A 208,817-nucleotide genomic window follows, 5' to 3' on the forward strand; every position below is an offset into this window, starting at 1 on the left:
TTTCAAAATACAGAAATCTGGCCGTATGATGCATGTTGCATATGATAATGTTGCATCATACTGGCCAGATTTCTGTATTTTGAAAGTTACATATCTTGAAAACTTACGGAACATTTTGGGACTATATCAACAATGGACTAATTAAACAAATACGAAAACATAGTTTTTAGGTGGAGTTTTCTTTTAAGTAAGGCATGCATAGAAATACCTGACATGAGGCCTGAGCGTCAAGTTTTCAGTCTACTAATTTGAGTTTAGAAATTATGAAAAGTCCTCGGTGTGTGAACTCTGATTAAATATTATGATTGAACCTTTTACTGCAGTGGAATAAATCAGGGTCACACAGAGTGTTTCTTAAACAAATCTACTTTGAAACCAGTAAGTAATATCAGACCAGCATGCACTCTTTCTCCTGCTCTGCGTTGATACGTACAGAGGGGAGGTGTGTATTTATAAGTGCTCTGGTGTATTATAGGGTGTCCAAACAAAAACGCATATTTTAACCAATGGTAAAATGCTAAATGAATTGTGTAGAGAGAAAATTATGAAAAGTACTCGGTGTGTGAACTCTGATTAAATATTATGATTGAACCTTTTACTGCAGAGGGCTAAATCAGGGTCACATAGTGTTCATTCCGGATTTTCTGCATTTATTGTTTATTAAATGTGAAATTCTGAAAACATGAATAACATTCCACCCATGAGGCCACTTGGTCAATTGACTGCAGGAAAGGGCTACACTAATTTACAAATGTAATGAAGAATTGGAAATGTCCTTTAACACCAACTTATTGGTTAATGCCAATTTGGTAATGGTATGGTCCTGGGTCGGGCATATAGTAGATGGGTATTCTGATAACGTCACAAAAATTATGCTTGCGCAACGATGAAGGCCTTGTCGTGTTATTCTGAATGGTCAGATAGCTATCAACAAAGCTGTCATGTGGGGGATCGTTTCAGCTCGTTGTATCTTGTCATTGATACCATGTCTTTGTTTCTATGCTAATATGGCAAAAAAATGCACTAGCTAGCTAACCGACAACAGTAACAATGTATTTGAGAGACAACAAGAGCTCATTGTGCAAATGTATTTATGTTTTCATTAAACATTGGGAGACAAAATATACGCTGCTCAAAAAAATTAAGGGAACACTAAAATAACACATCCTAGATCTGAATTAATGAAATATTCTTATTAAATACTTTTTTCTTTACATAGTTGAATTTGCTGGCTACAAAATCACACAAAAATTATCAATGGAAATCAAATGTATCAACCCATGGAGGTCTGGATTTGGAGTCACACTCCAAATTAAAGTGGAAAACCACACTACAGGCTGATCCAACTTTGATGTAATGTCCTTAAAACAAGTCAAAATGAGGCTCAGTAGTGTGTGTGGCCTCCAAGTGCCTGTATGACCTCCCTACAATTCTTGGGCATGCTCCTGATGAGGTGGCAGATGGTCTCCTGAGGGATCTCCTCCCAGACCTGGACTAAAGCATCCACCAACTCCTGGTGGATGGAGCTGTGCGGCCCCCCAAAGAAATGCCACCCCACACCATGACTGACCCACCGCCAAACAGGTCATGCTGGAAGATGTTGCAGGCAGCAGAACATTCTCCACGGCGTCTCCAGACTCTGTCACGTCTGTCACGTGCTCAGTGTGAGCCTGCTTTCATCTGTGAAGAGCACAGGGCGCCAGTGGCGAATTTGCCAATCTTGGTGTTCTCTGGCAAATGCCAAACGTGCTGCACGGTGTTGGACTGTAACCACAACCCCCACCTGTGGACGTCGGGCCCTCATACCACCCTCATGGAGTCTGTTTCTGACCGTTTGAGCAGACACATGCACATTTGTGGCCTGCTGGAGGTCATTTTGCAGGGCTCTGGCAGTGCTCCTCCTGCTCCTCCTTGCACAAAGGCGGAGGTAGCGGTCCTGCTGCTGGGTTGTTGCCCTCTTACGGCCTCCTCCACGTCTCCTGATGTACTGGCCTGATGTACTGGCCTCCTGGTAGCGCCTCCATGCTCTGGACACTACGCCGACACGCTGACAGACACAGCAAACCTTCTTGCCACAGCTCGCATTGTGTGCCATCCTGGATGAGCTTGTGGAGAAATCTGCTCGGAGCCTTCACCGTGCGCTGCCACTTTAAGAGCGCATGAGCAGTAAGGAAGGAGGAAATAAAGAGAGCTCGTTCAGCTCTTTGGGGAGGAGCTCTTGGGTGGCGCGACAGTTTGATTGTGTGGGCTGTGCTGCAGAAGTTTTGTTTGTTTTCAGCGTGTGTAGTTTATAAAGTATTTAACTCAATCATCGGTGTAATCGCTCTACGTCGTGGTTGTTTTCGTTTGGGACCGCGCCCGTTATGGATCGCATGGACAATCTTCTGCTGCTGAAATATTTTGACTGGTAAAAAATGTAGTGGCTGGTAGATTTTTAAATCTACCTGACACAGTGGCTGGTGGACCAAAAAGTACATTTTAGGCCCTGAAGAGCACCAATATGCCTGAATTTTGACTTTCCCACCTGTATAACAGTAGTCACAGAGCCGACGAGTTGGCCTTGGCCCATCTGCCACATATTTAAATGGAGATAAATGAATCATTAAACTTAGCTTTGAATAAGGCCATTCAACCTCAGTAATGCCACAATCAGCTCCTTGTGCTTTTTATGAATAAAGTTTTGTTTTGATTCTCTTCCTGCTTGCCACCACTCACACACAGTTCTGGTTACCTTTTTAGATGGGCGGAGGAGGGGGAATGAACACTAGCATGGTGCCCTTGTCGCGGCAGGTAAGTTAGAATGGACTGGACCAAAAGTAATTGGATGGGAGAGAGAGGCTGACAGATGTAATACCCAACCGCAGAGGGCCGGCAGCCCACTGGCCTGGGCTAGTCAGACACACAGCATTTGGTTATTTTTATTTAAGCGGGAGCTGGGGTTATTTATATTTTGCGTTGCGTCGGCCCCAATTATCAAGCGGCCCACCTGGAAAATCCCGGTGTTCCAGATGGCCAGTCCGTCATTGGAACTCAATTAGCTGACCATCGAGATGGCGAGTCAGGAGGGGAGAAGTCCTCAACTTTAAAACTTCTCTCCATAGCAAAGCTAGCTTAGCTTACCTCACTGTCACTACTCTCTACTGCCCTTGTCTTTTTGTGATTGAAAGGCAAAGAAACACCCAAGAAGCACCCACATCAAACCACATATCCAACACAACTCTTGCTTGCTCTTGGCTTCAGTCATGGCCGCTAGCATTTCTTAATGAGCGATATGAAAAATGAGGCCAAATCAAAACTATTCTATTATGAATCTGTTTTTTAAAGAAAACATTTTGGGCCCTTCAATCTTATTAAGCTGGTCATCCAAGATCTACCACGGCTTTGCTCCTGAAGGACTGTCCATTCACACCACCCTGATCCCTGTACAGATCATGGTGCTCCTACCCACCTCTGACTCTTAAGTAGAAAGTAGAGATCTCGGTGCTAGATAGCATCAGATGGTGAAAGTTTTCTAGTTAATGAGATCTACAAGGGTTGGTACCCTCCAAACCACACACACACTTTCTCCTGCCCCCTCACTTAAATCTATAAGTGTGGTCCTTCTGCTTGTACTCCAACACACATTTTGCCACAGGCAGCCGGGAGAGGTTATGTGCAAGATGGTGGTCGGGGTCAAATGTGACTCAGTTTAGAGAAGGCATTTTGGGAAAGATCACTATTCATTTGTATCTCCATTTAAATTGGTGTTCCAGAAGGGCAAACAACCACTAGCTCTCCATGACCCCAGGGGCACTTTTGATTGGCACTTGTACTGTGTTATTTCTTACATTAGTACCCCAGGTCATCTTAGGTTTCATTACATACAGTCGAGAGGAACTACTGAATATAAGATCAGCGTCAACTCACCATCAGTACGACCAAGAATATGTTTTCCGCGACGCGGATCCTGTGTTCTGCCTTACAAACAGGTCAACGGAATGGACTCCATGCAGCGACCCCAAAAACCGACTCCGAAAAAGAGGGAAACGAGGCGGACTTCTGGTCAGACTCTGGAGACGGGCACACCGTGCACCACTCCCTAGCATTCTTCTTGCCAATGTCCAGTCTCTTGACAACAAGGTTGATGAAATCCGAGCAAGGGTAGCATTCCAGAGGGACATCAGAGACTGTAACGTTCTTTGCTTCACGGAAACATGGCTCACTGGAGAGACGCTATCCGGGGCGGTGCAGCCAACGGGTTTCTCCACGCATCGCGCCGACAGAAACAAACATCTTTCTGGTAAGAAGAGTGGCGGGGGCGTATGCCTCATGACTAACGAGACATGGTGTGATGAAAGAAACATACAGGAACTCAAATCCTTCTGTTCACCTGATTTAGAATTCCTCACAATCAAATGTAGACCGCATTATCTACCAAGAAAATTATCTTCGATTATAATCACAGCCGTATATATCCCCCCCAAGCAGACACATCGATGGCTCTGAACAAACTTTATTTAACTCTTTGCAAACTGGAAACCATTTATCCGGAGGCTGCATTCATTGTAGCTGGGGATTTTAACAAAGCTAATCTGAAAACAAGACTCCCTAAATTTTATCAGCATATCGATTGCGCAACCAGGGCTGGCAAAACCTTGGATCATTGCTATTCTAACTTACGCGACGCATATAAGGCCCTGCCCCGCCCCCCTTTCGGAAAAGCTGACCACGACTCCATTTTGTTGATCCCTGCCTACAGACAGAAACTTAAACAAGAGGCTCCCACGCTGAGGTCTGTCCAACGCTGGTCCGACCAAGCTGACTCCACACTCCAAGACTGCTTCCATCACGTGGACTGGGACATGTTTCGTATTGCGTCAGATAACAATATTGACGAATACGCTGATTCGGTGTGCGAGTTCATTAGAACGTGCGTTGAAGATGTCGTTCCCATAGCAACGATTAAAACAGTCCCTAACCAGAAACCGTGGATTGATGGCAGCATTCGCGTGAAACTGAAAGCGCAAACCACTGCTTTTAATCAGGGCAAGGTGTCTGGTAACATGACCGAATACAAACAGTGCAGCTATTCCCTCCGCAAGGCTATCAAACAAGCTAAGCGTCAGTACAGAGACAAAGTAGAATCTCAATTCAACGGCTTAGACACAAGAGGCATGTGGCAGGGTCTACAGTCAATCACGGACTACAAGAGGAAATCCAGCCCCGTCACGGACCAGGATGTCTTGCTCCCAGGCAGACTAAATAACTTTTTTGCCCGCTTTGAGGACAATACAGTGCCACTGACACAGCCTGCAATGAAAACATGCGGTCTCTCCTTCACTGCAGCCGAGGTGAGTAAGACATTTAAACGTGTTAACCCTCGCAAGGCTGCAAGCCCAGACGGCATCCCCAGCCGCGCCCTCAGAGCATGCGCAGACCAGCTGGCCGGTGTGTTTACGGACATATTCAATCAATCCCTATACCAGTCTGCTGTTCCCACATGCTTCAAGAGGGCCACCATTGTTCCTGTTCCCAAGAAAGCTAAGGTAACTGAGCTAAACGACTACCGCCCCGTAGCACTCACTTCCGTCATCATGAAGTGCTTTGAGAGACTAGTCAAGGACCATATCACCTCCACCCTACCTGACACCCTAGACCCACTCCAATTTGCTTACCGCCCAAATAGGTCCACAGACGATGCAATCTCAACCACACTGCACACTGCCCTAACCCATCTGGACAAGAGGAATACCTATGTGAGAATGCTGTTCATCGACTACAGTTCAACATTTAACACCATAGTACCCTCCAAGCTCGTCATCAAGCTCGAGACCCTGGGTCTCGACCCCGCCCTGTGCAACTGGGTACTGGACTTCCTGACGGGCCGCCCCCAGGTGGTGAGGGTAGGCAACAACATCTCCTCCCCGCTGATCCTCAACACGGGGGCCCCACAAGGGTGCGTTCTGAGCCCTCTCCTGTACTCCCTGTTCACCCACGACTGCGTGGCCACACACGCCTCCAACTCAATCATCAAGTTTGCGGACGACACAACAGTGGTAGGCTTGATTACCAACAATGACGAGACGGCCTACAGAGAGGAGGTGAGGGCCCTCGGAGTGTGGTGTCAGGAAAATAACCTCACACTCAACGTCAACCAAACTAAGGAGAGGATTGTGGACTTCAGGAAACAGCAGAGGGAACATCCCCCTATCCACATCGATGGAACAGTAGTGGAGAGGGTAGCAAGTTTTAAGTTCCTCGGCATACACATCACAGACAAACTGAATTGGTCCACTCACACAGACAGCATCGTGAAGAAGGCGCAGCAGCGCCTCTTCAACCTCAGGAGGCTGAAGAAATTCGGCTTGTCACCAAAAGCACTCACAAACTTCTACAGATGCACAATCGAGAGCATCCTGGCGGGTTGTATCACCGCCTGGTACGGCAACTGCTCCGCCCTCAACCGTAAGGCTCTCCAGAGGGTAGTGAGGTCTGCACAACGCATCACCGGGGGCAAACTACCTGCCCTCCAGGACACCTACACCACCCGATGTTACAGGAAGGCCATAAAGATCATCAAGGACATCAACCACCCGAGCCACTGCCTGTTCACCCCGCTATCATCCAGAAGGCGAGGTCAGTACAGGTGCATCAAAGCTGGGACCGAGAGACTGAAAAACAGCTTCTATCTTAAGGCCATCAGACTGTTAAACAGCCACCACTAACATTGAGTGGCTGCTGCCAACACACTGACATTGACACTGACCCAACTCCAGCCACTTTAATAATGGGAATTGATGGGAAATGATGTAAATATTTCACTAGCCACTTTAAACAATGCTACCTTATATAATGTTACTTACCCTACATTATTCATCTCATATGTATACGTATATACTGTACTCTATATCATCGGCTGCATCCTTATGTAATACATGTATCACTAGCCACTTTAACTATGCCACTTTGTTTACTTTGTTTACATACTCATCTCATATGTATATACTGTACTCGATACCATCTACTGTATGCTGCCCTGTACCATCACTCATTCATATATCCTTATGTACATATTCTTTATCCCCTTACATTGTGTATAAGACAGTAGTTTTGGAATTGTTAGTTAGATTACTTGTTGGTTATTACTGCATTGTCGGAACTAGAAGCACAAGCATTTCGCTACACTCGCATTAACATCTGCTAACCATGTGTATGTGACAAATAACATTTGATTTGATTTGTTGTTTAAGTGTTCCCTTTATTTTTTTTGAGTAGTGTAGTTTACATGTTGTCAACAATCTAAGCCAAATCCTTACGTTTTACCCCGTAGTTGAGGATGTGGCGGTTTTAGGCCTACCTGTTTGTGTACCTGTAAGGCAGATCTGATTTGGTTTCTTAAGGGGAGGCTCTGCAGTATTACCCATACACTGTGTCCTTTCTGTTTAGGACAGGTTAACCCTGATTCAGAGGCTATTCCTTTTTGCTGTTGCCAGTGTATTATATTGTAAATCTAAGATGAAGATGTGCTGTATATTTTGTATTATCTTCACATTTGGATCACATAAATACATCTACACTTTGAGCACTTACACCTGCCTTGACTTCTGCTGATAAATATCCTGCCCTTACAAGGTTACTATATTTTTACAGGCCAATACATTGAATATCTAGAATCATTGGATGCAATAACAGGAGATATTCCAAAAAGTATAGTCTCTACATGCTTCACAAACATGTTTACAGTATTACATAGAGAGTAACACACTTGTAGGAAGCCTAACATTGTATCATTATATTTTCTCTCCTGCTAATGAAACATACTAAAAGGCCTGCACTCTCCCTGTGGTTGCCAGGTTAGTTGAGGGATAGAGAGGGGCTTAGTTGAGTAGAGGGGCTGGAGGCTGGGTCAGAGAGTGGTGCAGGGTGGAGGAAGTCATCCTATCTGGGTTTTAGCTCATTGCTCTGCAGTAATATCAACCCTCCCTGCAGAGATTTGTGGCCAGTGGTGTGGGACCTCTATGAAGGCATTGGCCTGGCAACTGGCCCTGATTAGTTTCTCCAGTCTCCGGAACTCCTGTCAGTACACGGCATTAACCTAGGACACGACAGAATGACCTCCAACCAGACAGTGCCATTAACCCTATGTATGTGTGTGCAGACACACATGCACACGTACATAAACAACTATACCGCTACCGGTAACACCTAGTTTACAGTGCTAAAACAACAGGTTAACGTCCAGAATGTAATAGGAAACAACGGGGAAATGAGACGGCAACGAACGCCGTAATAACCTGTTAATAGTTAGTATGTAGCTGCTAAATTCTGGCATAAAGTTATATGAATGTTCCTGATTGTTATGAAGACACTAAAATGTGTTACTGAAGAACTATCAATAATAGAGGCTAATAAGCTAAAGTTATGTAGTAAGTGATTTAGGCCATTTCCCCTCTTCTCAGCAGCACCGTTGTCACGCCCTGACCTGAGTATTCTTTGTTTTCTTTATATATTTTGGTTAGGTCAGGATGTGACATGGGTGATGTATGTGTTTTTGAACTGTCTAGGGGTTTTGTAGGTTTATGGGGTGGTTTACCATCTAGGTGTTTATGTATGTCTATGGTTGCCTAGATTGGTTCTCAATTAGAGGCAGCTGTTCATCGTTGTCTCTGATTGGGAACCATATTTAGGTAGCCTGTTTTGTATTGTGGTTCGTGGGTTATTGTCTATGTGATGTTGCATGTTTTCACGCCGTAGTTATAGTGGTCACGGTCGTTTTGATATTTTGTTTGTTTAGTGTACTTCGTGTTTTTCGTCAATCGTTAAAGTATGCATTCACACCACGCTACGCTTTGGTCTACTCAATACGACGATCGTGACAATTGTCTGTACTTATTAAGAATGTACTTGGAATTTTTCTAGATTTTATGTTTATTTAACAGAAATGTTTGAGGAACTGGTCATTTCTTTATACTGTAGTTCCAGTGTACCCACTATGCTAAAGCAAACCATGTACTTCACTGTTCCTTTCTTTATAACTTTACTTTTAGGTACATCAGATTTAATGTCATGCAATTTCTCCACAGACAGATGAACACAAGCACAAGTAATTAAGCTGCTATGTTCATTAATGGAACTTAATTTATTGTTAGTGTAGCTGCATTGTGCATGTAGATTTTCTGGACAGGGCACACTGCCGCCGGTTAGGGTATTTTATTACTGGATGAGATTAAATAACTGCAGTGAATAAATGCAATGGAAAGCAATTACATACAATGTCGAGCCTCTCTATGCTCTACACACCTCTCCTCAGCAAGCATCAAGGCTCATAGTACAGACTTGATAGACAACAGTACATGACCAAAGGTATGTGGACACCTGTCACTGCTCGTTGAACATCTCATTCCAAAATCATGCGCATTGATATGGAGTTTGTCCCCCCCCTGTGCTGCTATAACAGCCTCCACTCTTCTGGGAAGGCTTTCCACTAGATGTTGGAACATTGATGCGGGGACTTGCTTCTATTCAGCCATTACCATTAGTGAGGTCGGACAACTATGTTGGGCGATTAGGCCTGGCTCACAGTCGGCGTTCCAATTCATCCCAAAGGTGTTCGGGGAGGTTGAGGTCAGGGCTCTGTGCAGGCCAGTCAAGTTCTTCCACACAGATCTCAACAGACAATTTCTGTATGGACCTTGCTTTGTGCACGGGGGCATTGTCATGCTTAAACAGGAAAGGGACATTCCCAAACTATTGTCACAAAGTTAGAAGCACAGAATCGTCTAGAATGTCATTGTATGCTATAGCGTTAAGATTTCCCTTCACTGGAACTAAGGGGCCTAACTCGAACTATGAAAAACAGCCCCAGACCATTATTCCTCCTCCACCAAACTTTACAGTTGGCACTATGCATTGGGGCAGGTAACGTACTCCTGGCATCCGCCAAACCCAAATTTGTCCGTTGGACCGCCAGATGGTGAAGTGTTTCGACTGCTCCAGAGTCCAGTGACGGCGAGTTTTACACCACTCCACCCGATGCTTGGCATTGCGCATGGTGATCTTAGACTTGTGGGAGGCTGCTCAGCCATGGAAACGAATTTCATGAAGCTCCCACAAACAGTTATTGTGCTGACGTTGCTTCCAGAAGCAGTTTGGAACTCGGTAGTGAGTGTTGCAACCGAGTACTGTCGTGGTAATTTCCTGTATTACTATGTGAAAGGAGAGTTTACAAACCACACACAAGTCAGAGTTATACTTTAAACTTCATATTTTAAAAATTTGCGCTTCACCATAGCCATTTGACTCTCAGATCAATTCAGTGTCTATAAATGAATTCTGAGAGTGCTTACAAATGAATACTTCATCTTTTATAGCCAAGATACACCCCTCTCAACTCACAATGACGAACCACAGATCTTATAAACTTCACAAAGGGCATTTTACTTGAAAGAGGAGATAGCCAGATAGCATTAGCTATAAATTATCGTTCAGTTTGCTCTCTAAGACGAGGTTCTACTTCTCGTTCTTGGTATTTCCTATTACCTCATCCAATGGCATATATCAATTGTCAATTATAGATACTCCCATCTCAAATACAACCCACCCCTGGACAAGCTCACTGAGAGGAGTGAGCCTCTAGGTCATATACTATGAAAGATAAGTTTCAACATCAGAGGGGACATACAATGGTTCCAGACACTGCCATCCTCCTCCCCCCAATGGGAAAAGGAGGGAGTGACTGGAGTACAGACGGTGAATGCACCAATTTGTAAGTCGCTCTGGATAAGAGCGTCTGCTAAATGACTTAAATGTAAATGTAAATATTCATTATGAAGACAATGTTCAAACCTGACTTCTCCCTTTCTGATATTCTGCCTATTACCAGACATGTAAAAGACAAGCCTGACCTCTCCCCTCTCTGGGCCCCAAGTGACTTTTCCCTAGAGAAGAGAGAGGGAAATGCAACTGCCAACAGTATAATCCAAAAGAAGACATTCTAATGACAAGTATAAAGTAAATAAAACATCTTATTCATCTATGTTACCTAACTAATTCTGATTCAGCTACGACAGTACTGACGATTTTTATGCGCTAAGTGCTTCAGCATTCGGCAATCCCATTCTGTAAGCTTGTGTGGCCTACCACTATACGGCTGAGCCGTTGTTGCTCCTAGACGATACCACTTCACAACAACAGAACTTATAGTTGAGCGGGGCACCCCTAGCATTCATTTGAAAATGTATTTTTTATTCTTGAATATTTGAAATTATAATAATAATTGTAATATCAAGTCATGGCAGTTCTAGTAGTTATGGAGTTACAAGCGTTTCTCCTTATATGGTTGCTCCTCACCAATAGTTCGCTAGTATCACAACAACATTAGGACTTTTTATGAACTGTACATTAACATGTTATAGACTTTTAGCTAATACACCGGAGCATTCACAAATACATACCTCCCCTCTTTAAGCCTCAAAGCAGAGAAGGAGTAGAGTGAGCGCACAGTTTCCACTAGTTACCACAGTCATAAAGTCAAAATGGTCTATATTATAAACATTTATGAAAACAGAAATGTGCTTTTTGGTCAAATTTAAGGTTAGGGTTAGCATTGTGGTTAAAGTTAGGGTTCAGAGTGCATGCTTGTCTGACTACTCCAGACCAATGCAATCTATCAGATTCTCATCAATGCTGTGAATTTCCAGCATTCAAGTGCTGTGAATTTCATGTCTGCCTTTTGCAATTGAGAATCACTCTCTGATGGATTGCTTTTGTCTGGAGTAATATTGGCCTCCGGTGTGGCACAGGAGTCTAGGGCACTGTATTGCAGTGCTAGAGGTGTCGCTACAGACCCTGGTTTGTTCCCAGGCTGTGTCACAACCAGCCGTGATCGGGAGTCCTATTATACACAATTATAAATAAGAATTTGTTCTTAACTGACTTGCCTAGTTAAAAAAAAAGGTTAAATAAATTAAAATATATATATCAAACCAGCATGCACTCTTTCGATGCGTACAGAAGGGAGGTGTGTATTTACAAGTGCTCTGGTGTATTTTAGGGTGTCCAATTAAAAACACATATTTTAACCAATGGGTACATTTCTAGCATCCAGCAGTTGGATAGCTAGCAAGCAAGGGATACTAACGTTGCCGGCCAGTTTAGCAATGGAACAGGTAGAACAAACGACTGGGTCGCGTCCATATATAAACACCCATGCCAATATATTCTCCAAACACCGGCTTCTGCATTATCACTTAAGTATAGCATAGTAAGAACTCTCGTTCTTCATTCATAAAACCAGGGTTGTAGTACAACCCATTCGTTTCCCACAAAGCATCTCAAGGTTCAATTCATCTTTAGAACCTTCGTAAGAGCATTGTTAAATCTCAGAGCTGTTTCCCAAAACCATAGTTGTTAATGTTGCACTTAGAAACACTCATAATCTAATGCCTGCCACAGGCCACTTGTGCATGTTGTTAGATGCTTTTTTGCCCTCCCGCGTCTCTTTATACACAGAAGATTGCCGCTTATCACCTAATCAAAGAATGGTTTAACCGTCTCTCTGGGTCATCACTAGTTACCACAGCCACAAAATCGGAAGACCCGCCTACTCGACCAATCATATGAAGCGTAATGCCAACCGGCTTTTAGAGGCGGACGAGACACATGCATTTATTTTTTGTAGTGATTAATTAATTATTTGGTTTCTTATTAGCTATATAAAACCAAACGTTCTAAATTCAATGTGGTAATCCGATGTCTTATTCAAACACAGCTTGCTAGATTATCATGATTTTTACACATTTCGCAGACAGTTATCCAGAGCGATTTACAGGATAAATTAGGTTTAAGTGCCTTGCTCAAGGGCACATCCACAGATGTTTCACCTAGCCGGCTCAGGGTTTGGAACCAGCACCCCTTCAGTTACTGGCCCTACACTCTTAACCACTAGAAAGACTGCAGCCTGCAGCCCAATATCTCAAATCAAATCAAAGTTTATTTGTCACGTGCGCCGAATACAACAGGTATTTCACCTCACAGTGAAATGCTTACTTACAGTGCAAAAAAAGGTATAGGTGAACAATAGGTAAGTAAAGAAATAAAACAACAGTAAAAAGACAGTTGAAAATAACAGTAGCGAGGCTATAAACAGACACCGGTTAGTCAGGCTGATTGAGGTAGTATGTGCATGTAGATATGGTTAAAGTGACTATGCATACTGTATATGATGAACAGAGAGTAGCAGGGGCGTAAAAGAGGGGTTGGCGGGTGGTGGGTGGGACACAATGCAGACAGCCCGGTTAGCCAATGTGCGGGAGCACTGTTTGGTCGTGCCAATTGAGGTAGTATGTACATGAATGTATAGTTAAAGTAACTATGCATATATGATAAACAGAGAGTAGCAGCAGCGTAAAAGAGGGGTGGGGGGGGGCACACAATAAAAGTAGCCATTTGATTACCTGTTCAGGAGTCTTATGACTTGGGGTTAAAAACTGTTGAGAAGCCTTTTTGTCCTGACTTGGCACTCCGGTACCGCTTGCCATGCGGTAGTAGAGAGAACAGTCTATGACTGGGGTGGCTGGGGTCGTTGTTTTTTAAATGGCATGTAAGACAAACAAATTGACACATCTTGATTTTAGATTTTTTTTTTAAGTGATCCACAAGTAAAATGTACACAGTTTCTCAGAAATAATTATAATAGTAATATTTTGTAATTGGCAGATTTTTGTTTAATATAAGATGAGAACTTCAACACTTTTACTTTATTTGGCACCTAGTCACTTACTATAGTCATTTATTTATTTAACTTTGCACAGCCTTGCAGTCCACCTTTTTGCTATTTGCTACCATTTTCCATCTCTGTAGAAAGGCATGGTCTTCAAGCTATGGAAGATGGCAAAACATTTAATAATACAATTATAAAACATTTAATTATTATTATTATTATTATGGTAATACTCTAGACACTTCTCTTCACAGTGTAAGGGGAAACTCTTCACACTAACCCCACTTGCATACTCTTTATTTATTTTATTGGCCCATCCACCCCCTCTTCGGAGGACAAAAGTAACTTTGTTTTACACTTACTTTTTTTATCGTTTTTTTGTTACATATATATTATCGGAGACCTGGCAGTGTGATGCCAGGACAACAACCTCTCCTTCAACGTCAGTAAGATAAAGGAGCTGATAGGTGGACTACAGGAAACGAAGGGCCGAGGGACTGTAGTGGAGTGGGTCGAGAGCTTCAAGTTCCTCAATGTCCACAAAAAAATTAAAATAAATATGACATTTACATAAACATTCAGACCCTTTACTCAGTACTTTGTTGACGCACCTTTGGCAGCGATTACAACCTTGAGTCTTCTTGGGTGTGACGCTACAAGCTTTGCACACCTGTATTTGGGGAGTTTCTCCCAATCTTCTCTGCAGATTCTCTCAAGCTCTTTCAGGTTGGATGGGGAGCGTCGCTGCACAGCAATTTTCAGGTCTCTCCAGAGATGTTCGATCGGGTTCAAGCCTGGGCTATGGCTGGGCAACTCAAGGACATTCAGAGACTTGTGCCGAAGCCACTCCTGCATTGTCTTGGCTGTGTCCTGTTGGAATTGTGAAAAACCTTCGCCCCAGTCTGAGGTCCTGAGCGTTCCGGAGTAGGTTTTCATCAAGGATCTCTCTGTACTTTGCTCTGTTTGTCTTTCCCTCGATCCTGACTAGTCTACCAGTCCCTGTCGCTGAAAAACATCCCCACAGCATGATGCTGCCACCAACATGCCTCACCGTAGGGATGGTGCCAGGTTTCCTCCAGACGTGATGCTTGACATTCAGGCCAAAGAGTTTAATCTTGGTTTCATTAGACCAGAGAATCTTGTTGCTCATGGTCTGGAGGTCCTTTAGGTGCCTTTTGGCAAACTCCAAACAGGCTGTCATGAGCCTTTTACTAAGTAGTGGCTTCCGTCTGGCCACTCTGCAATAAAGGCCTGATTGTTGGAGTGCTGCAGAGATGGTTGTCTTTCTGGAAGGTTCTCCCATCTCAACAGAGGAACTCTGGAGTTCTATCAGAGTGACCATCGGGTTCTTGGTCACCTCCCTGACCAAGGCCCTTCTCCTCCGATGTCTAAGTTTGGCAGGGCAGCCAGCTCTAGGAAGAGTCTTGGTGTTTCCAAACGTCTTCCATTTAAGAATGATGGAGGCCACTGTGTTCTTAGGGACCTTCAACGCTGCAGAAATGTTTTGGTACCGATCCCCAGATCTATCCTGTCTTGGAGCTCTACGGACAATTCCTTTGACATCATGGCTTGGTTTTTGCTCTGACATGCGCTGTCAACTGTGGAACCTTATATAGACAAGTGTGTGCCTTTCCAAATCATGTCCAATCAATTTAATTTACCACAAGTTGACTCCAATCAAGTTTTAGAGACATCTCAAGGATGATCAATGGAAACATGATGCACTGACCTCAATTTCATGTCTCATAGCAAAGGGTCTGAATACTTGTAAATAAGGTATTTCAGATTTGTATTTTTAAATATGGGGTATTGTGTGCAGATTGATGAAGAAAAAAAGTAATTTAATCCATTTTAGAATAAATCTAATGTAACAAAATGTGGAAAAGGGGTCTGAATACTTTTTGAACCCACTGTATACTGAAACTATGGTGAAACTATAAAGAAATGACAAGTTACATAATAGTTACTTAAGTACAGTGCCGAAATAACTTGGTGATACACAGAAAGTAATAGGAATCAACAGCGAAACAAGACAGCAGCAATAAGGTAACTACCCAACTATAACCAAAGACACAAAGGGTACGTTTTGAGGTTAGACCACATACAGTACATGTATGATGTCGTTTCTCAAATGATTCTGTTAAATAACAGTCTTTCTACAAAAGTTCCAAGTACATTCTTAATAAGTATAAACAGTGCTGCTGGGAAGAGGGTAAATGGCCTTAAATACTTACTATATAACTTTTGCTAAGTTCTTCAGTAAAGAATAATTGTTTCTACATAACAATCAGAGGAATGTATATACAGTTGAAGTCGGATGTTTACATACACCTTAGCCAAATACATTTAAACTCCATTTTTTCACAATTTCTGACCTTTAATCCTAGTAAAAATTCCCGGTTTAGGTCAGTTAGGATTTCCACTTTATTTTCAGAATGTGAAATGTCAGAATAATAGTAGAGAGAAGGATTTATTTCAGCTTTAATTTCTTTCATCACATTCCCAGTCAGTCAGAAGTTTACATACACTCTTTCATCAGACCAGAGGACATTTCTCCAAAAAGTACAATCTTTGTCCCCATGTGCAGTTGCAAACCGTAGTCTGGCTTTTTTATGGAGATTTTGGAGCAGTGGCTTCTTCCTTGCTGAGCGGCCTTTCAGGTTATGTCGATATAGGACTCATTTTACTGTACCTGTTTCCTCCAGCATCTTCACAAGGTCCTTTGCTGTTGTTCTCGGGTTGATTTGCACTTTTCGCACCAAAGTACGTTCATCTCTAGGAGACAGAACGCGTCTCCTTTCTGAGCAGTATGACAGCTGCGTGGTCCCATGGTGTTTATACTTGCCTACTATTGTTTGTACAGATGAACGTGGTACCTTCAGGCGTTTGGAAATCGCGCCCAAAGATGAACCAGACTTGTGGAGGTCTACAATTTTTTTTCTGAGGTCTTGGCTGATTTCTTTTGATTTTCCCATGATGTCAAGCAAAGAGGCACTGAGTTTGAAGGTAGATCTTGAAATACATCCACAGGTACACCTCCAATTGACTCAAATTATGTCAATTAGCCTATATGAAGCTTCTAAAGCATTTTCTGGAATTTTCCAAGCTGTTTAAAGGCACAGTCAACTTAGTGTATGTAAACTTCTGACCCACTGTAATTGTGATATAGTGAATTATAAGTGAAATAACCTGTCTGTAAACAATTGTTGGAAAACGTACTTGTGTCATGCACAAAGTAGACGTCCTAACCGACTTGCCAAAACTATAGTTTGTTAACAAGAAATTTGTAGAGTGGGTGAAAAACGTGTTTTAGTGACTCCATCCTAAGTGTGTATAAACTTCCGACTTCAACTGTAACTTTACATCAGTATTTAGCTGCTAAATAGTAACTATTAACAGGTTATTACCTCGTTTTTACCTGCTCATTGCAGTCTTATTTCGCTGTTGTTTCATATTACTTTCCAGATGTTACCCTGTTGTTTTAGCACTCTGAACTAAAGTGCTACCTCCCTGGTACCTACCAAACAAATTGATTAACCTGAAATGCACAGACAAACTGGCCACATCCACACACTTGCCTAACCTCTCCTAACCCTTGAAGTAACAAATCACACACATACAATACACATTTGTTTTTGACTCAAGCCAGCCTTAATGCTACTCCTTTAGCCTTACACATATTCATAGGCGGCATGTCCAATAAGCTAAGCTTCCCTTAAGTAAATTGAATGGAACTTGCCAAAATGATATAGTCCTCTCTATACACAAAAAAATAAAATTCTTCAAAACACTACACTAGAGAGCATGATTTAGCAACAGAGGATTATTATCTTGTTTTAAAAAAAAATAGCGGTGGATTGTTTTAAATTACCAGCACATACAGCCGGGAAGCTCGCCATTTAGGAAGCGTGCAGTTTGGGCAAGCAAGCAGCAAATATCTGAGCTGATTGTTGACATATCCCGGTGAGTGCGCATATTCACTGTCTTTATCATTGGGTGAGTCAGTGGCAAGTTATTTTGGGACAATAATGTCCTCATCCAGGCTAGATAGACTACATAGCCTACAATGTCTCCCCTTTTCATAGGCCTCAATTAGATGGTTGCATTCAAGACAATATTGTTTTTATTGATCTCAGTTTGTCATTTTCAGCAAATCAGCCTACCCTGTCATTTTGTGGTATTAAAGATTAGGCTCACGTCTCCAGTTATGGCAAGTAAAAGTGTTGTAGAATTGCATGAAATGTGTTCATAAAACTCTACATTTTTCTCGTGTCCTGCTAAAGAATGTTCCTCTAGCTGAAAAAAATAGCTTCCCCCAAACTTGAAACCCACATGCAGCCTATTGACATACTCAAAAAACACACACAAACGATAGCTTTGGCTTGATATTTCCTTGCAAGGTAGGCCTAAGGAGTGCATCAACCCAGCATGAGACAATGTAAAGGGTGACATCTAGTGGGAAAAACTGTTCTGTACCATAACGTATATCAATTATAGTTAACTAGAGCCTACACCCCACGAGGGCAGATACTTATCACTGTATAAAAAAAATTACGCTGTAGGTCAAGCCTATATCATCACTAGGGGGGTTGTAGCTGGTCCAATTAGAGGCCTTATTTCGTTCAATTATTATATATTTTTTATTCTGCACCCTCAGCACCTATAGATATAAGATGTCCATAATTTTGGTGAATTTATTTACAAATCAGACTTTACAGTGAAAGCATAAGGGCAGGGTTAGTTTCAGGTTCAGAAATTCAAGAATTGAATTTGACTTCTCGGCTAGGACTGAGAAAATGTAGCTCTACAGTAACGTAGGCTGTAATTTGAATGTAATTTGGGAGGACTTTAACAAGTTGGGGCCGTGGCCACACAGGAATAAAGGAAGGACACTTTTGAGCACGAGAGAGGGAGGTGCCGCGAAGTAATAACCATAGCGTACATCAGAAATGCAAAATGTGTGGTCAAGGTGAAAATGGAGCACCGCGACGAGGGAAACTAGTTGAAAGTTAAGGTAAATTCTAAACGCCATTGTCAGTGTTTTGTATTTGTACAAAGCTAATGATTTGCTATGTTAGTTTCACTGAAACGTCATATGACTCTGATTTACGTGTCACCTGTACTTGTATTCCACTGTCATGAGAAAAACACGGCGCCAGGCTCTCCTGTACAAACGAATACACTAATCCGTTGTCTGCCTCTGCATTGTCGGCCTTTGTAATGTAACGTAGTTTTTGTATATGCTATTTTATTATTTACATGGGTAAATCATTTTATATTGGTTCGGGATTCATCTAGTTATTTGCATGATTCCATGATTCGTCCAGGGTGCTTCAGGCTATGGTAATGTTGAATAACATTTGGGAAGTTTACAATAGGTTTACCAGTTTAATTGTGTCGTTTCTGTGATACATTGCAATACACTAAAAACGGATTGCAATTGCTGTAGACCTATGACACTTTAGCCTAATGTGAATACAAAGATATTAGGCCTGAAAAGTAATACACATGTAATGCAGTACAGTCAATATGTCAAGTTGTCAACTGAATTATTTGCATATTACTCTAACATAATACAAAATGTCGGCCAAACTACACTAAACAAAAATATAAAGTGTTGGTGTCATGAGCTGAAATTAAAGATCCCAGAAATGTTTTAAATGCACTAAAAGCTTATTTCGCTCAAATTATGTGGACACATTGTTTACTTCCCTGTTAGTGGGCGACAGGTAGCCTAGCGGTTAAGAGTTGCTGGTTCAAATCCCTGAACCAACTAGGTGAAAAATTTGTCGACTTGAGCAGGGCGCTTAACCATAATATTGTATGTAAAAGTGTTAGTGAGCATTTCTCCTTTGTCAAGATAATCCATCCACCTGACAAGTGTGGCATATCAAGAAGCTGATTAAGCAGCACGAGCATGACACAGGTGCACCTTGTGCTGGGGACAATAAAAAGACACTAAAATGTGCAACACAATGCCACAGATGTCTCAAGTTTTGAGGCAGTGTGCAACTGGCATGCTGACAGCAGGAATGTCCATCAGAGCTGAATTGAATGTTAATTTCTCTACCACAATGTCGCTTTACAGAATTTGGCAGTACTTCCAACCGGCCTCACAACCGCAAACCACGTGTAACCACACCAGCCAATGACCTCCACATCTGGTTTCTTCACCTGTGGGATCGTCTGAGACCAGCCAGCTGATGAAACTGGGTTTGCACAACCGTAGAATTTCTGCACAAACTGTCAGAAATTGTCTCAGGGAAGCTCATCTGCATGTTCGTCGTCCTCAACAGGGTTTTGACCTGACTGCAGTTCGGCATCGTAACCGACTTCAGTGGGCAAATACTCACCTTCGAATGCCGCTGGCACACTGGAGACTTGTGCTCTTCATGGATGGATCCCGGTTTCAACTGTACCGGTAGATGGCAGACGTGTGGGCGATTTACTGATGTCAACGTTGTGAACAGAGTGCCCCATTGTGCCGGTGGAGTTATGGTATGGGCAGGCATAAGCTACAGACAACAAATACAATTGCATTTTATCGATGGCAATATGAATGCACTGATATATAGTGATGAGATCCTGATGCCCATTGTCGTGCTATTCATCCGCCGCCATCACCTCATGTTGCAGCATGATAATGCACAGCCATGTTGCAAGGATCTGTACACAATTCCCGGAAGCTGAAATTGTCCCAGTTCTTCCATGGCCTGCATACTCACCAGACATGTCACCCATTGAACATGTTTGGAATGCTCTGGATCGACGCATACAACAGTGTTTTCCAGTTCCCGCCCATATCCAGCAACTTCGCACAGCCATTGAAGAGGAGTGGGACAACATTCCACAGGCCAAATCAACTGCCTGATAAACTCTATGCGAAGGAGATCTGTCGCGCGGCATGAGGCGAATGGTGGTCACACCAGATACTGACTGGTTTTCAGATTATCGTCCCTACCTTTTTTTGGGGGGGGGGGGGGGGGGTATTTGTGACCAGCAGATGCATATCTATATTCCCAGTCTTGTGAAATCCATAGATTAGGGCCTAATTTATTTATTTAAATTGACCGATTTCCTTATGTGAACTGTAACTCAGTAAGATATTAGAAATTGACACAACATTTTTACAGTGCCGTGAAAAAGTATTTGCCCCATTTCTGATTTTCTCTATTTTTGATGCTGATGCAAAACCTAATATTAGATAAAGGGAACCTGAGTTTACAAATATGGATACTTTCTTTGTTTTTAAATAACAAAGTTATTTAACACCCAATTCCGTTGTGTGAATAAGTAACTGCCCCCTTACATTCAATAACTGGTTGTGCCACCTTTAGCTGCAATGACTGCAACCAAATGCTTCCTGTAGTTGTTGATCAGTCTCTCACATCGCTGTGGAGGAATTTTGTCCCACTCTTGCCTGCAGAACTGCTTTAACTCAGCGACATTTCTGGGTTTTCAAGCATAAACTGCTCGTTTCAAGTCCAGCCACAACATCTCAATTGGGATTAGGTCTGGATTTTGACTAGGCCATTTCAAAACTTTAAGTTCGTTGCTTTTTAGCCATTTTCATGTAGACCTGATTGTGGATTTTGGATCATTGTCTTGCTGCATAACCCGGCTGCGCTTCAGCTTCAGCTCACAGACGTATGACCTGACATTCTCTGATACCGAGCAGAATTCATTTTTCCTTCTATAAGGCAAGTCTTCCAGGTCTTCGGGCAGCAAAGCATCCCCAAACCATCACACTACCACCACCATGCTTGACCGTTGGTATGAGGTTCTTACTGTGGAATGCAGTGTTTGGTTTTCGCCAGGCATAATGGGAGAACTGCTATCTATAAAGTTGACTCAGGTTTGCCGAAAATCACCTGGATGATCATCAAAAAGAATGTTCTTTGGACTATTTTTGTTCAGTATATTTGCATAACATTGTCTTTGAATTTAACTAAAGTCTCTCTCTGTTCAATCCAGGCAACCGTATCAACATGAAAAATAGGCCATAACCCTCCCAAGCTGAACAGCTGCACAGGAAAGCCCAGACTGACAGTAGTAGAAGATGGACCAGGCCTTTCCCAGTCTCCAGACCTCAGCCACTGAGCTCCAACTCAGGGTGGACTTCTTCAGAAAGTTGGGCTACTCCCCCATGGAGGTTCGGGCCGCCCTGCTGAAGCTAGGCCTGAGTACAGACACCAACTCTGTACTGGGGGAGTTGGTCCGTAGCGGAGCCAGCACTGGTACTTCTAACTCCACCATTCCTGAGAGTGTTGAAGATACTACTGGCCCCAAAAGCCACACAGGCTCCAGCATGGCCTCCTCTAGGACCCATGGCTCCCCAGGAGACAGACCAGTCTCATTACTGGAAGACAGGAGGGACACAGACAGTGGACTGAAACCTATCGTCATTGACGGCAGCAATGTGGCCATGAGGTGAGCGAGTCGAGAAGAGAGGAAGGGATTATTCTTGTTATGTTTGTAAGAGCTAGCATTCAATTGAAGTGTTTCAATGAGTTCAGCTGTGTGCATGCGCGCCTGTATGTCATGTTCATGACAGTCCTGCCCTGTAAGGGTTAGATGTTATTGTGGTTGAGAAATTAGATGAAGCAGATGTACTGTATTATATTCTCCTCATGTGGTTGGTTGTACATCACAATGATAATGACAGCCAGCTATGCAAAAATACCTGTAAACTACAACAACTCATTATCAGCTGTTGAACTATGTCCCTGCAACACAAGAACCACGAGCTCTTCTCATACACCTTAATAATTTTGTCAGCTAGGTTTGAAGAGGTAGTATCCATGCCTGTGCATGCCTTTGCTAAGGTTAATGCTGCGCTATATGCAAATCTCCTACGCAAGTCTCTGCCTTGCACTGGTTCCCAGTGATAGCTATGTGTCAAGGCAGTGTTTATATGGTCAGGATAGAGTTCATATTGAACAGGCCAGACAACATTGTCACTCAGTTTTATTATGTCTTCTTAGTTCAAGTGTTTGCAATTACAACCATTTTTAACTGTCGTCTCCTTATTACATGGATGGAGCCAAGCCAACATTTTAGAACTTCCATTATTACAGTTTTATTACCTAGCTATTTGAGTATACAGTGTATGTTTGGACTCGATTCAATTCATAAACCAATAAGGAAACACAATCCACGTGTATGTTCAAAGGAATGTCAGATTCACAAGTGGCAACAGTTAAAACCATTGGGCCAGTAAACGAAAGATTGCTGGTTCAAATCCCCAAGCCGACTGGGTGAAAAATCTGTTGATGTACCCTCGAGCAAGGCACTTGACCCTCATTTATTTGGATAAGAGTGTCTGCTAAATGACAACAAAAAAATGTAGGGTGTCCAATCAAAAATAGATTTTTTACCAATGGGTGAAATAATATGTTAATTGTGTAGACACTCCTATAAGAAAACCAATGGTCAAAACCCCATGTATCCGTTCAGTTGATTTCCCTTGTAGGATGGCCAAGATTAGGGTTGCTAAAACAATGGAAGTCAGATAACATTTTTTTTTTTAATATTTTGTTTTGAAAAAGGATTCAAAAATCTGGAAAATAGCATTGCGTCAGTTAGGCTGGATGATGTGCGAAAATTGAGGCAAACTGACCGGCTCAACGTTGAACTCGTCATCTTTCTTCTCGAATCCGGAGGACATAAAACAGTAGAGGTAGGATGGATATCAATTTTGAGACATGACATGTTGTATTTTAGTTTACACTTTTCATATTAATGCGAAATTCCTGTTACTTTTCGAAGATTTCACAACAATTTTCACAAAAAGTTTGGTGAAATGTCAACAGCACCGAGTGTAGGCCTACCGCAAGCTTTTTTATTTTCAAAGCCTTTTACATTTGAATTCCGCTCGTGTCATGCTAATTATGCTTTTTGAGACCCACAGAAACAACTTTGCAGAAGAACACTACATGTAAAATCCAAAACAGTTGCAGCAAGGAGCGTCAACGCTCTGGCAAAAGAGCTCAGTGCTTATTATTGGATATATTAGGATACGAAATCGGACTTTTTGGATATAATGTTAATGATATGTGAGAGAAAGACCCAACTGAATGATTTAGAACATGAAGAATCATATTTGTCTTGGTAAAATGTATTTTATAATATAAGGAATTCACCCACTCACCGTACCATGTAATGTTTTCATGTTTTGTCAAAGTGTTTTTTTGTTTTATCTGTATTTTATATTTATTGTTCAAAGGTCTCTTTGCAAGGGTTATTTAGCATTGATATACACTACTGGGGTCACATAGAAATGGCCTTGTTTTTGAAAGAAAGGAACATTTTGTCCATTAGAATAACATCAAATTGATCAGAAATATAGTGTATACATTGTTAATGTTGTAAATGACTATTGTAGCGGGGAATGGCTATTTCTTTTTTTAATGGATTATCTACATAGTCGTACAGAGGCCCATTATCAGAAACCATCACTCCTGTGTTCGAATGGCACGTTCCAATGGATCGCCAGCATCCCGGAGTCGCCTCTTCACTGTTGACGTTAAAACTGGTGTTTTGCAGGTACTATTTAATGAAGCTGCCAGTTGAGGACTTGTGAGGCGTCTGTTTCTCAAACTACATACTCTAATGTACTTGTCATCTTGCTCAGTTGTGCACCGAGGCCTCCCACTCCTCTTTCTATTCTTTTTAGGGCCAGTTTGCGCTGTTCTGTGAAGGGAGTAGAACACAACACTGTACGAGATCTTCAGTTTCTTGGCATTCGTGCATGGAATAGCCTTCATTTCTCAGAACAAGAAAAAACTGACAAGTTTCAGAAGAAAGTTCTTTGTTTCTGGCCATTTTGAGCCTGTAATCGAACCAACAAATGCTGATGCTCCAGATACTAAACTAGTCTAAAGAAGGCCAGTTTTATTGCTTCTTTAATCAGGACAGCAGTTTTCAGCTGTGCTAACAATCGCAAAATTGTTTTCTAATGATCAATTATCTTTTTAAAATTATGAACTTGGATTAGCTAACACAACATGCCATTGGAACACAGGAGTGATGGTTGCTGATAATGTGCCTCTATATTCCTATGTAGATACCATTCAAAATCAACTGTGTCCAGCTACAATAGTCATTTACAACATTAACTATATCTACAATGTATTTCTGATCAATTTGATGTTATTTTAATGGACCAAAAAAATTGCTTTTCTTTAAAAAACAAGGACATTTCTATGTGACCCCAAACTTTTGAACGGTAATGTACGTAAAATAGGACCTTGATGTACAGTATAGCTGTCATACTGTCATATGTTATTATCTTATAACAGCTACTTTACTTTAATGATGTCATGCTACTTTACTACTCAGAAAGAGTACTGTTTGAGCTGCATACCTGTGTTCCTGTATTTTTTTAATAACTATGCCAATCTTGTCATTCGCTTGCATTGCCACTGAAGCGAATGATTTGTAGACAGAGGATAAATTATTTGGTCAGATTAACTTTGCTCAACCTTTTTAACAATGAAACAATCAGAGATCGACATAAAACTGCACCTTCACCTCTCTCCTTCCTTTTAAATCTGCCCTCTTCACTAGAAATGTTTGTTGATTCATAGAAAGTAGTGACATATTTACTTATCCCATTTCCTGCTCTCTTGTCTCCCTTCCAGTCATGGTAACAAGGAAGTGTTCTCCTGTAAGGGAATTGAGTTGGCAGTGATCTATTTCCTGGATAGAGGTCACTCAACCGTCATTGTGTTTGTGCCCTCCTGGCGCAAGGAGCAGCCCAGGCCTGATGTCCCCATCACAGGTGAGATTCACAAATACAGTGCATTCAGAAAGTATTAAGACCCCTTGACTTTTCCACATTACAGCCTTATTCTAAAATGTATTAAATAAATTAAAATCCTCAATTTAGACACAATATCCCATTTTTTTGCAAATGTATAAAAATTTAAAAAAAAATAGAAATACCTTATTCACATAAGTATTCAGGCCCTTTACTATGAGACACGAAATTGAGCTCAGGTGCATCCTGGTTCCATTGATCAACCTTGAGATGTTTCTACAACTTGATTGGAGTCAAGTTGTGGTATAGCCCAGACTTGAACCCGATCAAACATCTCTGGAGAGACCTGAAAATAGCTGTGCAGCGACGCTCCCCATCCAACTTGACAGAGCTTGAGAGGATCTGCAGAGAAGAATAGGAGAAACTCCCAAAATACAGGTGTGCCAAGCGTGCCAAACAAAGAAATACAAAAAACATAGAAAAAAGAACATAGAATGCCCACCCAAATCACACCCTGACCAAACCAAAATAGAGACATAAAAAGCTCTCAGGTCAGGGCATGACAACTTCAATAAAGTACTGAGTAAAGGGTCTGAATACTTATTTCAGAAATTATACATTTGCCAAAATTTCTCAACTTGTTTTTTCTTTTTCATTATGTTGTATTGTGTGTAGATTGATGAGGAGAGATTTATTTTTTATGCACTTTAGAAAAGGCTGTAACGTGGAAAAAGTCAAGGGGCTTGAATACTTTCCGAATGCAATATAGTTCGAATGAGACTAGTCTCTGTTTCTGAATAGGAATTCTTTAATGCCAGGGGATTTTGAAAACACAAACTATGTTCATGTACAACAAGAAACAATGCTTTTACGGACAGTTTCCGGGATTGATCTCTCTCTTTTTAGTCCAGGATTAGGTTTGTCTATGGAAATTCATTTTGTGAGGTCAGCGATACATAAAAATACTAGACACAGAAAATCAACACAATAGAATTAAATACAATACAGTATTCATTGTGACTATTTCTTTAAAATAATGCAATACATTCCCTTATCTCGTTTATATGCAGGGGTTTTGGTAAGTACACTCACTGCACCTACAGTATGTTTCCAGTCATATGATGTGTCTGTAATATGAGACTGAGGCAAAAGGCATTGGGAAACTCCACCAGAGGGTAGTATTGGACAAATGCTGAAATCAAGAAATACTGCCTGACGTCATACTCTAGGCTTTCTGAAAAAATTCTAAATAAATGTTCCCAATTGTCATTGCTTCAACCCACATCATGTTGTCGAACACAGCAGTGACTCTTGTCCATGTACCTGAAGGCTATCTGTTAGGAGGTGTTTGTGTTAACCCAGCGTAACCACTAACAAAGCCAGTGTGCAGTAGATCGGACCACTATTTGTAGCTGACACATCATCACCTGGTGCCCACTGCTTGCATGGTTCAGTGGCGTTGTCTGAGGTTGAGCAAGCAAGCCAAAAGTTACATTTTCAGTCCCAGTAACCAGGAAGTAAAAATAACCGCAACAGTCAATCCTACCAGGAATTGGGAAATCCCCACCAGGAAATAAATGCAACTGTTTTTCTCACACACTCAGGTTACTGTCTGAAACTGAGTCTTTAACTGTTTCTAATCAATCAGAGCGTTATGGTTTACATGTCAAGTGATTGTTGTTACCTGAACAATCAAAGCATTTTTGACACTGACAGTTGACATTTGTGAGTGCATTTCAGGCTTTAGTCAATTAGTAGTCTCTAAAAACCTCAAGGAAATTGTTCAATATGGAGCTCTGTCTCACACTTATTTAAGTCAGGGTCCATATTCAAGTGTATCATTAGGAGCGCTGGTCTAGGAAAAAATACATTACTTTTAGGTCATATTGAATAAGATTACATGGACAGGAGGGACCAGATCCACGATCACTACTCCTACTTTGAGACACCATATGAATATGGCCCCAGATCTTTCCAAAGTTGGCTTATTGGACATTGTTGCCTTTAGCTTGTCCATTTAGTTTATTTCAACAATTTCCATTGTCCGTTTTCACACTGTGCACACAGGTGCATTTATTTAACATTAATTTTGGATGTATTTGTCAATGCTTTAATTTAGTCTGCTGGGAGGTTTCCATGTTATGTGATATTTGGGTTGTGAAGTTTGAACAGCTTATGTAATAATTAAACTGTCATGTAATATTTGTTTTAAACGATTGATGGTTTTGTGCTCTGTGTTTTGTCTCAGGGATCCACAGTTGATGGATTTGTGTTTTGCGTGTCCCCTGTTTGATTTGGCACACTATGCCATATTTGATTGAAGCAATGTTATGCGACCCTTTCTTATCATAGTGTCACCTGGCTTGTTCATCATGCAAAGGTATAGAATACGTTGTTTTGAAATATTAGTCATGTTAATGGGTACTAAGAAGACAAGGTAAGGCAGTGGAATAATTTGTGTCAAACAGAATTCCAATATGATGAAAGACCAAACATAAAGCGAACCATCTCTTCTTCTTACATCGCCAGCAACAGCTGTCCATGTAATCTTATTCATTATTATCTATACGGCAAAACTGATCCGAAATCAGCACTCCTACTCTGAGAAGCTTTATGAATAAAGGCACATGACTAGGACATAATAAAACACTTGGTGAAACATCTGTACGTTTATTTCCAGACCAACACATTCTAATGGAGCTAGAGAAGAAGAAGATAGTTGTCTTCACGCCCTCGAGACGCGTCGGTGGTAAACGGGTGGTCTGCTACGACGACCGTTTTATTGTGAAGCTGGCCTACGAGTCGGGCGGCGTGATCGTGTCAAACGACACCTATAGGGACCTCCAGGGAGAGCGTCCGGAGTGGAAGCGCTGTATCGAGGAGAGGCTGCTTATGTACTCTTTCGTCAATGACAAGTGAGTACTGGATGTATTTATTGTTTAAATGGGGGGAATGACAGTGACAGGCATGCATTAAGGGGAGATTGATGGAGAGAAGATACAATGGTGAAGAGGCCAGTGGGGCCGGAATTCAATCCCACGCAGGCAGGGGAATCATACATGTTGTATGGGGGGTTTCAGCAGGTAACATCTGTCATAAATACTGATTTTTGGACAGAAACATGAGAAATGGAGAGATGTATTTAAACAGGTTTTTAACTCTCTGAAAAAACATGTATTAATCATGCATTGATGTCAAGGGTAGATATGTAGAACAATTTGAGTCATGTACATAGTTCTCTTGTCACGTCCTGACCGTAGTTCCTTTTTTATGTCTCTATTTTAGTTTGGTCAGGGCGTGAGTTGGGGTGGGCATTCTATGTTTGTTCTGTGTGTTATATTCTATGTTTGTTCTATGTGTTTGGCCTGGTGTGGTTCCCAATCAGAGGCAGCTGTCAATCGTTGTCTCTGATTGAGAACCATACTTAGGTAGCCTGTTCCCACCTGGTGTTTGTGGGTAGTTGTTTTCACCATACAGAACTGTTTAGATTTTCATTTCTTTCCTGCACTTTGTTATTTTGTATTTTCTCGTGTTCTGATATAATAAATTATCATGGACACTTACAACGCTGCATTTGGGTCCGATCCTTCCTACTCATCATCAGACAAAGAAGACTTTTGTTACATCTCTAGTCAGGATTCAGCCCAGAAATAGCGAGCAACGTGGTTCCGAAAAGCAGATTTGACCTTTTAGAGCAGATACTGTAGTAGTGTAATATACTGTAATGCCATGGTCACCAACTGGTTGATCTCCAAGGCATTCCTAGACGATTGCCAAACATTTCTGTAAAAAACTCAATGACAAAACCTTGCGTTCCTATTTTTATATTATTAGTCTCGCGCTGTTGGCGGCAGGTGCACCCGATTCAGCTGCCCTGCATGCCAGGTAGGTGAAGTGTTCCATTTTTAAAACATTTCATGTGTCTGAAGGTACAAACTCTGCCTTCCCGGCGGGCCTGGAGAGTAAATCAAGTGCACTATAGGCCTACCAATCGGATGGCTCAGAATACCATGTCTGTAGTAATGTGGCAAGCATAAAAGAAAGCTACAGCAAAGTTTATATTTAGATATTTAAGAACTTTTAAAACCATGACTCAACAAATACAGCGAAGAGCTGTTTTTTTTATGAGTGTGTTCATGTTTAAGTTCTTACTCAGCACTGTCAACACTTAAAAATATAAAAAATATTCAACACTTTTATAAGCCATAAAATGCACATTCATACCACTTCCACTTGCGCTACAACCAGCACTGCAGCTGTAATGAATGAGTAGAAAGGTGTATCGATAGGCTTGCATGGTTATTATTAGCGGCTTGGGTATTTTTTAATATAGAGGAATATTTAACTTTCTCCGTTGAAAGTGTCGTAGGAATATTGGTCCAATAATATTTCTCAGATACCAGAGCTTGTGAATTCAAAGTAGACTTTATTACAAAGTAAAAAGCCGAGCTGGTTCATGGATCAACTGTTTTTCCCAGCCTTAGCACACTCTTTTTATACAGTTTCATCCTTACATTACATACATAGAGAGGAGTGGCTGTAAATTATGAACTCTTTTTGGCTTTGCGCCACAATTATTTCCAACCCTAAGTTCTTTCTTTGAGGCTGACTTTTTCCCGCCTCTACAAATCATTTAACACTCTACAAATCACTGAACCGATTATATTGGTGGCGCAACTATGACAGTTTGGTTAAAAGGTAATAGGGGCCCCTGCCAGGCTGCAGTCACAAGTAGATTATATCAGCACCCTCTAGGCTATAGTCATAAGTACATTCATTATATTGATTCTGACACTTCTTATCCAGGCATGCTTCTAGATTACAATGTGTGTATTTATTTTGTATATTGGCTTTTCTTATGCTATACAGGTGTGGTTACAGGTTCCTTTGAAGCTTTTAATGATTCTGTTTTATTACATTAATATTTCGCAATAAATATGTTACTGAAAAATCACCATAAAAGGATTAACAACATGTATTTGTCCAGAGGCAGAAATAATGTGGTGCGACTCGAGTTTTTCCATCAGCTGGAAGACGTGTCCCTTTTTGGTCAGCGTAGAAAATGGAAAGAGGCGTTAAGAGGCGAACCTTCAGTCTGCTGCTCTCTCCCTCCACTGAGACTGACCATCAGATGCAGGCACAATCAACCCAGTAAAATAAATTATCATATAAATGTAGCTCACTCAGCTGTGCCTCACAGGTAATACAACATCTGGTCTATTACCGGTCTGATCGTATAGCCTACCTAAAATGTATAAAAATGGTGCGAACAACAATACATTTGCCAGCCAATTTCAAGCAAAGCCAATATGCGGTGATAAGGTATTGGGCCTATAGCCTAATGCATAAACCTAATTGTTACACTACTGTTTTTAATAGGTTAATGTTGCATAGGCTTATGTTTTTTTTAAACAAATCTGTGGTAGATCTCCGCTTGCATTTTGACTCAAAGTGATCTTGACTCAGAAAAGGTTGGTGACCACTCCTGTATGGTTAGAGGATGATTCATGAGACCTGTGTTAATGTAATTATTTCAGATATGAAAAGGAAACATTCCCTCTGCCTGCACCGTGTCTTATTGTTCTAATCGATTAGATTCGATCCTCTATCACTTCTCTGCCTGTATTGTTTTCTGATCAATATTACCCATTTCCGGCCCAGATTCATGCCCCCAGATGACCCGCTTGGTCGTCATGGTCCCAGTCTGGAGAACTTCCTGAGGAAGAAGCCTCTACTACCAGAACACAAACGCCAACTCTGTCCTTATGGTAGGATCTCAACCATAGAGATATACAGTGCCTTGCGAAAGTATTCGGCCCCCTTGAACTTTGCGACCTTTTGCCACATTTCAGGCTTCAAACATAAAGATATAAAACTGTATTTTTTTGTGAAGAATCAACAACAAGTGGGACACAATCATGAAGTGGAACGACATTTATTGGATATTTCAAACTTTTTTAACAAATCAAAAACTGAAAAATTGGGCGTGCAAAATTATTCAGCCCCTTTACTTTCAGTGAAGAAAACTCTCTCCAGAAGTTCAGTGAGGATCTCTGAATGATCCAATGTTGACCTAAATGACTAATGATGATAAATACAATCCACCTGTGTGTAATCAAGTCTCCGTATAAATGCACCTGCACTGTGATAGTCTCAGAGGTCCGTTAAAAGCGCAGAGAGCATCATGAAGAACAAGGAACACACCAGGCAGGTCCGAGATACTGTTGTGAAGAAGTTTAAAGCCGGATTTGGATACAAAAATATTTCCCAAGCTTTAAACATCCCAAGCAGCACAGTGCAAGCGATAATATTGAAATGGAAGGAGTATCAGACCACTGCAAATCTACCAAGACCTGGCCGTCCCTCTAAACTTTCAGCTCATACAAGGAGAAGACTGATCAGAGATGCAGCCAAGAGGCCCATGATCACTCTGGATGAACTGCAGAGATCTACAGCTGAGGTGGGAGACTGTCCATAGGACAACAATCAGTCGTATATTGCACAAATCTGGCCTTTAGGGAAGAGTGGCAAGAAGAAAGCCATTTCTTAAAGATATCCATAAAAAGTGTCGTTTAAAGTTTGCCACAAGCCACCTGGGAGACACACCAAACATGTGGAAGAAGGTGCTCTGGTCAGATGAAACCAAAATTGAACTTTTTGGCAACAATGCAAAACGTTATGTTTCGCGTAAAAGCAACACAGCTCATCACCCTGAACACACCATCCCCACTGTCAAACATGGTGGTGGCAGCATCATGGTTTGGGCCTGCTTTTCTTCAGCAGGGACAGGGAAGATGGTTAAAATTGATGGGAAGATGGATGGAGCCAAATACAGGACCATTCTGGAAGAAAACCTGATGGAGTCTGCAAAAGACCTGAGACTGGGACGGAGATTTGTCTTCCAACAAGACAATGATCCAAAACATAAAGCAAAATCTACAATGGAATGGTTCAAAAATAAACATATCCAGGTGTTAGAATGGCCAAGTCAAAGTCCAGACCTGAATCCAATCGAGAATCTGTGGAAAGAACTGAAAACTGCTGTTCACAAATGCTCTCCATCCAACCTCACTGAGCTCGAGCTGTTTTGCAAGGAGGAATGGGAAAAAAATTCAGTCTCTCGATGTGCAAAACTGATAGAGACATACCCCAAGCGACTTACAGCTGTAATCGCAGCAAAAGGTGGCGCTACAAAGTATTAACTTAAGGGGGCTGAATAATTTTGCACGCTCCAAATTTTTCAGTTTTTGATTTGTTAAAAAGTTTGAAATATCCAATAAATGTCGTTCCACTTCATGATTGTGTCCCACTTGTTGTTGATTCTTCACAAAAAAATACAGTTTTATATCTTTATGTTTGAAGCCTGAAATGTGGCAAAAGGTCGCAAAGTTCAAGGGGGCCGAATACTTTCGCAAGGCACTGTATGTATGAGATACCATAGGGTTCTAATTATATTGTCTGAACACTGTTGAACTGTCTTGTTGAAGCAGAAGACAAAACAAAGTACTAATCTAGGATCAGGTCTCCATTAGGCATAAATTATTTTATATCAGCACTTCTAATCTGAGACTCTTTGTGAAGAGTCAAGATACTCTCCTGTAGAATTGTATTATTTTAGATTTAGTTAGAAATAGTGTAACTGTCATGTTTAGTAACTAATTTATGTTTTCTATTTCAGGTAAAAAGTGCACGTATGGCGTAAAGTGTAAGTTCTACCACCCTGAGCGCACTCACCAATCTCACTGCTCATTGGCTGATGAGCTCAGGGAGAAGGCAAGGCTCTCCTCAGTAAAAGAGGACCGGAATCACACGACGTCACACCTGAGGGGCCCCCAGGCCGACCCGAGCCCCTTTCCCTCCTATTCTCTGGAGAATGACCTGGAGCACAGGCTGACGTTGGAGCATCGCGGTTCCCTGAGGGAGGGTCCCAATAGCCAGGTAACTGAGAACATGTTTCTGTCCTGGGATGGGCCACACTCCAGTAGGAACCAGCAGGCCTGCAGCCCCACAGCAGTAGACCAAGGACAAATGGACTGGCCCAATATGCGCAGTATGTTCTCCCCCTACGCTACTACTGACCTCCCCTATGCCAGCATCTCCCATGAGTGCATGGACTCTGGTTTTGGCACCTATGAGAGCCAGTACTCAGATGTGTCCCAAGGCCACAGCAAGGCCTTCAGTCCCAGGCAGCAGCAGAAACAACAGGGTTCCAGACATCCAGGCATGCATCCAGAGAGGCTGGCCCAGGACAGCCTCCAGCCCTGCAGGTGTTGTTTCCATTTGGCTCCCTTCACAGGTCCCCAGCAGCAGCACCACAGCAACCCACACCTCGAGTCCCAATCCCAGCCAAGGTATGACACCTACTCGCCTCCTCTGTTCCCACCCAACATGCACCACTACAGCCTCCCATGCAACTTCCAGCAAGGCAGGGTGGGGGCACATAATTTCCACCCCATCAGCACCCCCAGAAGTACTGGTCAGACCCCTTCCATGGCGGGGTCCCCCAGGCTAGGGCATCGTGTAGCCTCACCCCGAGCCCCCACCATCACCCCCCAACCCCGCATGGGGCCCCCCACTTATGCTCCTCTTACAGGAATCAGCAGGAACTCAACTCCTGGGCCCAGCCACCTCCACCTTCTGCCTTTGACACAGACAGAGAGGAGCTCCGTAAGAAACTGCAGGCCATCTTCAACCCCCACCAAGTAGATACGGTCATGGGGATGTTCCCTAACCTGATGGATGCCCAGAAGCTGGCTGCAGAGATCCTCAATTATCAAATCTGATGCGGGGGCCTTCTGATGCCTCTAAGCATCTTGTCTACGGGGTTCATTCAGGGTTGAGAAACTTGCACAACTCTAACGTCCACGTAAATCATTAATTGATTTCAATGGGATACTTGTGTGAAAATGTGCCTTGGGTAATTATTCTCTTGTTCTTTTCCTTTGTAATTTACTGTAACTGATTGAAAGGGCAATGTATTATTGTTGATGTTGTCCTTCCTTAGCAGTCATGTGCTTGCATAGCTTATGTTAAATCCATGACAGGTTGTGTGTGAACAGTTTGGGAGAAGTGTAGAGAATTGGGATGAATCCCCTGTCGTGTTTAACTGGATTATTTGAAATTTATTGAAAGTTGTATACATTTATAACAGTGTAGTCAAATCTTGCCTCTAGACTCAATACTACGGCAAAAGTGAATCTAGAGTGTTTGACTGTTGATGCATATTGTATCATCATTTGGGATATACCGTATGTGATCTCTCGTTTGTCTGAAATTCAGCTCTCATGTAATAAGAAATAATTGTCTCAAATAATGTCCTTGTCTGAAATTACACCTTTTACTATTATGTTTTTTATATTGTGGTTCTGATGGCCATAATGTATTTCCTGTCTCATATTCCTTATTCCATCTCTTTATGCAGTGAGAAATACAATGGTATACATTTTTTCCGTGTATAAAGCTACGCCCAAAGAACCCCAAATACTATACAGTATCCTTCTAACCAACAGAATAAGTTAGAGAAGCTGCCAAAGAAACTGAATTAATGTTGGAAAAGCACCTTGTCATTGACCCAAATATTGTAATTCTCCCATAGACCAGAATGTGATGTTCTCATCAAGATAATGTATAAAAATGTGTTATGTAATATGTACAGTATGTCCTGTGAAGGTCTCTTATATCACCAAAGACTGGGTAAATCCAATAGATCTTTTAAAGTAACTGTCCAGTGTTTCAAGATTTCTATGAAATATGACCTATAATTAATTACAATACAGTTTGAGTGATTTTAGTTTTCCTTCCAAAATGTTTTTAAGTATGTTAAAAAGCAGCTTTTCTGTGTTGGAATGGTGTGGGTGTACCCCAACAACAGAATGGTGTGGGCGTATACCGGTATAAAAAATATTCATGCGAATAGACTGCTGATTGGCCAGCTTAAGCTCAATGACGATGACCTCATCCTATATGTGGAAATAGCAAGCATTTTTAAACTGTCTGTTTGAGTTTAAGGTTGTTGTTTTTTTGGTGTTTTCTCCAGTTTATGCTTTGACCACATATGAGTGAACAACATTTATTTGCGTGTGAGTTAACTTAACTTCTTATGGCTGGGGGCAGTATTGAGTAGCTTGGATGAATAAGGTGCCCAGAGTAAACTGCCTGCTACTCAGTCCCAGTTGCTAATATATGCTTATTATTCGTAAGTTTCTAAAACTGTTTGAATGATGTCTGTGAGTATAACAGAACTCATATGGCAGGCAAAAACCTGAGAAAAAAATCCAACCAGGAAATGGGAATTCTGATGTTGGTCGTTTTTCAACTTATTCCTTATTGAAGATACAGTGGGATAGCATGTTGCACTTCCTAAGGCTTCCACTAGATGTCGCGCTTTGTGACTTTGGATTTGTTTAGCTATTTGGACATGAATGATGGACATAATCGAACAAAACAAACATTTATTGTGGAACTGGGATTCCTGGGAGTGCATTCTGATGAAGATCATCAAAGGTAAGTGAATATTTCTAATGTTATTTCTGACTTCTGTTGACTGCACAATATGGCGGATATCTTTTTGGCTTGTTTGGTCTCTGAGCGCCGTACTCAGATTATTGCATGGTTTGCTTTTTCCGTAAAGCTTTTTTTAAATCTGACACAGCGGTTGCATTAAGGAGAAGTGTATCTAAAGTTCCATGCATAACACTTGTATTTTCATCAACATTTATTATGAGAATTTCTGTAAATTGATGTGGCTCTCTGCAAAAATCACCAGATCTTTTTGGAACTACTGAACATAATGCGCCAATGTATACTGAGAATTTTTTATATAAATATGAACTTTATCGAACAAAACATACATGTATTGTGTAACTTGAATTCCTATGAGTGTAATCTGATGAAGATCATCAAAGGTTAGTTATTAATTCTCTCTCTATTTCTGAGTTTTGTGACTCCTCTCTTTGGCTGGATAAATGGCTGTGTTTTTCTGTGACTTGGCTCTGGCCTAACATAATTGTTTGTGGTGTTTCGCCGTAAAGCCTATTTGAAATCGGACACTGTGGTGGGATTAACAAGAAGTGTATCTTTAAAATGGTGTGAAATACTTCTATATTTGAGGAATTTTAAATTTGGGATTTCTGTTGATATGACACTGGCTGTTCAGCCCTATCCATTAACAGAATATAAACTTTTTAAAAGTGAGATTTTCACTGGACAATTACTTCAATGTTTCTATGATAGTTGTCTTCGCTGTATGCTTATAGACAACACTTTGTAGCTTCTTTTTTAAGTGCCTAAACATGGAAAATGTATAATTCAAATATCATGGACATTTAGAGTAGAGTTCTTGGTCTAAACAAATTGTTAAACTTTTTTATTTTAAACCCATTTTGGTAACTTTATTTAACAGCACGGTAAGTACTAGATAGATATTTAAAGTTAGAATGTTGTTATTATTATGCTATCATATAGTATTACCAGCTTCATATCAGGTTAATGCAGTTATAACCTCATGGTACTTGAAATAATTGGCAGGGAACACGAGGCATTTTATTTCTCAGCCATTTTTATGTATTTTTAGAGTAGACTACTTTGTTTCTTCTGACTACAAATAGCTACTATACCAAATAGTACAATTTGTTGCCAAGTATTTACCAGTACCTAGTACTTACCCGACTGTAATAAAGGGTTACTCACTCATGTTATTAATTTATATACCACTTAAACACTGAGTTTTGAATGTTGGGGAATCATATTACACAAAAATTAAAGGTTTGAAATATACCTGTGTCTGTATTTTCTAATGTCATGTCTCTGTATTTTGTCTCAAGCTACTGTACTATGATATGGCACTTTCATTGTTTTAGTGCCTCAGAGTCATATGCTCCATGATGATCTGATGATGACCATAGCTCAGGGCTCTCCAACCCTGTTCCTGGAGAGCCACACTCATGTAGGTTTCAGCGAGATGAAATTCTTGCCACAAAGTCGACAGAAACCACATACCAATTTTGTTAGTGACAACTTTCCCAGATTATTCCATTATCGCTAGACAACACTAGCTGATACCTGTCTAGCAGCTAGCCACGGCACGTTTGTTAGCTAGCTTGCTCTTTGAAGTTGTTTCCATCCAAAATATTAACAAGGCGAGACTATCTTAACTCCTCCCCCACATTTACTGGATTGGTTGAACAGTGCAAAATAGAATGTCTCCCAACAGTTTTTTTTCTCTCGTCATGACCCGAATGTGGGGTGTCCCACTCAGGCGTTTATTTTACACCTGCTACGATAGGTTAGCTAAATAACATTTAAATATGCCATGTAGATACTTTAGACATGTTGTGATGGCATATTAGAAGAACATTCTGTCCCTGTCATTCTGTAAATGGGCCCACAGTGTAACAAAGAATCTTCATTTAATTGAATGTCATACAGTTAACTTAAAGTGTAAATCCACAAAAACATTATTAGACATGTTCATTATGGTGCTGAACAGGAGGTTAAAATGTGGGGTGAGACCTAGATTCAATCAGATCAAGCATTAACCGGCAACAGCCGACATCCGCATGCATAGCTGACATTTTGGAGGTATCAGAGGTGTAACTGCATTGGAGCTGTCAAATCAGTGATCAGCTGCTCTTGGTCATTGTCAGGAAGCCTCACATGCTCCACTCCCGTTAGAAGTTCAGAATGAGAAAGTGTAGGCTAATTCCAGTGTTCGAACTTGTAAACAAGGCTGCATGGGATTTCTCTTAATGCGACTCAGTGCAACCAATGGCAATGTCCGCTTTAGGTATAATGCCAAAAGCCGCTTGTGGATTTTACAGCTCTAACACAGTTCCACCTTTGACACCGCCAAAACAACCGCTATGCAGATGTCGACTGAAGCAGATCTGATTGAATAGAGCCTTAAGTGTCCCTTTGAAGGGGCAATCAGCAGTTGAAACAATAACAAAGCAGGCTCCCAGCCCCTGTTTCGATAAAAAGCTGAGCAATGGGGCTGGAGAAATATAACCCCACTCAAATTCAGAGAAAAAGCTATGGATGCAAGGACTGACCATCCATGATATCAAAATGATAGCTTCAACCATGTTTTGAGGCTATATAGTGTTTGTTTACATTGACTTCGTTTACAAACATTAGAATAAAATAATACTTTTATTTTGGGTTCTGATGGGGTACTACAGTTGAACTGATGAGGCATTAATAAATTATATTATTCAAGAATCAATGGGTGTATATATCATTCATTTATAAATTCAAAAATGGATGTAGCAAGATTGGGCCTTTAAGGCTTAGACTCAAGCCAGATTTGATGAAGCTAGTTATTGAATATGCCAAGCTAACAAATATCATGCTCAGCCTCCTTATTGAATATGCCAAGCTAACATGTATCATGATCAGCCTCCTCACTCTATCCCATAGACACACCCTATATTCCTTGAAAATCCAGCATAGGTTTTAAAATCTGACCTTTGTGCGACTGACTCACATTGCAAGCTTTATCAAAACACACAAGCTGAATTCCAGACAGTTTTCTCTGTTTAAAGCCGGTAACATGCAGCCTCAGATCTTGTGGGTGCAGACCCAACTCCCAAGACCTATGAGTTTCCCTTTGCCATGTATTTTAAGGAATTCTATTGCAGGTACTTGAAAACCTCCCACTAATATTCCCCTGTTAGATCTGTACAGGTATGTGCCTGTAGTGCATTTTCATGGCATATTCTGAGTTCACTGACTTATAGAGATACCAAGATGGGGGGCTGCCTTGCCCTAAGTGACACAAGGCTACTTGCCCTGAGACATGACTGTAGACCTTACTGAAGTCAGCCATGTCTCAGGGCAATGGGCTGCTTTATTGTCAAGACTGTGAAGGCTTTGTAGAAACAAACAATTATTTCTGACTGTACAGTTGGAAGTCGGAAGTTTACATACAGAGTCATTCAAATTATAGTTTTGGCAAGTCGGTTAGGACATCTACTTTGTGCATGACACAACCATTTTTTACAGACAGATTATTTCACTTATAGTCTGACCCACTGGAATTGTATCACAATTCCAGTGGGTCAAAAGTTTACATACACTAAGTTGACTGTGCCTTTAAACAGCTTGTAAAATTCCAGAAAATAATGTAATGGCTTTAGCAGCTTCTTATAGGCTAATTGACATCATTTGAGTCAATTGGAGGTGTACGTGTGGATGTATTTCAAGGCCTACCTTCAAACTCAGTGCCTCTTTGCTTGACATCATGGGAAAATCAAAAGAAATCAGCCAAGACCTCACAAAATACATTTTAGACCTCCACAAGTCTGGTTCATCCTTGGGAGCAATTTCCAAACGCCTGAAGGTACCACGTTCATCTGTACAAACATTAGTAGGCAAGTATAAACACTATGGGACCATGCAGCCGTCATAGCGCTCAGGAAGGCGATGCGTCCTGTCTCCTAGAGATTAACGTAATTTGGTGCGAAAAGTGCAAATCAATCCCAGAACAACAGCAAAGGACCTTGTGAAGATGCTGGAGAAAATCGGCACAAAAGTATATATATCCACAGTAAAACAAGTCCTATATCGACATAACCTGAAAGGCCGCGCAGCAAGGTAGAAGCCACTGTTCCAAAACCACCAGAAGTCCCCACAACAATAGTAAACAAACAAAAATGTGACCAACAGGGGACATTTTGTTGGTCCCTTCAAGGTCAAAGGCTATTTGTAGGAGGTTAAGGGTTAAGGTTAGAATTAGTGTTAGAGTTGGGGTCTAGGGTTAGGGTTACATATCATGAAATATATTGTGGCAAAAATAACAGGCAGTAGCATACAAATAGTGAAATAAAGCTTGATTAAATGAACATTAAATTAACTTAAAAGCCTTTAATGTATTTATCTTTTTAATACAGTCATCTAATTTGAAGCATCGTTATAATCTCCGCTTGTTAGTAACGATTACAAAGAAATTCAAAACTTTTAATTGTAGGAATCACATTCGTTTTGAAGTTATTGGCGGTCACAGAAAGACGGATTAACATCTGGATTTTGTTTTTTAGCGTAGATCTGTGAATACAGTGACGCAGAAGGGCAAAAAAGCCATAAAGCTCATAAAGATAGTTCATAAATAGTTGCAGGAAATGAGGATAACTTTTTTTCATAACGATGCTCTGCTTGAGGAAATGGGTAGGATTTATTTCGCAATGATCAATCATTCATCCAAATTACAACCCAAGATTGGAGTAATTTGTACACACTATGCACATTTTGAAAAATACAGTGCCTTGCGAAAGTATTCGGCTCCCTTGAACTTTGCGACCTTTTGCCACATTTCAGGCTTCAAACATAAAGATATAAAACTGTATTTTTTTGTGAAGAATCAACAACAAGTGGGACACAATCATGAAGTGGAACGACATTTATTGGATATTTCAAACTTTTTTAACAAATCAAAAACTGAAAAATTGGGCGTGCAAAATTATTCAGCCCCTTTACTTTCAGTGCAGCAAACTCTCTCCAGAAGTTCAGTGAGGATCTCTGAATGATCCAATGTTGACCTAAATGACTAATGATGATAAATACAATCCACCTGTGTGTAATCAAGTCTCCGTATAAATGCATCTACACTGTGATAGTCTCAGAGGTCCGTTAAAAGCGCAGAGAGCATCATGAAGAACAGGGAACACACCAGGCAGGTCCGAGATACTGTTGTGAAGAAGTTTAAAGCCGGATTTGGATACAAAAAGATTTCCCAAGCTTTAAACATCCCAAGGAGCACTGTGCAAGCGATAATATTGAAATGGAAGTATCAGACCACTGCAAATCTACCAAGACCTGGCCGTCCCTCTAAACTTTCAGCTCATACAAGGAGAAGACTGATCAGAGATGCAGCCAAGAGGCCCATGATCACTCTGGATGAACTGCAGAGATCTACAGCTGAGGTGGGAGACTCTGTCCATAGGACAACAATCAGTCGTATATTGCACAAATCTGGCCTTTATGGAAGAGTGGCAAGAAGAAAGCCATTTCTTAAAGATATCCATAAAAAGTGTTGTTTAAAGTTTGCCACAAGCCACCTGGGAGACACACCAAACATGTGGAAGAAGGTGCTCTGGTCAGATGAAACCAAAATTGAACTTTTTGGCAACAATGCAAAACGTTATGTTTGGCGTAAAAGCAACACAGCTCATCACCCTGAACACATCATCCCCACTGTCAAACATGGTGGTGGCAGCATCATGGTTTGGGCCTGCTTTTCTTCAGCAGGGACAGGGAAGATGGTTAAAATTGATGGGAAGATGGATGGAGCCAAATACAGGACCATTCTGGAAGAAAACCTGATGGAGTCTGCAAAAGACCTGAGACTGGGACAGAGATTTGTCTTCCAACAAGACAATGATCCAAAACATAAAGCAAAATCTACAATGGAATGGTTCAAAAATAAACATATCCAGGTGTTAGAATGTCCAAGTCAAAGTCCAGACCTGAATCCAATCGAGAATCTGTGGAAAGAACTGAAAACTGCTGTTCACAAATGCTCTCCATCCAACCTCACTGACCTCGAGCTGTTTTGCAAGGAGGAATGGGAAAAAATGTCAGTCTCTCGATGTTTAAAACTGATAGAGACATACCCCAAGCGACTTACAGCTGTAATCGCAGCAAAAGGTGGCGCTACAAAGTATTAACTTAAGGGGGCTGAATAATTTTGCACGCCCAATTTTTCAGTTTTTGATTTGTTAAAAAAGTTTGAAATATCCAATAAATGTCGTTCCACTTCATGATTGTGTCCCACTTGTTGTTGATTCTTCACAAAAAAATACAGTTTTACATCTTTATGTTTGAAGCCTGAAATGTGGCAAAAGGTCGCAAAGTTCAAGGGGGTCGAATACTTTCGCAAGGCACTGTATATATATTTTACCCTTATTTTACCAGGTTCTCGTTTGCAGCAACAACCTGGGGAAGAGTTGCAGGGAAGAAGGGTTGAATGAGTTAATTGGAAGCTGGGTATGAATAGATGGAGCATTATGCATAGTATACCACATAACTTAGTTCTGAGACACTTCTTTATAGTCCCATGTGTAAACACTTAATGGGAACTCTGTTTGGAGATCCCTATTATCAAACATTTGTACAATAACCAATAATCCAGTAATAACAACAGCTTGATGAAACTCATCTTGGTCATTCAATAAGTCCTCACATTGACATCAGCATTAAAGGGATAGTTTCACGAAAATAAACTAAAACTTCAACAAAAAAGTAAATTATCCCTTTAAGGAGAGTGCTTGGATTTCTCCAGAATCTATGTATGTTATGACACCTCATGAGTGTGAGCTTTTATTTTGGGGTCCTGAATTAGAAATGCAAATCACATGATACAGCAGTTTTGACGGTATCATAAATCATGATTTTTAATATAAGAGTATAAATCTCTCATTGTACAGCATTCACAGGTCAACTGATACCCATTATGTCTGGCAAAAACCAAACAATGCATTCCACAGTAAGAACCTTATACTAACGGTCAAGCATGGTGGTGGTAGTGTGATGGTTTGGGGATGCTTTGCTGCCTCAGGACCTGGACGACTTGCCTTAATAGAAGGAACCATGAATGCTGCTCTGTATCAAAGAATTCTATAGGTAAATGTCAGTCCATCCGTCTGTGAGCTGAAGCTGAAGTGCAGCTGGGTTATGCAGCAAGACAATGATCCAAAACACACAATCAAGTCAACATGAAAATGGCTAAAAAGCAACACATTTGACATTTTGGAATGGCGTAGTCGAAGTCCAGACCTAATCCCAATTGAGACGTTGTGATAGGACTTGGAATGAGCAGTTCATGCTTGAAAACCCACAAATTTCGCTGAGTTAAAGCAGTTCTGCAGGCAAGAGTGGGCCAAAATTCCTCCACAGCGATGTGAGAGACTGATCAACAACTACAGGAAGCATTTGGTCGCAGTCATTGCAGCTAAAGGTGGCACAACCTGTTATTGAGTGAAATTACTTTTTCACACAGAGGAATTGGGTGTTCCATAATTACTCAAATAAGTATACCTTTTTTTCTGTTATTTGTAAACTCAGGTTCCCTTTTAACATTAGCTTTTGGTTGAAGATCTGATAATATGCAAAAACAGATCAAATCAGAAAGGGGGCAAAGACTTTTTCACAGCACTGTATGTTCTAGTAGTCATTGAGAGACTCTAAAGGTGCATTGCATATCCATAATACCACATGTTTCTATCAACCATGTCATGAACAAGATATACTGGATAGTGTACTTTAATCGAAATGCATAATAAGCTATTACTATTCGAGGCTACAAGAGTGTTATTTTATTTCTGAACACAAAGAAAACGGTGTTAGTGCTCATCCCACATATACCATTGTATACATGTACAGTATATACTACTGTATATAGTATTTCTTATCATTTTGTTCTCTTTTTCTTTAGACAATGTTGGTCTTTAATACAGGGCCGATATTGACAATTCTATGATCTTCGAAGCATGTTGTCTTCACTATCATTCTACAATGTAGAAAATAGTAAAAATAAACAAAAACCCTTGAATGAGTAGGTGTCCTAAAACTTTTAACCGGTAGTGTAAGTTTTCTTTCAGAGACCATTCGTGATTGATGCCAAAGAGTTCAAATGATTCATCCAGATGTGACCCTCCACCATAGAGACTGTGATGTCATCACTCCCAGGCCATCAACAGCTTGGTGAATGGCACAAAGGCACCGTGGCCAGCCTCGCTGCAAGGGAAGGGAAACAGACAGTCACCACATGGCAGTTAGATTTCAGTACCTTGGAGTAAAAACTAGGCAGACCATTGGGTAATACAACACAGTGTTATAAAAATATCCCTACGAAATATCACTTTCCCGATAAAGAAAATAAATACACTACATGACCAAAAGTATGTGGACACCTGCTCGTTGAACATCTCATTCCTAAATCATGGGCATTAGTATGGAGTGGTCCCCCCCATGTGCTGCTATAACAGCCTCCACTCTTCTGGGAAGGCTTTTCATGTTGGAACATTGCTATAGGGACTTGCTTCCATTCAGCCACAAGAGCATTAGTGAGGTTGGGCACTGATGTTGGGTGATTAGGCCTGGCTCGCAGTCGGCATTCCAATTCATCTCAAAGGTGTTCGATGGGGTTGAGGTCAGGGCTCTGTGCAGGCCAGTCAAGTTCTTCCACACATATCTCAACAAACCATTTATGTATGGATCTCGATTTTTGCACAGGGGCATTGTCATGCTGAAACAAGAAAGGGCCTTCCCCAAACTGTTGCCACAAACTACAGAATCGTTTAGAATGTCATTGTATGATGTAGCGTTATGTTTTCCATTCACTAAAGGGCCTAGACCGAGCCATTAAAAACAGCCCCAGACCATTATTCCTCCTCCAACAAACTTTACATTTGGCACTATGCATTGCGGGCAGGTAGCGTTCTTCTGGAATCCACCAAACCCAGTGTGATCAATCACTCCAGAGAATGCATTTCCACTGCTCCAGAGTCCAATGGCAGCGAGCTTTACACCACTCCAGCCGATGCTTGGTATTGCGCAGTTCCCAATGAACAATTGCTTCCAATGGCAGTTTGGAACTCGGTAGTGAGTATTGCATCCGAGGACAGGCGATTCTTAGACCCTACGTGCTTCAGCACTCGGCGGTCCCGTTCTGTGAGCTTGTGTGGGTTACCACTTGACGGCTGAGCCGTTGTTGCTCCCTAGACGTTTCCACCAGAGAAGCTTTAGCAGGGCAGAAATTTGACGAACTGTCTTGTTGGAAGGTGGCATCCTATGACATTGCCACGTTGAAAGTCACTAAGCTCTTCAGTAAGGCCATTCCACTGCCAATGTTTGTCTATGGAGATTGCATTGCTGTGTGCTCAATTTTATTTTCCTCTCAGTGGTTGAAATTGCTGAAGCCACTCATTTGAAGGGCTGTCCACATACGTTTGCATATATAGTGTACTTTTATCGAAATGCATAATAAGCCATTACTATTTGATGCTACAAGACTGTTATTGTATTTCAGAACACAAAGAAAACAGTGTTAGTGCTCATCCCACATATACCATTGTATGCATGTACAGTGTATATACTACTGTAAATAGCATTTCATATCATTTTGTTCTCCTCTGACAAACACGTGCTACTCATGTTTCAGGTTGATATTTGCATGTTAAGTCAACCAATGGCAATGTCAGCAGCACAAGTTGAAGTGTGTCTTGAGCACGGAACCATATTTGCTATATTCTTTTTTTAAACAAAATACAAACAAGTCGATAATGACAGTGACAAGACAACCATAAAAATGAAGGACGATGTATAATACATGACGATACTCAAACTGACAAACACACATGATACAACACATTTGGACAAGACAGTTATCAGCAATGTCATGGTGTAGTAGCCTAATACAAAAATAAACAAGGAAAAAAATGTGTTTTCTTACACTCTATTGCATATGGATCATTTGACCCTTATGGTAGCATATGTTCATTTTAATGTATATTGTTCAATAACAATGTTGTGGACTTTCTCAAATAAATATTGCCAGGCTACCCAAATAATATAATATTGCAGACACATTTATCTAAAGCAACTTACAGACATGTGTGCATTCATTTTATGTGTGGGTGGCCCCGGGAATTGCTAATTAATTGTTTAAACAGGTTGGGTGTTAGAGATGTAGAACTTTGTGTTTTGAATATTAATATTTTACCTAGCAGAAGTATTGTGTCATTAATTGAGGGGATATGGACATTGAGGTCACCCAAGATGATGAGTTGGGGGTTAATACGTAGTTTGATGGAGTGATGGGAAAGCCAGCCTTGAACCTGTAGCCAAAACAAGCTCACTGTCTGACAGTACCAAAACAGATGCATTATGTCCTCCTCCTCTTCATTACAGAACCTTCATTTAGAGTATTGCTCAATACACCAAATGGACAGCATTTTCTTTGTTGACAGCTAAAAAGAATCACACACCGCAGAGCGAGAGAGAAAATATATGCACATATGTGATGTTGTACACAATTTTCGGGGACCACCTTTTGCTTGTGGGCACTACTTTCAGAACTACTGGCTAAAAATATTCCAAAAGTACCAGAGAATCCCTAACTGAAAGGCCAACATTTCCGGGTTGGAGCGAGCGGTCGCATCCGAGCGCTTCGGTCTGCAGGTAGTATAACTTTTCATTACATTTCATTATAGTACAACGGTTTGATTTGTCTAATCTTAGCCATTTCTTCTTAGCTAGCTACATAGCTGTCTTTGTATCAAAGATAATTGCGTAATTATCGTATTTCGTCATCCTAACGTAGTCTACACTGCTATCTGCCCAGCAGCTAGCCAGCTAGCCAGCTAGGAAACGTCCACCGTCTTCCGAATAGCAGCACTGTAAAAACTATTACACTCAACTGAACGACTTGATTAGTGTAGTGTTAGCTAGCTACATAGTTGTCTTTGCTGTCTTCGTATCCAAGATAATTGTGTAGTTTAGAGTGTGTAGTCTTAGAGTGATTATCTTAATTTACCGAGGTTAGCTAGCCAGCTATTTGTCGTCCTTAACGTAGGAGACACTGCTAGCTAGCCAACAGCTAGCCAACGTCTACCGAATAGAACTTCCTCACTCAACAACCCGGTCGCATTCGCTCCACAGGTAGTATCACATTTTCATTTAATTTCATTACAGTACAACGGTTTGATTTGTTTGATCGTAGCTAGCTACATAGCTAGCTACATAGCCGTCTTTGTATCAAAGATAATTGTGTAGTCTAGAGCGATTTTCTAGGTTAGCTAGCCAGCTATTGTCGTTCTTTTAACGCAACGTAACGTAATCAACACTGCTAGCTAGCCAGCTAGCCCCCGAATAGCAGCACTTTTGAAACTATCACACTCAACGGAACGACTTGATTAGTGTAGTGCCAACAACGCAGCCACTGCCAGCTAGCCTACAAAGTCAACAACGCAGCCACTGCCAGCTAGCCTACTTCAGCAGTACTGTATCATTTTAATCATTTTAGTCAATAAGATTCTTGCTACGTTAGCTTAACTTTCTGAACATTCGAGACGTGTAGTCCACTTGTCATTCCAATCTCCTTTGCATTAGCGTAGCCTCTTCTGTAGCCCGTCAACTATGTGTCTGTCTATCCCTGTTCTCTCCTCTCTGCACAGACCATACAAACGCTCCACACCGCGTGGCCGCGGCCACCCTAATCTGGTGGTCCCAGCACGCACGACCCACGTGGAGTTCCAGGTCACCGGTAGCCTCTGGAAATGCCGATCTGCGGCCAACAAGGCAGAGTTCATCTCAGCCTATGCCTCCCTCCAGTCCCTCGACTTCTTGGCCTTGACGGAAACATGGATCACCACAGATAACACTGCTACTCCTACTGCTCTCTCTTCGTCCGCCCACGTGTTCTCGCACACCCCGAGAACTTCTGGTCAGCGGGGTGGTGGCACCGGGATCCTCATCTCTCCCAAGTGGTCATTCTCTCTTTCTCCCCTTACCCATCTGTCTATCGCCTCCTTTGAATTCCATGCTGTCACAGTTACCAGCCCTTTCAAGCTTAACATCCTTATCATTTATCGCCCTCCAGGTTCCTCGGAGAGTTCATCAATGAGCTTGATGCCTTGATAAGCTCCTTTCCTGAGGACGGCTCACCTCTCACAGTTCTGGGCGACTTTAACCTCCCCACGTCTACCTTTGACTCATTCCTCTCTGCCTCCTTCTTTCCACTCCTCTCCTCTTTTGACCTCACCCTCTCACCTTCCCCCTACTCACAAGGCAGGCAATACGCTCGACCTCATCTTTACTAGATGCTGTTCTTCCACTAACCTCACTGCAACTCCCCTCCAAGTCTCCGACCACTACCTTGTATCCTTTTCCCTCTCGCTCTCATCCAACACTTCCCACACTGCCCCTACTCGGATGGTATCGCGCCGTCCCAACCTTCGCTCTCTCTCCCCCGCTACTCTCTCCTCTTCCATCCTATCATCTCTTCCCTCTGCTCAAACCTTCTCCAACCTATCTCCTGATTCTGCCTCCTCAACTCTCCTCTCCTCCCTTTCTGCATCCTTTGACTCTCTATGTCCCCTATCCTCCAGGCCGGCTCGGTCCTCCCCTCCCGCTCCGTGGCTCGACGACTCATTGCGAGCTCACAGAACAGGGCTCCGGGCAGCCGAGCGGAAATGGAGGAAAACTCGCCTCCCTGCGGACCTGGCATCCTTTCACTCCCTCCTCTCTACATTTTCCTCTTCTGTCTCTGCTGCTAAAGCCACTTTCTACCACTCTAAATTCCAAGCATCTGCCTCTAACCCTAGGAAGCTCTTTGCCACCTTCTCCTCCCTCCTGAATCCTCCTCCCCCCCTCCCCCCCTCCTCCCTCTCTGCAGATGACTTCGTCAACCATTTTGAAAAGAAGGTCGACGACATCCGATCCTCGTTTGCTAAGTCAAACGACACCGCTGGTTCTGCTCACACTGCCCTACCCTGTGCTCTGACCTCTTTCTCCCCTCTCTCCAGATGAAATCTCGCGTCTTGTGACGGCCGGCCGCCCAACAACCTGCCCGCTTGACCCTATCCCCTCCTCTCTTCTCCAGACCATTTCCGGAGACCTTCTCCCTTACCTCACCTCGCTCATCAACTCATCCCTGACCGCTGGCTACGTCCCTTCCGTCTTCAAGAGAGCGAGAGTTGCACCCCTTCTGAAAAAAACCTACACTCGATCCCTCCGATGTCAACAACTACAGACCAGTATCCCTTCTTTCTTTTCTCTCCAAAACTCTTGAACGTGCCGTCCTTGGCCAGCTCTCCCGCTATCTCTCTCAGAATGACCTTCTTGATCCAAATCAGTCAGGTTTCAAGACTAGTCATTCAACTGAGACTGCTCTTCTCTGTATCACGGAGGCGCTCCGCACTGCTAAAGCTAACTCTCTCTCCTCTGCTCTCATTCTTCTAGACCTATCGGCTGCCTTCGATACTGTGAACCATCAGATCCTCCTCTCCACCCTCTCCGAGTTGGGCATCTCCGGCGCGGCCCACGCTTGGATTGCGTCCTACCTGACAGGTCGCTCCTACCAGGTGGCGTGGCGAGAATCTGTCTCCTCACCACGCGCTCTCACCACTGGCGTCCCCCAGGGCTCTGTTCTAGGCCCTCTCCTATTCTCGCTATACACCAAGTCACTTGGCTCTGTCATAACCTCACATGGTCTCTCCTATCATTGCTATGCAGACGACACACAATTAATCTTCTCCTTTCCCCCTTCTGATGACCAGGTGGCGAATCGCATCTCTGCATGTCTGGCAGACATATCAGTGTGGATGACGGATCACCACCTCAAGCTGAACCTCGGCAAGACGGAGCTGCTCTTCCTCCCGGTTGACAACTCCATTGTGTCCTCCTCCCAGAGCGCTAAGAACCTTGGCGTGATCCTGGACAACACCCTGTCGTTCTCAACTAACATCAAGGCGGTGGCCCGTTCCTGTAGGTTCATGCTCTACAACATCCGCAGAGTACGACCCTGCCTCACACAGGAAGCGGCGCAGGTCCTAATCCAGGCACTTGTCATCTCCCGTCTGGATTACTGCAACTCGCTGTTGGCTGGGCTCCCTGCCTGTGCCATTAAACCCCTACAACTCATCCAGAATGCCGCAGCCCGTCTGGTGTTCAACCTTCCCAAGTTCTCTCACGTCACCCCGCTCCTCCGCTCTCTCCACTGGCTTCCAGTTGAAGCTCGCATCCGCTACAAGACCATGGTGCTTGCCTACGGAGCTGTGAGGGGAACGGCACCTCAGTACCTCCAGGCTCTGATCAGGCCCTACACCCAAACAAGAGCACTGCGTTCATCCACCTCTGGCCTGCTCGCCTCCCTACCACTGAGGAAGTACAGTTCCCGCGCAGCCCAGTCAAAACTGTTCGCTGCTCTGGCCCCCAATGGTGGAACAAACTCCCTCATGACGCCAGGACAGCGGAGTCAATCACCACCTTCCGGAGACACCTGAAACCCCACCTCTTTCAGGAATACCTAGGATAGGATAAAGTAATCCTTCTCACCCCCCCCCTTAAAAGATGTAGATGCACTATTGTAAAGTGGCTGTTCCACTGGATGTCTTAAGGTGAACACACCAATTTGTAAGTCGCTCTGGATAAGAGCGTCTGCTAAATGACTTAAATGTAAATGTAAATGTATCTATTGGTGTTTTGTATGTGACATTAAGGACTTGCTTCCATGGTATTGGGTTTTCAAAGACATCTTCCCAATACATTTGACATTTGTTTGGAATTGCAGATAGGTGATGGAAATTCAAAATGAGTTGATTTTAGATTTTTGTGTCCATTTTTAGTTTTTTATAGTAGGATTGCGTACAGTTAAATTATGCCTTACTTTCTTCATCTTAGCTTTAGGGGGATATAGGAGACATATACATATGATTTGTACAAACATCCCCATAGGCTCTAAACACCGTTCCAAAATCAAACAACTTTCCATCTTTCCACGTCCACAATGTCATTTATAAAATAAATATATTTTTCAGTAAACAATTGTTTCAAGTTCATAATTGTTACTCGTGTGTGTGAGTGGCCTGGAGGCCCTACTACTATAAACAACAGGATTCAGTGGATAACTTATTTAAAGTAAATAAACTTTTGAACCTTTTCCTGTCACCTCTAAAAAATAGAGATATATTTATACTCCACAGTAGAACTCTAGCAATTCTACCACTGTAAAAATGCAAGGATGAAACATCCCTTACTCACCGAATAACTGATTTAAGACTACAAATTCATGGTAAATAAAGAGAGCACTTACCACTCAAAGTAGCACTGTCCCCTGTGTGTGCCATCTTGCTGCCCGTGTTCAAGTGATTCCAGCTCCACTCCCATATGGAAGTCTGGCTCCCCGTCCAGGTGGCCCAGGTAACGAATCGTGCCTGTGCTGATCCGTCCCGAGGGCAGCAGGACTCGAACCCGGTGTCCCGTCTGCAGGTCTAGGGGGGAGTGAGGCACAAAGACCCGGTGTGGACCGATGTAGCTCCTCCAGGAGCTCCCACTGGGGGGATGGAAGGTTTGCTCTTTTTAGATGGCTTAAAATGAATAGGATTTCAAGGGACATTACACTCTAAAATCAAAGTTTTCAGATCAGACCTGGGTTCAAATACTATTTAGGGTTTTTTCAATTACTTTCAAAGACATTTTGCTTTTGAATAATATACAGGCAGTGTATTTTCAAATACAAATATTTAAATACTCCATGCATTTGAACCCAGGTCTGTTTGGTCCTAGGGGTGTTTGAAATTATGTATTTGGAAACAAATATTAGAAAATTGTTTGAAATCGTAGGCTATTTATAGGATTATTTAAAAAATAATACTTTCAAATACTTCAAAGTGGTTGATTTTAGACACATTATTTTAAAATACTCAAATAAATAAAATAAATATTTAAATTACAAATAGTTAACCACGCATGTATTTTAACCCAGGTCTGTTTGGCTATGTTTACACAGGCAGCCCAATTCTGATCTTTGTTTCACTAATTGGTCTTTTTATCTATCAGATCAGTTCTGAAAAAGATCTCATGTGATTGGTCAAAATACCAATTAGTGGAAAAAATATCAGAATTGGGCTGCCAGTGTAGACACAGCCTTACAGACCTCAAAAGTAGTCATTGTTTGTGTAGATACAGCTACATGCCTCAACTCCAAATTAATGGAAAAGGTAAGCACTGCAAATCTGGAAAGTACATTGTGTAATTACAAGTGTAATGGCCTTTTGACACAGCTGGGAGGAGGTGAAGAGAAATGGCTCTACCTGGTGGCTGTAGACAGAGCAGAAATGGGTCTGGAGCCAAATGCTGAGTTCAATGAGACCTGGCTGCCAGACAAGCTGCTTTGGCATGTGTCGCCTGTTGATGACATCGTCTCAGACCCTCTGCTTTGGTTGGAATGGCTCAAGCTGCCTGTTATTTTAAGTCATGGATAAGATTATTATTTCCTATTCAAAACACAGATATTAAAGGGAGATTACACTTCAGAATAAACATTTGTCCGATGTTTTCAGACCTCAAAACCTGTCCAATGGTAAGATGAATACATGTTCCAAGACTTTGAGTGTGAAGATCTAGGTATATGCCTTAACCACAAATGAATGGAAAAGATAAGCACCAAATAAAATCTGGAAAGAGGAAAACGCTTATCTTTTCCATTAATTTGGGATTAAAGCATATAGCTTGATCTACGCAACAAATGGCCTGTGACGTGGACCTATCTGAACATTAGTCTACTTTTGAGGTATGGAAACATCTGACTAACTTTTATGTTGGAGTGCAATGTCCCTTTAAATCCCATATGATGACTACAGCAAATCAAGTACTGTTGATCATGTGATTTACTTGAGCTGTCCTGGTCCTTTTCATCGTAAGGATGTCTGTTCTTCACCTCTGAATCGCCAAGGTCCTCGAAGCTGCCCACTTGAAGTAGACTTCCAGACCTGGCTACAGTCTCAGAGATCAGCTGATGAAAATAAAACAAAGTTGTCATCGAGTTATTATTATGACTAAATGATGAAACACACACACACATACTCATACAGGCGCGCAAAAACACACACACACAGACACACGTTACGTTACGTTAGTCCATCGTATTCGAATTTGACTTCCACTTCTGAGTTAACGGTGAATTCTTTGGTGACTATAGAGTCCAATCCGAGATCCACAAACATTATTGCAGGTGGGGAATATGCAGTCTGTTTGGCATACGTTTGGCATATGCAGGCATGGTAGTATGTCTCCTGAGCTGTTTTTGCTGGTTCTTTGTGCTCCTCTCCTCCCACCTATGTACACCGCTCTGGCAGAGCTGCCACCAGGTGAAACGGTCAGCAGCAGCATCCTCCAGGTCTGTGGATTTGATGTTGCACTTCTTCAGCAACATTTTCAGCTGGTCCTGATGGGGCTTCATCTGCTCCCCCTGCAGACCGCCGGTCAAGATGTAGCTGGCCATACAGGATCTTCCTCTGCAAGTGCTCCTGAGACATTCTAATGACATGCCCAAGCCAGCGCAGTTGTTGTTGGGTGACCATGGCCTCCATACTCTTGCAGTTGGTCTTAGCAAGTATTTCTGTACGGGGGAAACACTTCGCACCAGGTGATTCTCATGATGCGCTGCAGGCATCTTATGTGGAATCGCTCGAGCTGCTTGTGGTGGCGACTGTAAGTGACCAAGGATTCACAGCTGTAAAGAAGTGTGGTGATGCAGACGGCTTGATAGACGGCAACTTTGATGTGGAGGTGGAGACCCCTGTTTTGGAAGACCCTGCGTCTGAGTTTCCCGAAGCCAGATGATGCTTGCTTGATCCTGTTTTGAATTTTGAGGTCGATGCTGCTGTCCTTCATGAGGATGCTGCCCTGGTATTTAAAGGACGCATGGTGGGTGGAGAGCTGGATCTCCACTGGAAGACCACCTCTGTCTTAGTGGTGTTGATAGACAGTCCCATCCTGCTATAGACCCTCACAGCCGCTACAAGGACGGACTGGAGGTCTTCTGGAGTGTGGGCCACAAGAGCACCATCATTAACATACTGCAGCTCAAGAACCTGCTCCATCAAAACCTTGGTGGTTGCTTGGAGCCTCCTGATGTTTATGATGTTATGTTGAGCCTACAATATTTATGCTGCAGTAGTTTATGTGTGGGGGGGCTAGGGTCAGTCTGTTATATCTGGAGTATTTGTCCTGTCTTATCCGGTGTCCTGTGTGAATTTAAGTATGCTCTCTCTAATTCTCTCTTTCTTTCTCTCTCTCTGAGGACCTGAGCCCTAGGACCATGCCTCAGGACTACCTGGCCTGATGACTCCTTGCTGTCCCCAGTCCACCTGGCCGTGCTGCTGCTCCAGTTTCAACTGTTCTGCCTGCGGCTATGGAAACCTGACCTTTTCACCGGACATGCTACCAGTCCCAGACCTGCTGTTTTCAACTCTCTAGAGACAGCAGGAGCAGTAGAGATACTCTGAATGATCGGCCATGAAAAGCCAACTGACATTTACTCCTAAGGTGCTGACCTGTTGCACCCTCGACAACCACTGTGATTATTATTATTATTATTATTATTATAACATTTGAACATCTTGGCCATGTTCTGTTATAATCTCCACCCGGCACAGCCAGAAGAGGACTGGCCGCCTCTCATAGTCTGGTTCCTCTCTAGATTTCTTCCTAGGTTCTGGCCTTTCTAGGGAGTTTTTCCTAGCCACTATGCTTCTACACCTGCATTGCTTGCTGTTTGGGTTTTAGGCTGGGTTTCTGTTACAGCACTTTGAGATATCAGCTGATGTAAGAAAGGCTTTATAAATACATTTGATTTGATTTGATTTGATGTTGAATAGGTTTCCATCCAGCCTGAAGTCCACAGCAACCGTGCTGCTGTCCTCAAGCTCCTTGTGGAGAAGCTGGGTGACACATAGGAGGAAGATGTTAAAGAGTACAGGTGCCAGCACACACCCCTGCCTCACACCAATGCTTACTCAAAAGGGCACTGACTCCTGCCCTCCTATGGCAACCCAAGACATCATCCTATCATGGAACTGGCAAAGGATGTTGACAAATTTGTCTGGACAGCCAAATTTGAGTAGAATGCCCCATAGTAGTTCCCTGCTCACAGTGTCGAAGGCCTTGAAGAGGTCGACAAGGGCCATGAAATGGTCCTGATGTTTTTCACGGCACTTCTCCTGGAGTTGCCGTGCTGTGAAAATCATGTCGACCGTACTCCTGTTCTTTCTGATGCCGCATTGTGACTCTGGCAACAGTTCCTCTGTGATGTTGTTCATCAGCCTGTGCAGCATCACCTTGGCCAGGACCATGCCGGTAACAGGCAGAATGGATATCCCTCGGCTGTTGCTGCAGATTAACTTGTCACCCTTGTTCTTATAGATGGTGACAATGTTTGCATCCCACCACTGTTGGGGGACAATCTCTCGGTCCCAACCTCAGTGATGTACTGGTGGAGCGTTCTGGTGCAGAGTAACCTCCCTTCTTAAGTAGCTCTGCTGGGATGCTGTCTGTGACAGGAGCCTTGTTGTTCTTGAGGGAACGGAGAGCTAATAACACCTTTTGGATGGTTGGTGATTGGTTGACGTATTGAATGAGTGGACGGACAGGCAGTTCTCCCAGGATGGAGTGGTCTGTAGGAGATCATCAGGATCTGGTTTTGGTCCTTCAAGAGAGTCAGACCATCAGCTGTTTCAGGGGGGTGATGGAGCGACTAGCTTTAGGTGAGAAATTGTGCATGTTGTTTTTGTCGGCATAAATTTGGATTTCCTGTGCCTTAATCGTCTACCATTCATTCTGCAGAGCATTCAAGGTCGTTTGTACTTCCTTGAGTGATGCACGCCATTGCTTGCGGAGGGTAGCACATGTGGGGCTGTTGAGAGTAGCCCTGTGTGCTTTGTGCATAATGTCCAGTAAGGTTGATGTGGTCTCAGAGTTCTCACCGAACCAGTCCTGATGTTTCCTACCTCTGTAGCCAATGGCGTGGGCTGCTGCCTGATAGAACACTGAGCTAATAGATGCCAACTTCTGGTTCCTGGGTCCTCTGCGCTCAGAAGAGGCTCAGTCTCCTTCAGCCTTTCAGCGATAGAGTGACAGAACTCTTCCCTTACTGTAGCTTTCTCAAGCTTGGTACACACACACACACACACACACACACACACACACACACACACACACCTGATAACGGAGGTCCTGTTGTTTCCTCTGCGTTTCCACAAACTTCCTCTCCCATGTAGCCCTCTCAAAGGTAATCTGGGTCTTGAGGGCCTGGATCTCCCTCTCAGCTTTGGACAGTCTCCTCTGCATGGCACTGCTACAATGACTTCCTGGTATTTCCGCAGAGGCTGAAAATCCATCATCCAACACATACAGAGACCAGAATTAGAGCATGCTGTTCTATTATATTCTACAACACACATAGATGAGATAACTAGAGTAATCCTTTAGAACACCAATCCTATGCCAGTCTGTATCACAGTAGTCTACATTTTGTTCTGTTTTCATTATTTACTGAGGACAACCCTCATCGTTACCTGTTTTTTGTTTCACTTGATGGTTGTGATCCTTTCCTGTTCTGTGAGGTTCATTGGGCATGTATTTGATTGAGTAGTATGGGCTCACCTGCATCAAAAATCACTGACAGTCAAACAGTATTTCAAGAGCACGAGGGTTGTCAAAGATATAATTGTCAGATAGGACACATAGCCCATGGTCCTAGATCAGTTTGTGCTGTATAGTTAACTCCTATGGTCATTGTCATTCTTGGCTAAGAGTTGCACAAACAGATCTGTGACCAGGCTATAGGACACACACTCACCCAGAAGAACCTGCAGGTACATAGCAGACCCTTGAATGTCCATGCAAACGCACTCCACAGGACATGCATCACCATGCTGTTGTAGTATCACCTCACATTCTCCTATCCTGCCTGAGAAAAGAAAGCTGTTGTTGAGGTGTGCCCATAGGACATTATTTTACTGTGTCACTCAAACCTTTTTGTGTGTCTCTATCTCTATTGTGGGTTCCATAAGTACATAAATGTGAATATACTGACTGGTTTATGCTATAGAGTGGACAGTGTTGTCCCCAGTGTCACCAGTTTGATTATTTAATGATTTGTGTTTCAGATTTCAACACAGCATTTAGTATGTGAGGCTCCGAAACTTATGATACAGCAGTACTATTTAATAATAGAAGTTCTCTGTTAAGTTGTTGGTGACATGTGTGTACGGCGTGTTCATAATTCCATGAAATATAAAATCAAGCCTGGTCCCTGATCTGTTTGGGCTGTCTTACCAACTCCTACTGACTTCTTTTTGGTGTAATGACGACATAAACAGCACAAACAGATCTGGGACCAGGCTATATGCTATCGACACTGCATCCACAATTCTACCACCTCCATTCGGATGATGTCTCTGTAATACAGCTAATTCTGGAGATTCGTTCACTGAGAGCTTCAACAAACCATTACGAGCAAACATGTAATAGCACGAGTAAACATGTAATAGCACGAGCAAACGTGTAATAGCACGAGCAAACGTGTAATAGCACGAGCAAACATGTAATAGCACGAGCAAACATGTAATAGCACGAGCAAACATGTAATAGCGCTACCTTCTATACAGACAGATAGGAGGCTAAATACAGACCTTTCCTAACAGCCAGAAGGTGAAGAGAATGAAAGTCAGAATGTCAGAATGAAAATAGCTGCTCTTTTCAGGTCAATGCCGTCACACTCCATGGTGAATGCTAGAACACCATGTAGTACCCACTGACCTGTTGCTGTGTCCAGTGCTGTGAGAGCAGTGTTGCTCACGCGTAAATCTTATCTAATCTTCTTAGTCAGGCTGTGTCCCGGGCCATGTTCTTCCAGACAGCAGCTTAATTTTGCCTCCCGAGCCTCCTCATAAAAACACAGTAAGGTGGATGGTGTTATTGATGCAGTTTAATGCTGGCCACTGTCAATTCCAATCATTTTACAAACTACTGTAGGCCTATCTTGATGAGCCGGAGGAAAATGAAGTGTCTTCCTTTCAATGGCATATTCGAGTAGACAGTCCTGAATTGTATCTACTGGCTGATATTTTCTGTAATATTTGATAGTCATGCACAACACACTGTATTATATAGGGTTATATCATATTTATGGTATCAATATTCAGACAGCCAAGACATGCTTAGGTTGTCCTAATATGGACACCGTACAAAATAATGACCCAAAGGACAACGGCATGTGTTTGCTTTAAACACAGACATCCTGTCACTTTCAAACACAGCCCTTTGTTTGCATATAATTTTGCATTGATGGTCTTTGTTTATGCAATAAATAAATGAATGGTCATGGCTCTGAAAGGCCATGCAAAACAAGCTGTTTTCTTTGATTCAACATATTGGTATTTTGCTTACCTTGTGCAGGATATATCTGTTTTCCATCCTAATTTGTTTGCTTCTGAAGAGTGAATGTCATATTGTGGCACTTTTACATAAGCTATTATACCAAAAATATTACAATACACACTTTATAGTTTCGACAACATTCCCATTTTCACTTGACTTTGCAATATGATTGAATCTCAGTTCGATGGTCACATTTTCTATCCGTCAAGGAGAAATTAAAGTGATAGGAATTCTGATATAATGTTCTTCATCCCTGCTATCTACATGTGTGATCTTTTGTATGTTTTTACACTTCCTCTGTATGTACAACACCACTTACACATACAGTATTTACAATACAGTACATTTCATAGGCACGGGATACTGTACACACTGCTGATTTGAATGGCTACTGTGTAACATTAGAAAATAAAATATACTGCATACTAATTTCACCCATCTGCATTAGAAATTATGCACATTTTGTCCGACAAACATATTGACACTGACCATCATACTTTATTTTTTCACTTTGCTTCCGTTGTCAATGACTGATAGGAAAACCAGTAAACACAAACATGTAAACTTGTCTCCCTTGAATAGCTCAAACTGGTTTTGCATTGAACAGGTCTCGCCTGGAAAAAGAGATAGGTCACAGGTCATTACCGTTACTAATGGTGTAGCCAAATTATTGCTGGGTTGCTGTTGTGGAGAAATATTATTTAGTGACGGATAACACTGCTTTCCAAGTGGTGACTGGTTTTACCGGTTTCATACGCATTCATTACCTGAACATTATTTACAATAAATCCCCACTGAAATAATTAAATCATGCTTTCATTACTTGGAACAAGAGATTTATTTACAAGTGGCCTGTAAATTCAGCCCATATCAACTTTCATCACTCGTCATACTTTTGGGGCAACGAGCATGACAGCATTATTTTCTCCTGGTTTCCTGTTCTTCTTTCTATTGTGGAGAAGAATTGTCTGGTTTCAAAGTAAAACACAGCATTCAAATGAAATGTGAGCCTGTAGGTATTATCTGGGAGGGTGACTGTTTTGTTTTTGAATGGTCATATAATTGTAACTCTCACACACTCACCACTAAGGTATAATGTATGCAGGTCATATAGAGTAACTGCAAGGAAGGTAGGCCAGTTGTTCTCACCTGGCCTACCTGGTTAAATAAAGGTGAAATAGTGGCCTCCCGGGTGGCACAGTAGTTAAGGGCGCTGTACTGCAGCGCCAGCTGTGCCACCAGAGACTCTGGGTTCGCGCCCAGGCTCTGTCTTAACCGGCCACGACTGGGAGGTCCGTGGGGCGACGCACAATTAGCATAGCGTCATCCAGGTTAGGGAGGGCTTGGCCGGTAGGGATATCCTTGTCTCATCGCGCACCAGCGACTCCTGTGGCGGGCCAGGTGCAGTGCACGCTAACCAATGCTACCAGGTGCACGGTGTTTCCTCTGACACATTGGTACAGCTTGCTTCCGGGTTGGATGCGTGCCTGTTTGTGATGATTAGTTGGGCTTCTTTAGACAGCCGGCCCGCCTGTTTGTTGTGCGGGATTAATTATTGTAACCTTCGGCTCTGTAGTAGAGGAACGTGTGTGTTCCTGGTCGTGCATTTTCAGTTGTACATTTTTCATTCCCCGTGTTTGGGGCCGTTATTATTGTGAGCACCCTGTGGTGCGTTGGTGCATTAAAGAGCACAGCATTGCACTCTCTGTCTCCTGCGTCTGACTCCACACCCACGACACCCGGAGCATTACACTTCGTCTCTCCCGAGCCCGTACGGGAGTTGTAGCGATGAGACAAGATAGTAGCTACTAACAATTGGACACCACGAAATTGGGGAGAATAAGGGGGTAAAATAAATATCAATAAAAAAGATAAATTAAATAAACAAATGTTAAATAAAAATTAAAAGGAACACTCAACTACTATTTTCCAAGGCATGTCCTTTTCTGTCAATAGCTGGACAAATGGGAGGATGTGCTGAAGCACAATACAGTGTATGCCGACCTCATCTGGATATTCGCTTGTTGGTAAACTCTTATTATTGTTGTCTTTTACACCGAGGAAACATTTTGCATGATGATACTTGGTGATAACATATGAAAATGCCGGTTGGGACAAAATGTACAGGAAACATATATAACGAACATATAACAAATGTAAAGGAAACATATATAACGAACATATAACAAATGTAAAGGAAACATATAAAACAAACATAACAAATGTAAAGGAAACATATATAACGAACATATAACAAATGTAAAGTAAACTGTAACGGTTTTCTTCCTGGGAAGGAGAGGAGGACCAAAATGCAGCGTGGTTATTTATAAACATCTTTAATGAAAGATGAAAACGTGAACACTATACAAAATAAGAAAACGTGGAAAAACCTAAACAGTCCTAACTGGTGCAAAACACAGAGACAGGAACAATCACCCACAAGATACCTAAAGAATATGGCTGCCTAAATATGGTTCCCAATCAGAGACAACGATAAACACCTGCCTCTGATTGAGAACCACTCCAGGCAACCATAGACTTACTTAGAACACTCAACTGAACACAACCCCATAGACTACAAAACCCCTAGACAAAACAAGACACATAAATCAACAAACATATAACAAATGTAAAGGAAACATATATAACAAACGTATAACAAAAGTAAAGAAAACAACACATCTGGTGTGATGGAATCAATTGTAAAGTATGTTTATGTCACATATCCTTGTAGTTTCGGCAGGTTGGTGGGGGGATTTTACTTGACGTTTTTCAATTATAAAATAAGTTTAAACTAATGTGAAATAATGCATTTGAAATACAAATACAGTAGGCCACTTAATATTTTAAATTCTTACAATTTCACTACGGTAGACACTTTCATGACTAATAGCTTTGTGCCAACGATATCTTTGACCATGAAAACTAACATGGAATGGATTTGTGCAAAGAATTATATTTGGTTGTAGTTTGTACGCAAAGAATTATCTTTGGATGTAGTGTGTACAATTCCATAAGATAACTAAAAGCTATACCAGCCTTTGTGTGTCTTTTCTTTTAGGGGTTCTTCTTCTCATAAAACGGTCAGGTTTATTAGAAGGAGGGATTTTTTTGTCACCTGATTGGCCCAGGTGCCTTTGTGTGGTTCCCAGGTTAGGTATTCCACATTCCAAGAGCCACAATGCCACAAAGAGGTCATTGTTGTCAAGGGGTTTATTCCTGACAGAGGGGGGGGGGGGGGGGGGATTTCACATTGTGTTGAACAGAAACCAGAATGTTCCCCAAAATCACCTCCCCGGCATAGGAATTATCTCACAATAAACCCATGAGGCAGCAAAGTTGTAGGAGACTGTAGGACCATTTTGTTTGGACAAGAAAAGGAAAACGAGGTGATAGGTAAATAAAGAGAGGAGATGTATAATATTTATCCGATTGTTTTGGGTTGCAGATGTTAATGATGTGACTATGACCTGTTGTATCACTTTGCTCCAATGACGTTTTTTCATAAATGTGTCTGATAACATAATTCTATTAATTAGTCTCACATGACCATCTGTCAACTGACCAGCGCACTCAAGATTTGGTCCTGGTTCCTGAGATTATAGGTGTGGATTGAGTTAGCGAGCTGGAAGTTTACCCTAATTTGATCTCTGGGCGCTTGTATGGTAGTTTTAACCCTCCCAGCCAGCTCTCTGCCTGTAGTCTCCTCCTCTCTGCTAGTTGTGACTAGTAATTGAGTGGGTGTGCAGGTGAGAGTTTCCACTTAATAGGTTGCCTCTCCTGTGCTGTCACTAGGAAGAACAGAGGGTAGTGACACTGGGAGAAAAGGAGAGCGGCGAGACGGAGAGAGAGAGGCTCTACACATCATCCGCAGCTGATACAGACAGTTTCATCCTCAGACTTTTGCTCAACACTACACACGGGTAAGCGCTTGTTGTTCTTTTTTTCTGAAAACATTTAGTTAAACATTTGTTTTCGTTATTTTGTTTCCATTACCTGCTTATCTCAGGCTGATTAAGTTCAACAAGGAGTGTTGCCATGGTTGCTTAAAGATGATAGAGAATAATGTTGCTTAGGTTAACTTCACAACAATAAATATAAGGTTATGTTACTGGCATTGAATGCTTCCATATTTTCACATAGTACATTGCCTTCTGAAAGTATTCAACTGAGATGTTTTTGACCCTGGCCTACACGCAATACCCCATCATGTCAAAGTGGAATTATATATTTTGACAATTTTACAAGTTAATAAAAAATGAAAAGCTAAAATGTCTTGAGTCAATAAGTATTCAACCCTTTGGTTATGACCTAAATAAGTTCAGGAGTAAAAATGTGCTTAACAAGTCACAAAGTAAATTGGATGGACTCTGTCGAGCTTCGAATTTCGAACACAGATTCAACCACAAAGTCCAGGAAGGATTCCCAATGCCTCGCAAAGAAGGGCACCTATTGGAAGATGGGTAAAAAAAAAAAAAAGCAGACATAGAATATCCCTTTGAGCATGGTGAAGTTTTTAATTACACTTTGGATGGTGAATCAATGCAACAAGTCACTATAGACGTCCTTCCTAACTCAGTTGCCGGGGAGAGGAAGAAAAACGTTCCTTTCAATATGGTGACTTTAAAACAGTTACAGAGTTTAATGGCTATGATAGGAGAAACAACATTGTAGTTGCTCCACAATACTAACAATATTGTGGAGCAATAAGGCACTAAAGTAAAACTGCAACAAATGTGGTAAAGAAATTAACTTTATGTATTGAATACAAAGCCTTGTGATTGGTGCAAGTCCAACACATCACCAAGTAGCAGAGTTGTGGACTCGAGTTACATGAGTCACACATTTGATCACTTGAGACTTGACTTGACAGGAAATTAAATAACTTGAGGCTTGACTTGGTCGTGGAGCTTTAAGACTAGATATTCGACTTTGGCTTGAGACTGATGACTTGAAATGATCTGGCCAGGTTTTGTCATGTCCACACAGCCAGAGACAGTAGCCGCAGCATCTCCCTTGCAAAAAAACATGCAACAGATTGGCTAGTGAAACGCACACTCTGCCTTCTGATTGGACCAGCGAACTGTCAATTGACACAGGTCGGGTGAGCTAGCGAACAGATTGCTGATTTGCTGTACAGCCATATGATCAGGTGCAGTGCAAACGTCAAATTGTAGGGAGAGAGGATTGCCATAATAAATAAATATGCAGGTGCAAAAATTTTTGGTGATCAAGAGTATTAACAGTTTACTTTGCAAGCTCACCAGTAATTGGGCATTAAGTTTTACTTTAGTGCCTTATTGCAAACAGTATTCATGTTTTGGAATATTTTTTATTCTGTACAAGTTTCCTTCTTTTCACTCTGTCAATTAGGTTAGTATTGTGGAGTAACTACAATATTGTTTGTCCATCCTCAGTTTTCTCCTACTGGTCTTTCATGAAGTCAAAATTGCATGAAATTGATCATTTACTCTCAGAAGCGTGTATTTGAAATGTGTTGTTAAAGTGTATTATTAGTCTACTGCAGAGAATATGCACCATAGGCACGTCTTTCTGCTTGTGCTCTCCAAACTCCCCCAGTGGAGAGCACTTTGTTCTCTTGTTGAAATGTTTGCTGTTGCTTTCACACATTTAGATGAATATGTCATCAATAATCATTAAGTCTCATTAACAGAAATGTACCTATGTAACAATGGATGTGGAAATTGCCATTTACATCGTAGAACCCAGTTTATGGGTTGTAATTGCACATTGGTTAAGTGTATGGTCCTATGGTCTTTTGGGCTATTGCCGTTGTGTATTTGGTCAATCCGATTGTATATTTTGTATGATAAAGCACTTTCACTATTGGATCACCAGGACCTGTAAATAAATATACACTTTGAGCACGGCAACCTGCCTTGCCTTCTGCTGATTTCATACCCTTAAGACTGCTACAAGGTACCTATTTTACAATTACAAAATTCAAAATAATGAAAAGGGCTGCCTGGTAGACTCAATAAATAGGCAAATATGTGTAGTTGAACAAGTCATTGCATGTATAGATTTGTTTTACTTGAGACTTGACTTGAAAAAACTTGTGACTACTCGACTTGACTTGCTCTTAGAATGCACAAGTTGGACTTGACTCGAGACTCGAGTCGTTCTACTTGGGACTCCACTTGCGACTCGGAGCCTTGTGACTTGAGACTTGCTTATGACTCAAAACATAGTGACTTGGTCCCACCTCTGCTGAGTACCACTCTTCATATTTTCAAGCGTGGTGGTGGCCCCATCATGTTATGTGTATGCTTGCAAGGAAAATGGAGTTTTTTAGGATAAAAAGAAACGGAATAGAGATAAGCACAGGCAAAATCCTAGAGGATTTTCCAACAGATACTGGGAAACAAATTTACCTTTCAGCAGAAAGTTCTAGTTCTAGTGCCCTAGTTACAGTTTTGTCTTCAATTGGATTGAAAATCTATGGCAAGAGATGAAACATGGCTGTTTTAGCAATGATCAACAACAAACTTGACAGAGCTTGAAATGTGCCAAAGGTGATTCTAACATGTTTTGACTCATGGGGTTGAATACTTATCTAATCAAGATACTGAATATTAGTGTGTTTAAAAATATATATATTTAACCAATTTTATAATTTGTCTTTCACTTTGACATTACAGAGTACAGATCATCGACAAAAAATTACAATTAAATCCATTTTATTCCTACTTTGTAAAACAACAAATTGTTTTTAAAAAAGTGAAGCAGTGTGAATATTTTCTGAAGGCACTGTGTATCTATAGTATGCTTGTGTCACAATTAATATAACATTTGACAGTGGTTTTATCTAAAACCCTCACTACATTATATATTATTTTAATTGGACTGTGTGTAGGTTCAAATCACAACATATTTTTTCTAAATATAAGCCTTTGTACAGACATACAGTATCTAGAAACCAGTGGCATTCAAATACGCCGTGATTTTAATATAACTCTTGACAGTTTCCTACACTTACAGTACTGTGTAGTGACTTACATGGCATCCTCCAAGTCAGCAGCTAATGCTGACTCAATGCGATAGTTAGCCGTGTGAGTTACTGCACGAGGATATGGCACCTGACTACACAACCTCGAATACACAATTCAGTGCCTTTGGAAAGTATTCAGACCCCTTGACTTTTTCCACATTTTGTTAGGTTACAACCTTATTCTAAAACGGATTAAATCATTTTCCTCCCTCATCAGTCTACACACAATACCCCATAATGACAAAGCAAAAACGTTTTATAAAAAAAAAGCTAATATATACAAGAAAATAAAGTAATATACATTTACATAAGTATTCACCCTTTACTTTGTATTTTGCTGAAGCACCTTTGGCAGCTACAAGCTTGGCACAGAAGTCTTTGGGGAGTTTATCCCATTATTTTCTGTAGATCCTCTCCAGCTCTGTCAGGTTGGATTGGGAGCGTTGCTGCAGAGCTATTTTCAGGTCTCTCCAGAGATTTTCGATCAAGTCCGTGCTCTGGCTGGGCCACTCAAGGAAATTCAAAGACTTGTCCCGAAGCCACTCCTGCTTTGTCTTGGATGTGTGCTTAGGGTTGTTGTCCTGTTGGAAGGTGAACCTTCACCCCAGTCTGAGGTCCTGAAAGTTCTGGAGCAGGTTTTCATCAAGGATCTTTCTGTACTTTTCTCCATTCATCTTTCCCTCGATCCTGACTAGTCTCCCAGTCCCTACCACTGAAACATCCCCACAGCATGATTCTGCCACCACCATGCCTCACCGTATGTCAAGACTTCCGCCGAAGTCGGTCCCTCTCCTTGTTCGGGCGACGTTCTGCGGTCAACGTCTCCGGCCTTCTAGCCACCATTTTCCATTTGTTTTGTCTTTGATTTCAATCCCACAATGACTGTTTCATTATTTAACCCTCTGTTTCCCCATGTTTTTTGTGAGTGGTTGTTTATTGTAATTTCGATCTGTCATGGTGTGCGTGTATTTGTTACTTTGTATCTTTGACATTTTGAGTAAAAGTACGTTGATTACTCATATCTGCTGTCCTGCGCCTGACTTTCTACACTAGCTACACATAGGACCCGTTACACCGTAGGGATGGTGCCAGGTTTCCTCCAGACGTGACGCTTGGCATTCAGGCTAAGAGTTCAATCTTGGTTTCATCAGACTAGAGAATCTTGTTTCTCATGGTCTGAGAGTCTTTAGGTGCCTTTTGGCCAACTCCAAGCGGGCTGTCAAGTGCCTTTTACTGAGGAGTGGCTTCCGTCTGGCCACTCTACAATAAAGGCCTGATTGGTGGAGTACTGCAGAGATGGTTGTCCTTCTGAAATATTCTCCCATCTTCACAGAGTCAGAGTGACCATCAGGTTCTTGGTCACCTCCCAGACCAAGGCCCTTCTCCCCCAATTCCATGTTTGGCCCGGGCGGCCAGCTCTAGGAAGAGTCTTGGTGTTTCCAAACTTCTTCCATTTAAGAATGATGGAGGCACCGTGTTCTTGGGTACCTTCAATACTGCAGAAATGTTTTGGTACCCTTCCCCAGATCTGTGCCACGACACAATCCTGTCTTGGCGCTCTATTGACAATTCCTTCGACCTCATGACTTGGTTTTTGCTCTGACACACTGTCAACTGTAGGACCTTACACAGACAAGTGTGTGCCTTTCCAAATCATGTCCACATAATTGACCACAGGTGGACTCCAATCAAGTTGTAGAAACATCTCAAGGATGATCAATGGAAACAGGATGCACCTGAGCTCAATTTCGAGTCTCATAGAAAAGAGTCTGAATACTTATGTAAATAAGGTATTTCTGTATTTAATTGATTGTTAATAAATCCTGTTTTCACTTTGTCAATATGAGGTATTTTTTATTTCATACATTTTAGAGTAAGGCTGTAACGTAATAAAATGTGGAAAAAGTTAAGGGGTCTGAATAGTTTCCGAATGCACTGTATATATATACAGTACATACTATATTTTAATACATTATATTTCATAAACTTTAAGCAATATAACATTTTTCCATTACACAAACACCTGTAACTGGACCTACTTTTTTTAAAAGTGGGCTATTTGTCACAGATTCCCCCGGTACTGCTGCTCATTCCGTGCACCAGTTCCGGAGGTCTACGTCACCGGCCTATAGGTCGTCACTGAACTATCTCATTACGCACACCTGATTCCAATTCCCCTTGATTAGTAATTGTATATATGTGCCCTCTGTTCATCAATGTCTTGTCAGTTATTGTTCCCATGTCCGTTGGTCTTTGATACCTGTACTTTGTTATGTCGGCTTTCTCGCTGTGTGTATTGTGCATTTGTTATTACGGGTCTCGCCCCGTGTATTGTTGTGCATTTGTTATTTGTCTTGACCCGTGTAGTGTATCGCCCGTCTCGTCCTGTGTATTTATTAGAGGTTTTACCTCGCTCCTTTGTTTGGGTTACATCCCTGTGTTTTTGTATCCGTGTTAGTTTTGGGCTTCGTCCCCGTGCCTTTCATGGCATGTTGTATTTTTGGGTGGATTATTAAAACCCCCTATTACGTATTCCTGCGCCTGTCTCCAATCATTTATAACACGTGACACTATTAGCCACAGTTCGACCGTCAGTATCCAGGGTGGTGAGCCCTAAGGAGACTGTGTGGTTTGTTCCTAGGGAGGGATGAAAACATGCCGTGCTTATATATATTGCCCCGGGGACATCACGAGGAACAAACACATTTTAATTGTGCTCATGGCTGAACGGCTGCCAACCGACACTACCGAACAAAATCATATCCTTTGATGACACACGCATGTGTCTGATTATTTTGCCAATGATTATTTTCTCAATATTGTAATTTACCAGCCACAATTGTGGTTGTGAGAGGATGGTTGTTTTACAGTTCAACATATATTTTCTATTCCTAACTCTGTTTTCTACCTCTCTTTCCTACACTTAACAAAATTTTACTAACAAATCAGGCGCTGCGGCCACTGCAAACCATCATCAGATCAGTTTCCCCATAGAACAATTAGGGAATTGTTTGCAAATGAGCCCTCAGATAGATGATGGCATAAGATCAAAGGATAAGTCCAGGTGGGACATAATGAATGGCCCTGTGTAAACAGTCGATTGCTCTACTGAATCTAACTTAGATTGTGTGTCAAAGGAAAAGGCATAATAGATATGGATTTGGGTCTTTACTTATGTGGTTTGTGGTATTACTTTTGTCCTCTACATGCTCCAGGTAGCCTTATTCAATAGTCAGGTAACCCCGATGCTACAGGACAATGAGGAACCTTTATATCACAATATTCAGGGTGTCACATTTCACTGTTTTTCAGTTTATTAATATCACGTTAAAACTTATACTGAGTCAAAATGAACTCGTTATGACTTCTCTTTCCCTTTCTAGACTGGACTAAGGGCTCCTACTCCCGCCAGAAGACTATGGCCTCAACTGCTTTTTTTAAAGGCACAGGTATGTTTACTTTCTAAATATGCCCATTGCCTAACAAATGTGTATAGACACATACCGACTGATTCTTGAATAATATAACTTATATAACTTTAATCAAAGTTATTGAAGTTATACCATTCAAGAAACTATGGGTAAATATCAACAATTGAAATGGACAGATTTTCAGATCCCATATTGTATCTTTAAGATTCTAGACTGTACCTGCAACCCCAGTTAAACTGCAAAATGACTGACGTAAAAAACAAAAACTGTGTTATGTTGGACGCAGTATTTTCAGCATACTGCAGTTATACTGCACTTTAACTGGAATTATACTGCAGTATACTGCAGTTATCCTGCACTCTGAATGCAATCTTTTTTCGTAAGGGAATGACTCATCTAGCCAAACAAAACAGAGGCTTTACTGCCCACATGAATATGACAACACATGGTTAAGAGCTTGTTATATTTAATAGACAGGACCTGCTAAATGATGACAGCTGTATGCCTCTCCTATCTGAACAGGCCTCCTGCTCTTCTTACTACTGGGACTGCAGCCATCGTCATTTATTTCAGGACAAAACACCACCTCAAGTTCCAATTCAACGGCCAATGCTGCATCAACTGTGATGTCACCTGGCATGAGTACTGACTCTGCAGCAACTATCGTGACAGCTACCACAGCTCAAACTACAATGTCGCCTGCCATTTCTTCTACGAATGCTACAATGTCGTCTGCCATTTCTTCTACGAATGCTACAATGTTGTCTGCCATTTCTTCTATGAATGCTACAATGTCGTCTGCAGGGTTGGGTAGGTTCCTTTCTAAATGTAATCCATTACAGTCACTAGTTACCTGTCCAAAATTGTAATCAGTAAATAACTTTTGGGTTGCCCAAACTCAGGAATGTAATCTGATTACCTTCAGTTACTTTTAGATTACTTTCCCCTTAAGAGCCATTAGAACAAGACAAAAATGTATGTTACCAATTGAACAAAATCTTTTGCAGGATAAATCAATGTTAAAGTTCACATAGCTGGCCATATATGCATGTTACATTTTACTTTATGGGTTGAATATGAAGGCTTCTTCTAACCCATTGCTTTATACTACATATAATAATATGATTAAATTATATCTTCACATTGAAAACCAAGGTCTAGCATAATTCCAGTCAAAACACCAGTCTCAACGTCAACAGTGAAGAGATGACTCCGGGATGCTGGCCTTCTAGACAGAGTTACAAAGAAAAAGCCATATCTCAGACTGGCCAATAAAAATAAAATATTAAGATGGGCAAAATAACACAGACACTGGACAGAGATATGGCTTTTTCTTTTCAACTGTGCCTAGAAGGCCAGCGTCCCGGAGTCGCTTCTTCACTGTTGACATTGAGACTGGTGTTTTGCGGGTAGTATTTAATGAAGCTGCCAGTTGAGGACTTGTGCTTGTGCTTTTCTTTAAAAAACAAGGACATTTCTAAGTGACCCCAAAGTTTTAGAACACCTACTCATTTAAGGGTTTTTATTTATTTTTACTATTTTCTACATTGTAGAATAATAGTGAAGACATCAAAACTAAGAAATAACACATATGGAATCATGTAGTAAGCAAAAAAGTGTTAAACAAATTCTTCAAAGTAGCCACCCTTTGCCTTGATGACAGCCTTGCACAAGCTTGGCATTCTCTCAACCAGCTTCACATGGACTGCTTTTCCAACAGTCTTGAAGTAGTTCCCACATATGCTGAGCACTTGTTGGCTGTTTTTCCTTCACTCTGCGGTCCAACTCATCCCAAACCATCTCATTTGGGTTGAGGTCAGGTGATTGTGGAAGCCAGTTCATCTGATGTAGCACTCCATCATTCTCCTTCTTGGTCAAATAGCCCTTACACAACCTGGAGGTGTTTTGTGTCGTTGTCGTGTTGAAAAACAAATGATAGTCCCACTAAGAGCAAACCAGATGGGATGGCGTATCGCTGCAGAATGCTGTGGTAGCCATGCTGTCACACCAGCCTTCGCTTTGGCTCCCCCTCCTGTCCAGCTCAGGAATTCGGCGTCGCAGGCCTTCTAGCTGCTGCCGAACCTACTGCTGGCAAACGCTCTTCACTCATCAACCCCGGACTTGACTTGTCATGTCACGTGTGCTCCCTCTCCGGCCTCTAGGTCACCAGGCTGCTCATTATGGCGCAAACCTGTCACCATCATTACACGCACATGCCTGGGCGTCATCAGAATCACCTGGACTCCATCACCTCCTTGATTACCTGCCATATATACGTCACTCCCTTTGGTTCCTTCCCCAGGCATCATTGTTTCTGTTTCAGTTTCCTGTCTGTGCGATGTTCGTGTTTGTTGTTTTGTTTATTAAATTACACACTCCCTTGCTTCCTGACTCCCAGTGCACATGTTACATGTCATCATTACACACACCTGGGTCCAATCCCCAATCTATCGCTGTATATATACTCCCTCTGCCATTTGCCTTTGTCGGTCATTGTAAATGTTACTTGTTTTCCTGAGAGGAATCTCTCCTACTATTTCCTGAGTACTTTATATTTTGCACTTTGAGTTCGCCCCGTGCCTTTTTGTATATGAAGATATATTTTGAGCACAACAGCGTTTGGGTTTCGTCCCGCTTTGATCTAAATAAATTCAGTAGTTCTAAACCTACGACTGCCTCCTGCCTAGTCCTCTCTACACCAGTGCCTTAAATGTGCCTTATATTCTAAATAAATCACTGACAATGTCACCAGCACAGCACCCCCACATCATCACAACTCCTCCTACATGCTTCATGTTGGGAACCACAAATGCGGAGATCATCCGTTCACCTACTCTGTGTCTCACAAAGACACGGCAATTGGAACCAAAAATCTCAAATTTGGGCTCATCAGACCAAAGGACAGATTTCCACCGGTCTAATTTCCATTGCCGTTGTTTCTTGGCCCAAGCAAGTCTCTTCTTCTTATTGGTGTCCTTTAGTAGTGGTTTCTTTGCAGCAATTCGACCATGAAGGCCTGATTCACGCAGTCTCCTCTGAACAGTTGATGTTGAGATGTGTCTGTTACTTGAGCTCTGTGAAGCATTTATTTGTGCTGCTATTTTTGAGGCTGGTAACTCTAATGAACTTATCCTCTGCAGCAGAGGAAACTCTGGGTCTTCCTTTCCTGTGGCGGTCCTCGTGAGAGCCAGTCTCAACATCGCGCTTCATGGTTTTTGCAACTGCACTTGAAGAAACTTTTAAAATTCTTTAAATGTTCTGCATTGACTGACCTTCGTGTCTTAAAGTAATGATGGACTGTCATTCCTTTTTGCTTATTTGAGCTGTTCTTGCTATAATATGGACATTTACCAAATAGGGATATCTTCTGTATATCACCCCTACCTTGTCACAACACAACTGATTGGCTCAAATGTATGAAGAAGGAAAGCAATTCCACAAATGAGTTTTTAAGAAGGCACACCTGTTAATTGAAAAGCATTCCAGGTGACTAACACATGAAGATGTCATCAAGGCAAAGGGTGGCTACTTTGAAGAATGTCAAATATATAAAATATATTTGGATTTATTTAACACTTTTTTGGTTACTACATGATTATATATGTGTTATTTCAATTATATATATATATTATATATATATATATATATATAATTTATAAGTCAGAAAATGTATGTAGCAACTACTTATTGCCCCTTTAAGTCTGTCAAAAGTGTGCGAGTTTGAGCATGTGTCCATTAGGCCTTTTATATCAGCATGAATTAGACTGAACAATAAAAGCCCCACATTTTTTTCCATATGCTGGTATCCACACTATGCAGCTGTTACAAGAGCACATTTTTCACTGGCTGTCCACTGGTTTCAAAAACAATGATTGATTGGCAGCTTAAACTTCTTGAATTCAACCATTATTGGGTTCAAATACACATTTAGATTTGTGAACAGCCATCCACAACCACCACAATCCGTATGGCGCAATTTGCTAAATGAGAGAGCGGCAGTGTGATTCACATCAATGCGCTATGTAGATATCAATAATAAGTAACATCCGTATCACCGTAGACTACACCACTGCTGTCATCCTTACCTCCAAGTGTTTATTCAAGTTGGATTATCTTTGGATGCTGTGACAGAAGTCGCACCATTGGAAGACATAGCTTGGACTGTAGTCTACAAAAACCTATTTTCCCGCGATCAATCAAACACATTTGGTGTGTCATCATAGTGGTCTCTGACTTGTGGTCAGACTTGCTCTGGTGGAACAAACTTTTTTTGTCATTGCTGATTTGAATGTCGATGAGAAGTGTCAAAGATGTTCTTTTGCAAACGTCCTTTCTGAATTTAACAGTAATCCTTGAAGTAATCATCTCATTTTTCAAAAGTATCTGTAATCCGATTACAATATTTTTGTTGGTAACGTAACGGATTACAGTTACCGATTATTCTTTTTTGTAATCCGTTACTCCCCAACCCTGGTTGTCTGGCATTTCTTCTCTGAGTACTACAATGGCATCAAACCATGATGGCAGCTACCACGGTTCATCATGCTGCTAATACGGCTACCTCTACCTCTAATTCATCCAATACAGTGCCTTGCAAAAGTATTCATCCCCCTTGCCGTTTTTCCGATTTTGTTGTATTACAACTTGTCATTTAAATAGATTTTTATTTGGATTTCATGTCAAATTGGTGAAGTGAAATAAAAATAAAAATACTTGTTTCAATCGTTTTTTTAAATAAAACTGAAAAGTTGTTTGTGCATATGTATTCACCCCCTTTGCTATGAAGCCCGTAAATTATATCTGGTGTAACCAATTACCTTCAGAAGTCACATAATTTGTTAAATCAAATCCACCTGTGTGCAATCTAAGTGTCACATGATCTCAGTATATATACACCTGTTCTTGAAAGGCCCCAGAGTCTGCAACACCACTAAGCAAGGGGCACAGCCAAGCAAGTAGCACCATGAAGACCAACGCTATGTCTGGTGGAACCCCAACACCTCCCATCACCCAGAGAACACCATCCCCAGAGTGAAGCATGGTGGTGGCAGCAGCATGCTGTGGGGATGTTTTTCATCGGCAGGGACTGGGAAACTGGTCAGAATAGAAGGAATGATGGATGGCGCAAAATACAGGGAAATTCTTCAGGGAAACCTGTTTCAGTTTTCCAGAGATTTGAGACTGGGACGGAGGTTCACCTTCCAGCAGGACAATGACCCTAAGCATACTGCTAAAGCAACACTCGGGCAGATTAAAGGGAGACATTTAAATGTCTTGGAATGGCCTCGTCAAAGCTCAGACCTCAATCCATTTGAGAATCTGTGGTATGACTTAAAGATTGCTGTACACCAACGAACCCATCCAACTTGAAGGAGCTGGAGCAGTTTTGCCTTGAAGAATGGGCAAAAATCCCAGTGGCTAGATGTGCCAAGCTTATAGAGACATACCCCAAGAGACTTGCAGCTGTAATTGCTGCAAAAGGTGGTTCTACAAAGTATTGACTTTGGGGAAGGGGGGTGAATAGTTACGCACGCTCAAGTTTTCAGTTTTTTTGTCTTATTTCTTGTTTGTTTCACTATAAAAAATATTTTCCATCTACAAAGTGGCATGTTGTGTAATTCAAATGATACAACCCCCAAAAAATCTATTTTAATTCCAGGTTGTAAGGCAACAAAATAAGGAAATGCCAAGGGGGTGAATACTTTCACAAGCCACTGTATAGGATCAATGACAACAGCCATGACCTCCACTTCAAGTGTAACAATTTATAACTCAGGGAATACAATGGCGGGTAATACAAAATGCTGATTGTTTTATGAATTCACATATTATTTTGCTACTTTGGTCTCACACTACATGTTGTCCTTGCTAACACAGGTAGTGGAACCACAAGCACGGACAATGCCACTTCATGGGGCACCAGTGGCATGACCATGGTGAGTCTAGTAGTTTAGTAGTCTAGTAGATTTAATTAATGATATGATATTATGTTACCACTTTATTTGAAGGGGGTATGCATAATGCATCTATATCATCTTTATGAAACTAATCATGACACCTTTGTGAATGTTGCAGTATCATTCATAGCAACCTTCATTACAGATGTTTTACTCAACATCATTCATGAGGCCGCTAAGTAAATAGTCCTTGGAATTATTGCAAATTGTCTTAATTAAATAATTCAGTTGAATTTGCTGATATGTGCTTCTTTTGCACCATAAGGCAGCCTAAACAAAGAGCTCTTTATATTTTGTACATATTTTTGATGATTTTCAGTGTTTTTTGTTTTTGCTATGTCATTTAGTGTTTATTGGGTATATCTGGTTGTTTTCACCCATGGAGTTGAAGGACTGATGGCAAGGCTACTAGTGTGGTTTGGCTATACCTAGCTAGCTAATGTTTGCATTTAACTTCTTATGGCTGGGGCAGTATTGAGTAGCTTGGATGAATAAGGTGCCCAGAGGTGCCCAGAGTAAACTGCCTGCTACTCAGTCCCAGTTGCTAATATATGCATATATTATTATATTCGGATAGAAAACACTCTGAAGTTTCTAAAACTGTTTGAATGATGTCTGCGAGTTTTACAGAACTCATATGTCAGGCAAAAACCTGAGAAAAAATCCAACCAGGAAGTGGGAAATCTCAGGTTGGTCGTTTTTCAACTAATTCCCTATTGAAGATACAGTGGGATATTGGTCATGTTGCACTTCCTAAGGCTTCCATTAGATGTCAACAGTCTTTAGACACTTGTTTGATGCTTCTACTGTAAAGGAGGGGCTCATAAGAGCTCTTTGAGTCAGTGGTCTGGCAGAGTGCCACAAGCTCGTGACACTTGTTCACGTGAGAGTTAGCTCGCGTTCCATTGCTTTTCTACAGACAAAGGAATTCTCCGGTTGGAACATTATTGAAGATTTATGTTAAATACATCCTAAAGATTGATTCTATACATCGTTTGACATGTTTCTACGGACTGTAACTGAACTTTTTGACATTTCGTCTGCTCCTAATGAATGCGCTTCGTGACTTTGGATTTGTTTACAAAACGCACTAACAAAAGTAGGAGGACATAAATGATGGACATTATCGAACAAAACAAACATTTATTGTGGAACTGGGATTCCTGGGAGTGCATTCTGATGAAAATCATCAAATGTAAGTGAATATGTATAATGTTATTTCTGACTTTTGTTGACTGTACAATATGGCGGATATCTTTTTGGCTTGTTTGGTCCCTGAGCGCCGTACTCAGATTATTGCATGGTTTGCTTTTTCCGTAAAGCTGTTTTGAAATCTGACACATTGGTTGCATTAAGGAGAAGTGTATCTAAAGTTCCATGCATAACACTTGTATTTTCATCAACATTTATTATGAGAATTTCCATAAATTGATGTGGCTCTCTGCAAAATCATCAGATCTTTTTGGAACTACTGAACATAATGCGCCAATGTATACTGAGAATTTTTTATATAAATATGAACTTTATCGAACAAAACATACATGTATTGTGTAACTTGAATTCCTATGAGTGTCATCTGATGAAGATCATCAAAGGTTAGTGAATAATTCTATCTCTATTTCTGATTTTTGTGACTCCTCTCTTTGGCTGGAAAAATGGCTGTGTTTTTCTGTGACTTGGCTCTGACCTAACATAATGGTTTGTGGTGCTTTCGCCGTAAAGCCTATTTGAAATCGGACACTGTGGTGGGATTAACAAGAAGTGTATCTTTAAAATGGTGTGAAATACTTCTATGTTTGAGGAATTTAAATTATGGGATTTCTGTTGTTTTGAATTTGGCGCCCTGCACTTTCACTGGCTGTTGTCATATCGATCCCGTTTGCGGGATCTCAGCCCTAAGAAGTTTTAAAAGATCTCACTAAGCCCCGGTTTCTTGACGAACGAGACCGGACTGCATTTTGGAAATGGGGATGGCTGATGTGGACTGATGTGTGGTGAACTGAGGCATCACCCAAGTGGGTGCTACTCGTTAGTTGTGGAGGAGTACTCAGTCCAGGCTACAGAGATGTTGAGCTGAGGACGACATCAGGGCCTGCAAGCCAACTGCATCATCTGGCATCGATCATCTGGCATCACCATCATCAAATCATCTAGCCTAACTCCAGTGGGTTGTCAGAAGCCCCAGTCTCTGTCATAAACGGGTACACTCTGTTGTGACGGAACTCTCAGAGGTGGCTTCATCACCGTCAACATCAATTTCTTTGTTTTGTTAATCTACCTAATTGTTATGTGTCACGCCCTGACCTTAGTTATCTTTGTTTCTTTATTATTTTGGTTAGGTCAGGGTGTGACAAGGGTGGTTTGTTTCGTTTTTGTATTGTCTATGGGTTTTCTAGTCTAGGTGTTTATATGTCTATGGTTGCCTAGATTGGTTCTCAATCAGAGGCAGCTGTTTATCGTTGTCTCTGATTGGGGACCATATTTAGGTAGCCATATTCCTTGGGTATTTTGTGGGTTGTTATTCTATGTTTAGTTGCCTGGTTTGCACTAGCCATATTAGCTTCACGGTTCGTTTTGTTGTTTTGTTCAGTGTTCGTTCTTTCATTAAAGAAGTATATATGCTTACCACGCTGCGCCTTGTTCTCCTCCATATGACGACCGTGACATTATGTTAATTTACATTTTTCCTTTTGATCTGTTGACCTATTCTGCAATTCAGCATTTAGCTGCAAATGTGTAGCCATCAAGATTAAATTAACCAATTAAACAATATACCCTTCATATACTGTATAACAATATATCTCACTCATTATCTAATTTTCAATGATACACTGTAACCTGAATAATTTTCTCCAGCAGAGAGACAGGTCATACTGTATCAGTTGACAAGTCACATAGAAAAGATGATCTTTTACAATGTTGCATGGGGCAGAAATGGGCATTCTGTCACGCCCTGACCTTAGAGATCCTTATTATTCTCTATGTTTGTTTAGGTCAGGGTGTGACTCGGGTGGGAAATTCTATGTTTTCTGTTTCTTTGAACTTGGTCTACTCTTTCTACCACCAACGAGAGCCGTTACACATTCACACACAGTGCTACACAAATACCTTTTTACTGTAGGCTGCTGCTTATCAATAGATTCTACCCTGATATCTGATTATTTATTTTACTTATGTACTGTATAAGGATACTGCAACTGATACATTGTTTTCCCGTAAACTTTGCTGTCAAGTTATAGCTAAACACTGTATGGAAAATGGTATTTACCATTATTTACCGTCTCCCATCTACTAAAAATAATAGCTTTAAAAATTGTATCTAGTATTTTTTGCTGTTGGATTAAATGTTAGTTAAAATGACTAAACGGTGAGTCTATCATTATCTGATGTATAGGTGACTAAACGAAATGATCTTATGGTATTTCATGAAAAACTTTAGCATGTACGACTCAGGGGTTAAATATGTATTCAACTCCAATTAATGCACAATGAAAGGTTCTGAACATAAGATAATGAGTATTACTCTGTGTTTTGAAAATACACCCCCTTACATCTGAAAATCTGCCAAAGTGATTGAAAAAAACTAGAAGTGAATACAGACCGTTTTTTTTTCTTCAGTTCTACCACTGTAGTGTACATAACCACAGTGCATGTGTGTTGGTGGGTGTGGGTGTGAGTGAGGGGGTTGAGGGGATGGTGACTGGGCCCATGTTTGTGTCTGTGCATGTTGGCACCGAGGAATGAAGTAACTTGGTGGGAGAGATTATTTCATAATACATGTAGTCTGCTTTACCATCCCGTTTAATGCCTTATCTTGTAGCTTTCCTCGAGACAGGCAATTTCACATCAAATAGCATGCACGATGTCACCCTTTATAAAGCACCGTTTTTGAGGGAATTAGCCAGTTATGTCACATTTAGTAATGCCCTCTACGTTGGTTATGTCATCCTTTTTGCACCCTTTATTGTGGAGTAGGACATAAAAGTACAGTTGATCTGTGTAGTGCAGACTTTATGTGTGCTGTATAGACTTTCTAAGTAGTACTTTATTCAACGTCGGACCGATACTCCTGTTGTTTGATTGTTTAGAGAAAGCATAGATGCGGTGCTCAATATCTGATCGTCTCTCTCTCTCTTTCTCTCTCTCTCTCTCTCGCTCTCTCTCTCTCAAAGATATCCTGTCGCCAGTTCTCCTGTAACTACTCAGACTGCAACGATGTGTACATGAATATGACTTCTCTTTCATGCAACGCTAATATCACCTTCTGTGAGGTACAGTATACACTATGCGTGTATTGAATTTTAGAATTTGAATAATACAAATGTACTTACATTTCACAACTTTTGCATGCTATCGTTCATATTGATTCTGCTGTCATTAATTCATGTCACACCTATTTTAGATACGATCTTCCTGGCCCTACTACTAAAAGTTTCACACCATATTTTTTTTTTTAAGTCAGTTGCATTTGCAGCAACTACACCGGAATGTGGTTCTAACTTCATCTTTTATTCCCTTGTTTAACAACAACGAAACATTTAAATGTATTTGTTTCTAAAAGTGTGCTAACAAAATGTGTGTGATACCTTCTCAGCTGAAGAGACAGGAAGACATGACTTACACCGGCGGCTGCAGTTCCTCCTGCAGTAATCCCTGTGTCAACGACACTCAGACCAACTGTTCGATGGGATGCTGCAACTCCACTGGCTGTCTTAGCTCTACCCTGGCCTCCATTGTTCGTACAAACACTACAACAGGTAAACCGTTTTTAGTTTTTCCCCCAAAAAAATATACAATAAAGAAAACCAATGTCCTGTGGCCTACGGTGGTCCACTGGTTTAAACCGCTGCCTCTGGATCACATGCACTGTGTACCTCCGAGAGCATGGGTTCAAATCTGTCCCACTGCTCAAGCACCCTCTCTCCTCCTTACTTTCTTCTCTAGCCATCCTTTCTAATAAACACAAAACACACCTGAGGGACTAGCCCACTCCATAAAAACAATTCTAAGTGCCCTGTATTATGATTGTTTTCTATGCTATTCTGCATTTCTTCAGTTTCCTGGTAAATTGTGTGCAAGACTAAATAAAGTCAAAGTCAAACCGTACTATGGTGTCCTTGGTGTTAGAATTGGTGAACCTGTAAAAACCCTGTCTTTTACTGTGAGGGATTCATGCTTACATGTATCACCACCACATCAATTGGGAGACTGTTACTGTATGGGGCTGAGCTAAATCTGTTGTTCTGTTGAACTATTCGTTTTCTGACAATGCATAGCATCTTATCACTATTCCTTTCACTTCAACACATCTGTAAAATGTGTTATTTATTTGGATTAAATCTGAATTGCATTATACGTGCATGACAGTACAATGCACTATATACAGGACAGAATTGAGACATGAGTCATCTCAAAGATACTTATTTTATTTGTTCCTCCTGTGACTACAGTGATGATGACCACCACCACCACCACAACAACAGCAGCAGCCACCACCACTACAACTGCTGAACCAACCAATGTAAGAACTAGCTTTTGGGCAGCAACTTGACATTCTCAGGTTGATGTAGGCCTACAACAATATGTTAGGGTACATTTATATACACATTAAACAGGCAGTGTGTGTGTATGTGTGTGTGTGTGTGTGTGTGTGTGTGTGTGTGTGTGTGTGTGTGTGTGTGTGTGTGTGTGTGTGTGTGTGTGTGTGTGTGTGTGTGTGTGTGTGTGTGTGTGTGTGTGTGTGTGTGTGTGTGTGTGTGTGTGTGATGGTCATGGAATTTTGGATGGCAGTTATTGTTCAGGCAAGTGACCGCGGTCACCATTATAATAGTTTTAAAGACACATTTTCTCCTCTCCTCCGCTCCTGTGCTGCTGTTGCAGGGAGGGGGAGTTGTCTAGACAACCAAAGACACCTTGCTTGTTTCAGCAAGGAGCAACACTGTTTAATCACTGTGTTGATGTTAGCGCGGAAATGGGCTCGGTAGTCCCGTCTTAGTCCAGTCTTCAGTGAGCTATCTGTTTGTCGTTGGCTCTAAGAACCAGCTCTTGTAGGAGAATGTTGGGAGCCGGCTCGCATATCAGAAGAATAATCAAAAGATTTAAATGAATAGAATAAACTAATTCGAAGAACAAAAAAATAAATAAAATAATATAGGCCTAAATGCTCAAGCGCAAACACATTCGTTCTGACTGTCTGCTCAGACTAACAGTCTCACCTGTTATTCCTGTCAATCAGACATGCAATGTCAACGAAGGAACCAAAGCCGAGGAGAGAGAGGAAGGACAGCTGTGAAAACAACAGCTGGAAAATGAGTCGGAAGCACAGTAGCATTTGGATGCATTTTAATAATGTAGGCAATGTTAAAGCACAGTGTAGAATTTGCCAAAACAAAATCTCATATAAAGACAAGACCAAATTGATATTGCATTGGCTAAAATGATTGCTACCGATTTCCAGCCATTTTCGATCGTGGAGGACAGAGGTTTTACCAATAGTTATTCCAAGCAGGAAAACCCTTTCAAATTCACTTATTCGACAACTGTATGAGAGCACACAGGCTTCAGTGCAGGAGTCCGAAAAGCTACTGTAGTTTGCCTTACCACTGACTGCTGAACATCAAGGGTAACCACTTCTTACAGGTCGGTTACATGTCACTTCATTGAAGATTTTTCGATGTCTAGCGGTCTTCTGGACTGCTTTGAGTTCAGCGAGAGACACACCTCAGAGAACTTGGCAGAGGAACTGTTGAGAGTGTCCAGAGAATGTCAAGTAGATGGAAAAGTGGTCTGTTGTGTTAGCGACAATGTAGCTAACATAACCAAAGCCATGAACATTTTTAAATGGACCCATCATCCATGTCTTTCCCACACAATCGACCTGATTGTAAGAGATGCTCTGAAGGTGATGAAGCCCACTGTGGACAAAGTGAAAGCAGCTGTGAAATACTTCTACAGGAGCACAATAGGTGCTGAAAAACTAAAGTCTACACAACGCCAGATGGGGATGCCTGAGCTGAGGCCTAAACAAGACTGCACTACAAGGTGGAATTCAACATTTTATATGTTGAAGCGGTTTCTTGAGTCAAAGGATGCCATCATCTCTACCCTGGCCGTTGTCAATGCACCTGATGATGCTCTGACCCAAGAGGAATGGGAGGTGGTGGAGGAGGTGTGCAGAGTCCTGGAACCCTTTGAGCAGGTCACTGTGGAGAGAGGTACAGTAAGCAGTTATTACTACATCATTATTTAATCCAGTACTACATATGTATGTGGACAGTAGATGAGAATGTATTATCAGTAGAAAAAACATGAACCTGAACTAATAAGTTACTGTTCTCTCTTTTCAGCTATTTGACAGCCGCAAAAATGATACTCCTGTGTAAGGGTCTGCAGCGAATCACAGCCAGCCGCCAGAGAGAAGCAAATGTAACTACAGGACATGTGACAGAGTTGATTGACACCCTATGTTCATCAATGGACAGAAAGTTCCACAGAATGGAATATAATCACGTGCTATCAGAAACCGCTGCACTTGACCCCAGGTTTAAGAAGTTAGCCTTCAGTGATGCCAGAGCGATTGATGAGGCTCTTCAAAGAATAACTTCAGCAGCAGGGAGGGACAGCCCCAGCAGTCAGCTGGCTCAGGCACCAGGAAGAAGGGGGATCAGATGGAGCAGAAGCTCCAGCAGTAGTGCCACAAACGTCTGCTGTTTGGATGCTGTGTGACGAGAGAGCAACTGGGGATGCAGCACGAAGGAATCCCTCAGCAGATGCCATAAATGGAGGTCCGATCCTATTTGGAGGAGCCCCTCCTTCAAAGATCTGCAGATCCTATGAGCTGCTGGAAGAACAAGGCCTCTGTCTACCCACGGCTTACTAAAGTTATGACAGGGAGACTGCATAGTGGCCACATCCGTCCCTCTGAGAGGGTCTTCTCGAAAACGGGACAAATAATTACTGAGAGAAGAAACTGCATCAGCCTCTCGAAAGTGAGGCAGCTTCCATTTCTGAATGCTAATCTCTCATAAAAGCTCAATTATGGTCAGCATTGCTGTGTGCTGCTGGTTATAAAATGGCAATAAAGAAGAGAGAGAAAAGAGGGACCAGTTTAATGTTTTAAGTGGGATGCTACAGTTTTGCACATTGTTATTTATTTATTTTTTGATATGGTGCAGTATTCTATTAATATGTTGTTCAGATTGTATTTGTTTTGAATGATTAGATTTATATGCACTTTGTTTATATACATTAAAAAGCTATACTTTAAATGCACATTTTTAATAGCATTCTTTTTCATTACAAACCAATGCATTTTTAAATACATTCTGGTTAAGGTAGAGTATGATTTCATTTAATAATTGAATTAGAATTGTTTTACACCAATCATAGTCAAACTATCACAAACTGTTTGACTTGAAAAAATACAAAACATATATTTTTTAAAGAGCCGTTTGGGAGCCAAAAGAACCGGCTCTTATTGGTGAGCTGAGCCGAATGAGCCGGCTCACTGAAAAGAGACGGAATGCTCATCACTACTCTGAAGCTCTGTCAGAGTGATCACAGCCCTCCAGGCTGTGTAAGGGCTATTTGACCAAGAAGGAGAGTGATAGAGTGCTGCATCAGATGACCTGGCCTCAACAATCAGCTGACCTCAACCTAATTGAGATGATTTGGGATGAGTTGGACCGCAGAGTGAAGGAAAAGCAGCCAACAAGTGCTCAGCATATTTCGGAACTCCTTCAAGACGGTTGGAAAATCATTCCAGGTGAAGCTGGTTGAGAGAATACCAAGAGTATGCAAAGCTGTTGTCAAGGATACTTTGAAGAATCTAAAATCTAAAATATTTTTTTATTTAACCATTTTTTGGTTACTACATGATTATATATGTGTTATTTCAATATTTTGATGTCTTCACTATTTATCTACAATGTAGAAAATAGTTAAAATAAAGAAAAACCCTTGAACGAGTAGGTGTGTCCAAACTTTTGACTGGTACTGTATATACATGTATATCAGAAATTATTCACACCCCTTGATTTTTTCCACATATTGTTGTGTTACAGCCTGAATTTGAAATATCTTACATTTATGAAATCCAAGATGGTGTAGCAGTCAGACGTCTTTGTCTTTGTCTTGTCTCGTCCCATGTATATATCTTTTTATATATTTTTCTTCGGATTCTTTTTAACATTTTTTCTAAACCTCAACTTCAAAATACTCTCCTGCAACCCTCCTCACTCAATGTGGTGTGGATCTGGGTTTTTTTCTAAAGTATTTATATTTACCTCCGAACTGGATTGCTTCAACTGAAGCTAGCTAGCTAACTAGCTACCAGCTATCAGCTATCAGTCGGCTAACCTTTAGCTCGGAAAGCTCTCGTCAGTTCGTACAACGAGTTTCAAACCAGAGCATACCGATCCTTTACGACTGGAATACCGACATAATCTGCCCAAGGATCCCAACAGGCCCCTCAGGTGCAACGTCCCCTGAAGGCCCATTCTGCTAATTGCGGCCTGCTAGCTATCTATAGCATATTGGACTGTTAGCTGATCCACTGGCCAGTTTCTTGGACCACTATACCCATTTTGTCAATTGGACTTAGACCCCTCTGCCACTTGGAACCCTACTAATTCCACAACTGGTCTATCGACTTCACCGACGTCACCAAAAACAGACTTTTCCCCCATCGCAACTTCCCTCTAAGGCCCTTATGCTAGCTTGCTAGCCCCGGCCTGCTAACTGCTAGCTTGCTAGCACCGGCCTGCTAACTGTCTGAATCGCCATATCCCCAGCCAGCCCAACCACTTACTGGACTCATACGATCACTTGGCTGAGCATGCCTCTCCCTAATTTCAATATGCCTTGTCCATTACTCTCCTGGGTAGTGATTACTGTCTTATTTCACTGTAGAGCTGATAGCCCTGCTCAATATGCCTTAACCAACCATGTTGTTCCACCTCCCACATATGCGATGACATCACCTGGTTTAAACGTCTCTAGAGACTATATCTCTCTCTTCATTACTCAATGCCTAGGTTTACCTCTAATGTACTCTCTTCCTACCATACCTTTGTCTGTACATTATGCCTTGAATCTATGCTATCGTGCCCAGAAACCTGCTCCCTTTACTCTCTGTTTCGAACGTGCTAGATGGCCAGTGCTTATAGGCTTTAGCCATACCCTTATCCTACTTCTCCTCTGTTCCTCTGGTGATGTAGAGGTTAATCCAGGACCTGCAGTGCCTAGCTCCACTCCTACTCCCCAGGTGCTCTCATTTGTTGACTTCTGCTACCGTAAAAGCCTTGGTTTCATGCATGTTAACATTAGAAGCCTACTCCCTAAGTTTGCTTTATTCACTGCTTTAGCACATTCTGCCAACCCGGATGTCTTAGCCGTGTCTGAATCCTGGCTTAGGAAAACCACCAAAAACCCTGAAATTTCCATCCCTAACTATAACATTTTCTGCCAAGATAGAACTGCCAAAGGGGGCGGTGTTGCAATCTACTGCAGAGATAGCCTGCAGAGTTCTGTCTTACTATCCAGGTCTGTACCAAAACAATTCGAGCTTCTACTTCTAAAAAGTCACCTTTCCAGAAACAAGTCTCTCACCGTTGCAGCTTGCTATAGACCACCCTCTGCCCCCAGCTGTGCCCTGGACACCATATGTGAATTGATTGTTCCCCATCTATCTTCTGAGCTTGTGCTGCTAGGTGACCTAAACTGGGATATGCTTAACACCCCGACCATCCTACAATCTAAGTTTGATGCCCTCAATCTCACACAAATGATCAATGAACCTACCAGGTACAACCCCAAATCCGTAAACATGGGCACCCTAATAGATATCATCCTAACTAACTCGCCCTCCAAATACACCGCTGCTGTTTTTAACCAAGATCTCAGCGATCACTGCCTCATTGCCTGCATCCGTAATGGCTCTGCGGTCAAACGATCACCCCTCATCACTGTCAAATGTTCCCTAAAACACTTCTGCGAACAGGCCTTTCTAATTGACCTGGCCGGGGTATCCTGGAATGACATTGACCTCATCCCGTCAATAGAGGATGCCTGGTTATTCTTTAAAAGCGCCTTCCTTGCCATCTTAAATAGGCATGCTCCATTCAAAAAATGTAGAACTAGGAATAGATATAGCCCTAGGTTCACTCCAGACCTGTCTGCCCTTGAAGAACACAAAAACATCATGTGGCGTTCTGCATTAGCATCGAATAGCCCCCGTGATATGCAACTTTTTAGGGAAGTTAGGAACCAATGTACACAGGCAGTTAGGAAAGCTACGGCTAGCTTTTTCAAACAGAAATTTGCATCCTGTAGTACAAACTCAAAAAAGTTCTGGGACACTGTAAAGTTCATGGAGAATAAGAGCACCTCCTCCCAGCTGCCCACTGCACTGCGGCTAGGAAACACTGTCACTACCAATAAATCCACAATAATTGAGAATTTCAATAATTATTTTTCTACAGCTGGCCATGCTTTCCACCTGGCTACCCCTACCCTGGTCAACAGCCCTGCGCTCCCCACAGCAACTCGCCCAAACCTTCCCCACTTCTCCTTCACCCAAATCCAGATAGCTGGTGTTCTGAAAGAGCTGCAAAATCTGGACCACTACATATCAGCCGGGCTAGACAATCTGGACCCTCTCTTTCTAAAATGATCTGCCGAAATTATTGCAACCCCTATTACTAGCCTGTTCAACCTCTCTTTCGTATCATCTGAGATTCCCATAGATTGGAAAGCTGCCGTGGTCATCCCCCTCTTCAAAGGGGGAGAAACTCTACAGTCGTGGCCAAAGGTTTTGAGAATGACACAAATATTAATTTCCACAAAGTTTGCTGCTTCAGTGTCTTTAGATATTTTTGTCAGATGTTACTATGGAATACTGAAGTATAATTACAAGCATTCCTTAAGTGTCAAAGGCTTTTATTGACAATTACATGAAGTTGATGAAAAGAGTCAATATTTGCAGTGTTGACCCTTCTTTTTCAAGACCTCTGCAATCCGTCCTGGCATGCTGTCAATTAACTTCTGGGCCACATCCTGAGTTTGTCAGAATTTGTGGGGTTTTGTTTGTCCACCCGCATCTTGAGGATTGACCACAATTTCTCAATGGGATTAAGGTCTGGGGAGTTTCCTGGCCATGGACCAAAATATCGATGTTTTGTTCCCAGAGCCACTTAGTAATCACTTTTGCCTTATGGCAAGATGTTCCATCATGCTGGAAAAGGCATTGTTCGTCACCAAACTGTTCCTGGATGGTTGGGAGAAGTTGCTCTCAGAGGATGTGTTGGTACCATTCTTTATTCATGGCTGTGTTCTTAAGCAAAATTGTGAGTGAGCCCACTCCCTTGGCTGAGAAGCAACCCCTCACATGAATGGTCTCAGGATGCTTTACTGTTGGCATGACACAGGACTGATGGTAGTGCTCACCTTGTCTTCTCTGGACAAGCTTTTTTCCGGATGCCCCCCAAAAATGGAAAGGGGATTCATCAGAGGAAATGACTTTACCCCAGTCCTCAGCAGTCCAATCCCTGTACCTTTTGCAGAATATCAGTCTGTCCCTGATGTTTTTCCTGGAGAAAAGTGGCTTCTTTGCTGCCCTTCTTGACACCAGGCTATCCTCCAAAGTCTTCGCCTCACTGTGCATGCAGATGCACTCACACCTGCCTACTGCTTTTCCTGAGCAAGCTCTGTACTGGTGGTGCCCCGATCCCGCAGCTGAATCAACTTTAGGAGACGTTCCCGGCGCTTGCTGGACTTTCTTTGGTGCCCTGAAGCCTTTTTCACAACAATTGAACCGCTCTCCTTGAAGTTCTTGATGATCCGATAAATGGTTGATTTAGGTGCAATCTTATTGGCAGCAATATCCTTGCCTGTGAAATACTTTTTGTGCAAAACAATGATGACTACACGTGTTTCCTTGCAGGTAACCATGATTGACAGAGGATGAACAATGATTCCAAGCACCACCCTCCTTTTGAAGCTTCCAGTCTGTTATTCGAACTCAATCAGCATGACAGAGTGATCTCCAGCCTTGTCCTTGTCAACACTCACACCTGTGTTAATGAGAGAATCATTGACATGATGTCAGCTCATCCTTTTGTGGCAAGGCTGAAATGCAGTCTAAATGTTTTTGGGGGATTCAGTTCATTTGCATGGCAAAGACGGACTTTGCAATTAATTGCAATTCATCTGATCACTCTTCGTAACATTCTGGAGTGTATGCAAATTGCCATCATACAAGCTGAGGCAGCAGACTTTGTGAAAATTAATATTTGTGCCATTCTCAAAACTTTTGGCCACGACTGTACAATTATCTGTAAGGTTCCTTAATCAATCCGTGATTTTCAAACACAGATTCAACCACAAAGACCAGGGAGGTTTGTAGATAGGTAAAAAAAAAGAATCTGGCATTGAATAGCCCTATGAGCATATTAATTATGGTGTATCAATACACTCAGTCACTACAAAGATATAGGCATCCTTCTGAACTCAGTTGCCGGAGAGGAATGAAACCGTTCAGGGATTGTACCATGAGTTTAATTGTAGTTACTCCACAATATTTACCTAATTGACAGAGTGAAAAGAAGGAAGCCTGTAAAAATATTCCAAAACATGCATCTTGTTTGCAAAAAGGCACTAAATTAACACATTCGTGTCCTGAATACAAAGTGTTATGTTTGGGGCAAATTCAATACAAAACTATACTGAGTACCACTCTCCATATTTTCAAGCATAGTGGTGGCTGCATCATGGTATGGGGGTTGAATACTTATCTTATCAAGATACTGTACATTAGTGTTTTATTTTTGCACATTTTTTGGTCTTGTTCAAATTTTTCTTTCACTCTGAGATTATAGAGTAGTTTGTGTAGATCGTTGACAAAAAATGACAATTACATACATTTTTATCCCACTTTGTAACACAACAAAATGTGGAAAAAGTCAAGGGGTGTGAATACTTTGTTTTTTTAAACGGTTATAAAGGTTATTTTATTTTCATGACTGTCTTCCTCCATAATCGTCAGTTACACGATTATACGGTAACTGTCCATCCCTAGTGTGTGTGTGTGTGTGTGTGTGTGTGTGTATGCAAATGACTCAATGTCAGTGAATTTAACAGTCTTTATTAATATTATCCATCTATTTGCAGAAACTTAAGAAGTGTCAGATGTTTCAGTGCACAGAGCAGAACTGTTACAAGACTTGGATAACCAAAGACCCAATGCCTTGTCCCCTCAACCAGCCCTACTGTGAGGTAGGCTTAAAAGTGCACCCCCACCCTACCCTATTCATCATTCTATACCCATAGTAGACAAACTAGACATCCTTCATTGAACTGTAAATGCTGTAGGATACAAATGTACACTTTAAGTATTTCATAACGAAAGAAGGAAAATACATTTGGCCACGACAAGAATGATTATCTGTTATGATCTCAATAACATCACTCAGACAAGAGAGAATTTCCTTTCGCCAATCTCGTACATTCTTAAACTCATCAAACTCCATGCATTCTCAATCCACGTTTCTCTTTTCAGCTGAAAAAGATGACAACTGGTTCAACAACGATGTGGATGGGAGGCTGCAATGCCAACTGCACAAGAAACACCTGGTGTACGACCACAACAGATACATGCCACCAAGAGTGCTGCAACACCTCCATGACCTCCTGCCTCAAGCTGGATGGTACTCTGAACGTTCCTTCTTCTGCCGCTAGGGGTCCGCACTTCCCTTTAGCATTGGTCACTGCTGCTCTGCTGGTTTGTCTGCTCAGCATTGGTTCTCTGGTTTAAACTGGGTCGTGTTCAGTAGGTACCAAGCGGAAAAAAATGTATTGAAAGAGGGAGGAAATTCTTTGACTTGTCCGTTGCAAAATGGTTTAAAACGTTGCCTGTTGTGTGACTTAATGAACACAACCCTGATGTGTCGACCTACTTGAATAACATACAGCGGTAGTAGTTAGCACAGCAAAACCTGGTTTCTATTCCACATGAATAGTATACTGGTTGTAGGTCTAGCCTACTCTGTTTTTGTTTGTTTGTAGGTTTGCTTGTATATGAGATGTATTGAGAAACTCTATATGAGGGCTCATATGTGCTTTTGAGAAATGTAGGCAATTTAAGTGATAATGATTCCCCTATGTGAGTCCAAACCAAATGGTTTTAAAGGGTATTATTGAAGAATATGATGATTAATATGGCTACAGAAAGCTACCTGACCATACCATCAACTCATTTATAAATCAGTAATGTGTAAAACATAATCCACAGAAGAGGATAGCTATTTATGATCATAGATGACTGACCTAATGTATCTGCTTTTTGATACTTATTGAGATTTGTGTAAGTTGAAGTTTACAATTGTGACATTTTCATAAATGTCCTTATTTTTTTAGGCCAACTGTTATTTTCTTTCGCCAGTGGTTTGCATGATGACTTGCATGTTTTCTTTGATTTTGCACTTGCAAAGACCTTCTAGCCTAGTCTCAGATCTGGTTGTGCTCTTGCTCACTCAATTGCTCATTGACAAACCAAACATGCCCAGGACAAGGAGTTGGCATGATAGCACAAACCGACTGGCACTCAGGCTAAAGGCTTTCTCCAATACAAAAGCAAATATCTGTTCTTTACAGATATTGCATAATAACTCAGCTATTACCTAGTCTTAGATAGCATATTGTGAAGGACAGATTTTTGCACTTGTAAAAAAAAAAAAAACATATATATTGGGCTATAGAAGGTGTTTGAAATATTTGCGCTGACGCATTGAGGTGTAATTCATATCTGTGAATGTAGTCATACACTGTACAACTGTAATGTGTGTTTTACTCCTTTTATTATTTCACTGTATTCTTATTTATAATTCACCATCATAACAATATGGAAATTGATTTATAAAAATTGGTTATGAAATTGGGTTATAAAAAATGCCAAAGTGTATATTTTACAGTAGTTTCATGGAAAGTTGACATACAACACCTGATATGTCATATCTAATATTTGGAGAAAAGTTACTAAAATAAATGTGTCATGTTGGATACTTTCTACATTGTGTATATTGTACAAACTGTAACAACTGATTTTAAAGTCACCTAAATATAATTTAAATAAATGTTTCGCCAAAACAAAATGTGAATATTTTCTTTGAAATTGTCTGCAGAGCTCACCTGTTATGAGATGTATTTAGCTATTTGAATCAACTAGACTTAACAAACACTGCATCAACAGAAACACAAAAGATTATCTACAAGAGGACAGGCCAGGTCCTTATAGACTTGTTCTTATTTAGAATGTGTACCTTATAAAGTATTGGCCATTCGGAATTCATACATAGATTAAACGTTCTGATTAAAACATTTAAATTATAACAAAACATTATTATGTATTCCGTGCCTCTATGCACCATGCATTAGAATTTGATTACCATGGAGATGGCTGTTAAAACCACATACAAATAATACATTTTCTGTAGCTGTGGCTAAAACCATAGATATACAAACACTAATGGCATATTGTCTATGTTAAAAAAAATATTGTTGAAATATCATTACAATTGTAAAGGTTGCATCATCTTACCAGCATCAATGATGTCATAATCAAACATTATCACCAAAAGACACAATTTAACGCAATGAATTCGGAACAGACATCTTGCTCATGCAGTTGTGTGACTATGGATGCAACTATGAATGCAAATGACCCATCCTTTTCAACACCAGCCTTGCATCTCAATAGGACCCCTGGAGATCTTGTGAATAAGTTCATAGATGACTCATTTCCCTCCAACCCTGGTGTTGATGAGGATGACAATGATGTGATCCATTCAACCAACTTTGTGAACCACTTCTCGGGTAAGAGCTAAGAAAAATCTAAGAAACTAAACAAATAACTCTACCATGGATAGAGATCTTTGCTAATCTTTTAATATTGGTAAATTATTTTTTCCGGTAGGTTCCTCCATTTTATTTTGATTCATGACATTATGTTTGTTTATAAAATTAAATTTTACAGGTCAATCATCCTTTAAATATTTAGGCTTAAGTCATCAGAGTACCCCTGAAGATTTGGTTCAGTTTGTTGCATAATCAATTGTTGATGAGGATGTCAATTATGTGGTCATCTGCTTGGGAGAGTTATGGGCCAACCTCCTTCCTGGACATGTCTCAGGACAGCTTATCCAATAGAGACCAGTCCTCTCAGTCAGATGACCTTGACTACCTAATAGGTATGAGTTCCATCTCTGTTTAGTATGGTAGTTGATCTAATTTGCTGAATTTGACATTGAATTGCTTCGTTTCGGGTGTTGTTCCACTCTCTTTACCATCAGACACTTTGTCCCTGTTGATCCACAGACCCACCCTGCTTCTGGAGACCCAGGAGGGGCCAAAGGAGCTCCAACGTAGCTCAAACCAGTACTCGGGTAAGATCTTACTCTTCCATGCTGCTTAGTCTGCTAAACTTTGATTATTGGTCAATTCATTTTTCTGGTAAGTTACCCAATCCACTCTTTACGAGCAACATTTTTTCCCTCTTGATCTACAGATTGGGGCTTGCCTCATTCGAATGCCTGGAGCCAATCGTTTTAGTTATGATTACTATGACAACCCTGGCTACCTGTCAGTTACGAGTTCTACCTCTGTCTAGTGTGCTAGTTTGCCTAATTTGCTTGATTTTGCATTGGATTGGTTTGTTTGAGTATTGTTCCACTCTATTACCATCTGCCACATTGTCTGTGTTGATCCACAAAGCCACCCTGTGTCAGGACTCCTGACTCCAGCAGAGCAAGGAACCCTGAAGCAGCCGAACAGCCCCTGGGAGTCTCTTATCGCTTAACCAAAGGGTTTGGACTACCCAGACAGTCTCCGTTGCTTTTTTTACTCCTGAGGATGATGTGTTGTACATGTGAACAGTCACCAGGATCTTCCTTCGAGACATTCCCTGCCGCTCTGCAACTCATATTGACGATGAAGAGGTTATGTACATTACAACAACCACCAGATCCGTCCTAGATGCCCAGGATATTTCCCGATACTCTGGCTCCACCCACAGCAAGCAGTCTGAGAAAGCCACCTCAAATGCATGCTTCTACTATTACTAAGGAGGAACTACGGAATATGTGGATCTCAGATACACGTAAGGGGTCTTAAGGTCTGGCATCCTTTCACGCCCTCCTCTCTACATTTTCCTCTTCTGTCTCTGCTGCTAAAGCCACTTTCTACCACTCTAAAGTCCAAGCATCTGCCTCTAACCCTAGGAAGCTCTTTGCCACCTTTTCCTCCCTCCTGAATCCTCCTCCCCCTCCCCTCCCCTCCTCCCTCTCTGCAGATGACTTCGTCAACCATTTTGAAAAGAAGGTCGACGACATCCGATCCTCGTTTGCTAAGTCAAACGACACCGCTGGTTCTGCTCACACTGCCCTACCCTGTGCTCTGACCTCTTTCTCCCCTCTCTCTCCAGATGAAATCTCGCGTCTTGTGACGGCCGGCCGCCCAACAACCTGCCCGCTTGACCCTATTCCCTCCTCTCTTCTCCAGACCATTTCCGGAGACCTTCTCCCTTACCTTACCTCGCTCATCAACTCATCCCTGACCGCTGGCTACGTCCCTTCTGTCTTCAAGAGAGCGAGAGTTGCACCCCTTCTGAAAAAACCTACACTCGATCCCTCCGATGTCAACAACTACAGACCAGTATCCCTTCTTTCTTTTCTCTCCAAAACTCTTGAACGTGCCGTCCTTGGCCAGCTCTCCCGCTATCTCTCTCAGAATGACCTTCTTGATCCAAATCAGTCAGGTTTCAAGACTAGTCATTCAACTGAGACTGCTCTTCTCTGTATCACGGAGGCCCTCCGCACTGCTAAAGCTAACTCTCTCTCCTCTGCTCTCATCCTTCTAGACCTATCGGCTGCCTTCGATACTGTGAACCATCAGATCCTCCTCTCCACCCTCTCCGAGTTGGGCATCTCCGGCGCGGCCCACGCTTGGATTGCGTCCTACCTGACAGGTCGCTCCTACCAGGTGGCGTGGCGAGAATCTGTCTCCTCACCACGCGCTCTCACCACTGGCGTCCCCAGGGCTCTGTTCTAGGCCCTCTCCTATTCTCGCTATACACCAAGTCACTTGGCTCTGTCATAACCTCACATGGTCTCTCCTATCATTGCTATGCAGACGACACACAATTAATCTTCTCCTTTCCCCCTTCTGATGACCAGGTGGCGAATCGCATCTCTGCATGTCTGGCAGACATATCAGTGTGGATGACGGATCACCACCTCAAGCTGAACCTCGGCAAGACGGAGCTGCTCTTCCTCCCGGGAAGGACTGCCCGTTCCATGATCTCGCCATCACGGTTGACAACTCCATTGTGTCCTCCTCCCAGAGCGCTAAGAACCTTGGCGTGATCCTGGACAACACCCTGTCGTTCTCAACTAACATCAAGGCGGTGGCCCGTTCTTGTAGGTTCATGCTCTACAACATCCGCAGAGTACGACCCTGCCTCACACAGGAAGCAGCGCAGGTCCTAATCCAGGCACTTGTCATCTCCCGTCTGGATTACTGCAACTCGCTGTTGGCTGGGCTCCCTGCCTGTGCCATTAAACCCCTACAACTCATCCAGAACGCCGCAGCCCGTCTGGTGTTCAACCTTCCCAAGTTCTCTCACGTCACCCCGCTCCTCCGCTCTCTCCACTGGCTTCCAGTTGAAGCTCGCATCCGCTACAAGACCATGGTGCTTGCCTACGGAGCTGTGAGGGGAACGGCACCTCAGTACCTCCAGGCTCTGATCAGGCCCTACACCCAAACAAGGGCACTGCGTTCATCCACCTCTGGCCTGCTCGCCTCCCTACCACTGAGGAAGTACAGTTCCCGCGCAGCCCAGTCAAAACTGTTCGCTGCTCTGGCCCCCCAATGGTGGAACAAACTCCCTCACGACGCCAGGACAGCGGAGTCAATCACCACCTTCCGGAGACACCTGAAACCCCACCTCTTTCAGGAATACCTAGGATAGGATAAAGTAATCCTTCTCACCCCCCTTAAAAGATTTAGATGCACTATTGTAAAGTGGCTGTTCCACTGGATGTCTTAAGGTGAACGCACCAATTTGTAAGTCGCTCTGGATAAGAGCGTCTGCTAAATGACTTAAATGTAAATGTAAGGTGTAGTGTAGAATGATTAAGTGTGTTATTATTGTGTCTTGCATCTTCAGGATGCCCAGCCCACATATGCTTATAAGACTCTGCAGTAGAAAATAAAATCATATATGCACACAATAGGCCACATGCTGTCCATTCACATATAGTATTTTGTTTACAGATCCTTACATTTGTATACTGCTTCGTTTTCTTTGTTTTCATCATCTATCACTTTGTCCCTCTTGATCCTCAGCCCAGGACTTCAGACGGGCTTTGCCTCTCCAGTTGAGATCTCTGTATTCTTACAAGAGACTGAGGGTTGAGTCTCAGTCCAACAATAGGAAGAGATGCCACTGCCTGGGGTGTGACGCAGAGGACTGCCCTGCCAGCAAAAGAGACAGGAATTAATCTCCAATTGGCTCTCATGGGGCCATGAGGCACATTAATAGAACACAAAATAGGCACCAGAATAGAGCTGTGCCACAGTACAACAAGACAATCACAATAAAATATTGTGACATTTTGTTCCTTAGATTTCTTCCTGAGAAATGCCATCCAATACAATAACTACAACATTTCAATCCAATACAGTATTATCTTAATAAAAAGGTCCAGGGCCTATGTTTTTTCCTATTAAACTACAAAAGGTATTGGTGGCTAGACATGGCTACACAATACTGTCCAAATGATATAATAATGTAACTTTCTTTTGCCTGATGAATAAGTGTTTGATATGTGTGTGTATCAGGATTGGGGAGTAACTAATTTCATGTAATCCAGTTACATTTAATCTGATTACATTTTTTTTTAAACCTGTAAACAATTACGTTAACAGCAAATAATATTGTAATCATATTAGAGACACTTTTGAAAAACTCGATGATTCGTACTTTTAAATTCAGAAAGGATGTTTGTGAACAAATACATAACACCTTTATGTTTTCTCAATGACATTCAATTTAGGTTTGAAGAGAGGTGCAAGTTTGGGTTTGTTCCACCTTAGCCAATCTAACATCAAGTCAGAGACCACTACTATGATGACACAGCAAATGCGTTCGATCATCCTTTTTGTCTTCTTCTAATGCCTCTTAAATGAAAGTCATCCAACAGCAACTGAAAGTAATGACGTGACATTAGTGAATTTGGGTAATCCAAAAATGACATTACTGATTGCAATTTTGGAAAGGTAACTAGCAGGTAACTTAACAGAATACATTTAGAAAGTAACCTATCCGATCCTGGTGTGTATGAAGTAGATAGCACATCTACAATTTAGTATTACTAAATTATATTATATATATTATATATATTATATTATAATTATATATTATATTATTATCTGTCCGATTAAACAGTATTTATTTATGCTGCAATAGATTATATGTCGGGGGCTAGGGTCAGTCTGTTATATTTGGAGTATTTATCCTGTATTATCCAGTGTACTGTGTGAATTTAACTATGCTCCCTCTAATTCTCTCTCACTCCCTCTCCTCCCGGAGGACTTGAGCCCTGGGACCATGCCTCAGGACTTTCTCTCTCTACCGCACCTGAAGTCTCTAACTCTGAACGCTCAGCTATAAAAAGCCAATTGGTATTTACTCCTGAGGTGCTGACCTGTTGCACCCTCTACAACCACTGTGATTATTATTATTTGACCCTGCTGGTCATCTATGAACGTTTGAACATCTTGGTCATGTCCTGTTATAATCTCCGCTGGAACAGCCAGAAGAGGACTGGCCACCCCTCATAGCCTGGTTCCTCTCTAGTTTTCTTCCTAGATTCATGCCTTTCTAGGGAGTTTGTCCAAGCCACTGTGCTTCTACATCTGTATTGCTTGCTCTTTGGGGTTTTAGGCTGGGTTTCTGTATAGCATTTTGAAACATCGGCTGATGTAAAAAAGGGCTTTATAAATATATTTGATTGATTGAAACAGTGAGTAATCCAATTAATATTTACTCGAACGACAGCCAAAACATGACGTCACTCTTAGTCGATGAAATCTTTGCGTGGCAGGTCCACAAGTATCTAAGGGAAAGGGAATAAGGACATCTAGAAGAATACGGAATCATGTCGGGAACACCGCAATACAGTTTTACGCACTGTGAAAGCAAAAATTGAAGTCGGTTTTGTTGTTTTGTGTTCTCGATAAGTAGGTGGTCTAGCCCAACTTCGTAAGAGAGAAACGATTGGCCTGTGTCTATTCTCGCTTCAATCTGTATTTTGAGGGTGTGAGAGAGTTCGCACGAAAGTAACGGTTTTAAGTAATGGATCAATCCTTCGTAATTCAAGAGATTTTGGCAGAAGGCGAAAATTGCGTCATAGTATCCTTTATAGCATGCACTAAATGTTTTTTGTATCACTCGGATGTTTCGAGTGCGTTATCTAAAGGCTGATGTTTGACTTCCTTTGGAAGAAGAACTCAATGTTTCATTCCGAAGTAGCCTACGGGCAGTTCACCCAAGGCGAGGCCGTGGAGTTTGTTTGTCAAGGCCTAATAGGCTATACGTGTGTGTATCTGAATGTAGTGATATTTTATATATTTCATTCAATAGTACAATTATTTGGATTTAATAGGCTTTGAGTGTAAAGAACCAGAATGCAAGTTGCTCAATGAGGACATTGGTGCAGCTTTTCGACCGTAACACCAGTGTTACACTAGTATACGCCCTTATGTTATACTATGGACATTGTGTTTAAATAACTAGGGCTAACAGTGAAGATGTGTGAAGAGCAGAATCAACAACCTCTGCATAAGAAGGTGTGAAAGTTCACAGTTAGCCAGTGTTATGTACATGACAACTGAAAATACCAGTGGCCTGGCTACGGACCCAAGTGAGAGCAGGTCCGCTGAAGCCATGGCCAATGAGACACGGGTGCCCGGGCTGCGTAGATGGAAACATAAAAGTTTGATCCTTTTGGATGAAGCACTGGTGTGACATGTAGAGGCTACTGTCCAATTTTTTTGCAATATGATAGGTCCTCCACTAGGTGGCAATCTTATACAAGCTACTCAAATCAAATCGTATTTGTCATATGCGCCCAATACAACAGGTGTAGTAGACCTTACCGTGAATACAAGCCCATAACAATAGCCTACTGTAGGACTACATATTTCCCAGACATTAGATTTGTTTTTATATAGCAGTGACTAGGCCTCTGCTCTTTGAAGATACTTGATGCATAATGTTTTTCCCAATTTATAAAAAAAAGTATTTCATTTTTATATCAACAATTGTGTAGGCCTATTTTCAAATGTAACATTGTGCAAACATCTTTGCAATTCCCTTAACTAGATTGTTGTAAACATGCTGTTCAATGTCTTGTCTTGGTGGACAATGTCATTGAAAGCAGACTATTGGGTTTGGTGGAGCGTACCAAGGAACATGCGTGAGTTGTAATTGGTGCTATTCCACCAGACTTATGAAATATAAATGTTCTGAAAAAATGCGTTACACCTGCCCATAGTAATGTTCCACCTTTGTTTCCTATAGGCTGTTTGTTTTTACCCATAGAAGAATGGCGATAACTGGTGAAGATGTCACATTGTATGACATTTTTCCCATCTCTAATGACTTTGCAGTTGTGGAAGGTATGCAATAGTTAATGGATTGGTTTTAACTTGATTATTATAATATGCACAATGGAGGTGGAGACGTGGGCCTTATAATGCATTGTAATAGCATGTTATTCTTTCCTCAGTGTCCTCGGCAGATCAGCTTTCTTTTGTGGGTGAGTTTTCTTTTTTCTCTGGGTCAATTTCCCCCTGGTATGTTCATAGGGCCAAGTGTTTAAATGTCTATCACGTGATATTTCTATAGGTGCAGACACTAGAGTGAGGCTGAACTTCCAGGATGGGGATCTGGAGGTGAGGCTCCCCTTTGGCTCCCACTCTCGCCTTTTCCTCAGTGAGGTCAACAAAGCCTGGAGCGGTAAGACATGGCCTACTTTTCCATAAAATGATCACTAGTGTTGCATCCAAATACTTTTTCCTGAAGTGTATACCTGGTCGCTACTTACCACAAATCTATAAGCATTGGATGGGTGGAGGCATGGGCAAGAGGGGGTTTCCACCATATTTCGTAAACCATTCATTTCCTTTCAAATCAGTGAGGGGAAGTGAACAAGTGCACACTTTAGAAGGAAGGATAAAGAATTGGGACATAACCAAGTATAGGGCCATGCACACCATTACAAAATAATTTGAATTGAAAAAACAAAAATCTGCTTATTGGACAAGCCCAGGTAGTTCCTCTCACTACTGAAAGACAGAAGGGCTTTTTCCACACATAGAATAACTGTACAATCTCCAGGGTTGGGGATTAATGGATTACATGTTTGAAAAACTAGATGATGACCTCAGGGATTACTTTTAAATTCAGAAAGCATGTTTCCAAAATAAAATCTTTGACACTTCTCTGTTTTCGCATTGACATTCAAATCAGCAATGACAAAAAAAGTTTGTTCCACCAGAGCAAGTCTGACCACAAGTCAGAGACCACTATGATGACACACCAAATGTGTTTGTTGGAGTGTGGGAAAAGAGCAGGAATAGGCTTTTGTAGGCTACAGACTTAAAGGGGCAATCTGTAGTTGCTACATCCATTCTTGGACCTATAAATTATATATATATATATATACATATATATATCCATTGATTCTTGAAGAATATAACTTTTAAATGCCTCAAGAGCTTAGTTCAACTATCATACTCCTTGAGAACCCAAAATATATGTATGCCTGTTATTCTCCAATGTTTGTAAACATTGCAAATGTAAACAAACACTGTATAGCCTAATAACATGGTTAAAACAATCATTTGGATTTCATGATTAGTCAGTCCTTGCATCCATAGCTCTGTCTATCTCTAATCTGAGAGTGGTTACATTTCTCCAGGCCCAGCCCTCAGCTTTTTTACCAAAACATCTGCGGATTTGCCCTGAAACCACTGCATATTCTCAAGATATCAAAGTGTCACCAACAAGAAGGTCAACAATAGGCCTATAGCAAATGCAGGATATGGCATTCATTTTTCACATGTACTGTAAATAGCACTTTTCAGTAGTGCTCAAAGCATGCCATTCCATGAGCATAGCATTTATTTTTCAACTCGAATCAATGAGCCCAATCAGTCCTCCATGACAACAAAATCATAAACAGAGTAGGGCTGGCTAATAAGTCCTTAGTTTTGGGGTTATGCTCAGGTACAATAATTTGACTAATCTATACTTACATATTTCCAAGTCCTATTCTTGAAAATCGAGGGGTATAACATTTATTGGAATGATTGATATTCTGATAGACTTTGGTTTTTAATGTAAATATATAATCATATTATATGTAGTAGAAAGCGATGGATTAGAAGAGGCCTACATAACCAACCCATAAAGTAAAATTAAACATCCATATATTTTTTAATTTTTTTATTTCACCTTTATTTAACCAGGTAGGCCAGTTGAGAACAAGTTCTCATTTACAACTGCAACCTGGCCAAGATAAAGCAAAGCAGTGCAACACAACAACACAGTTACACATGGAATAAACAAACATACAGTCAATAACATATGGCCAGCTATGTAAACTTTAACATTGATTTATCCTGCGATAGATGTCGTTCAATTAGTAACATACATTTTTGTCTTTCTTCTAATGCCTCTTAAGGAGAAACTAATCTAAAAGTAACGGAATGTAATCAGATTACATTACTGAGTTTGGGTAATCCAAAAGTTGTGTTACTGATGATTTTTGGACGGGTAATTAGTAACTGTAACGGATTAAATTTAGAAAGTAACCTACTCAACCCTGACAATCACATATTTTTTAACCGTAAGTCTATTGTGTTCTGTATGTACTTGTTGCTACTCAGAAAAATGGCAGACGGTTCAGAAAATGTTCAGTTGACAACAATAGGCTTAATTCAAGTTGGTAAAAGTACAAGTGATGTAATAGATGACCAAAGACACAGTAGCTACTCACCACAAGTTACACAAAACTCTAAAAAGAGGGGAACCAGTTGTCACTTATAAGACAACAGCCAAATATGATGCATACTTGAGAGAGAGAGAGAGAGAGAGAGAGAGAGAGATGGCATCAGAGAAAGAGAGAGAGTGAAAGAAGGAGAAGAGACTGGGGAGGTGCAGAGTTTTAGTGCTGTGTGCTCTTCCTGAGTAGTTTATGTCTGTTGCTTAACTAAGCATTTGTAACTATGTAAGTGTAGGATAAATATAATATTTCCTTCCATCTGAATTATATACACTGCTCAAAAAAATAAAGGGAACGCTAAAATAACACATCCTAGATCTGAATGAATTAAATATTCTAATTAAATACTTTTTTCTTTACATAGTTGAATGTGCTGACAACAAAATCACACAAAAATTATCAATGGAAATCAAATGTATCAACCCATGGAGGTCTGGATTTGGAGTCACACTCAAAATTAAAGTGGAAAACCACACTACAGGCTGATCCAACTTTGATGTAATGTCCTTAAAACAAATCAAAATGAGGCTCAGTAGTGTGTGTGGCCTCCACGTGCCTGTATGACCTCCCTACAATGCCTGGGCATGATCCTGATGAGGTGGTGGATGGTCTCCTGAGAGATCTCCTCCCAGACCTGGACTAAAGCATCCGCCAACTCCTGGACAGTCTGTGGTGCAACGTGGCGTTGGTGGATGGAGCGAGACATGATGTCCCAGATGTGCGCAATTGGATTCAGGTCTGGGGAATGGGCGGGCCAGTCCATAGCCTCAATGCCTTCCTCTTGCAGGAACTGCTGACACACTCCAACCACATGAGGTCTAGCATTGTCTTGCATTAGGAGGAACACAGGGCCAACCGCATCAGCATATGGTCTCACAAGGGGTCTGAGGATCTCATCTCGGTACCTAATGGCAGTCAGGCTACCTCTGGCGAGCACATGGGGGGCTGTGCGGCCCCCCAAAGAAATGCCACCCCACACCATGACTGACCCACCGCCAAACCGGTCATGCTGGAGGATGTTGCAGGCAGCAGAACGTTCTCCACGGCGTCTCCAGACTCTGTCACGTCTGTCTCGTGCTCAGTGTGAACCTGCTTTCATCTGGGAAGAGCACAGGGCGCCAGTGGCGAATTTGCCAATCTTGGTGTTCTCTGGCAAATGCCAAACGTCCTGCACAGTGTTGAGCTGTAAGCACAACCCCCACCTGTGGACGTCGGGCCCTCATACCACCCTCATGGAGTCTGTTTCTGACCGTTTGAGCAGACACATGCACATTTGTGGCCTGCTGGAGTTCAATTTGCAGGGCTCTGGCAGTGCTCCTCCGGCTCCTCCTTGGACAAAGGCGGAGGTAGCGGTCCTGCTGCTGGGTTGTTGCCCTCCTACGGCCTCCTCCATGTCTCCTGATGTACTGGCCTGTCTCCTGGTAGCGCCTCCATGCTCTGGACACTACGCTGACAGACACAGCAAACCTTCTTGCGACAGCTCGCATTGATGTCCCATCCTGGATGAGCTGCACTACCTGAGCCACTTGTGTGGGTTTTAGACTCCATCTCATGCTACCACTAGAGTGAAAGCACCGCCAGCATTCAAAAGTGACCAAAGCATCCGCCAGGAAGCATAGGAACTGAGAAGTGGTCTTTGGTCACCACCTGCAAAACCACTCCTTTATTGGGGGTGTCTTGCTAATTGCCTATAATTTCCACCTGTTGTCTATTCCATTTGCACAACAGCATGTGAAATTTATTGTCAATGAGTGTTGCTTCCTAAGTGGACAGTTTGATTTCACAGAAGTGTGATTGACTTGGAGTTACATTGTGTTGTTTAAGTGTTCCCTTAATTTTTTTGAGCAGTGTATTAGAATTCGGCTTTTACGTGTTTTTTTCCTGTTTATCTCAATCGGATGAGCCACTGGATTCGTTGAGACACAGAGTCTACTTTGCTATGTATGTGTCATTTTTGGCATTAGCTCACTACTTTACACAATGGAGCTCTTAAATTTAAGATGGATGACTAAAGTTTTTTTTTTAAAGGGCCACACTCATTTTTACTCTGTGAGAGGAAACAGTGATGGAAAGGTTTGGTAACTTGTCAGGTTTTGTTGTGAACAGGAAGAATGTGAGAAACTCACAAGGTAAGCAGAAAAGTGACATCTTTGTACGAGCGTGTGGTCTTATTGAAAGTAAAATAGCAGCATGAGTGATTTTGGTGCGGTAATATTCTTAAGGTAGCGCAAATGTATGTGTAATAGGAAGTGTGTGTTTGTGTGTGTGTGTTTGTGTGTGTGAACCATGTGAAAGAGGGGACATAACTGAATACTGTATTACTGATGATTATCCTCATTGTGTGTTCTGTGAATCACTGCAGAGGATCTCTTGGAATTGTTTCCTTGTCATTGATGCTCCTCCAGCTTTTCCACTTACGTGGAGGATTGGGGCAACAAATATAAACCATTTGAATAACAAATAGGCTACAATTGTGTTTATAGCCTACAATTGTGTGTTTATAGCCTACAATTGAAATGGCATATTTTGGGATTTGTGTAAGTGCCTTTTTCATGCTTCCCTTTTTCCTCCTTCAGATGTTTGCAAGTCTCCCAAGGAAGCACCGAAGTTTGAGTGGCTCCACAAGTACTGCAAAGCCTCCAAAGGCCAAGGTGGCGTCAAACAGACCCTTGCACCTTTGGGAACAACACACACCAAGATCAGCCAGCATAAGAAAACAGGTAAGCCAACAGCCCTCTTCGTGTCCCTCTCAGTCAGTACCCTCCCTGAACGTCTACCCTTATCACACAGAGCCCATTGTGTGGTAATATCTAGCAAGTATGTGTAGCTGACAGCTGAGTTAAATTACAGGCCTACACTAAGAAAGCACAAGATTGATAATTTAACCATGATTCTTGGATCATGATAACTGTATCTGATCCAAAGCCTAGGAGGTGCCCTCCAAAGTAACATCACAAAGCTATGTCATTCCTTATGGTTTTGTGACATGTCTCTTGTTGATGTTAGTTGGTCTTGTTAAACTTTGGGGAAAGTGACAACATTATCTTCCATATTGGCTTTAACTCTAGAATTACTATTTCACAATGGATCTATCTTCACACTGTGAGCAAACTATCGCACATGTGTGCCTGTCAGTGTCAGCCACTGTCAAAGGAAGCTATTTGCTCTGGCACTCTGATTGATAAGCGCCCCAACCTGTACATCTAGATGCTATTTGCAATGTTGATTTGTTGTTGTTTTGTTGTTGTTGTTGTTGTTGTTGTATCTTCTTAGATTTTCTCCTGCCACTGAAATATACTTTCATTATTTCATACAATTTCTTTATGCGTGTACAATGCATATCATTTCACATTAGTTAAAAAATTGGTTGACATGGAAATAATTGTAAGACTGCATTTGGCCGACATAAACGCTTCATAGTTGTGTAAACATTTGTACTGAATGCCACTTGCCAGAGACCGCCCAGTGTTTTCTTGGTTGATTAGTTTGGTCTGTGACACCGTCGTCACTTGCGCAAGTGCGCGTGAAAAAAAATGTATCAACATTCCTTGCACGAACAGAACAGGTCCTTGGACATTGCACTGCACATCATGCGTGGAAGCACTCCTTGGATATGTCTGGAGTGAATAAAGAAACTGGTAGGGGGAAAGGTTTATGATTTTCTGTTGTATTTAGATTGTCTATTTGCTAGCCCAGTCTGAAACGCAAGTAACTTTTTTTCTGTGCAGCAGTGCTTGTTCACATTAGCTAGCTTTGCTAAGAATATAACTTCTGCTAGCTTTTTTTGTGCTAGCTCTACTTTCTGCTTGCTAGCTAAATATGCACCGATTAACGTTACTTGTCTTCCCTTGATTCAAGCTAAAACGTTGACAAAATGATATGTAGCTAGCCGGCTTATTAGTTGAAGTAGCTAGCTAGAGTAACGTTATATAGTTAAGTGGCATTATTTATTGGATGTTTTCGAGCAGAGTTATGGTTTGGAACGAGCGCGCTAGTTAGGTAATTAGCTAGCTATCCATATATATCATGTCGATATTATGGTTTGTTAAGGTTCGCCGTCTATATTTGTAAGATAGCTAAGACAGGCCATATTCTGTAGGTTTGCGACATTTCATCAGTCATAGTGTCCTGATTTGGGTTTGGTAATGCACCATGCAAACCTGACGTTCAGCAGCTTTGGATTTTCACTGTTTTAGCTATCTCAGTATCTGTCAACTGAAGGTGTAAAGCTAGACAGGCAATTAGTAGCCACTCATTTCAATTGGAAATGGCTGGACGCTGTAGTTTGATTGTCTTGGGTTCTCTTTATTTTTGTATCTTGGAAAGTGTCCATATTAGTAGATTGCAGATAAGAACATATTTAACTGCCCATTTTATTACTCCTAGATACAAATGGTTATTTTATGCAATGCTGAACTTTGTGATGAGCACTGACTTTTGTGCACCCACACTGTAGTATGCTGCAGCTAAGTGGTTGACTCACACTTTCCTTTATTGAACCAAGACAGGGCAGCCTTTAATGTTTCTATTTTTAGACTGTAATTAGTGATGATCGCAATACTTACTTTGTCTTTACAGTGGATTGTTTGTTGGTGTAGTGTTTAACAGGTTTAACAAGCCTTACCATGACCACAGATGAATGTAAAAGTCCTGCTAATAAGACACTTTATAGGCTAGCTTATCTTCTGTTCTCTGTGGACAGAAGGAGGGTAAAATGCAGTAAATCATACTTCTGAAATAGGCCTACTGAAAACCAATGTAGGCCTAGACATTTACTTTAAATATTAGGTCAGGGACTGGGAAGCTCCGTTGAGGTCTTTTGGTGTATTATTTAGGACTTCGGTGAAATGCAGTAAGTCATCCTTTGGAAATAGCTGAGATCCAATGAAGTCCTTAGGTCTAGATGTTGACTTTCAACATGAGCATGGCTTGGGGACTGGGAAGCTCTCTAGGGAGTTGGGAACAAGGGATCTTGTGTGTTGGGGCTTACTCCTCCTCCATTTTGGCCTCCCACAGCTCTCTGGGATTTTCCATCTGATCTCACGTTTGTTTCCATTTCCTGTGTTCCAATAGCACGCGCGCACATACACACACACACAGTACAAATGGACCACAGCCCCACTACACTGTAATTGATACTGTCATTTTGTTGACTCAAAATAGCACTCTGGTTCTCCAATGCCCCTGTTTTGTACACCAGTATGCCCAAAGCCAGCATTCAATAGCCTAGACTTCTCCCTCTTGGTTAGCCTTTGAAACAATATATTCCATTCTTAATGCAGTCTTTATCAGGAATTGTATCTGTGGTGAACGAACTATTAGACTTTCTTTTGGGTAGCTGTAGCCTCTGATTATGAGTGATTCCATTGCACTACAGAAATTTGAGTTCTTCCTCTGGTATTGTTTTGCAACCACTTTCCATAAACAATAGATAAAGCTAACATTTACCTTGACTGCCTTGAGAGTGTATAGTATGCAAGGAATTTCCCCGAGATGGTAAGAACTTGTGTGTGATGTGATTAGAAGTACATGCTGACCAGACTGGACACGTCACGTGCGCGCGCTTTGCAAAATAAATGTAGAAATTCATGTTATTCAATTATTGCACCCACACTGCTCGCTCGTGCCAACAAGCGTCTGCGTTGCCAAGGGCTAAAATAGAAGTCCTTTCAATTTCTGACGCAGATCGCGCTGCAAATCCTGCCTCTCCCATCTCCTCATTGGTTTATAAAAGCAGGTACCCTCATCCCATCTCCTCATTGGTTATACCCACGTGGGTGATTTAAAGACGAACTGTGTTGCCGGTCGGTGTAGTAATACTATGAAAGTTAAGATGCCAATCACCATATCAGTTCAAAGATGAAAAAGCCTGGAAGGAGGAGAGATGACTAGAAACTATTCGGTTGACCGTTTTGTGTGTGGATTAATTGTCAGAGTAGAGGACCTTGTGCATTTCAGGTAGAACAACAACCTAATGTTTATATCCCAGGACAAATGAGCTAGCAACAGACAGCAATAGGAGAAATTAGCTAGCATGTGCAAGCTAGCTAGCTAAATTGCCATACATGTTTAATGCTTTTTGACCTGTCCCCAAATTCATGTAATTGGTTTGATATTTTAACCTGCGTGTCGTGATCGCATTTGGTGTAGGGGAACAAAATACATTTATGCACGATGGCACACGTGCGCAGACGGTTTGGGTTCCGTGGTAGGCTTTACAAAAGGATGAGCCTATGTTTACGTTGTATTAGCCTATGTTAACTTCCAGCTGTTTTTTTCCCAAGTCCTGTCCAATTGCAGTAAGCTATTGGTTCCTGAAGTTATCCATGCCTAGTTCACGAAGCAACTCAATACATCTTGTGCTTAGCCTGGGGTGTAATCATTGGTCCAAACTAGAGGTTGACCGATTAATTGGAATGGCCGATTTAATTGGGGCCAATTTCAAGTTTTCATAACAATTGGAAATCGGTATTTTTGGGTGCCGATTTGGTCGATTTTTTAATTTTTTTATTTATTTATATATATATATATTTTTTTTAAAATATTTTTTTATACCATTATTTAACTAGGTAAGTCAGTTAAGAACGCATGATTATTTTCAATGACAACCCACCGTTCCTAGGCTAACTGCCATGTTCAGGGGCAGAACGACAGATTTTCACCTTGTCAGCTCGGAGGATTCAATCTTGCAACCTATGACTTAACTAGTCCAACACTCTAACCACCTGCCTCTCATTGCACTCCACGAGGAGCCTGCCTGTTACGCGAATGCAGTAGAAGCCAAGGTAAGTTGCTAGCTAGCATTAAACGTATATTATAAAAAACAATCAATCAATCATCGACCATATTAATGACCAAAGGCTCGTATTTCTGTGTGTTATTATGTTATAATTAAGTCTATGATTTGATAGAGCAGTCTGAGCGATGGTAGGCAGCAGCAGGCTCGTAAGCATTCATTCAAACAGCACTTTTGTGCGTTTTGCCAGCAGCTCTTCGCAAGCACAGCGCTGTTTATGACTTCAAGCCTATCAGCCTAATGACTGGTGTAACCGATGTAAAATGGCTAGCTAGTGAGCTGGGTGTGCGCTAATAGCGTTTCAAACGTCACTCGCTCTGAGACTTGGAGTTGTTATTCCCCTTGCTCTGCAAGGGCCGCGGCTTTTGTGGAGGGATGGGTAATGCTGCTTCAAGTGTGGCTGTTGTCGATGTGTTCATGGTTCGAGCCCAGGTAGGGGCGAGGAGAGGGACGGAAGCTATACTGTTACACTGGCAATACTATAGTGCCTATAAGAACATCCAATAGTCAAAGGTATATGAAATACAAATGGTATAGAGAGAAATAGTCCTATACATACTATATTAACTACAACCTAAAACCGCTTACCTTGGAATTTTGAAGTCTCATGTTAAAAGGAACCACCAACTTTCATATGTTCTGAGCAAGGAACTTAATTAAACGTTAGCTTTTTTACATGGCACGTATTGCACTTTTACTTCTCCAACACTTTGTTTTTGCATTATTTACAACCAAATTGAACATGTTTCATTATTTATTTGAGGCTAAATGGATTTTTATTGATGTATTATATTAAGTTAAAATAAGTGTTCATTCAGTATTGTTGTAATTGTCATTATTACAAAAGAAACATCGGCTTTTTTTGGTCCTCCAATAATCGGTACCGGCGTTGAAAAATCATAATCGGTCGACCTCTAGTCCAAACCGTAGCAAACAATTGCAAATGGAAAACATTTATCAACAAACGAGTTTCTATTGGATACATTCAGGTATGTCTCCCCGTTTTCATTCTGTTTGCTTCAGTTTCGTTCCTAGTGAATACACCCCTGGTCCCAGATCGGTTTTTGCTATCTTGTCCTCATACTGGACAACAAATCTCAAACGCTTGTAGGCCTAGGCCTATTGCATGAAAACCTGTTGGCTAATTTCTTGCACAGCTGCTTGTATTGAGTTGATTCTCTTAAACAGAATGCAATAAACGATGAACTCGCAATCAGATACTGCTACAGTATATGGTGGTTAAACAAAAACAAAACGATACACCCTCTAAAGCAATTTCCTCTAATACACTTGCCATGTTCTTAGTTTGTTCTGCCAAACAGTAGGAGACAGTGGCCATATTGTCTTAGACTCAGGCCTTGACTCTTCCATTGATTTGAACTACTTAAAATGCAATGTATTGTCTAGGGTATCTTGCAATAGAGAGTTGATGTCATTTGAGATTAACCTGGATAAATAAAGGTTATGCCTGAACAACAATATACATGCAACAATTTCAAAGATTTTACTGTGTTACAGTTCATATAAGGAAATCAGTAAATTGAAATAAATTCATTAGGCCCTAGTCTATGGATTTCACATGACTAGTAATACAGATATGCATCTGTTGGTCACATATGCCTTAAAAAAAAAAAGTCATTTGCCTCATGCAGTGCTACATCTCCTTCGCATAGAGTTGATCAGGTTGTTGATTGTGGCCTGTAGAATGTTGTCCCACTCCTCTTGAATGGCTGTGCGAAGTTGGTGGATATTGGCGGAAACTGGAACAAACTGTCGTACAGCGTGTTCCACATAATCAATGGGTGACATGTCTAAGTATGCAGGCCATGGAAGAACTGGGACATTTTCAGCTTCCAGGAATTGTGTACAGATCCTTGTGACTTGGGGCCATGCATTATCATGCTGAAACATGAGGTGATGGCGGCGGATTAATGGCTCGACAATGGGCCTCAGAGCCTCGTCGTGGTAGCTCTGTGCATTTAAATTGCCATTGACAAAATGTAGTTTGTTTTTCCGTAGCTTATGCCTGCCCATACCATAACCCCACAGCCACCATGGGGCACTCTGTTCTCTGTACAACGTTGACTTCAGCAAACTGCTCGCCCTCACAACACCATACACGCTGTCTGCCATCTGTCTGGTACAATTGAAACCACCATTTGTCCGTAAAGCGCACACATCTTCAGTGTACCAGTGGCCATCAAAGGTAAGCATTCGCCCGCTGAAGTTGGTTACGACGCCGAACTGTAGTCCGGTCAAGACCCTGGTGAGGATGACGAGCACGGAGATGAGCTTCCCTGAGATGGTTCCTTACAATCTGTGCAGAAATTCTTTGGTTGTGCAAACCTAAAGTTTCCTCATCTGTTCCGGGTGGCTGGTCTCAGAAGATCCCACAGGTGAAGAAGTCAGATGTGGAGGTCCTGGGCTGGCATGGTTACACGTGGTCTGCGGTTGTAAGTCCAGTTGAACGTACTGCCAAATTCTCTAAAACAATGTTTGGAGGTGGCTTATGGTAGAGAAATGAATATTCAATGCTCTGGGGACATTTCCTGCAGTCAGCATGCCTTTTGCACGTTCCATCAACTTGAGACATCTGTGGCATGGTGTTGTGACACCTGCACATTTTAGTGGCCTTATTGTCCCCAGCATGAGGTGCACCTGTGTAATGATCATGCTGTTTAATCAGCTTCTTGATGTGTCAAACTGTCAGGTGGTTGGATTATCCTGGCAAAGAAGAAGTCCTCACTAACAGGAATGTAAACACGTTTGTACACATTTGCGAGAAAATAAGCTTTTTGTGCATTTGGAAAATTTCAGGGAACTTATAGCTAATTTCAGCTCATGAAACGGCTCATGAAACATGGGACAAACACTTTACATGTTTATTTTTGTTCACTATATAATAACATGCTATATCTAATGCAATGCTTTTGAAAACAGCCTCAGTCCATTTTCCGTACTTCCGAGTAGGCAAGGACCAAATCGACTTCACTATTGACTTGTGTGGGGTCTATTTCAGGCATGAGCTGATTGATTCTTCACAGGTGAAGCATTTGCATTGCTAGCTCCAGGGGCCTTATAGGATTAGTGTTGGCACATGGCAATGTTTTTACCTGATTAGAATGACTTGGTTTTACAACTCCTTTTGGCTCGCTCTTTCTCTCCCTTGTTGTCTTTCTCTCTTTCAACTCCCTCCCGCTCTCTCTTTCTTGATTTATGACTCACTCACTCACTCAACAGGGAACTCATTGAACGCAGTAAGCAGATCCCCAGTAGAAGGGAACAAGAGGGTGAACAGTGGAGTGGAGCACCCCAGAGTGGAGTCCGGCCCAGAGAGGTAAGTACTGAACACCACTCTCCTCTCTCTGACAGTGGTATGTAAATGGCTTGGTGCTTGAAGAAGGATAAAAGGACCAGTGTGCCATATTGGATTTCTCATCTCGCCCTCTAACCCCTCTCCTGTATTGATGACGACATTGAAATGTTTGTGTTGTGGGTACATTAGGCCCTTGACCCTATTACAAAATCACTATATAATGTCTCTCACGACATTAGCTTCCAGCCAGGTTAATGAACATCATGACTTAAGAAAAAAAAAACACAAATCATCCTGGACATTAAATAATGATAGCCTAACTGTAGCTCTACACAAGAAAGAACTTGGTGCCAAGTGCAAACACACTCTTGTGATACCTTCAGTTGGTTTAGTCTGAAACGAGATCTGTAGTGGAAGATGTTATACCGTAATAAAGGGGTGTAACTACGTTTCTGACACTCCTGTCCCCTCACATACACACATTTGGTCATTTAGAAGACGTTCTTATCTAGAGCGACCTACCGTCAGTGCATTCAACTAAGGTAGCTGAAACCTCCACCCAGCACAATTATTGCAACTAAAAACATCCATCTTGTGGGCCCTGCAGCCAAGGGAAAGTGAAGCGTGAGGGCTGGGATGAGCTGAAGCGCGAGGGCAGAGATGACCTGGTACGCCAGTCCAGCCACACAGCGTCCAACAAAGCCACAATGCTAGCCATGCCGCAGTTTGGCCTGCGCGACAACCTCATCCGCTGTGAGCTGCTCAAGAACGAGGACATCTACACCTACCTGGAGAATTTCAGGTAACCCGCCCTGCCTCTGTCCCTATCAACGTCACTGAACATGTGTTCTTATATCATTTTCATGCTGCTGAGCTATACTGTGCTGGGCTGGTTAGGCATCCACCATTGCTGGACCAGTTACTAGCCCGCTACTATATTGCTTGAGTCACAAGCCAAGCCGACTTGTACTGGGCTTTTCTGGTTACACATCTGGAAAGGACAATGTTAAAATAAATATCCCAGCTACCACAATTTGTTCCGGGTTGGAACAATAATGTGAAAAGGGTATATTTCAGCAATAAGGCCAGAGGGGCTGTGGTATATGTCCAATTTACCACGGCTAATGGCTGTTCTTAGGCACTACACAATGCTGTGGTATATTGGCCATATATCACAAATCCCTGAGGTAGCTTATTGCTATTAAAAACGGATTTCCAATGTAATTAGAGCAGTAAATGTATATATTTTTTGTCATACCTGTGGTATATGGTCTGATATCAAGACTGTCAGCCAATCAGCATTCAGGGCTCAAACCACCCAGGTTTTGTATTTGTAGCTATCCAACTTGTATTATGCAAACTAACATCGATGACTCATCACAAATATCAGGAACAACAGTCAGTACCGCAAGCTACAGGGTTGTCACATTTAGCATTAAACAGGATGTCAGTGTTGAGTTGTGAAAAAGCATGTCATAGCTATAACTGACAAATTGTCCATTTCCATGTAATGTTGAAGGAAATGGTTGCTTTTGAATTCCTACTATCCAAACTCATTCATTTCTAATGCAGGTTTTAAGCAAAAGGGTTTTTACAAATGTCTTGGTGATAACAAGCTTTGGTTCTGTCCCAATCTCTCCACCCACTTGTACAATTCCCTTCATGAACTTGAAAGTAAATGATTGGTTTATGGTAGTGAAAAAGTACACATTTCAGGAGGTAGTATTATTAGGACGCAGGTTTGTACAGAACATGGACAGTGTCATGACGACAAGTGATTTATACTGCAATGCCCTCTGGTGGTGGACACACACAGCTCTGTGAAGTGTTTAGGTTCTTGCTGAAGGGGCTTGCTAAGGTCATGTCTGCCATACACCCGCACAGTTCACCAGTTACGCCTATATTAGGCAGTGTTAGGCTTTGCTCCCACTCTCTGACTTTGTACTTACCACTTCTCTCTCTCTCAGTTTCTTCATAGGCACATACAATGTGAACGGCCAAACCCCCAAAGAAAGCCTCCGTCCCTGGCTGGGCTCCACATCCACTCCCCCTGACATGTACTGCGTGGGGTAAGTCCCATCCACCCAGGCCTTACAAATCAATTCCCCTCTAAATCCATAGCCCACATAGATGGTACAGTCAGTGTCTGAGACCCCACAACAAGAGGATGAATTAAGTCATAGATTGTGTTGAGTGGGCAGACTGTCGTAGTTGCTACAGCAGCAACCGAGCCAATTCAGCCAAACCTCTATGAATCGTGTCTCCTTTCCAGTGTGCACGACTAGTCTTGTGGTGGTTCAGATTAAATAACATTTATCTAATCTGCGAATTAGGATCTTGAACACAGGGTTTTCAATTGTAGAAGAATATTGATGGGAGACTGTTACGGAGGAGTGTAAATGCTGCTTTTTGTTTTAGGTTGGATTATGTTGTTGTATGTTTTAATTCTGTAATGTATTGATTGTTGCTGCCTTCTTGGCCAGGTCTTCCTTGAAAAAGAGACTCTGGGTCACAATGGGCTTTTTCTGGTTAAATAAAAAAAGGAAATAAAGAGTCAGTTGAGAAGAGAGGACTTATGCTCCCCTTGATCATGTTAATCAGGGCACACTGTCGCAAAACGTTTAGCAACGGAAAACCAAAATGATTATCAATTGGTTACCTTCGGATAGTACCACCCCGTTTTTTCTTCCGTTCCGTGCCTACTGAACATGACCCTGTGTTGCAGGTTCCAGGAGCTGGACCTGAGCAAGGAGGCCTTCTTCTTCAACGACACGCCCAAGGAGACCGAGTGGATGAAGGCTGTGTCTGAGGGGCTGCATCCAGACGCCAAGTACGCCTTAGTAAGAACCTCCCTCTCCTTCAGTTAACCACTGGCCACTTGTCATGCCCAGTCTTGCTACTGCCACAAGGTTGTGTGTCCTAATAGTAATGTAAAAACATCTTGCTGTAGATGCCCTCATCTGCTAGTGGCTTAATGCGGACTCTACTTTAGTCTGACCCACTACAGGCGGTCCAGCAAGAACTAGGCAGATGTGGCCATATTCAGAGTTGTATTCTTTAGTTCACTACCACACACAAACGATCTTGTGGTTCTGTGAAAGAAATGAAATTAACAACGGGTAATGTTGTCAGGTCTGTACATAGCGTAGCATTACACACACATTAGGCATGCTAACACAGTAGACCTACTACAGGATACATATCATTGGAGAGAGGAGCTAATCACTGACGAGGCTAGCTGACAGTCAGGATTTATGGCCATGTCTCTCTAACCAGCTAGAGATTTTTAAGGGGCACCTTTGCTTAATTACTAGGCCAAGGCTGTAAATCAAGTGAACATGCATTAGTGCACCAGGCTTTCTAGACTCTTCCACAACTTTAGTTTGAATATAACATACTCTCTCGCAGTAGTTGAAACATGCACTTAATACTTAATAGCTACAAACATGCAATAGTTACAGTGGCTGGCAGTTCTGTAAATCGACAACATGCAGGAGGTAACAATGCTACCAGCTGGCGACAGAACAAATGTATATTTATAACAAGATAACCAACACTAGCAAGGTTTCAGTAGCATGCATTAAACATCCCCAACAATATAAGGCCCCAACCTTCATTGTTGATGCATGCACAAACACTTCTAGAAAACACACTGTAAACTTGTTCCCCAGCCAAACTTGGTGTCCTCATCGGCTGAAGATGATAACCACTCTGAGCTAGAGTGGGAGGGGCCAGAGTCCAAATATCAAATTTGAATAGTCACATGCTCCGAATACAACAGGTGCTTAATGCTTAATTACGAGCCCCTAACCAACAACACAGTTTTAAAAAATATATGGATAAGAATAAGAAATAAAAGTAATTAAAGAGCAGTAGTAAAATAACAATAGCGAGACTATATACAGGGGGGTACCAGTATAGTCAATGTGCGGGGGAACCGGTTAGTTGAGGTAATATGAACATGTAGGTAGAGTAATTAAAGTGACGATGCCTAGATGATAAGAGAGTAGCAGCAGTGTAAAGGGGTGGGCAATGCAAATAGTCTGGGGAGCCATTTGATTAGGTGTTCAGGAGTCTTATGGCTTGGGAGTAGAAGCTGTTTAGAAGCCTTTCGGACCTACACTCGGCGCTCCGGTACCGCTTGCCGTGCGGTAGCCGAGAGAACAGTCTATGACTAGGGTGGCTGGAGTCTTTGACAATTTTTAGGGCCTTCCTCTGACACTGCCTGATATAGAGGTCCTGGATGGCAGGAAGCTTGGCCCCAGTGATGTACTGGGCCGTTCGCACTACCCTCTGTAGTGCCTTGTGGTCGGAGGCCGAACAGTTGCCTTACCAAGCAGTGATGCAACCAATCGGGATGCTCTCGATAGTGCAGCTGTTGAACCTTTTTTGAGGATCTACGGTCCCATGCCAAATCTTTTCAGTCTCCTGAGGGGGAATAGGTTTTGACGTGCCCTCTTCACGACTGTCTTGGTGTGCTTGGACCATGTTAGTTTGTTGGTGATGTGGACACCAAGGAACTTGAAGCTCTCAACCTGCTCCACTCCAGCCCTGTCGATGAGAATGGGGGCGTGCTCGGGCCCTCTTTTTCCTGTCGTCCACAATCCTTGCCTTTGTCTTGATCACGTTGAGGGAGAAGTTGTTGTCCTGGCACCACACGGCCAGGTCTCTGACGTCCTCCCTATAGGCTGTCTTGTTGTTGTTGGTGATCAGGCCTACCACTGTTGTCATTGGTAAACTTAATGATGGTGTTTGGAGTCGTGCCTGGCCGTGCAGTCATCAGTGAACAGGGAATACAGGAGGGGACTGACCACGCACCCATGTTGGATGTGGATGTGTTGTTACCTACCCTTACCACCTGGGGGCGGCCCGTCAGGACGTCCAGGATCCAGTTGCAGAGGGAGGTGTTTAGTCTCAGTGTCCTTAGTACCCTCAACTCATCACTAAGCTATGGTGTTGAACTCTGAGCTGTAGTCAATTAATAGCATTCTCATAGGTGTTCCCTTTGTCCAGGTGGGAAAGGGCAATGTGGAGTGTAATAACGATTGCATCATCTGTGGATCTGTTGGGGCGGTATGCATATTGGAGTGGGTCTAGGGGTTCTGGGATAATGGTGTTGATGTCAACCAGCCTTTCGAAGCACTTCATGGCTACAGACGTGAGTGCTACGTGTCGCTTGTCATTTAGGCAGGTTTCCTTAGTATTCTTGGGCACAGGCACTATGGTGGTCTGCTTAAAACATGTTGGTATTACAGACTTGGACAGGGAGAGTTGGTCTGCGCATGCTCGCAATACACATCCTGGTAATCCGTCTGGCCCTGCGGCCTTGTGAATGTTGACCTGTGTAAAGGTCTTACTCACATCGGCTGCGGAGAGCGTGATCACACAGTCTTCTAGAACAGCTGGTGCTCTCATGCATGCTCTACCCTTTAGCTCAGTGCGGATGTTGCCTGTAATCCATGGCTTCTGGTTTGGGTATGTACGTATGGTCACTGTGGGGACAATGTCATCAATGCACTTATTGATGAAGCCAATGACTGATGTGGTGTACTCCTCAATGCCATCGGAGGAATCACAGAACATAATTCCAGTCTGTGCATGAGATGAGTATCATGAGTATCATGAGATACTCTACCTCAGGCGAGACAATAGCTTGAGACTTAGATATCGTGTACCAGCTGTTATTTACAAAAATACATAGTCCGCCTCCCCTTGTCTTACCAGACGCTGCTGTTCTATCCTGCCGTTGCAGCGTATAACCAGCCAGCTGTATGTTGATAGTGTCGTCGATCAGCCACTTCTCCGTGAAGCATAAGATATTACAGTTTTGAATAAGTCATTACAACATCATACCACTTTGCTTTGTCCATTCGGCCACACTGATTGGCTGAAACCAGGAGGCTGTGATAGACAGCAGAGAAGGGGAGAAATAGGAGTCACCCTAATGTGACTGTGGGGAAGGTTACATACATGTTTCTTTTTTTTTTATAACTAAGGCCCTGTTTGAATATGCCAAAAACACATGCTTCCTTCCTTAAAATCAAATATTCACCGATATGAGAGGGTAGGATTGGTAAAAGAAGTGGGGTGCTAATATTCCTTTCACTTATCCAAACACATGCATGTCAGTGAGTAAGGAAGGATGCATGTAGTCACAGTTGGTACAATTGAGTGTCGCTGTACTACAGATGTTTCCAAAGCAAAGTGGTACAATGTTGTAATGACTTATTTGCTTCCCTTTTATACTGTAAAGTGTGGTTTTGTTAACCTGGTGAAAGCTTGTACGTGAGCTTCTCTTTTTCAATCTTCTTTTTATCTAGACCTATTTCCCCTTTTTATAAATTGCCGACTCAACACCAACTGCTTCTTCCTCTTTTCAAAGGCTTGTAAAATGACGTGTCATTTGTCAGTCCTCTGTCACTGGTGTGAATTTAGCACACTTGGTCGCTTCGTAATTGACATAGCATAGGGCAAGAATCTGTGAAATGGCTGGTTTCACATTAATATGGTAATGTTGGGTTATATCCTACTTCGGTTTATATTCTTGACAGGATTGAATGTGGAACAATCTGACTGTTAGCAATTTAGCATTTTTGCTCCTGCAGTATTGGCATGAACAATATTGCATTGTCCTGTATGCCACTTCACTGTGGTCCTCTTGGTTACCCCTTCCGCTAACACTACCTGAATGACCTTAGGTGTTTCGTAAACAGCACAAACACATCCAGGATCAGGCTAATAGCAAATGCTTGATCAGTGTATTTGTTCTGTCTGTGACCCATGACCCCTGTGTATCCCTACAGATGAAACTGGTTCGTCTGGTGGGCATTATGCTGCTGTTTTACGTGAGGAATGAGCACGCCAAGCACATCTCTGAGATGGAGGCAGAGACCGTGGGCACCGGCATCATGGGTAGAATGGTAGGTGGCGTGAGGGATGCTAGGCCGCTAAGCGGGTTGTAATCAATTGCTTAGCAGTTTAGAGCAGGAGGTTGGCTGGCGTCCACTAGTTTCATTTAGCTTCCATTTGACAGTTGGGATAAGGAGTTCTATTGCACTACAACCCCTCCTACCTACAAACTCTGCTTTTTACCATGGTTCAGAAAACCAGTTTTTCTCACTCAAATACACCAGACATGGAACCCAGGTATGTTTGGAAAACGCATTGGATTTCCTATTGTTCATAGAGCTATTTATTTGTATACAAACAGATGTCAAGTTCGGGTGATGCGAGCGCATCCCGGTACAAGCTCTGTAGCAGGATAGCTAACGTTAAAGTCGGGACCTTGACAAACTTAACAGTGAGTGAGTGATGACCGTGAAAACACACAAGACTGATGGCTATAGCTATGTTCAACAGGTTGATTATTCTTCTCCCTTTATCTAGGTCTATTTGTGATATTTTACCTTGCCTCACGGGCTTGCTAGCTAACCAATCCTCTGACATCTGCAATGTTGTTGACAATAACCATCTGATTCCGTGTTTGTTAATAACTTGCACTAGTTGTATTTGAAGTTGCATGTGATCGTATCCACTGCTAGATAAACAAAGCTTTTTCTGAAACCGTACTGATTGTGCCACTTTTCATGATGCAGCAGGGAAATTGTTTGTTCTATAAGGGCACATAATATAAAATGTTTTACAAACCTCTCACCTCAGGGAAACAAAGGTGCTGTGGCCATCCGCTTCCGCTTCCACAACTCTGACATCTGTGTGGTCAACTCCCACCTGGCCGCCCACATCGAGGAGTACGAAAGGCGCAACCAGGACTACAAGGACATCTGCAGTAGGCTGCTTTTCCGCCAGCACGACCTCGCGCTGGTCCCACTCACCATCTTGAAGCACGAGTATGAACAAGTCTTTAGTACAAAGCAGTATTTCCACTTTTCAGGGTTGTGTTCATTAGGGCCAAAACATTTAAATGAGTGTTTCTTATTGGATATGTTTTGGGTCGTATTCATTAGGGCACACATTGAAAATATTTTGCAAAGGAAAACAAAAAGGAGTCCAGAAGATCCCTGCCTTTTCAGTCTGTTGTTTTTGTTTGTTATTTTGTGCCTAATGAACAGGACCCTGGATTTGGTAGTTGTAGTGAAACACCATGCTTTGTATTTATTCCGGCATGGTGACATTCTCTCAAGGAAACAAAATAGCAAATGTATTATGTAAACCTTTGATCACAAGACCAGTGCATCTTGCCAATTTCACATAACTTTATAATGTCTTAGGTGAACATTTGAAATTAATGCAGTGTTTTGATGCAGTTGTAGAATGGGATGAGTTCTAGAACCACATGCAAAGCCACCATTTTCCGTATTGAAATAGAATTATAGAAGAGTAGTTATATTTCTATGATTTTCCATATTCTCAATGCATCATCTTTTCCTTGCTTACAGTGTGGTCCTATGGCTGGGAGATCTCAACTACAGGCTAAGTGACCTTGACGTTGACGATGTGAAGGACTTAATCGCCAAGAAGGATTTTGAAACTCTGCACAGTTATGACCAGGTAGGTAATCTCAAGCCGCTTAACTTCAAGCCATTTAAATGTCTACTTCTAGGGTGCGTTTAGTTGGCAAATGTTGTAGAACATTGCAGATAGAAATGTCATGATTCCTTACTCTGTCAGACAGGCAGGTTTGTTCTATGTAATATCTGAAAGTTCCACAACATTGTTCCCAGTGTCAAATTGATTAGGCTCCAAACTGAAGAAAACTGATCTGAAACAGGGAGGGACAACCTGAAATTGTCCAATCAGAAACACAAATTTTCCGTTGCAAAACGTTTTGCTACAGTATGCCCTAATGAATAAGACTGCTAATCTCTGTGTTCAGTGCCAGTCACATTACACCCTGATGAGTGTGGTAATTGTCACAATGTCTTGTTGTGGCTCTGTGGTCCTCAGCTGAAGAGGCAGATCGATGAGAAGGCTGTTTTCGTGGGCTTTGTGGAGGGAGAAATCGGCTTCCTGCCCACTTACAAATACGACACGGGCTCCGACCAATGGGACACAAGGTAACTTCTCCTCTCTAAATGTCTAGTATTTCTGTAAAGGCAAAGGAGAAAACAATAACACTTAACTAAAAGCCTGCAGATATATTGCATTATAATACCATTTATAATGCATCGTAAGAACATGTATAATGTCTTATGGTTGTTGCATAATGAGTAAGGCGTTTTGAGTTGGAATATTGATACATAGGGAGACAGAATATATCATAAGCCTGATTTATAATGCATTTCAAAGGCTCATACATTCTTATAATACGTTTTAAAGCATTATAGCTGCAGAATAAAGTATTACAAAACTCTTATCTTATTGCGTAGAATCTGTCTCCGAAATGTCTTAGTTTCATTTTTCACGCCCTCAGTGAAAAGTGTCGCGTGCCGGCGTGGTGTGATCGGATCCTGTGGCGAGGCAAGAATGTGCGGCAGCTGCACTACCAGAGTCACATGGACCTGAAGACCAGCGACCACAAGCCAGTCAGCTCCCTGCTGGAGATGGGGGTGAGAATTAGTTTCCACCATCTGTCCTTTGACCTCTTAGAGACCATGAGGTTTTGGTTGGTTTAGCCTGGGGAGTCATAACCAAAGATTCTTATAGATAACCCAAGATTGTAAAAGGCCCATCTGAACAATCTTAGTCACACTATGGGGCAGAGCAAGCAAAGTGGTGGGAAGAGTTTCATCTTGACCAAATATGGGAATTCCGTAGTGGAAGTGTTTGTTTTTTTTATTCGTTTTTTTATCCTTGTGACCAGTCTGAGTTTCCCCCAGAGCCATATATTTAGAGTTCAGACAACTTTTAGAATTGTGCTTTTGAGCATTTCATTTATCCATTCATGACAAGTATTTGGATTCTAATTCTAGATATTCTGTTGCATGGCATTTTTTACAATATTAAAATAATGATATGCCTCTTGTTTCCCCTATTCATCTGTGTTTTAACCTCCCTTCTCTGCTAGATCAAGCTGGTGAATGAAGAGTCTTACAAAAAGACATTTGAGGAAATTGTGCGCTCGCTGGACAAGATGGAGAACGAGTGCATTCCGTCCGTAACGCTGTCCAGGCGAGAGGTGAGTGATTCTACTGTGAATTGTTATAGATGAAGAATATGTTAACATTTCTCTGGTCTTTCATAATGCACAATGCAACATTATCAGTGAACATTGACAGCAGCAGAACCTTGTGAACGACGCTTATCAATTGAGCTCTGCTCTTTACGAACAGGAGTAAAATTGAGGGAGAACGTCTGTGCAACATTTTTTCTTAACATTTAAACTGCACTTTAAAAAAAATTGCTTTAAATGTTTAAAAAAAATCAAATGACTTGATTTCACAATTCAGATGTGGTTCTGTGTATAACCGCTAGGGGTCAATGCAGTCCTGGAATTCCTAAAAATAAAAAATAAATGATTTCAGCTTTATTTAACCAGGTCGGCAAGTTGAGAAGAAGTTCTCATTTACAATTGCGACCTGGCCAAGATAAAGCAAAGCAGTTCGACACACAGAACAACACAGAGTTACACATGGAGTAAAACAAACATACATAATACAGTAGAAAAATAAGTCTATATACAATGTGAAGTAAAGGCAAAAAACAAAGGCCATGGTGGCGAAGTAAATACAATATAGCAAATAAAACACTGGAATGGTTGATTTGTAGTGGAAGAATGTGCAAAGTAGAGAAATAAATAATGGGGTGCAAAGGAGCAAAATAAATACAGTAGGGAAAGAGGTAGTTGTTTGGGCTAAATTATAGATGGGCTATGTACAGGTGCAGTAATCTGTGAGCTGCTCTGACAGCTGGTGCTTAAAGCTATTGAGGGAGATAAGTGTTTCCAGTTTCAGAGATTTTTGTAGTTCGTTCCAGTCATTGGCAGCAGAGAACTGGAAGGAGAGGCGGCCAAAGGAAGAATTGGTTTGGGGGGTGACAGAAGAGATATACCTGCTGGAGCGCGTGCTACAGGTGGGTGCTGCTATGGTGACCAGCGAGCTGAGATAAGGGGGGACTTTACCTAGCAGGGTCTTGTAGATGACCTGGAGCCAGTGGGTTTGGCGACGAGTATGAAGCAAGGGCCAGCCAACGAGAGCATACAGGTCGCAATGGTGGGTAGTAATATGGGGCTTTGGTGACAAAACGGATGGCACTGTGATAGACTGCATCCAATTTATTGAGTAGGGTATTGGAGGCTATTTTGTAAATGACATCGCCGAAGTCGAGGATTGGTAGGATGGTCAGTTTTACAAGGGTATGTTTGGCAGCATGAGTGAAGGATGCTTTGTTGCGAAATAGGAAGCCATTTCTAGATTTAACTTTGGATTGGAGATGTTTGATGTGAGTCTGGAAGGAGAGTGTATAGTCTAATCAGACACCTAGATATTTGTCCGAGTCTGGAAGGAGAGTGTATAGTCTAATCAGACACCTAAGATATTTGTCCGAGCCGTCCAGAGTAGTGATGTTGGACAGGCGGGCAGGTGCAGGTAGCGATCGGTTGAAGAGCATGCATTTAGTTTTACTTGTATTTAAGAGCAATTGGAGGCCACGGAAGGAGAGTTGTATGGCATTGAAGCTTGCCTAACCATCCTACCAATCCTCGACTTCGGCGATGTCATTTACAAAATAGCCTCCAATACCCTACTCAATAAATTGGATGCAGTCTATCACAGTGCCATCCGTTTTGTCACCAAAGCCCCATATTACTACCCACCATTGCGACCTGTATGCTCTCGTTGGCTGGCCCTTGCTTCATACTCGTCGCCAAACCCACTGGCTCCAGGTCATCTACAAGACCCTGCTAGGTAAAGTCCCCCCTTATCTCAGCTCGCTGGTCACCATAGCAGCACCCACCTGTAGCACGCGCTCCAGCAGGTATATCTCTTCTGTCACCCCCCAAACCAATTCTTCCTTTGGCCGCCTCTTCCTTCCAGAAGTATACAGAATGGTGTCGTCTGCGTAGAGGTGGATCAGAGACTCACCAGTAGCAAGAGCGACATCATTGATGTATACAGAGAAGAGAGTCGGTCCAAGAATTTAACCTAGTGGCACCCGCATAGAGACTGCCAGAGGCCCGGACAACAGACCCTCCGATTTGACACACTGAACTCTATAAGAGAAATACCTAGGATAGGATAAAGTAATCCTTCTCACCCCCCTTAAAAGATTTAGATGCACTATTGTAAAGAGGCTGTTCCACTGGATGTCATAAGGTGAATGCACCAATTTGTAAGTCGCTCTGGATAAGAGCGTCTGCTAAATGACTTAAATGTAATGTAAGTAGTTGGTGAATACTGGTCGTCACTAGTTACCACAGCCACAAAGTCATAAAGCCTATTTCTGCAATTGATCTTCTTAAAATGTGATTTTAAACCTAACCACATTGCTAACCTTAGTCTAATCCTAACCGTACGTTAGGTTTTCACAAATTTTTACGCTATAGCCAAGTTTGACTGCGTTAACTAGAGTAAACCCTACCTGACGGCACTTGCCTTACTGCTGTCCCCCTCACAATGGTATTAATGTAATTTTAAGTTCTATGTTGTGTGCCTCTCCATGTTGTCAGTACGTAGATCATGTCCCACTGCTCGTTGCAGTGATGTATGACAGTGTGTTCATAGACGTCCAACAATCTGTTGTTAATGCCACGTATGGTGTTTGAGAACATGCACTTTGTGCTTGCACTTGCAGAGCAATTATTTAGCAATTTCTCCATCAGGGCCGTAGCGGTTTTTCGACCTGACATCTTGTAGTCTGGTTCTAGATATGCCATTTAGGATATTGAAGCCGACATCCCCTACCATTGACAATGGCTGCATATCAACTGTAATCATTTCTGTAATCAACGCTGTGATTTTCACACCCCTACTCCCTACCTGTGTAACCTAATCCAAATCACTCTCCCTCCCCAGTTCCACTTCATAGATGTGAAGTTCATGCAGCACCAGGCAGAGACTCTGACCCTCCACAACGACGGGCAGGTCCCGTGCCAGTTTGAGTTCATCCAGAAGCTGGATGAGCCCACCTACTGCAAGCCCTGGCTCACCGCCAACCCGGCCAAGGGCTTCATCGCTCAGGGTGAGTATAGCAGGACTTATGGCCCTATTCTTTCTTCCATGTTTTCTTGAGGTAAGCATTTGTATGAAGGTGTGTATCAAGTATGTCAGAGTAGAAGTGCTCATCTAGGATCTGGTACCCCCCCCCCCCTGTCCATGTAATCCAATTCATTGTTATCTCAAATGTAAAACTGATCCTACATTATCACTCCTACTCTAAAACATCTGATACATACAGCCCCAGATCTAGAGTTTGGCTGGGTGAAAGCAAGGTTGCCACCCCATTACGTTCTTCAACCTAACTAATTCAGATCAGTGAGTACTTCAAGGAAGGTCGGATGGCATTTCTGACGTATTAGAACAGGGTCTAAGACTTACATTCAGGAATGGATATTAATTTATGTAAGCACCTGGCCTCCCCGCTATGTTAGACATAATGTAATGAGCTCTATGACCTATGACGCGAGAGACCACATCATAGCTCTGTTCTGACTGAATGATAGATTTGAGTTTTCCCTGTGACTGCAATTGATAGAGGCATTTTCTCAACTCAGTATTTAATGGCAGGGAAGCAATTTCAGATCTGTCTAGCACGTGAGACTTGTAAATAATGGCGATATCTCAAGGCTTAGGATGGAAGGAGTGGTGGATGTGCCTCAGTGCTCTTTGCCTCTCTGGGTCTTGCTGATAGTTTTTTTTTTTTTACCGTTTGTCTCATTTAGTTCTGAAATTGTCAATGTAGTGATGCAGCTATAAATTAATAGGGTTGCCTTCACACATTCAATTGCAGTTAGTAATGCTTAGTGTACAGTACAACCTTTGCTTGTGGTTCATCAGCACCATTTGTCAACAAGTTTCCACAGAGAACATTTACATAGAGCATGATCATGTTCATTAGGTCACGCAACAGAAAACATTTTCAAATGTTTTGAAACTGAATCATTTGTGTGTCTTATTGGACATGTCCAAGTAGTCCCTTCAGTTTGTCAGTGGAGTTTTCTTTCATTTGATCCCAAATGAACACAACCCTGTTCATCTGTGTCTCAGGGAATTTATAATAAGGAATTGGTGGGTTTCTGAAATGTTCCTCCATTGATAAATCATTGAAATATACCTGAACCCGTCCATGCACTGTTCACCAAGGTGGGAACGTGGACATTGACCTGGAGGTGTTTGTGAACTGCTCCACCGCCACGGAGCTCAACGCAGGCCGCCAGCAAATCGAAGACATACTGGTGCTCCACCTGGATCGGGGAAAGGACTACTTTCTCTCTGTGTTGGGCAACTACCTGCCCAGCTGCTTCGGCTCGTCCATCCAGACCCTGTGCCAACTGAGGGACCCCATCCAGGAAATGCCCCTGGAGACCATCCGGGAGCTGGTGAGTTCAGTATAGCCAGCAAGGAGTGTGTTCACTATTGTATATATATTTTGCAATGTTAAGCAAAAATGTGCGTTTCTTATTGGACAAATTCATGGTTCTGAGTGAATACGATCCAGATGCAGCCTGACTCAGAAGGCTGCTTTCCCATTCTTCACACTTCTCCAAAAGTGTGCTGTGGTCTGGTACATTCTCCATCGTGGATTTAAAAGTATTGTATTGGTGTAACCTAAGCATTGGCTGAAGGGAGTTTCCACCATTGTGCACTTGCATACTCCATATTTCACATGTTGGGAGAAGGGTGAAGAATCAGCTGACCGTGGCCTGGAAATGTCCCACTCTTCAAGGCTGTTTTGTATGAAAAGCCTTGCCCAGAATAAAAACAATTAAATGTGAAAGTGCTCTGGGGGGATTCTGTCCTGCTCATAATTTTTGTATGATTGTGTTATCAGTTATCTAAAAATGACCAGGAAGTGCAAATATTGAACTAGCTGCAGTCAAAATTCCCCCAATTCATTGAGACGAGAGACTAGACACATTTGCACTAAACATAAAAGCTAAAGTGAAATTCTGTTCGTAAGGTTTTTGCTATAGCCCCCATCATTTCCTTTTTGTCTTACAAAGTGTACTTCTTTTGTAAAAACAAACTGCTTTTTGCACTGTGTGAACCAAATTGGAGATTTTGTGTGTGAAGTGGGTTTCCAAACAGGGAATCAAATCACCCATTGGCCCAGAACACACTGTTGCCAGGGGGGAATATCCACAGGTCATTAGTGTTGCAAAACAGCATGCTGTCATGTACGCTAGAGCAACCCTCCTCAGAAACTTCTGCTTTTTTGTTTGATCTTCAATCAGTGTTATTCTAAAATTGACCAGATGAAAAGATGATAGATTCTGAGAATAAAGAAGCCCAAAGATTTCTCACCATTTTTTAAAATGCATATATTTTTTTGTCTTTGGCTCGCTAGTTATTAATACAGGCAGCATAATTAGCTACAGCACATTGTCCTCTAAGGACATGTTGTTCAAGAAAGGTTAGGTAAAGGATTTAAACCCATTTCACTAAAATGTCACTTTTTTTCTTCTTTCTAAAGACGTTGTCAGGTGATGAGACCAGAACTTTAATCATCGATAAGCCCCTGGATATCCCTAAAGAGATATGGCAGATGGTGGACCACCTATACCGTAATGCTCCTAAACAGGTCAGGACTGAAATCCTTTACCATTTTCGCACTACTGAGCCAAACCTAGAACATCTAGGTGTGTCATTGGATGCTGTGTTTGCCCCTCACTTTATACACAGAAGATCTCCGCTAAACATAGAATCAAGCTGTTTTTCTGTCTCTCTGAAATACAAAGTTGCTAATGTCTTTACAACTGAACAAGAAAAAGATGCTTCAAATGAAAACTGAGATTGCATTAAATAATGAATAGGCCTACAGTAGACCTATAGACAATATAGCCCTTTATATTTCAAATATATTGAAATCAATTTCATGCTCAGTCAATTGAGTTCTATTGATAGGCTGGCTACACTCTGTAAATGTTGCCTCAATATATTTCATGATTTGTAACATGTGCAATGATGTGCCAAATGAATCTGTGATTATAGGGTAAGGATTAGAATATGCTGCCTCAATATTTGCAGCCATAAGGTGATATCTCTCTAGGAGCTGATCTGTTGTCAGTATTGTGGAATAATTCTAATGTTAAGGTAAGATTGAACATTTACATGTAGGCTGTCATTGTAAATAAGATTTTGTTCTTAACTGACTTGCATAGTTAAATAAATCTAAAATATTGGGAAAATGGGCCCTGAGCTATACTGGCCCTGAGCTGTACTATGCCTCCACAATAGTTGTTGCTGCCTGGGAGGGAGAATGGAAAAGATAAATAAATCTGAACCAGTACAGCTCGGGTCGGAATCAGGCATTAGTTTCTTGACAATACTCTAGTTTTCAAGGATGTTGGCTAGTACCTTTTGCCTACTTACCTCCCCTTTCGCAGTTAGTTGCACAGCATCAAAGAATTCAAAGTGAGTTGGGCAGCTTTTGGTGTCCTCCCAGCTGTGTGCAGACATTAGTCTCTTTCACCACAGCAACCCAGCGGATTGAAAATAGGAATGTTTGGAAACTTTCTGTGTCTCTGGCAACCACCAACAGGCTGGAATGACTCAACAGAACTGGCTGAATGTTAAGGGCCAAATAAATATATTTATTAGTTGATTCATTAAAAAAGTGAAATGCATAATACTCTACAATATTGACATGAATGCAGTTCTGATCCCTGCCGTCTACCTTTCTGTGTGCTTTGAAGTTATGTGTTTACAGTACAACTCTATAACCTTTTGCCTCTATTTCTAGGGGGAACTATTTCAACAACCTGGGCTCCGCAGTGAATTTGTGGAGATAAGGGATTGTCTTGACACTGGCATGCCAGACTCTCTCCGTATCCTTAACAACTGATATACACCTGGGTTGTGTTTATTAGGCGTTAAACGGAAGAAAAATGGCCTGAAACAGGGAAGTACTACCTGGACATGTCCAATAAGAAACACTCGTTTCATTTAATTTTGTAAAAGTTTTCCATTTTGAGCCTTAATGGACACAACCCTGGATAAATTAAGTCTTAGTGTCTACTCTGTATTTTTTAAGTGGTTGATGCCCCTTGACCTGGGTTGACCCCTAGCTGGCAGTAACCACTCTGTGGCAGAAGCACTGCTCATCTTCCTTGATGCCCTCCCTGAGCCTGTGGTCCCCTTCTCCCTGTACCAGCAGTGCCTGGAGTGCTGCTCCAACACCAGTCAGTGTAAAAAGGTCAGTACCAATTCAACTCACTCTTTAAAGTAGACATTACTTTTCTCAGTGCCCCTATAATAGTAGGATATTCTGTATGTAATGATTGTTTACTGTACTAGGTCTTGTTCATTAGGCTTCAAATGTTCTGAAATAGGGAGGGACAACATTTTCTGTTGCGCCATAATGAACCCAACCCAGTTGTGGGGAATTGGCTGTGACTTGCTCTCATGTTTTAACTTGTCTATGGTATTGAGTGATGTTTTCTTCATCCTCAGGTTGTATCCTTGTTACCTCAGTGCCATAAAAACGTGTTTAACTATATAGCGGCTTTTCTCCGTGAGTTGTTGAAGCATTCTACACACAATAGCCTGGATGTCAATATTTTAGGTAAGGTGAAATGGAAAAATGTGTAACACATTTTGCATTCTTATCAAACACACAAACAATTGACTGAATGTGTTTTGAAAGGGTTAAAACTAAACTTCATGGTCTTCTTGACCAGTACCCAAGAGGTTCAATGTTTACAAAGTCGAACAGTGCAAGTTTAAGATCAGAAGCCGTAACAAGCTTTCCTATTTGTTGGTTTCCATATGTCACAATATGCAATGAAGCAATACAACAATAAGACCAAGGACTGTTGCGATAAATGCCTGATTATTCCAAGGCATGCAAATGGTTATGGAAGCTTGTTGGGGTTTTATATTCCGAAGGCCAAAGTAGTCTTTCTGTGCTGTGATACTGTGCGTATGTTTTTTTTTTTTCACCTTAGTGCAATCAGTTATCATTTATTTACTTAGTTGAAAATATAGCCTAGTAATACAAAACTAGCAAAAGCTACAATATTGGCTGTAATAATGCTGGGTCAGATTCTGGATTTAGTTCCTTTTTCAGTGTTCTCCTTTAAATTAAATTTGTTTATGATGCATAATATTTAAAAAAGTGAACCTAATTTAATCTTACATCAAGTGCCAGTTAGTCATTATTATGTTATTGACATTGTGCCCTGTGTCATCCCTCACAGCCACCATTTTTGCTGCCTTGCTACTGAGGTCACCCACGAAGCAGGACCTTGCAGAGAAGAGGAAGACCCAAGAGTTCTTTCAGCATTTCCTAGTCCAGGACCTCTCCTGAATAGAAGAGGGTGCTCCTGCTGTGACACTATTTTAGTTTGATGTACAGCTCTGTATTTGTAATAAGTTCCTATTCATATAGATGGCTCTTTGTATATATCCAGTCAGTCCAATTGTTTAGGCCTACTCTCCTTTGATTTGAAATCAACTATGTTTTGACAAGCAATGTTTAAGCTGTTGATGCACAGCTAATATTCTGTCACTGAGTAGCTGTAGTAAACTGACCATTTTTAATGTATATTTACCAGTTTATTTAAAGAAAATAAATTTGTGCTGTTTTGTGAAGGCAAAACTGGATCGTTTTATATATGAAAGTATTTCAAACAGTTGTGGTTTGGCGATTTCATGTTTCTTTCCCATTTAGCAAGCAAATGGAAAAAGTTTGTTTTGGAATTTAATAAACCCACTGTCACATTTGTCCTTTGGCTGTTAGTACTGATTGGGAATTACAAATCAAATGATTTGCATTTGTAGCTTTGCATTATTATAAATTATATTATAAATTATATTTAATATTAGTAGTTTCGATTTCATTATAGGGGGTACAAGTGTACATGGGAGGGGTATATTTCCCAGAATACAACACGAGGGGTAGGCTGAAATATGACGTTTCTATTTAATCATGGTATCACTAGGGAGGGGATGGGAAGAAAGTGCTAAGCTACCCGAAACATAAACCAAGTCGGCATTTGCGCTGCACGGGTAAATGGTTTCTGTCTTGTATATATGTTTCTAGTGGAGCCCTGTAACTTTTACTTCAATGTATCTGTTTTGACGGGAGATTTATCGACAGACAGCCAGTCAAGCTAACGTTAGCTGGCTGGCTAGCTAGCACTACGTTAGTAGTTAACGCTAGCTACAAATCTGTGAACTAACTAGTTAGCTAGTAACGTTCGATATCTTAAACGTAAGATACCCTGCTTGTTTTACGCTGTATGCTTGGTAGATGCTTATCGTGAACGCGTTCATTAGTATTATAGCTAACGTTAGTCTGAAACGTTGATTAACGTTAGCTAGCTTGACATTTTCAACCCGCACATTATCTTTAAAGCTAACGTTTGCGAAATACCGTTGCATTGTCAAAAAAAACTAGCTGTCATGTTTTCCTTTTAGTTAACATGCTATGTAAAAGTGTTCAACTAGCGAGACATTTACGTTTGCATATTAACGTTGGCTAACCAGCTAGTTAATTGAACTGTCATGTCGATCGAAGTCAACTAGTTAACTATTGACAGCTGGTTGTTTTTTATTTAACTAACGTTACCTAGTTATTACGAACGTTATCAGGATGGAAGTTGGTTGTCCTTGCAACTCTAAAGTTAGCTGCCCACCCAACGTTAGCTACCTTGCCAAATAATTACAACTATTCACAACTGCACGAACTAACGTTAGCTATTAGTTATGTGGTCGCGCTGTCTGGAGCCTTTAGTCAAAAGGCGAAATCACAGATGAGTGTGACATGACATCTTTAACTTGTCTCATGAAAGTGTTTGTAAATAGCTTTGGTGTAATCCTAGCTAAGGTTAAAAAAATGTATTTAACCAGGAAGGGCTCATTTAAATTCCTGGCCCAATATGGGCAGCACCAAGTCATTACACAATTACAGACAGAAAATGAAAAACGACAGGTAATCTAGTAAAAAAACACAGAATTCATTAAACAGCACATTTTAAAACATTGACAGGTCAGGGAATCAGCCTCAAAATACTTCATCAATGATTTAAAAACACCAATCGGGATAAGTTCTACCAGTTGAAAAGTATTTTGTACGGCGTTCCAAGCAGATGGCGCAGAGTTCATAAAAGCCATTTTTACCAAATTCAGTTCGGACATTTGGAACCGTTAGTATGATTAAGTCCTGTGAATAAAATGGTTGTAAACCCAAAATGGCTTTGTAAATAAAAGTTTACCATTGACTTGAGAAGGCCAGCCAACCCTGGTATATGAAAGTGCAGTGGTGCGTAAGGGTTTTGCAGTTTAAAATAAATCTCAATGCTTCATGGTCAAGGGTGTCAATTGTTCTCAAACATGCTTATTTTCCACGATAAATCACTGTGCTGTCAAACGAAATCAGAAAGTTCTAGAACTCCATGGGTGTCAAGATGGTTAGTGCCTAGGAACATAGACCATTCTACACCATTCAAATGAATCCAAATCGAATGTTATTTGTCACATGCTTCGTAAACAACAGGTAGACTAATGGTAAAATGCTTACTTACGAACCTTCCTAACAATACAGAGCAGAAATAATAAAATAATAATAACACAAAGAAATAAACAACGAGTAACGATAACTTTGCTATATACACAGGGTACCAGTCCCGAGTCCATGTGCAAGGTAATAGAAGGTAGAAATGTACATATAGGTAGGGATAAAGGGACTAAGCAACAGGATAGATCATAAACGGTATCAGCAGCGTATGTGATGATTCTAAAAAGTTGGTGCAAAAAGGGTCAATGCAGATACTCTTGGTAACTATTTGGTTGACTATTTTTTTTGTGGATTGGGGGTAGAAGCTGTTCAGGATCTTGTTGCTTACATATGTTGTGCATCGGTCCAGCTTCTCATGCGGTAGCAGAGAGAACAGTCTGACTTGGGTGGCTGGAGTCTGACCATTTTTAGTGCCTTCCTTACACTGCCTGGTATTGAGTTCCTGGTATAGAGGTCCATGCGGCTGTTATTGGATTTATTTGCTATTTGTAAGCCACTCTGACACATTTTTCTCCATAAAATATGAGTAGCCTTTGCAGTTGAGCTGACCGCTTAAAGGAAAGGACTCAAATCTTCCCATGTAACTGTCATACTCATGAATTAGCCTAAATCCATTTATAGCTACATCTAGACCTTACTCCAATGCATCGTAGTGAATAGATTAGTTTTATTTCACTCCAGCGTTAGGGAATAGGTATAACTGTCCACCTTAGACAAATGGATATGATGCTATGCATGGCATGTTTGAAGATGACGAGTAGCCTACACTATACCACTTTTGTAACCAAACTTCAGGCTATAGATTTGGTGGCTTTTAACTGGCACTGCCAGAGAACTGTTCAGTTATCTTCTCTAGCTGTATTCTCAATATAGCCAGGTGTTGTCTTCAATAGCAAATGTTCCACTCTTGTCTTTGGATTAAAAATAACTGCTCTGCATTGTCTCACTTACCTATCTTTGCAATACTCCACCAAATATATTTCCAAGTATCTATATTCTGCTCTTGGAAGGTGGAAATATTAGCCTCAAGTGTCAACGCATTTTTGTTTTTCCCTCAAATTTCCTGTTTACAGTATTTGCTTGGGAGTCACGTAGGCCTTCCCCATTTAGCCAAATAGCTACAGGGTTAGCCCAGGTCACTGAATGAAGCTAGGCTCTAGGTACTTTAATTGCAAGGACTCGTAATTTGTTATATTCTTTACTTCAATGGGTCAAGATGTAGCAAGCAGAGAGATTGTTTCTGTAAACAGAATTGTTTTGAAATTCAGAGAAGGGTAGGTCAGCACTCGCTTCCCTGCATTTAAAATGAACACATTGACTTTGAAGTGGCACAGCACGACTCATCAAAGCCACTGCCCTCACACTTTCCTGTCTTTCCTCCTCTGTGCAGGAACAAGTGAACACGCCGTCCTCTGCGCACACTCACCCACCAGAGGCGGCCAGCCCAGCCGGGACCATGAGCGAGCGTGGCCCTCGCACGGAGGCCTCCATGTTTTTGGAGGTGGACCGCCTCGAGCGCGATAACAACGATGAAGACAAGATGGCGCACTACGACGACGACAAAGATGACGACGACCTGATGTCGGCACCCTCGGGCTCACGCGTCTACGACCGCACTACGGTGCTCATCGAGCAGGACCCCATCCGGCTGGACGAGGAGGGAGAGGAGGACCATGGACACTGCGTGGGGGATGACGACGGGGGCACTTTCCTAGTCGACGGGGACCTGGACGAAGAGGAGGAGGAGGGCTCTATGACATTCATGGGCGACCAGGATGGCATGTCGCAGGGATACGTGCATCACACCATCTCGCCCGACCAGATCCAGTTCATCATCAACCCGGGGTCCATGGCCATGCCGCGCAACATCGAGGGGGCCACCCTCACTCTGCACTCCGAGTGTCCAGAAACCAAGCAACGGGAGGTATGTTGGCTTACCACCACTGAAATGCATTATGTGACGCTGTGTGGAGGTCATACAGCGTATTTGAGGGGATCAGTTTGGGCAAGGCAAGGTGCAGAATCACTAATCTTGATCACATGATGAGTAGTCATTTGGAATGCAAGGTGGTTTGTAAATCAGGGATTTTGCACTCCCTGATTTAAATGTACTTGATCTCAACACACAATTAGCCTAGTGTGTTGTGTTAAGTAAAAATAGAGACCCCAGGTTGAAAGGGAGCAACGTGAGGCATGAGCAGGGAGAGTAAATTCACTGGATGAATGAAATGCTTTGATTTGCCTAGCGAGCTACGTTCTCCTCAAGACCTTTCTGCTTCCACATGGTTTCAGTGTTGTAAAAATACTTCAAAGTACTACTTAAGTGTTTTTTGGGGGGTATCTGTACATTACTTTACTATTTATATTTTTGACTAATTTTACTTTTACTCCATACATTTTCCCTGACACCCAAAAGCACTCGTTACATTTTGAATCCTTAGCAGGACAGGAAAACGGTCTAATTCACACACTTAAAGAGAAAATCCCTGGTTATCCCTACTCTATCTGATCTGGTGGACTCACTGAACACATGCTTTGTTTGTAAATTATATCTGAGTGTTGGAGTGTGCCTCTGGCTATCCGTAAATGTAAAAAACAAGAGAATCATGCCATCTGGTTTGCTTAACATAAGGAATGGGATTTGTTTTTTGTGTGATACTTAGTGAGGGAAAAAAGTATTTGATCCCCTGCTGATTTTGTATGTTTGCCCACTGACAAAGAAATTATCAGTCTATAATTTTAATGGTAGGTTTATTTGAACAGTGAGAGTCAGAATAACAAAATTCCAGAAAAACTATTTTCAAAAATGTTATAAATTGATTTGCATTTTAATGAGGGAAATAAGTATTTGACCCCTCTGCAAAACATGACTTAGTACTTGGTGGCAAAACCCTTGTTGGCAATCGGAGGTCAGACGTTTCTTGTAGTTGGCCACCAGGTTTGCACACATCTCAGGAGGGATGTTGTCCCACTCCTCTTTGCAGATCTACTCCAAGTCATTAAGGTTTCGAGGCTGACGTTTGGCAACTCGAACCTTCAGCTCAGTCCACAGATTTTCTATGGGATTAAGGTCTGGAGACTGGCTAGGCCACTCCAGGACCTTAATGTGCTTCTTCTTGAGCCACTCCTTTGTTGCCTTGGCCCTGTGTTTTGGGTCATTGTCATGCTGGAATACCCATCCATGACCCATTTTCAATGCCCTGGCTGAGGGAAGGAGGTTCTCACCCAAGATTTGACGGTACATGGCCCCGTCCATCGTCCCTTTGATGCGGTGAAGTTGTCGTGTCCCCTTAGCAGAAAAACACCCCCAAACCATAATGTTTCGACCTCCATGTTTGATGGTGGGGGAGGTGTTCTTTGGGTCATAGGCAGCATTCCTCCTCCTCCAAACATGGCGAGTTGAGTTGATGCCAAAGAGCTCCATTTTGGTCTCATCTGACCACAACACTTTTACCCAGTTGTCCTCTGAATCATTCAGATGTTCTTTGGCAAACTACAGACGGGCATGTATATGTGTTTTCTTGAGCAGGGGGACCTTGCGGGCGCTGCAGGATTTCAGTCCTTCTCAGCGTAGTGTGTTACCAATTGTTTTCTTGGTGACTATGGTCCCAGCTGCCTTGAGATCATTGACAAGATCCTCCCGTGTAGTTCTGGGCAGATTCCCCACCGCTCTCATGATCATTGCAACTCCACGAGGTGAGATCTTGCATGGAGCCCCAGGCCGAGGGAGATTGACAGTTCTTTTGTGTTTCTTCCATTTGCGAATAATCGCACCAACTTTTGTCACCTTCTCACCAAGCTGCTTGGCGATGGTCTTGTAGCCCATTCCAGCCTTGTGTAGGTCTACAATCTTGTCCCTGACATCCTTGGAGAGCTTTTTGGTCTTGGCCATGGTGGAGAGTTTGGAATCTGATTGATTGATTGCTTCAGTGGACAGGTGTCTTTTATACAGGTAACAAGCTGAGATTAGGAGCACTCCCTTTAAGAGCGTGCTCCTAATCTCAGCTCGTTACCAGTATAAAAGACACCTTGGAGCCAGAAATCTTTCTCATTGAGAGGGGTTCAAATACTTATTTCCCTCATTAAAATGCAAATCAATTTATAAAATTTTTGACATGTGTTTTTCTGGATTTTTTTGTTGTTATTCTGTCTTTCACTATTCAAATAAACCTACCATTAAAATTATAAACTGATCAGTTCTTTGTCAGTGGGAAAACGTACAAAATCATCAGGGGATCAAATACTTTTTTCCCTCACTGTAGGTAAATATAGCAATTACATTTACTTTTGATACTTAAGTATATTTAAAACCAAACACTTTTTTTTACTTTTACTCAAGTAGGGTTTTACTGGGGGACTTTTACTTGAGTATGACAATTGGTACTTTTTCCACCACTGCATTGTTTTATATATTAAATGTTTAAACCCTCCTCCCCTGTGTACAGAACAGCACACATAGTAAATTACTCACCTGAATTTTGTGCAGTGTCATTATTTGTGTTGTACTTTATGATGGCAGGTCTTGTGGTTGCAGACTTTACATATAGCTCTTAATCATTGTGTAAGGCACGCTGGTCTGCAAAAGAGCACTGTACAATGGAGTTTGTTGGAGGGTTGCACCTCCAGGCTATTTCTTCGTAGAATGCAAAGTAGCACCGTAACAACAGGCTCCCTAAGGGTCACACCAGTGGTCAGTTCAACACTACTCCTGACCAATCATGATGAGTCCCGGCCAAATATTGCACCCTCAATGCAACAAGTTTCTGTTTGTTACCAGGGTCCCCCTCTGTCACCATGTTGGCGACTTGGCCACTGCCACTAGGGTACTTGTGCTGTCTTTGTGTTGAAGTGCTCTGCTGGAGCCCATCCAGTCCACTCTGTCCCCTCCTAGCCTAGCTACTTGCATGATGTAATTGAGGGAGAGAAAATGCATTTTGCTTACTTACAATTGGATTTATGAAATCTCATCTACAGACTCTGAGCCAAAGATACAATCACTCCAAATTCATTTGGCATCTGTTCATGTTGCTTCTCCAAAATGTGTGTCCTCCTTATTTCCTTTTGACATAATTGCAGATGTGGATTCATAACATTGCAGATGTTAATTTCAATGTTTCTCTAGCCTAGGTGTTCTCAATTTCTCAATGCAACACAAAGCAGTCCTTAACATAGCAGTTCAGTCGGCCTTGCAGCATTCTTACATACCTTTCCAGTACACTTAGCAGCATCTAGTTGCATTCGACACTCTCTGTGTAGCCTACTACTGGAGTGCTCTTTCCCCACTGTGCATGTGGGAGGCGATGGCATGCCATTCTAGTGAACCTGTTTGATTTGAAGTGATGCTGCAGAAGTGGGAGAGTCAGTCGTGATGTGGGGGTTGAATAACAATACAGTATAGCTGATACGCTGTAGCAGCACCGGCAGCCAGGCTCCTCACTGTGTGGGGTCCATGCTTCTTACTTCCCTTCCTCCTCTCTTGTGTTAGAAATTATTTCTATTTTTTGCACCCCCCCCCCCCACTCACTTAATTTTCTCACACGCACATGCCCACACATTTATACTGACTCTACACATTCATCAAATACGCTGCTACTACTGTGTTTGTCGTATGTCCTGATGCCTAGTCACCTTACCCCTAGACATATCTACCTCTATCACTCCATTACACTAACTGCACATTGTGAATATGGTACTGGAACTGATCCTTTTTATAGCTTCTTGCATTCCCATGTTCTATTTCTCGTGTGTTTTTGCTCTACCTTTTATTTGTACTACATTGATATTGATTTCTGCATTGTTGGGTTTAGAACTTGCAAGAAAGGCATGTCACTGTTACTTGTGTACATGACATTGAAACTTGAATGAATAGCACAACCAGTCAGTCATTAGGCCTAGTATCAATAATAGAGCACCGCTAGCTCAAAAAAAAGAAAAAATTGGATTGGACAGGCTGCTTCACTATTGTGTCTAGTAGGGCCTCTCTGTGTGCAATGTGGCTATCCAGGAGTTACATAAGGGGATGTGAGCTGTTGTTCACTATTTATTAAGGGAAAAGTGTCATTTTAACGCGGTCAGGGCTGGTTGACTTTCTCTTGAAATTTGCGTAACAAAGCGTTATTTTTTTTTTTACCCCCAGTCTACAAGAGGATCAAGGCATTAAGTTATGGGGTATAACGCAAGCTCTGTAAATAGGGGGGTGGGAGATAAAGCTTGGATGGGAAGGCTTTGTGTTATGACAATGTGGGTTAGTGTGTTCTATGGGAATACGGAGGAGGGGGAAAGAGCCGGCTTTATTCTCTCCCCGGGCCTTTTGTGTGAGAACAGAACAGAGCCATAAGACTGACTGACTGCCACGGCCGCTGAATGCGGAGACTGCTGAGTTGAAACACGGTGCACAGCAGAATCAGTCAGATGGAAATGGATGGGGGGGTCGAGTCACTGATGTCATGTGCACTTACACGCTCATGCGCCGTATCATCGTTACCTGTGCAAACACACCTCATTTGTTTCTCACTCTGGCTCTCATCCTATCGCCTCGCCTCTTTCTCAACCATATTGGAGAAGGTCCAAGGTCCCTCCCCTCTGACCTTATCCAAAGTCTTTCGATAGGCGAGGAGAGATGTCGCAAAGAATCAAGGAAAGATTCATTAAGAAAGTAATTATCTTCTTGTCTGTCACTCAGGTGAAGAGGTACCAGTGCATGTTTGAGGGATGCACACGGACCTACAGCACGGCAGGCAACCTGCGCACGCACCAGAAGACCCACCGGGGCGAGTACACATTTGTGTGCAACCAGTTGGGCTGCGGCAAGGCCTTCCTCACTTCCTACAGCCTGAAGATCCACGTGCGCGTTCACACCAAGGAGAAGCCCTTTGAGTGTGACGTGCAGGGCTGCGAGAAGGCCTTCAACACCCTGTACAGGTGAGGCTTGACTAACACAAAACTTACTAGCTGTATGTCGAAATATTCCCAGACATGCTGACTAATCAGATGACTGTATATCTACAGGTAACTGCCAAAATAAAGGAAACACCAAACATAAAGTGTCTTAATAGGATGTTGGGCCATCACGAGCCAGAACAGCTTCAATGTACCTTGGCATAGTTTCTACAAGTGTTTGGAACTCTATTGGAGGGATGCAACACCATACTTCCACAAGATATTCCACCATTTGGTGTTTTGTTTATGGTGGTGGAAAATGCTGACTTAGGCGCCACTCCAGAATCTCCCATAAGTGTGAATGAGACACACACACACACACACCCTTTAAGCTCTTTTGAGACCCCTCTTTCAAAGTTACTGAGATCTCTTATTGTAATCATGGTAGCCAAAATAATGGGCAACTGGGCATGTTCATCTATGATGGGGATGTTAATTGCTTAATTAACTCAGGAACCACACCTGTGTGGAAGCACTTGCTTTCAATATACATTGTATCCCTCATTTACTCAAGTGTTTCCTTTTATTTTGGCAGTTATCTGTATATGTAGGCCTATACTGAAGATGGATTGATAATAGATGAAAGATAACAGGTAATAAATTACATATAAAATCAATAGAATATAAAAAATGTCAAGTGACATCCAGCCTACACGTCGGGCCTAAAATATACTTTTGGGTCCACCATCCACAGCCACTCAGATTTTACCATTAAAAAAAGAAGAACACAAAACAGCAGATGACCATGCTTGTTTCTTAAATAAGAAATGTATTAGAAGTAATGTGGTATATTGCTCAATTTCATTCCTTTATCCAAAATATCAGAGACAAAATGTTCAGCTGCCTCTTTAAGGCCGGGAGGTTACCGTGGTAATGGGGCTACTTGAGTAGTGTCAAGTGTGTCTGTCATCAGTATCAGTTGAGGCAGCAGACTCGACTAACGTTGAAAAACAACTCAGCTTGTGAACAAAACAATGTAAATAGCCAATAAACACGAGGACAAAGACTAACTTTGTAGACTTTAGACTAAATTAGACACATTTTTACCCCCCAGTCCCAGTAAGCAAAATGGCGTGTTTTCCAGACGTTGAAGTTACATTCAAATTAGGTTCTGAATGAAAGGTGAAAGGGTATTTTCCGTATGTTTGAAATACATGTATTTTCCGCATGTTGAAGTCAGGCAAATGTTTGGTTCTGATTGAAAGTTGAAAAGAAGTAATTTATTGACATCTATGTTTGGGCCAAATCAAGGCTGAACTAGACCGTACAAAATCTGAACCAAGCATAGACGGCATTTTTTTTTTTTTTGCGCTCTGCCTCCAAAATGTGGGCACTGCTTATCAAAGGGAGGCATCAGCGCTCACCTAAAAAGCCAGTATGCCACTGGTTGAGAGAAATTGTCATTATTTTTGGCAGAATTAAGTTAGGTTTTATGTGTTGTTGTTGGAGGTGCATCTTGGCTAGTTTGGCTCAGAAAATGCCGCTCTCGTCAATCTGCCGTCACAAACGGACGCCTAATCCTGCCTAATGAGCGGGCTGACCGTGTGTGCGCAGCGCCTCCAAAAATGAATCTATCAGCACTTCACTCAGTGCGCACAGCTCCCCTGCCAGGCAGTGTTGCTACGCGAGGTGAGATATAGGATTTGTAATTCTTTGTGCGATTCGTAGTTATGAAACAAAACTGCACGAATAATTTGAAAACGCTATTGCAGCATCTTTCTAACCAGCACGTGATCATGCTTGACCTTTTGACTTTTTATTCGCGAATGTAATACTCACTGTAGAGCCGTGCAAATTGACCACCCACCAATGTTGTTGGTGAAATAGACATTCTTACCCGCCAATACCTAAATCTACCTGCATGTGACGGGTGTTAATTCTATTCCCTGCCTTCATCCATTCAGAGGTATTCTTCCATAGTAGATTAGCAAATAATGTGTAGGCCTAGGGCTGTGACAGTCATGGACTTTTGATTGACTGTTACACGGAACCCAAACCCATTGTGGATACATTTATTTTGTCCACCTACACCAAACGCAAATACGACACCCAAATATCAAATACGACACAAAATATCAAAACAAACTCTGAACTAGTGACATTAATTTGGGGACAGTTCAAAAAGCATTTAACATTTATGCAATTTAGCTAGTTAGCTAATTTGTCATATTTAGCTAGCTTGCTGTTGCTAGCTAATTTGTCCCAAGATAAAAACATTAGGTTATTTTACCTGAAATGCACAAGGTCCTCTACTCCGACAATTAATCCACACACAAAACAGTCAACCGAATAGTTTCTAGTCATATCTCCTCCTTCCAGGCTTTTTCATCTTTGAACTATGGTGATTGGCATCTAAACTTTCATAGTATTACTACACCGACAACATAGTTAGTCTTTCAATCACATTTACATTACATTACATTTAAGTCATTTAGCAGACGCTCTTATCCAGAGCGACTTACAAATTGGTGCATTCACCTTATGACCTCCAGTGGAACAGTAGTGCATCTAAATCTTTTCACGTGGGTATAACCAATGAGGAGGTGGCATGTGGGTACCTGCTTCTATAAACCAATGAGGAGATGGGAGAGGCAGGACTTGCAGCGCGATCTGCATCAGAAATTGTAAGGACTTCTATTTTAGCCCTTGGCAACGCAGACGCTCGTGAGCAGTGTGGGTGCAATAATTGAATAACAGTTTCCTCCATTTATTTTGCAAAGCTCGCACACGCTACGCGAGTGGTGTGGTCAGCCTGTTATTGGTCAGCTAATTTACTGAGGTCACGTTTATAACAGTTCTAAGTTCTAAAAGCAAAACTTTCCCCATCTTCAGGCAGCTGTTTGTTCCACAACCCCCCCCAGATATGACAGTTAATTTATTTTTGACTGTCTTCATCCATAACTGTCAGTTATGCAGTTATATGGTAATTGTGCCAGCCTTAGGCCTAGTTCCTAGTTTTTTCATTCAGTCTGACATTGCATAAAAAAGGATGTATCAAAAAAGAGGATGTGCTTGCTTTTCTTATCTACAGCACAGTCTGTCTGTAGGCCCAATCGTTTTGTCAGTTCATTGTGATCTAATAATGTTAGTATTTAGTTCTTTTTTCTCCCAAGTACTGATGTGCTTTTATGCATTGTTGGGTGTTCTAGCTTAATTGGTAAGAACTTTGTCTCCCAATTTTAGTTTTCTAATGTGTTTTCTAATTTGTTCTTGGTTTTGTAGTATCTGCTGCATTTAGCTTCTTTGGTTTAGCACTCAATGAAGGCATGACAGGAGACCCTCAGCCACGCCAGTAGTAGGCTAGTCAGCCAGTGGCTCCAGTGTTGTGACATTGAACCGAAGACCACAGAGACTGGCGGTGGTGGAAGCATGCCACCATCGACTCCCCTGTCAAGGTCCATTTATCACCACGGCCAAGCCAATGTGTTGTTTCCCCGTAATCACATTACTTTGCTCTCAGAACCATGCTGCCCTGTCCCCTCCTATAAGGGAAAACTGTGGCACTACATGTCTACTAGGCCACGGGTCCTGTTCATTAGGCGCCAAACAGAAGAAAACGGACTGAAACAGGGAAGGATTACCTAGACTTGTCCAGTAAGAATAGCGAAAGTTGGTTTTCCATTACTTTCCCTAATCAACATGACCCTGGATTGTGTCCTTGAAGTTTAAAGCAAGATTATGTTCTTTCCCAATTTGGTGTCTTTCTCTTGGAGTGCCACCTAATGTTCTAGGCCCAAGTGTTTGCACATTAACAAGTGTTTGCACATTAACAAGTGTTTGCACATCTGCTGTGTACTAATGTTTATTTAATTCAAGATGGTGAGAACATTTTCAGACGCTAAATATTTTTGCTCTTGTTAAAAGAGCTACATTTCCACTTGGAATTAGGCCTACCATTTAAATGTCAATGATGTATTTATATATATTTGTAGTAAAGGAATAAAATTCCCTGAAAGGAGTGCATCATTTTTCAAACAGTGCTTAACCCTTCAAATCAAAACTTATACTGTAACTATCCAGTCTGGCTCACTGCTTCCTACTTCACGACTGGCTCTCGTTTGCTGAGTTTGAAAACAAAGAATAGTACACAACTTCACACCCATACAACTTTTGCGGGGATTATTACATGGTTAGAAAGCAGTAATAAACTATCTCTAAACCATATTCTTCAAAAACAAGGAAATTGAATTTATCCCCCAAACGTTACACATAGCTCCTTTAAATCTTCCCTGTGGTTGATTACTTGTAATTATCTCCTCTCGGCAGACTGAAAGCACACCAGAGACTGCACACGGGGAAGACGTTCAACTGTGAATCGGAGGGATGCACAAAGTACTTTACCACACTCAGTGACCTGAGGAAGCACATTCGCACTCATACTGGGGAGAAACCATTCCGGTGAGTTCTCAGACTCCACGCACCACTATGGTTTATGTTTCACAAGGGGAGGAAGACCGCTGCCTTGGATATAGGACATTGTCTGCTAACGTTTGGATGCCCTTTTCTTGGTTTGAGGTTTTCTATGCATATAAACAAATGTAGCCTAAAGGAGTGGGAAAAATGCACATTGGGGGGATTATATATTTTTTCTGTACTTATTAGTTAGATATATGGTTTTGTATTGGAGAAACAGTGAGGGGCATGACACTGCTTTGTGGTGCACCAATTTAGGAAAAATTAATTTCTATGCACCAGCTTTTCTAATCTTCATTTTTTATTCTTCATCAGCTTAATCTCCACATGTTTTTCTCTATTGCTGTTTGGCTTACATTGACAGATAATTTGTGTGATCTTCCCACTAGGTGTGACCATGATGGTTGTGGCAAGGCGTTTGCTGCCAGCCATCACCTAAAGACGCATGTACGGACACACACAGGTACGCTTTACTTAGGCTACTTCTGTTTGGAAAATAAATTCTCAGTCAAATTTCAGAATGACAGTCAACCAGTCAACCAATCATTCATCCATATTCCACACCTCAGAGACACCGAGTAGCGCTTAATATCTCAATTTTATTGTTATAATGGTGCCACAGAGAGGGTTGCCTCGCTTCTGTGTCATGGTCAACAGACAATCACAGACTACAAACGGAAAACCAGACACGTCGTGGACACCGATGTCTTGCTTCCGGACAAGCTAAATGGCTTCTTCGCCCGTTTTGAGGATGACACAGTGCCACCGCCGTGGCCCGCTACCAAGGACTGTGGGCTTTCTTTCTCCGTGGCCGACCTGAGTAAGACATTTAAGCGTGTTAACCGGCCCAGGCGGCATCCCTAGCTGCTGGCCCAGACGGCATCCCTAGCCGCGTCCTCAGAGCATGCGCAGATCAGCTGGCTGGTGTGTTTACGGACATATTCAATCTCTTCCTATCCCTGTCTGCTGTCCCCACATGCTTCAAGATGGCCACAATTTTTCCTGTACCCAAGAAAGCAAAGGTAACTGAACTAAATGACTATCGCCCCGTAGCACTCACTTCTGTCAACATTAAGTACTTTGAGAGACTAGTCATGGGTCATATCACCTCTACCTTACCAGTCACCCTAGAGACCCACTTCAATTTACTTATCACCCCAATAGATCCACAGACGATGCAATTGCCATCACACTGCCCTATCCCATCTGGAGAAGAGGAATACCTATGTAAGAATGCTGTTCTTTGACTATAGCTCAGCATTCAACACCATAGTACCCTCCAAGCTCATCATTAAGCTCGAGGCGCTGGGTCTGAGCCCCACCCTGTGCAACTGGGTCCTGGACTTCCTAATGGGCCGCCCCCAGGTGGTGAAGGTAGGAAATAACACCTCCACTTTGCTTATCCTCAACACTGGGGCCCCACAAGTGTGTGTGCTCAGCCCCCTCCTGTAGTCCATGTTCAACCATGACTGTGTGGCCAAGTACGCCTCCAATTCAATCATCAAGTTTGCAGACGACAACAGTAGTAGGCTTGATTACCAACAATGACGAGACACTCTGGGAGTGTGGTGCCAGGAAAATAACCTCTCACTCAATGTCAACAAAACAAAGGAGATGATCGTGGACTTCAGGAAACAGCAGAGGGAACACCCCCCCCCCTGTCCACATTGATGGGATCGCAGCGGAGAAGGTGGAAAGCTTCAAGTTCCTCAGCCTACACATTATTGACAAATTGAAATGGTCCACCCACATAGACAGTGTGGTGAAGAAGGCTCAACAGCGCCTCTTCAATCTCAGGAGGCTGAAGAAAATTGGCTTGGTACCTAAAACCCTGACAAACTTTTACAGATGCGCAATTGAGAGCATCCTGTCGGGCTGTATCAGGGCTCTCCAGAGGGTGGTGCGGTCTGTAAATACCAACACTGTATATACTATTATATTCTGCTGTATCTTAGTCTATGCTGCTATGACATTGCTTGTCCATATATTTATATATTCTTACTTCCTTTACTTAGATTTGTGTGTATTGGGTGTATGTTGTGAAATTGTTCGATATTACTGAACTAGAAACAGAAGCATTTCACTACACCCGCAATAACATCTGATAAACACGTGTATGTGACCAATAAAATTGTATTTTATTTGAACTTTTTCTGATATTTTTTATTAGGAAGTGATCGTGTTTGATTTGACACAACTTTTCAATTGGAAATTGAATTTCCCTTGGCATACAGTGAAGGTGACCCTCTCCCTTCCTCTCATTCTCCCTTGTCTCGCCCCCCCATTCTCCCTCCATCCATCCTTCCCTCAGGGGAGAAGCCTTTCAACTGTCCCAGCGACGGCTGTGAGAAAGCATTCAGCAGCCAGTACAGTTTGAAGAGTCACGTCAGGGGCCATGGGGCTAAGGGCCAGCCCTTCAGTGTCACCCTCACCCACCCCTTGTCCGAGGTGAGCCATACATAAATCAAAGTAACTATTTCAGACAGTGTCTCATTTTGCTAAGAGCGTGGCGCTAGCAACGTCATAGCCGTGGGTTCGACTCCCTTGTGGCCACCAATTTAAAAAAGTATGCACTCACTGTTGGATAAAATTTGCTGAATAGAGTGTATTGTTAATATTATTAACATGGATTAATTAGCCTGTGAAGTGATTTTAAGGTGGTCAGGTTTTTTTGTTTTCTACAACATTTTGCCTGCTATCAGTATAGTCTGTTTTGATTGTTTTTATTATCTAATGTATTACATTCTATCCTTATGCATCTTTATGACTTCAGACGGCTTTTGCTCTAGAAAGGAAGGCTTCTTGGCTTCTCCCATGTCTCGTTCTGTTAATGCTTTTAGGCAGTGGAAAATGTAATTTGGGCCTATTCATCTCTAATTACAGGATGCAAATCATTCACTGTGCCTCAGTGACTTGAGCCTCATCTCGACTGACTCGGAGCTCAGAGAAAACATCCACAATGTGAGTGTGTGCGCTTTATTTCATCAGCCCTTATTTGACTATATAGGTCCTTCTGCTTTTGTCCATGTATGAACAATTTATACTGTGGTGGGTTACTATGACAGCAAAAACAACCATATTTATTTTGTTTCTGTATAAGGGATCAATAAAGAGTAAAGCTGTATTGTAAGACAGACATGTACTATCGTGTTAATGCTTGGTTACATCTGTGTTAGTCTCAGAACTTGGACTTGAGCAGTGTTACCCCCGTGAGGATCTTCGAGCTCATGTTCCAGAGTCCGGAGAACAGTGTTAGTCAAGACGATGCACATCCTCACGGCAAGTACCCATCACAATCTATAAACTGTAACTTGGGTTGATTTCAGTGCATTTCAATGCTAACTTTTGCTCTTTGTATTTTTTTCCCGTATTTTTCAGAGAGCCTTGTTGAAGCCTTTGGCCAGGAGACTGGCCAGTCCACCATGGGCGATGGCTCCACCCCCATCTCCTTCTCGTTCTCCCTCGTTCCTTCCTCATCCTCCTGTTCCCACTCTCACCCTCACTCCCACACCACCACCACCACTGTCCTGGAGGCTTCCTCCCAGCTTCCTCTAAGCCAAACCCCCTCTTCCCAGGTTCCAGCACCTCCTGCCCCCATTAGTAATATTACCGCAGTCAGCTCCACCCAGCCCCACGCCACCTTCGTACCCTTACCTACTGCCCTGCAGACGCCAGATGTGCCTGCCCCCTACGTGGCACTGCCCGCCCAGATTGCTCCAATAGTGCCCTCTACTGTGCCAGTAGTGGTGCCAGGCCCAGCCCTCGCGGCTCTGGGCGCTGTAGTCGCCACCACAGAGACTGTGCCGCTGCCGGCCGTGGCTCACACTCACACCGTGCCTTTGGCCAGCAACACCAACCCTGCCCTGGTGCCCCCAGCCTCTGCCCCCACTTTCACCCCAAGCCACACCCAGAGCCTGTTGCAGCCCAGCATTGTCATGTCCGACCAGAACCTGCAGTGGATCCTTAACACCGCAGCCAACAACCAGCAGAACCCAGAGCAAGCTGTAAGAGTACTGGTTTGACATGCCGATTAACATTGAATTGATAGTTTGGTTGAGTGGTGATGAATTTGTGTGGACATCAATGCTGTCAATGTTGTTTGTTTCCAGCCACACGGAGGCCCAAAAGTAGAGAAGGTCTTCTTTACCACAGCCATACCAGTGGGAGGAAATTCAGGTGAGATTTGTCCCCTACTTTTACCAGTGTGATTATTAACAGCAATAATGCTGCACTGACCCACATGAAAAAATAATATAGTATACTGAAGCAATAAGCCCCGAGGGGTTGTGGTATATGGCCAATATACCACGGCTAAGGGCTGTTCTTAAGCAGGACGCAACGCGGAGTGCTAGGACACAGCACTTAGTCGTGGTATATTGGCCATATATCAGAAACTAACGAGGTGCCCAGTTTATAATATGGTATACATACTATAGTATTTACTGTAATGTTTTGGTGAATTTATTGTAGTATTCACTGTAGTATATATTTTTTTGTGGAGTAGTATATTGTAGTATTTACATAAAGTGAGAGCTTTCTCCTTGAGGAAACCTACTGAACAAATACTAAAATAGCACATTTTCCATAACCTGTAGGTAGGTTGGACTGGGGTCTGAACAGATAGTTAAGAGCTTCTGCTCTTTTCTAAAATCTGAAGGAAACACAATATTTGTAGGTTCCTCACTGTACGTCTCATGGGTGGCACAAATTTGGATATGGGGATGGGGAACGGACAGAGTATATGCAAATGAAATACAGTCGTATTTCTATAGTTAAAGACGGGTTTTTGCAAACTAGTGTTTTTGCGGAGATTACTTTAGTGTTTTACCATATACTACAAAATGATATAGTAAGTACTGTACATGATCAAGGGATACTACAGTGTGTCATATTATTCTACATTATAAACTGGGTGGTCCGAGCTGAATTCTGATTGGCTGACATGGGTAGGACAAAACATATATTTTTATTGCTCTAATTACGTTGGTAACCAGTTTATAATAGCAATAAGGCACCTCGGCGGTTTGTGGTATATGGCCAATATACCACGACTAAGGGCTGTGTCCAGGCACTCTGTGTTGCAGAGTGTGTAGGATATTCTACAATATACTACAGCAGAGTTCTTTTTTTTATATATATATATTTTATTTTTGCATTTTCCAATTAAGAACATTCAAAACAAAAGTGAAAAGATATTAGACAACGATAGGACAAAGTGACAGTAACAGACGAGCGTAACAAAAAAATATAGAATTATTATTATACAAATATACAATAAGAAAAAAATAATAACGAGACATTGGATCACCTGCCGTAGGCTACATATTATACATTACATGTGATACATTATGTGAGGATTATATATAGATTCAATCAATGAGATGTGGGGGGAGATTCTCCATATAGTCAAAAGGTTGCCAAATTCTGTAAAATGTCTTTAACTTATTCCTCAAGCATTAAGTGATTTTCTCCAAAGGGATACAACTATTAACTTCCGAAAGCCACATTGCAACTGGCGGGGAGGAATCCAATTTCCATTTCAAGGCAATACATTTCTTGGCAATCGCTAGCAATATTTATGTTAGCTTTATAGTATGGCTTTGCCTAAGATTGGTGTTAGTAAAGTTACCCAGTAGACAGACCTCCAGGTCTAAAGGGAATGCAACCACGTGAATTGAGGATATGGTATCGCATACCCCCTGCCAGAAACCGTGTAGTTTTGAACACTGCCAAGTGGAATGGAGGAATGTTCCTTCATCTGAGCCACATCTAAAACATAGGGAGGAGATATCTGGGTTGAACTTGTGCAGTCTAGATGGGGTGATATAGAGCTGATGGAGGAAATTAAACTGGATCAGTCTGTATCTGGAGTTCAATGTGGATGTAACACCATCCCTGCATAGGTCACTCCATAGGTCCTCATCAAGATCAATACCCAGATCTTTTCCCCATCTAAGTCGGGGTTTATCTAGCCCAGGCAGTGTTAGTCCTGACATAAGAGCATCGTATACACGGGAAATGGTCTTGAACAGTTGTTGGTCTGCGTGGCAGAGTTGTTCAACAGGTGACATCTTAGGTAGGTTCCATTGTCCCTTGAGAGTCACCCTAATAAAGTTTCGTAGTTGTAGGTAGCTAAAGAAGTCCCTGTTAGGCAAGTGGTATTTCTGTTTCAGCTGATCAAAAGACATAAGAACTCCCTCCTCGTAACAATGTTCCAGAAGAGTGATCCCCTTATCAGACCATGGTCTAAAGTTACTATTCTGGAAAAACATAGGGATCAATCTATTGTTCCATAAAGGGGTTTTAAGGGAAAGGAATCCCCCTCGTCTGAACAGATCATGCAGTTTGCACCATGCCAGGACAGAATGTATGATTAAAGGGTTGTCTGTGATGGTTTTTATAGATTTTCTGTCCCATTTGTAAAACAATTCTGCCCCAGTGTCATCATTTACCTCAAGCTTTTCAATGTTCAACCATGAGGGAGAGGAGGGACCATTGTCAAACCTCTGAGCCAGAAACCTAGATTGTGCAGCCCAGTAGTACATTCTAAAATTGGGGAGGTTTAAGCCCCCTTGACTGTAATCAAGGGTCAGTTTATCCAGGCCAACCCTAGGGGTTTTGCCGTGCCAGATAAACCGTCTGGTCAGCTTGTCGAGAGAGGAAAAAAATGCTGCGGGACAGGGATAGGGAGCGATTGAAACAGATATAGAAATCTTCATTTTAATTTTAATTACATTGATTCTACCCAGTAGAGTGAGAGGTAGGTCCATCCATTTAAAAAGGTCAACCTCCACCTTTTGCAACAAACTGGCCAGATTGAGTTTATAGAGGTTGTTCAGATTACCATCCACCATTATGCCCAAATATGTGAAGCCCATAGGCGACCATCTAAAAGGAAACTTGTGCATGATGGTCAAAGACAGACAACGGTAAGATTTCACTTTTATCAAAATTGACCTTATATCCAGAGAAAGAACTATAACACTGTAGTAGGATCTGCAAGTGAGAGAGGGAGTGTTCTGGGTTTGTTAGAAATAAGATAAGGTCGTCCGCAAAGAGTGATAATTTATGGGTATGGGGGCCCACCTCAAAGCCATGTATGTCAGGGCACGTTCTAATAGCCTCAGCCAGCCGGTGGCGAGGGCAAAGAGGTGGGGGCTAATTGGGCAACCTTGTCTGTTCCCCCTATAAAGAGGGAAAGAGGAGGAAGTAATCCCATTGGTAGCAATCCTAGCTTTAGGAGATTTGTAGAGTGATTTTATCAAATTTACAAACACGGTACCTAAACCGAACTTTTCCAAGACGCGAAAGAGGTATGGCCATTCAACCCTATCAAAGGCCTTTTCAGCATCGAGGGAGACTGCGACACTAGGTATTTTGTTTTTGTTAGCAAGGTGAATTATATCAAAGAACCTTCTGAGATTATTGGAGGACAATCTATTAATTATGAAGCCAGTCTGATCTGGGTTGACCAACAGGGGAAGACATGACTCCAGTCTCTTAGATAGCATCTTGGTGACCAGTTTACAATCTGTGTTAAGGAGAGAGATTGGTCTATAGGAGGCGCACTTTAGCGGGTTTTTCCCTTTCTTGTGGATTACAGTACTCACTGCTTGAGAGAAGGACTCTGGAAAGCAGTTGTCTTCTTTGGCTTTTTTAAGTACCTCCATAAGGGAGGGGACCAACCGCTCCCTAAATTCTTTATAGAACTCTGGAGGGAAGCCATCCTCCCCAGGAGATTTATTAGAAGGTAAGGATTTAATGGCCTCCAACAATTCAGGAACTGAGAAGTGTTCACTCAGGCGCTCGCTGTCTTCCCCTGACAGGCATGGGAGGTTGAGAGAGGAGAGAAAGGAGTCGATCTCTGAAAGATCATCGCTTGATTGAGAAGTGTAGAGGTCTTCATAGTATTTCTTTAAAGTATTATTAATTTCAGTAGGGTCGAAAGATATCTCATTAGTAAGAGTTTATGGTAAGAGTTTATGGCATTAATTGCTTTCAGTTGCCATGCCAATACTTTGTGAGCTTTCTCTCCGAGCTTTTAATAATGCCGTTTTGATTTAGTGATGGCCCTCTCAGCTTGATATGTGTTCAGAATATTATATTTAATTTTTTTATTTACCAAAAGCTTGTATAGATCTTTAGTCGGGCCTCTTTGGTAGGTTTTCTCTAGCTCTGAGATTTCAGATTCAAGGGCACTCAGTTCCGCACTGTGTTTTCTCTTCAGCCCTTTAGTATAGGAAATGATCTGTCCCCTCAGATAGGCCTTCAATGTGTCCCAAAGAATGAAATTGTCAGGAGCGGAGGGGTTGTTTGTCAAAGTAAAAATATTGATCTGCTCTTTGATGAATGCACAAAATTCAGGTTGCTTTAGGAGTGTAGAATTTAGTCTCTATATATATGCTCCATTTACCTTGGTAGGAATGGAGATTGATAATACCAGAGGAGAATGGTCACTAAGCAATCTGGGGAAATACTCGACATCTAACACTATGAAACAGTTTTGTCGAAAGTAAAAAGTTATCTATGCGTGTGTGTGTCTTGTATGGGTGTGAATAAAAAGAGTAGTTCCTGTCCTGTGAGTGCAACTGTCTTCAGATGTCTAGTAAATTGAGATCTTTCATGAATGACATGGTGAGCTTACCGGCTTTGGTAGGAAGTGAGGGTTTATCAGAAGACCTATCAAGAACTGTATCTAAGCAAAAATTAAAATCTCCTCCAACCAGTAGCCATCCTGGTGGTGCTTGAGCGACCTGAAGGAAGACATTCTGAATAAACATATGGTCATCGAAGTTAGGAGCATAAATATTCAATAGGGTCCAAGACTCTGAAAACATATGCCCCTGCACCAAAACAAACCTGCCAGAGGGATCAGAGATGGTGTTGTTGACGCAGAAGGGGATGTGTCTACTTATCAAAATTGCAGTTCCTCTTGCTTTGGAGTTAAAAAAGGATGCAAAAACTTGTCCTACCCATTCCCTCTTCAATTTCTTGTGTTCACTGGCTGTAAGATGTGTTTCTTGTAAAAACACAATGTCAGCCTTTAATTTCTTAAGGTATGTATAGACTCTTCCTTTTAATCGGGCTGTTAAGACCTTTTACGTTGAATGTGACATATTTTAGAGTAATTAAGCATAGGTTGGGTTTCAAATATGTAACTGAATGGAAATCTATCATATGCAGATAATTAGGAAATGTTTCAACTTTGGTTTGAGCACAAAAGGGACCTATGTGTCTCTTTAGGAAGGAAACAATAAACATAGAAAAAAGAATAAAATCCCACCCACCCCGATTGATTGTCAGACTAAAACAACAATCCCAACAATCAAACATGAATACACTTGTAGAGATACGTTGCTGCTCGCTTTCCATCTTGCTCTTACTAGCTAAACCTTGGCGTAAACTAAAACCTGCGAGCTCTCTAAGTTGAAAACAAACGTTGGGAATAGATATTTATGGCTGAATATTTACTGCCCACGGTAAGGGCTGCTTGAGTCTCTTTTCGAAAGATTTACATAAATGATGGGGAAAGCAGTGGGCCTAAGCCCACTTATTGCTTCACCCAGTGGATATGGACTAAACCAAAATATACTCTCCTATAAATGTAATAGAGCTCACCCCGGAAAGATACGGTTAGTTGAAAATGTACAAATCAATTATAGTGACCGGAAGATACCAGCAGTTCACTCCTCCACCTCCCCCCACTCCCGTGACACTGCCCTTTCCCGTACTCCCGGATAAGAGAAAACAAACGAACTGCATTTTATCCCCCAGAGAGACCGTCCTGGCTCAGACGTTGCTCAGTTCTTTGAGAAAAGTGTGCACTTCTCCCGGTGTGTTGAAGAGATGGCTTCGGCCTTTGTACTGAACTTTCATCCGCGCAGGGTGGATGAGGTAGCCGGTGATGTTCTTCTCCTTCAGTGCTTTGGCGGCAGGTCTGAACTGCTTGCGACGTCTGGCGAGATCCGCGCTCATATCTGGGAAAAGGCTGACCCTCTTTCCATCAATGGTGATGTCCCCTTTGGCTCTTGCGAGTTGCAGTATCTTCTCTCTGTCTTGGAAACGGAGGAACCTGATCAGGACGGCTCGTGGGGGCTCATGTGGCCGGGGTTTCGGCGCTGATGTTCTGTGGGCGCGTTCGATTTCCAGCGGCTTGGTGAAGTTGATTATGCCTAGGACCTCCAGGATCCATTGAGTGAAGGGGTCACGGCCCTCGCTGTCCTCTTTCAATCCCACCACACGGATATTACTACGTCTACTCTGGTTCTCCATCTGATCTACCTTGTTTTTGAGGTAGGCATTGTCCTTTTGCAGTTGTATCAAGACCTGGTCGTGTCTAGCGATGGTATCTTCAACTGTGCTAATGCGCAACTCTGCCTCAGTCGTTCTCAAAAGGAGATCATTCATGGAGGATTTCAGGTCGTCAATGGAAGAATGGAGTTCAGCCGATTTCTTATCAATTTTCATAGAAAGACCTCTGTTACCATCCTGAATTTCCCGGAGGAGAGTAGCCAGCATGTCGGCAGGCTCGCAAGAGGCTGCTGAGAGCAACAGTCTGGAACTGTCGTCTGAGTTATGAGGGCTAATGCTAATCTTGCTAGCTGTAGCGTTATCGTTATCTTGGGAATCAACAACGTTTTGGTCGTCCTTCTTGCCTCTCGGTCGGAGGTCCATGGCTCTTTGGGAAGGTAAGTACTTGACAATTTATCAGCCAATGTTTAAAATATTGTTTCAACGTTGTTATTTAGGTAAAAATAGAATAACTTTGAAGAGCTCGGTTTGTCAACGTCTGCTCAGCTCCGCGGCATCACGTGCTCATACTACAGCATTCTATAGTAAGTACTGTAGTATTCTGTAGTATTTATTTTCATGTGGGGTAGCCTACCAATGTTGAATGAATCAGGATATGTAAAAAGCACAAACTCAGTCAGTCATGTAGAAAACTCATCCATGTTGAATGTATTTACATGGCACAAATTCATTTGATGTTCCCTCGTAGCATTTTAATGGAATTTGAGTTACAAAGGATCGAATGTAATTTTTGGACAGCTGGCTTGGTCTGTAGTCATACTGTAGCTCCGGTTTGTGTTCATTAGAGTACATTGTGTTTCAAAGTGTTGTGCAAAAGAGAGTTCACTCTGTTTTGGGTTTTCTTCCATTTCGTGCCTAATGAAATACAACCCTTGTTTTGTAATGTGTTACAGGCAACTCTGTCCAGCAGATCGGCCTCAGCCTTCCCGTCATCATCATCAAACAGGAGGAGTCCTGCCAGTGCCAGTGTGCCTGCAGGGACTCTTCTAAAGACAAGAGCTCCAACGCCTCGGCAGCACCACAACAACAGCCCGCAGTGCCCTCCACTCCTCCACCTCCCCCCACTCCCGTGGCACTGCCCTTTCCCACCGTACTCCCCCCAGCACACTCTTTCCCCTTGTGCTGCCTCCCACCGCTCACCTCGGAAGTGAACGAGTCCCCGCCTCTTCCCCAAACAGGCGCAGTTCTAGGACCGGTTAGCCCCTCGACCTCTGTTCAGACGTTCTCCACAGGGGTGGCCACGGTGACCACCAACCCCCCTCCTATCACGGATGGTTTGGCCACCATGGACGTGTCGGACTTCCTGTCCCTGCAGAGCCCCGAGAGCACGACCAACATTGAGGCTCTGCTACTGGTGACCAGCAGTGACGACTTCACTATGGCTGGCGCTAGCACCGCCATCAACCCCTAGTGGACACTCAGGCTTTGTCCCTATTCTCCACCCTTCTCTTGCATACTCCCAGTCATGGATTTAAAAGCATTGAGTTGGTGTAAGTGTTGGGCAGAGGGAGTTTCTACCATTGTTAAATTAAAGGGAGTGTGCAAATGCACACTTTAGGAGAAGGATGTAGAATCAGGACGCAGCCGCACTTTCTGATTTACCCACTACACGTCTGCTTTTCAAGTATTGTAAGTGAAACTTAATGAGGGGGCTTGTTTTGGAAAAGCTGCAAAATGCATGCCATTCAAGAAAAGTGTTCTTAATTGGCTGGCTCTCCATCAAATAAGACACGGTCTTGAAAGGCCCTAAGAACTATTGTCTGCTTCTAATATGGCGTGAAGCTGATTCCTGAGAGAAGCAAAACAAAACATTGTTGTCTATATCCATGTACTGTACATTAGTTCCTAACTGTAACTAATACGATTAGTTGGTAAGTGATTGACCAGAATGCACTGCATGTGAAGTGAATTGGAATTTCATCAACTATATTTCCTACAAGGAATTTGTGGCAGTTTTGCCATTCCCTTAAAAGCAATGTATTGCTAATGCCATAATGTGAAGAGTAATTTCCAGTGTTTTACATAAATTAGCTAGTGTAGTCCAGATTTTTGTTTTGTCTTTCGTTTCGCTTTGTTTGTTAGTTTTTGTCTTTCTTTACAGGTATATTTACCAATTGAAAAAGAAATTGGCTGTGACACAATTTACTTGACTTTTAAATATAATTTAGAAGTCAATACATTAGTAATAAGCCGAACTTAATATTAATATTTTGTAAAAAATAATAATAATAATTATTGGAGAAAAAAAAATCAATTTCTGACCTTAGACTGTCATCAAGTCTCAGCTTATTGATCATCATTGTTAATTTATTCCACTTTTCACCTAAGTGTTTTTTTTTGTCCCCCTTCTGTTGTTACTGAGTTTTGTTTTATGGAGCCCCCCTCAATCTTAAGTTTCCAGAAAGCCATTTCAACACTGCACCTTATTGCAATTAATTGTACATCGAGGTTGTCAAAAAAAAGGTCCGCAATGGTATTTTTGGTCTGTAAAACCTCTTCACAATGAAATCATGAATCAAGGATGAAAAACAATTGCTCACAACCGTGTTTCTCAATGAATTACAACCCACTCAGGGATGCATCGTGGCATATCTAATTTATACAATTTGAGATTTTCCTTTATTTAATAAGAGATTGTCCATTTTAGACATTTTAGCAGTCAACTGCCCTGTTGCCCATCGATTGTAGTAGCCCCCTTTTTCGGCTGCACTCTCCCCTCTTTGTGCACTGTCTAATATGACCAGTTATCTGAGTTATTACTCTGACACTATTTGAATACCACTGGGGTCAGAAGTGGTTTGTTTCTGAAGGGTGTTGATGGTGTAAATACGGTACATTTAAATGTGAACACTTATTCCTTCAGATTGTTTTAGAATGTATTTGTTTTGTATATCATTTTGAATATGTAGACTTGAACCTTGGAGACCCCCGCGCTGCCCTTTGTCTTTGCATTCTGCGCCCATGCAGATGCTCACACATCTTATGCAGAAGAGTTTAAAATTAAGCCTTATAATGGTTAGTTTTAGGGCCATTGGCTTCTGTGCAGTCAACATAGTATTTATTTTCAAATGCAAGCATAAGTAACTTTCTTGGAGTATATGACGATATTATTTCACATGGGACATAATGCAATGATTACAAAATTGGAGAGAAGGCATTATGCCCTAATATCATGTGTAGAGCAACCTAGCCTTACTACAGGATCTGACTTGCTGTGACTTACTGAGCTGGCTCCTTGCCTTGTCAGTCTTTTCCTATGGCTTGATTTGGACATGCTGCCTGACTACTTCCTCCTGTTAATCTAGTCTTGTTCAATGCCTTTTTAGCAGCTGCCTACAAGTGGACAAAAGTACATTAAAAAGAAATACATCTTTGTTTGAAGATTTAACAGATATTGTGCCAACAAATCAAATGATCCCCCAATTATTATTTTTCTATTGTAATTTTTTTTATGTGAAGATGTTACTGCAGAGACATACTGTAGACGGAAATTGTTTGTTGTAGTACTGTATTGTAGACAAATAATACTTCATTTTACAGATCACTACATCAATGTTGTAGTCGGAAATTGTAATTACATCAACATTTTGAATTGGTACTTCACAGGCATTGATTGACAGCAGCTATCATGTTCTATTATTTAGCATGGAAAGAGGGACTGAGTTCCAACCTAGGTGTCATCATGTATAACGGAGTATGCAGGAAATCTTTGTCTGGCAGACCTGAATAGGGGAAATGTTTAAACTAACATGGGCTTTTCCCTTTTGAGATTTAACCAATACCAAAACTTGATAACCTGCAATATTAATGTAGTTGGCACTTAAAATTGAATATAAAATGTGAATTATCAAATGTGAATTTTTCTTGTGACAATTTGAACAATTTTACTGAGTTACAGTTCAGAAAATTAAAATAAATTCATTAGGCCCTAATCTATGGATTTCACATGACTGGGCAGGGGCACAGCCATGAGTGTGCCTGGGAGGGTGTAGGCCCACCCACTGGGGAGCCAGGCAATCAGAATGATTTTTCCCCAACAAAAGGGCTTTATTACAGAAATAATCATCAGTTTTCAGCTGTCTGGGTGGCTGGTCTCTGACAATCCCGCATGTGAAGAAGTTGGATGTGGAGGTCCTGGGCTGGCGTGGTAACACGTGGTTTGGACGTACTGCCAAATTCTCTAAAACGACATTGATGTCCACCATTGCAACAGCTCTGGTGGACACTTCTGCAGTCAGCATGCCAATGGCACTCTCCCTCAACTTGACATCTGTGGCATTATGTGCACCTGTGTAATGATCATGCTGTTTAGTTAGCTTTTTGATATGCCACACCTGTCTGGTGTATGGATTATATTGGCAAAGGAGAAATGCTGACTAACAAGGATGTTAACAATTTTGTGCACAAAATTTGAGAGAAGCATTTTGTATGTATGGAACATTTCTGGGATCTTTTTATTTTCATGAAACATGGGAACACCACTTCATGTTGCATTTATTTTTTGTTCAGTATAGGTATTCCCCCTCACAATGCTGGTCAATAACTTGATGTATATTACAATTATGAACCCTGACTGCCCTCAACATGTTCACCTCCAATTTGATGCATACTTAAGAAAATATCTATGCAATGATTTGACTGCAGTATTCCTAAAGTACAAAATGCAACAAAAAAATCATGACCAACCTTTTACATCTGTCTTGGTCCAAGTTATATCAATATTCAGGTTTGCTAATGTCAACTTTGGAGGCTCAACTTTCTCAGTTGCGAAACTCCATATACGTAAACATTTTTTGCTCAAATCTTTCCGTATTAAACTTAGCGGCATGACCAATTTGACATCCTATTTTGTTTACCATTATCATCCATTTTATGTGAAGGTCCAAGTTATTACGTGTGATGTATCATGTTTGAGGTGGGGCTGTGAGCCTGGGCATTGAAATGTTTTGTCTTTTTTCCATTGCTTTCCAGTGAATATTGAATGAGTTTTGTTTTTTTACATTTACCTGTTTAGACACTAACTGGATTTGCTTGGGGGGAAAAATTACAATATGATTCTGTTGTAAGAATTATTTGGGTCAAATGTATCTTAAGTTTTGGGTGAATAACAATCATCTTCGTGTTCTCATACTGTATGTGCTATTTTTACTCAAGTCATCTCAATGAACTTTTAATCTAAGGGTGATACAAATTTGGACCCGATTTGTTAACCAAATTTAACAGTTTAGACCAATTGTTAGAATTGAAATTGCTGGTTCTAACTTTGCTAGAATATACTGACCCTACTGTTACGCTTGATTACACTGAGCTCAAAACGCAATCATGGTAACATTAAGACACTAGAGCCGACGCGATATGGGTGGGAAAAGTTACCTCAATGCAGGGACGGGATTTGCCACTGTACTCCAAACTGCCCTTTTTGTCCTCGTGTTAGCTAGCAGTAGCCACAGCAGCCATTATGGAATGGCACAGATATCCACTAGTTACCACCTATATTGTAAAACGTCATGAAACAAGCGCTCTTAATTTGAAGGGTTAGGCATAAGATTAGCAGTGCGGTTAAGGTTAGGTTTAAAATCACATTTGGAGAGAAATAGGCAGGGTTTATAACAATTCATGAAAACAAAATAGCTTTTCTAAACTTAAGGTAGGCAGTGTGATTAGGTTTACAATCACATTTTGAGAAGAGAAAGGGCAGGGTCTATGTCTGTGGCAGCTAGCTAGCACGTCACATTGAACAAAGAAGCTGATTGGCTGACACTGCCATTCCAAAATGGCTGTGGTGAATACTGTTAGCTAGCAGGAGCACAAAAATTAGTTTTCAGGGATGGATCTGTGTTAAGGTACAATTGAGTACAGTAGAATATCCCAGAGGTACATTTTCTGACCCATATCTCACACTGGCTCCACAGTGTCCAGGGCAGCAGGTAGCCTAGCAGTTAAGGGTGTTGGGCCAGTAACCGAAAGGTCGCTGAATCGAATCACCAAGCCTGCCAGGTGAAAAATTTGTCTGTGCCCTTGAGCAAGGCATAATTGCTATTGTAAGTCACTCTGGATATATGAGCGTCTGCTAAATGACTCAAATGTAACCATGGTTCTGACCCCAGTAGATCTGTGTAAACAAGGGTTGAGTCTTCTGGCATGTTCAGCCTTTTATATACACTTAACCGCTTACCTTTAGGTTAAATTGTCAGGCGAATAATGGCTCAAATGGGGATTTTTGTCCTTTTTTCTAGCCAATGGTCAGATGTTTGGAATGGTGAGTTCATAGGTGCAGAACACTGGCAGTTTGTAGGTTTTGATAAAGTGCCACTTTGAAGAAAGCACAGTTTGTATTTTGGAATTCTGTTCATTTGAACACTCAATGGGTAAAACGAGGGGGAAACGTAATGCTTCCAAAGGAATGTCTTCAACACCCAAAGAATGAAGTTGTAAAGGATTTCTATTTTTAAAAGAATGTATCATGTGAAATTGGTTTGCTTATGCTTGTTTTGTATAAAGTAGTATTGTATAATAAAGTAATTACTTTTTGAATTGAGAGCAATATAATGAAATCTTGACAGGTCTCCCATTTTTGCCCAAGCGAAAAAGTTGTGATCTACGATAGTTTATTTGACATAAATGATTCACATTTCCACCATGAGTAAAATCAGTCACTTCGGCGCAGGGAATGATCCATCGCTAAGGTTCTTCTCCTGTGGAGTTCAGAAAAGATACTTCAGTTTGGTGGTTGACATATTTTTCAGAGCTTGAAGCATGGAGAAACATACCCTTAAAATACCCCGCAGGTCCACCAAGTCCTTCAGAACAGTGTTGCATAGATCCATCTGTTCCTTCAGGGAGACCAACTGGTCTTGGAGGTCTTCAAGTAGCTGTGCTGACCAAAACAAGGGTGAGTTGACTTTTTGGTAAAAGTTCAGTCACCCTACTAACCAGAGACCAATAGAAGTTAAAACCTCTTAATTCAGTCAAGCACATGACCATATAATAAGGTTAACTACATTTATGATTTCTATTTGGATGAAGTGTCTGGATACCCACTGCTGACCTGTGTGTTTGAAGAGTCTGTCCCATCATTTTGGGTAGCTGGAACCTTCACCATATCTACAATCAAAATCACATTTTATTTGTCACATGTGCCGAATACAACAGGTGTAGAGCTTAGAGAAATGCTTAAAGGCCCTTAACCTACAATGCAGTTAAGAAAATACCTAAAATGAAAGAGCAGCAGTAAAATAACAATAGCGAGGCTATATACAGGGGGTACTGGTGTCGAGGATAAATGTACATGTAGACTTGGCACTCCGGTACTGCTTGCCGTGTGGTAGTGGAGAGAACAGTCTATGACTAGGGTGGCTGGAGTCTTTGACCATTTTTAGGGCCTTCCTCTGAAACCACCTGATATAGAGGTCCTGGATGGCAGGAAGCTTGGCCCCAGTGATGTACTGGGTCATACACACTACCCTCTGTAGTGCCTTGTGGTTGGAGGCGGAGTAGTTGCCATACCAGGCAGTGATGCAACCAGTGCAACCATGCTCTCAATGGTGCAGCTGTAGAACCTTTTGAGGATCTGAGGACCCATGACAAATCTTCAGTCTCTCGAGGGGGAATGGGTTTTGTCGTACCCTTTTCACGACTGTCTTGGTGTGCTTGGACCATGTTATTTTGTTGGTGATGTGGACGCCAAGGAACTTGAAGCTCTCAACCTGCTCCACTACAGCACCGTCAATGAGAATGGCGGTGTGCTCGGCCCTCCTTTTCCTGTAGTCCACAATCTTGTCTTGATCACATTGAGGGAGAGGTTGTTATCCTTGCACCACACGGTCAGGTCTCGGACCTCCTCCCTATAGGCGGTCTCATCGTTGTCGGTGATCAGGTCTACCGTTGTTGTGCCATCTGCAAACTTGGTGTTGGAGTCCATGCAGTCATGAGTGAACATGGGGGGACTGAGTGCGCACCCGAGGGGCCCCCGTGTTGAGGATCAGCGTGGCGGATGGGTTGTTACCTACCCTTACCAGTTGGGGGCGGCCCGTCAGGAAGTCCAGAATCCAGTTGCAGAGGGAGGTGTTTAGTCCCAGTGTCCTTAGCTTAGTGATGAGTCGAGGGCACTATGGTGTTGAACTGAGCTGTAGTCAATGAATAGCATTCTCATAGGTGTTCCCTTTGTCCAGGTGTGAAAGGACATTTGTTGAGTGCAAGAGAAATTGCATCATCTGTGGATCTGTTGTAGCGGTATGCAAATTGGAGTGGGTTTAGGGTTTCTGGGATAATGGTGTTGATGTGAGACATGACTAGCCTTTCAGTAGTCATTTAGGCAGGTTACCCTAGTCCCTGTGCCCAAAAACACTATGGTAGTCTGCTTGAAATATGTTGGTATTACATACTCACAGGGAGATATTAAAAATGTCAGTGAAGACACTTGCCAGTTGGTCAGCGCATACTCTGAGTACATGTCCTGGTAAATGTTGACCTGTTTAAAGGTCTTACATCACCTGCAGAGAGCGTGATCCCACAGTTGTCCGGAAACAGCTGATGTGCTCATGCATGTGTGTGTTACTTGCCTCGAAGTGAGCATATTAGTTATTTAGCTTGTCTGGTAGGCTCGTGTCACTGGGCAGCTCTCGGCTGTGCTTCCTTTTGTAGTCTAATAGTTTGCAAGCCTTGCCACATCTAACGAATGTCGGAGCCGTTGTAGTACGATTCGATCTTCGTCCCGTATTGACTCTTTGCCTGTTTGATGGTTCGTTGGAGGGCATAGCGGAATTTCTCATAAGCTTCCGGGTTAGAGTCCCATTCCTTGAAAGTGGCAGCCCTACCCTTTAGCTCAGTGCGGATGTTGCCTGTAATCCATGGCTTCTGGTTTTGGTATGCACGTACAGTCACTGTGGGGACGACGTCGTCGATGCACTTATTGTTGAAGCCAGGGACTGATGTGGTGTACTCAATGCCATCGGAAGAACCCCAGAACATATTCAAGTCTGTGCTAGTAAAACAGTCCTGTAGTTTAGCATCTGCTTCAGCTGATCACGGGTGCTTCCTGCTTTAAATTTTTGCTTGTAAGCAGGAATCAGGAGGATAGAATTATGGTCAGATTTCCAAATGGAGGGCGGGGGAGAGCTTCATACACGTCTCTGTGTGTGGAGTAAAGGTGGTCTAGAGATTTTTCCCTCTGGTTGCACATTTAACATGCCGATAGAAATTAGGTAAAACTGTTTTAAGTTTCCCTACATTAAAGTCCCCGGCCAATTGGAAAACACCGCCTCTGGATGAGCGTTTTCCTGTTTTCTTATGGCGGTATATAGCTCATTGAGTGCGGTCTTAGTGCCAGCATCAGTCTGTGATGGTATGAAAACAGCTATGAAAAATACAGATGAAAACTCTAGGTAGATAGAGTATCTCATGATAAGCTGTAGACCACACCATCTCAGGCAAGCAAAACCTTAAGACTTCCTTAGATATTGTGCACAATGGAAATGGCATTACAATTAAACAACCACTAATGAACAGATATATAGGCATTTGTGTAGTATAATGTTACCTGGAACCGACGCCATTTTTGTTTCCCTGGAAAATCACCTGGTCTGTACACTTGTGGGTTACACATGTGATATAGTTTTACTAATTGGTAATTGATTGGAGGCATGGTACAAGTTGAATAACTGAAGGTATCCTTGTAAATTTGATGTAATGGGCATGTACTATTTTGTTATTAGTTTGGATCAATATCAGCCACTTGTTATGCAAATTACAAAGCACATTTTGATCTTGTTTATTTTATAAACATTTTGCGAAGCTGTGTGCTTTCACTTTAAGGAAATGTGTGTCATTGTTTTGAGGGCGTTACCCAGAAGACAGTTAATGTTATTTCATCAGCCGACACAGCATGTAGCACCAACACTTTCTATGAATACATTTTTAAAGTTTATTTCTAACTTAATGATATTAAGACGCGTTTATAAATCTAGCGACCCGAGATGGAAGAACTAGGTGCAAAGAACTGAAGACAAGAATTATGCGCTTGTCACCGCAGTCCGTCATAAATGGACCATCTGCCCGGTGTGATGATGCAAGACTGCAAGATCGGTCCATTATGTCACCATTCAAACTCAAACCGCAAGGTTCTACAATTAAAATAAATTCTAAGTTGAATAGAGGTCCTTATAGTCCATATGAGAAGCTAATAGTTGTTAGCGAGATATATCATTCTCATGGTTTCAAGTGCACGTGTTAGGGCTCCCGAGAGGCGCAGCAGTCTAAGGCACTACAGTCCCTGGTTCGGATCCAGCCTAAATCACACCCGGTCGTGATTGGGAGTCCCATAGGGCGGCGCACAATTGGCCCAACGTCGTCCGGGTTTGGCCGAGGTAGGCCATCATTTAAAACTAGACTTACTTGTCTAGTTAAATAAAGGATACATATTAAAATATATATGTATTCTGCAATAACATGTCTCAAACTAAATAAATCTTAGGCTTTTTGTCAAATGCTTTGCATTAGCCACGTTCTGTTGTGGGGGAGATTGTTGAATGTCTACTCCTGATGAAATGTGATCATACATCAGTCAATGTAAGCTGTTTGCATAAGACCATTCATTCCTAATGGTTTGCTTTTGAAGTGTAGATGGTGCAGAAGTCCTGAATTCAACAGTGAAGGCTCTAAAGGATGGGCAAGTTGTGGTTGTGCCAACGGACACAATATATGGGCTGGCTTGGTTGGCTCAGAATTCCAATGCCATCAAAAAGGTGTATGACATCAAAGGACGTAATGGTGAGAAACCACTGGCCATTTGTGTTGGAGAAATCAAAGACATTTACAAGTAAGCATGCATTGATGGTGTTCATATCATTGTTCTTGTGGCTCAATGTCTTGCAACATGCCTAACGCACACTATAGGGCTGAGCTGAACTGGCCTGGCCTTGTTACGCATCTAATGTAGTTGCAAAAATCTACCTTGCTGGACAGGCCAAAATGAAAATATCGGTGCCAGCACAGTACGGTTTGCATCAGCCCTATAATGTGAATCAGGCAATATTGCAGCCTAGCCTAAATGTTGTTTTTTACCCTTGTGGTGGGAGGTACTGTAAGGTGTCAGTCAAAAAAGAACTGATAGGGGACCTGTTGCCTGGCCCTGTCACTCTGGTTCTGGAACGAGCTGAAGTACTCAACACTGACCTCAATCCCTTCACTCCGGTTACACTTCCATAGACATGGACAATTCACTGCCCCTAAAAGATTACAAATTATACTGTAATTCATAAACCACTCAATTTGAAAATGTGTGTTGCTTTTCTGCATGCTAGATTTTGGATTGGCATTTAGTAAGTTATTTATTACATGCATTGGGCTGTTGGTGATGATGTGTTTACCTTTTACTTCCAGTTAGTAGTAGTGTGCATCCCGGACCAGGCCTTCATGAGACGCCTCTGCCAGATTTGTCGGGAACCTCTTGCCCTCACCAGCGGCAACATCAGCTCACACTCCAGCACTGTGGCTGTACATGTATGTTGAGACAACCCACCGTGTGTGAGAACTGTTTTTATTCCATGAACTGGAGGGGAGGTGGGACTACATCATCTACAACTAACCAAGGTTTATCAGTGCATCATTTTTCACTGATACTTAAAAGGACTTTGGCAAAATAGTAGTTATACAGGAGTTCCAGGATCTGTGGCCTCAGTTATCAGTGGTGGTGGATGGCGGACCAATAGGAGACGAGTCGGTTGGGGTCAACAGGCAAATACCGCATCATCAAGACCTGGCTAGTGAATAGTGATACTGGCCTGCTCAGCAGATTACAAGCCACTGACTGTAATACATTTCAATCCGTTTTGTTAATTTATCCAAGTTAAAAGTACATGAGCACATGTTGTGAGTAGTAGTTTAAACATACAGTATAGTGAAAATGACCTGTGGTAGTGATAACCCCCCCTGCTCTTTTCTATTCTTTCAGTGCCTTCTCTTCCACAGTTCATGTGCTAGAGCAAATATGGACTGTCAGAAGACACGGGATGAGTGAGGTTTGCCCCCTTCAAATTCATACCACATGCTGAAATGTACAACCAGCAAGAACCTGTGCTTACCATGGCCAAATACAACTCTGAATGATGGCAATGCCTGCAACGCTGAGGCGAGTGATGATTTCTAAAGGAAGGACGGTCCTTTTGCACATTGCATGCTATTGTGGAATGCTCTGTGTTTCTTGTAAAACTTAAGGGATTTGTTTTTGTCTTTCTGGGTTATTAGCTGTCCAAGCATTGTTGTTTCTATGGGAAAAACCCTTTTTTTCACAAATTGGTCTTCTGACCAATCAGATCAGCTCTGAAAAATATCTGATGAGAAAAGATCTGATGTGATTGGTCAGACCAATTGGTGGGGAAAAGAATATCAGGATTGGGCTGACTGTGTAAATGCAGCCTATGAGCTGTGATCTAGTGTATTATTGCTCAACAGTTTTGAGTACCTGATTACTGGTTTGTATAATGGACCAATGAGAGTATGTTGTTGACAATAAATGGCATGCATTATACAGATCATGATGGCTTGGGTTGGTTTTCTCTCCTCGCCTATAGTACAGGGTGAATGTCAGTGTGGTGGATGAACTACTGCAGAAGCTCCTGTCCACAGAACACTCTCAATTACTTTGTTTTGGTAAGTGTCTTCTCACATGTTTGGAATGTAGATGGTCATTATTCAGTAATGCATATACATTAAGGAGTTAGCCTAGCGGTTAAGAGCATTGGGTCAGTAACCTGTCCTTGAGCAAGGCAGTTAACCCTCAAAATAAACTGCCTGACTGTACATTTACATTGCCTGCGCACGAGACGACTGTTTATTTCTATAAAAAGTTGAATTATTTTAACGGACAATGTCCCAACTCTAATGGTGAATGAATCTGAAAAACCTGTTTTGAACAGATTGCATTTATTAAAACTGGTAATTGTGCTAGACTTAAAATATGAAATTGTTGAATGTGGTTTCTCACTGGTGGTGGTTGTTTTCTGTCTTCAGATAAAACGAAACTGCTGTGGACATGGCGTTTCCCCTTGGCTGAATTGGTCTGCAATCACATGCTCCGATACCCCAACATCTCTGTGGATCCCTCAGACTCTCCCTGGTGCACTGACATTAAACCATTTGGTCAAGCATGCTGTTTTCCCTTACACATTGGTTCGGCTCCGGGCTGAAGTTTCCCTAGGTACCGATCTAGGATCAGCTCCCCCAAACCTTAACCATTAGTTGGGGAAATGTACAACTGACCCTAGATCAGCACCTAGGGGCAACTTCACCCTACATCTTTGAGCTCTACATCCTTGTTAAGCCACACAGGAAATACCCCTTTACTTGGCAATGACCACACTTGCTTTGAGTGAAGAGAAAATATAATCGTACAGTTCCACTAGCTCTCTCACTCACTCACTCACTCACACTTTCCAAGAAAGAGATGGCTTGTGGATGAAAGTCAAATCCTAGAAATGTCACCTGGTCTATTTTTATTGGGATTATCATTTTAAAATTTAAAAGGATTGTGCAGAAAGAAAAGTCATGCCAGGGTGCATTGTATCAAACAGATGGTTACATTGGACAGTGGTTTGTCAAAGTAGGACAGAGTGTACTGTGTACAGTATATTAGACTATTGACGTGTCCATCCATGCTGGTAGCGAGGATGGGGGTTGTCTAGAGGTTATCAGGAGGCAAGATCCAGGGCAGAGATATGGCAAGCAGGACGGGGAGCTTTCTGTTGCACATAAGAGTCAACTGTAGAATATCCCAAAAAAAGTTAAAATGAGCATTTCTCTCTCTCTTTTTTTCCTTCTCTCCAGTCCAATTCCCACGCACTTGTCTCTCACACATTCATAAACCTCTACAGTCACTCGTGCGTATTCTCTCTCTTTCACACACACCGTGCCAGTTCACATGAGCCATGTCTCTTTCTCCTTGTTGAACTGCTCTGCCCACCTCCTGGTGAGCTCCAGGTAGTGCTCAGGTTGGTGCGGCTGGTAATCCAAATACAACCTGGTCACCGTCTTTTTTGGCACAGCCATCTCGATCTGCGTTCCCTCGTGCCACTCGTTGAACGACGTTATCGTGACGATCTCCGGCCGCACGTTCAGCGCCGCCTGCAAGGCTGTCTCGTAGTAGCGGCCGTTGACTCGGTTGCGCGTGTTGTGGTTGTTCCACGGTCTGACTGCGGTGTCGATGTAGCCCGGCCCGGCGCTAGGTATAAATAACAGGTTGTTACCGTCGCAGAACGCCTTGACCGCCTTCCAGTTCTGGTGGGATGAACCAAAAGAGAACCCGTTGGAGGCGAAGTACGTGTACATGCCATCGAAACCACCGGCAAGAATGTCATGCTTGTGGCGCTCCTCCACGATGAGGGCGATGAAGACACTGTCATACGGCGTGCCACGCAGGCTGTGGGAGCCCGTGGGGTGGAGCAGGTCGGACCAGTTCTCGGGCGGCGTCAGATACGAGTCATAAATGTAGAACAGAGGCAGGATATTCCCCGTGCTAGAGGTGAACTTGTAGAAGGCTCCGTGGTCCCCGTACCTTCAAACACAAATAAATGGACACGAGATTATTGATACAGATTTGGATATTTGCATGGAAGGAGAAATAACCTAGAAGTATCCTAATAAGATATGAATCACATTCTAGAGTTATTTACATGTAATCTAGCATTCAGGAGACAGCAGAGGGAGCACGGCCCCTGCCAAATCGACGACACAGTGGAGAAGGTTAAAAGCTTCAAGTTCCTCGGCATACACATCACTGTGTGGTGAAGAAGGTGCAACAGTGTCTCTTTTTAACCTCAGGAGGCTGAATAAATTCGACTTCGTCCCTAAGAAACTTGCAAACTTTTAAAGATGGACCATTGAGAGCATCCTGTCAGGCTGTATCACCGCCTGGTACGACAACTGCACCGTCCGCAACCGCAGGACTCTCCAGAGGGTGGTGCGGTCAGCCCAACGCATCACCGTAGCCACACTGCCTGCCCTTCAGGACATCTACAGCACCCGGTGTCACAGGAAGACCAAGAAGATCAAAGCTGGGACCGAGAGACTGCAACTGTTAGACTAATGATTACACCCTATATCAGCTCGATGCAGGCAAGTGTGCGCAAGGTGGTATGCTGTAATAGAAATAAGGCCATGCTCATTAAAAAAATGTCATGTGTATATGCCTTCGGAAAGTATTCAGACACCTTTCTTTCACATATTGTTAGGTTACAACCTTATTCTAAAATTGATTTAAATCGTTTTTTCCCCTCATCAATCTACACACAATACCCCATAATCAGAACGTTTTTTTTTTTTTACATTATTGCAAATTCATTAAACATGAAACTATCACATTTACATAAGTATTCAGCCCCTTACCTCAGTACTTTGTTAAAGCACCTTTGGCAGCGATTACAGCCTTGAGTCTTCTTGGGTATGACGCTACAAACTTGGCACACCTGTATTTGGGGAGTTTCTCCCATTCTTCTCTGCAGATCCTCTCAAGCTCTGTCAGGTTGGATGGGGAGCGTTGCTGCACAGCTATTTTCAGGTCTCTCCAGAGATGTTCGATTGGGTTCAAGTCTGGGCTCTGTCTGGGCCACTCAAGGATATACACTTGTCCCGAAGCCACTCCTGCGTTGTCCAGATAGAAGGTGAAACTTTTCCCCAGTCTGAGATCCTGAATGCTCTGGAGCAGGTTTTCATCAAGGATCTCTGTATTTTGCTCTGTTCATCTTTCCCTCGATTCTGACATGCCTCCCAGTCCCTGCCACTGAAAAACATCCCCACAGCATGATGCTGCCACCACCATGCTTCACCATAGGGATGGTGCCAGGTTTCCTCGGAACGTGACACTTGGCATTCAGGCCAAAGAGTTCGATCTTGGTTTCAACAAACCAGAGAATCTTGTTTCTCATGGTCTTGAGAGTCTTTAGGTGGCTTTTGGCAAATTACAAGCGGGCTGTCATGTGCCTTTTACTGAGGAGTGGCTTCCGTCTGGCCACTCTACCATAAAGGTCTGATTGGTGGAGTGCTGCAGAGATTGCTGTCCTTCTGGAGCTCTGTCAGAGTGACCATTGGGTTCTTGGTCACCTCCCTGACCAAGGCCCTTCTCCCCCGATTGCTCAGTTTGGCCGGTACGGTCAGCTCTAGGAAGAGTCTTAAATGGTTCCAAACTTCTTCCATTTAAGAATGATGGATGCCACTGTGTTTTAGGGGACGTTCAATGCTGCAGAAATGTTTTGGTACCCTTCCCCAGATCTGTGCCTAGACACAATCCTGTCTCTGAGTTCTACGGAACGACCTCATGGCTTGGTTTTTGCTCTGACATGCACTGTCAACTGTGGGACCTTTTTATATAGTGTGTACCTTTCCAAATCATATCCAATCTATTGAATTTACCACAGGTGGACTCATTTCAAGTTGTAGAAACAGCTCAAGGATGATCAATGGAAACAGGATGCACCTGACCTCAATTTCATTTAGCATAACAAAGGGTCTGAATACTTATCTAAATAAGGTATTTCTGTTTTTAATATTTAATACTGTCATGACGTTGGCCTGGGGGTAGGTTTATGACAGTCATAAATACCTCTTTCCCCCTTTTTCCTCTCTACCCTACTGATGTTACATTTGCAAAACACTTGGTTAACATAGAGATTCTGGGAACATCAGAAGGTGAGGGGAAATGAACTATATTCTGGTAATCCGACCAATGGAACATATGCGGTGGTACTTAATGAATATGGTGTCAGTTCGGTTCTCATCTGAGACATTCTCATCAATGAGAAGATGACATAAACTCTAGGAATTGTTGTTCAATTTAAATGTTTGAATATGAAATTATTCGTGATGGGATGAAATGTGATTTTAGCTTCTAAAATGTGAGATTTCATAAGATAGGGCTCTGCTCAATCAGTGGCCCGCCCCTGTGAAGGGACATGGGCTATAAAACTTTTCAAACACGCCCTCCTCTCCCTTCCTATATAAGCCCTTGACGACAATATAATCTCCTGTTGTGAGGACGATGGTCCGATGTCAGAATGGTTCAGATAATAACTACAGAACGAAGCCAACATCAGCGTGAGCTTTGGTTGCGAATGGTATGAACTTTGAACTCTTATTCACTACAGAAGTGATACCTCCTAGCCGTTGAGTTAGCAACAGCCGCTGCAAACGAGGGTTAGGAAGGAACAGACTGAGTAACCCGTCTACCACACAACAACGTTACTACAACGTATTCAATTTACCAGCAGAGACATTCTTCAAAGGACTCGGTTGGGCAACACGGCCTTCCATCTACCACCAACCTACCGAAGCGCAGCTCAGAGTAAATATTTATTGTATTTTCCTTTTCCATATGGGCGGTAATTTAGAATGCATAAGATACTGTATTTACGATAGCACAGCTTCGCCCTTTGTTCCTCAGTCTTCCCGCTCTTTCACTCAAACCCAGCCCCTTTTCTTTTGTGTAACCAGCTGTCATATCTGTTCCGCCCGCTAGGGACGTTTTCCTTTATGACTTAATTTGTAATCAAGTTATGATTTAATTATGTGTATGTGAAATTCTGTGTGATTAGTTAGGTATTTAGTGAATAAATAATTAAACCCAATTTTGCATTTCTGATTCAACTTGTTAGCCAGGGTTCGTGAAGATAACCAAGAATTTACAACTCAGATGAGACTGAATTAAATAATGGGGTGCAAAGGAGCAAAATAAATAAATACAGTAGGGGGAGAGGTAGTTGTTTGGGCTAAATTATAGATGGGCTATGTACAGGTGCAGTCATCTGTGAGCTGCTCTGACAGCTGGTTCTTAAAGCTAGTGAGGGAGATAAGTGTTCCCAGTTTCAGAGATTTTTGTAGTTCGTTCCAGTCAGGCGGCCAAAGGAAGAATTGGTTCGGGGGTGACCAGAGAGATATACCTGCTGGAGCGTGTGCTACAGGTGGGTGCTGCTATGGTGACCAGCGAGCTGAGATAAGGGGGGACTTTAAGCTAGCAGGGTCTTGTAGATGACCTGGAGCCAGTGGGTTTGGCGACGAGTATAATGCGAGGGCCAGCCAACGAGAGCGTACAGGTCGCAGTGGTGGGTAGTATATGGGGCTTTGGTGACAAAACGGATGGCACTGTGATAGACTGCATCCAATTTATTGAGTAGGGTATTGGAGGCTATTTTGTAAATGACATCGCCGAAGTCGAGGATCGGTAGGATGGTCAGTTTTACAAGGGTATGTTTGGCAGCATGAGTGAAGGATGTTTTGTTGCGAAATAGGAAGCCAATTCTAGATTTAACTTTGGATTGGAGATGTTTGATGTGAGTCTGGAAGGAGAGTTTACAGTCTAACCAGACACCTAGGTAATTGTAGTTGTACACATATTCTAAGTCTGAACCGTCCAGAGTAGTGATGTTGGACAGGCGGGCAGGTGCAGGTAGCGATCGGTTGAAGAGCATGCATTTAGTTTTACTTGTATTTAGGGGCAATTGGAGGCCACGAAGGAGAGTTGTATGGCATTGAAGCTCACCTGGAGGGTTGTTAACACAGTGTCCAAAGAAGGGCCAGAAATATACAGAATGGTGTCGTCTGCGTAGAGGTGGATCAGAGACTCACCAGCAGCAAGAGCGACATCATTGATGTATACAGAGAAGAGAGTCAAGAATTGAACCCTGTGGCACCCCCATAGAGACGGCCAGAGGCCCGGACAACAGGCCCTCCGATTTGACACACTGAACTCTATCAGAGAAGTAGTTGGTGAACCAGGCGAGGCAATCATTTGAGAATCCAAGGCTATCGAGTCTGCCGATGAGGATGTGGTGATTGACAGAGTCGAAAGCCTTGGCCAGGTCAATAAATACGGCTGCACAGTATTGTTTCTTATCGATGGCGGTTAAGATATCGTTTAGGACCTTGAGCGTGGCAGAGGTGCACCCATGACCAGCTCTCAAACCAGATTGCATAGCGGAGTAATCTGTTTGTTGACTTGGCTTTCGAAGACCTTAGAAAGGCAGGGTAGGATAGATATAGGTCTGTAGCAATTTGGGTCAAGAGTGTCTCCCCCTTTAAAGAGGGGGATAACCGCAGCTGCTTTTCAATCTTTGGGAATCTCAGATGACACAAAAGAGAGGTTGAACAGGCTAGTAATAGAGGTGGCAACAATTTCAGCAGATAATTTTAGAAAGAAAGGGTCCAGATTGTCTAGCCTGGATGATTTGTAGGGGTCCAGATTTTGCAGCTCTTTCGAAACATCAGCTGACTGGATTTGAGAGAAGGAGAAATGGGGAAGGCTTGGGCGAGTTGCTGTGGGGGGTGCAGTGCTGTTGACCGGAGTAGGGGTAGCCAGGTGGAAAGCATAGCCAGCCGTAGAAAAATGCTTATTGAAATTCTCAATTATAGTGAATTTATCGGTGGTGACAGTGTTTCCTGTCTTCAGTGCAGTGGGCAGCTGGGAGGAGGTGTTCTTATTCTCCATGGACTTTACAGTGTCCCAGAACTTTTTTGAGTTTCTGTTGCAGGAAGCAAATTACTGCTTGAAAAAGCTAGCCTTGGCTTTTCTAACTGCCTGTGTATATTGGTTTCTGGCTTCCCTGAAAAGTTGCATATCACTTGGGGTGGTTTGATGCTAATGCAGAACGCCATAGGATGTTTTTGTGTTGGTTAAGGGCAATTGGTTAGGACATCTACTTTGTGCATGACATGAGTAATTTCTCCAACAATTGTTTACAGACAGATTATTTCACTTATAATTCGCTGTATCACAATTCTAGTGGGTCAGAAGTTTACATACACTAAGTTGACTGTGCCATTAAACAGCTTGGAAAATTCCATAAAATGATTTCATGGCTTTAGAAGCTTCTGATAGGCTAATTGACATCATTCGAGTCAATTGGAGGTGTACCTGTGGATGTATTTCAAGGCCTACCTTCAAACTCAGTGCTTGACATCATGGGAAAATCAAAAGAAATCAGCCAAGACACCAGAAAATAAATTGTAGACCTCCACAAGTCTGGTTCATCCTTTGGAGCAATTTCCAAACGCCTGAAGGTACCACATTCATCTGTACAAACAATAGTACGCAAGTATAAACACCATGGGACCACACAGCCGTCTTACAGCTCAGGAAGGAGAGGCGTTCTGTCTCCTAGAGATGAACGTACTTTGGTGCGAAAAGTGCAAATCAATCTCAGAACAACAGCGAAGGACCTTGTGAAGATGCTGGAGGAAACGGGTACAAAAGTATATTTTTCCACAGTAAAATGAGTCCTATATCAACATAACCTGAAAGTCTGCTCAGCAAGGAAGAAGCCACTGCTCCAAAACCACCATAAAAAGGCAAAGACTACGGTTTCCAACTGCACATGGGGACAAAGATGGGACTTTTTGGAGAAATGTCCTCTGGTCTGATGAATCAAAAATAGAACTGTTTGGCCATAATTACCATCGTTATGTTTGGAGGAAAAAGGGGGAGGCTTGCAAGCCGAAGAACACCATCCCAACCGTGAAGCACTTGGGTGGCAGCATCATGTTGTGTGGATGCTTTGCTGCAAGAGGGACTGGTGCACTTCACAAAAAAGATGGCTTCATGAGGTAGGAAAATTGTGGATATATTGAAGCAACATCTCAAGACATTAATCAGGAAGTTTAAGCTTGGTCGGAAATGTGTCTTCAAAATGGACAATGACCCCAAGCATACTTCCAAAGCTGTGCCAAAATGGCTTAAGGACAACAAAGTCAAGGTATTGGAGTGGCCATCACAAAGCCCTGACATCAATCCCATAGAAAATGTGTGGGCAGAACTGAAAAAACCTGTCTCAGTTACAACAGCTCTGTCAGGAGGAAGCTTGTGGGAAGCTTATGGAATGGTACCCAAAACGTTTGACCCAAGTTTAACAATTTAAAGACAATGCTACCAAATATCAATTGAGTGTGTAAACTTCTGACCCACTGGGAATGTGATGAAAGAAATAAAAGCTGAAATAAATCATTTTCTCTACGACATTTCACATTCTTAAAATAAAGTGGTGATCCTAACTGACCTAAGACAGTTTAAATGTCAGGAATTGTGAAAAGGTGAGTTTAAATGCATTTGGCTAAGGTGTATGTAAACTTACAACTTCAACTGTATGTATATATCGTACGAGTCAAAATGTTGCACACACCTACTCATTCAAGGGTTTTTCTTTATTTTTACTATTTTCTGCATTGTAGAATAATGAAGACATCATAACTATGACATAACACATATGGAATCATGTAGTAACCAAAGAATTGTTAAACAAATCCAAATATATTTTATATTTGAGATTATTCACAGAAGCCACCCTTTGCCTTGAAAGACAGCTTTGCACACACTTGGCATTCTCTCAACCAGCTTCAATTAACAGGTGTGCCTGGTTAATTTGTGGAATTATTTTCCTTAATGGGTTTGAGCCAATTAGTTGTGTTGTGACAAGGTAGGGGTGGTATACAGAAGATAGCCTCATTTGGTAAAAGACCACATCCATATTATGGCAAGAACAGCTAAAATAAGCAAAGAGAAAGGACAGTCTATCACGACTTTAAGACAGTGATTCCCAAACTTTTTATAGTCCCGTACCCCTTCAAACATTCAACCTCCAGCTGCATACACCCTCTAGCACCAGGGTCAGCGCACTCTCAAATGTTGTTTTTTGCCATCATTGTATACCTGCCACACACACACTATACGATACATTTATTAAACATAAGAATGAGTGAGTTTGTCACAACCTGGCTTGTGGGAAGTGACAAAGAGCTCTTATAGGACCAGGGCACAAATAATAATATAATAATAATCAATCATTTTGCTCTTTATTTAACCATCTTACATGTAAAACCTTGTTTGTTAATTGAAAATTGTGAATAACTCACCACAGGTTAATGAGAAGGGTGTGCTTGAAAGGATGCACATAACTCTGCAATGTTGGGTTGTACAAGAGAGAGTCTTAGTCTTAAATCATTTTCCACACACAGTATGTTCCTGTATTTAGTTTTCATGCTAGTGAGGCCCGAGAATCCACTCTCACAATAGGTACGTGGTTGCAAAGTTCAAGTGCAAGTTCAAATCCCCGAGCTGACAAGGTACAAATCTGTCGTTCTGCACTGTTCCTAGGCCGTCATTGAAAATAAGAATTTGTTCTTAACTGACTTGCCTAGTTAAATAATGGTCAAATAAAAAAGGGCATCAGTGTCTCACGTTTGCCCATGCAGGATACTCTGAGCGCAGCCCAATCCAGAAATCTGGCAGTGGCTTCTGATTTAAATTACATTTTCACAGAACCGCTTGTTGCAATTTCGATGAGGCTCTCTTGTTCAGATATCGGTAAGTGGACTGGAGGCAGGGTATGAAAGGGATGACAAATCCAGTTGTTTGTGTCATCTTTCAGGACACACAAAAAAAATCATACAATGATGGAAAGACCTGTGTGTTGTCCTTGTTAATGCAGACAGAGAAGAGCTCCAACTTCTTAATCGTAGCCTCAATTTTGTCCCCCACATTGAATATAGTTGCAGAGAGTCCCTGTAATCCAAGAAAAAACATCACCCAGATAGGCCAGTCGTGTGAGAATCTCGTCAGTAAAAACTTTAAGCTCGTCTCTGTTAAACATTTTTGTCTACTTTGCCCCTTGATAACCAGCACACTTATGTATTCAGGGGCCTTGTTTCAGGGGCTTGCTTTAATAAAGTTAACCATTTTCACTGTAGTGTCCAAAACGTCTTTCAAGCTGTTAGGCATTCCCTTGGCACCAAGAGCATCTTGATGGATGCTGCAGTGTGCCCAAGTGGCGTCGGGAGCAACTGCTTGCATGCGCGTTACCACTCCACTATGTCTCCCTGTCATGGCTTTTGCGCCATCAGTACAGATACCAACACATCTTGACCACCAAAGTCCATTTGATGTCACAAAACTGTCCACTACTTTAAAAATATCCTCTCCTGTTGTCCTGGTTTCCAGTGGTTTGCAGAGGATGATGTTTTCCTTAATTGATCCCCCATAAACGTAACGGACATATACCAGGAGCTGTGCCAGGCCTGCCACGTCTGTTGACTCATCCAGCTGTAATGCATAAAATTCACTGGTTTCAAGACATTTCCTGCCATGTCACTGATGCGTCGTGAAACAGTGTTGTTTGATGAAGACATTGTCTGTATAGTTTTTTTTGGGCCTTTTCCCCCAGCATTGTCCCAGCCGCGGCGGCAGGAATAATTAAGTCCTCTACAATAGTATGGGGCTTGCCTGTCCTAGCCATTCGATAGCTCACCATATAAGACGCTTCTAGCCCCTTCTTATTAATGGTATCTGTTGCTTTTATACATGTCTTACTCCTCTAAAGCTGTCTTAATTCTCACTCAAAAACCTCCTGTGGCTTATTTTTCAAATTGGCATGTTTTGTTTCTTTGCAAGAGTGAAGGTTTCATCGAGTTGTGAGATAGTACTTTTGCACATATAACACACTGTGGCTAAGGAAAGGCACTACTCCCAATATAAGTGAACCCCAAATCAATGTAGTTCTCATAATATTTTAGCCTCTTTGTGCTTTCCTGGGTAATGGGCACTAGCTTTTCAGCTACATGAGATTCACAACTGTCAATGTCCATGCTAGCTGGGTTAACAATAAATGTAGAATTACTGATGCTAGCATTGGATGTGCTCGTGAAAGCAGAACAACTTGTGTCGTCGACAGGTACAGGTGTAGTAGTGCTGGTAGTAGCAGTACTACCAGTAGAGCTGGTATGTGTCTCTATGGACGTGGGCCGTACTTTTTTTTAGCCATTAATCCATTTTCGAGCAAACGGAATGAACAGCAGCTATGTTTGGCCACGAGAGAGTAACGGTTAATGTGATTGGATGTTAATTATTTGACTAGGCTACCTGTATTTGACATTGTGTTGTTATTTCGCTGAACACTAGATGGTTTAATTTTATTTTGGGCAGTGAAACGAGGCTACTCAGGTGAGGGGAAAAAAACTCACCCAAATGTATAGCCCTGTTGGAAAATATAAATGGATTGTGAAAATATGAAGGAAAAAAAAGTGAATCACAATTTTTATTTAGCATACCCCCAACAGCATTGCACGTACCTGTACCCCAGTTTGTTAATACCTGCTTTAAGACATGAAGGTCAGATAATTAGGAAAATGTCAAGAACTTGAAAAAATGTTTGGAGTGCAGTCGCAAAAAACATCAAACGCTATGATGAAACTGGCTCTCATGAGGACCGCCACAGAAAAGGAAGAAAATAGTAAAAATAAAGAAAAACCCTAAAATCAGTAGGTGTGTCCAAACTTTTGACTAGTACAGTATCTACCTACCTACCTACCTACCGATCTACCTACCTATCTACATACATACATACATACATACATACATACATACATACATACATACATACATACATACATACATACATACTCACTCACTCCGGACTCCGAAATTGCTCGTCTTAATATTTCTATATTTTTTAAGTACATTCATACTGCACTGTTGGAGCTAGGAACACAAGCATTTCGCTACACCCACAATAACATCTGCTAAACATGTGTAAACGACCAATAGAATTTGATTTGAAGTGAACTGTGTCTCAGTCCTTTAAAAGGGTCTATGTTGTCTGAAAACTACTGTTTTCAACAGGAAAGTTCAACAAGGTTTTACTTTGTGTCCACTTCAATTTGAAGTTATTCTAAACAAAGACAAGACCTACCTGTCGATGATATACTTGATGTTGTCATGGACACTGTGGTCGCTCCGCCCTCTGTAAGGCTGCAGGTGAAATGCAACCTGGGAAGAAAATAACAAAACATCTTAGTCCACAGCTTTCCATTCATTGCATTGTTGTCACATATTTGTAAGTGTGTCTATGCAGCCAGCCCAACCATCTAAGGTGATGAGTTAGTATAGACTCAAACTCTAGAGAATATTCACATTTGGAAAGGTGACAGGAGCTGGGCTGTGTTCCGCTGCCACTTGGGTCTAATTGAGAGCTATTCAAAGCCTAAGGACGCAGCAGGAGCAATACATCCATTATTATGCAGCCATTATAATAAGCAGTTGTTACAACAACGGCAAAATGACTTCAAGTGTTGTGTCGAAATACTGGTGGAGCCAACTAATAAAATAATCTGACCAGAGAGGTCCAGAACCTGAAAAACAGTTTGCAGTTCTCCCAGGGTCTGCTCGATGAGTTTAATCGGGAAACGGCAAGATGACGACAATCTGTAAGCCTCTGACAGAGAACATTAGTTCTGTATGTGAATCCATGATAACAATGACAGATAAATCAGATTATCTCGAAGGAGTAAATCATTCCAGGTGATTACCTCATGAAGCTGGTTGAGAGAATGCCAAGAGTATGCAAAGCCATCATCAAGGCAAACGGTGGCTACTTTGAAGAATCTCAAATATAAAATATATTTTGATTTGTTTAACAGTTTTTTGGTTTCTACATGATTCCATATGTGTTATTTCATAGTTTTGATGTCTTCACTATTATTCTACAATGTAGAAAATAGTAAAAATAAAGAAAAACCCTAGAACGAGTAGGTGTGTCCAAACTTTTGACTGGTACTGTATATTCAGAACCATATCCCAGTAATGCTTAGAGAAGATCTCATGTCAAGTGTTATTAAAGTAGTGTGGCTTCAGGTTCACCTGCCTCATCTAAAGCCTATTACACTATCTAAATAATGTGTGTGAAATGTGTGTGAAATGCTTGATAGTCTACTTTCTTGGAAACTTTCAAATTGACTGTTTTTCATCAAGCCGTCCACTCAAGAGGAAGTTTCTCGCTGTAACCAGTGCCATTAAATCTGGTTCAGGTTATTAATCAATTTACCAAGGTGTTTACAAACACTAAAGGAACAAGATCATCCATACAGTATGTATTGATGATCAAATGTTTACTAATACTGTGGAACTCTTTTCTAAAGCTGTATCCGTACCCATTGGATGCAGTGATCACAATATAGTGGCTATATCTAGGAGAAACAAGGTTCAAAAAGCTGGGCCTAAAATAGTGTATAAAGAGATCATACAAAAGATTTAGCTGTGACTCTTATGTGGATGATGTAAAAAAATATATGTTTGTTTGTCTGATTTATGAAATTGCTTCATCCAGTTATTGATAAACATGCACCTGTTAAGGAACTGACTGTTTGAACTGTTAAGGCTCCATGGTATTGATGAGGAAATTAGAAACTGACTGTTAGAACTGTTAAGGCTCCATGTTATTGATGAGGAAATGAGAAACTGGATGGTTGACAGAAAGGGGGCAAAAGGAAAGGCGAATAAGTCTGGCAGAACATCTGACATCTGAAAAATGACGTGACTAAACTTAACAAAAAGAAGAAGAAACTGTATTAATGAAACCAAGATCAATGATGTAAAGAACGATGGGAGAAAAAAAACTTTTACGTACTTTAAGTTAAATGATTGTCAGAAAGACAAATTCAACTCCATCTTTCATTGAAGCAGATGGCTTATTCATCACAAAACCATTTGATGTTGCCAATTATTTGAATGATTACTTAATTGGCAAAATGGCCAAACTTAAGTAGGAAATGCCAACAACGGACAGTGAGCCAACGTATTAATGCATAAAGAAACAAATAATGAAAGAAAAGCAAGTCGGAAGTTTACATACACCTTAGCCAAATACATTTAAACTCAGTTTTTTCACAATTCCTGACATTTAATCCTAGTAAAGATTCCCTGTTTTAGGTCAGTTAGGATCACCACTTTATTTTAAGAATGTGAAATGTCAGAATAATAGCAGAGAGAATGATTTATTTCAGCTTTTATTTCTGTCATCGTATTCCCAGTGGGTCAGAAGTTTGCATACACTCAATTAGTATTTGGTAGCATTGCCTTTAAATTGGGTCAAACGTTTTGTGTAGACTTCCACAAGCTTCCCACAATAAGTTGAGTGAATTTTGCTCCTGACAGAGCTGGTGTAACTGAGTCAAGTTTTAGGCCTCCTTCTTCGCACACGCTTTTTCAGTTCTTCCCACAAATTATTTATGATTGAGGTCAGGGCTTTGTGATGGCCACTCCAATACATTGACTTTGTTGTCCTTAAGCCATTTTGCCACAACTTTGGAAGTATGTTTGGGGTCATTGTCCATTTGGAAGACCCATTTGCGACCATGTCTGGAGATGTTGCTTCAATATATCCACATCATTTTCCTTCCTCATGATGGCATCAATTTTGTGAAGTGCACCAGTCCCTCCTGCAGCAAAGCACCCACACAACATGATGCTGCCACCCCTATGCTTCATGGTTTGGAGGGTGTTCTTCGGCTTGCAAGCCTCCTCCTTTCTCCTCCAAACATAACAATGGTCATTATGGCCAAACAGTTCTATTTTTGTTTCATTTCTCCAAAAATACATTTCTCCAAAAAGTACGATCTTTGTCCCCATGTGTAGTTGAAAACTTTAGTCTGACTTTTTTATGGCGGTTTTGGAGCAGTGGATTCTTCCTTGCTGAGCGGCCTTTCGGGTTATGTTGATATAGGACTCGTTTTACTGTGGCTATAGATATGTTTCTACCTGTTTCCTCCAGAATCTTCACAAGGTCCTTTGCTGTTGTTGTGGGATTGATTAGCACTGTTCGGACCAAAGTACGTTCATCTCTAGGAGACAGAATGCATCTCCTCCCTGAGCGGTAAGACGGCTGCGTGGGTCCATTGTGTTTATACTTGCATACTATTATTTGTACAGATGAACGTGGTAACTTCAGTCGTTTGGAAATTGCTCCCAAGGATACATCAGACTTGTGGAGGTCTAAAATAAAACTCTGAGGTCTTGGCTGATTTCTTTTGATTTTCCCATGATGTCAAGCAAAGAGGCACTGGGTTTGAAGGTAGGCCTTGAAATACATCCACAGGTTCACCTCCAACTGACTCAAATTATGTTAATTAGCCTATCAGAAGCTTCTAAAGCCATGACATCATTTTCGGGAATTTTCCAAGCTGTTTAAAGGCACAGTCAACTTAGTGTATGTGAACTTCTGACCTACTGGACTTGTGATACAGTGAATTATAAGTGACATAATCTGTAAACAATTGTTGGGAAAATGACTTGTGTCATGCATAAAGTAGATGTCTTAACCAACTTGCCAAAACTATAGTTTTGTTAAACTATAGTTTATACAAGTCTCCGACCACTACCTTGTATCCTTTTCCCTCTTGCTCTCATCCAACACTTCCCACACTGCCCCTACTCGGATGGTATCGCGCCGTCCCAATCTTCGCTCTCTCTCCCCCGCTACTCTCTCCTCTTCCATCCTATCATCTCTTCCCTCTGCTCAAACCTTCTCCAACCTATCTCCTGATTCTGCCTCCTCAACCCTCCTCTCCTCCCTTTCTGCATCCCTTGATTCTCTATGTCCCCTATCCTCCAGGCCGGCTCGGTCCTCCCCTCCTGCTCCGTGGCTCGACGACTCATTGCGAGCTCACAGAACAGGGCTCCGGGCAGCCGAGCGGAAATGGAGGAAAACTCGCCTCCCTGCGGACCTGGCATCCTTTCACTCCCTCCTCTCTACATTTTCCTCTTCTGTCTCTGCTGCTAAAGCCACTTTCTACCACTCTAAATTCCAAGCATCTGCCTCTAACCCTAGGAAGCTCTTTGCCACCTTCTCCTCCCTCCTGAATCCTCCTCCCCCTCCCCCCTCCTCCCTCTCTGCAGATGACTTCGTCAACCATTTTGAAAAGAAGGTCGACGACATCCGATCCTCGTTTGCTAAGTCAAACGACACCGCTGGTTCTGCTCACACTGCCCTACCCTGTGCTCTGACCTCTTTCTCCCTCTCTCTCCAGATGAAATCTCGCGTCTTGTGACGGCCGGCCGCCCAACAACCTGCCCGCTTGACCCTATTCCCTCCTCTCTTCTCCAGACCATTTCCGGAGACCTTCTCCTTACCTCACCTCGCTCATCAACTCATCCCTGACCGCTGGCTACGTCCCTTCTGTCTTCAAGAGAGCGAGAGTTGCACCCCTTCTGAAAAAACCTACACTCGATCCCTCCGATGTCAACAACTACAGACCAGTATCCCTTCTTTCTTTTCTCTCCAAAACTCTCGAACGTGCCGTCCTTGGCCAGCTCTCCCGCTATCTCTCTCAGAATGACCTTCTTGATCCAAATCAGTCAGGTTTCAAGACTAGTCATTCAACTGAGACTGCTCTTCTCTGTATCACGGAGGCCCTCCGCACTGCTAAAGCTAACTCTCTCTCCTCTGCTCTCATCCTTCTAGACCTATCGGCTGCCTTCGATACTGTGAACCATCAGATCCTCCTCTCCACCCTCTCCGAGTTGGGCATCTCCGGCGGCCCACGCTTGGATTGCGTCCTACCTGACAGGTCGCTCCTACCAGGTGGCGTGGCGAGAATCTGTCTCCTCACCACGCGCTCTCACCACTGGCGTCCCCAGGGCTCTGTTCTAGGCCCTCTCCTATTCTCGCTATACACCAAGTCACTTGGCTCTGTCATAACCTCACATGGTCTCTCCTATCATTGCTATGCAGACGACACACAATTAATCTTCTCCTTTCCCCCTTCTGATGACCAGGTGGCGAATCGCATCTCTGCATGTCTGGCAGACATATCAGTGTGGATGACGGATCACCACCTCAAGCTGAACCTCGGCAAGACGGAGCTGCTCTTCCTCCCGGGAAGGACTGCCCATTCCATGATCTCGCCATCACGGTTGACAACTCCATTGTGTCCTCCTCCCAGAGCGCTAAGAACCTTGGCGTGATCCTGGACAACACCCTGTCGTTCTCAACTAACATCAAGGCGGTGGCCCGTTCTTGTAGGTTCATGCTCTACAACATCCGCAGAGTACGACCCTGCCTCACACAGGAAGCAGCGCAGGTCCTAATCCAGGCACTTGTCATCTCCCGTCTGGATTACTGCAACTCGCTGTTGGCTGGGCTCCCTGCCTGTGCCATTAAACCCCTACAACTCATCCAGAACGCCGCAGCCCGTCTGGTGTTCAACCTTCCCAAGTTCTCTCACGTCACCCCGCTCCTCCGCTCTCTCCACTGGCTTCCAGTTGAAGCTCGCATCCGCTACAAGACCATGGTGCTTGCCTACGGAGCTGTGAGGGGAACGGCACCTCAGTACCTCCAGGCTCTGATCAGGCCCTACACCCAAACAAGGGCACTGCGTTCATCCACCTCTGGCCTGCTCGCCTCCCTACCACTGAGGAAGTACAGTTCCCGCGCAGCCCAGTCAAAACTGTTCGCTGCTCTGGCCCCCCAATGGTGGAACAAACTCCCTCACGACGCCAGGACAGCGGAGTCAATCACCACCTTCCGGAGACACCTGAAACCCCACCTCTTTCAGGAATACCTAGGATAGGATAAAGTAATCCTTCTCACCCCCCTTAAAAGATTTAGATGCACTATTGTAAAGTGGCTGTTCCACTGGATGTCTTAAGGTGAACGCACCAATTTGTAAGTCGCTCTGGATAAGAGCGTCTGCTAAATGACTTAAATGTAAATGTAAATGTATAGTTTGTTAACAAGAAATTTGTGGAGTGGTTGAAAAACAAGTTTTTATGACTCCAACCGAAGTGTATGTACACTTCTGACTTCAACTGTACATGTCAGCAACCACAGCTAATGAAGTCACTGAAACCCTTAACAAGGAGTTGCAGTCCGTTTTGGAATGAGTGGCCAGTAATAAACTGGTCCTGAACATCTCTAAAACTAAGAGCATTGTATTTGGTACAAATCCTTCCCTAAGCTCTAGACCTCAGCTGAATCTGGTAATGAATGGTGTGGCTGTTCGACAAGTTGAGGAAACTAAATTACTTGGTGTTACCTAAGATTACAAACTGTCATGGTCAAAAACATATAGGTTCAATGGTTGTAAAGATGGGGAGAGGTCTGTCTGTGATAAAGAGATGTTCGGATTTTTTGACACCACACTCCACAAAGCAAGTCTCCTGCAGTCTGTAGTTTGATCTTATCTTGATTCTTATCCAGTCGTGGTCAAGTGCTGCAAAGAAAGACCTAGTTAAGCTGCAGCTGGTCCAGAACAGAGCGGCACATCTTGCTCTTCATTGTAATCAGAGGGCAAATATAAATACTATGCATGCCAGTCTCCCTTGAGGAGGAGAGACTGACTGCATCACTTCCTGTTTTTATAAGAAACATTCATGTGTTGAAAATTCCAAATTTTTTGCATAGTCAAGTCACACACAGCTCTGACACACATACACTAACCCCACCAGGCATGCCACCAGGGGTCTTTTCACAATCCCCAAATCCAGAACAAACTCAATAAAGTGTACAGTATTATATAGATCCATTATTGCATGGCACTCCCTTCATCTCCTATTGCTCAAATGAACAGCAAACCTTATTTCAAAAAACAGATAAAGCAACACCTCCCGGCACAACGCCCCTCCCCTATTGGACCGAGATATATATATATTTTTTTGTGAATTTTTTTTACCCCTTTTTCTTCCCAATTTCGTGGTATCCAATTCTTAGTAGCTACTATCTTGTCTCATTGCTACAACTCCCGTACGGGCTCGGGAGAGACGAAGGTTGAAAGTCACGCGTCCTCCGATACACAACCCAACCGCTTCTTAACACAGCGCGCATCCAACCCGGAAGCCAGCCGCACCAATGTGTCGGAGGAAACACCATGCACCTGGCAACCTTGGTTAGCGTGCACTGCGCCCGGACCGCCACAGGAGTCGCTGGTGCGCGATGAGACAAGGATATCCCTACCGGCCAAACCCTCCCTAACCCGGACGACACTAGGCCAATTGTGCGTCGCCCCACAGACGTCCCTGTTGCGGCCGGTTACGACAGAGCCTGGGCGCAAAACCCAGAGTCTCTTAACCACTGCACCACCTGGGAGGCCGGACCGAGATATTTTGTGTGTATGTATTGATACCCTTTGTAGGCTATGTGCCATTTTTAAATGTAGGTAGTTCTATCCTTGAACTGTTCTTGTCTATTAATGTTCTGTATTATGCCATGTTCTGTGTTCTGTGAGTAGCTGCGGATCCTAATAAAATACCCCCGCCCCGACCCCCAAAATACAGTCACAGCTAATTACATCTAAATGAAAGTAACACTACCCCTTCTCCCCCGCTCTACTTTTCATCGAAAGTTGAACCACAAATTGTGGCTGATATTTGAACCCCAACTCTCAAGCATGTATAACTGCAACAGTCATATTTCTCGGCCAACAGAAGTGGACGAAGTGGGTGCCCAGAAATGTCCTCATACGATATTAACACTCACAAGTGTTAATATGTTGACCAATCTTTACAGACTGTGTTATAGGATTGTCTCAGACAATGACTGTTTCAGCACTGGTGTTATGCCATGACAAATAACCTGACACATCTATCCCATGTTCATTCGTCATCCCCCTAAAGCCCAGTGAATCATAGTTCTATTCCAGCCGACTATTCCTCCATGAGGAACCGAGTGGCTGAACACACGATGGATCAGCTACGAAACAAATACAAAAATATTTAACTTGAATTTTTTAAGAGTAAGAGTGGAGAATTGCACTACTTTGAATTATATATGATCAAAGTGGACCACTTTTCTTCTCTCGCAACGGGTTCTGCAGGGGCCCAGCATGAAAGAAACTGGATGGATAGAGCCATAAGCAGAATGGAAGCAGCAACACCTCGCCAGTTTGATAATATACGTCTGCTGCTTTTGATGTAGATCCATCATTCTCGCCTGACGCTTGATTCAATTCCTGTCTGAGCTCCGCCTCGCCACGCCCTGGTTCTGTCTGCCAAGACTTGCTTTATCTTGGCCAAGTTGCAGTTGTAAATGAGAACTTGTTCTCAACTAGCGTACCTGGTTAAATAAAGTGACATTTATTTTAATTTTAAAGTAGCACTATCCTATTAAATACTTTGTTATCGTTATGGGGTTAGCTAGTGTTTAACGTGGGCTGTGGAGATTAAAGTGCTAAACATAGTATAGGTTTAGCATGTGCATTTTTCATGACTGGGAAATGTCTTTTATGCTATAAAAATACTTATCATTATGGAGTTAGTATACCATTCACTATGGAGAATAAGGCTCTAAACATTTTACACGTTGTTAGGCTATGCATGTTTTGTATTTTTCATGGAGTGGGAATTGTCTTTGTCTTATTATGGCGAGGAACTGTAGCCAAGTATAGTGCATTCGATTAAGATAGGTTGGAGTAGGGGGTATGGCAGTATTGAAATGAAAGTGAGTGGCTACTGGGCCTTCCTTACCAGTTGCCGTGGTAATGTAACTCTTGGTGACACCAAGGGCTCAAAGTGTCACCATGACATTGGGACAGAAGTGCGCTAATGGATTGGAGTGATGCAGGCTAAGGATGGGAGGCGAGGCGGTTTTAAACTGTTGTCCTGTATAGTTAAATGTAGACATTGGGAGAAAATGGTTGTTGTCGCTAATGGTGACAGCTAAGTGCTTCAGTGTCAGATGAAAATATCTTTGAATTCGGAGCCCCCTTGGCAGGGTAGTTCACTATGGCTGTGTAGGACACTCGTCTGAAATCCCTTTTCGAAGGCGATAAGTGTAGGAACAACTCTCCGTATTCTGATTAACATCTCAAGGCAAGGTATCATTAGAGAGAAAGTTAGAACTCTTTTCTGTGCTAATAACTTTTAAGATTAAAAGCTGAGTGGATCGGCTGTAAAAAAAAAAATTAAAAACTCCATTTGCGTTTTTTAAGCCTGCCGTTTCACTGACTGTCTAATTATTTCTCCCTAAGAGAAAGAGCTGTCACCATCTCAACTCCCGCTCGCCGCAGATGACACCGTTGGAATAGCCCGCTCATGTTCCACCCGAGACACATAAGGCCATTACACAGCAGCAATTTAGACATAAATGAGAGACCCAAGCAAACCAAGAGCATTTCTCACAGACAGGCCCAGCCCTATCACCATCACCAGAGCAAAGAATAGGCTGAATCGAGTAGAATACAACCTAATGCACTGTAACAGGCCCTTAGGAGGGGATTTCAACCATCCGTTATTAAACTACCAAGACAGCATTTCAAAACAGTCAACACCATACAGTATTGAACGTATCATGAGATGTTGCCGCTTCCTACTTCCAATAACGTTTCGGTTATATTAGTTCAATTCAGTAGGGTTCTACACGCTAAGTTGTCAACTTCTCATTAACATCAACATCTAGCAGGCACACCAACTATGCAACCCAAATGGCACCCTAGTCCCTATGTAATGCACTACTTTTGACCAGGGCCCGTAATTAGTGCACTATCAATGGAATAGGGTGCCATTTGGGACACAACCAAGTCTTGTGAGATGGAAGATGGTAGCTGCATGCTGTGCTGGGCATCTGGAGATGGGGAAGTGTGCCTGACAGCATGGCCTGCCCACACATGGGCCTCTCTGTGCTGCTGCTGCTGTACAACATGCCCTACTTTTCTGCCCCTTGGGGCCCGGATTGTTCAGGGAGGAAAACTGAGTCATGGGACCATTACCCCCCTCCCCCGAGCCCACAAACAGCCCCTCAAGGGCCAAAGGGGAGTTTCGGCCTGAGCTACTCTCCAAGCAAGCAGAGTGTGACCACAATTGTTCAACTCAGTGGAGCTCTGGAGCCTTCAACCGCAAGAGGATGTGCTCTTAAACTCCAACCGTGCATACATAATACAAAAGCTGTGTGGGTGTCCATACTTGATTTAGTGGCTTTTTCCGATGCTATTCTTATATAAACAAAACAGTCTGTTTTCTGCAATGTCATCTAGTGTAAGGTCCTAGATTTGGGAGTCTTAAGTCAGTGCCATAGTAGTATTGCCTGGCTACCCAGACTCCTCGCTCTGACCAAACACTACGCCACACCCACCATAGAGGTTAGTTTATTTTCCGTAATGAGTCTGGATCGGAGTACCTCCTCAATCCTTCACCGAATGTGAACACTCGGGGCCGTCTGATTGGTCCAGAAACTGATGGGTTGGGCCAGAGCCAGAACACATGTGGGTTTGATACTCTGATTGGTTTGAGACGATCCGATCGCTGATGACTTTGTTTTGTACAACACCCCTCATGCCCATCGTCACCACAAACGACCCCAACCCCGGTAGACTAGTCTAGACCTGTTCTGGCCTGTGTTTCTAAGGCTTTTTCAGACTGTGAAGATTCAACGTGTCTGTCTCGGGACTGTCTGCTGTTATTCCGACCACGTCACACACAGAGCTCCCTCTGTTAAGTGGCAAGTTATAAAGGCTCTGTAGCCTCCGCTCATTGTGATCACCTCAGGTCAGACTGCAAAGAGAAGTTCCGTCAGATCTGACAGCGGAGGGATGACAAGACTGATAAACAGAGAGATGGACTGACTGAGCAGGTACCATGTAAGACGTACACCTGCAACAGTGACAAACACTTCACGCTGGTGCCCCCTAAAGACTTTTTCTTCTAGTCTCTTTCTGTTTGTGTCTGCATTCACATTTCCTTTGAAGAGGCTATTTGGGACCTCAAATAAATGATTGCTCACTTTTGCTCCGAAGGATCCTTCAGAAGGAGCACAATAAGAATGTACTGTACATGGAAGTCAAAGAGCACTATGATGAAGTGAGATGGCGGGATGCTGCCGCTGAGAATAAAGGTCCGAATCCTACCTTGAAATCCATACGCTTAACATGTTTTTTGCATAAGTCATGCATTGATAACAATGGGTCAAGTTATGCCCATGGATCTTATGTTAGGACTCAACCAAGAATGATTATGCATTCTACTGCTCATCCGCCATCTTACATATTGGTGTGAAAGAGGAGGCACAATTATACATTTTAATTTGCCTTGTCTTTGCAGAACATTCCAGGAAGATTGTAAATGCAAGAGGGCCTCTTTTGCATTAGAAAAATAAATGTTTGCGTGCATCGCAGCTCAAAATGATTAGAGACCCAAGACATTTTTCTACGGTCAGCAGTTTGTGAAGATTTTTCACTAAAGGCACTCCAACAATAGATGTCCTTACTTACTTACTTACGTACTTACTTACTGACTTTATTGACCCCATGGGGAAATTCTGTTGCAGTGTCATGTACACATTTAAAGTGGCGTTTTTAAATACAAAACAAAATTGTCAATACAACTTTCATAACAGTTACCTACCAATGAAAATAATAATAGTAAGAAATAAGAAATAAAACAATAAATTAAAAAATAAGAAAAGACTAGCCTGCTGGCCTTACGGAGTCAATGGGAACAGTCGCCCGAGCTATTTAGGAGGGACATCACACCTGGCACAAATGATTGTCTCGTTCTGTTTTTCCTGCTGAGGGGTGCCCTATACCTGCGCCCAGAGGGGAGTAATTCAAAGTCCAGGTACAGGACTTGGGTCTAAAATGATTTTGTAAGCCTTACGGAGGGCCCTGACCTTAAAGATCTCATCCAGGCCTGTCTGTTTGACTCCAAGTACCTTGCTTGATGTGGTAATAATCCTTCTCAGCATGTTTCTCTGGCTGACAGTGGCGTTGCCAAACCAACAAACAATACAAAAAGTTAAAATACTCTCAATAAAATATATGTAAAACAGAGTCAGTATAGTACAGTCTATATTAAAAGAAGCCAACTTTTTGAGAAAGTACAGTCTCTGTTGGCTCTTTTTGTGGATCAGGTCTGTACATTTACTCCACTGAAGCTTATTGTCCGAAAGGACACCCAGATATTTATATTCCTCTACAATTTCTATACTCTGGCCTCTGATAGATGTTGCAGAGGTAGGTGTTGTACACTTCCTGAAGTCTATGCACATCTCTTCAGTCTTGTAGGTATTGAGGACCAAGTGTGATTCCTCACACCACTCTACAAAGTCATCTAGGACCAGGCCATGATGTTCCTTGTCATCATGCCACATGCTGATCAAGGCAGTGTCATCAGCGAACTTAACGAGGTGTCTGTCAGTATGGGAACTAGTACAACTATTAGTGTACAAGATGTACAGAAGTGGGGACAAAACACATCCCTGAGGAGAGCCTGTGTTGGTATTGCGTATATCCAACACATGGGGACCTATTTTGACTCGCTGTGAGCGTTGGCTCAGGAAGTCCAACAGCCACAAAACCAGCCCCCCATCTAAGGAGAAGTCCCGAATGAGTCTCTGTGCCAGAATGTAAGGCTGGATTGTGTTGAAGGCAGAAGAAAAGTCAACAAACAGAACCCTGACATGGGATTTAACACCCTCTAGATGTCTGTAGACCATGTTAAGGAGGGTAAGAATGGCATCATCAACTCCTCTGCTAGGCTGACAGGCAAACTGAAACGGGTCGAGGAGCAACTGGGTGACACTGAGAATATGACTTTTAACAATTTTCTCAAGGCATTTCATTACTAAGGATGTCAAGGCGACAGGGTCGGTAGTCATTCAGCACAGTGGGATTAGATGCTTTTTTTAGGAATTTGTATAATTATTGAGTTTTTCCACAATACTGGCACGTGTTGCTGGTCAAGTGAGGATTGGAAAATGTATGTAAAAACACCAGCCAGTTATTCAGCACAGTGCTTTAACACGTCCACTCATTTAGTCTGGGCTTTTGTAGGTGTTACATCCTCTGAACAACTTCAGAACATCAGACTGTTGAACAACAACTCTCTCAAACCTTTGTAATGGTGCTTCCATTTGTTTAACCTCCGACACGAAGATGTCTGATTCAAATCTTGAGAAGAAAACATTCAGTTCATTAGTCATGTTCTGGCCCTCATATCCCCCAAGGTCAGCACTGGTTTTCCCCCTGCCTATGTGGGGGGCGCTAGCCATGGATTTAATCCCTTGCCAGGCCACCCTTGCGTTTCCTGAGGACAGGGTCCTCTCCACCCTTTGCTTGTGTGCCTCCTTGTCCACCAGTATCTGTCTTTTGATCTCACATTGTACTTCTCTTAAAGCCTGTCTATCACCCCCAGCATGAACTGCCTTCTTCCTATCAAGTAGTGATTTTAGATGTTTTGATACCCGAAGCTTGTTGTTAGGGAAGATTTTACAGGTCTTAGTAGGCACAACTGACTCAACACAGAAGTTTACATCGTCTGAAATAACATCTGTGAGTTCATCCAGATCAGAGCTGCTGTCCTCAAATACCTCCCACATTGTACAGTCAAAACACCCCTGGAGACAAGTGATACTGTTGTCATTCCAGATCTGGACAGTTTTAACTGTGCAGTGGTGGAGGGAGATCCATTTTTGGACTTTTAAAATAATGATACACTACATGACCAAAAGTATGTGGACACGTGCTCTTCGAACATCTCATTCCAAAATCATGGGCATTATTATGCAGTTGGTCCCCCTTTTGCTGCTATAACAGCCTCCAATATTCTGGGAAGGCTTTCCACTAGATGTTGGAACATTGCTGCGGGGACTTGCTTCCATTCAGCCACAAGAGCATTAGTGAGGTCGGGCACTGATGTTGGGCGATTAGGCCTGGCTTGCAGTCGGTGTTCCAACTCATCCCAAAGGTGTTCGTTGGGGTTGAGGTCAGGGCTCTGTGCAGACCAGTCAAGTTCTTCCTCACCGACCTTGACAAACCATTTCTGTATGTACCTCGCTTTGTGCACAGGGGCATTGTCATGCTGAAACAGGAAAGGGCCTTCCCCAAACTTTTGCCACAAAGTTGGAAGCACGGAATTGTCTAGAATGTCATTGTATGCTGTTGCGTTAAGATTTCCCTTCACTGGAACTAAGGCGCCTAGCCCGAACCATGAAAAACAGCCCCAGACCATTATTCCTCCTCTACCAAACTTTACAGTTGGCACTATGCATTTGGGCAGGTAGCATTCTCCTGGTATCCATTACATGAAGCTCCAGACGAACAGTTCTTGTGCTGATGTTGCTTTCTGGGGCAGTTTGGAACTCGGTAGTGAGTGTTGCAACCGAGGACAGATGATTTTTACATGCTTCAGTACTCGGTGGTCCCATTCTGTGAGCTTGTGTTGCCTACCACTTCACAGCTAAGCCGTTGTTGCTCCTAGACGTTTCCACTTCACAATAACAGCACTTACAGTTGACTGGGGCAGCTCTAGGAGGGCAGACATTTGACGAACTGACTTATTGGAAAGGTGGCATCCTATGATGGTGCCACATTGAAAGTCACTGAGCTCTTCAGTACGGGCCATTCTACATTCTAATGTTTGTCTATGGAGATTGCATGGCTGTGTGTTCGATGTTATCCACCTGTCAGCCAAGGGTGTGGCTGAAATCGTCAAATCCAGTCATTTGAAGGGGTGTCCACATACAGTGTTTATAGTGTATATATGCCCCATCCCTTAGCTTTTTACAAAAAAGTGGCAACAACTTAGTTGTTGTTTGTTAAAGTTATCTTTCCCTACTTTGGCTTTATTTTTTTTACTGCTCTCTCTTATCAGTAAAACTGCACTTTTTTGGTGGAAAAAATATAGGCAATTTTGAATCCTCCAGAATTAGCTAGAACCTCTGTACTGTAACGTCCCGCTTTTTGTTCGATTACTTGCTTATAAGGACTGAGGTCGGGGAGTTTGATATAGTTTAGTTTAACTTTACTTAGAGTACGCCGGCATTACAGGGTTATTCACGAGGCTTCCGAGCACATCTATCGGTCCCGTGTAAAACATGGAACTGGACTATTTCTGTACAAATACACGGACTGGATTACGGAACGTTCACAACATTACATGTACAACAGACATTTATTTTCTATACTTGTTCTCTTATAAATATGCATTATTTGCATTATTTTCTATGTAGCAGAGATTCTCATGCAAACACAAAAACGAATCCGCTCTCAATTGTCTTTAAATGCGGCCGTGTGTTGAGAAAACACAGCGTGTGTATTATTGATGCAACACAGCTGGAGAAAAGGGCTCTAGCTTAAGCCTGTCTCTCTTGTCACACTGCACTCGGTCCACATTCATTCACACAGGCACGAGGCTCGCAATGCCCCTAAAAGCAGTCTTTAAAGGCCCAGTGCAGTCAAAAACGTGATTTCCTGTGTTTTATATATATTTCAATACTTTCTGGTTGGAATAATATTGTGAAATTGTGAAAATCATAATAATGACATTTTAGTATAAGACCTGTTTGAAAAGACCGCCTGAAATGTCAGCCTGTTGCGGAAGGATGGAGTTTTAGCCTGCCTGGTGACATCACCAAATCAAATCAAATTTTATTTGTCACATACACATGGTTAGCAGATGTTAATGCGAGAGTAGAGAAATGCTTGTGCTTCTAGTTCCGACAATGCAGTAATAACCAACGAGTAATCTAGCTAACAATTCCAAAACTACTACCTTATACACACAAGTGTAAAGGGATAAAGAATATGTACATAAAGATATATGAATGAGTGATGGTACAGAGCGGCATAGGCAAGATGCAGTAGATGGTATCGAGTACAGTATATACATATGAGATGAGTATGTAAACAAAGTGGCATAGTTTAAAGTGGCTAGTGATACATGTATTACATAAAGATGCAGTAGATGATATAGAGTACAGTATATACGTATACATATGAGATAAATAATGTAGGGTATGTAAACATTATATTAAGTAGCATTGTTTAAAGTGGCTAGTGATATATTTTACATCAATTCCCATCAATTCCCATTATTAAAGAGGCTGGAGTTGAGTCAGTGTGTTGGCAGCAGCCACTCAATGTTAGTGGTGGCTGTTTAACAGTCTGATGGCCTTGAGATAGAAGCTGTTTTTCAGTCTCTCGGTCCCAGCTTTGATGCACCTGTACTGACCTCGCCTTCTGGATGATAGCGGGATGAACAGGCAGTGGCTCAGGTGGTTGTTGTCCTTGATGATCTTTATGGCCTTCCTGTGACATCGGGTGGTGTAGGTGTCCTGGAGGGCAGGTAGTTTGCCCCCGGTGATGCGTTGTGCAGACCTCACTACCCTCTGGAGAGCCTTACCGTTGTGAGCGGAGCAGTTGCCGTACCAGGCGGTGATACAGCCCGACAGGATGCTCTCGATTGTGCATCTGTAGAAGTTTGTGAGTGCTTTTGGTGACAAGCCAAATTTCTTCAGCCTCCTGAGGTTGAAGAGGCGCTGCTGCGCCTTCTTCACGATGCTGTCTGTGTGGGTGGACCAATTCAGTTTGTCTGTGATGTGTACGCCGAGGAACTTAAAACTTACTACCCTCGCCACTACTGTTCCATCGATGTGGATACGGGGGTGTTCCCTCTGCTGTTTCCTGAAGTCCACAATCATCTCCTTAGTTTTGTTGACGTTGAGTGTGAGGTTATTTTCCTGACACCACACTCCGAGGGCCCTCACCTCCTCCCTGTAGGCCGTCTCGTCGTTGTTGGTAATCAAGCCTACCACTGTTGTGTCGTCCGCAAACTTGATGATTGAGTTGGAGGCGTGCGTGGCCACGCAGTCGTGGGTGAACAGGGAGTACAGGAGAGGGCTCAGAACGCACCCTTGTGGGGCCCCAGTGTTGAGGATCAGCGGGGTGGAAATGTTGTTGCCTACCCTCACCACCTGGGGGTGGCCCGTCAGGAAGTCCAGTACCCAGTTGCACAGGGCGGGGTCGAGACCCAGGGTCTCGAGCTTGATGACGAGCTTTGAGGGCACTATGGTGTTAAATGTTGAACTGTAGTCGATGAACAGCATTCTCACATAGGTATTCCTCTTGTCCAGATGGGTTAGGGCAGTGTGCAGTGTGGTTGAGATTGCATCGTCTGTGGACCTATTTGGGCGGTAAGCAAATTGGAGTGGGTCTAGGGTGTCAGGTAGGGTGGAGGTGATATGGTCCTTGACTAGTCTCTCAAAGCACTTCATGATGACGGAGGTGAGTGCCACGGGGCGGTAGTCGTTTAGCTCAGTTACCTTAGCTTTCTTGGGAACAGGAACAATGGTGGCCCTCTTGAAGCATGTGGGAACAATAGACTGGGATAGGGATCGATTGAATATGTCCGTAAACACACCAGCCAGCTGGTCTGCGCATGCTCTGAGGGCGCCCGAGTGGCACAGTGATCTAAGGCACTGCATCTCAGTGCTAGAAGCGTGCATCACTGCAGACCCTGGTTCGATTCCAAGCTGTATCACAACCAGCTGTGATTAGGAGTCCCATAGGGTGGTGCACAATTGGCCCAGCATCGTCCGTGTTCAGGTCTGGCTGGGGTAGGCTGTCATTTTAAATAAGAATTTGTTCTTAACTGGCTTGCCTAGTTTAATAGCAGACCAATAGGAAAGAGTTCCAAACCTCTGCCAATATCAGGTAGTTTATGGTTTTCCACCTCCCTACTCAGACCACTCCTAGACAGTCCAAGCTAACCTGACTCACGACGGTCTTACTTGAGAAATTGCTCTTTGCTAAGAAACTATTTTAGTTTCTTTTTTACTATTTTAATTGAAAACATTCACAGTAATGTGATTTTAATGAGATAAAAACAGCCCCATTGGACCTTTATTTATTTTATTTATCTGTTATTTTACCAGGTAAGTTGACTGAGAACACGTTCTCATTTGCAGCAACGACCTGGGGAATAGTTACAGGGGGATGAATGAGCCAATTGTAAACTGGGGATTATTAGGTGATGGTTTGAGGGCCAGATTAGGAATTAAGCCAGGACACCAGGGTTAACACCCCTACTCTTACAATAAGTGTCATGGGATCTTTAATGACTTCAGAGAGTCAGGACACCCGTTTAATGTCCCAACCGAAAGACGGCACCCTACACAGGGCAGTGTCACTGCCCTGGGCATTGGGATATTTTTTAGACCAGAGGAGAGTGTGTCTCCTACTGGCCCTCCAACACCACTTCCAGCAGCATCTGGTCTCCTATCCAGGAACTGACCAGGACCAACCCTGCTTAACTTCAGAAGCAAGCCAGCAGTGGTATGCAGGGTGGTATGCTGCTGGCATACCAGTATTAAAACAAACAAACACACAAATGCAAGTCCTCCTGCCGCACAGCTGTCTACTGACACACAGATACACAACCAGAGGTGTCCTGCCCATATGAGCCACAAGAGCACATGCCCCCTCAGATTTGTCCTGTTTTTATTTTTCAGATGTTAAACGAATTACTCAACTTAATTTTTAAGCCCACGCTTTATCATAACTATTTATTTAAAAAAATATCTGTCAGCTGTATTTTGCAGAGGGGCACACACAAAAAGAGGTATGCTTAGATAACGCATGCAGAAAAATGTACATTGTTTTTACATAGAATTAGGCATAATGATTATTGCTCTAGATTGCTGGAAAAAGCTGTTTGAGGTGGATATACCACCCAAAGTGGTATATACCGAAATGCAGCATGCACCACTTTAACTGCCTTAAAGGGTCTTAGACACATTCTCACAGACTTCCAATCGCTCAGGGTGAATGGATACACACCACTCAAACGGCTGTGTGGCTGTTTTTATATGTCGGTTATGTCATCAAAGAGTCTGCCGGATCAAGCCAGTACAGCTCACTTGGAGTATCTTTTTTTCCTTTAAACATCTTGAATAGCTACTACGTCTCTGCTGCATCTGATGTGCATCTACCATCTGATGTTACACGTATTGAATTACGAAGAAGGGGCCCTCTAAAAGTTTCATGAGCTTCAATGCCGTCCGTGACAGCAGGCAGAGGGGACTCGATGACTCCACGTTGATGCAGTCGTTATCTCTGGGATGGCATTTTCCAACCTAATTGGCAATAGGTCATGTAGTTCCCTGATGTGTTTCCCTGCTCATCCAGTCCCATAAACAACAGTTCCCACCGGCAGCTTTATTATGTCCCCTCTGCTCTTAGTTAGAGATGTCCTCATCCTCCCTCCCCGTTGCCTACTCAAAGTCATGTCACACTTGGCTATCAACTTTTTTTGAAGTAATGGTATACTATTGTGTATTACAATACTATTGTACAGTATTAAGATCTGTTTACCATTTGGTTGTGTAAATTTGTTCTTTGGAAGATTCCTTACCAAAGCACACATTCTTATCCAGAACTCATGAATCCCAAACACTGATTCCAAAGCAAAATGTCTGTCTGTCTCTCTGTCGGTCTGTTCCTTTACCTTGAGGTTGTGTCTGTGAGCAGCGTCTAGGACGGCCGGCACCAGGTCCTCTGTGGGCTCCCCGTTGTCATCGGCCAGGCCTGGAGGATACCAGGACAGCACCAGCACCCCTAGACCACACAGGACAAGTCTCTCTCAGTCTCCACACAGGACATTTCAGGTTGGCTATACCCCACACAAACATATAATTACTAGAATGGGGAAATAAAATGACGAGAAATGGAAAAGCCCCTCATAGCATGGCAATTTTACAATACACTCAATATGGCTGCTGGTCCACCTATCACAGAACATTGACTTCAATGTCCATTCTAATCATTCTATTTCAATGACCACACATCTCTGATACCCAATCCTGAACCCCATGACGTCCCTGTTACACCATTTTAAGTCGTATTGGTCAGTGTGATGTTGACATTGATATATGTGATCGTTACCTACATTCCCTAAGGGTTCCGGATTGGCTTGAAGGACTTATTGATGTGATTGCTGCCGTATGCATGCAGCTAATTGATCAAGTCATGTCCACTTTGGTCACTAGCTGTGTGGAATATTTGATTACAATATCTAAAAAGTCATGTATTAAAAAGTTATGTCTGCACGATTCATTTTATTATGGGCTCCTCGCGTAGTGGTATCAGTCACCGCTGCCAGCAGGATGCTTTTTGGAATTTTTGATGGGTCTTTGTGCCAGTGGCTTTAATTAAATGGACTCTTTTTAGCTAAGCACATTCAGTTGCCCTTTCTGTGTTCCATCTGTCACAGTGTTCGGTTTAGGGGGAAGGGAATGGAAAGAAAAGGGAAAGGAAAATCATTTCCCGGATGGTGTACAATAACCAGTTCAGCCGAAGGCAGACAACATTAGCATGGCTCGATTGGCTGTCCCATCAGTCGTTTATGAAAACTTGTTTTCACACCCAACTCCAAGGCATCATCACTCCCATTTTGGTCAATAAAAGTAGCTTACATTTTTTCATTTAAAACATAGGCTACTTATTTCAGACAATGTACATGCCACTTCCGATTATGGTTTTCAGTGCTGACCTTTGCAGTGGACAGTCATGGCCACTTACTGATAATACTTAAGGGCTCCTTCTACTGACCAAGGATTTTCAATAACTTTCTAGAGTAAAAAGGGGACATCCTACTCGCGTGGCCTACTTCTGACTTTCAACTGTTTGTATGTTCGATTTGAGTGAAATACAGAAAAGCAGTAAACACATATTATTCAAGTGTTCAATTGTTCACGTTCAAGGTTGCTTGGAAGTGGATGTCAAGATAAACACAGTTCCGAAACGACTGTGAGAAAAGGCTGCTGGTGGGCTTAGGTGAGCGTGTGGAGCTGTCCACTACATGAGTGCTGAAATAAACCGGCAAAGCGCAGGATAAGTGAAAAAAAATAGTCGTGCGGCCATAACTTTTTAATACACGCGACCATGGCTTTTTAGATATTGTAATCAAATATTCCATACAGCTTGTGGACATGGCTTGATCAATTATCTGCATGCATACTGTGTGTGCCAGTGGCCTGCTGTGCTGGCTGCTTGACAGAACAGTTGTTGATATTCCCCTCTATCAGGGTGTGGACAAGAATTTATCTGGCTGCAACATAGACATTTATGAGCTGTCACTTCACGCGTGTACTGAAGGATACTCACTATTACGATTAAAACAGAATGTCTATAGAGTCACTGCATGTAGGAAGGCAAATTTCATCACTCAGATATGAGGCATCACTTATGCTGTCTAAAGATACAGGAGAATGGTTGTCTGTTGGAATAAGGAAGACAGACAGCACAAGCAATGTGCAACGCAAGCAATGTATTCCAAATGAGCCATAACAGTATACATCTGGCAGGATGTATGAACTATATGCATCAAAGTGAGTCATTCAAGTCAGTGGAACTCTTGAGTGATGTTGGCACATATACAGTTGAAGTCGGAAGTTTACATACACTTCGGTTGGAGTCATTAAAACTTGTTTTTGAACCATTCCACAAATTTCTTGTTAACAAACTATAGTTTTGGTAAGTCGGTTAGGACATCTATTTTATGCATGACACAAGTAATTTTTCCAACAATTGTTTACAGACAGATTATGTCACTTATAATTCACTGCATCACAATTACAGTGGGTCAGAAGTTTACATACACTAAGTTGACTGTGCCTTGAAACAGCTTGGAATGTTCCAGAAAATGATGCCATGGCTTTAGAAGCTTCTTATAGGCTAATTGACATCATTTGAGTCAATTGGAGGTGTACCTGTGGATGTATTTCAAGGCCTACCTTCAAACTCAGTGACTCTTTGTCGACATCATGGGAAAATCAAAAGAAATCAGCAAAGACCTCAGAAAATAAATTGTAGATCTCCACAAGTCTTTTTATCCTTGGGGGCAATTTCCAAATGCCTGAAGGTACCACGTTCATCTGTACAAACAATAGTATGCAAGTATAAACACAATGGGACCACGCAGCCGTCATTCCGCTCAGGAAGGAGACACGTTCTGTCTCCTAGAGATGAAGTACTTATGTGTGAAAAGTGCAAATCAATCCCACAACAACAGCAAAGGACCTTGTGAAGATGATGGAGGAAACAGGTACAAACGTATCTATATCCACAGTAAAAACAAGTCCTATATCGACATAACCTGAAAGACCGCTCAGCAAGGAAGAAGCCACTGCTCCAAACCGCCATTAAAAAAGCCAGACTACGGTTTGCAACTGCACATGGGTACAAAGATTGTATTTTTTTGAGAAATGTCCTCTGGTCAGATGAAACAAAACTAGAACTGTTTGGCCATAATGACCATCATTATGTTTGGAGGAAAAAGGGGAGGCTTGCAAGCCGAAGAACACCATCCCAACCGTGAAGCACGGGGATGGCAGCATCATGTTGTGGGGGTGCTTTGCTGCAGGAGGGACTGGTGCACTTCACAAAATAGATGGCATCATGAGGAAGGAAAATTATGTGGATATATTGAAGCAACATCTCAAGACATCAGTCAGGAAGTTATAGCTTGGTCGCAAATGGGTCTTTCAAATGGACAATAACCCCAAACACACTTCCAAAGTTGTGGCAAAATGACTTAAGGACAACAAAGTCAAGGTATTGGAGTGGCCATCACAAAGCCCTGACCTCAATCCCATAGAAAATTAGTGGGCGAAACTGAAAAAGCGTGTGCGAGCAAGGAGGCCTACAAACCTGACTCAGTTCTGTCAGGAGGAATGGGCCAAAATTCACCCAACTTACTGTGGGAAGCTTGTGGAAGGCTACTCGAAATGTTTGACCCAAGTTAAACCATTTAAAGGCAATGTTACCAAATACTAACTGAGTGTATGTAAACTTCTGACCCACTTGGAATGTGATGAAAGAAATAAAAGCTGAAATTGATAATTCTCTCTACTATTATTCTGACATTTCACATTCTTAAAAGTGGTGATCCTAAATTACCTAAAACAGGGGATTTTTACTAGGATTAAATGTCTGGAATTGTGAAAAACTGAGTTTAAATGTATTTTGCTAAGGTGTCTGTAAACTTCCGACTTCAACTGTAGATCCTATTGTAGCTGTGCTCAAAGTAGAACAAAATGTAGCAACTTTAAAGTTAACTGGACAGGCACTGCAGCAGCAAGACTAATGCGAATGTTAAAACTTGTTTGTATGTTTCAGTATAGAATAACCACTGCACCTTTGCACTCTACCTGCAGCAGCCGCTCCAATCTGCTTCATGTGTGACTCCAATAGATCCGGATCTCTCGAGCTGTACGGACCGAGCTCAGGGTAGAAACTGGAGCCGATGTCCTCCGGTGGCATATGCCTCCCTTTAGGGTAACTGGCGGCAATTTTGGGGTCCCAATGTGGCACGAGGACATGGTCCCAGTGCATGTATTTCCCATCCATCGACGGGTTCCCGTACCACACGCTGTAAAATATGTGGACGTCGTAAAATATGGTTCCTTCAGGTCCAGAGTTTGATAAAACTACTTTGGCGCGTACCTGCCCCGGGGAGGAGACGGCGTCTTGGGACACCGAGCGCCGGTCCATCCTTCCTCCAATCATCGGCAGGAGGCCCAACCCCGGGGCCAGGTCTGAGAACCCATCGCTGGGCTTCAGAGTTCTCAAACCCATCATGGTTCCGAAAACGAAGAGTGTAAATAAGAACAGAGCTATGCACGTTTTCTTCCGCAGCCTGGCCATTGCGGATAGATTGTCTCGTAGAGGCGATTCCTGCTGGAGTGAACCGGGGTTCGTGTTCGGCTGAAGTCAGCGGTGTGAATATAACGTGCTTTTCTCCAAACGTCGTATAGCATATAGGCAGTATACTATAACAGTTAGACTATTTTACAAGTTTACCTACTACACTCTAGGAAAGTATACAATGCAGGCCTTCATATAGAGTATTCATAAATGCAGTCGCTGTCGGAACGCAGAAAATGTACAACTTTATGATTAATAGCCTAACTATTAGCCTACATGATTGCGGATGAAGCCTAATGGTCGCGTTGCATGACGCAGTGGAATCTGTCATTACATTTAGATCTCAGTGATGTGAAATGATTTGGCCCTTTATCAGGTTAACATGCGGAGTTAACTTGTTCAATTCATTCAGTTAACAGAATATCGATGTCTTAAGGAGCGCACTTTACCTTGTTGTAATGGAGATTGTGAAATAAGGATGCATGACACATTTTGATTAGTGTTCCCCAATTGCAATGATGAAGGCTATACCACCATCTGATTATATGAGCTCTTGGAGAAAATGTGCACATTTCGAGTTAAGAATAGTCTCCATGTCAAGTGATCAAATCTCGCTGATATCTTTCTATCGTCTATAGGCTACAGTCAGATGTTGGCTCCTGATGGCTGAATTGCCGTCACCCTGTTACACTATTTCGCTTTTCGCTGCTACGCTATTTCGCTTTTCGCTGCTGGCTCGATATATCTCCTACACAATGCTTTACATTAGGCTGGCAAGTAAACCCACGTGGGGACAGCAACGAAAACGTTCTAAATTCAATGCAACAAGATCCTGGACGTGCACACTCCGTGGTCGCTGTCCATGGTATTCGCCATCAGCGATGGCTACTTTTTACCGTCCATGTTTTGCTACATGGAGGCGGAGCTTTTAACAGCCCGGTGTTATACTGAGATTTGTTTGGCGCAAGGGGACTGGTGGATGGCAACTATAGGCTATGCATGTACCTATACAAAGTAGGATATTGGAGCCTTATTGATGATGATAATAGACTGTAAATAACATAATAAAGACAGGGTTGGAAAGTTGCAGTGTAGCCTACAGGGTCAAAATGCTGTCAAATGAACAATGAAGCCATATAGACTCCAGTCTTTAACTCGTAACTTCTTCCTTTCCAATGAGGTGGTCATCTGTGAAAGTGGTATTGACTTAACCCATAACAGTCTAAGCCCTGTCTTAGCCACGGGGGTCAACTAAGCTATATGGAATTGTTTTAAGAAGATCATACCAAGGACAATTTAGCAATTTGATTTTGAATGTTAAGACCCCTTGAAGTATAACAAAAATATATTTAAAAAATATTTTATGCAAAATTATTTTTGGCCTAACTTCTATTAGACCATATAAACGCATTGAATAACAGATTCGCTACATCGGATAACAGATTGTCCCCAAAAAATAATCTAAAAGAAGTTTGTTCTGAAGTGGTTGTCCTATATCTGAAAAAGATAAAAGCAAGATCAGGAAACATATATATATATATATACACTACGGTCAAAAGTTTTAGAACATCTAATCATTCAAGGGTTTTTCTTTATTTTTTTCTATTTTCTATATTTTGGAATAATAGTGAAGACATCAACACTATGAAATAACACATATGGAATCATGTAGTAACCAAAAAAGTTTTAAACAAATCTAAATATATTTCATATTTGAGATTCTTCCAATAGCCACCCTTTGCCTTGATGACAGCTTTGCACACTCTTGGCATTCTCTCAATCAGCTTCACCTAGAATGCTTTTCCAACAATCTTGAAGGAGTTCCCACATATGCTGAGCCCTTGTTGGCTGCTTTTCCTTCACTCTGCAGTCCGACTCATCTCAAACCATCTCAATTTGGTTGAGGTTGGGGGATTGTGGAGGCCAGGTCATCTGATGCAGTACTCCATCACTCTCCTTCTTGGGTGCCTATTTGAAGAATCTCAAATCTAAAATATATTTTGATTTGTTGAAAAAGAAATTGGTTTCTACATGATTCCATATGTCTTATTTCATAGTTATGGTGTCTTCACTATTATTCTACAATGGAGAAAATAGTCAAAATAAAGAAAAACCCTTGAATGAGTAGGTGTTCTAAAACTTTTGACCGGTACGTGTATATTTTTACATGTATTTAACCCAATTTTTTTTTGCCACTAAACAGACTCCATAAATACCTCCATTATTTTTTTCAACTGGTACCGGGAACCTTCTGATTAGTTTTGTGATGGCTTTGGGCATAGTTTGTAGGCCAAACTGTTTAGGCTGTACAGGTGATTTTGGGGGGTGTCTCATGATCTGACAAACATAGCACTAGCTCTGTCACCTTTCACCACAGATGCAGAAGTGCGACATTGGCGGATGTGGTGGATTGAGAAGCATCCAATGCAAAAAAGTTATCTCTATCTTAAAATGACAGATTTTTACAGGGATTTTTCTATTATGCTAATTAGATTTCTGCAGGGGCGCGGACATCGACTCTAGGGTTTCAATAAGCTCTCACTCACTCACTCACTCACTCACTCACTCACTCACTCACTCACTCACTCACTCACACTCACTCACTCACTCACTCTCTCACACACACACACACACACACACACACACACACACACACACACACACACACACACACACACACACACACACACAGTATGAACTCATTAGTTCATTGGCATATTTCTAACCTTCGTGAAAGGGAAAAAGCTCCAGGGTGTCTGTCACATTGTTTCAACATCCTCATCAGCAGCCGTATGTCTACCTACAACGGATAAACCGCAGCGCAGAGGTCAGCGTCAGTACGTCAGGTGTCAAATAAAGTCACATAAGAGAAGGCGTAGGAAACAAGGGCTGTGCATAACTCATAGGGACTGATTCTTGTTTGTTTGCTTTTGTTCGTTGGTTTGCAAAACTTCAAAAGCATCATCACAACTTGACTTTCCTGAACTATTTGTGTATGGACATTGTTAAAAAGCACTTCTAGGACTACTGTATTCTATTGCGTAAAGCCAACTGTAGAACATTTTTACAAGACTGATAATAAACTGCACTCTTCAGTGGGGGGGGTTCAAAAAAGGTTATTTAAAGGGGGGAGCAGCCGAAACAGACTTTTAGGTTTTATATAACACCTTTTTCTCTCAGAGTGTAATCTCTCGTGGGAGAATTTTACTTCTGGGCAACCGAGATTAGAACACAAGCATTTCGCTACACCCGCAATAAACATCTGCTAAATATGTGTATGCAACCAATAACATTGTATTTTATTTGGTTTTGAGATTACTTAGTTTAATACAAACTGCATGACATTATTTCAGTCTTCAGGTTTTGATCATTCCCGAATAAATCTCATCAAGCATCATAGTAGGGTATTCCTTCCCAGTGCATCTGATCATTTTGGAAAGTCAAACCTACACACTGTTTTCGTTTTAATTGTAGGAGGCGGTCTACTGTATTACCAACATGTATTGTGTGGTCATTAGCATATTATTTCAACAATTCCACATGGCAAACCTTATCTGTATTGTGGAAGAACTACAGTGGCCTCTAGTGGTAGATTATATTTGGCTCACTGTGCATGAACATCCAGCATTTTATGCTCAACTCTAAAAACTCTAGACCAACTCAAGGATGAAATCTTGACTCTCCTTTATACTGGGGCATTTTAATGGGAGAATTGTGAATGGATCTTTTCCTCTTTTTAACTATGCCTTGGTAGGCCTGTGTATGTGTACGTTTGGCTTTGTCAGTAGCCTACACCAGGTTTTCCCAAACTCGGTCCTGATGGTTCTGCATATCGTTGTAGCCTATTTGTTCAGATTTGATCATCAATCTATGTGAATGTGCTAAAAACGTGCATAAGTGTATTTGGTGGGAAGTGCATGGTTGAGACCCAAATCAGAATAGTACCTTTTCAACTTCAGTTGATATATAAATACACAATAATGCAACTATGTCTTCATACTCATGATGCAGATATAGGCAGAACACCTTTGTGTCCTATTTATATATACACTACATGTATATTTGTACTGTATATACACTACATGGCCAAAAGTATGCGTAAACCCCTTTCAATTAGTGGATTCTGTTATTTCAGCCACACCTGTTGTTGACAGGTGTATAAAATCGAGCACACCGCCATGCAATCTCCATAGACAAACATTGCCAGTAGAATGGCCTGTACTGAGGAGCTCAGTGACTTTCAACGTGGCACCATCATGGGATGCCACCTTTCCAACAAGTCAGTTCATCAAATGTCTGCCCTGTTAGAGCTGCCAAGCTGTAAGTGCTGTCATTGTGAAGTGGAACGTCTAGGAGCAACAACGGCTCAGCCGCGAAATGGTAGGCCATACAAGCTCACAGAACGGACCCCTGAATGCATAGCACGTAAGAACTGTCTGTCCTCGGTTGCAACACTCACTACCAAGTTCCAAACTGCCTCTGTAAGTAACATCGGCACGATAACTGTTCGTCGGGAGCTTCATGAAATGGTTTTCCATGGCCGAGCAGCCACACACAAGCCTAAGATCACCATGCGCAATGCCAAGCGTCGGCTGGAGTGGTGTAAAGTTTGCCATCATTGGACTCTGGCGCAGTGGAAACCTGTTCTCCGGAGTGATGAATCACACTTCACTATCTGGCAGTCCAATTGACAAATCTGGGTTTGGCAGATGCCAGGAGAACACTACCTGCCCAAATGCATAGTGCCAACTGTAAAGTTTGGTGGAGGGGGAATAATAGTCCGGGGCTGTTTTTCATGGTTCGGGCTATGCACCTTAGTTCCAGTGAAGGGAAATCTTAACGCTACAGCCTACAATGACATTCTAGACGATTCTGTGCTTTCAACTTGTGGCAACAGTTTGGGGAAGGCCCTTTCCTGTTTCAGCATGACAATGCCCCTGTGCACAAAGCGAGGTCCATACAGAAATGGTTTGTCAAGATCAGTGTGGAAGAACTTGACTGGCCAGCACAGAGCCCTGACCTCAACCCCATTGAACACCTTTGGGATGAATTGAAACGCAGACTGCGAGCCAGGCCTAATTGCCCAACATCAGTGCCCGACCTCACTAATACTCTTGTGGCTAAATGGAAAACAGTCCCCGCAGAAATGTTCCAACATCTAGTTGAAAGCCTTCCCAGAAGAGTGGAGGCTGTTATAGCGGCAAAGGGGGGACCAACTCCATATTAATGCTCATGATTTTGGAATGAGATGTTCGATGAGCTGGTGTCCACATACTTTTGGCCATGTGTATTTTTTTTATATCCATAAGGGATCAATAAGGGATAACAAAAGCATTTGATGAAACTGTCTTATATGCCTATGCATGGTGGTCATTCCTTTTTGGGGGACGGGGCATATTATTTTTGACCATATTGGCAAATGACTGCATGTCTTACACAGGCAGCACAATTCTGACCTTTTTCAACCAATAGTATTTTGACCAATCAGATCAGAGTTTTTGCGAAAAATTAGGCAAAGGATCAGAATTGGTCTGCCTGTGTAAACGCAGCTTTAGTTGAGCAACAGGTTGTGAACCAGTTCAATGTGTGGAGCTTATGTGCAACTGTGCTAATTATGAACTCTTACTGATGTGTGGAGCCTTATACAACAGTTTGTTTATCGTAGAGATGTAACATAAGCACTTTGTAGCCTATAGTTTAAAATACTTTTTTGTGTGTTTTGTTTTTAGAATGAAAACTTTGCAGAATTCACGGTGTCCCCTTAACCCCACTGGAAGCAATTGCCATCGTTCTCTTCAACTACATTTTATGAGTCAATTCGTAATTGTATGATGCAACCTAATCAAGCTATTCAATTATTTCGAACAAGAAACAGCACATTGTACAATAAACAAGACACTTACGTTTATATGGATGACACAGGACCTACTGCCAACTAGAATTAAAGTTATGAACAGAACCATCCATATATGGCTCATGGGCTATTAACCAATGAAGATAACGATTGATGGCGTTGTCTGTCTCATCATTGCATTGGTTTTGGTACCTCGTTTCAGTCTTTCGGTAAGGGAATACAAAAACCATTGGCCTACATAAGAAAACTCTCTTAAGCCCAGCAATCAAGAATACATTAAAACGTTTATTGAATTCTGTGAACCTCAACCTCTCTCCTTCGTTTAAATCACTTGTCTTGGTTATCTTTTCAACGACGATGTTTCAAATACCCACAAGGGGTCGTGGTGATAAGGATATCTAACACAGCCAAATGTTGAATCTAAAAATGGTTTATCTCTTCCTGAAACACATTTCCCTGACACTATTGTGTTTTTAACACGATTGTAAAAAAAAAAATAGCAAATTAACACTGCAGGGATTAACAGCATAACATCATTATAATAAAGTATTATGTCATTTTCGTTCATATCATTGGTATATTAATTAAATAATGGGCAGATATATAATAAATACAACGGTAATAATACAAATAATTACTGTTGTATTATTATATTTGTACTATATTTTAAGCATCATAATTAGTATTATTATATAACTACTAGGCCTACACCACCTCAGAGCGAGGTCAATGAGAGCTTAAATAAGGGGAGTTATTTGGTTTATTTTTGCTTCATTAATCATTCTACAAGGAAAACAGTCAACAAGAGATTAACATTTGTGATCAATCATCATCGACCTGGGAATTCGTTAGACCAGATAGGCCTGTCTTTTCATGCCACAATTCCAGAAGAGGTGTATGCTGAAGGCAATTGTTTCGTTTGGGTCGTTTCGGTTTTATTTCTTTAGGCTACTCTTCGAACTTCCTGATGAAGATTTGACTATGAATTGAGTCAAAAAAAATCCACTGGCTACATCAAAATGCAGTGATTTGATGATGACCGAGGCAAACCTCTTCGTGGCCATCCAGTCCCATTCCCCTCCCCCTCCCCATGCGTCACCTCAAATGACCCACAACTGGTTGACTTACCTCTCCAAACCAACTTTTTGCATCCATCAGCAACATTGCGACAGCAGCAAAGTGACTGATTACGATGGAACACATTGAGTATTCAATATTAACCCAATCACGTTACACCTAATTTCGTCACCCAATTTCGAAAGCGAAATAGGCCTAGTTATAACATGGAGTTGTTTAGAATAGCCTATTACATCCTCTATTATTTAAGGGATATTTATTTAACATAAATTACGCACACATTTGATTTATACATTATAAATTCAACAACTCCCAAATATGGGTCATGTTCGGATGTTGTATGGTGGGGTTGCAGTTTTCTCTGACCATTTGCGTTGTATTTTTTTTAGGCTGTGTGGGGTCGAATTCACACTCAG

The 208,817-nt window shown here is 42.1% G+C and overlaps 5 protein-coding genes, 2 long non-coding RNA genes and 1 pseudogene across 12 annotated transcripts; 5 read left to right on the forward strand and 3 right to left on the reverse strand.

Annotated features, from left to right (window-relative positions):
• Nucleotides 1-20,698: 20,698 nt before the first annotated feature.
• LOC115141230 (endoribonuclease ZC3H12A-like) lies at nucleotides 20,699-37,235 on the forward strand (annotated as a pseudogene).
• A 5,509-nt stretch (nucleotides 37,236-42,744) lies between these two features.
• Nucleotides 42,745-57,791, reverse strand: LOC115142077 (centrosome-associated protein 350-like). Its single transcript, XM_029681550.2, has 8 exons — nucleotides 57,650-57,791; nucleotides 56,815-56,925; nucleotides 56,531-56,618; nucleotides 56,175-56,341; nucleotides 52,848-52,968; nucleotides 52,268-52,415; nucleotides 51,268-51,507; nucleotides 42,745-44,189 (listed from the first exon to the last, which is right to left on the reverse strand). Exons 2-8 carry the CDS (start codon nucleotides 56,887-56,889, stop codon nucleotides 44,132-44,134), a joined length of 897 nt encoding a protein of 298 aa, XP_029537410.1. The 5' UTR covers nucleotides 56,890-56,925; nucleotides 57,650-57,791; the 3' UTR covers nucleotides 42,745-44,131.
• A 3,914-nt stretch (nucleotides 57,792-61,705) lies between these two features.
• Nucleotides 61,706-90,936, forward strand: LOC115142078 (serine-rich adhesin for platelets-like). Of its 2 annotated transcripts, XM_029681551.2 has the most exons (10): nucleotides 61,706-61,793; nucleotides 62,193-62,320; nucleotides 68,793-68,858; nucleotides 69,363-69,650; nucleotides 74,718-74,776; nucleotides 78,970-79,068; nucleotides 79,392-79,554; nucleotides 80,248-80,318; nucleotides 88,964-89,068; nucleotides 89,352-90,936. In XM_029681551.2, the coding sequence occupies exons 3-10, from the start codon at nucleotides 68,828-68,830 to the stop codon at nucleotides 89,604-89,606; spliced, it is 1,071 nt and encodes a 356-aa protein (XP_029537411.2). In that variant the 5' UTR covers nucleotides 61,706-61,793; nucleotides 62,193-62,320; nucleotides 68,793-68,827; the 3' UTR covers nucleotides 89,607-90,936. The 2 variants fall into 2 exon arrangements, with proteins under 2 accessions (XP_029537411.2, XP_064856200.1); XM_065000128.1 differs by lacking the exon at nucleotides 61,706-61,793 and having other exon boundaries at nucleotides 62,138-62,320.
• A 6,026-nt stretch (nucleotides 90,937-96,962) lies between these two features.
• LOC115141231 (type II inositol 1,4,5-trisphosphate 5-phosphatase-like) lies at nucleotides 96,963-129,806 on the forward strand. 4 transcript variants are annotated; one of them, XM_029679981.2, is made up of 23 exons: nucleotides 96,964-97,259; nucleotides 98,246-98,325; nucleotides 98,430-98,527; nucleotides 98,638-98,667; nucleotides 98,757-98,867; nucleotides 103,494-103,637; nucleotides 110,954-111,050; nucleotides 111,637-111,831; nucleotides 112,997-113,098; nucleotides 113,755-113,869; nucleotides 117,833-117,949; nucleotides 118,689-118,876; nucleotides 119,426-119,537; nucleotides 119,934-120,043; nucleotides 120,400-120,535; nucleotides 120,994-121,104; nucleotides 123,938-124,103; nucleotides 125,225-125,460; nucleotides 126,555-126,662; nucleotides 127,824-127,908; nucleotides 128,149-128,276; nucleotides 128,534-128,645; nucleotides 129,280-129,806. In XM_029679981.2, the coding sequence occupies exons 1-23, from the start codon at nucleotides 97,203-97,205 to the stop codon at nucleotides 129,387-129,389; spliced, it is 2,748 nt and encodes a 915-aa protein (XP_029535841.2). In that variant the 5' UTR covers nucleotides 96,964-97,202; the 3' UTR covers nucleotides 129,390-129,806. The 4 variants fall into 4 exon arrangements, with proteins under 4 accessions (XP_029535842.2, XP_029535841.2, XP_029535843.2 ...); XM_029679982.2 differs by lacking the exon at nucleotides 117,833-117,949 and having other exon boundaries at nucleotides 96,963-97,259; XM_029679983.2 differs by lacking the exons at nucleotides 96,964-97,259; nucleotides 98,246-98,325; nucleotides 98,430-98,527; nucleotides 98,638-98,667; nucleotides 98,757-98,867 and adding an exon at nucleotides 102,966-103,046.
• A 199-nt stretch (nucleotides 129,807-130,005) lies between these two features.
• Nucleotides 130,006-159,797, forward strand: LOC115141232 (metal regulatory transcription factor 1-like). Its single transcript, XM_065000129.1, has 11 exons — nucleotides 130,006-130,090; nucleotides 132,991-133,524; nucleotides 138,283-138,521; nucleotides 142,806-142,937; nucleotides 143,342-143,415; nucleotides 145,264-145,400; nucleotides 145,836-145,913; nucleotides 146,129-146,235; nucleotides 146,335-146,956; nucleotides 147,062-147,128; nucleotides 154,157-159,797. Exons 2-11 carry the CDS (start codon nucleotides 133,057-133,059, stop codon nucleotides 154,672-154,674), a joined length of 2,442 nt encoding a protein of 813 aa, XP_064856201.1. The 5' UTR covers nucleotides 130,006-130,090; nucleotides 132,991-133,056; the 3' UTR covers nucleotides 154,675-159,797.
• Nucleotides 159,798-159,856: 59 nt separating this feature from the next.
• Nucleotides 159,857-162,887, reverse strand: LOC115142079 (uncharacterized). The gene is made up of 4 exons (XR_003865457.2): nucleotides 162,802-162,887; nucleotides 160,312-160,367; nucleotides 160,034-160,135; nucleotides 159,857-159,958 (listed from the first exon to the last, which is right to left on the reverse strand). It is a non-coding gene; the product is annotated as an uncharacterized LOC115142079 (long non-coding RNA).
• Nucleotides 162,888-163,138: 251 nt separating this feature from the next.
• On the forward strand, nucleotides 163,139-165,878 carry LOC115142080 (uncharacterized). 2 transcript variants are annotated; one of them, XR_010458479.1, is made up of 3 exons: nucleotides 163,139-163,627; nucleotides 163,879-164,079; nucleotides 164,643-165,878. It is a non-coding gene; the product is annotated as an uncharacterized LOC115142080 (long non-coding RNA). The 2 variants fall into 2 exon arrangements; XR_003865458.2 differs by having other exon boundaries at nucleotides 163,884-164,079.
• An 854-nt stretch (nucleotides 165,879-166,732) lies between these two features.
• On the reverse strand, nucleotides 166,733-202,353 carry LOC115142081 (glycoprotein endo-alpha-1,2-mannosidase-like protein). The gene is made up of 4 exons (XM_029681552.2): nucleotides 200,975-202,353; nucleotides 197,272-197,381; nucleotides 177,980-178,056; nucleotides 166,733-167,811 (listed from the first exon to the last, which is right to left on the reverse strand). The coding sequence occupies exons 1-4, from the start codon at nucleotides 201,468-201,470 to the stop codon at nucleotides 167,175-167,177; spliced, it is 1,320 nt and encodes a 439-aa protein (XP_029537412.1). The 5' UTR covers nucleotides 201,471-202,353; the 3' UTR covers nucleotides 166,733-167,174.
• Nucleotides 202,354-208,817: the final 6,464 nt, after the last annotated feature.

This window comes from Oncorhynchus nerka, linkage group LG14 (assembly GCF_034236695.1).
Source record: "Oncorhynchus nerka isolate Pitt River linkage group LG14, Oner_Uvic_2.0, whole genome shotgun sequence".
Classification (NCBI taxonomy): domain Eukaryota; kingdom Metazoa; phylum Chordata; class Actinopteri; order Salmoniformes; family Salmonidae; genus Oncorhynchus; species Oncorhynchus nerka.

Bases quoted from the DNA above. Each gene is read 5' to 3' on its own strand.
- LOC115142077 (XM_029681550.2), bottom strand. From the start codon at position 56,889: ATGGTGATGCATGTCCTGTGGAGTGCGTTTGCATGGACATTCAAGGGT. The intron at 56,619-56,814 runs GTGAGTGTGTGT...TTTTTGATGCAG, and splicing joins GTACCTGCAGGTTCTTCTGG to GTGAGCCCATACTACTCAAT. The intron at 52,416-52,847 runs GTAAATCACATG...TTAAAATAACAG, and splicing joins AAAGGACCAGGACAGCTCAA to GCAGCTTGAGCCATTCCAAC.
- LOC115142078 (XM_029681551.2), top strand. From the start codon at position 68,828: ATGGCCTCAACTGCTTTTTTTAAAGGCACAG. The intron at 68,859-69,362 runs GTATGTTTACTT...CTATCTGAACAG, and splicing joins TGCTTTTTTTAAAGGCACAG to GCCTCCTGCTCTTCTTACTA. The intron at 89,069-89,351 runs GTAGGCTTAAAA...TTCTCTTTTCAG, and splicing joins TCAACCAGCCCTACTGTGAG to CTGAAAAAGATGACAACTGG.
- LOC115141231 (XM_029679981.2), top strand. From the start codon at position 97,203: ATGGATCAATCCTTCGTAATTCAAGAGATTTTGGCAGAAGGCGAAAAT. The intron at 117,950-118,688 runs GTAGGTGGCGTG...CTCTCACCTCAG, and splicing joins CCGGCATCATGGGTAGAATG to GGAAACAAAGGTGCTGTGGC. The intron at 125,461-126,554 runs GTGAGTTCAGTA...TTCTTTCTAAAG, and splicing joins TGGAGACCATCCGGGAGCTG to ACGTTGTCAGGTGATGAGAC.
- LOC115141232 (XM_065000129.1), top strand. From the start codon at position 133,057: ATGAGCGAGCGTGGCCCTCGCACGGAGGCCTCCATGTTTTTGGAGGTG. The intron at 146,957-147,061 runs GTAAGAGTACTG...GTTTGTTTCCAG, and splicing joins AGCAGAACCCAGAGCAAGCT to CCACACGGAGGCCCAAAAGT. The intron at 147,129-154,156 runs GTGAGATTTGTC...AATGTGTTACAG, and splicing joins ACCAGTGGGAGGAAATTCAG to GCAACTCTGTCCAGCAGATC.
- LOC115142081 (XM_029681552.2), bottom strand. From the start codon at position 201,470: ATGGCCAGGCTGCGGAAGAAAACGTGCATAGCTCTGTTCTTATTTACA. The intron at 178,057-197,271 runs GTAAAGGAACAG...TTTTCTTCCCAG, and splicing joins CTCACAGACACAACCTCAAG to GTTGCATTTCACCTGCAGCC. The intron at 167,812-177,979 runs GTAGGTCTTGTC...TTGTGTTTGAAG, and splicing joins ATCAAGTATATCATCGACAG to GTACGGGGACCACGGAGCCT.